Source organism: Cryptomeria japonica, chromosome 3 (assembly GCF_030272615.1).
Source record: "Cryptomeria japonica chromosome 3, Sugi_1.0, whole genome shotgun sequence".
NCBI lineage: Eukaryota > Viridiplantae > Streptophyta > Pinopsida > Cupressales > Cupressaceae > Cryptomeria > Cryptomeria japonica.
The window spans coordinates 205,766,625-206,054,982 of NC_081407.1; the positions used below are offsets into that span (position 1 = coordinate 205,766,625).

The 288,358-nt window shown below is 37.0% G+C and overlaps 2 protein-coding genes across 2 annotated transcripts; one reads left to right on the plus strand and one right to left on the minus strand.

Moving 5' to 3' along the window:
* Positions 1 to 74,657: 74,657 nt before the first annotated feature.
* LOC131041023 (uncharacterized) lies at positions 74,658 to 208,633 on the minus strand. The gene is made up of 4 exons (XM_057974000.2): positions 208,286 to 208,633; positions 169,200 to 169,471; positions 169,016 to 169,075; positions 74,658 to 75,616 (listed from the first exon to the last, which is right to left on the minus strand). The coding sequence occupies exons 1-4, from the start codon at positions 208,503 to 208,505 to the stop codon at positions 75,326 to 75,328; spliced, it is 843 nt and encodes a 280-aa protein (XP_057829983.2). The 5' UTR covers positions 208,506 to 208,633; the 3' UTR covers positions 74,658 to 75,325.
* Positions 208,634 to 268,183: 59,550 nt separating this feature from the next.
* On the plus strand, positions 268,184 to 271,949 carry LOC131041008 (protein trichome birefringence-like 2). Its single transcript, XM_059218170.1, has 5 exons — positions 268,184 to 269,045; positions 269,480 to 269,672; positions 269,777 to 269,967; positions 270,265 to 270,423; positions 270,743 to 271,949. Exons 1-5 carry the CDS (start codon positions 268,573 to 268,575, stop codon positions 271,080 to 271,082), a joined length of 1,356 nt encoding a protein of 451 aa, XP_059074153.1. The 5' UTR covers positions 268,184 to 268,572; the 3' UTR covers positions 271,083 to 271,949.
* Positions 271,950 to 288,358: the final 16,409 nt, after the last annotated feature.

Below are 288,358 nucleotides of genomic sequence, written 5' to 3' on the forward strand. Positions count from 1 at the left end.
CACATGCTTCTCTCCCCCTTTGATAGCAATGCTAAATATTCTCAAAACAAAAAACCAAACTCTACCCCAAAAATAGATAACCAATCCAGCAGACTACTCCACTAGAGGAGCAGGACCAGCTCATCAATCTTGACAAAAGGATAAGACTATGAAGTTCACCAGATTGATGCAACTCAATGCATCTAGTTCTCATCACGAGGGGCATATACCCTTAACTTGTCTCTCAAATATACAAATGTATCTACAGGCAAAGGCTTAGTAAAAATATCAGCAATTTGTTCCTTTGTAGATACATATTCTAACTTTACTTCTTCTTCACTGACTTTTTCTCTCAAGAAATGATACTTGATTGATGCATGTTTAGTCTTTGAATGTTGCACCAGATTCTTTGACATATTAATAGCACTAGAATTATCATAATATATGAGAGTAGGCTCATCATAGATAACTTTGATATCCTTCAACATTTGCTTCATCCAAACTACCTGAGTGCAGTTACTAGCAGCAACAATGTACTCAGCTTTAGCAGTAGATAAGGACAATGAATCTTGTTTCTTACTAGTCCATGAAACCAATTTCTTCCCCAAAAATAAAGAACCACCAAAGGTACTCTTTCAATCATCAACATCACCAACCCAATCAGCATCAGTGTAAGCACATAACATGAAATCATCATTCCTAGGATACCACAGACCATAATCCATAGTCCCTTCCAAGTATCTAAATATTCTCTTTACTGCAGTGACATGACTCTCTTTCAAACCAGCTTGATATCTAGCAGCCATGCACACAACATGCATAATGTTTGGTCTAGTCTGAGTAAGATATAGCAGTCAACCAACCATAGATTTGTACAAAGAATGACTAGATTTTGGAGATTCATCATTTTTAGATAATTTACAACTAGTCACTGGTGTAGGGACACCTCTTCAACAATTCATTCATGGATCATAGGATGAGGATTAGGATCATTTTAATTGTCTTTCATTTATGCATTTTCATGTATTGAATAAGGACCCCACCTTGTAAACCAATATCCCAAATTAAGCATCTTGATAAGCCAATTTGGACAATTTGGTAAATAGGGGTAGAATGATGTTTGTTTTGATGTTTTGAAGGATTTTAGGGTGTTTATGTGTTGTTTGGTTGATCCAAGTTGTGTGGATCCAAAACTTTTTTTGGTTGACAACTTTTGTCAAAAAATGCAACATTTGGAAAAAGCAACTTTTGAAGCAAAAGTGCAACATTTTGAATTTCGGTTGATGTAAGCCTCTCAACAACTCTAATCTCTTCAAATTTGGTTGGAAACCATTTTTATAAGGCCTAGATACATTGTGGATATGATTCCCAAGGGAGGAGTTGTTGGTAATTGAAGTTTGAAAGCATAATAAGACAAAAAATTGATTTTTCCCTGGAAAATCTAATCTTATTGTTGTTGTACGTCATTGTACGGATTGATTCTGACAAATTTGTTCATGGAGTAGATGGAGGATTGAGTTACCTTTGTTTTGGTGGTGGTTTTAAGTCTTGATCCTCTGTGAGAATTCAAGAACTCCTCGATTTACTGACTGTATCCCGAAAAACCAAGGTTTGGCTAGGGTTTCTCCAAATAATGGCCATACCTTGCACCTCACCCATCTAGAAGTACTCTCCTTTGGTGGAATGCAAGATTGGCTAGTTTATTTTAATATTTCAATGGGTCTTTGCAAGGAAGGCTTTGTTGTGAAGAGTATGAAGCAAACCTAGGTACGCATCTCCATATGACTACCTTGAACAAAATTAGGATAGTCACCCTAAAATCTTATAGCGGTGGATTCTAGGCATGCAACCCTAGAATTAGAGATTATTTGTGATCCCTCACATGCTCATGAAGTTTTTTTTGTGGTTGAGAGTCTATAAGTTGGAGTTTCTTTGTAACTTGAAGCCTATTAACCCTAATTAGGCCTCTAGACTTCTAAAGGGTTCAGACCCTTAGATCATAGATCTTGCCAATCCCTTTTAGGGATAAGTGTAACTTCATAAAGGGTATCTGGAATGGTAAATATTTTTCTAGGTTGGGTTAAATATTTTGGATTTAAGGAAAAATACCCGTTCTAGAGGGCTACTAGCCAAGGGGGTAGGTTTCCAAAGGAAGTATAGGGATTTGGTGCCAAAGCCCAAAACCAATGTTTGGAATAGTTCCTAAGTGTCATGAATTGACCAAATCCAAGGTCCCCAAGAGAAATATTCATGGAGAGGTGTGTTGGAGATGTTGAAGCCATTTACTCATGTTGAGTAGGTGCTAGTCTTGAAGAGTTCAGAGTAGTTCAAACCCTGAAGGTGTGAAGTCCTTTTTTGTAGGATCCTTTCTATCCTTTGAAGGGTCTAAAGAAAACCTTTTGGGACTTGTCCCTAGGTGTGAGAAGAGCTCTGCATCAACTAGTATCAAATCTTAGGAGTGTCCTTTGGATCAGAGAAGAAGACAAGATGTCAGAGGAAGAGGGATCCCAAGATCTCCCATCAAGGATGACCAATGTTGAGCTGGTTGTCCTGGTGAAGAAGTAGATGACAAAGAGTAGAGTAGTCAGGGATGAGAATCAAGCCTTGAGAGATGAAATGGACTAGTTGAAGGGAAAAGTGGAGAGGGGAGAGAGAGACTCTAGAGGAGTTGAAGAAGGGGATGAAGAGGAGATCCTTAGGCAGGAAGAACCAGAGGTTTTTGCAGACTAGAGACCCTTGATGAGTGTCCTCAATTCCATGGAAAGGAGAACAATGGATGTGAAGTTGGATCTGCCAGTGTTTGCGAGTAAGATGGAACCTGATACAGTGATGGAGTGGATAGATTCCTTAGACAATTTCTTTGAGAGTGAAGACATACCAGAGCACCCAAGGGTGAAAATGGCCCAAACCAAAATGAAAGGAGTTGCACTGACTTGGTGGAATTTCATCCAAGATGAGAGGGTGAAAGAGGGGAAGAGAAGATTTTCTACTTGGAAGAAGATGATGGCTTTGGTGAAGAAAGCCTATGTTCCAGTGGACTATAATGTCGAGTTACACAAGAGGAGATAGAACTTGAAGCAGAAGGAGATGGATGTGAGTTCCTACACAAATGAATTCATGAAGTTGTGTGTGAAGACCAAGGTAAAGGAGAGTGAGGATGAAAAAGTGGTGAGATATCTCAATGGACTGATATTTTCCATCGAGGAAGATTTGAATCTCCACACCCCGGAGATAGTCCAAAAATGTTTTCAGTTGGCACTTAAGGTGGAGGAGAAGCTAAAGAGAAGGCAGGAATGGAATAGTAGAGGAAAAGGGAGATGGCAAAGAGGGGGAAGAATCCCTTTCAGAGGCAAAGGAAATGGTTTTGGATACCAAGGTGAGTCTAGTCAAGAAGGCACTAGAGGAGAAAGCAGTTACAACCAAGGAGGAGGCTACAATCAAAGAGGGAACTTTAGGGGAAAAAGACCATCCTCTAGAGGAAGATCCCAAGGCAGAGGACCTCCTAGATGTTACAACTGCAACCAAGAGGGGCACATGGCCAATAGGTGTCCAGAGAAGGCTACAAGCTCCATGGGAGAAAGGAGGAGCAACTTGGTGCAGGAATCTAATTGCAAAAGTGTGGCAAGTGCAAACACCTATCAAAGTATCAATGCTCTTGATATCTATGGCTACCCTAAAAGAGGAGAGGCTCTAATGATGAGGAGATTAGGGACCACCATGAAGGTACCTGATAAGGAGCCCCCACAAAGAAAGTCTCTTTTCCAAACTACCTGCAAGGCAAGAGGAAAGGTATGCAAGGTTCTGATAGACTCCGGTTATATTGAGAATTTGGTGTCACTTGAAATGGAAGAGAAGCTTAAGTTGGGAAGGTTGCCATCCTTACCCCTACAAGGTCTCATTTCTCACCCAAGGTCAACAAGTAGTGGTAGAAGAGAAGGCTTCAGTAGAGTTTCATATTGGATCCTACAAGGATAGGTTTCTATTTGATGTAGCCAAGATGGATGCATATCATCTCTTGTTTGGGAGACCATGGCAGTTTGATTTGAAGGGTCATCATGATGGGGTTAGAAACACCTATTCAATCACCAAATATGGTAAGGTCATAGAACTTTTACCTCTGATGGAGAATGAGATGGAACCAAAGGGGAAGGATGCCAAAGTGTTATTGGTAGAAGGAAAGTAGTTCATGAAGGAGATTGCAGAAAAATATGTAGTTTGCTATGCATTCATTCCTAGTTCCAAGGTGACAAAGAAGGAGCAGTTTGCAGAGAGGAAAGAAGAAGAACAGAGGCACATAGACCCTATAGTTAAATAGTTACTTGACAAGTACGAAGGAATCATCTCAAGGTCCCTGCCACTGGTAAGAAACATAAGTCATTGCATAGATTTGATCCTTGGATCTACCCTACCAAATAAAGTAGCATACAAGCTTACTCCAAACTAGAATGCAGAAATGGCAAAACAAATTGAGGAGTTTCTAGAATCAGGGCTAATTGGAAAAAGTCTAAGCCCATGTGCAGTACCTATTGTGCTTGCACCCAAGAAAGAAGGAAATTGGAGGCTTTGAACAGACTCAAGAGCCATCAACAAGATAACTATAAGGTATAGGTTTCCAATCCCTAGGATAGAGGATTTACTTGATTGCTTGGGGGTGCAAAATATTTCACCAAAATTGATCTAAAAAGTGGATACCATTAGATTAGAATAAGGCCAGGGGATGAATAGAAAATAGCTTTTAAGACCAATGAGGGGTTGTATGAGTGGAAATTCATTCCATATGGGTTGTCCAATGCCCCTAGTACCTTCATGAGGTTGATCAATGAGGTCTTGGTGGATTTTATAGGCAAGTTTGTCATAGTGTATCTAGATGATATCTTGATCTTTAGCCACACAAGAGAAGAGAACCTAAAAAATGTAGATATGGTCCTCAAAAGCTTACATGAAGAGTAGCTAATGATAAACTTGGATAAGTGTTTGTTCATGTAGGAGGAGATCATTTACTTGGGCTTTGTAATCTCACAAGGTGAGTTGAAAATGGACCAGGAGAGGTAAGTGCTATTTTGTCTTGGCCAACACCTAAAACCATGAATGATGTCCGAAGTTTCCATGGCTTGGAAACCTTTTATAGGAAATTTATAAGGGGATTTAGTCATGTTTGTGCACCAATGCTTGGCACCATAAAAGGAGGACAAAAGTGTAGGTTCAGTTGGACCAAGGAGGTAGATGACTCATTTGAGACCTTCAAAAAGAAAGTTGCAGAACAACCAGTCCTTTCCCTACCAAACTTCAACAAGATATTTTAGGTGGAATGTGATGCAAGCCACATGGCTATTAAGGAAGTACTCAGTTGGGAGGGAAGGCCAATCGCCTTTTCTAGTGAAAAATAAATGATGCCAAGAGGAGATATTCATCCTATGATTTGGAGATGTATGATTTAGTTTAGTCATTGAAGAAGTGGAGGCACTAATTATTGCCAAAGGAGTTCATAGTTTTCACTAATAATCAGGCTCTAAGTTTCATAAATAGTCAAGAGAAGTTAAATCATAGGCACATGAAGTGGGTAGAGACCCTACAAGCCTTCACCTTCAACCTCAAGCACAAAAAGGGGGTCAAGCACAAAGTTGCAGATGCCTTAAGCAGGAGGGTCTTAACCATCAACCAAATTAATATGGAAAGTGTTGGTATTGACTCCTTGAAGAACATCTATGATGTTTATGAACATTTTGGAGAGATCTACAAGGTATGTGAGTCTTTTGGTGAGAGGTATCATGTTGAATTTTTTGAGTTTTTAATCCAAGAGGGGTTACTATTCAAGGGTGGATAGTTATGCATACCTAAGTGTTCAATGAGATTGAATATTATTAGGGAGAAGCATTGTGGAGCAATGGAAGGTCATTTTGGCCTTGACAAGACACTTGACCTTGTGAAAAGAAACTACTACTGGCTTAAGCTGCAAGAAGATGTTAGGAGGTTTGTAGAAACATGTGTGATATGTCAAAAAGCCAAAGGGAAATCCACAAATGAAGGTTTGTACCAACCTTTACCCATTCATTCTAGTCCATGGGAAAACATAAGCATGGATTTTGTGTAGGGTCTTCCTAGGACAAGGAAGGGGTATGACAATGTTTTTGTAGTGGTAAACAGATTTAGCAAAATGGCTCATTCTTTGCCATTGAAAACCTCTTGTGATGCCTCATATGTTGCAGACTTGTTTTTCAAAGAGATAGTCAGGATACATGGGTTGCCCCTAAACATAGTCTCAGACAGGGATGTGAATTTCATAGGAAATTTTTGGAGGACCCTTTGGAAGAAGCTGGGAACCAACCTAGCTTTCTCATCAGCCTACCATCCCCAAATGGATGGACAAACTAAAGTTGTCAATAGGTCCTTGAGAAACCTATTAAGATGCTTGACAAGACAACATGGGGAAAAATGGGACAACATACTCTCCTAGGCAGAGTTCTCATACAATGACACCATAAATAGAAGCACTGGGAAATCCCCTTTCCAAATTGTGTATGGCATCCACCCAAGGGGTGTGTTGGAGTTGAGGGATTTACCAAAAGAAGAGTCCATTAGTGCAGGTGGTGAATCTTTTGCCTCGGCCATCAAGGAGGTACATGATAAAGTTAAGTCTCATCTCCAACAATCTGTAGAGAAGTAGAAGGTTCATGCTGACAAGAAAAAGAGGGTTGTGCAGTTTGGTGTTGGGGACTTGGTATGGGTGCATTTGAAGAAGGAGAGACTCCCAAAAGGAAAACACACAAAGCTCATGCAAAGGAAGATTGGACCATGTTAGATTGTGAAGAAGTATGGGCAGAATTCTTATGAAATCCAACTTCCCCCCGATCTTGGATTGTCACCCATTTTCAATGTATGTGATCTAACACCTTACAAACGCAATGGCAATGAAGAGGAGGAACCAATGCAGGTTGCAGAAGATGATATTCCAAAGCATGACCCATCAAAATTGACAAGGTTTTTGGACACTAGAGTCACAAAGAGAACAAGGAACAAGGAGTACAAAGAGTATTTTGTGGCTTGGAAGGGAAAACCAGACTCTGAAGTAGTTTGGATGACAGAAAACCAAATCTCCAACCATGGTGTAGACCTCCAAACCCTTATCTCAAGTGGGCTTGAGATCTCTTCTCTCAGGGAGTATGGTGTAGGGGAACCTCTTCAACAATCCATTCATGGATTAGAGGATGAGGATTAGGATCATTTTTATTGTCTTTCATTTATTCATTTTAATGTTTTGAATAAGGACCCCACCTTGTAAATCAATGTCCCAAATTAGGCATCCTGATAAGCCAATTTGGACAATTTGGTAAATAGGGGTAGAATGATGTTTGTTTTGATGTTTTCAAGGATTTTAGGGTGTGTATGTGGTGTTTGGTTGATCCAAGTTGTGTGGATCGACAATGTGTTTTGGTTGAAAACTTTTGTCAAAAAATGCAACATTTGGAAAATGCAACTTTTGATGCAAAAGTGCAACATTTTGAATTTTGGTTGATGTAAGCCTCTCAATGGCTCCAACCTCTTCAAATTAGGTTGGAAACCATTTGGAGAAGGCCTAGATACCTTTTGGACACAATTACCAATGGAGGATTTGTTGGTGATTGAAGTTTGAAAGCATAATAAGACAGAAAATTGATTTTTTCCCTGGAAAATCTGATCTTATTGTTGTTGTTCATTATTGTACGGATTGATTCTAACAAATTTGTTCATGGATTAGATGCAGGATTGAGTTACCTTTTTTTTTGGTGGTGGTTTGTGGTCTTGATCCTCTGTGAGTAGTGAGAACCCCTTGTTTTACTGACTACAACCTAGAAAACCAGGGTTTAGCTATGGTTTCGCCAAATAATTGTTGGCATTTGGCATTAAAACAGACAAGGAGAGATTGTTGGCATTTCAATAAGGATATTGAGAAGGTTGTTGATGATTATGGATATAACTGATTAAGGATGTTTACTATCTTAATATTATTATTTTGTCATTGATGTCAAGAATTTGATTTTCTAATTCAGTATGATGTTGCCATATCTTGAGAAGTATGATTTGATGAGTATAAAGATGTCGATAAAAGACACAGAAAGAATATGATGAATAAGGGGAGGAATAAGTTATTCAATGGGCAACTATTACCGAGTTAGATAATGATGAGATCATGATGTTTAGATTGTTTTGATATCATACATATGTTATTGATTGTAAGGTTAATACTATACTATGTTACCGAGCAAAGAACCTAGTCGATAAACCCTAAGGAACCTAGTCGGTAAACCCTAAGGTTATCGCTATCAGTTAATGAAGGAAGAATGTCTACCGAGTGAAGTTTAGTATTTACCGAGTTGAAACTGAGTAATTATAGAATGCATTGAATAAATAAAAGCATTATTTAATGAAGGAATCTGATGAGCTGGCTATGATTAAATGATTGGTATGTCGTGAATGAAGTTTGTTTAAGAATCTATGGCAAAGGAAAATCTGCAGGAACATCTACAGCTCAGATTGAACCGCAATACCCTAGCACAAGTTCCAAGAAATGTATGCAAGTTCCAAGGTGGGGTAAAACATTTTCAGATCAAAGGATACATTGAACCTAGTCAAAGTTTGAAGATCTGATGGCTATGATTGATCATGGGAAATGTGATCAAGGAGATTAAGCGGTTGGCAAATTATTTATAAATAAGGAACTATTGATAAACAATGTATGCGGGCAAGTGTATGCACAGGGATGCTACACAGTGATTACCAAGCACAGAAGCTTGAAGACCTATTTGAATAATAGAGTATAGAGCCCAGCAGATGGACAAGATTAGTCCTACTATATTGAGAAAATAAGAATCTACTTTAGCATTTTAGATGTGAAGTTGCAGATAGATTTTTATTACTGTTATTTTGTAAAGTGACAGAAAATCTCTTAACTGAGTGGACTTAACAGTCTTATTTGTAAAACCCTCTAGCAAGGTGACATTCTGATTGAGTGTTTGAAATCCTTTAACAAGGTCACTTCTAACAAGGTGAAGATCCTAACAGATCTTAGGGAAATCCCTTAACCGGGTCACATCTAGCAATGTGTTTGTAATCTTTAATAGGATTTGCTTTTAACCGAGCATACTCTAGAAGAGTATATTTCTTAGTGGGTCCGAAATCCCATAGTGGTTTTTCCCTATTTAGGTTTCCATGTTAAATCTGGTGTTATGAGTGTTATGATGTTTATATGCTTTTGAGTTTGCATGTTTAGCAGTTTTGGTTATATTACTGAAGTATATGTTACCAAGGTTGAATCTGTTGTTTTTATGGAAGATTAAGTTTGTATGATTCACCCCCCCCTCTCATCTTATTAGCTTGGCATTTATACTTAACATTAAGTATCAGAACTATCAATTGGTATCAGAGCTTTGGACTCCTGAAGAAAAGTTTAAAGGTACTTGAGGCAAAGATCCAAAGATGTATAAGAGGGATGCATCGAAGCTAAACAAGTCAAGTTTCTCTACATGGAAGAAAAGGATGAAGCTGCACCTATCAGGAATGGGAGAATATGTTGTATATTATCTATAGAATTATTTCAACACACCAAGCACCTATCCATTAACAATTGAAGAGATAAAGGAAAAGCAAGAACATATCCAAGCAATGATTGAAATAACATCTGCATTGACCGACTCAGAGTTTAATGATCTAGAAGGCTGCAATGATGCAAAGGCAATGTGGGACAAGCTCATATCTATGTATGGAGGTGATGAACATGTTCAAAGAGCAAAAGTGGATAGTCTAAGAGGACAAATTGAATCTATGAGGATGAATGAAGATGAGAACATAACCCAGTATAGTACAAGACTAAAGGAGATTGTCCATCAAATCAAAGGAGCAGGTGGTACTATTGAAGAAAAGGATATAACAAGTAAGTTGTTAAGAACCCTTCTATCGGCTTATGAAATCCGAGTCTCTGTAATCAATGAATTGAGGTATGTACCCAATATGCTAGTTTCTTTAGATGCTACTATTGGTAACCTACATGCATTTGAGTTAAGTAACTTTGATAACAGTGGGTCATCGGTAAATAAAGTTGAATCTGCATTTAGTTCTTTTCATATTGGTGAATCTGATGATTACAATGATAGAATGAGTAAGTACACTAAAGGGGATCACAGTGGAGCAAGTGAAAGATTTTGCAAGAACATGGAGGAATTACACAAACTGTATGAGGAAATCAGAAAGCAAGAAGAGTTTGAAGCACTTTTAGCCAGAAGGTTACCAAGAGGCAAAGGTAAGTATAAAGGAAAACTACCTTTGAAATGTTTCAATTGTGATAAGATAGAACATATGGCTTCTAACTGTACTGACAAAGATTCTACTGAAAAGAGAGATTGTCAAGATGATAGATAGAAAGATAATCATTACAGAGGACACCGAGACTTCAGAAGAAGAGATAGAAAGTCATGCTTAATAGCCGATGAGGAATCCAATGATGATAAATTAGATGAAACTGATACAGAGGAAGTAGTTTATGTGGCTATCAAAGATGGATCAGATGAAGAAAGGTATGAGGAAAAAGCCCTAATATCTCACATAAATACTAATGATTCTTGGATCATAGATAGTGGATGCTCACATCACATGACAGGTGATAAACACAAGTTTGTTATGTTAAGAGATTATGATGGTGGCTATGTAAGATTTGGTAATGATGTACCATGTCTGGTAAAAGGTAAAGGATCCATAACATTTCTTGACAATACAAGATGCAATGATGTTTATGTTAGGCCTAATATGGAAAGCTAATGTACTGAGAGGGGAGGGGTGAATCAATACTCCAAAACTTTTCTTGAATAATAACTTTACTATTATGCATAAACAGAATAGTGCAGTAACATAAAATAAAGTTAAAACAAATAGATAACAATCATACATGATTCACTCCATAACACATATATTTTGGTTACGCAGAAACTCTTGGTTAGAGAAAAAACTATGGTGGGGATGGCACCCACAACTTCACTACTGCAATAATAAAGAGTTCTCGGTTAGAGCTACATATTAGCTATTTCTGATAGCTTACCCTGTTAGGAGTAACAAGATCTGTTTGATCTACCTTGCTAAAGGATTTTATAACATTTAATCTAAGTGTTGCACCTGGTTAGAGGCTTTACAATTTATAGACTTGATTAGAGTCTTTTACCCTGTTAAAGGTTTCTCTTACAACTTCACAATATTACAATAAAATCATTACAAATATCTGCAACTTTACATCTGAAATGTTATAGTAGATTCTATGTGCTTAGAATAGATTACCTTGCTTATAGCATACCTCGGTAACCCATATAGTAACTCTGTAAACCTTTCTATTTACTTTGTTCTTCGACTGTTCTCTAAAAACCTTCTTGGTGACCTCTGTGTCTCTATAACAGTCTTCTTACATTCATGTATACACCCTTAACTCATGTTGTATAAATAGATCTCTTAAGATGGTGATCCAATTCATTGCTTCAATCTTACAAACATGATTTATCGAATGAATAACTATACAAAATATTTCATTGGTTAGATTGATCTCGAAATCATACACAATCTTCTGGTGCAATTTCCAATGTGGTAATGGTTAGATGTGCCTCGATCTTGTAACACGTTTTCATATGCATGTCCAGGTTCAATGTATCTGGTAACATGTTTCACTCAGTGTATATCAACTCGGTGTGTCATCTTTGTTGCTCGGTAGACATAAAAAGATACTCGGTAGACAGCTCGGTGTATACTGCATTCTATGACTGCTTTCCTCTGTAACTGACTAGACTGTGCATACCAACTTCTTTGTGTATACCGACTGCATGATTCGGTAGTGTTAACCGACTAGAGTATATAGTATGACTTTGAATATAAAAACTAATGGCAATTTGATAAGTAGTAACAATCTCCCCTTTTGACATTAGTTGAGATGTTTGACAAAAACTACTTTCAAAGTCATAACTAAAAAATCTATATACTTTGCAAAATGATTATACTTGACAGTATATACAATAGTCAATGAAATAGAATATTCAGATATACTCCCCTTATCATTATACTATACATAACTCTAATTTTGCATGCTCGGTTCTGTGCTTGTGTGCTCTGCTTACTGTCCTTGGATACTCTGCATACTCTACTCGGTATACTCCCCCTATATACAATACTCTGAATACTATATCAAAACTATATCACCAAAACTGTATTACTCCCCAAATATATAGTATCACTCCCCAAATATATTGTATTACTCCCCCTTTTTGACAAACATAAAAAACTTAATTTCCATCCGGGGGTGGTAACTGGTCAAAAATGGATTTGTACTTTTTCTAGGCATCGGTGAGAGCGATAGAGAGTGCATCCTTTACACTTTCCATTAAAGAATTTTGTGCTTGAATATCAGTCAATAGTGATATTAAGCCATCAAGAGTGCTTCCCTCTTGTGTAGTAGATAGGCGTGTGGCTCAGTTAATCTGTTCTTGAACTGAGGAAAGATGAGGAAGGAATAATGTTTGGAGTGTCATTATATCCATCTTGATCTTATGTTCTTCATTTCTAAGTTCCAATTGTTGAGCCATGAGCTGTTGAAGCTTGGTATAAAATTTTTGAACTGAATTGAGCTCTGGGGTCAACTTATTTGAGAGATCAGTGATCTCTTTTTCAATTGCATCATTTTTATTTTTAATGTCTTTAATGAATATAGAAAATGTACAGAGTTTCTGAAATAAATAAAGAATGTGCTTGAGTTGAGGGGACAACTCTGCAATGAATTTGACAAGTTTGACTTTGCCAATAGCTAGAGCTTTTTGTACCTCTTCTATCATTTTTGCAGTAAGATCCTTGTCTTTTAGCTTGCTCAAATACTTAGATGCATCACTTCTGGATGTTTCTATTTGACTAAGGAGTTCATCCAATTGAATATGCATGGCTGCATCGGTTGACACTGTAGTTGTAGGTAGCATATCTGATAGCAGTGTCTTCACCTTCTAAAGTACTTTATTCTTCTTTTGTATGGCCATCTATTTTTCTTGTTCGGCCTTTGCTTTGCATAGTTCACCGAAATCAATGAGTGCTTGCCCCTTTAATTCTAATATATCCACATTGGGCAACACTATTGGTTTAGATAAATCAACTTTGAAACTATGCTTTTTCACTTTCTTCTCTTTACCTTTGGTCGGTTGGACCAAGACAATAGCTTGAGAGGCTTGATGTGTTGGCATATGGACACTCCAATGAGACATTGTGTGTGATTGAAGGTTTTGTCATTGATGGCAACCTTGCAATCCTATGGCACCGGCAAGACACTATACTGGCAAAGCATTACACAGGCAACCTTGCAATCCTATGGCAGCGGCAAGACACTATACCAACAAAGCATTACATAGGCAACCTTGCAATCCTATGGCACCAGCAAGACACTATACCGGCAAAGCATTATACAGGCAACCTTGCAATCCTATGGCATCGGCAAGACATCATACCAGCAAAGCATTACTCAAACAAAATAGTGCTCTAGCATCAACAAAATCAATCTACACCGGCACCGGCACAGAAGGAAATATGTATACCAGCACAGAGGCCGACAGGATTTTTGATATGTAATACTTTGTTTATCATTGTAAGCCGACTTGGCAAATTGTAAAATGACTCTTGTATATAAAAGAGATCATTGTAGGCATTTGTAGGATATGGATAGAATGTAATAAATAAATTATAAGGCAGACCTAATGTGCGAATTATAGGTCAAGGGTATATGTAAAGAATAGAGCAAGAACCGGTACTGAATCTGGCATTGAAGATGCTATTGTAAAGCAGTACAAAATATTGGATTTGTGTAAATCCTCATTGTAAGTCAGTGTGACTTCTTATTGAGCAGTGAGCTCTAGGCAGTTGGCCTTCCTGCATGTGCAGGCCCCTATTGTAAGTAATATTCTCTTATTGGCCAGTAAGTGAATATTGTGGGTCACAAATCTCACCGAGGTTTTTCCCACACCGGGTTTCCTCGTTAAACATCTTGTGTTATGGTGTTCTTTTCATGTGGATACTTTTGATTCTGATATTTGCATTAATTCTTGCATATCGATATACTATTACTTTATATTCTGCATATTCAGTTTTAAGAAAATTTCATTACCGATCAGATACTGATTCACCCCCCCCCCTCTCAGTATCTATGGGAACCCTAACAATTGGTATCAGAGCCTGGTCCTCTATTTTCAAAATCCTAACAGCTTGAGGAAGATCTTGACACCGGTAAAGATGGAAAATCTGATGAAGCAACTTGAAGGAGCTCTTACTGACTATGATGCAGTGAAGTTGAAAAATATCAAATTAGAAGATGATTTAAAAGCAGCTCAGGACATTATTCAGGCACTTCAAGAAAATCTTACTGTTACAAGAAACAAGAGAAGAGAACTTTGTGAAAAATTGCAAAATGAAAATGATGAAAAGGAATCATTAAATGATATGATAAGCAAATTGAAACAAGAGATCATGACAACAAAAAATGAAATGCAGGATATGACTATGAGATTCTACAAAGAGATTGAGGACAGAAAGACGAGTGAAGAAGAATTGACCAGAAGACTAAGTGATGCAGCAAATGAGAACACAAGACTTAGCTATGAAAATGATATGTTGAAGACGGATCTGATGCATACTCAAAATAACTCGAATGAACTAATGAGACAAAAAGAGATCTTGGAAAGGGAATTGGAAACTACAAATCAACACAAAGAAAAATTCAATAAAAGCTCAAAAGAACTTGGTACCTTATTGAAGAGTCAAAAACCCAAAGGTGACACTTCTAGAGTTGGATTTGAAGTTGGAGAAAGCTCTGGTACTACAAATACCCAAGATCAAAGAAAACCGGTAAGACCCTCTAATACTTACAAATTCAATGGAAAATGCTTTAACTGTAATAAATATGGTCATAGGGAAAATGAATGTAGATCTAGGAATTATCAGAACATCAATCCTCCCATCGGTCAATGCACCAAATGCAACAAAATTGGTCATAACTCTGAAAAATTGTAGAATGAATGTAAGATGTTATGTTTGTGGAAGATTTGGTCATTTATCAAATAAATGCAGAACACAAACCAGCATAGGTTATGAGAAAGCTATTCAAAAAAATAATGTAACTTGTTATGCATGTAACAAGATTGGTCATATTGCTAAATTCTGTAGAAGTAAAGGTACAACGGTAGATAACAAAAACACTAGCTTGAAAGGTAAAGAAAAGGTTGAAGAGGTTAAGAAAGAATTTTCAAAACAATGGATTAGAAAAGGTGATCTAAATATTGGGGTTACTCCTCCACCGGTAGAACCAACAAATGCTTCACCAGCAGGACAATATGATGCTCCACCGGCAGGATGTTCTTCATCAAATTGAAGAAAATTATCTTGAGGGTTTGGCAATTTAATGACACATGTGCTATTATTCCCGCGGTTAGAGAAAAGAAGTTGAAAATCCTTCATTACCGGCAAATAAAGTTGAGTTAATACATTGTCAGCAAACAATTAATGTGGTAGGTGGTAGAAAAGACTTTATAAAATAAGGTTTTTGGCTCCATTTCATTTCACCATGAATTCAAACCTTCAGAGAGCGCGAAGATTTCCGAGCAAAGAGGCAAAGCACTTCAGCAATCAATCCATCCAAAGGCAGAAAAAGGTATTTATCATCATGGCATCTTCCTCTGCACCTGAATTCATAGCAAACCCTATAGTAGTCGAGGTTATAAAACGACCTAGGCCTGTGTTTGAGCTAGTTCCCATAGCTAAGAAAGATGACAACACGGGTGCTTTTTCCCAAATTCCAAAGGGTGTTGTTTATGCAGAAGACCCTAGAATGTATATTCATTGCAACATAGAAGAATTAGGTGATGAAGAAATCAAAAACATGTACAAATCTGTTATATGTGACAATGTCGGAAATGTGAAACCTGAACATAAAATTGTTGAAACCCTAGGATTCACTGAAATCCTCTGCATTCCTGAATTTCCCAAGGAAGTGGTTAGGATAGTTCTAAGTAGGGTACATGGCTCATTCTTTTGGCTTGACTCAGTGCACAAAATTACAAAGGTAGCTGTGAAAGCAGTAACAGGGTTACCTTCCATCGGTACCAGACCTGACAAAACCAAGAAGGTCTCCAATGACCTAGTAATGAAATTAACTAGTGCAACATCCGACAAAAGATCATTAAGGGTTAATGATGTGACTGATACAAATGTGAGATTCATTAGCATGATTCTAGGTTACAAAGCAACTCATGCAAATAGGCTTAACTCTATTTCTAGTTTATGCATAAAGAGTGCTCATGACATGGTTAAGGACAATGTGAAAATTGATATCTGTGAATGGTTGAAAGATGAGTTAATTGATAACTTAGCAAAAATCAAGAAGGATAAGAAAGGAACCTTTAGATTTGGAAATTTTCTTGTATGCTTAATGCTACATATAACCAAACAGGCTCCCGATATAGGCAACAAGGATTTTGGATTTGACATACCGGTAGGAAAACAATTGTCTGACTTATTCAACAACATGGGTGAAAACAAAGAAAAGAATATCCATGAGTATTTTCAAGCACTAAAGGTCAAAATGAATAAGAGGATCAAACTATCACAAGAAATCGTCAACAAATATAAGGATGATATATGTTTTGTAATAAAAAAGGATGAGATCTGGATGGAAGCAGTCATCCCAAGAACAATCTGGGTTACAAAAATGGGGTATGAAGTAGATGACCACATAGTGGAAACTTATGCCAAAGCACTTCTGGAAGCCCCCCATGAACCAAAGGAAGAAGTATTTGGTAGTGCTAAGCACATTGAAAGTCAAATTCAATCTAAAAAGAGAGTAAAGAAAGTTGAGGCATCTGTGAGGAAAGGAAGCAGGCAAGCAAAAGCCTTAAAAGATGATGTATTAAAGAAAACCGGCATAATAGAAGAAGAGTTGCCAGCCCAACAGCCTGAAACTCATCTATTGCTGGTAGATACCTCCTCAAAAGGAGATATGCCAGCAACTTTCAAAAGAGTTGTTAGGAAAAGAGACCCCTCACCGGTATCCACTCCTTCACCTAAAAGGACAAGACAGAAGCAACAAGCTGTAAGGTCTCCAGTCAAGAAAGCCACACCTAAGAAAAAGCTGACCCCCAAGAAGAAGAAGAAGACAGACACTGACTTGGCCCCTTTTGACATATTACTGAATGAAATCACAGAGGAAGGTAAATTGAAAAACATAGGGAAAATCTATGACACCCTATCAGAAGATGAGAAAGGACAAATTGAGGAAAGTGTTATACTACACATGGACATGTATAAAAAGTTTTTGATGCAAGTCCTAAATGAAATTCTTGATGAATTATATAAAAGACTTGAGGCCAGAAGGCAAGGAATAATTGAGCTGGATAAGAAAATAAAAATAGAGAAATTACTTGCAGTATACCCGGCCAACTCACTTAAGGAAATTGATGATTTGATAGCTCAGGCCAACCGGACAGTCTTTTCCACTACACACCAACAAATATCATTAATGGCAGGTAGAGTTACTAAAGTTTCAACTGAAATAGAAGATGGTTGGGATAGATTCTTGGTTGAAAAAGAAAAACAAGAAGAATATATGAATCCCAAGCCCATTCTAGTATATCAAAGGGACAAAGGGAAAGGTAAAGTTGGTGGACCACCAAGTATCAAGATTAGAGACAACTTACCCCCACCTCCTTTAAATACTCAACCGGTAAAAACAACTGCAGAAGATCAACCAGCAGCTGAGAGCATGGACACAGAGGATAACAATCCTAATCCTGAAGTCCTATATACTATGAATGTTGATACTCAAAAAATCAACATAGTGGTAGATAAGGATACCGCAGATAAATCTGATAATAAAGAGCAACCGGCAGCAGATTTAGAGAAAAAGATGGAATCTGGAACACAAACAAAGCAACCAAAAGAGCTAAAGGCTCCAGAACAGATGCCACCGGTAAGAAATGATGCAAGAAAAATTGTGGAGACACAAACAGACCTACTAGAGGTCAATACCAGCATGGTCCCTTCCACCGGCACTCAGTTTACTGGGTCACCATCAAATGTAATAGAGGTATTGCTCGATTCTATCAAGAAAATAACTAATTATAGCTCACAAGCCTATAAAGAAATAGATGATTCAATTCCAGTTTTGAAATTAATAGCTCCAAATTGTAATATAGCCAACAAAGATTCTTTAGGCTAGTTGGATACACTTTGTAAATATATTTCTGGAAATTTTGAGCAAACAAAGGTAGAAACTGTAAAGGAAAGTGTAGAAAAAGAGAAACAAAAATTCTTTGAGGAAGGAATAAAGAAGTGTAACAGGGAATTTGACACACTTCTACCGGAACTGTGCAATTTATTGAAAGAGTACAAAACTCTGTATAAAGACACCTGTAAGATAAACTTTTTGACCATGGATGTAGACAAAAAGATGAGCAAGGTACAGGAAGAGATAAATAAACATGCAGATAATTTTGTTAACTCACCCGATGCATTATCAGTTTTTGAGGAAAAGATAACAAATTTTGAGGAAGAATTGCTCAAATTAGAAAGAGAAAAAGAGAAAATAATAAACAAGGCAAAAATTTTGAGATCTAAACTAAGTCCAAGATTGGACTATTTAGCATCTCTGCGTAAGGAAATCTCAGAGGCACTAACACAGGGTAGCAAAACACTGGCAGAGCACTTACAACATCTCACCGGTACAGTACATAGAACTGAGATAGCAATAAAGGAGAGCAAGAAGTTTATGGATGGTATAAACTTAATTTTGGGAGATATTCTTCAATTAATAACTACCCAACTACAAGGTTGAGGTTATGTATTGGTACAACTACAAATCTACTAACCATTGTCATTGATGCCAAAGGGGGAGTAGTAGATGAGAAAATTCAAAACACAGGGATCACATGCTCAAGGGGAGTTCTCATATTTTTGGTAACATTTTTTTGGTATACACATTTTTGGATGTCTTTTTGAAATTTCTCACGAGTGTTGCCATCAATGCCAAAGGGGGAGATTGTTGGCATATGGACACTCCAATGAGACATTGTGTGTGATTGAAGGTTATGTCATTGATGGCAACCTTGCAATCCTATGGCACCGGCAAGACACTATACTGGCAAAGCATTACACAGGCAACCTTGCAATCCTATGGCAGCGGCAAGACACTATACCGGCAAAGCATTACATAGGCAACCTTGCAATCCTATGGCACCAACAAGACACTATACCAGCAAAGCATTACACAGGAAACCTTGCAATCCTATGGCATCGGCAAGACATCATACCGGCAAAGCATTACTCAAACAAAATAGTGCTCTAGCATCAACAAAATCAATCTACACCAGCACCGGCACAGAAGGAAATATGTATACCAGCACAGAGGCCGACAAGATTTTTGATATGTAATACTTTTTTTATCATTGTAAGCCAACTTGGCAAATTGTAAAATGACTCTTGTATATAAAAGAGATCATTGTAGGCATTTGTAGGATATGGATAGAATGTAATAAATAAATTATAAGGCAGACCTAATGTGCGAATTATAAGTCAAGGGTATATGTAAAGAACAGAGCAAGAACCGGTACTGAATCTAGCATTGAAGATGCTATTATAAAGCAGTACAAAATATTGGATTTGTGTAAATCCTCATTGTAAGTCAGTGTGACTTCTTATTGAGCAGTGAGCTCTAGGCAGTTGGCCTTCTTGCATGTGCAAGCTCCTATTGTAAGTAATATTCTCTTATTGGCCAGTAAGTGAATATTGTGGGTCACAAATCCCACCGAGGTTTTTCCCACACCGGGTTTCCTCGTTAAACATCTTGTGTTATGGTGTTCTTTTCATGTGGATACTTTTGATTCTGTTATTTGCATTAATTCTTGCATATCGGTATACTATTACTTTATATTCTGCATATTCAGTTTTAAGAAAATTTCATTACCGGTCAGATACTGATTCACCCCCCCCTCTCAGTATCTGTGGGAACCCTAACATGATGTCCCTTGGTAGGTTGCTCAGTAGAGGCAACACTTTGGTCGATTCTTGTAGCTATTGTGGTGTCTTTTGGTGTCTCGGTACTGAGTGTCTCAGCAGCTACATTTTCGGTCCTCGAAGGTGCTTGAGAGGTCTATTCTAGAGTAGTGTCTTCTCTTGTTGTAGACTTGTGACCTTCGGTGCCTTGTGTTGTATCCTGAGGAGCTTCGGTAGAGACAGGTTGAATGATTGGTGGATAAGGCTGAACTTGTTCTAAAATGGATTCACTAGATACAAGTTTTGCATATGTAGTGCCTTCTATCATCTCCTCCTCCTATTCCTCTGTATCCATGACATCTTCATCTATTTGAATAGTGTCAGTCGGGTCTTGTTCGGTAGCATCAGGACCGTGCTCGGTGACATCAATGATTTCAACTGTAGATTGTTCACCGACATCCTTTATTTTGAATATTTCTTGCCATTTTGCTTTTGTCTCATTCCCTACGTCAATATATAGCCCATTCATGAGTTTTAAGGCTCTCTATTTGACAAGAAATTTTGAATTGTAGGTTGTCAAATGTTTCTTTATTTCTGCTATAGACATATCAGGAAATAGATGGACTAGACTTCTTTCTCTGATTTGTTTCTCTAAGTCCATTGCATACTTCCACCTATTATCAATATGCAAGTAAAGTTCATTTGGAAGTGACTTTACTAGTTCCAATGGAGCTAACCGGAACTTTAGAAGTGTGCAGATAACAACTTCTTCAATTTGTCTCTTCTCATCATTATTTCTTGTTTCATACTTGATATATCTAAAGGAACCAAATCCGCCATATTCTTTCAGATTGGCACAGAAGTTTTCAACACTATGTATATTTACCTTCTTACTCTTGACAATCTGGAATTTGTTTGCATCTTCAAATTCTATATCACTAGACTCTTTTGCCAAAATGAGTCTCCGAGTAGATTTCTTGTAGGTCTTGGTTACCTTGGGAGTAGTAACACTCTTTTGTTTCTTACTCGGTGATGCAGTTGATGCTCTAGTGTTAGGTCTCTTTGTTGGAGGAGTCGGTAGGGCCTTTGAAATGTCCTGTTTCTTTCTTTTTAACACTTTACCCTTAGGCAATTCGGTGCTCAGTGTTATAGCTACCTCTTGAGCTTCTAATTCCTCTTCGGTGATGGCAAGAGTGCCTTTGACAGGTGTGGAGGAAGAATCTTCTCCGAATTTCTCTGTTAAAACCTTTATCATCTTTGTTGCTTTTCTTGTAGCTTTGGGTACTACAATGCTCATTTTTACTTTTCCCTTTACTTCTTCATAGGTTCCATACCTCAGCTCGGTAGCATGCCTTGGTAATGTAAGAAATGCATCAATTTGTTGTTGTGTGATGTCAAAGTCAATCTCGTAACCCATAGGTGGCAAAGATTGAGTTCTTGGTTCCACGACATTCACATAATAGTAGTTAGTGTCTACCTCAAAGCATATATCATCTTTATATTTCTCCACTAGCTGGGGTGGAATTCGGTACCTATTGTGCATCTTCTCTTGAAATTTACTGAAATAATCATCCATTATGTCATTGAAATTATCACCTAGTTTCTTGATAAAGTCATTAATCTGATGGGTGATTGGTCAGTGTAGCTCCCAAACTACTTTACCGACTAATGGAAAGAATTTTTCAAAGTAGAAAAACATGCATACAAGAAGTGAACCAAACTTTAGAGTATTTGTCGAGTTGTTCTTCTTTGGCTTCCTTATTGTGTTCAGATTCTCAAATAGGTTCTTCAGTAACACTTCACATAAGTCAATTTTCATTCCCTTTTTCACAATTTTATAGGCTATGTCAACTGCTGCACAGGGTACATTATTTTCCCTTGCTGATTGGAAGAAACAATAACCAATTACTCTAATGGCAAACTTGAGTTCTGCATCAATGACATTGTTCAATTTTAGTCCTCTGTAATCAGATTCCACTCTGGTTAAACTGATCAAATCCTTTTGTCATATCATCTTTTGAGCTCATGCATGATCATAGATAGGATAACCAGTGATCACATGAATGATTTCCTTGGTGATTTTAAATGGTTTCTCTTCTAGCCACATGAAATCATTGTGAACTCTGCTCAAAATAAACTTGACCCATTGGGGCTTGAACACGTGGGGATAGGTTAAGGCTTCAGTCAAACCTTTGATTCTGATGTGTTCATACTTGTTGTTTAATACACCATTGGTACACAGTTCATCATAGGTGTCTCTTATCTCAACATGACCGAGTTCTTCAACATGGCATTTGGTGAAGAATCTCACATCTTTGACTAACAAGACTCGATCTGGGATGAGTGAAAAGGCGGTTTTGTCATTAGGTTCGGAGGCAACTTTAGGAGTCAAAGAGTATTTCAGTAAGGGCTTCTCTACATTCTTAACAATAATGGGATCTTGGATCTTGGGCACCATTAAAGATTTCAGGTAAAAATTAGTAAAGAATCCTTAGGGTTTGACGGTTTACAAACGACAGACACTTCACACTCAGCAGATAATAACAATTTGATAAGATCGGTAAGCTAGCTTAATAGTGAGATGAGATTTGATGTAAATACCTTGAATTTTCTTTGAATGAGGTTTTGATCACCTTGGAATCGCTTTTCTCTACTCTTCCGAAAACTTGGTAAGTGTAAATGACCGCGAAAATGCTTTTAAGTACACAAAATACCTTATTGGGCTCCATGCGAGTTAGGTCAAAAACATTAAATGCACTTGGTTCCTCTTTAACCGATTTACTCTCCTTTTTGTTTTAACCGAGTAACCAAATTTCCTTCATTTACCGACTTGACAGGCTTCCTATATTCACCAACTTGATAGGTTTCCTGTAAAGTACTTTTGATAGAACTTACTAATGCATCTTAACTATGCAGATTTTGAATTTAGTACATAATAGAATAGGAACTGTTATGGTTTTAACCTTCAGAGAATGCAGTCCCTTAATACCTTTACTAATTAATTTGGAATAGGTGCACCTAACTCGGTAGGTAAGGTGCTTTCTTCATTTGACACAACTTCCTTCTTTTTCCAAATCATCTGTAATTTGCCTCTTATTTCTTCAGTGTCTCCTCTAGGTTGATCTCTGCAATCTCCAGCCAAGTGTCCAACTTTGTGACAATGAAAGCATGCCATACCAGGATTTCTCCATGATTTTTGGTTGTTCATTCCAAACCTTATAAAATAGTTGGCACTAATATGTCCATATCTTCCACAACATTCACACCATATCCTTGTATTGTACTCCCATGGTATTGCTGCATATTATTGGTAAGGATCTGTGTGAGTTCGGTAACCTCTAGTGTTTGCTCGGTGTGTAGACCACATGTAGTTCTTTCTCTTAAGCTAGCACTTCTCAGTACTATGTCCTGATCTATTGCAGTTTCTACAAAACCCTTTGAATTTTGCCTTTTGATAGTTGTTAACAGACTTTGTCCTACATTGATTAGATGTGTGACCATATTTATTGCAATCGTAACAATAACCATTGGACTTAGTGATATTCGGTTGCTTACCTTTTTTGATTTGGCACATGTTGGCAGTATGACCTTAATTTCCACATTAGTAGCAAATAGGCTTCTTTCTTTTGATGTTATTCATATTTCCAGCTTGCTTTGATGATTCTCCTCTCTCAGTAGTATGAATTCCTTTCTCAGTAGAGTCTTTTCCTTTGTAACCGAGTCCTGTATCTTTGTTGGATCTTCTTGTATTCAGTGGCTCATCCAACATCTTTGATGATTCATAACTCTTCTTCAGTGTTTCTTTGGATTTCTTCTCTATTTCAAGTTCATTGGTCAACCTTGATACTTCGAGTTTCAATGCTTGATTCTCATCATTCTTCAGAATTGCTTCATGATGTGCATAACTTAGTTGATCTGATAGGTTTTGTTGAATTCCAGTTAACCTTGTGATTTCATCATTTTTATCAGATACTAAGACTTCAAGTTGTTGTTTCTCTCTTTCTAGATCTCTTATTTTATCCTCAATTGTCCTTAATGTGTCTAGATTTTTAGTCATCTGTGTGCTAAAATGTTCATGTTCTCTTTTCATTGCTTTTAGTTGATCAGCCAATGCTTTGTTCTTTTCTCTCAATACACCAATCATTTCTTCAGTCTCTTCAGATATACTGTTCTCAAATGATGTCTCAATTTGTTCCACTAACTCTTGAGAATCCTGCAAATCATCAGATAATCTTCTTCTTACTTTCAAAGATTTTTGCATTTGCCTTTGCATGTCTGCAATCACTTGATTAGCATGATCTGGCTCTTCTTGCAGATACACAATCCTCCAAGATTGTTTGTAGCCTTCCATTGATAAGATCTTTCTCTTTAGGTAGTTAAACCCTTTTCCAAGATTCAGGCTCTAATACCAATTGTTAGGCCTAATATGGAAAGCTAATGTATTGAGAGGGGAGGGGTGAATCAGTACTCCAAAACTTTTCTTGAATAATAACTTTACTGTTATGCATAAATAGAATAGTGCAGTAACATAAAATAAAGTTAAAACAAATAGATAACAATCATACATGATTCACTCCATAACACATATATTTTGGTTACGCAGAAACTCTTGGTTAGAGAGAAAAATTGCGATGGGGATGGCACCCACAACTTCACTACTGCAATAATAAAGAGTGCTCAGTTAGAGCTACATATTAGCTATTTCTGATAGCTTACCCTGTTAGGAGTAACAAGATCTGTTAGATCTACCCTGCTAAAGGATTTTACAACATTTAATCTAAATGATGCACCTGGTTAGAGGCTTTACAATTTATAGACTTGATTAGAGTATTTTACTCTGTTAAAGGTTTCTCTTACAACTTCACAATATTACAATAAAATCATTACAAATATCTGCAACTTTACATCTAAAATGTTATAGCAGATTCTATGTGCTCAAAATAGATTACCTTGCTTATAGCATACCTCAGTAACCCATATAGTAACTTAGTAAATCCTTTTGTTTACTCTGTTCTTCGACTATTCTTTGAAAACCTTCTCGGTGACCTCTATGTCTCTGTAACAGTCTTCTTACATTCATGTATTCACCCTTAACTCATGATGTATAAATAGATCTCTTAAGACGGTGATCCAATTCATTGCTTCAATCTTACAAACATGATTTATTGAATGAATAACTATACAAAATATTTCATTGGTTAGATTGATCTCGAAATCATACACAATCTTCTGGTGCAATTTCCAATGTGATAACGGTTAGATGTGCCTCGATCTTGTAACACGTTTTCATATGCATGTCCAGGTTCAATGTATCTAGTAACATGTTTCACTCGGTGTATATCAACTCGGTGTGTCATCTTTGCTGCTCGGTAGACATAAAAAGATACTCGATACACAACTCGGTGTATACTGCGTTCTGTGACTGCTTTCCTCTATAACCAACTAGACTATGCATACCGACTTCTCTGTGTATACCGACTACATGATTCGGTAGTGTTAACTGACTAGAGTATATAGTATGACTTTGAATATAAAAACTAATGGCAATTTGATAAGTAGTAACAATTTATTGGGTTGAAGATTTGAAATACAATTTGTTGAGTGTAGCACAGCTAAACAATACAGGATACCGAATAGAATTTTAGAAAGGAATTGTCAAAGTTCATGACAAGAAGTTAGCTGCTACCGGGACACAAACAAAAGGTAACACGTTTCACCTTGACTCAACTTGGAATAAGTGTCTATATGCAAAGATAGATGATACCTAGTTATGGCATAAAAGGTTTTGTCATGTAAATTTTGATAATCTGATCAAAATAAGCAAGAAGCACCGAGTAAGAGGTCTACTGAGTCTTGAAAAACTTGAGAATGCTATGTGCTGAGGATGCCAAATGGGTAAAATGACAAGATCAAGCTTTACAAGTAAGTCCTACACTTCTAAGGGAATTTTAGATCTTGTGCACATGGATCTTTGTGGTCCTATGAAAGTTCAAAGTTATTATGGTGATAAATATTTCATATTATTTATGGATGATTATTTAAGGATGATGTCAATTATGTTAAAAGAAAAATCGGAAGCCTTTCAAATGTTTAAATGGTACAAGGCAAGAGTTGAAAATGAAATAGGAAGAAAACTGAAATGTCTTAGATCAGATAGAGGAGGAGAGTTTACATCTGATGAGTTCAACTTATTCTGCAATGATCATGGTATAAAAAGACAAGTCTCTGCACTGAGAACTCCACAACAAAACGGAATTGCTAAGAGAAGAAACAGATCTATTGTGGATTGTGCCAGAACCCTTATGATTGAAAAGAAAGTACCACAAACATTTTGGAGAGAAGCAATAAGCATAGCAGTTTACACCCTAAACCGAGTACAACTGAAGAAAGGAACTTTGAAGACACCATATGAAATCTGGTATGACAAGAAACCTAATGTAAGTTATTTTAAAATCTTTGGAAGTAGATGCTATGTACACAAAGATGATAGAAATGGCAAGTTTGATCAGAAAAGTGAAGAAGGAACATTTCTTGGTTATTCTTCTAGAAGTAAAGCATTTAAATGTCTGATCAAATCATCTAACAAAATAGTAGAAAGTGCAAATGTGAAAATTTATGAATTTGCAGAAAGAAATGATGAAGGAAATTCCAAAGAACCAGAAGATTATGATGAATTTGTCTATGTTCAACTGACAAGTCCTACCAAGAAAACTGCAGAAGGAAATGAAGAAAATATTCAGTTACCAAGTGATGAAGAAGATCATATAGAGCCTACCAAGCCTGTATTAGCCAAGTATGTCAGAAGACATCATGCATCAAGTCAGATTATAGGAGATAAGGATGATCCAGTAATGACAAGGAACAAACTGAGACAGAACACATGTCTGATATCTGAATTTGAACAGAGAATAGTGAAAGAGGCATTTAACAGTGAAGATTGGATAAATACTATGACATAAGAGATTGATCAAATCAAGAAGAATGACACATGGACACTGGTCCCAAGACCGAAGGACAAAAATGTAATCGGTACAAAGTGGATTTTCAAAAACAAGCTGAATGAAAAAGGTGAGGTCATTTGAAATAAAGCAAGACTAGTTTGCAAGGTTATTCCCAAGAAGAAGGAATTGGTTATGGTGAGCCTTTTGCACCTATGGCAAGACTTGAAGGAGTAAGAACATTGTTGGCATATGTTGCTTACAAGAATTTCAAGGTATATCAAATGGATGTCAAGTCTGCATTTCTGAATGGTATATTAGAAGAAGAAATTTTTATTGAACAACCTGAAGGATTTGTTGAAGACAATAATAAAGATCAGGTATGTAAATTGAACAAAGTCTTATATGGTCTGAAACAAGCACCTAGAGCATGGTATGAAAGATTGCACTCTTATTTGATCAAGATTGGTTTTATAAGGACAAGTGAAAACAACAATATGTACATGAAGAATGATGAAAATGGAATACTGATCTCAGCCATATTTTTTGATGATATTATCTTTTGTGGAAATGACTCTCTATGTAAGAACTTTGGAAATGAAATGAGCAAAGAATTTGAGATGTCAATAATCGGTGAAATAATGTATTTTATAGGTTTACAGATGCTGCAAATGAAAGATGAGATTTTCATTACTCAATCCAAGTACATAAAGGAAATCTTGAAGAAATTTGGAATGGAGGATTCAAAACTAGTAAGTACTCTTATGACTACCAACTGTAAACTATCAAAGAATGATGAATCTGCATCTGTTGATGAGACACTTTACCGATCCATGATTGGAAATTTGCAATATGTTGTTCACAGTAGGCCAAACATAGCACATGCAGTAGGTATAGTTGCAAGATTCTCTGCAAATCCTAAGGAAACACACATGACAGTAATCAAGAGAATTTTCAGATACTTGAAAGGCACTAAAGATTATGGCTTAGTATATCAGAAAAGAAATGATTTTGATTTAAAAGTTTATACTGATGCTGATTGGGTAGGCAACATTGATGACAGGAAAAGCACAAGTGGAGGATCTTTCTTTTTAGGAGAAAGACTAGCGAGTTGGCTTAGCAAGAAACAAGGATGTGTTTCACAGTCAACAACGGAAGCTGAATACGTTGCTGCAGCATTGAATTGTACCAACATAGCATGGATCATACAATTGTTGGAAGGTATAAATGAGAAAGTTACCGAGCCAGTAACTATATTCTGTGACAATACTAGTGCCATTAACATTTCAAATAATCCTATTATGCACTCTAAGACAAAGCACATCTCTATCAAATATCATTATCTTAGAGAAGAAGCTCAAGAGAAGAAAGTGGTGTTGGAGTATGTTAGCACAAAGGAACAAGTAGCAGATATCTTCACCAAGCCACTACCAAGGGACACTTTTGAGTATCTCATAAGTAAGTTAGGGGTCCCACCCCTATCTTCTACTCACTGACCGAGTTCGGTGAAAGCATCAATTCGATAACTCTACAGAATATCTTTTAGGAGTTGATGTTGATTTACACACTTTAGGATGTTTTCTAAAGGTGTGCAGGAAACAATACATGGAATAGGAATTGAAGACATAAATGCTCTGACCGAGACTAAGTTGACACATAACAGCAGGAAATCACTTCATACAGGAAGGAATTATGTTTTAGTTCTTTACTTTTTGGCATTGTTGTCAAAAGGGGAGAAGACTGGAGAAAAGGAGTGGATACTAATGTATGGGGGAGAAATAGGGGGAGAACATTTCACCATTTCAAAATCTCATAGCAATCCGAATCAATTAGGTCAAATCAATTGGTTGTGCCATCAATGCCGAAGGGGAAGATTGTTGGCATTTGGCATTATAACAGATAAGGAGAGATTGTTGGCATTTCAATAAGGATATTGAGAAGGTTGTTGATGATTATGGATATAACTGATTAAGGATGTTTACTGTCTTAATATTATTATTTTTTCATTGATGTCAAGAAATTGATTTTCTAATTCAGTATGATGTTTCCATATCTTGAGAAGTATGATTTGATGAGTATAAAGATGTCGATAAAAGACACAGAAAGAATATGATGAATAAGGGGAGGAATAAGTTATTCAATGGGCAACTATTATCGAGTTAGACAATGATGAGATCATGATGTTTAGATTATTTTGATATCATACATATGTTATTGATTGTAAGGTTAACACTATACTATGTTACCGAGCAAAGAACCTAGTCGGTAAACCCTAAGGTTATCGCTATCAGTTAATGAAGGTAGAATGTCTACCGAGTGAAGTTTAGTATTTACCAAGTTGCAACCGAGTAATAACAGAATGCATTGAATAAATAAAAGCATTACTTAATGAAGGAAGCTGATGAGCTCGCTATGATTAAATGATTGGTATGTCGTGAATGAAGTTTGTTTAAGAATCTATGGCAAAGGAAAATCCGCAGGAAGATCTACAGCTCAGATTGAACCGCAATACCCTAGCACAAGTTCCAAGAAATGTATGCAAGTTCCAAGGCAGGGTAAAACATTTTCAGATTGAAGGATACATTGAACTTGGTCAAAGTTTGAAGATCTAATGGCTATGATTGATCATGGGAAATGTGATCAAGGAGATTAAGCGGTTGGCGAATTGTTTATAAATAAGGAACTATTGATAAACAATGTATGCGGGCAAGTGTATGCACAGGGATGCTACATAGTGATTACCAAGCACAGAAGCTTGAAGACCTGTTTGAATAACAGAGTATAGAGCCCAGCAGATGGACAAGATTAGTCCTACTATATTGAGCAAATAAGAATCTACTTTAGCATTTTAGATGTGAAGTTGCAGATAGATTTTTATTACTGTTATTTTGTAAAGTGACAGAAAATCTCTTAACCGAGTGGACTTAACAGTCTTATTTGTAAAACCCTCTAGCAAGGTGACATTCTGATTGAGTGTTTGAAATCCTTTAACAAGGTCACTTCTAACAAGGTGAAGATCCTAACAGATCTGAGGGAAATCCCTTTAACCGGATCACATCTAGCAATGTGTTTGTAATCTTTAACAGGATTTTCTTTTAATCAAGCATACTCTAGAAGAGTATATTTCTTAGTGGGTCCGAAATCCCACAATGGTTTTTCCCTATTTGGGTTTCCATGTTAAATCTAGTGTTATGAGTGTTATGATGTTTATATGCTTTTGAGTTTACATGTTTAGCAATTTTGGTTATATTACTAAAGTATATGTTACCGAGGTTGAATCTGTTGTTTTTATGGAAGATTAATTTTGTATGGTTCACCCCCCCCCCCTCTCATCTTATTAGCTTGGCATCTGTACTTAACATTAAGTATCAAAACTATCAATAATGGCCATATCTTGCACCTCACCCATCTAGAAGTTCTTTCCTTTGGTGGAATGCAATATTAGCTAGTTTATTTTAAGATTTCCATGGGTCTTTGTAGGGAAGGATTTTTTGTGAAGAGTATGAAGCAAACCTAGGTAGGCATCTCCATGTGACTACCTTGAACAAAATTAGGACAATCATCCTAAAATCTTATAGCGGTGGATTTCAGGTGTGAAACCCTAGAATTAGAGGTTATTTGTGATCCCCTACATGCTCATGAAATTTTTTTGTGGTTGAGAGTCTAGAAAATGGATTTGCTTTGTAACTTGAAGCCTATTAGCCCTAATTAGGCCTCTAGACTTCCAAAGGGTTCAGACCCTTAGATTATAGGTCTTGCCAATCCCTTTTGGGAATAAGTGTAACTTCATAAAGGGTATCTAGAATGGTAAATATTTTTCCAGGTTGGGTTCAAGATTTTGGAGTTAAGGACAAAATACCCGTTCTAGAGGGCTACTAGCCAAGGGGATAGGTTTCCAAAGGAAGTATAGGGATTTGGTGCCAAATCCTAATACCAATGTTTGGAATAGTTCCTAGGTGTCATGAATTGACCAAATCCAAGGCCCCCAGGAGAAAGAGTCATGGAGAAGTGTGTTGGAGATGTTGAAGCCATTTACTCATGTTGAGTAGGTCCAAGTCTTGAAGAGTTGAGTTCAAACCCTTAAGATGTGGAGTCCTTTTTTGTAGGATCCTTTCTATCATTTGAAGGGTCTAAATAAAACCTTTTGGGAACCATCCCTAGGTGTGATAAGGGCTCTGCATCAATCACCATAGGAGTTCAAACTAGTTTGGAGTCATTCAACCCAAACTTCAATAATTCCTTCACATATTTAGTTTAAGATATAAAATTACCTTTTTCAGTCTATGAAATTTGCAAACCTAAGAAAAATTTCATCTCTCCTATCATAGACATCTCAAATTCTTTTTGCATATCACCGGCAAACTTCATACTCAAGTTATCATCTCCTCCAAAGATAATATCATCAACAAAAACTTCAACAATCAAGATGTTATCATTATCAATCTTAAAATATAAATTAATGTCAGTAGAACCTTTATTAAATCCCAATTTCAACAAATACTTATCCAATCTAGCATACCAAGCTCTAGGGGTTTGTTTCAATCCATAAATAGCTTTCTTCAATTTGCATACCATGTCACCATCATCCAATAATTAAAATCCATCACGTTGCTCAATGTAGACTTCTTCCTCAAGATCACCATTCAAAAAATATGACTTGGCATCCATCTAATATACCTTGAAGTCCTTATAGGCAGCATATGTAAGTAACAATCTAACAGCTTCAAGTCTAGCTACTAGAGAAAAAGTCTCCTCATAATCAATTCCTTCTTTATGTGAATAACCTTTGCATACCAATCTTGCTTTATTTCTGACAACTTCACCAACTTCATTCAATTTGTTCCTGAATACCCATTTAGTACCAATCACATCCTTATCTTTAGGTCTAGGCATAAGTTCCCATGCATTATTCTTTTCAATCTGATTCAATTCTTCTTCTATAGGCCTTATCCAATTTTCATCTTTGCAAGCTTCAACAACATCCTTACGTTCAATTTTAGAAATCAAACATACCTCTTCAGCAACTAGTCTTCTTTTAGTCATCACGACTTTATTTTTATCACCAATAACTTGATATTCAGAATGATTCAATCTTACATACCTTAGAGTCTTTTGATTGTTCTGATTTTCATGTTCCTGCATCTCTCCACCAACAACAACAACATCTGGATGAACAGTCTCCATCAGATCATTTTGCTTCAATTCTTTAGTCTGAATAAGTGGTAGAACAATATGGTGACCATCATCATATCTACATGTTTTGATTTCTTTTCCATAATTCTCATCAACCTTCACATTTGAACTTTCTATTATCTTCCTCAGTCTCTCATTGTAGCACCAGTAGGCTTTTCTCTTTGTTGAATATCCCAAGAAAATTCCTTCATCACTTCTTGCATCAAACTTTCCTATGTCCTCATCTCTCTTGCTATAACACTTGCTACCAAAGATTCTGAAATATCTTACAGTAGGAACATGACCAAACCATAGCTCATAAGGAGTCTTACCAGTATCACCTTTTATATTAACTCGGTTGAATGTGTAAACAGCAGTGCTAACAGCTTCTCTCCAGTAGATCTTCAGAACATTTCCTTCAATCAGCATAGTCCTTGTAGCATCCAAAACAATCATGTTCTTCCTTTCAACAACTCCATTCTACTATGGGGTTCTAGGAGCAGATAATTGTCTTATAATCACATGCTTCTCATAGAATGAATCAAACTCACCAAAATAGAATTCTCCTCCTCTGTCAGATCTTAGACATTTTACCTTTAATCATATCTTAGTCTCAACCTTTTCTTTGAATATCTTGAATTTGTCCAATGCTTCTGATTTATCCTTCAAAAAGACAACCCACATCATCCTAGAATAATCATCAATTAGTAGCATAAAATTTCTATCACCCTGCACACTTCTAACATTTATAGGTGCACATAGGTTAGTATGCACAGGATCTAGCAATCCATCAGATGTATACTGCTTGCTCTTGAAAGAAACTTTTGTTTTCTTACCCACTTGACATTCTTTACATACTGGATTTGTTGGCTTAACAATTTAGGCAAACCTCTAATAGCTCGAGTAGAATTGATCTTAATCATTGAATCAAAATTAACATGACACATTCTCCTATGCCACAACGAACTCTCATCAATCTGAGCAATCAAACAACTTTTCTCACCAGCATTCAAATGAAAGATATTACCTTCAGTCTTAGTTCTAGATGCAATTTCTATATCGGAGGCATTTAGGATCTTGCATTTTCCATTCTTGAATTGTAAATCATAACCTTTATCAACCATTTGTCCAACACTTAAAAGATTATGCTTCAAGCCTTCAACATACAAGACATCATCAGTGTTATGCTTACCATCAAAGGAAATATAACTTTTACCATAGATCACACAAGCTTTGTCATCTCCAAATCTTACTATTCCACCATCATATCTTTCCATATTCACATATTTTCTTTTATCATTAGTCATATGATGTGAACAACCATTTTCAAACACCCATTCATCTTTCTCTTCAACTTTAGCAACTAAACCTTTCTCCTCAATAGTGCAACTTGTGGAATCAACAGGCATCGGTCAATCTTCTTTGATAGCAATAAACACAACTCCATCTCCTTCTGATTCTTCATATGTAAAACCTTCATCAACAACATAATAATAGTTCTTCTTATGCTTATACTTCCAGTTAGGCTTGTAAGGCTTATCATACTTCTCATGCTTCTCATATCTATCATTCCAATCATGCTTATCAAATTTGTCATGCCTATCATACTTAGACATTCTCTCTGACCATCTAGAAGAAAAATGTCCTACCTTATTGCAAGAGAAACATTTCAAGGGTAATTTTCCATCATACTTACCGGCTCCTTTAGGAAATCTTTGGGTAATCACTGCTTCAATCTCTTCCAATTATCTTTCCTTCTCTTCCATCTCTCTTCTCTCTCTCATATATAGATATTTTGCATTCTTCAGGATCATACTTCTTCTTTCAGGATACAGATACTCTAAATGTTTTCTCAGACTTTTCATGTGATTCACCAAATTTGTGCAGTTCAAATACAACAATCTTTCCAACTAGCATATCTCTTGTCATAGTACTTGCACTCCAAATTTCATCAATAGCAGCTACCTTATGTTTTTAAATAGGAGGTAATGATCTCAACACCTTAGCAATAATTTCATCTTCTTGAAGGGTTCCACCGACACATCTAATACCTAGGACAAGTCCATTCACCTTAACCATAAAGGAATTTATGTTCTCATCATCTCCCATCTTCAACATCTCATACTTACCTTTAAAACTCTATAGCTTAGCAACTTTCACTTGCTTATCTCCTTCATACAAGGTTTCAAGCTTCTCCCAAATCTCATGTGCAGTTTGAAGTCCCATTACATTTTTTCTCTGAATCAATCAAGACACTCAGCAATGCTTCCTTAGTTCTAATGTTATTTTCAGCTTCCTTAATTTCATCTGCAGTAACTAGTCCATTCGCGAGAACACAATAGGCATTATTATAATCTTCCAATAATCTTCTCCAAGACATCTCAAGTGCACCTCTATCTAGTTCTTCCATATAGCATAGTTACTTCAATCAAATATTGGACTCTCCTTCTTAAAGATAACACCTCCAATTCCCATATTGGATCTCCTCAAGTGGTTAAGCTTCTTTCGGAGGATCTAACTCTGATACCAATTGTTGGCAACAATAATGAGAGAAAACTGAGAGGGGGTGAATCAATTTTCTACCGGATCTACAAACTCAACCATAAATATAAATATGATAAATTGTAGAAACAACAAAGATAATAAAATTCATATCACAACACACAACACCAAGCTTTTGACGTGGAAAACCCGGTTAAGGGAAAAACCACAGTGGGAACCTGCCCAAAATAAGATGATACTTTGTAGTAGTATGCGACAATATTACAATGAGAAATGCACCAGCATTCATGCACACTACCTAGAGCTTACTACTCAAATATAATAACCCAAAAGGATACAACCCTCAGAGAAGTCTCACTGACTTCCAACAAGATTCAGAAGGAATAAACTGAAATAATAGCATCTTCATATGCCTAATGACAGTTTCGGTTAAGCATAATTGTCTTCTTTGCATCATCAATATTTGCTCAATCATAATGTCAAAGGATAAATAACTTGTTCACACATACACCACTCTCTGATAATGTAGACACAACCTTGATACCAATATTACATGACTATATCACCTATTTATACAATTCATCAACCTTGATAACAAGGTCGGCTAAACCCTCAACTCACAATTAAAAAATTACATCACATGATACAAAGATCGGTGACCAGACCAATATAATGTTATATATGAGATAACATCAACCTAAACCAAATTCCCAAATGCTCAACACCATCATAACTCTCGCCAAGATCAACTATAACACGCTACACTACTAGGAATACTGCATAACACGAATAACATCACCGGTTCACCAAAATCACCAAGAACTCGCACAACAATCAATGTGGATCATCAAAACAAATAGGACATACTTAGGAAACACCAGCAAGCATGTTAGAATCATCATTAACATATGTACCAACACCACTTTGTTGGCATTTGACTGAACCGGTAAAGACTATTGGTGATATGATTGATTGGTGAATATGATAAAGAGATTGAGATTCATGTTTGTTGACTAAGTCTTGTGTTGTCATTGATGGCAATAATTTTTTGTAGTCATGTAAGTCTTGGAAGTCAACCGGTAAGGTATAACTGGTACAAAAGACAATTTAACAAAGAACCGGTAATTAGGACTTCAACCGATAAACAAAGACAGAGTTGCATTCATGCAACCGGTACAAGCGATTGATGAAGAGTTGGATGATGTGGTTTTAAAGTAATGATGGAGATAGTTATTTGGAGCTATGTTCATGGCCACATTGGCAGATTCAACTAGACAAGCGAGATTTGATGTACAGAGTAGGCATTTTGATGAACACTCAACTGATAGTGATAAAGTCGCTTAAATCGATAAACCAGCATAGTTTTTGTCTTATTTTTGGTTTGTTATGTCAGTGGTCAACATAAGTTTGACATGCAATGTTAGTTTGTCTAGATTCATTAAACCTAGGAAATTGTTCCAAGCTTGTAGTCAGCTAAGAGATGTTAATAAAAAAGAGTGATGAGGTATCAAGTCGGTGTGTGCATGAAGGGTATGAGATCAAAGGCTAATATTAAGATTTGATTGTGCAGCGATTAGTGAAGCTTTGTATTGATGTGTTGTTGAAGTTTTGGAGGAACTAAAGCGGATCTTATCAGACACAGAAGTGTTATATGAAGATCATTTGAACTGTTGTTATCCTAACAGTTACAACAACAAAATCCCTTAACTGGGTAGTTCCCGACAGACCTTAATTTGTAAATCCCCTAATAGGGTAGCTCTATATCAAAGTCTTAAATCCTCTTGTGAGGTTGATCCTAACAAGTCAAAGCTCCTTACAGGGCTCATCATATTAAATCCCTTAACCGGGTGACTCCTAACCAGGTCTACTCCTAATAGGGCATATTTGTAAGACCTTTACCGGTCAAGATTTCTATTCTGCAGATAGTGAATCTTGTGGGTATTAACTCCCACCGTGGTTTTTCCCTTTTTGGTTTCCACGTATAAATCTCTTGTTCTATGTGGAATTTTTTTAATTTGGCATTAGCTTATGTGGTGATATTCCTCTTATGCTTGTTAAGTTTTAAATTTTTTAAGTTGGTGATCATATTCATATTGTTTTTGCTTGCATTGATTCACCCCCCCCCTCTTAGTGCCTTATAATTTTATCAATTGGTATTGGAGCGAGACTTCTTTCAGGCTTAAATGCTTGAGAATTATTCCTAAGGAAGACATGGGGGATATGAGTTATAGAGAGATGTCTAATAAACTTCCAGAAACTCAAGAAGCCCTAGAAACATTGAGAGGTAAGTATAAAGCTTCACTTGCTAAGAGAAGAGAGCTAACCAAAGAACTATTGGAGGTTTCTGAGAGTAGTTCTTTTGATGAAGAAAACATAGGTGCATTGGTTGATGAAGTGGAGAAACTAAATGATGAGAAGGCTAACTTGACGAGAGAGCTAGAATCCCTAACCATCTAGATGAGTCGGGAACTTGAAGCAAGGAGGGCAGCAGAAGACAAGATCAAAGAGAAAGAACATGAGATCTTTAAGTTAAATCAATAAAATCGCACTCTATATGCACATTAGCATGAGGAGAAAGAATAAAATGAAGAAATAAAGGAAGATCCTGATATGGAAATGTCTCTTAGAGAGACTCTTTTGAAAAGGAATGAAGACCTTACACAATAACTTGTTGATGCTAATGAGAAACTTGCAAAGTTTAATAAAAGTTCTACCATGCTTGATGAACAGATCCAATCTCAAAGAATGAAAGGTGACACAAATGGATTAGGTTATTCAACATTTGAGAAAGGTGAGTCTTATGGTACTAAGAACAACATGCATGAAGGTAAATATGCACCTAAGATTCAAAAACCCATCGGTAAGAAATCCTATAAGCTTGTTTATTTCAATTGTCATAAGCCAGGACATACTGCTAATATTTCTAGAAGAAGATCTGATGTTACTAATGGTTATAGAACTAATACATATCAAGGATATAAGCCTATAACCTTTAATGGTTATTGTTACACTTGCAACATGCATGGGCATAGAGGTGTTGGGTACAGTTATGGAAAAAATAATCTGACACCTCACATGAGTCAGAGTTTTGTTGGTGGTTGGCAAAGAACCCTTAATGACCAAGGAAGTCCTAACAAGAAGAGACCCTATGCTAACCAATCTATCCCTTATGAGATGGAAAAGAGGATGGATGTGGTTTGCACAATTTGTCATAACTACAGTCATGTAGCTATGAAATGTAGAAGAAGGACTGGTAGAGGCAATGTTAGACCTTGGAGAGAATCTGGTATGGCTTGTTATCATTGTCATAAACTAGGACATATTGCAAAGTTTTGCAAAGCTAAGGTGTGTTAGTATTTTTAGATTGTTAGCATTTTGCATATAGATTGCATTAATGATATGTTGTCATTGATATCAATTGAACCAGTAAATGGTATTAATGATATTGTTGATGTTATTGTTATTGTTATTGTTATTGTTGTTATTGCTATAATCTTGTAACCGGATGATAAACTTTAAGGAAGATGTTGTAAACCGGTATATGATAGTTTGTAAGTTGAACCAATGTAAAGGGTTAAACCTTTCTATGTTATGTAACCGGTAAACCTACCAGTTGTTTTTGATAAACACTAACCGATAAAGTTTGTAGGTTTAAGATCCAATGTTGAGCGGTAATTATGGAGACACATGTGATCATTATATGAGGATTAGTTCAGATTGATTTGGCATGTTTTTTTATTGTCTTAGAAAGGAGAAAAGTGGATTGCATCTAATGCATACCGCGTGATGAGTTACAAAGTTTGATGAAGCGGTAATCATGGAGCGGTTGGAATTTTCTTGATTAATGTGAAGAGATTGTTATAATTTTTAATGGTCAAGATTGTACCGACTTGTTTGTAATCTCAATGATGAGAATTAGGTTTTTGTTGTGTTACCGACCTAGTTGATTTGTATTTAAGGTCGATGATATTGTTTTGTTAAGTGTTGGAAAATTTGACAAGATTGGCAGAAACTAATTGAGTATGTGGTTGCCTAACCGGTGGATGGATCTGCAGTTTGAGTAAAGGTGGATTCAAGCTTAAGAAGGATCTGATCAAGCAGATGTAGTGTTATTCAGACAGATCAAGAAAACCTGTCGTTTTCTAACAATTACAACAGAAATTGAAATCCCCTAACTGGGTAAGCTCTAACAAGCTTGGTTACTTTCTAAATCATCTCACAAGGTGGTCCATTAGTTTCGATTCTCAAATCCTCCAGTGAGGTTACTTTTAATAGGGTATTGTACTTTTCATCAAGGCATATTTGTAAATCCCTTAACTGGGTGATTCCTAACAGAATCAGTTCTTAACAGGACTTATTGTAAAAGCTTTAACAGGCTTGGCTCCTAACAGGGCAAACTTCGAAAGAGTTCAGATAGCTATCCTTGTGAGTCTCATCTCACCGTGGTTTTTACCTATTTGGGTTTTCCACGTATAAATATTTGTGTCAAGTGGTGAATGCTTTTGTGGTTATGATCTTATTTGTTGATTTGATTAACTACTTAACTATTCTGATAAGGAATGATAATTGGAAGCATTGAGAGATCAATATGTTGACATATGATTAAGCATTTTTTATGTTTACAAGATTTAAGTTGTTTACTGTTAAGTTGTCATAACAGTCAAACCGGTTGATGGTGATTGATGTTGGTAATATTTGAGATATTATCTTGGCTGAGTTATTTGTTGATAAGTTTATTTTTGAATTTGGGAGTTTGTATCAGTTTTTCAGTATACTAATTCACCCCCCCCCTCCCCCTTTGAGTATTCTATCGGATACTTATTCTTTCATCATACCATCAATTGGTATCAGAGTGTCTCAAGTCCTCTTTAACCTAAATCCTAACAGCTTGAGGAAAAGATCTTGTAGATCATGATGAAGAAAGAAGGTCTTAAGTTCAACAAAGATAACTATAGGATATGGAGTGACAGAATAAAGATTTACATTAAGAGTCTAGGAAGTCAGTATTGGGAACATATAGAAACTAAGTATACTGCACCTACTGGAACTCTGACCGGCGATTAGAAGAAAGAACAACAAGAGAATCATCAAGCATTAGAGGCTATTATCAATTCCCTGTCGGATGTTGAATATATAGATGTTCATGGTCTTGAAACTACATATGAAGTATGGAGAAAACTTGAAGAGATATAGCGGTGATGAACATGTTAAGATTTCTAAAGAGGAGACTTTAAGAGGAAATTTTGATGACATGAGAATGTCTGAAGGTGAGAATATCCAGAAATATGGTCAAAGGATAAAAGAGATAGTTGGTGAAATAAAGAGTGCAGGAGGGAAAGTGGAAGATGCCACAGTGATCAATAAGGTACTGAGAATCCTACTACTGGTATATGCTATCTGAGTTGCAGCTATTCAAGAGTTGAAATTCATTGTCAAAACAAAGGTATCTCTTGACTCTATCATTGGTAAACTTACTGCTTTTGAACCAAATGGCTATGATGGTAGTGTACAAAAATCAGAATCTGCATTCAGAGCTTATGACTCTAACTCATCTATGAGAAGAAGTAGAGATACCATCCATAGCTATGAATCTAGATCCAACGGAGATATTGATGATGAAGACAGTTTAGTGGAGCTTGAAGCATTGTTGGCAAAACTACTGCCCAGAGGCACTGGGAAATACAGAGGTAAGCTACCGTTGAAATGTTTTGCTTGCAATAAGATTGGTCATATAGCATCTAATCTCCCTAATGGTGAAAATGAATACAAGAGAGACAAATTTAAAAAATATAAGGGTAAAGGAAAGAGAGATTGTCTTGTTGCTATTAACAGTGGTATTACTGATGAAGAATCTAATGATGATGCTAGTGAAGATATTGTGTTTGTATCTATTAAGGAAGAGATATTAGATCAGAAGGCACTAGTGTCCAGGATGGATAACTCTGATGATTGGATCATTGATAGTGGTTGTTCACATCACATGACCGGTGATCAAAGCAAATTTCTTTCCTTGAAGGAATTTGATGGCAGTGTTGTTATATTTGGCAATGACTCACCCTGTATGGTTAAAGGTAAGGGATTTATTTCTCTTAATGGGAAGAGTAGTGCTGACGATGTCTATTGGGTTGAAGGCCTAAAGCACAATCTTCTGAGCGTGGCACAACTTAATGACAAAGGATACCCACTAGAGTTTAGAAATAGTATGTGCAAAATCTTTGACAACAAAGGTGAATTGATTACAACCGGGAAACAGACCAGAGGTAATCTATTTCTTCTTAATCCTAAAGTTAGCAATTGTTTGATTGCAAAAATAGATGATAGTTGGCTTTAGCATAGGATATTTGTCATATAAACTTTGATAACATTGTTAAAGTGAGCAAGTCTAAGACAATAAGAGGTCTACCTCAGATAGAAAAACCGGTTAATGCTCTTTGTAAAGAATGTCAGATAGGAGAGATGATTTCGTCAACTTTGAAGGAAAGTCCTTCTCAGCAGAGCACTTGTTAGATTTGGTTCATACAAATCTATGTGGACCAATAAGAACTAGAAGTATTTTAGGTGATAGATATTTCATGATCTTCACTGATGATTGTTCAAGGTTGATGTGGGTCATATTCTTGAAGGATAAGAATGAAGCTTTTGGTAAATTCATGACATTCAGAGCCTTAGCTGAGAAAGAGAGTGGAAAAAATATAAAATGTCTGAGAACATATCAAGGCAGTGAATTCACTTCTGAGGAATTCACTAATTATTGTGATGAAAATGGTATCAAGCGGCAACTTTCTGCACCAAGGATACCCTAGTAGAATGGTATAGAAGAAAGGAACAACCGATCAATGGTTGAAGCAGCTAGAACTATGTTGATATAAGGAAATGTAGCGAAAACATTTTGGAGAGAAGTTGTAAGTACAACGGTCTACACAATGAACCGAGTTCTGGTGAAAAGAGGTAAGGACAAGACACCTTATGAGTACTGGTATGGAAGATCACCTGATGTTATCTATTTTAAAATATTTGGTAGTAAGTGTTTTATTAAAAGAGGTGATTACACAAGAAAGTTTGAAGCTAAAAGTGATGAAGGCATATTTCTTAGCTATTCCACCAAGAGTAAGGCCTACAAATGCTTCAACAACTGGACACAGAGAATTGTTGAGAGTGTTGATGTTCGTGTAGATGAATGCCCTAAAATTTCAGAAGGAACCTGTTCAGAGAGAAAGGATGAAGATCCTTGCATTTTTCTTTTGGAACCTGAAACTGTTAAATCAGAAACTGGTAAAGCAAATCCTGATGTACTTGTTCAACTAGAACAAATAAATTCAGAGGAAGAAGACAATGAAGAAGCTGAACCTGAAGAGAATAAACATGTTATTCCTAGATATGTGAGACTGAATCACAGTCCTGAGCATATTATTTGGGATAATGATGTCGAAGTACTAACTAGAAGGAAAATTAGAGAGAACTCTTGCATGATTTCCACCATTGAACCTACAAGTGATAAGGAGGCATTTGGTGATGATCATTGGGTGAAAGAAATGGAGGAGGAATTGGATCAAATTAAGAAGAACAACACTTGGACCCTGGTACCCTGATCGGTAAACAAGAATGTTATAAGTACTAAATGGGTGTTCAGGAACAAGTTAAATGAAGATGGTGTTGTAGTTCACAACAAGGAAAGATTAGTTTGCAAGGGTTATGCGCAAGAAGAAGGAGAAAATTATGGTGAAACTTTTGCACCAGTAGCAAGCCTGGAAGGAGTTAGAATATTACTTGCATTTGCATCCGATAAGAAGTTCAAGGTATACCAGATGGATGTTAAGTCTGTATTTTTGAATGGGATATTGGAAGAAGAGGTTTACATAGAGCAACCTGATGGTTATGCATTGATAGATAAGGAATACATGGTATGCAGATTGCATAAAGCTTTATATGGATTAAAGCAAGCACCCAGAGCATGGTATGAATGACTTCATACACATCTGATGAAGATAGGCTTTGTAAGAACCAGTGATGACAGCAATATTTATCTCAAGTATGAAGGAGATGAAATACTAGTTAGTGAAGTATTTGTTGATGACATTATTTTTGGAGGTAATGATGTCATGAGAAACAGTTTTGCAAATGAAATGAAGAATGAGTTTGAGATTTCATTAGTAGGGGAAATAAAAAAAATCATAGGCTTGCAAATACAACTGATGAAGAATGGAATTTTCATTACTCAATCTAACTATGTGAAAGAAGTTTTGAAGACTTTTGGCATGAGTGACTGTAAACTAGTTGGACTCCAATGGTTACAGGTTGTAAATTATCCAAGGAAGATGCATCTAAGTCTGTAGATGAAAAGGAATACAGGTCAATGATTGGCAAATTACACTATGTTGTTCACAGTTGACCGAATATTGCCCATGTAGTTGGTATAGTTGCTAGATTTCAGAAAAATCCAAAGGAAGCACATTTGATAGCAACCAAGAGAATTTTTAGATATCTGAAAGGTACAGATGACTATGGGTTATGGTATCCATATGGAGGAAACTTTGATTTGAAGGCATACACTGATGTTGATTGGGCAGGAAATGTTGATGACCGAAAAAGTACTACCAATGGAGCATTCTTTCTAGGAGGAAGGCTAGTTTCATGGAGTAGTAAGAAGTAAAGTTGTACTTCACAATCTACTGTGAAAGCTGAGTATGTAGCAGCTTACATGAATTGCACACAAGCTATTTGGATGAGGCACATTTTGGAAGGTTTTAAGATGAAGATCTCATAACCTATAAAGATTTTGTGTGATAATACAAGTGCAATAAATATTTCTAAGAATCATGTTTTGCATGCAAGGACTAAGCACATTGAATTGAAGTATCACTTTTTGAGGGAAAAAGTTCAAAGTAAAGATGTTATCTTACAACATGTTTCTACCCAGGAGCATCTTGCAGATATCTTTAACAAACCTCTGCCTAAGAACACTTTTGAGTATCTTAGAAGTAAGTTGGGGGTTGTCCCTCTTCACGAAATCAATTGAGCATGATGTTGATTGCATCAGTCCCTGAATTACTTGCAGAATCTTACATGGATTGATGTTTTTTGAAGTGGATGTATTCCATAGGGGGGGCATCAAGTTGCAGTATGTTGATGCATGGTGAAAATTTGGAATTACATGTTTTACCTTCAATTTGGAATTGTTGTCAAAGGGGGACAATAATTATGTGATTGAGGAGAAGAATTATGTGTCTGATTAGGTGAACCAGCGACTGACTGAAGATAGGCAGAGCATGGTGAATGCTTGGTAATGTAAACTAGGATTCCTATTCACCAATCCACAGCAGTAATCAGAGGCGTTGATATTTGTATTGCCATCAATGCCAAAGGGGGAGATTGTTGGCATTTTGCATATAGATTGCATTAATGATATGTTGTCATTGATGTCAATTAAACCAGTAAATGGTATTCATGATATTGTTGATTTTATTGTTATTATTGCTATTGTCTTGTAACCGCTATGATAAACTTTAAGGAAGATATTGTAAACCGATATATGGTTATTTTTGATAAATCCTAACCGATCAAATTTGTTGGTTTAAGATCTAATGTTGAGCAGTAATGATGGAGACACATGTGATCATTGTATGAGGATTAGTTTAGATTGATTTGGCACATTTGTTTATTGTCTTGGAAAGGAGTAAAGTGGATTGCATCTAATACATAGCGCGTGATGAGTTACAAAGTCCGATGAAGCAGTAATCATGGAGGGGGTGGAATTTTCTTGATTAATGTGAAGAGATTGTTATGATTTATAATGGTCAAGATTGTACTGACTTGTTTGTATTCCCGATGATGAGAATTAGGTTGTGTTACCAACCTAGTTGATTTGTATTTAAGGTCGATGATATTGTTTTGTTAAATATTGGAAAAGTTGATAATATTGGCAGAAACCAGTTGAGCGTGTGGTTGCCTAACCGATGGATGGATCCGCAGTTTGAGTAAAGGCAGATTGAAGCTTAAGAAGGATCTGATCAAGCGGATGTAGTGCTATTCAGGAAGATCAAGAAAACTTGTTATTTTCTAACAATTGTAGCGGAAATTGATATCCCCTAACTAGGTAAGCTCTAACAAGCTTGGTTACTTTCTAAATCCTCTCACAAGGTGCTCCATTAGTTTGGATTCTCAAATCCTCCAATGAGGTTACTCCTAACAGGGTATTGTACTTTTCATCAAGGCATATTTGTAAATCCCTTAACTAGGTGATTCCTAATAGAACCAGTTCTTAATAGGACTTATTGTAAAAGCTTTAATAGGATTGGCTCCTAACAGGGCAAACTTCAGAAGAGTTCAGATAGCTATCCTTGTGAGTCTCATCTCACTATGGTTTTTACCTATTTGAGTTTTCCACGTATAAATATTTGTGTCAAGTGGTGAATGCTTTTGTGGTTAGGATCTTATTTGTTGATTTTATTAACTACTTAACTATTCCAATAAGGCATGATAATTGGAAGCATTGAGAGATGAATATGTTGACATATGATTAAGCATTTTTTATGTTTACAAGATTGAAGTTGTTTACTATTAAGTTGTCATAACAGTCAAATTAGTTGATGTTGGTTAATGTTGGGAATCTTTGAGATATTATCTTGACTAAGTTATTTGTTGATAAGTTTATTTTTGAGTTTAGGAGTTTGTATCAATTTTTCAGTATACTAATTCACCCCCCTCTCAGTATTCTACCGAATACTTATTCTTTCATCATACCGTCAAGGTGAACCAACTGATGAATCAATTTGTTGACCGAAAAGGGAACATGAAAGTTGATGTGGAGGAGACCAAAGCTGAAATGAACAGAATCTGGAAATAGAAGGATGATGAGAAAACCGAAGACAAACCATCTAAAGGTCCTATTTCTTCACCTAGTGTGGAGAACCCTTCACTGCCAAACTAAGTTGTTAAAAAGCTTAGCGGGAGCTTAATGTTAGATCTATTTTAGAACCCCCTAAAGACCATGAGGTATGTTAAATCTGCATACTTTAATGCATTATGATATTGTGAAGTGATTTTGTGATCAAACCGGTAGTTTGATATGTTATAAGAACTGGTAGTATGTTGGAAGATATTTTAGGGTTTTATTCGTAATGACATTTAATGCGGTAGATAATGGGGAAATAAAAAGAACTTTTTGAATATCATTTGTCACATTGCATTCTTGTGAGCACACGGAGAGTGAATAGAGCAAAGAAGAGCTTGTGTATGCAACATTTGAACAGATTGACAGAGATTTGAAGTAATTCGATGTGATTTGCGACCCACAATCAGTGAGAAAGCTTTGTCAGTGTTTGGAACCCTAATGCAAAAGTGGTAAAAGGTATTTATCTAGAAATCTTGTTATTTAATTATCTTTCTGAATCATTGAAGATGGACATCCCACATCTAGTTGATGTTACCGATAGACCCTGTCTTGAATTTAAGAGGAACCCGTTTAAGTCTAAGGCAATTGATCCTGCTGAAACCCTATCCGGAGTTCCTTATGGTGTCTTACATGTTGAAGATGTTAGATCATTTTATCATTGCAAACTAGAGGATCTTGGTATTGCTGCTATTTTTATCAGTATAGAGCATTGTGTGATAAGAATGGTATTTTGAAGGAACAATTCAAAAGGGTTTCACCATGCCCTAAACACTATTGATAATTTTGATAATGAACTTGTGAGATATGTGCTTAGCAGAATTCATGACCAATTCATGTGGCTTGATAGACCATATTAAATTTCTAAGGAAGCTAGTCACACAGTCACTGGATTTTGTACCACCGGTGAGGTTCTTGTACTTAGATCCATTCCTAAGAATGATTTAGAAAATTTAACAGGATCTAAATGGGATGGAAGAGCAATGACGATGAATAGTATCAATAATCTAGTAGTAAAATATGTCTCAATGGTTATCGGTTACTGGATCTATTATTCTAGCAGGATGAACAACATCCCTGTTGCTGCTATTCATACTGGCCACTGGATGATAAAAGAGGATGTTGATTATGACTTGTTGAAAGCATTGAGGAGACAATAGATGTTGAACCTTGAATCCATCAAGAAGGATAAGAGGTTAAGGTTTAAGTTTGGACAACTATTTCTTGGTCTAATCTTTTACTTTTAGAATTATTTCCCCGGTATTGATGATATCCAATGGACAGATGGCACTCCAGCATTGGTACAAATGAAGAATAGCATAATAATTCTTGGTAATGATATTGGCAAGATTTCATGGGGATATTTTAAGGAATTTCAAAAGAAAATGCATGCAAGGGAAAGGATACTGGCAAAGATTGTCAATCGGTATGAAAACACAATTTTCTTTATGGTTGATACAAATACTTGCATGATGGAGGAAATTGAGCCCCAGACTACATGGGTTATGCCCATGGCATATTAGGTGGACAAGGATCTTCTAATTGCATATGCTGATCATTTACTTTCCCAACCGGTAGATACAACAGCTGAAGTTTTGGCACTTACAAGGAGAAATCCCTTCAAGTGCATTTAGAACTTAATATATTGGTAATTGCTAAGAAAGTGAGAAAAGAAGTGGAGGAATTTGTTGAACAACAAGGATTTACTAAGGAGGCCATTTCAGAAGCAAGAGCAAGACATACTAAACAACAAGCAGGAGCATCTAGTGCCCCAACCGGTACTAGTACTAGTAGACAAATAAGGAGTATAGTGGTGAAGGAGACACCTGCAAAGGCAAAGAAGGAGAATCCTTCCAAGATTCAATTCAAAAAGAAAAGGAAAAATCGTTGAGCCCCATTTACCTAAAGCACCCAAGGTGAAAGAAGTTTACAAGAAAAGGAAAAAGGAACAAGCAAAGAAACTGGTAGTTGCTGAAAAAGAAGAAACTAAATCAGAAGGTGAGAAGAAATCCTTAAGACCTAGTGGTAAGAGATCAAAGGATGTTGGAACTTCCACTGTTAAGACAGTAAAGAAACCGGTAACTATGCTTGCATTTTTTGAAAAGATGTTTATGCATATTAAGGAATATGGAATTCTTAAGGACTTGAATAAACTGTATGATAAGTTTAGTGAGGATGAACAAAGACAAATAGAGGATGCAGTAGTTTTTATGATGAATAAATATAATAAAGCCCTAATTAAATTGCAAGGGCATATTCCAAATTCTTTGTATAATAAGATTGATGCAAGATGGTAGGCAGACATGGGACAAGATAGAGAATTTATTGAATTTATTCTTGCTAAGGCAAAGTCATGTTTTAGGTCAAAGAAAATGTTGACAATAATGTTAATTGGTGAGACCCAATCAATCCATGAGGAGACTGGACAAATTTTGAAGAAGGTATTGGGTCTGATTCCAGATGAAGAGGAAGAAGGTAAGGAAGATGAAATGGAACGGTTTAAGACTGAAGATCTTTTGAAAGGTGTTAAAATAACTGATTTTGAGCCTGATGAAATTGTGATGGGTGATCAACCGGTGAACACACAAACTGAACCTATGATTATCCCTGATGATGATGATACCGGTAATAATGATGATGTTGATACTACTGACAATGTAGATGTATAGGATGTTGATGTTCAAATGTCTAAGCAACATGAACAAGAACAGGGATAGGAAGAAAAGAAAGATGAAGAAGAAAAGAAGGATGAGGAGCCACCGGTAGTAACTCAAATTGTTGAAACATAACCCCCACCGGTACAGGAAACTAAAAAGGATAAGGAAAGTGAAAATAAATAGGAAGTGACAAAAGATAAGCCTAAAGATGCAGAGAAGAAGACAGAGGAAAAGAAGATAGAAGAAAAGAAAGAGGACAAGGTAGAAGAGAAATCTGAAGAAAAGAAAACTGAGGATACTGAACCTAAAGTGACACCTTTGTCACTTGATTCCAAAAAGAAAATTCTAGATGAAGATTATGATGATGCTATAAGCATGAAAGGACCACTAGACATGGACAATTTGAGCTCAACTGATTTTATGGAGATTGCAACTGCCATGCAATCTCGGGCCAAGAGGAAGAGGATGAAAGAGCAGCAGAAGGAGGCAGAAACAATATAGAATGTTATTGATATTTTTTCAAGTCTCCTACCAAAGACCGATACTGATAACTTTGCCACTCCTATTGACAAGCTTGGACAACTTGTTTCTGATGTCGAAGATCAAATGAAATCATTTGAAGATGTGGATTATGCCAGTGTTAAGAATAATTACAAGAATAAAAGAACTGAGCAATTGATGAATGAAATTGATAAAGGTAAAGTTGCCTTGACTCTCAATAAGGACTATTTAAAAGAGGCACTTGAAACTGGAGGTAAAATCCTCTCAACTATTTCTAAATTTTTATTGTCTTGTGCTGATTTGAAGAACAAGAAGGAGGAAGCTGAGCAGGAACTTGAAGTTATTAGTGAGTCATTCAATCCCCTTAATGACTCTACTATCAATTTTGGAAGATCGGTTGTATAACTTCAGCATAAGATGAAAGCTTATGAAAATGAACAGGTTAAGAGGATCATATCACTGCGGGAATTACAGACACAGCTAATACCGAAGGTGGAAATCTTGCAGAGAGCTTATAAAGAATCTGAAGCTATCCTTACAACACCGGAGATGAGTACCATAGATTCCATGGAGGAGTTTGTTGGGCAGATCAGGACACATGTGGAGATAACCGACACTATTTTGGAGACCTGGCATAATGATGTGAAGCAATTGAAATCTCATTTTAGTGATGCTTTTTCGAAGATTGCATTGTAAAGATATTCATATATGCTAATGCAGTTTTGATGTAACATGTATTTATCTTTTCATGTATTTTCTTCTTTGTTTGGAATTATTGTCAAAGGGGGAGTAATAGTTGAAGAGTCAGTCAAAATTTGTACGTAAAAGTAAAGGTAGAATTAGTAGTTTAAGTCTTTTAATAGAACGCAATTGCTAAGGGGGAGTATGTGTCATGAAGTCAATTTTTGTATTGCACACTTAGTTGACAAAATATTTCCTAAGTGTTGCCATCAATGCCAAAGGGGGAGAATGTTGGCATTTGATTGAACCGGTAAAGATAGTTGGTGATATTATTGATTGGTGAATGTGATGAAGAGATTAAGATTCATGTTTGATGACTAAGTCTTGTGTTGTCATTGATGGCAAAAATGTTGTTGTAGTCATCTAAGTCTTGGAAGACAACTGGTAAGGTATAACTGGTATAGAAGACAGTTTAATAGAGAACTGGTAATTAGGACTTCAACCGGTAAACAAAGACAAAGTTACATTCATGCAGCCAGTACATGTGATTGATGAAGAGTTGGATGATGCAATTTTAAAGTAATGATGGAGATGGGTATTTGGAGCTATGTCCTGATCGCATTGGTAGGTTCAACCGGACAAGTGAGATTTTATGTAAAGAGTATGCATTCTAATGAACACTCAACTGGTAGTGATAAAGTCACTTAAATCGGTAAATCGACACAGGTTTTGTCTTAGTTTTGGTTTGTTATGTCGGTGGTCGACATAAGTTCGGTGTGCAATGTTAGTTTGTCTAGATTCATTGAACCTAAGAAATTGTTCCAAGGTTGTAGCCGACTAAGAGATGTTTATAAAGTGTGATGAGGTATCAATTCAATGTGTGTATGAAGAGTATGAGATCGAAGGTGAATATTGAGATTTTGATTGTGCGGTGATTAGTGAAGCTCTGTATTGATGTGTTGTTGAAGTTTTGGAGGAATTAAAGTGGATCATATCAGACATAGAAGTGTTATATAAAGATCATTTGAATTATTTTTATCCTAACAGTTACAGCAGCAAAATCCCTTAATCGAGTAGATCCTGACAAGCCTTAATTTGCAAATCCCCTAACAGGGTAGCTCTACATCAGAGTCTAAAATCCTCTTGCGAGGTTGATCCTAATAGGTCAAAGCTCCTAACAGGGCTCATCATATTAAATTCATTAACTGGGTGACTCCTAACTAGGTCTGCTCCTAACAGGGCATATTTGTAAGACCTTAACTGGTCAATATTTCTATTCTGCAGATAGTGAATATTGTGGTTATTAACTCCCACCATGGTTTTTCCCTTTTGGGTTTCCACATATAAATCTCTTGTGTTATGTGGAATTTATTTTATTTGGCATTAGCTTATGTGGTGATATTCCTCTTATGCTTGTTAAATTTTAAGTTGTTTAAGTTGGTGATCAAATTCATATTGTTTTTGCTTGCACTGATTCACCCCCCTCTCAGTGCCTTATAAGTTTATCACACTTATCAAATCTTCATCGATCAACATCTGAAACAAGCAACAACAATTGTCACAAAGAAATATAACTTGTGAAGCACCAAATCATGAACCATCCGAAATGAAGATACACAAGACCATCCCAAACAATCTCCCAAAATATTAGCTTAAGATCTAATCACACCAAAATATGCAAGAGGAAATATTGAACTCTGCAAAGCACTGATCAAAAAAATAAACTACAAAACTAGATCATATGATATGATCAATTAAGCTTTCTGGATCACCAAAACCAATATATAAGAATGTAATGATACTAGAGATACTCCACACACCAAACTAAAATCCCAATAAACCAATCTGCAATCACTAGAGAAAGATTATGTTGACATCAATGACAACAACATATCCTAGTAGCAACAATATCCAACAGAGTTTTCCCTTGGTTGTAGCCCTTTCTTGTTTTTGAGCAGTGAGCTCTAGGCAGTGTGCTTGAATTCATGTGCATTCCCCATTGTAATATTTCCAATACTTATAACAGAGTATCATCATATTGTGGGTAGGTTCCCACCGTTGTTTTTCCCTTGATTGGGTTTTCCATGTCAAAAATATTGGTGTTATGTGTGTTCTTGATGTGTTGTTGATTTATGCTTTCATGCTTAATTATCATATATGAAGATAAGTTTAATTTGTGTAATTTTTTGGGACAACTAATTCATTCCACCCCCTCTCAATTGTCTACCCAGAATCAAAGCCATTTCATCAAGTTACACGTGTAGCTGAAGTATTTCGCCATGTGTCCTCATATTAACCACTTCTAATAACCTAAGCAATTGTAATCTATATGTATAAGAAAAATAAATACCCCCTAACATGATGAAAAATAAAAACCTGCAGTAACAATCTATACCCTAGGAATCCTTATCTTGGTTAATTTTGTTTCCCTGGTGACATCAATTATCAATTATTAAAAAAACTCCCACACGAGATATCTCAAGCCCCTTTGTGCCCCACCAAATGTTGGGAGCCACTCCACTATGACTCTACTATACCTTCACCCTCGATTAATAATGACTCATCACAATTGAGCATGGCATAGAAAAAAAATCACAATACATGGGATAAAATTTTGGCTCACAAGGGATTCTTCTCATAGTGTGTTGGTTTAGTGGTGGTGTGGTGAAGGGTACTCCCCTTTAAACCCAAACACACAACAACAATAGAGAAATAACCCAAAAATATAAGAAATAAACATATGCCTTCTATTAGCTCAATGAAATAAAATTACAACATTCAAAAAATAACGTGCTACAGCCACAAGGGCATTCTCATTACAATAATCTGCACGCCAGAGCCGCAATCTACACTATTGGAATTGTCCTTTTTAACCCTCATTCACCCCTTTATATAGAACCTATAACCACCTTAGAATGTTCTACAAAATGTAACTTTTCTTATTTTTGGCACTCAGCACTCCATCAGTTCATTTTTCAAGCCCAGGTGGCACTTCATTGAAACTTGAGTTTTGGTGGCATAAATTCTGGGATCCATAACCTTTGACTCAAGTGTTTGACTTTCTCTTATAACATCATTGAAAAGATCACAAAGAGATATACAATGGAAAATACATCAAATATCTATTTTCTGGATTAAAAACCTTTGTAGTGCCTCTAAGGTCTTTGATTTTGAGTTTTAAGCTTCATTGGAGAAATTGCTTAAGACGAAAACTTTGATATATTTCAAACCATACAGGATTTATTGAGATATTGATTCTTTCACCAATCATCTTATTTTTCAATTTCACTCCTTGGGACTAGTTTTCATGTTCCTATGACCCCAAATGAGCAAAAGTCCTAAAAATAGCATGTGACTATTTTTTACTATTTTTAGCATCTATATGTCTTATATAGTGAAGCTATCATAATAGGCTCCAATAAAACTAAAGAAAAACAACCAAAAAAGAGGAAGATACAATATTTCTTATTGGGTGATGCAAGATTGCTCCTACACCCCAGATGCTCCTACATCATGGTGGTATTGTCGTGACCACCAAGGTCCAAACCCTTGCTAGGCCATTGTGTTCACAGTCTTGTGTCTTCACTGATCCAATGTGCTCACAAATTTGAGCCTTAGCATTGTTAAATATGGATGAGGTCCTTCATTTTTTACCTCACTAGTTCATAGCTTTTGTTCAAAAGTGTTTCACATGGTACCAAAGGGTGTTTCATGCCAGTGTCACCGATCGCATTAAAAAATTTGACCAACTTTTTTTAAAAAAATTGGCTTACAAATTTTAAACATGATTGTAACATGATCCTTACAAAAATCCATGAAGTAGACTCAATTTTTTAAAAAACAAAGCATCTAATACAACTTTTTAAATTCAATTTTTCAATTTAATTATGAACTTAAAAACAAGCAATTTGCATGCATCAATAGAGCCTCAAATTTTCCATTTTCCTAAAACTCAAAAATTCAAAAAATGAAGGTACCCTTTTGGTTCAAATATGCACAACAATTGATTCATGTGATTAAATTTAATTTTTAAAATGAGCTTTATGAGAGCAGAAAATGATATTTTATAAAAATTTAAATAAATTAAAATCTACCCTAAATCTTTCGATTTTGAAACTACAAGGCTCGATACTCCCTCTATTGGTGTGAATAATGTTGTTTACCTAACTAGTCCATCTAGTGGATCTCACTCACATGTTAAGTCTACCTAGGCCCCAAGAATCTTTCTAGAAGTCTTAGTTGACTTGATGAGATTTTATCTTATCTCATTTACATATTGTGTCCTAGGTAGTTAATATGTGTTCTTGTTAGTTGTTGCATGCAACGTGATTAAGACACAATTCATGATCTTATCTAATCATGTGCTCTTACCTTGCTTAGATAAGTAAGGCACCTCTAGCACTGCAAATCATAATATTGTACAAGAGCATATTGTATTCTTGATTTGGTGGAATAACATATTTTGTTGTTTCTTCTCTCTTGTCTTGTGAAGGTTATTTTCAATTGCAAATTAATGATCTTGGATGGTATTAGTGTGTGTGATTATTGTGTTTTTCAACATGGTATTGAATCTTTGAAACTAGCAAGCCCCTTCCTTTTTAGAGAATTTCCATGGTTTGAGTTTCTAATATGATCTTGAGGATCAAAAAGTGTTTACATAGATATGTTGATCCTGTTGGATGTTTGTGGAGATTTTTGTTAGTATGTTGCAAATATGTGCTTTAGAGATATCTGAGAGATGTGTTGTCATTGTTGTCAACATATTTATGTGTTGATAATAGTGATGCGATGAGTTCAGTTAGTCAGTGTTTGCGGATTAAAGGGTTTGTATAGGATTGTGTTGGCTTTAGATTGTCATTGATGTCAACATTCGAAGGACGAATGCAGAGTTGATAAGTGCCACAGAGAGAAAGTGTAGGTACAGAAATGTATAACTCATCGTGTTAGTTGCATACAGTTATAGACAAAAGGGAATATTGCAATGTGTCATTGGGACGTGCAATTGGACAAGGATACAAGGTATATCAGATGGATGTCAAAACTACCTTCTTGAAGAAGAAGTCTACATAGAGCAACCTTAAGGATTTCAGCTACACGAAGATGAGAATTTTGTATGCAGGTTGAAAAAGGCTTTATATGGTTTAAAACAAGCACCAAGGGCATGGTATTCCAGGTTAGACAAGTATCTCCATTAGCAAGGATTCAGAAAAGGGAATGATGATAGCAACCTATACATCAAAAAAGAATATAATCACATGATCATAATTGTTGTATATGTGGATGACAACATATTTGCAAGAAACAAGGATTTATTATGCAACGAAATTGTTGATCATATGCAATCAAAATTTGAGATGTCTTTGATTGGTGAACTGTCATATTTTCTTGGTTTATAGATTTCCCAATTACGTAAAGGTATATTTATATCACAAACCAAGTATGCTAGAGATATGTTAAAGAAATTTCAAATGGAGGATAGCAGGCCAGTTAGTACCCCCATGGTGACAGGATGCAAACTAAGTAAGGATGATGAGTCGCCTAGTTTAGATCAGACCTTGTATAGATCTTTGATTGGCAACCTATTGTATATCACAGCATCAAGGCCTAATATAGTTCAAGCAGTGTGCATGGTTGTAAGATTCCAAGAAGCTCCTAAGAAATCACATGTCAATGCAGTAAGGAGAATCTTCAAGTACTTGCAGGGAACACTCAATTATGGCTTATGGTATCCAAAGAATGGTGAGTTCACTCTACAAGCCTACACTCATGCTTATTGGGATAGTTGTATAGATGATAGGAAGAGTACCAGTGGTGGAGCCTTCTTCCTTGGAAATAGGTTGGTTTCATGGCATAGCAAGAAGAAAGATTCAACCTCCTTATCAACTGCTGAAGCAGAGTATATTACAACTGCAACATGTTGTTCTCAAGTTTTATGGATGAACAAGACACTCAAGGACATTCAGGTAGAGTTTTTAGACCCCATTCCCATCATGTGTGACCATTTTGGTGCTATAAATATATCAAAGAACCCTATCATGCATTCTAGGACAAAGCACATTGTAATCAAGTATCATTTTCTCAGGGAAAAAGTTGCAGAGAAAGAAGTAAAGGTTGAATATGTAAGCATGGGTGAGCAAGTGGTTGATATTTTTACAAAACCTCTACCCAAGGACACTTTTGAATAGCTGAGACTGAAATTGGGAGTGGTTCCTCCTTCCTTCAGAACTTAATTGGACATAGAGGTTTGTGGTTCAGGGGAAGCTCATAGCTTTCAATTATATATCTTTGAACCTGTATGCGCTCTAAGGGAGATGGAGTTTAAAGGTTATGGTTCTCAGGGGGAGTCAGCAAAATGATAGCAGGAATTGGCACTAGGAGGGAGAAGATGTGTGGTTGACAGTTGTTTGTTCAACCCTTTTCCATTGTTGTCAAAGGGGGAGAAGTTGAGTATGGTTGACATCAATGCCAAAGGGGGAGATTGTTGGCATTAGATTGCCATTGATGTCAATATTCGGAGGACAAATACAAAGTTGATAAGTTCCATAGAGAGAAAGTGCAGCTGCATAAATATATGACACATTGTGTTAGTAGCACACAAATACAGACAGAAGGAAATATTATAGTGTGTCGTTGGGATGTGCAATTGGACAAGGATGACACGGGTCATAGTGTGGTGAATGCATTGGTCAAGTTGATCTGGATCAAAAAAATGTCCGGTTTTAGTTTGACTAACATGTCATGCTAGTCGCACTCTACTGCATCGATATGCACATAACACATTGTGTTATCGGTATCTCTATCTTGTGGTCAACTCTCTACATTGACCAAAGGCTACTATGATAGGAGAAAGGAAGTGTCCATAAAACGTAGGTTATCGCTATCTACAAAATGTCAAACTGTGATGGAGATGTCAATAACAAGATGGTTATGCGGCCCCCACTATCCCGCGGCATGTTAGTCCTTAGTAAAAAGACTTTGTGGGTTAAATTCAATGCGAAGCATACGATGCACCCTACTATCTTGCACCAAATAAAGTTGAAGAAAAAAGACCTACGAGGTAGCATAGATTCAAGCAATAGGTGGCTCCCGCTATCCCGCATCGAAGAAAGGTGAGACAAAATACTTTGCTGGGTAACATAAAAGCAAAGTTGAAAGCATCCCCCGCTATCCCGCGGAAATGAAGAATGAATTCATGTAAACCTGTGGGGTAACATGAATGCAAAGAGAATGGAGTCTCCCGTTGTCTCGTGGTATGAAAAATGGAAGATAGATGGTTGTGCGGGGTAACATAGATAAAAGCAAACAAGGTCCCCCACTATCCCACACTAAGGAAAGTGAAGATGACCAAAGTGATATGATCTTGCGGGCCAACACAGAAATGAAGGAAGGGGTGAATCTCAGGCCATGCAAGACGGATGTGCAATGGCCTTGGGGGGTAAGTAAGAATAAAGAGAATGGTGTATCCCACTATCCTGTGCTGGTAAAATCCGAAGTAGGAAGACCTCGCGGGGGAAACAAAAGGTGGAGCCTACTATCCTACAACGTCAAACACCAGAGACCAGATGCACTGTGGGGTAACAACTACAATGTTGATGCTTGTACCCCGTCATCCCACAGTGACAGAATTTGAGGATGGTGTGATCAATTGAGATGAATTTGTCGACACGTTGGCAACCCGATAGATATAGAGGTCCAAGTGGTGATTGACCAAGTTTGACCAGGTGATTTGGACAATGAATATGAAGACATGTGGTTTCCAGATAGTCATTAACAAATGTTAATGTGAAGAAGTTGTTAAATACATAGATTGTGCATTCAAATGAGGCAATTGTCAATCCAATCAAAGCAGGAGGTTGATGAATGTAGACAAGCAGACAAATTGCTAAAAATAGCAATACAGAGAATTATAGGAAGAAAAAGAGATGCATTTAAAGTTGACAGCTATGGACAGCGAAATTAGATCTGATCAATATGCAAAATCAAAGTAGATTGTAGATATCGGCTAGAAAAAAAGGAAAGAGCCATGTGGATGGCTGAAAAATTGAAACATGGGGATAAGATTTTGCTTTGCTAGAACTATTAGTTTTTTAATTTCACTTTTTGGAGGGAAAAAAAATTGTATACGAAGTTGACAAAGAAGAAATGTAAAAAATTAGTGAAGTGGTGTCTGAAAAAGAAGGTCTAAAAAATAGTGAACCAAAGTGAAGAAGCAGAGTAGAAGCTGGAGAAATAGTTGTAGAGAACAGAAGGTAAAGAATGGGGCAGAAAATAGAGAGTTGTTGTCAGAGACAAAGAGAAGACAAGTGCAGAGAGAAGAGATCAAAATGTAGAGGATCAAGCTTGTGAGAAGAAGATAATCAGTAAGGTGTTACAAACCATCATTTGTAACAAGGTGCATAAATTGTATTTGTTTGCATTATTTTTAGTAGATCTCTGAGTGGGTGCTCAGAACTAGGAGTTGGTGCTCCTTTGGGTTGGTTCCCATAAATGTTGTAACCAAAGTATTTTCACTACGTAGCTGGATTAGAACAGTAGACTTTAGTAACATTTCTCATCGAGGTTTTTCCCACAATGGGTTTTCCTCATATATCTAGTGTTATGTATTTGCCTTGTGTGTGTGTGATTGAGTTCAATGTCTTTGCTCATAGTTTATTGATTTATATTATTGAAGCTTAGATAATTTAGAAAAGTTACAATTTTTTAATTATCACTGATTCACCCCCCCCCCTCTCAGTGGTCCATTTGTGTTCAAAAAATTGTGTATAGATGATATAGTGCAATTTTCAAGGGTCTGCGTGAAGATTTGAGTGATTTATGGTTATCTGTGTTGTGGCTTGTTTTTCTATTATTTAGTGGTGGTACAATGTTGGTATTTTGATCTGCATTTCTCCACATTGTAATATCTTGATTTGCGGATTTCAAGGAGTGTTTGGGAAATTCATGTGTATCTTCAATTCAAGTGGTACATGATTTGGAGCTCCGCAAGTAATTTTTCCAAGTTAACACTCGTTGCAATTAGTGTTCTTGAAGTTTGGTACAATGATGATGAGATCCTAGTAATTTGAGTTGTTGCAGTGGTAATCCATGATGCTTGTGGATGTTTTTGAATCGTGTGCCTTTTTTGTTGGTGGTCTACATTGATTGTTGTGTGCGTGATTGGTGATCTTCATTGTTTTGGTTGACCAGATGCTTGTAGCGTGTTGTGAATGTTTGATGCATAATTCTTGGAGGTGTTTCAAATTCGAGGCGTGTGATATGGGTATGTGTTATGTCTTAAACAACATTGCTTGGTCCACATGTGATTTTGTAGCGGGTGTGATATTTTTTTGCAATTAAGTGATGAGTGTTGAGCCAACCTTATTGATCTTATGAAGAGTTGATGTCATGTATAAATAAATGTAATATCTTTGTAATTGTGAGTGTGGATGGATGAGAATCAGATAAGTATGAGCAAATAACGTATTAATCTTTCAGAGGTAGAGAAGAAGAGTGAGAAGAAGTTGTTGCTTAACCAGAACTTCAACCAGGCATTAGGAGATGTTATTCTATCAGTTCATAATCTTTCGGATGTGATCTGAAACTATTTGGAAGACAATGAGTCTTCCCTAGGTTATATTGCTTTCTTGTTTTTTAGCAGTGAGCTCTAGTAAGTGTGCCTAAATGCATGTGCATTCCCCATTGTAATATAAAATATACTTATAACAAACTATCACCATATTGTGGGTAGGTTCCTACCATGGTTTTTCCCTTGACCGGGTTTTCCACATCAAAAATCTTGGTGTTATGTGTGTTCATGTTGTGTTGTTGATTCATGCCTTTATGATTAATTATCAAATCTGAGAATAAGTTTAATTTGTATAATTTTTGTGACAACTGATTCACCCCCCCCCTTTCTCAGTTGTCTGCCGAAAATCAGAGCTATTTCATCAATTGGTATTAGAGCAAGTTCCTCTAGAGAATCTTTGTTGGCAAATGCACACTCCAATGAGAAATTGTAGGTGATTGAAGGTATTATCATTAATGGCAACCTTACAATCATGTGATACCGGCAGGCAAGCACAGGCACTGGCACCAGCGGACTCTACACCGACATACAGATCACCAGCACCGAAAAAGAAGATTACCGGCACCATGGCCGACAGGAATTTTGTATAAATATATTTTATAATTAATTATAAAATCTTTTGTAAGCCGACATGGCAGGTTGTAATATGACTCATATATGTATGAGATCATTGTAGATCATTTAGAGAGCGAAGTATGAAAATAATATAGCAGACCTAATGTGCGAATTATTAGGATAAGGGTTTATGTATATTGCAAAGCTTAAACCGGTACTAAATCTGGTATAGTAGATGTTGTTCTGAACCAGTACAAGATATTGGATTTCTATAATCCAATTTTGTAAGTCAGTGTGACTTCTTTTGTAACTGAGTGGTGAGCTCTAGGCACTTGGCCTTCTTGCATGTGCAGGCCCCTATTGTAAACAGTTTTATTCCCTTATTGGCCAGGAAGCAAATATTGTGGGTCACAAATCCCACCGAGGTTTTTCCCACACCGGGTTCCTCATTAAAAATATTGTGTTATGGTGTGCTTTTCATGTTGTGGTTGTTGTTCTTATTTGCTGCATTATTTCTGGTTTATCGGTACACAGTTTTAATATGCTTTTCATGTTATAAGTTAATAAAATTATTTTACCAGTCAAATACTGATTCACCCCCCCCCCCCTCTCAGTATCTTTGGGAATCCTAACAATCTTAACCGCATGAGGTGATCCGAGATAGTGTCTTACAAGAAGGATAGCCTAAGATTTGATGGTAGTAATTACTCTCTTTGGAAGAGCCAAATGGAGTCTCATCTGAGATGCATTGGTGAAGCTCACTGGACTATTACAAACAATAGGTATACTATTCCTACTAATGGACCTTCAACTGCAGATGAGATAAAGGAAGTTGAATGTAATATTAGAGATAAGCAAACATTGTTGAGTGCCTTGACAAATTCTGAAATGACATATGTTATGGAATTGCAGACTGCTCATGAGATGCAAGAATTTGGAAACCCCGTATGAAGGAGGTAGCTATGTGAAGATTGCTAAGTTGCAGAGCTTAAGTTGCTTAGAAGGTGAATGAACTAGTGTGTAATATTAGATGTGTCGGTGGAAAGTTGTTGAATCAGATATTGTTGCTAAAGTGCTCAGATCCTTACCTGCATCGTACAAACACAAATTTGTTTCTATTGAGGAGATCCGGACCATGACTAATGTGACCAGAGACATGTTGATTGGTAAGCTATCAACCTTTGAATTAAGTGAGTTTGGTGATTCCCTTCCTAAGGTAGAATCTGCATTCAAAGCCACTATTTCTGGAAAGGATAAGCAAAGATATGACCCGGGAGAAATTTCTTCAACGAGGATATCAAGATATGAGAAAGAGATGAAGGAAATGGAAGAGGAATAATGAGAGCTTAAGGAGATTGAAGCATTGATTTCTAGAGGATTACCTTAAGGATCCGATAAGTATGAAGGAAAGTTGCCTCTTAAATATTTTTCAACCAATATGATAGGTCATTTTGCCTCAAGGTGTCCTAAAAGAGTACCTAAGAAAACTTTCAAGCCTAAATTTCAAAAGAGATGTTATTATCATGTTGATGAAGGTGTTTCAGATGATGAATTGGATAAAGGAAATACAAGTGATAATGAATGGGTGTTTATTGTTATCAAGGAAGATGATCCAATACCTATTGATTTTCCTAGTTGCATGAATGTGGAAAGAGCATTAGTTGTATAGGTTGAAGAGAAAGATGAATGGGTGATATACAATGGATGCTCTCATCATATGACAGGTGATAAGAGTAAGTTTGTGAGCTTGGAAAAGTATGAAGGTGGACTTGTTAAGTTTAGACATAATAAAGCTGGTATAATACATGGTAGAGGTTCTATTTCTCTTGATGGTAAGAAAAATACTAATGATGTCTTGTATGTGGAAGGCCTAAAGAATACCGTTTTGAGTGTTGGAAAAATGGTTGACAAGGGATGTGATCTTCAATTCAAGAATGGAAAATGTAAAATCTTGGGTAGCTCCAGAATTGAGATTGCATTAGGTACAAAGACTAAAGGTAATATCTTTCACTTAAATAGCTTTGGTAAAAGATGTTTGATTGCTCAGGTTGATGAAAGTTGGCTGTGTCTTAGAAGATGTGTCATGTGAATTTTGATAACATTATTAAGATAATTTCTACTCAAGTTGTGAGAGATCTTCCTAAGATGATGAAACCTACTAACCCTATGTTCAAGGAATGTCAGTTAGGGAAACAAACTAGAATATCTTTCAAGATTAAGAAGCATTTTTCTAATGGATAATTAGATCTTGTGCATACTAATTTGTATGAACCTTCTAGAGTTAGAAGCTTGCAAGGAGATAGATATTTCATGTTTCTAATTCATGATTATTCAAGGATAATGTGGGTTACTTTCTTAAGGGAGAAATATGAAGCTCTAAAGAAGTTCAAGATATTCAAAGCTATGGTGGAAACTGAGATAGGCTTGAAGCCAAAATGTCTAAGATCAGACAAAGGTGGTGAATTTATATTCGATGAGTTTAATGCATATTGTGAAGAGCATCAGATAAGAAGACAGTTGTTTGGTCTGGGAACCCCTCAGCAAAATGGAGTTGTGGAAAGGAAGAATGGAATCATTCAAGAAGTTGTTAGGACAATGATGTTACAAGGAAATGTTCCACATGTTTATTAGAGAGAATTTGTGTGTACTGCAGTGTACACTCTTAACTGGGTGCATATCAAAGGTGATTGCAATAAGACTCCTTATGAATTATGGTTTGGGCATGCTCCTACTGTTAAATATTTTAGAATTTTTGGAAGCAAATGCTATATCAAAAGGGATGAAGATTTAGGGAAGCTTGATGCTAGATAAGATGAAGGAATATTTCTTGGTTATTCTACTAAAAGCAAGGCCTACCGATGTTATAACAAGAGATTGAGAAAGATAGTTGAGAGTGATAATGTCAGAGTTGATGAAAGCAATGAGAAATAGATCAGATCTTCTAGATATGATTCAAATGATCAGAATGATAGTGCAAATAAAGGAAATCAATTGCAGACCCATAAGCAAGTTTAGATCGTTCTGGTAAATCCAGTGAATCAAGGTGAAGGGACTAGTGCAAGCACAGAAGAAAGAACTTAAGAGTCTAAAAATCCAAAAAATCTTGACTCCCAAGTATGTAAGATTGAATCATTCTGAAAATCAGATTATATGAGATAGAAATAAAGGTGTTCAAATTAGAAGAAGAAATGCAGAAGATCAAGTTGAATACTATTTGAATTCTAAGATTGAACCTAAGGATGTGAATGAAGCATGTAAAGATGAACATTGGGTAAATGCAACGGAAGAAGAATTGAATCAGATTGAAAAGAACAATACATGAATTCTTGTTCCCGGACCTAAGGACAAAAATGTAATAGGAACTAAATGGTTCTTCCGGAACAAATTGAATGAGCAAGGTGAAGTTGTTAGAAAAAAAGTTAGACTTGTTTGTAAAGGATATTCTCAAATGGAAGGAATTGATTGTGAGGAGACTTTTGCTTCGGTGGCAAGGATTGAACCTGTTAGATTATTTCTTTCTTATGTTGCTTACAAGGTTTTCAAAGTCTATCAGATGGATGTCAAGTTACCATTCCTAAATGGTGAATTGGAAGAAGAGGTGTACATAGAGCAACCAAATGGATTTCAATTGACTGATTAGAGGGATATGGTGTGCCGATTGAAGAAAGCATTGTATGGATTGAAGCAAGCGCCAAGAGCATTGTATGCTAGATTGGATAAGTATTTGTTGAAGCTTGGATTTAACAAAGGTACTATGGATAGTAATTTGTACTTCAATATTGATAATGATAACATTCTAATTGTTGAAGTTTTTGTTGATGACATTATTTTTTGAGGAAATGATAGTTTGTGCAAAGACTTTTCTAATGAAATGCAAAATGAGTTTGAGATGTCTATGATTGGAGAGATGAAATTCTTTCTAGGATTGCAAATTACACAGTTAGAAAAAGGAATTTGTGCACATCACAATAAAAGAATGTGAAAGATTTGTTGAATAATTTTGGTTTAGAGGATACAAAGCTAGTTGGAACCCCTGTGGTGACTGGATGTAAGTTGACTAAGTATGATGATTCCCCTAAAGCAAATCAAACCAAATACAAATCTATGATTGGTAGATTGTTATATTTGACTCGAACTAGACTGGATATCATGAATGTTGTTTGTCTTGTTGCTAGATTTCAAGCTGATCCTAAGGAATCTCATGTTGCAGTTAAAAGAATTTTCAAATATTTGGAAAGAACTATTGATTTTGGTTTATGGTGTCCTAATGATGATGATTTTACTTTGAGTTGTTCTTTTACTAATTCTGATTGGCGAAGAGATGTTGATGACCAGAAGAGTACTAGTGGTGTTGCATTTTTCTTGGGAAAGAGGTTGGTTTCTTGTTTGAGCAAAAAGAAAAATTCAATTTCTCTATTTACTACAGAGGCTGAATATATCACTACTGCTAACAATTGTACTCAAGTTATATGGATGAAGCGGATGTTGAAAGATATCAGGGTTGTGTATGATGATCCTATTGCTATTTATTGTGACAATTCAAGTGCAATTAACATTTCTAAGAATCTGGTGGCGCATTCCAAGACTAAGCATATATCTATCAAGTTTCACTTTTTGATAGACAAGGTAAATGAGAAGGAAGTCAGATTGAAGTATGTGCCTACAAAGGAACAAATTGTAGATATCTTTATGAGGCCTTTGCCTAAAGATTCTTTTGAGTATCTCAGAGATAATTTGGGGTTGATTGCCCCTCCTGATTAGAACTAAGATGCATTGGTATGCATCAGTCTGGTGCATTTCACAGTCATATCTTGTGATCTAGATTGATGAGTGGAGGCTAATACTTAGGGGGAGTAGTCAATGAGTCATTTTTGAGTTTTGTGGTACAAATATGTGTCTTTGTCATTGATGTCAAAGGGGGAGAGATTTATGTGAAAAAATGTGTAGTGATTCAAGGGGAGAGAGTGTTGGCATATGATGAAGTGGTGACAATGTATGTTGTCATTGATGTCAATAAGTGCTCATGCAAGTGAACCGGTATGCACCGGTATGAAGATTGGAAGCAGTTATGATCAACTGGGATGGAGTGGACCGATGTCAGGGTTCACTAAGTGTGGCTATCAGTTGGTAGAATCTGCTCAGCTCTAGGGTTACCAGTTTGGCGATTTGGCTTGTGCGGTGCAACCGATAATGTTTTGTGATGAGTTAGTTAAAGAATAAGGATAAGGATCAAGATGCCACATCATATGTGTGCATGTGAAGGATTTCTTTGTGGTTCTTGCACATGAAGATTGAATGCATTGAATGCCTACCTCGGGAATGAGTGTTTTTCTTAGCAGTTTGTGAAGAGTGCGTGATGGGTTACTGATTTCCAGATGCGGTGAATATTGGATGATGCAGAATGTCTTGAGATCTGTCTTAGATCATTTCATTCTATGTAATGTGTTTTGACGGTCAGGATTGGACCGCTTGTAATTGTAAACCTAAAATATTTAGGGTTTAGGGTTTATGCTACCGACCTAATTGTTGTCTATAAGGTTGATGAGTTTTGTTATTGTAGTGGTTGGCAAAAGTTGTGTTTGTGTCTGCATGTTGGAGATTTGATACTTGCCAAACCAAAGTGAGCAATCTGCAGAGTGTGATTCCAAAAGAGAGGAATTGAAAAGGATCTGCCTTAGCAAGAAGTGTTGTTATCAGATCGAAGTGTTTTACCTATTGTCTTCTAACCATTTCAATAGAAGGTGAATCCCTTGATTGGGTAGCTTTAACAGGATTTGTTGTAAATCCTCTAATCAGGTGGCTCAAGTTCATTGAGTTATTTAAATTCTCTAGAGAGGTAACTCTTAACTGGGTATATAGCCATCCCTTAATCGGGTAATCCCTAACAGGATCGGTTCCTAACAGAATCTTTATTGTAAAGTCTTTAACCGGACTAGGCTCCTAACAGAGCGGAATTCAAAAGATTTCACAAACAAGCTTGTGGGTATTCATCCCCATCGTGGTTTTTCCCATTTGGGTTTCCACGTGAAAAATTTGTGTGTTATGGGTTGTGAGTTTTTCATGTGATGATTGTGTGATTCTAACTAAGTTAGATATGCATGCAATGTTAAATCGTTGTGGTATTATTGATACAACTCATGCATGATTATATCGATGAAGTAGTCATCAAGATTTGAGATATGTTGAATGTTGTCTAAAGTATTTTTGTTTAACCGGTTTAGTTGTCTGAAGTATTTATGTTTAACCGGTATTGCTATGGTTAAGTACAGTGGTGAAGACAACTGGTTAGTTGTGTTTTAATATGATAAAGTGTTGAAGCAGTTTTTTTTGTGTGTATTGATTCACCCCCCCCTTCTCAGTACCGGTTAGGACCTTAGTAGTTCATCATTATTCATCAGAGAGTTATTTGAGAGAGTTGTTGATTTCTTTGTCATTGATTGTTTTTCACATCATACATTGCCATCAATGCCAAAGGGGGAGATTGTTGGATGTTTGTGGAGATTGTTGTTAGTATGCTGCAAATATGTGTTTTAGAGATATCTGAGAGATGTGTTGTCATTGATGTCAACATATTTCTCTGTTTGTGACAGTGATGTAGTGAGTTCAGTTAGTCAATGTTTGTAGATTAAAGGGTTTGTAGAGGATTGTGTATAAATGAATCGGTGAAATTTTCATGGGTTTGCATGAAGATTTGAGTGAGTTATGGTTATATGTGTTGTGGTTGGTTTTTTTGTTGTTCAGTGGTGGCAGAGTGTCGGTATTTTGACCTGTATTGCTTTGCATTACTTTATCTTGATATGTGGATTTCGAGGAGTGTTTGGGAAATTCATGTGTATCTTCAATTCAAGCGGTTCGTGATTTGGAGCTCTACAAGTGATTTTTTTCAGTTTAACAGTTGTTGCAGTTAGTGTTCTTGAAGTTCGGTATAATGATGATGAGATTCTAGTAATTCAGAGTTGTTGCAGATGTTGTGGTGGTAATTATTGATGCTTGTGGATGTTTCTAGATCATGTGCCTTTTGTGTTGGTGGTCTGCATTGATCATTGTGCGCATGATTGGTGATTTTCTTCGATGTGTTGGTGTTCTTCATTGTTTTGGACAACCAAATGCTTATAGCATGTTGCAGATGTTTGATGCATAATTATCGAAGGTGTTTTGCATTTGAGGTGTGTGATACGGGTTTGTATTATGTATTAGCTGACATTGCTTGGTCTACATGTGATTTTGTAGTGTGTGTGATTATATTTTTGTAATTAGGTAATGAGTGTTGAGTCGACCTTGTTGATCTTGTGAAGAGTTGATGTCATGTATAAATAAATGTAATATCTTTGTAATTGTGAGTGTGTATGGATGAGAATCATATAAGTATGAGAGAATAATGTATTAATCTTTCGAAGGCAGAGAAGAAGAGTGAGAAGAAGTTGTTACATTCTTAATCGGAACTATAACCAGGCATTAGGAGATGTCATTCTGTCAGTTCATGATCTTTCGAATGTGATCCAAATCTATTTTTAAGACAATGAGTCTTCCCTGGGTTGTAGCCCTTTCTTGTTTTTGAGTAGTGAGCTCTAGGCAGTGTTTATGAATGCATGTGCATTCCCTATTGTAATATGTCATATACTTCTAACAGAGTATCATCATATTGTGGGTAGGTTCTCACCATGGTTTTCCCCTTGATCGGGTTTTCCACGTCAAAAATCTTGGTGTTATGTGTGTTCATGTTGTGTTGTTGATTCATGCCTTCATGATTAATTATTAGATCTGAGAATAAGTTTAATTTATATATGTTTTTTTGTGAAAAATGATTCACCCCCCCCCCTCTCAGTTGTCTGCCCGAAATCGAGGCTATTTAATCAGATCCTATACTGCATGTATGTTTCTAGTGGGATCTAGTGACTTCACTTTTGGCTATAGTGGTAGTATTTTAGGCTATTGCATTACATTCAAAGGTTCAATAAAGTCAAATTTGACTTTGTTTCACTCAATTTGGCCGCCATTTGCAACATTAACAAATAAGTGTTTGAAGGTCAAATTTGGTGAACAATCTGTTTCAGAGTTTTTTGGCCCAAATGGACCTTTCCATTACATTCATGATGCCTAATGGATAAATCTTGACTATAAATATCCAATTTTGGTTTCGGGATATTTTCATAAAAAAATTGTATAGGAGGTCGTATGGCCCCCCAAGCACATATTCGTTTTTCATTTTAAAATTTTATTTAGAAAAATTTAGGAAAGGTATCGAAACGCTAGGCCCAAGTCTCACAACCCTACTCCCATGATAGGATGTGACACCTAAAGGTACCACCACACTATTCATGGCCTAAGGTGGAAGCAACTTAGGTTGCCCCCTATTCAAAGGGGATGCATGGGTGGAATCTTACCAACCCCCAAACCTACCACATTAAAAACAAAATTCCTCTTAGTTTTGCTAGCTCCTCAGCTCTCGCCCCTAGTCGCATGGGGGACTAAATTTTTTTTTTTTGGTCAACTTTGGTTGAATCGGTAAAATCATAATAAATTTTGTGTACGGTGTCTTTTTTTATGAAAAATATATTGTCAAAAAACTAATTCTGAACACTATCTAATGGTGTAAGTATTTTTCATAGATTTTACTATTAATTGCATTTTATAGCCTAATGAAGTTAGAATTGCAAATGTTTTTGGATCTTGAGCTCATAAATTTTGCCTAAAACCTTTGTTTTCCATGATACTTGTGGTGTTGGAAAGGTCTTTTAGAGCTCTTTAGCTTATGTATGCAATATTTCTAGATTTTTTCCTTGGATTTGATTAATATAGATTCTTTGTTTTAGCATTCTAATTAATTGCTTGGATGTTTTGACACCTAGAACCCTTTTGTTTATATGTATATACAATTTTTTTTTACCTTTGTTGACTCTTTGAGCATCTTTTGTAAGAACTTTCTCTTTTGTAGATGCACTAAGATAAATTGCCACACTCCTATACGTGTATTTTGATGAATTTTATACAAATGTTGTGTCATATTGTTACACTTGCATTGTATTATAAAGTGTCATGGTGAGGTTTTGTAGTACCTTTGTTATTTGTCAATCACAACTTTGTCAAGTGATTATTCCTCCACAACTACAATGGATCTCAATGATTCTTGTCTCATGTGTGTGCGCCTTTTTTATGCACAACCTTTTTCAATTACAGGTATTCTCTTGTACACTTTTGGATGTTGTATCTTCTTCTTCATACACTACATGGTGACGCAATTTTAGTGGACCTATATTGTCTTTCCCTAGTTAATATTATGGGGAGTACTATATTGTGTGTGCTAATGTTTCCTTGGTTTCACTTTAGAGTGAGTTGGGTACTCTTGCATTCCTATATTATGGAGGTGTTCTTAAATCCTTAGTTTATCATTGTTCTTCAAATTATTGGCACCTATGTTTTCAACTTGCATTGGTTGAGTAGTGTCATTGAGGTCACTCATGTAGATTCATGTGTCATTTATATTTTAAATTGATTGATTATAATTCTTTGTTTGTCATTTGTTTATTGTTCAAGTAGTGTGATTGGAGGCACTCATGCATTTTTTCATCTTCTTGATCATAATCTTCATCCTAATTTCAAAGGAGGTTCTTCAGTTACAACATTTATCAATCATCTTTTGGTAAATTTCTATAGCTTGTTTGTGCTTCAATGGCGTTCTTCATGTTCCTCTTGCTTTTTGGATAGTGTTGTGGAGGCTTCATAGTCCTTCTATTTTCTCTCTTTTGGAGAATAGATTTCTCCCATGAGGTTTTTCTCTTCTTCGTTTGTAAGATATTGTTTGTAGATGGGTACCTCATCAAGCCTTGTTATTTGGACCTGTCTTTTGCATTTATTGCATTAGTTTTGTTCCTCCCTAAGTTGCACTTAAGGGGGGGTGTTAGTGTGAATAAGGTTTTTTACTTAAATATTTCATCTAGTGGGTTCTATTATCATGTTAAGTTTACTTGGGTCCTAGGAATCTTTCTATAAGGTGTAGTTGTCTTGATTAGATCTTATCTTATCTTATCTCATCTCCTTTACTTCTTGTTTCCAAGGCATTTAATATTTGTTTTTGTTAGTTGTCTCATGTCATAGGATTGAGAAACATGTCACAATCTTGTCTAATCGTATGCTATTTCCTTGCCTATATAAGGAAGGTACCTCTAGCATTGCAAATAATCATCTTGTACATCATCATATTATATTCTTGATTTGGTTGAAAAGCATCTTTTGTTGGTGCTTCTCTCTTTTCTTGTGAAGGTTATTTAGTATTGCAGATTAATAATCTTGGGTGATCACTTCAACATGATCTCATTGTGTGAATTATTCTTGTGCTTCCAATACCCTTAAGAATGAGCATGGCGCCCAAAGCAAGAAACAAATTTCGAATAAGTAGAGGAGGGACATTTACCTCAAAATGGATGTACAACAAAATGATACAAAACTCCTTGTAAAATATATCAATTTGGAGAGATAGAGAAAAATCACATCCAAGCAATATTTTAGCAATCCCCTTCCAATCTAGAATCTAATCCCTCACAATTTAATTTGTAGAAAATCTCCTAAAATTCTTTCTTTCTTTTTTTCCAAAAGAAGGTTTGGAGCAATTTTCCTTCACAAAATATGAATAATCCATAAATAGACTTATATTTTTATTTTAGCCGCTTTTCCTATTTTTTCAAATTTAATATTTTATTTATTCTCACTGTCTATTTCTAATTCTTTTCCCAAAACCCATTTGAGAAAAGTTAAAAAAACTGCATTAATTCATTTGTAAAGTAATTGATCCAATGATAAATCAAATATACACATTCCCAACCCAAAGGAACCTTTCAAAAAATAAAGAAATTTTTTATTTTTCCCCTTTTTTCCCAAATTATGACATTATTTAACTAAAAGACATTTGAAATCATTTTAATTCCTAAAATTCTACTTATGAAAAATTATACCAATATAATTCAATGCATCTAACTAGAATAATGTTGTAATAAAATCCAGTGAAACATCAAATATAGTATGCATATCCTTGAACTAAAGCATAATGATGAAGCAAGCATTTAAACATCACACATTCATCTCAAAAAATATCATAACAACATAAATATGTCAAGTTCTTGCAAACAACTAGACACAATGCCAAACATGCATCTCAATGCAACCAACACCAACAATTGACTTTTTGAGGAACTTCATACCGAAACATGGGGGTGCCCAAACACGCCATGCAAAGAAAGAAGTAAATCCACAACCAAAACTCACAATGAAAATGGTGAAGTTGAACCACCGATAAACACCCAAGGTAACAAGCATGAAAACAACCTATACATTCCCTAATACATAGTAAAATAATGTCCAGATCCAAACATCTGAAGGCTACAAACTAGAAGGGAATTATAATTGTGTTTTTCAATGACAATCTCATAGTCATTCTCACATTGAAGGGATTTTTTCTACCAATCTTATTATATTTTCAATATTTCCCACTTAGTTTAACCATTACCACTCTTCCACTTGATTGGAGCATTACTACTTAACACACTAATGAGATTCTTACCCTTCTCTTTTACTCTACTATTTTCAAAGATAGTTCTTTTCCAAACACGTTGTAGTTAGTGTCTATTTTAAATGTGTGACAAATTCTACTCACTACATGTTTTCTCTATTTTTGTCTAGGTTTTTATAAAGCACTCATTGTGAGGAGAATTCAAGAATGATCAATTATATTTGTATCCTTTGAGCACATTAGTGAGTGTTTAAAATTAATTAATTTTTATATTGGGGGCTTGTTATATTTTGGCATGCATTTTCCTAGTAGTTTATTTACACATCAAAGTGGGGGGCAAAATGTAATGGTGACAATTGCATATATGAGCCTTTTTTTCCTTATGTTTTAGGTCAACTTCAATAAGATTTTTTGAATCAAATAACAATTCTATAAGGGACATATTTTTGCATGAAATTTGGCTTACAACATCATCCTAGATTAGATTTGTGACAATGGAATTAACCCAAGTCATTTCTACAATAGAAAATGTAAAACTTGAACATTTAAAATTCAAAATTTTATTTTTACACCTTCTATCTATGGTATTTCCTCTTAATGTTGTTCCATTTTATGTTAGGATTGTATTTCTTATGGTATTGGCTTTCAATTTGGTAGTTTCGTGCATTATGTCTTCTATTAATTGGCTAATTGGGTGGAGTTTGTATGGATGAATTGTGAGTATTTTTATGCTATCAAAATTTCTCTAAAACATAAATGCTAATGATACTCCTATAAAGGCATAGGATGGAAATCATATCGTAACTTGTTGGTTGTTGAATGGTACAATTATTTTTTCTTAGGAGTGTGGCTGCTTTCTCCATGTAAATCACTCTGGTATTGTATATTGTTTTGTGTTATCCATTTTTGTAGCTTTGTGATCCATTTAATTTTTTCACATACCTCTTCTCTTAAATTAGTGTAGGAAGTGTATTTCATGCCTCTACTTCCTTTCATTTTGTATTAGAACTTCATCCCCTCAATCCTAAGTTTTACGGACAAGGTTTTTTTATCTAATCTTGGTTTGAGTAGGAGCTTGTGTAGAAAGAGATCATGTTACAAAAAAATGAATAAAGAAATTTGTTGGCACTAACTTTGAGATGTGAAAACTCAAGATAGAATATATGTATATAGAGTTTTTTCAGTTATTAGACAAAAACGTGGAGGGCTTTATTGGGCTCTACTTAGTAGAACCAATATTGTTGAATGTACATGAAGAACCCATCTCTCTTTGGAAGAATTCAGAAGACTTATGTTCAAGATAAATTCATAGTTAATTAAACTTTTTTTTAGAAAGAAGCTATACCTTGAGAATTGTTGGTAGTGGTTATGTGGCTCAATGTTTAAATTTACTCAATATTATTGTGACTTGATTGCACTATGTTGGAGTAAATATGTAGAAGGATCATTTATGACACTTCTATGTTCTTTTCCAAACTTGTGGGATCACTTAGTGTTTTTAATCATAGTATTTCCATAAAACACAAGATGGATGAGGTAGTGGTTGCTTCACTCTTAAAGGAGATGTGGAACAAAGCTCCTAAATCTACTTAGGGGGTCCTAGCTATTTGTGGAAGATTGGAGGAGAAAGACAAGGACAAGAAGAAATATGTCTAGATTCAAATCTCTTGAAACTCTGAGGTTAAATATTGGAACCAAGACTAGGCACTAATGAAAAGACCACAAGAAAGAGAAAATGAAAAAAATGAAAAAAAAAAAAAAAAAAAAGTGGTTTGAATGACAAGTTCAACAAAATTTCTCAATAAAAATGTAGTGGATGCCTTTGTTGCAACCCTAGCAACACATACATTTTAGGGTGCATGGTTGATAGACTCTAGAGCTTTGTTTTGCATGAAATTATGTTGATGTTGTTTATTAAAGTATGATGAATATAATGGTGGGAAGGTGTACCTTAGTGGTAATTCTCATCTCTAAGTCCTAATCAGATTCCTTAATTATAAAGGATCAATGGGGCTTAGCATATAACATATCCCAAGTTTGTCATGTAACCTATCATAATGATGCAATTATGTAAGTCATTTTTTTCTAGTGGAGGTTATAAGATGGCGCAAGGAACTATAGTTTTTGCTAATGTTGTTCATATGAGCACTCTATTTCAACTTGATGCATGCACTATTTATGATTTCAGTATTAGATTTTTGTGTTTGAATTCCCTTTTGCTCTTTGCAAGGTATTCAATAATTGAGATAATGTAGGGAAAAATGCCTCAACCCTACATCATGATGTTCCAATTTATGATTTATTTATTTACAATTTTGGCCTCATATTGAGAAATGGGGCTTCCCAATTTATGTTGGCGTTTTTTGCCATGTGCAAAGTGCTTTAGGAATTGTGTAAAACGCTATAATACTATCTAATGTCATTATAATGTGTGAGAATATTTTATGACAATGTAAGATAAGAGTTCCTTATGACATATTCCATGACAAATGAGAGCAATATTATAGAGATATTGAAATTGTGACCCACATTATGACAATTTATGATGCATGTCAGGGAGTATCTTTGAATGGAGATTGTCTAGCCAAAAAATGGAAGGACTAATTTAAGGAGTCAATTATGAGTTATGACAACTTACTATAGGTGTAAAAAATCATCTATTTTTAGCATGATGGACTCTCCATGGGTATGGGGTTTTGGATTTGACTAGATGTAGTTGCCACATTTATGGATGGTATTTGCTCATGTATTGGTTTTCCATTTGGTGGTTTCATGTATCATGTCTTTTACAAATTGGGTGCCTAGTGGAGCTTGTATGGGTGAATTACAAATAATGTTATGATATCAACATTGCTCTATAACCTAAATGTTAGTGATACTCCAATAAAGACATGACTTAGAAGTTGTATTGCAAATACTTGGTTCCTATAAATAATACAACTGATTTTGCTTTGAAGGAGGGTTTTCCTCCCAAAAGAGTTTTCTCTTTTCTCTACATAAATCACAGTATATTGTTGTGTGATACTTCTCTATAACTATATAGTCCATTTTATTTTATTTTACATGCATATTTTTACATACCTCTTCTTTTAAATTTTGTAAGAAGCATATTCCAAACCTATGTTTCCTCTCATTTAAAAAAAAAAACATTCATTAATTTGAACTCATTCAAGAGTAAAAGAAATATCCAAAGAGAATTTACTTTGACAGCATCATAACAACATTATCAAAGCATACATCATCCTAGGCCCATTGCATGTGTACTTGATGCCTTTGATCATTATTTCAAAGTCATTGAATTGATCATCCTAGGGGTTTGAGTAAGAACATCAGCATCACACTTCAGCGAATTCCCCCGAGGAGTTTGTAAACATACCAATTCATTACAAAGATTCAAACATCAAAGATCATGATATATAGATTCCAGCAATCAAATTTCTGCTAATTCACTCCAACAGGAACAAGTTCAGGTTCACACACCAATTCACTTCCACAAGAATGGCATTCAAATCAATAGGTGCAGATCTGAACCAGAACAATGCACAATATCATTTTGCCATCTTTGGTATCTAGCTAAGTATCAGATTATAATTCAATTTATTTCAACAACTGATTATGTATTTAATTATTTCCAAATCCCACTCATTTATCCAAGTTGATCATCTATTTAAATGCTCTATTTATTTAATTAGCCTAGATATTCATGTGAAGATGTGATTTTATCCGTTACAATACATAAGCTTTACATTCAAATTTCATGTTTTTTGAGAAGAATATTATTTTGAAAATATTCTCTCGCATTTTCAAAATAGGAGAGAGAATGCATTAACCAACAAAGGCCATGCATATACAAAGTCTAATTTATGAAATTTGAAACTAAGTTTTCAGTTTTCTTGAATTCAATGATAGCTTACAATGGCATCAATGAAGAGAAAATTAGTGGTCAGCCACGTACAATATATAGATTGCAAGATTTTTCTTAAGTGTATGACTTTATGCCCTTGAATATTGATGTGAAGAGTTTGCAGGCTGCGAGTTGGCTTCATGGGAGGTTCAAACCCCCATCTATCAGCTATATTATAAATCTGTTCTGTACCAAAAGCACAAAGTGGTTGCACTGCACATAATTTCTTTCCTTCAATCAGAATAGTCATGACCCTTCATAGAGTTAACATTGACAGTATCAAGTCTGTGGAGCAGAATGTCCTCTCACACTTGAGTACAAGCAATGCAAATGTCATCACATCTCAAGTAATTCTGCAAGCATATAGAGCTGCCCTTCTACATGGCGCTTGTTGGTAAAGAAATTATACTAAATAAGTCTTTAATGCCATAATAAAATATCATCAAACAGCTCAAAAGAATGTACTATGTCACTCTAGTGCACCTGCACCATAATGCTGTTCCTCCACCCCTCCCTTGAGCAACAGCAATCTCTTCATCAACATAAAACCAAATGAAAAATGGATCCTTGGTTACTGGTATTCGATTCTTGTCTTCTTCTTTTGCCAAATTGATTTTGATCGGACCAAGGGGACCAAACTTCAGATTCAAAGATTCAAAAATGAAGGCCAGGATTCGCTTCTTCCAGGAAAACCTTCCTTCAAATGTTAAGCAGCCTATTGGTCCCAAATATATTCCGTTTTCAATCCTCATTGCCTGCAAATCAAATCGTGTATGTTAGTCAGAGACGTAATATACAAATGAAAAAGATATTCAAAACCCATGAATATTAACTAAGGTACATACTACAGTGAGGAACACCCAAGCTGGAGAGCATCAAATCCCTATGCTTTTATACATCCATTTCACTCATATCAGCAATTTTTCTCATACCAAATATAACATTATTAGCATATAAATTATGGTCGCTAACAGAACCATTGACTAGAGGTACAATCCTGGAATGCAAGACACACTTTTAACAACACAGCACCTGGATAGTACAGAGTCTGATATTTCTTTACAAATCAAATTCTGGATGTCATCTATTTTCCTGATTTTATTAAATTTTAGACAACTATGTCTTATTCAAATCACAACTACCTAAGTTTTTATAAAAGGTGAAAAAACCCAAGCATGGTCAGACCATGAGTTAGGTTATATGGATCAAAGACCATAAAGGCACTTGCAAGCATTTGTATCCTAATTTTTTGTTCAGTCAAAACAATAACAAAGAGGGTTTCCTCCTTTATCACCAAATACCTACCAAAGGAATAAACTTAAACAAATCTAGTTCGTGATCAACCTCTATTATAAAGTTTTAGTAAAGAGTCAAGTGACTACAACAAATATTGTCAAGGATATTGTTAGGACTTATGACATATCTATTTTGGTGAAATGATAAGAAATGGCCAATTATTAATTGTCTCTTCACATTAGCCTTAAGAAGCTATTCTGGAAAAAAAATGAATTTCTAAAGTATTCCTTCTACAGGAAAACAGATATAACTAATTATAGGAAGAGAATAAAAAAATTGACTCATCATATCCACTAACAATAGCAGAGAGATCCCTATTTAAATGCCATTTACAAGGTTGTATGCAAAGCGTAGGCCTTCTATCTTGCCATACAAAGTTCCCATAATTGCTTTTCTCACAAGAATGAAAGCTACCATCCAGATATGACTGAAATTTGACCATTGTTACCATATTCATATTACTTGGTAGGTTTGAAAGGGTAAGAAAATTAGGGACAAAATTATGTGTTTTACTACATCTTTGTAGATAATATATTATATTAATTCATAGACTCATAAGACCATGTAATTAATATTGTGTAGCTATGATGTAGGTCTCATCAGGAAACTTGTATAATTTTAAAGAGTTAGATGCTATAAAGCCGGTCAGGAGTGTGGGTAAGAAGGTAAAACTTATCCTTGGCCTTTGACTAGTGAAGAAAATAAACACCTCCATGGAACAAGAATGTCCAACTATGTATAATAAGTACATCAATTTTGACATTATATAAAGTTTTGCTTTATTTTTTTATTTTTTCAACAATCTCAAAGTCCAAGATTTTTATGAGTATGGAAAAGATTTTGAAAATAGATTCCAAACAATGGAACATATGGGATTATAATATTACTATTACTCAGATAGAAACGGGACTCGCCCAGACTCGGCGAGTCCGAGTACGAGTCAAGCCCAGCGAGTCCCAAGGGCTCGGACTCGGATTCGCCCAAGTCTGGCGAGTTTGACTCACCAAGTTGGCGAGTTTGGCCCAAACTCGGCGAGTCTTGAGCCCCAGACTCGGCCGGTGTGGAGCCAAAGAAAAACACAAAAAAAAATTATTTTGCAATGTTTTTTAAGTACGTTTTTTTTTATAATTATCTTCTATCCCTAAAAGTGACTTTCATTTCATTCACTTGCAAAAAAAGGAGTAAAGTGAGTTGGGAAGAAAAACAAAGGTGCATAGAAGAAAAACCCGCAAGGAGGAAGCTCAAGTTTTCTTCAATTTGTCACATTGGAGCTGCATTGTGTTTCGATTTGGTGCATCAAGAGTTGGATAGGAAGACTTTGCAGCTCGTTTCAAGCTTGTTGTAAGAGGTACGATTGTTTTTTTGAAGATTAGTTTGTTTCATGTATGCAAAAATTCCATTTTCTATTCATTTTTTTTTAAAGTTTTACATTTTCTTTCAAAATCTTTTGTATGTTTGTATGTAGTTGTAGTGTTGTACTATGTAGGGTTTGTAAATTTCTTTTTTTAAAAGTAGGGTTTGACAAACCCTACTTTAGTTTTTTTGAATCTATGTAATATGTATTAATTTTATTTTGTCTTTGTAATTTTTTATTGCAGCAAACTTCACTTTATTATTTGCCTCAACTTCAAGTTTCACAAAACTATCCTAAAATGTCTACTTCAGCTTCTAGACCCCCCATTAGAAAGCACCCTGCTTGGAAATATCATGAGGATTTTCCAAGGCAAGGAAAGGGGCAAACAAAATGTATGTTTCGCAAAACAATATTCCATGGAGGTATATATAGGCTGAAATACCATATTGCTGGTGTGCGTGGACATGATGTCGAACCATGCCTAAAAGCAGTCCCTGAAGCCATACGTGAATGTTATGTAATGGTTGAGGAGATTGAAAGGAAAAAGAAACAAAAGGATGATCAAGCGGCCATTGGGAGAGAGACAGTTTTAGGAAGAGGGACACAGTTAGGTTGTGTTGGAGGCCCTTCTTCCTTACCTCCATATCGTCCCACTCAGTTTGCTACTGCTGGTGCTTCTCTTTCTACTTCTGCTTCTATAAGTGGCAGTGCCACCGCCACTTCTCATGCTCCTAGCACTAGTAGTTGTAGTGGGAGTGCTACCATTGGACCTAGGGTTCGTAAATCTAGGTTGGATTCCTTCTTTGTGCCTCGCACTACTCCTGGGTCCCAACCGTCGCTTGAGGGCATGGGTTGGAACAAGGAGGTCCATGATGTTGCTAAAATGGCAGTTGGCAGATTTTGGAGCTACAACTGTATTCCATTCTTTGTAGCCAGGTGAATGTTTTACTAACTTTTATGTTTGATAACTTTGATTGTTTTAATTTTTATACTTAACTTATCTCATTGAATTTTATACTTAACTTATCTCATTGAGTTTCTTTGCGAGAGGTCTCCTTATTGGCAACAAATGGTTGATGCCATTACCATATGCGGGGCGGGGTTCAAAGCCCCTAGTGAGAGTGATTTGAGTGGACCCATTTTGTCTCAAATGGTGGATGATGTGAAGAAGGATTTAGATGAACAACGCCATATATGGAGCACTAAAGGTTGCACCATCATGACTGATGGTTGGATGGATAGGAGAAATAGAACTCTCCTTAATTTTCTTGTTTCTTCCGTAGGTGATTGATTAATTTTAGTTTCATATAGTCTTTAATTTTTTATTTTTTATCTAATGGTTTATTGAATGATCATTGACCTAGCTTTATTTTTTTATTTCAGGGGGCACCGTTTTCATCAAGTCCATTGATGCCTCCGCCCATTGCAAGAATGCCACCTACCTATGTGAGCAGATAGAGGAGGTGATTGAAGATGTGGGTGAGGAGAACGTGGTACAGGTGGTGACCGACAATGCAGCAAATTATGTTGCTGTGGGTAAACTTTTGATTACAAACTAATTTTGTTTGCAAATTAATTACTATCTTGTAGTTTGTACCTCCATTAATTACAATTTACAATGCAACAAATTATGTTGCTGCAGGTAGACTATTGATGGAGAGGCACCCATCTATAGTTTGGACTCCATGTGCTGCTCATTGCATTGACCTCATGTTGGAGGATATTGGAGAAATCCCACGGGTCAAGAGATGTGTAGAAAGGGCAAGAAATGTCTGCAAATTTGTATATAATCATTCATGGGTGTTGGCTCTTATGAGGCAATACACAGAGCAGAAGGAGTTAGCTCGTTCAAGAATCACAAGATTTGCCACAAATTTCCTCACATTGCAGTCCATGCTTAGGTCTAAGTCTGCCTTGAGACGTATGATTGTTGGTGAGGAGTGGTCTTCCTCATCCTATGCTACCACCCCTGCAGGGAAAGATATGGCCGACTGCATTTTTGATGAGCAAGGCTTTTGGGTCCCTTGTGATGAGATAGTGAAGGTAATTTTTTCATAAATTCTACAATTTAACTTCATGTTTTATAACTTATTATATGTATTCTCTCATTTGCTCATTTTTCTAAATTACACAATATTTTCAATTTTACAGTTTGTTAAGCCCTTGGTGGTTTTGTTGTGAGTTGAGGATGGAGATAAGCCCGCAATGGGCTATATATACGAGGGCATGGATAGGGCGAAGGAGGCCATCAGATTCGTCTATGGAGGAGATGAGAGCAAGTATGGTCCCATTTGGGAGATCATTGATAGGAGATGGCATCATCAGCTTCATAGGCCCATCCATGCGGCAGCCTATTACCTGAATCCGGCATTTCGTTTTATCCCTTCTTTCAAGGCTGATGTGGAGGTCCTTAATGGGCTATATGCAATCATGGAGAAGATGGGACCTGCTAGTACTTCTCAGATAGACCTTTTTCGAGAGCTATAGTTGTTCTCAGATGCACAAGGGGAGACCACCTCTCGTCTTGTCGCCAAAGACGGTAGGACAACTATGATGCCAGGTAAAAATAAATTGTAAGGCTTAATTTTAGTTTTATTCAATACTATATTGTAACTTGTTAAATGAGTTCATGAGTGAGACTGATTTTATTTATTTTTCTCATTCCAAACTCAGATCATTGGTGGAACTTTTTTGGCCCAGAGACACCAAATATTCAGAAGTTGGCCATTCGCATCTTGAGCCAACCATGCAGCGCATCAGGTTGCGAGCGTAATTGGAGTATGTTTGAGCACATACACTCCAAGAGGCGCAATAGATTATCTGTGGAGAAGATGAATGATCTCGTCTTTGTTCACTACAACCTCCGCCTGAGAATGAGAAAGAATGCAATAGTTGACATGTCTCCTATCATTCTAGATGAGGTTGATCTTGAAGCAAAGTGGGCCAATGAGAATCAGACAACTCCTGGGACTCCTACAGCTGTATTTAGTGATGATGACATTGATTGGATCGACCAGGTAGATATAGAGGCTAAGGCTGTAGCCATGGCAGAGGAGGAGCAGAGAGCACGAGCAGAGACAAGAAATACTGAGACTCAGAGTGACACAGTTGTTCCTGATGTTGGTGAGCATGGCATGGTGTCACGAGGAGCGACTATGGCTGCTGAATCATCTAGGACCTACTTTAAATGCCTTCGCAGGGGGCTAGGGTGAGAGGGTGCACGACCCTCTAAGCCATAGGCTTGTACACTTGTAGTTGTATTTAGTATTTACTATTTACCTTTGGTATTTGTATGAAACATTTGATGATCATCATATGATGACATGGATTTTTTATTCCATGAGTTTTGTAATATTGTATACATTTGACAATATTTATATATCTATGTTATTTTCTTCAACTATAATTTGCGTTTATGCTTATGTGATTGATGTATACTTGTGCATGTAATCAAATGAGCCGAGTTTAATGATGTTTTTGTGTCTTTAAGGTGTATTCAATAAAGGGTGTCTGAAACAAGTTTTAAATCTTTAAAAATCTCTAAATTTCTTGAGTTTTTCACTTTCCCGAGTCCAACCGAGTCTAGAGCCGAGTCTAACGCCGAGTCCCGAGTCCGAGTCCGAGTCGGACTTGCCGAGTCTAAGCCGAGTCCGAGTCCCGTTTCTTTGGACTTCTGCATCTTACAGCATTGAAATGATGTGCTTGAACAGATTTGCTATTCTTATTTTACTGAATCCCAACACCATAACCACAGTATATCCATGTCCACAATGCATCTTGGCAAAATTAAACCATTAAAAAGATTTCTAGGGACATGAAGGAACAAATATTTCCAAGATTCCAGTTGGAAAGATTGGAGATGGTAAGAGTTGTACAAGCTTGAATGACTCGTGTACATCTATGACTAATTCTGGGCTAGTAGAAATGCTTTTGTAGACTGAAAATTAATAAGGCAACTCTGGAATTTCCTACAACTCTCAAACTGTCAGCCCCATATAACTTGAGGTAAGCAAATGTCATAAAGATTGTGCAGTATTGCTTCCAGAAGAACATTTTATAATCATTGCTGACATAGTTTCCATCAAAATCCTAGTTAGCTACCAAGATCCTTGACCCCACAAATTGAAGCCTGTAAGTTCAATTAAGGAGCTTGAAGTAAGAGCAGGATTCTGTCAGCTTCTTCAAAAACAATTGCCTACTCACTCTGTTTGTTCCTAGGCAACCACATTGAAGATACAACCGTACCTTAGTATCAACTGCAACAGAACAATGCAGTGGTCAGAAGACAAAATCTCCAATTGATTACATATACCCTAATATGTAATGACTAGATTTACATAAAAGGCTACAAATAGCTAAAAGGTCGGTCAACCCAGTCAACCTGGTTAATGAAATCGTAAATGCTTTACTTGCTGATGTGCTGGCTGCAAGGTACAAGGAAGTTCAAGAAACGCTACATCATATGTCTTCTAGCTCTAGTACAGAAATTGGGGGAGGTAGTAGCACCAAATCAGAAATCTGACTGTAGCATCCCTTTGACTCCTCTCTTGCTGACCATCGTCTTCAAGCCACTGATTATAGTTATTTTTACCTCTACTGGGTAAAGAAACTCATCAAAGAGCACATTAGAGACATTGTAGATCAAGTTCAGGAAGCCACTGATATCTTAGACGCAAGGGAATGGGCACAAGGGCAGGCTAATGGGACCTTTCAATTCTCACAAGGGACTTAATGATGGCAGAAATCCACATGATAATCTCCTTGGTTGACCTAATATTGTTATGACAGAAATCCACATGATAATCCCTTTGTTACACTATGGTTTGATCTTACATTTTGTTATTGACAGCATACTGCTCTTTGAGAGCCAAGAAATGATTTAGACTTCACTATAACTTCTTTATAGTAGACTGCTCTTATGCAGCTCAAACTATTTTATTGTATTCATTTAAATTTTAACTGCTTGGTTTGTGCATATACTACTTTGCTGAATTTCATAATATCAATATAAAAAAGAATACTAACAAGTCGTCTGCTTCATGTGTATTTACAGGCATTGGATTTTAAGTGTTCTTCTAAAGCAGTGTGATAGAATATTCAGCATTGAACTTCAAGCTTAAAACAACAATAGTCAACAGAAGTTATGAAGCAGATAACGGCTATGAATTGAAATACAAAGTCATGGTTGACTGACTTAAAAGTTCCATCATATTACAAGCTAAACATTATCACTAAAGGCTATATTCTTTGGGAATAACTGTTCAAAACTACCTTTTAACTTTATCACATCTTATCATCAAAACTAGGTTGGTAATAGCATCATTATGCACTTTGATATAAAAAAGTTTGATAAGATCAGCACTTACGTAAAAAATGTACCAATCAATCTAATTTATTCACTATACTCGGCCCTCGAAACAAATATCTAGGCTACTGACTGGCTGTATCAGTCAACATGGGTGCTCAAGGTGTTCTCATGCTGCTCAGTAGTAGTAGGCATGCCAGCTCAGTGAGTTCGAGAAGTTCTCATGCTCCTCTTGCAAGTTGTCTATGTGCTGCTTCTACTACTGCCGTGTCAGTGGCTCCAATTGTGACTTCTCTACCTGTGATTTTGCAGCTCCAATCTGTCTTTTCTTGGATGTCAAGTTCCCCTGCCGACCTCTGAATTGTGACATTCATAGTAACTGTTGCCAACCCTTTTTCCACACCTCAAGTTGTGACAATACCCATAAGTTGTCAACTTGTTGAAGCATAGTAAAACTAAAGACAACACTTAAAAGCTGTGATCATTTAACTTGTTTTCTGAATTCAATTAATCTATCTCTTCTTGTGCCACTGGCACAGTGTTTTGTAACTTTTAAGCTTCAATCCTCAAATCCTTATTTTTTTGCTCATGGACCTTCTGATTGTCAGCAACATACTGAGCCAACAATTTTTTGTCAGTCACCAAGGTTGCTATCACCAGCTTTTCAATTTCAACTCCTGATTTTTATATTTCCTAGTAACTTACCAATAACTTGCGAGTCCACAAGAAAAATTTGGCCACTGTAAATAAAATGTATCATTCCAAGTCCAACTATAAAAAATATTCAAATTCATCATTTTTCGCATCACTCTTTTTGAGGATTTGACCTTTTTGACATATTTGAGCATTGAGCAATTGTTTACAAGTGATTTGCTGAGACATGGACCAGCTAGGACTTGAACCTAGGACCTTCCATACTCTGTTGGAGTGCTCTACCACTGAGCTACTGGCCCCTCTTGGACCAGTCCATCGTCGGTCCGAGTGGCTTATTTCCAACACCAACACCCCCCCTTAAGCCACTCCTAGCCTGGACCTGGCTCTGATACCATGCTGAGACATGGACCAGCTAGGACTCGAACCTAGGACCTTCTATACGCTGCTGGAGTGCTCTACCACTGAGCTACTGGCCCCTCTTGGACCAGTCCATCGTCGGTCCGAGTGTGGCTTATTTCCAACACCAACATGATTTGGGTGATTAGTGAGAATAAACACCTCAAATATTACCTTGAATGATTCCATAGCCAAGATAATGTGATATGTAATGCAGCGTCTAAGGAGCTTTGGTGAGAGGTTAATGCACTTCATCTTTTGATGAGAAGAAAATAGAGAAAAAGAGGCTAGTAAAAGCATCGGCAGTTGTTGACCAGTTCATGGGCCTTGTTGGGTGAATCTGACCAGCGCTGAAAGATTTTCAGTCAAGTGGGAAGCACCTCAACATTGATGGTTTAAAGCAAATTTCGATGGTGCTTCAAAGGGTAATCTGGGAATTTCAAGTGCAGTCTTCGTAAACAGAGATTGGATGGGGAATATTGTGGTGATGGGAGCTCAAAAACTCTCGGAAGGTACAAATAATGAGGCTGAAGCTAAAGCGGCTCTCTCTTCACTGTTCAATGGAGGATTAGATTGGGTGTTCAAAACTTACATCTAGAAGGTGATTCACAAATCATTACCAATGCAATCGTAAAAGGTGAAGCTCAAGCTTGGTTTTTAAATAAATTTATTAGCAAAATTAAAAATGATTTAAAGTTTTTCAGAAACTATTCATTTCACATGTGCAAAGGGGAGGCAATGAGGTTGCTGACTTATTGTCCAAGTGGGCAACATCACTCGCAGAAGTGGATGAACTGCATGTTGAAGATTACAGAGATCTTGTAGGGGATGATGCGGATGGCTGCATACAGTGAGATCTTTAATGCGTTAATTAATTGGTAAGGTCGAGAATATGACCATGTGATGGGCATTATTTATAGGAGTCTGGGCCCCCTTTTTTGGTGCATCTAGTGACGGTGTTTGTTGAGGTGGTGAAAGATATGGAGGCAAAGTTTACCTTGTATACCAAAAGGCAACAACTGGCATTTGTTGGGGATGTCTCTGCAAAATGAATTAAATGTATCTTCAAGTTTGGTGATGAGGCCTTCATGCAGATAATGGAGATGTTGTTGGGGGAGTGCTTCCTCAAAACAATGTACAAATATAGAACCAATGTGGATGTGGTAACGATGGCTTGGGGTCTAGAATTGGGAGAATAGAGGGATGTCGTTCTCCAGGTGTTGTGACAATGCATTGAGGACGACTGGCTTTGTGGGGTGATAAAGCTGTTGGACATGGACATGGCCATGCCTGGAGAAAGCTTTGATGCAGGGGAAGGGCTCGATATTGATGGATTCCATGAGGGAATTGGTGCCCTTCATACAATGGTCATTTGGATTGGACAGAGACGAACGGCGAGCAGAAGCGACCATTGGCTGGGATTCCCTCAAGCTGTACTTGAAGGAGAAAGAGGTGGAGGCTCGGGGCAATGGAGATAGTGAACCTGCAATGGAGGATACCAAGAACAAGGGCAAGCGGAAGACAAAGGGCGTGAGGAGGGTAAAGAAGAAAAAGAGGGAGATTGTATGTTCTGGAGCCGTTACGGGTGGCGAAGGGAGGAACAATGTTGGTGAAGGCTTGAGCGGGCAAGCTTCATGCGTGCCCTAGTTCCTGAAAGGGAAGGCATCTTGAGACTATGTTTTCTTGGCTGTCTTTTTGGTTTAAAATTGATGTCAAAATGAAATTTGGGGTCTTTCTATTTTATTGTAAATGGTATGTATCAAGGAAGCAATAATCATTTGGGGAATTAATCGGCAAAACAGAAGTATAAGATTTTTTCAAAAAATGGGGAAAAAATCGGATTTACAAAAAACGTAAAAAATTGCAGAAAAAAAATCGAAAACTACTTTTTTTATATATTTTAGGGCATTTCCATAGCATAGATATATTGTAGGCAAATAAAATAGACACTTGAACACATGAATTGCAGGAAATTATGTTCTAATTGAGATTAAGTTTTTTTCACATGTTGGGTTCTCTAAATCAGAAACTATGTTCTAATCAGCATTATGTCAGATATGAGATGTTTTAATCAGAAATTATGTTTAATCAAAAATCTGTGTTAGGTGATAGATCACCTACATTACATGTTATTGTATTGTTTTTTGAAATCTGAAAATTACTGCGCAAGAGAGGTTTTATATTCACTATGACTGCACAAGAGAGGTTTTATGTGAGGCCATTGAAGGAGGAAGGGATTGTTGAAACTCCAGGTTATTGTCAAAATCCCAAACAAACTGGCATTTTTTCTCAAATTATGCTTCATAGGCATTTTGCCAAACAGTTTGTATGCAACCTCTTCTGTTGAATTTCCTAACCATAATTGTTATTCAAATATTCTTAATGGTTTGGGAATGTACTTGCATTACAAAGTCATCTTAATCATTCGTAACATTTAATTCATAATCCCAAACAATGACCATTCAACATATACATACATAACAATATTAGTTTCATACATACATAATACATACATAACAAACATACAGAAAATAAAACATACATGTGCAATAATGGCAAACTTCTTAAAACATATACATACATAACAATGGCAAACTCATATTAGTTTCTTAATTTATACATAAAGAGGTTTAATATTAAAACTAAAACATATATTAAAACATATATCAAAACATATATCAATTTTAATCTTAATTTATACCTAATCTTAATATATCATTTACCATATATTAAGATAGCATTTACCATAGCAATCAAACTGAAACATATATTAAAAATCAATGTTTTAACATATATTAATTTATACCTAATCTTAAAACATATATTAAAACTGTAGTCACATAAATCTGTCCACTTAATTAAATGAATATTTAGTATTTATTTGATTATTTAACAATCAATCAATAATTAATTAAATTAATATATTTAATTAATTCATCTTAACCCTCTTCTCCTATTAATTAAATAAATTAATCAATTTATTGATTTAATTCACTTAACCAAATTTAGACCATTAATTAAATAAATAAATCATATTTGTTTAATTAAATCTTCTCTCACATTTAAATAAATTAATATTTATTTAAATTCCCAAAAATCTCATCTCTCACATTTATTTAAATCACCTTTATCCTCCACCCACTTGCATTTTCCTACAAATGCAAGTTGCACAACTATTTAAAATCCTATTTATCCTCACCCACTTGAAACCTTTAATGGTTTCCCTTAAAGTCTTCAAACTTAATGGCTTCCTTCTAGAGTCTTCTCAAGCCTTTAATGGTTTCCCTTAAAGTCTTCAAATTTAATGGCTTCCTTCTAGAGTCTTCTCAAACCTTTAATGGTTTCTCTTGAAGTCTTCAAACTTAATGGCTTCCTTCTAGTGTCTTCTTAAGCCTTTAATGGTTTCCCTTAAAGTCTTCAAGCATTTAAATGTTTTATCTTCCTTTTTCTCAATATTTATTTAAATATCTATCCAAATGCAAATTACACCATTTAATTGAAATAAATGATTTTATTTTAATTGAAAATCCAAAAATTCCTCCCACTTGCATTCTCCTACAAAATCCACTTACATGCCTAAATCCCTTCTAGATTCTTCTAACTCCTTCTAATTAGCCTAATTCACCCCCTAAATATTGTCACATTTCTAAGCAACTTGGAGTCACTTCTCAAAACTCCAAAGTCTTCAATAACCATTAAAGGCTTTATGTCTTCAAATGGTTAACCTCTAAAGTCTTCCAAACCATTAAAGACTCTTACATAACCATTTATGGTTAACTCACCTTTTACCTTTGGTTAGAGACTTTCCTCTAGCTTAACCATCCTTTTGACTCATGGGTCTCTTCAAAGCATTTATTTATTTGACTAAGGTAACCATTTAACCCTTGCACATTCATTTATCCCTTGGATAAAAGAAATATCCATTAATCTAACCCTAACTCAATCCCCTAGGGTAACCATCATGTCCCCTCAAGCATTTAATGCTCCTTATCTCTCCTCTCAAGCCTTCTCATGGTGACACTTGTCAACATAGGATTGGGTTGAAAGTCTCATATGGATTGAATATCTTTCAATCCTAACCCTTGTTAAGAGTGCTCAATCTTAACCCTTCATTTCCCAATTTCTTCTATAAATAGAACTCTTCTCCTCAAGCAAAGAAGGAAGCATTAGAGTATTGTTGCTATACTGGTATTAGCATAGAGCTTTTTCATAGCATCACTATCTACACTTGCATAGCATTTCTTTATCATATTAAACCATCTTGAATCTCCATATGGCATCCATGGCTAGTGCTAAAAGCTGAGAGTTACACTCATGTGGAACTAGGAGAGGAGAGGAACAAGGGAGGAGCAACTATGAGCATCTTGATTAGCATTTGGAGGAGTATAGTTTATCTATTCTATGCTTGTATGATTTCTATTTCATGCTTAATATCTCTCTTGATATGCCTGTTTAGGATAATCTTTTGTTGCTAACACTAACGTTTGTTTCTTGTGCTCGTGTGTGTTGCCATCAAGCAGATTTTCTAATCCTTTTTGCAGAGCATCATTTGGTGAACCTGATGTGAATCAAAGAGCAATCATTTTGAAGACTACCAACTTTTGAATGTTTTAATTGACACACAAGTCATTCTCTTGCGCTTTTGCTCTCAGTTTAGCGCCTTCGCAAATTGATACTTTAGCGCTATTGTCTATACTGTTGCTCTTTCATGTTAAATGGCGCTTCTGTTTTCACACGGAGTAGAGCTATTCTAACCGAGAGTTGTGAAAAAATTCCTTGTAACCGAAAACCAAAATTTTTAGGCTTGTAGAAGCCCACCAAAACATGTGGATTTTTCTAACTAATTATCTTTTGTGCAAGTTTTAACTAACCCCTACAACAGGATTTTTTTTACCAATTTTAGCTTAGGAAATAAATTTGTTCATATTGCTAACTTTGTCTTTCAAATTAGGATAAAATAAATTCATTTTCCTTTTGTGTTAAAATCAACTACACTTTCATTTGGAGTTTTAAAAAGAACCACATCTTTCGTTTAGAGCTCTAAAAAGAATCACACTTGTTCAAAGTTAAAAAGAATCACAAAAACAAACACACAAAATTATTTTTTGCAAAGTTAGGAGCAAATTCTTTTGGTGCTTAAAATCAACAAGGCAAATTTTATTTCTTGCATCAAACTAAAATTCACAATCAACACTTCATTTTGTGCAAGTTAAAAAGAATCTCCAATTTGTCAAAGTTGTTCTCAAATCGATTTATTTCAAGCAAAACGTGCTCTTAATTCAATTGACCAAGATTTCCAGTTCCTAAATTACAACACATTTTGCCATTGAAAGATAAAAAGAACACCATGACTGTTGGAGCAACATCTCCAATTAGATAAAACATCATTGCAATGACAAGTTAAAAAGAAAAAGTGCATTTCGTGTTTGGCACACTTGTGCAAAAAGAGTTTGTCGAGTGGTCCTACTTCTAACACACACTATCCTCTCCCTTGGCTTTCGTGGTCCTAGGTGCAAAACAAAAGTGTTAGTAACACTCAAGTTTTATCTTTTTAAGAGAGGCCTGCCAAGAGATCGATCACTCTTGGGAATGACCTCACGCGGTAAATCCTTCGAGCCGCTATAGAAATCAGATGAGAGCGAAAGCTATAGCCTTGGGTATAGTTGTTCCTACAGTGTAACTTGCCAAAAGGACAAATGGGCCCCACCACAAGTTACAAGGCTCTTAAGTGAGTCACTGCAGAATGAACTTATGTCCAAAAACATCGAAAATTACTAAACACCTTTAAGTAGAAGCCCACCCGTTCTATTGATTGAGGATATTTGTGATAAATTCAGTGCAAGAGCATAGAAGGTTTTGCTCCCAAGATACTCACCATACATATTTCCTTGAGTAGAAACATAGCTTTTTGAAAGGTTACTTGTAGCCCGATAAAAGTGGTGACTCCCCCATCATAGGGATCATCTATTTGTTATGCTCGCGAAAGACTTAATATATCACATCCTTACCTGCCACAACGGGATTCATAAGGTATGTAGTATCAAAGTCGAAGAAATATCAAGATGTGGGCTGAAATTATTGCAACTGGCCATTTGACCTTAGGGATATAGTGTTTGAAGTGTTTTCGTTTTTAGTCAAGACAAGTGCAAATTGAGCCGACTTCAGGCTTTGGAAAACACATAAAATACATTTGAAGGAAAGGGTCATAAAAAGTTCAAAAGATTGGGTTGATCTAGACCCATACTTACTTGTGCCTTTTTTAGGCAACATTCTTGTGTTTGTGTGCTTGCTTTGTTTTCTTGTCAAAGAAACATCATAAATCAAAATCAAAATAAGTATTCATCCAACACCAACTTTTTTAAAAACAAAAACAGATCAAAAACAAAAAACAAACAACGAAAAGTATCAAACTATATGACCATTCTTCACATCTTGAGAAAGAAGAATCTTCATCAACAAATCAACTTGAAGAAAAGACCATTGAGCTCAAAGGCTTTTATCAAAAGGAGGAAATTCTTCTATCTTAATAGACAAATCTTTGTCTCTCATAGAACCTTCTTGCATCACATGCGTCTATACCTTCAAGGGAAATCAAACAAGTTTGATCAAGAATCATTAAACCGCAGAGCTTTTACTCAACATAAAGCTTTGAGTTATCATCAAAATAAGGGAGGCAAGATCAATCCTGCCTTCTTTCCAGATATTTGTATCACATATAACTCAGCTAGGGAAGAACCAACAACCCCTGACCAAGAAGAGGAAGAATTTGTTCCTTTTGTAACACAAAGTTTCTATTGAAGTTAAACATCTCATCCATTATCATATTCATATCTCATCAAATCCATTCCAACTCTCAAAACATCAAAAGGTTTTTGTCCTAAGTTCTATTTCGATATTGCTTGAATCAAACACAAACACATCACTTTTTAGAGTGTCTACATCTAGGATAAACTCATCCTAGAGGCATTTCTACGTAGGTTAAAACTAGTCTATGAGTGAATCCTCTCATTACTGGGTAGTTGGGTCTGTAACACATCTCAGATCTCTCTAAACCTTATCACATCAAACTTTGTCAATCAAACACAACAAGCAAATCAAGAAAGAACTTTGGTAACATCTACCTTTAGTGCTAGAGATCCATATGCAAAACACTTCACCAAACATCAATCTTTCATTTCATCACCAACTCATCATCATTTTTATCAAACTTCAACAAAAACTTATAAACAAAATGGCTCATACCAAATCAAGATCTAGACAACAAGAAATTGAAGAGGAAGAGGAAGAAAATATCAATGAGTTCCAAGAAGCCCTAGGAGGAAATATAAATGATGAAAATTCAGGCACTCCTACTCCGGCGGCAATAGAAAGGGCACAACACAACCCTCTCTTTAATAGACTTTTTGATGAAATACTCAGGAGCAACGCTGATGCTCACTTTTTAAGACTTGCTCAAGAGGGGGCTAAACTACCCTCCGACTTTGATGTTGCACAACTAAGACAAGCATCAGAACGCCAAAGTCGTAATGAGGATGAAAGAGGTCGAGAACATATCAGATATAACCTTCATCAAGGTAATCCCCCACCTCCTCCTCCTCCAAATGAAATAGAAATGTTACGGCAACAAGTTGAGAATCTCGCCCAACAACTTCATAGTGGTGTGAAAACTAATCAGTTTTCACTTAATGACATTTGTCCCTATCCCTTTGATAGGAATCTTTATATGCCACCTCTTCCACGAGGGTTTGAAACACCTAAGTTCGAAAAGTATCGAGGAAAAGGAGATCCTCACGATCATGTTAGAGAATTCCATTCAGCTTGCCTCAAAGTGGCATACGAGGATACATACCTAATGCAACTTTTTCCCCAAAGCTTGGGAGGAACAACCACATCATGGTTTTCGCGATTACCAGGTGGCATTAGGACCTTCGAAGAGCTAGTCCAGAAGTTCTTTGCACATTACTCACACAATATTGAACGTGATATCACAATGGCTGATCTATGTAACACTAAACAAAAACTAGGTGAACTATTTTCAGTCTTTCTGCAACGATGGCGTCAACTGTCTAGCAGACGTTCTCTTTAGTTACCTAAACAAGAACTAGTGGAAATATTTATTTCCAACTTAAATGACAAAATGGAATTTCACCTAGACGTAAAAGACACAGACTCTTTCAATGACATGATCACCAAAGGCTTAAAATGTGAACGAGCTCTCATCAAAAAAGGGCTTATCAAAATATATAATGAACCAAAGGATGGCCGTCACCCACGCTTCAATAGTGACAAGCCTAACTTCTGGAACAAAAACAAAAACGTCGTCAACGACGGGGTTGTGGATGCAAGAACTATCAAAAGTGCACAACCTGTGGTCCGATTTGCAGGACAGAACCCCACACCCAAGAATAACACAGTTGCTCCTCCAAATCAAGGCTACAACACATCTCAAGAGGAACCTAGACAACGTCAACAAAATTTTAAACCAAAACGAACATACACTCCCTTAGGGGAACCCATTGAAACGGTGTTACGTCAGTTGGTTTCTCAAAATCTGGTGACCTCACCCAAAACATCAAATTATGAACCTCAAGTCAAACCTTCATGGGGAGGGATACTGAGCATTGCGACTTCCATCAAGGGAAAGGACATAAGACAAGCAATTGTCACAGATTGAAAGATCTTATTTAGGATCTTATTGACCAAGGTGAAATCGAAATCGAAGGACATGACCCAAAGACAACAAACAATGATCATCTCATGTTTAAAAATCCACTTCCATCACAAGATCAAAGGGGTCCTTCCACTTCAGGGAGAAACACAGATACCACCAATTATACGCAAGCCGCATATAATTACACTGTGAATCACCTATATGATGCCAATGAACAAATTGCAACTATTACCATAAAAAATCTCAGCTCCACTTGCAATGTTGTTACACGTCGCGGCAAGATTACCATAAAAACAACTCCACAAGGCACCCGATCTATCCCAAAGCAGTATAACCTTGTGGAACAGTTAGACAAAATGCTCGCACTCATATCTATCTTAGAGCTATTGCGCCTATCTCCATCCCATAAAACAATCTTGGATCAAGCTCTCCAAGAGGCGACAGTCCCTGCAAACCTAAATACAGATCAGTTCCAAGCTATGGTTGGAAACCTAAGATCATCACCTTGTCTCACTTTCTCTAAAAGTGACAACTCATCCTTCCAGCAACCTCACAACGCCTCATTACACATTGAAGGGTTTATCAACCAACATAGGATCAAGCGAGTCTTGATCGATAATGGAGCAGGCCTAAATATCTGTACACTGCAATTAGTCACAGCTTTGGGATATGCAATTGAATTAGTGGATCCCCGCAAGAAGATAACAATCAAAGCCTATGATGATGCAGAGCGTTTGTCCAAAGGAGTTGTTGTGCTACCAATCCGAGTGGGCCTTGTGGTGAAACACATCATCTGTCAAGTTCTGGACCTTCCTCTACCATACAATTTGTTTTTAGGAAGACCTTGGATACACGCCATGCAAGCCGTTCCATCCACCTACCATCAGTGTATCAAGTTCCTGCATAATGGTGTAGAAATCACAATCCTAGGCAATGCAAACCCCTTTGCATATTGTCATAATATAAGTCATCAACCAGAGATTACCGTTCCCAACAATAGAGAAGCGATCTCATCCACATCATACGTAAGTCTAGCCTCTTTTTCCAGTTCAAACACCACTATACCCAAGTACGAGAAGCTCAAGATGAAAATAGCAGAGGAAGGTCCTGGAGAATACAATCTCAGCCAACTCTTTTGTGTGGGACAAATGCCTACTTCTCCTAGAACTCATGGCAAACCTCAACGGTTACTTCAAACGCCACTGGACAAGCCAACATGTACTTTGACGTCATTCATCCTTGGAAAGAGTCAGAAGAAGAGACCAGAGATGAGGACTTAGCAGAATGAATCTATAAAGATCCCATCACCACCAATATTCTGCAAGCTAAGCTTCCCATAGATAAGTATGGCAAAGGCCTTCTCATTATGCAAAACACTCTGACCATCATAACCCATTCTTTGCATCAATGGGTTCCCCTAAGGGAGTGTATGTTCGTTTTGGTTTAAAATTTTGTTGACGTTGTCTGGGTTCCTCTTGAGATGTGTTGCAGCCTTGATTTGGAGGAGCAGCTGTGTTATTCTTAGGTGTGGGGTTCTATCCTGCAAATCGGACCACAGGTTGTGCACTTTTGATAGTTCTTGCATCCACAAACCCATCGTTGACGACGTTTTTGTTTTTGTTCCAGAAGTTAGGCTTGTCACTATTGAAGCGTGGGTGACAGCCATCCTTTGGTTCATTATATATTTTGATAAGCCCTTTTTTGATGAAAGCTCGTTCACATTTTAAGCCTTTGGTGATCATGTCATTGAAAGAGTCTGTGTCTTTTACGTCTAGGTGAAATTCCATTTCGTCATTTAAGTTGGAAATAAATATTTCCACTAGTTTTTGTTCAGGTAACTAAAGAGAACGTCTGCTAGACAGTTGACGCCATCATTGCAAAAAGAGTGAAAATAGTTCACCTAGTTTTTGTTTAATGTTACATAGATCAGCCATTGTGATATCACGTTCAATATTGTGTGAGTTGTTGTCCTCATTTTTTTTTCCAAAAATGAAGGACCACTACGTTAAAACTTCTATGAAAAAATGAGAAAACTTACTCTATGGCACGCTTCCCGAGGCAGAATTTTGATGAATCCTTGGACTGGCTTAATCCTCAATCTATCCTCGAACAACGTTTCGATTTTCGTTAAATTCTAGGTTCGTTTGCTATGTCTTTCCTTCAATTTCGGGTTTTAAAACCCCGACTGCAGGTGGAGAATTTTCTTCAAACTGCAAGTTTTAATGATATTCATTGTTTTGGGTTTTTGTAGGGGAATTTTTAGCTTATTACATGTGCATTTTTATTAAAAGATGTTACTTGTTATTTATTTTAAATTTTCCTTCCTTCCTTTGTTATTTTAAATTGTTTTTTGGTCATGTTTAGTTAAAATAGGGATTTTTTGGCTCAACTGCAAGTAAACTTGCAGTTTCGTCAAAAAACCCCTACTTTAATGGTTTTTACATGTAATAGGGATTTTAAATCCCCATTACATATGTGCAAGTATTTCTAACTTGTTGTAGGGATTTTATTTCCCTTTTACAAGTAATTAAAACTTGTATTTTGCTCCAAAAAACCCGATTTTGCCTTGCAAGTGCATTTTTGACAATTTTAAACTTGTCATTTGTCCAAAAAAACCCGATTTTGGCTTGGCAAGTGAAAAAGTAAAAAATAAAACTTGTCATTTGTCTAAAAAATCCCGATTTTGCCTTGTAAGTGGAAAAAGTGAATTTCGAACTTGTTATTTCCTCCCCAAAACCCGATTTTCATTATTTCATGGCAATTCGAACTTGTTGTTTGTCTCCCAAAACCTGATTTGCAAGAAAAACGGATTTGTTGAAGATGTCAAAGCGATTTTTGTGGAGATTTGTTGGAGATGCAAGGCGTTTAGGATTCTATCCTATTCTCATGCATTTACAAACACATTTTTCGCCATTTAGGGTTTATTGTTACTGGTTTTTTGAGCTAAATCAACTAACACATGGTTCCTTCAATCCACATTTTGGGCGTTTTTTACTCCACAAATCTGCATTCTCCTAAATCGTTTTCCCTTCTCTCACCTAGGCGTGGAATTTGGGATAAGATTCAAGCTATTTAAGATGCATTGAATACCACGTTTTTGCAAAAACGTGATTCCTTTGGCTGCAAATTGGAAGGGTTTAATGCCACGAATCTTTGACAAGATGAATCGTTTTTGCTTTCCATTCTAAGGCGTTGGGATTTGAGAAAGATTTGACCTCTTCTTGTGCCTCCAAGTTTGCATTTTGCTGCCACGTTTTTCATATAAGACATTCTTGCAAAAACGTGTAAAGGGTTTGGCATTGCGGTTTTGGTTTATTGATTAATTTTGCTTCTTCATTCCAAGGATTGTTGCATTATTGGAGAAGCGTTTGCATTTTCAAGAAAGGTATGTTCTCTTTTCTTTCTTTCCTTCATTTTATTATTTTCTTGTTTCTTTATTTTCGTTCTTAGTTGCATTTTTGGCATGTGTTGTTCTTCCCCCAAAAATTGGTTTTTGTGAAAGAAATCTTCCCCTTGGTATGCAATTTTTGAATTGCATTGTTCTTCCCAAAATTCCCTCTTTACTTGTATTCGGGATTTTTAATCTCGATAACAAGTTTGCTGGAAATTCTTGTTCTTCCCCTACGGTTAAGGAATTTAACCATTTTTGGTTAAAATTCCAAGTTAAAAGTGTGAAATACCCCTCCCTTGCAAATTCGGGTTTTAAAAACCGGATTACATGTCGAAGAGTTTTTCCCATTTTCATGAAAATGACTTTCCCGGATTTTCCCATTTCTATCCATTCATGTTCCCCATATCTGTACTTTCCATTTCCATCATTTCCCGCAAGTCAAAATCTCGTTTTTCGTCCATTTCTCCATTTTCGAATTTACAAGTGTACTTGTATTCGGGTTTTAAAACCTCGATTGCATGTATGTCCTTTCCAACTTGTATACTTGCGAAAATTCTCCCAAGATCCGAAATTGGTCAAAGTCCAGATTTTCCCATTTCTACATATTGCCCCTCTTCCTTTCACAAAATCGTGAAATTCAAGAATCAAAGTTTTACCCATTTGAAGAAGGAAGAATGATATTTGCAGCTGACTATGATGTTGCCTTAACTCTTTTAAGTCTTCATCACAGCATTCCAGGTTCACAATCAATGTCAGATTTGTCGGCATCTCCAACTCCAAAGAAAATGAAATACAAATATGACAAATATCAGAATGAGGTTGCACCTTCCCAGGTTTCTTCTCCTTTGGATCACATCAGGGACACGGAGATAGGGCACGTTGATATGGCAGAATTCATCAAAAGGGTAGAAGATCCACAGGATAATAACTTGCAGCGGCTATTGGACAACCATATCCATCATGCATCTTCTTTCCCAGTGGCTGGCCTAGAACTTGAGTTTGTTCTTGCATGCGCCCATCATTTTGACAAGGAATCAAGAGTCATCAAAAATGATGATGGTGAAGCTATAATTCGTCTTGATGCGGATACAATCGAGGTCTTCAGAATACCTCCTGCACCTGTTTATATGGAAATCACCAAAGAAAGTGCAGCGGAATACTACGTAAAGAGGGAAAAAGATTGCAAGCGGCACATCAATAGGTGGATCCAAGAGCCACGACCTTCCTTCTCAAGGTGGGCAAAGTTGTACCGTTGTGATTTCAAATGGGAGATAGGAGACACCATCACTCTTCTCAGCAGGATGATGGGCCTTGAGCATTCCAATGTCTTTGAGCCATGGATGTATCAATTCATTATGTTCATACAGCAGTCACATCACATTTCATGGGGTGAAGTCATCAACAATGCCTTGTGCGAACAACTTGCAGCAGTTCCTACCACCATGACCTTCTTCATGAATTCTTATTCGGTATATTTAGCAGCATCACTTAGACACTTTCCAGGTCTTTCTACTAAGGGTGATCGCTCGCTTATACCAGTTTGGGAATATTATGACCAGTTGCCATTGAAACCCAGCAGACTGCATTTTAGAAGGGTCCAAGATGCATTCTTCGGATATTTCATGTGTCAGTTTGACATGGATCTGAAGAACAAAAGAGTATCAGATGAGGAATGGGTCAAGGTGTCTGAGTATGGGTGTTTGTCCCTGCAATTTCCCACCTTCACCTATATGAGGATTGGATGCTATGATGGTCAGCCATACATGCTTCCAAGATACCCAACCGATAAGATAATTCTTATGGAGTTGGGAGGACAGATCATGGCTGTTCATACTTTTCAGTCTGTCAGACACAAGGTTGGAATGGGGATCTCTACCACAAACCCATTGAAAATTGGTCGATACTCCCTTGTCACATCTGTGAAGGCTAAAGCCATGGAGGCTGAATTGCAGGAAATCAAGCTTAAAAGGTTCAAACCTAGAGCTAATTTTGATTATAGAGGTATGAAGGAGAAGATCAAGAAATCCTTTGTGCATGTTCCTCGCATTGAAGACGTCTGGGTAGATCTCCGCACAGAAGCCGAAGTTCTGAAGATGGATTAGTGCAGGCTCACTGTTGAGCAAATTGTTGACTTGAACTTGGCGGATATCCCACAAGGGATGATTGATGACGGGCATATACTTGATCCTGAATACACTTCACGGAGGGTTGAGGAAGCTCCACTTCCTTTGATCCAATGGTCACACAAGGAGTGCGTCTCCATCCTTGACAGATTTCAGCCTATCTTGGCCAACACTAACGCATGGCTGAAAAGAAATGCTATTAGACTAATCAAAATCAAGGTTGGTAAAGAAGATGATTCTACGAGGCCTCTTGGACGGAAATCTAAGATTCAGATTGATAACAAGGAGGGTGCTTCATCTTCGGGCACAAGGATCAAGTTACGAGTCAGTCGTGCAGTAGTGCTTACTCCTGAGGAGACGACTATTCGTGGGAAGGAGAAATCATGATTCCATGTTCAGGTGATCGATCTGGATAATCCAGAAGAGGGGCAACAATCTGACGATGCTCCTAAGTCTCCAGTTTCAGACTCGCCTCATGAGGTCATTCCTCCAGTTTCCATTGAGACGCCTCTTTCTCCTCCTGATTTGCTCATAGATGAGTCTCCTCAGAATGCAATTCCCATTTCAACATACGAGCCTTCTCCTAATCAACAACAAGAAAGTGTGTTGAAAGTTCCTGAAGATAATCCCACTTGCATTCAGTTATCAGAAATTGATACTTCCACTTCTGGTTTTGAAGAATTCATGAGGCAATCTTCATGTCCATTGGTAACTGAGCAAACCGTGGTCGCTGTCCAAACAGATATTCCTCCCAGGGTGACCACGGTAATTCAAACAGAAACTGCTTCTCCTTCGCCTACGGCTTCTACTGGAAGTGAGTTGATGACTTTCCTCCATGGCTTAGTTCTTTCACCCCGAAAAGGAAGAAGCAAGAGATCTCACCTGATGCCTTTGACTACCAGCAACTCAAACAGTCCAGATTCAAAGTTGCCAAGAAGGCCAAGACTATCTCTAGGGTAACTGTTGATAGCAACAAGATGAAAGTAGCTGAAATTGTGGAACCTATTGCAGATAAGTCACTTGATGAAATGTCAGCTGCTGATTATAAGGTTACAAGGATAGAATTGGGCAAGCAAACGCATGAGGTCATTAAACATGATGCTCAGTTATCTGTTGCTTCATTAGTGCAAAGGTGTGACGATCTTCTTGCGAAGAAAGACAAGCTAGAAGAAGAAAACCGACAGCTTATGGCAGCCATTCATAAAATCACAAAACCTGTTGCTGAAGGGAGTAACTCCATAGGTTCTTCTGGTTCCCAAGAATTGATTCGTGGAGTGGAAAGGGCTGCTCAGAAAGTACAAGCATTGGATTCCTGGGTTGATCAGCTTCATGATCAATGTGTACAAGTAGTGAAAGACATTTTTCAAATAATGTCTAAGTTGGAAACCATTGAGAAGAAATTGGATCAGACTTCTAACACTTTCAAAAAGAATCTGGAAAGTGTTGAGAAAAGTCTAACAATCTGGCATACCATGCCCCAACAACAGCTGAGTATTTTGCAAGAGCACGCCATCATCTCTTCCAGGGTCATGTACTTGGAATTTGAAGAACTCATGGAAAACAAGACCCTTGTTCTTAAATCCCTCATTGAGGAGATCGGTGATGCAAGGAGATTCCGGGATGAAGTTTACCGAGGTATTGTCTCACATTGCGAAAGAGCCTCTTGCAATATAGTAAGTCAGGATGGAGAGCTAATTCCAGAAGAAAAAGTTCTTGCTGATTTACAAATGAGGATTCATAATGAATGGAGGAGCGAACAATTCTCGGCAGCTTCAATTCAAGTATTGATGAAACACCAAGCCTTTTTGCATGAAATCCAGTCTATCCTGGATAAAAACAATTCTGCGCTCCTCCGATGTCACGACACTATTGTGAAGACTATGGTTGTTGCCAAGAACACCCATGAACCGAATCCTGAGGAACTACAAGCGAGCATCCGGAAATTTCAAGGATTCGTGTCTTCACAAAATGCAACTTAAGTGTTTTTCAACACTTAGTTGAATTTTCCCTCTTTTGTAATCTTTAGTTGTATTTTAGTTTTGACAAGTTGCATGTAAAAGTATTTTTTGTAAAATGCAAGTTACACATTACTTGTGCTTTTGTAATTACATGTGAATCAACTACAAGTTGTGTCCGATTAGGACTGTAGTTGGAATAAGTCTTAGTTAGTTGGAGTGACTCTTAGTTAGTTAAGAAGTCTCAGTTATTTATTGAATGAGTCTTGGTGGTTGAGAGAATCTCTCAAGTTAGTTAGGATCTTCCCACCTTTTTCTCAAGGCTCCTCTTCTATAAATACTTGAGGAGTCCATTGTAATTATCATCTTTTGGAAAGCAAGCAAAAACTCTGCCAAATTTACAGCAAGAAGTCTTTGAACTTATGTATGTGGATTGAAAGTTTTTGAAGAATAATAAAGAAGGATTACTCAAGTTTTGAGTCTTTGAGCTACATGTTTGAGTTTGAATCTTTTTATTTCTTCTATGCAAAGTGTTTCTAAAGGAGCTTAGTCCAATCTGATTTGAAGTCTTTGAGCTGCAAGTAGAGAAGATTAATTAAAATAGGAAACTCTCTTGAAGGAGCAGCAAGTCTTTGAGCTTGCCTCTATTCTTGAGGAAAAATTACTGTTTGATAAGAAATAGCAACAAGTCTTTGAGCTTGCATTAGTTCTTGTCTTTGTGTTGAAAGAATAGATTATTCCAATCTTTGAGCTGTTATCTTTTATTCGTTGTAAAATTTAGTATAGCAAAGGGTAGATAGGACTTCCAATAGTCAAGTCTTTGAGCTTGATATTGCTGTCCCGTCCCGAAGGAAGTGACGGAAGTCTATGCACTTTAAGGAAACTTCATTTCCCTTCTCTTATTTCACTTGAAAGTGGTTACTGTTGTTATTCAATCGCTATCCTTTTCTGTGAAGAGAAAAGGATATTGTCTTTCTTGAAAAAAGAAGAAAGATTGTTGTCCTATCCCATTTTATTTTCCAAGTTGTAGTTAGATAGAGAGAGTCTTCCCTTAATTAGGAGAGTTTTTAATCGTGTGCTGTGGTTGAAACCACAATTTTGTATATTTCCCCAAGTGTACAAAATTTTCAACCAACATGAGTAATGTGCAAGGAACTTCTGCACTAGCTCTTCGAAGGTCCTAATGCCACCTGGTAATCCGGAAAACCATGATGTGGTTGTTCCTCCCAAGCTTTGGGGAAAAAATCGCATTACGTATGTATCCTCGGATGCCACTTCGAGGCAAGCTGAATGGAATTCTCTAACATGATCGCGAGGATCTCCTTTTCCTCGGTACTTTTCGAACTTAGGTGTTTCAAACCCTCGTGGAAAAGGTGGCATATGAAAATTCCTATCAAGGGGATAGGGACAAATGTCATTAAGTGAAAACTGATTCTTAGGTGTTTCAAACCCTCGTGGAAAAGGTGGCATATGAAGATTCCTATCAAGGGGATAGGGACAAATGTCATTAAGTGAAAACTGATTAGTTTTCACACCACTATGAAGTTGTTGGGCGAGATTCTCAACTTGTTGCTGTAACATTTCTATTTCATTTGGAGGAGGAGGTGCGGGATTACATTGATGAAGGTTATATCTGATATGTTCTCGACCTCTTTCATCCTCATTACGACTTTGGCGTTCTGATGCTTGTCTTAGTTGTGCAACATCAAAGTCAGAGGGTAGTTTAGCCCCCTCTTGAGCAAGTCTTAAAAAGTGAGCATTGGCGTTGCTCCTGAGTATTTCATTAAAAAGTCTATTAAAGAGAGGGTTGTGTTGTGCCCTTTCTATTGCCGCCGGAGTAGGAGTGCCTGGATTTTCATCATTTATATTTTCTCCTAGGGCTTCTTGGAACTCATTGATATTTTCTTCCTCTTCCTCTTCAATTTCTTGTTGTCTAGATCTTGATCTGGTATGAGCCATTTTGTTTATAAGTTTTTGTTGAAGTTTTGATGAAAATGATGATGAGTTGGTGATGAAATGAAAGATTGATGTTTGGTGAAATGTTTTGTATATGGATCTCTAGCACTAAAGGTAGATGTTACCAAAGTTCTTTCTTGATTTGCTTGTTGTGTCTGATTGACAAAGTTTGATGTGATAAGGTTTAGAGAGATCTGAGATGTGTTACAGACCCAACTACCTAGTAATGAGAGGATTCACTCATAGACTAGTTTTAACCTACTTAGAAATGCCTCTAGGATGAGTTTATCCAGGATGTAGAGACACTCTAAAAAGTGATGTGTTTGTGTTTGATTCAAGCAATATCGAAATAGAACTTAGGACAAAAACCTTTTGATGTTTTGAAAGTTGGAATGGATTTGATGAGATATGAATATGATAATGGATGAGATGTTTAACTTCAATAGAAACTTTGTGTTACAAAAGGAACAAATTCTTCCTCTTCTTGTTCAGGGGTTGTTGGTTCTTCCCTAGCTGAGTTATATGTGATACAAATATCTAGAAAGAAGGCAGGATTGATCTTGCCCCCCTTATTTTGATGATAACTCAAAGCTCTATGTTGAGTAAAAGCTCTGCGGTTTAATGATTCTTGATCAAACTCATTTGATTTCCCTTGAAGGTATAGACGCATGTGATGCAAGAAGGTTCTATGAGAGACAAAGATTTGTCTATTAAGATAGAAGAATTTCCTCCTTTTGATAAAAGCCTTTGAGCTCAATGGTCTTTTCTTCAAGTTGATGTGTTGATGAAGATTCTTCTTTCTCAAAATGTGAAGAATGATCATATAGTTTGATACTTTTTGTTGTTTGTTTTTTGTTTTTGATCTTTTGTGTTTTTTAAGAAGTTGGTGTTGGATGAATACTTGTTCTGATTTGGATTTATGATGTTTCTTTGACAAGAAAACAAAGCAAGCACACAAACACAAAAATGTTGCCTAAAAAAGGCACAAGTATGGGTCTAGATCAACCCAATCTTTTGAACTTTTAATGACCCTTTCCTTCAAATGTATTTTAGGTGTTTTCCAAAGCCTGAAGTCGGCTCAATTTGCACTGGTCTTGACTAAAAACGAAAACACTTTAAACACTCTTTATCCCTAAGGTCAAATGGCCAGTTGCAATAATTTCAGCCCACATCTTGATATTTCTTCGACTTTGGTACTACATACCTTATGAATCCCGCCGTGGCAAGTAAGGATGTGATATACTAAGTCTTGCACGAGCATAACAAATAGATGATCCCTATGATGGGTAAGTCACCACTTTTATCGGGCTAAAAGTAACCTTTCAAAAAGCTATGTTTTTACTCAAAGAAATATGTATGGTGAGTATCTTGGGAGCAAAACCTTCTATGCTCGTGCACTGAATTTATCACAAATATCCTCAATCAATAGAACGGGTGGGCTTCTACTTAAAGGTGTTTAGTAATTTTCGATGTTTTTGGACATAAGTTCATTCTGTAGTGACTCACTTAAGAGACTTGTAACTTGTGGTGGGGCCCATTTGTCCTTTCGGCAAGTTACACTGTAGGAACAACTATACCCAAGGCTACAGCTTTCACTCTCACCTGATTTCTATAGCGGCTCGAAGGATTTACCGCGTGAGGTCATTCCCAAGAGTGATCGATCTCTTGGCAGGCCTCTCTTAAAAAGATAAAACTTGAGTGTTACTAACACTTTTGTTTTGCACCTAGGACCACAAAAGCCAAGGGAGAGGATAGTGTGTGTTAGAAGTAGGACCACTCGACAAACTCTTTTTGCACAAGTGTGCCAAACACGAAATGCACTTTTTCTTTTTAACTTGTCATTGCAATGATGTTCTATCTAATTGGAGATGTTGCTCCAACAGTCATGGTGTTCTTTTTATCTTTCAATGGCAAAATGTGTTGTAATTTAGGAACTGGAAATCCTGGTCAATTGAATTAAGAGCACGTTTTGCTTGAAATAAATCGATTTGAGAACAACTTTGACAAATTGGAGATTCTTTTTAACTTGCACAAAATGAAGTGTTGATTGTGAATTTTAGTTTGATGCAAGAAATAAAATTTGCCTTGTTGATTTTAAGCACCAAAAGAATTTGCTCCTAACTTTGCAAAAAATAATTTTGTGTGTTTGTTTTTGTGATTCTTTTTAACTTTGAACAAGTGTGATTCTTTTTAGAGCTCTAAACGAAAGATGTTCTTTTTAAAACTCCAAATGAAAGTGTAGTTGATTTTAACCCAAAAGGAAAATGAATTTATTTTATTCTAACTTGAAAGACAAAGTTAGCAATATGAACAAATTTATTTCCTAAGCTAAAATTGGTAAAAAAAATCTTGTTGCAGGGGTTAGTTAAAACCTGCACAAAAGATAATTAGTTAAAAAAATCCACATGTTCATAGCATCACTATCTACACTTGCATAGCATTTGTTTATCACATCCAACCATCTTGAATCTCCATATGGCATCCATGGCTAGTGCTAAAAGCTGAGAGCTACACTCATTTGGGACTTGGAGAGGGGAGAAACAAGGGAGAAGCATCAAAAGGCATCATGGAAGCATGTTAGGGAAGCTCTTCTCCTTTCTTTTGTTTTGTTAAACTTCTTTCATGCTTTTTTGAAATCTCTTTTGATATGTTTGGAATGGTTTTTAGTTCTTTGTTTTTAGGGGAGAAACTATTGAGCGAGCTTGCCTAGCAGTAATCTTGGCAGCCACTAAACTGAGGCACTATCTGTTAACACATAAAATACAGCTAATTGAAAAGATTGATCCACTCAAATACTTACTTAGTAAAGCAGTATTGACAAGCCGTTTGGCCAAATGGGTGATGATTCTTAGTGAATTTGACATCAAGTATGTGGACCGTAAGACTATCAAAGGACAAGTTATTGCAGATCAGTTGGCCGATGCACCACTCATAGGCGATCATCCTCTCATTTCCAATTTTCAAATGAAGAGATATTCATGATCACAACAGTGCAACTATGGAAACTATACTTTGATGGTTCATACACTAGGCATGGCTCGGGGGCAGGCATTTTGTTTATCACACCTCAAGGTGACAGCATCCCGAAGTCTTACAGGCTCACATTTCCATGCACTAACAACATAGCTGAATATGAGGCCTTGATCACAGGACTCAGGCTAGCCATACAATGGAAGTTACAAGAACTACAAGTATATGGCGACTCCCAACTGGTCATTCGACAAGCAACCAATGAATATCAGACCAAGGATGACAAACTCATGTCATACAAGCAAATGGTGGACAGTCTAAAGGCATCATTTACAACTATCACCTTTGAGCAGATACCAAGAGATCAGAATCAAGTTGCTGACGCTATGGCTGCTATTGCATCTCTCCTAGATCTTCCAAAAAATTCAACATGCTATGAGTTCTTGGTCGAGCAGCTTTGGATTCCTGCTTATGATATCCCCGAATCCAAGATGATATGTCACCTTGTCAGTTTTGAATCCCCATGGTACGGTGAGTTCTACACCTACCTTCGCGATCACACCCTTCCTCCTAACCAATCGAATAACCAACGTAAAACCTTCATTCGCCAAACCGCTCGATATATCATTATTGCTGAAACCCTACACCGACGCAGTCTTGATGGTACTCTCTTTCAATGTCTAGAACAAGATGAGATAACAAAGGCCTTGGAAGAGGTACATGAAGGAATTTGTGGGACTCACTCAAGTGGCCCGTCACTAGCCAAGAAGATCATACGAGCTAGATACTATTGGCCATCCATGGAAAAAGACTCCTACTACTTTGTCAGAAAATGCAAGAAATGTCAAGTTCATGGAGACCTGATACATGCACCTGCACAAAAATTGCAACCAATCACAACACCATGGCCCTTTTGTCAATGGGGACTTGACCTTGTGGGTAAAATCCATCCATCTTCATCCAACGGCCACAAGTTCATTATTACCGCCACCGAATACTTCACAAAGTGGATTGAAGTTGTTCCACTTACCCAAGTCACCGGCAAGCAGATCGCCTCATTCATCCTTAATTACATCATTTGTCGGTATGGTGTACCCATGTCCATCATCACAGATAACGGTCTTCCTTTCAAAAATCAAAATGTTCGTGAACTCTGTGAGAAGTTTCACATCCAACACCGCTTTTCCACTCCCTATTACCCACAAGGCAATGGTCAGGCAGAAGCATCAAATAAGAACATATTGGGAATCCTCAAGAAGACAGTCAATGATGTCGGCCGTGATTGGCATGTTCAATTAAATCCAGCACTATGGGCATATCAAACTAGTATTCGAACCCCTACAGGTGCAACTCCTTACTCACTGGTCTATGGTGCAGAAGCCATCCTTCCCATCGAGGTTGAGATACCATCTCTACGGGTTTCCTTGCATAATCTGATAGATGATGAAGCATACAGAGTATCACGTCTTCAAGACTTGGAACTACTTGATGAGAAACGACAAGGTGCATACAACCACCTCAAAGCCTATCAGCAACGCATGAGCAGAAGCTATAATCATCGGGTTAGACCTCATACATTTGAGGTAGGTGATCTTGTTCTTCGAGAGAATCCTCGTAACCAACCAAATAGAGAACATCAAAGAAAGTTTGAATCAAACTGGCTGAGTCCATATGTTATCACTACTGTATTTGGGTACGGGGCATATCAGTTGGCTACTTCAGAAGGAGAACCGCTAGCAGATCCAATCAACAACATGCACCTCAAAAGGTTTTATACATAAAGCTGCACAAAGCATCAGGCTCCCATACATATCGGAAAAACACCAAAAACATTCAGATAAATGTCCTAAAGAAAATACAAAAACATCAAAAGAGTAAAGAAAAATCATGCATCCAAACATTGAACAACCACTCCGGTGGCACCTTGGGTAAGTGCGATGGTGAAAACCTGGCAAAGAGGCGCCACTCATAAAGGCTATGGCTCCATTGTCTTTCAGGCTTGTTGCGATCACATTCATTACATACACACATCCATCCGCCCAAACCATGGCTTGTTATTGATCTGCAATCAAGGATAGTACTTCATGCGTCTTGCATCCCGCTTTTTCATAGTCATATCTAAACTGGCAGCAATGCCCTTAATCTAGTTGATGGAAGTGGATTCTACATTATTTTGTGATTCATTGTGTTCTTCATTCAAAACTATCTCACAAAATCCAAAATCATCGAAAAAACTATCTCACAAAATCCAAAAACATTGAAAAACTATCTCACAAAATACAAAAACATTCAAAACTATCTCACAAAATCCAAAAACATCAAAATCAATCAAAAACATGGCAACACCTTGTACATACGTTTTTCAAAGCAGATACCAAACAAACACTGTGACATACTCAAAACGATCACCACTTATCACATCAAGCCAACAATCAACATCAACGCAAAAACTATCTTCACAAGGATGCATCCTTCCTTACCAAAACAAAGACAAGATCACATTTTCTTTGACAAGAGAATTATGTTTAAGCTATCAAATACTTGGTTGATTTATAGGTTATTCATTCATTTATATATATATATATCAGGTTCCTACGCTACTTCGGGATATTCACAAGTGATTAGAGTGGCTGAAATGGATCCTAAGCATTGTTTGTAAGTCTTCTACGAATTATTCCGATGAAGTTCTGGGGCATGTACTAATGGTATCTACGTGGAAAGTTCATTAAGTTACGTGATCATATGCCAAATACAGTAATAGATCACTACGGCTTGCTGACTACAGCGTATACCTCGACCATATGAGCATGAACCATTATCTTGGGTCCATATTCTTTATTCTTTATATATGTTGTTTGCTTATAAGTACAATGCTTCGTCTTTGGTTCCTACTACCTCATCCACGCTCGACAATGATTTGTCTCTTACTACAGTATGAACTTGTCTCAGAATATGATCGGCAAAAGATCAAGGAGGATGTTCCAAGTCATGCATGAAAGGAGATAATCCTTGTCTGTTTCGCAAGCAATACTCAGGTCAACTTGATCCATTATATCAAGTTGCTTGTATTAACTTGCTATATCAAAATCCATGTAAGGAATACTCAGGTCATCTTGAATCATTATGTCAAGTTGCTTGTATTTTCTTACAACATTTTAAATGCTCAATGATGAAAAATAAAGCACTATGGATCGTCATTCCATCTCATTTGTATATATTGCATTCTGTTGCATTCCATCCATCCATACATTCATAAATAGTTGCATGTCATGCATACATAGTAATGACAATGGATACTCTATTTTCCTCTTCTTCCATAGGAATGCATCATAGGTCCTCCATTTCTTCTATCTAACATCGAACCCCCCCTCACCCTCCCCATCTTGGTAATCAGCATCACATACCCTACATCATCTCCCATCAACCCAATCAAGCCAATTACTCTGTCTACACAGGCACATTGACTCACACACACCTAGACTATCAACAGATACTCTGATCAAGTATCTTCAGGTCTCAACAGGTGATTGATTATGGCAAACCTAGACTACAACAAGCATTTATCATAATGACCTAGTCTCAATGGGGCTGCTATGATTAACCACAACCATCCATCACACGCATACACTATCAATTGATCAACCAATCAAACACAATCCAATGTACATTTACATCAATTGTCTAAGTCTCAACGAGTATTTTGCTTCATATACCTTGACTTCATCGGGCAATTGCATCAATTGTCTAAGTCACATCAGGTCACTTTGATTCACTTACTCAAACTTTATCTTGTCCAAGCGATCAACTGACATCAATTGTCATGCTCTGACTCGACCGGGGCAATTAAACGAATTGCACCAGATTGTTCAATCAATTTTAATCAATTGTATAGGATCAATCAAAAGCACACACCACATTTGCACCGTATATTTTGCCTGACCTAAAGGTACTCACTGGCTTGTTGTTTCTCCGTTTCACTCCGTTTTCTCCCATTCTTTTCCCGTTATTGTTAAAAACTTCTCTTCTACCACCCTGCCAATTTTTATTCTTTTTTGAGAGATCGCCCGATTCTTCAAAAAAAATTCGGACCATCTCTCGAGGGGGCATACCACCCACTAAATTAACATTTATGGGGCATATTTCTTCACACCTATTTTTCTTTCTTTGAAACGACGCGATAAAATCGCACCGTCTCAAAAAGGGGCAAATGTAGTCACATAAATCTGTCCACTTAATTAAATGAATATTTAGTATTTATTTGATTATTTAACCATCAATCAATAATTAATTAAATTAATATTTAACTAATTCATCTTAACCCTAGCCTCCTATTAATTAAATAAATTATTCAATTTATTTGATTTAATTCACTTAACCAAATTCAGACCATTAATTAAATAAATAAATCATATTTGTTTAATTAAATCTTCTCTCACATTTAAATAAATTAATATTTATTTAAATCCCCCAAAATCTCATCTCTCACATTTAAATAAATTAACATTTATTTAAATCACCTTTATCCTCCACCCACTTGTATTTTCCTACAAATGCAAGTTGCACAACTATTTTAAATAAATTATTTATTTAAAATCTTATTTATCCTGACCCACTTGAAACCTTTAATGGTTTCCCTTAAAGTTCTCAAACTTAATGGCTTCCTTCTAGAATCTTCTCAAGCCTTTAATGGTTTCCCTTAAAGCCTTCAAACTCAATGGCTTCCTTCTATAGTCTTCTTAAACCTTTAATGGTTTCCCTTAAAGTCTTCAAACTTAATGGCTTCCTTTAAAGTCTTCTTAAGACTTTAATGGTTTCCCTTAAAGTCTTCAAACTTAATGGCTTCTTTCTAGAGTCTTCTTAAGCCTTTAATGGTTTCCCTCAAAGTCTTCAAGCATTTAAATGCTTTATCTTCCTTTTTCTCATGTAAATAAATTAATATTTATTTAAATCCAAAATTCACATTCACATTTAAATAAATTAATATTTATTTAAATATCTATCCAAATGCAAATTACACCATTTAATTGAAATAAATGATTTTATTTTAATTGAAAATCCCAAAATTCCTTCCACTTGCATTCTCCTACAAAATCCACTTGTATGCCTAAATCCCTTCTAGATTCTTCTAACTCCTTCTGATTAGCCTAATTCACCCCCTAAATATTGTCACATTTCTAAGCAACTTGGAGTCACTTCTCAAAGCCCTCAAAGTCTTTGAAAGGTATTTAAGGCTTTAAGTCTTCAAATGGTTAACCTCTAAAGTCTTCCAAACCATTAAAGGCTCTTACATAACCATTTATAGTTAACTCACCTTTTACCTTTGGTTAGAGACTTTCCTCCAACTAAACCATCCTTTTGACTCATGGGTCTCTTCAAAGCATTTATTTCTTTGACTAAGATAACCATTTAACCCTTGCACATTCATTTATCCTTTGGATAAAAGGAATAACCATTAACCTAACCCTAACCCAACCCCCTAGGGTAACCATCATGTCCCCTCAAGCATTTAATGCTCCTTATCTCTCCTCTCAAGTCTCCTCATGGTGACACTTGTCAACATGGGATTGGGTTGAGAGTCTCACATTGAATATCTTTCAATCCTAACCCTTGTTAAGAGTGCTCAATCTTAACCCTTCATTTCCCAATTTCTTCTATAAATAAAACCCTTCTCCTCAAGCAAAGAAGGAAGCATTAGAGTATTGTTGTTATACTGGTATTAGCATAGAACTTTTTCATAGCATCACTATCTACACTTGCATAACATTTGTTTATCACATCCAACCATCTTGAATCTCCATATGGCATCCATGGCTAGTGCTAAAAACTGAGAGCTACACTCATTTGGGACTTGGAGAGGGGAGAAACAAGGGAGAAGCATCAAAAGGCATCATGGAAGCATCTTAGGGAGGCTCTTCTCCTTTCTTTTGTTTTTGTTAAACTTCTTTCATGCTTTTTTGAAATCTCTTTTGATATGTTTGGAATGGTTTTTAATTCTTTGTTTTGGTTTTATGGTTGAAACTAACTTATTAACATTGAACTTTGTTGTTGCCTTGTCCCCATTTCCATGACATCAAAAACATATATGTTTTAATCTTAATTTATACCTAATCTTAAAATATATATCAATAATCTTAATTTTATTAAAACTAAAACATATATTAAAACATACATTAACAATGGCAAGCATATTAGAGAGGTTTTAATATTAGGTTTTCCGCAAGTCTCCATTCTTAAAAAACCTCTCATGCAGTCTCATATTAGTTTTAATGAGTTTCCCGCAAACATATACATACATAACAATGGCAAACATACAGAAAATTCATACATGTAGCAATTGTTTCCTGCAATTCTCCATGGTGAAGGAATTTACAGTTTAGAATCTTTGGAACTAGTATAGGAAGAATCGTAAATACTAAATAGAAATACCTCAAAATTTGAAGTCGTCGGTAATGCCCTGTCGCGCGACCAAAAAAAACCTTCTAATTGCTTCCTTTTAGCTTCAACTTCATCTATTTATCGATTTTTGCGGACATTCTAGGGTTTTCGCAGCGAGTTCTTTTGGCAGGATTTCACGCAGTGATTAGTCACGATTAATCATGTTTTTTTGGCGATTTAAAATGGAAAGAATCGTTGAAAATCGGAACTGATTTTTTGGGGCAATTGATCGGGAACAGTCCCGACCCAATTGCCGATTAATCGAGAGTAATCGGACTTTTTTCCCAACTATTGCTTCTATGGTATATATGTTAATAGTGCAGCTTGTGGTGTAGTTCCTGGTGTCTAGTTTGGGCAGTATGTAACTCTGATATGCGTTGGGTGATATGGATTTCAATTTTAGTATTTTTTGTATGAAACTCTCCGATATGATGGAAGCGTTGGCAATTTTTAAAGAAAGCCAACTGGTTGAAGGTCTATTCAAATGGATGAAGGGGGTGTTATTGGTAGGGTTCTGGTAGGGATCGCATGTAAATCTCAAGCTTTTTAAAACTTTGCAAATCTGATATGTATTTCATGCTTTAGTATTAATAAAAATACAAACATTACCAATCCAAAAAAAAAAAAAAAAAGCATTGGCAGTTGTCATGAGTTCTTCAAGGTTAGGAGGACATTAGAGGGCTCTTCATCTTGCATTAGATCACAGATACAGGGATCTCAAACTCCAATCAGTTGTAGTTCATATGTCACACTCTCAGTGCACAACCTTTCTTGGAAGGTACCTTTACATCCCTTTTCAATATCATCCTTTGCCTTTTAGCCATTCTAACTGCTTATGTGGTTAAGGTAGAATTGGGAATATTTAATTAAATTATGAGGTAACATAGAAGAAAAATATTGTATTAACTAATGACTATTGCCTATTCCACCAACCTATAGCATGACAAGGGTTTGTTCAATTTTGAAGACAGCTCATGTAGCAGCAAGCCAGAGGAAAAAGGAAATTGATGATATTAACACTATGGCTATTTAAATAGCCACTAAATTCAAGGAAACTTATATATATATATATATATATATATATATATGACTGTTGCCTATTCTGCCAACCTATAGCATGACAAGGGTTTGTTCAATTTTGAAGACAGCTAATTTAGTAGCGAGCCAGAAGAAAAAGGAAGTTGATGATATTAACACTATGGCTATTTGATAAGCTGGCAAGATATTTTATTGTTTACATTTGTTTTTATGGTAAGGCTTTTGACCTAACATAAGAGTTTGTAGGAATGACATGAGTATGATATATAATACAAAATAATCAACTGCTTGCTTTTTCAACTTTCTAGATTTGGAACTTGGATTTTAAGAATGTTCTACCATCAATGTCCTGCTAACTGCCTGAGATGGACCTGCCAAAAATAGACTTACTAAAAATAGTAAGTACTTCCAAACATCAAATTAGGGCAAACAAGGACAATGTGACACTAAAAATAGTAATTTTGTTTAAATGCAAAATTAGGCCAATCCGAGACACAATGAAACTTCCGAAAAATAGAAAGTGTTATGAATTCGCTCAAATTTCATTGGTAGCTTCCTTGAAGGGTTCTAACTTCATTGCTACATTTAGATTTTCCAAAACCCTAAGCTATTGACCTCAAATCTAAGTTTGAAGGGCAAAAACCCTAAAAATAGACAAAACAAGCTTCGAACTTAGTCAAATTCACTCAAAACACTTGCAGACATGACCAGAATTTGCCAAACACTTGGGGACCTGGGGAGACCGAAGAGACTGCAAAAGACTTGGTTTATTCAGAAAAAAGAGGAAGGTCCCCATTTGCAATGGGGCGATGTGTGAAAACGTCACAACTGGACACACACATCCAATCATAATTACCAACTGTTGTGACTGGGGACAACCACTTTCAATCACTTACACCATCTTGTGAATGGGACAAACACATCCATTCACAAACAACCAACAATAGTGATTGGGGACAAACACATCCAATCACTTACATCGTGTGAATGGGGATAAACTCATCCAACCACTACATAAAAAGTTTGAACACCAAGCCCTTGTCGCGTATGCAGCCACCATTATGGATCATTGCCACTCTGATCACAAATGATATGAGACAGTTTTTGCTGCCACTTGGAAACTAATCTTGACTTTTGTCATTTTGGCACAAATAGTTTTGTCACTAATGCAATATCACGATCCCATCACTAGTGACTGATGAGAGATCATTGAATGTCCTCCAACCTCATGTGCCTCCATCCTCCAATAAAATTGCTACTTAGCAAATTTGTCTTTTAAAGCCCATTTCATTGGTTGCGAGGAAAGAATATATCCTCCCCCCTTGATGTGAACTTTTTAAAGGAGTGTCGGGTACCACCGATCATGCACTCCAATTACATAGACAAATGATTTTTCAAAATGAATAAAGAATACTTCAAGACAGAATAACTTAAAAAACTAACCTAATGAGGAATATCCTATAACATCCTTTAAACTATAGAACTCACCTATCTTTGTGAATAAATCACTCCCTTTAAACCAATCCTTGGGAATCCTCCATCTTTCCTTTCTTTGCATGCAAACTTTTCAACTCATACATCGCCATAACAATCAAAACTTCCAAATATAGTACCGCTCATGTATATTGAATGAAGAATTGATGATCGCTCCCTTAAAACCAATCCTTGGGAATCTTCCATCTCTCCTTTCTTTGCATGCAAACTTTTCAACTCATACTACATCGTGATTGCTCACCAATGAATCAGCCAAGGAAATGCCTACCTCTCTTTACAAGAGATGGTAATGGCAATGCAATCATGTGGGCATTGCATAGAGCTTGAGAGACATACTAGAGTCAAATGCAACAAAATAATCTACGAAAGAAGTTGAATCACTGTTTTCTAAATGTGCAATTACTGAAGTGTTGTCTGATACTAGTTATGGTGCGGCCTCTCAAAATACCACCCATGAGCTCACCTTTACAATTAACAAGTGCAAGCAAAAGCGACAGCAACTGCTGCTCATAACTTCACTAGGCAGAATTGAAGCACCTTCTATATGTAATTGCACCCTTCACATACACTCATGGCCTTTACAAAGAGCACCGGCAACTTGCACATAGGTTCTCACCCACAACAGAGTTAAAGGACCAATGACAAAATCCTTGAAACTATATGCTTTTAGCTTCTCTTTTCAAAAAAAGAGCTCCGATCTGCTATTACCAAGTGGATTTCTTCTTACACGGCTCCCAATTCCTTAAGCGATAATACAATTAGCAATGATAATAGTCTCTTTTGATTTAGCTGATTTATTCCCTTGGCATCTACTTTTTATCTAAATCAGCCTTTGTTCAGAAGCCACAATTTCTACTTTTGGCAGTCTTAAAATCTTTTCCAAAGAATAAACAAAAAAATTTATCACCAAACAACAATTACCTCTTCTACAGTCTCTTTGACATCAATGCAGCTCATCTTTCTTTGATCTTCTCTGCTAAAAGATCTTTGTGATCATCTTCTCTTGACCTCACTACCACTACAAGAGGCCCCCTTCATTACTTTTAGCCATTTTTGAAGATCAAAAGCACAAAAATATTCACTACACACCTTGCAAAAAGTGCTTCCACTTAATAGCTGGGATGTCCTTCCTTGCAGCTAATTTGAACAACAAACTAATCACTAGTCCACACACCTTGTCTTCAATGAATGGCAGAAAACGGCCTTTTTTTTAATCTCTCCTTTTGCTTTCTGCAATAACTTTTTATGGGCAGCAACTTAATCCTTTGGCTGACTGTGCAGCATCTTTCAACAGAGGTCAATTTTTCCTTTCTGTAGCATTCTTTCTTCCTGCAATTGGAGGCTTTGTCTTTAGACCAACTCTCCCTCAGTTTTCATCTACCTCTCAAGGCTCGAACCAAATCATGCAATGGAAAATGTTGATCCAGAAAATGGAGATCTCACCAGATCAGGAAGTAATTGGGCCAACCAAGGATAAGCCAATTTCTACAATATAGGATGTATATTCTTTGCAAAGGATTTGAAAAACCATAGAACCACGAATTCAATGAAATGTCTCTACAGCTGGAAGAGAGCCCAGATCTAATGCACAGAACAGAAAACACGGACCAAGTACGAAGAATACCCCACAATATTTTGACCTAATCCAATAATAATATTGCCCACGTGGTACACTCTGGAGGAACAGTATGTTCCGCAGGAAGGACACACTCCCTAGTACCACAATGTTTGCAGTAGCAATAGTCTTTTCGCCTTTGATTAGAATAGATATTATCTAATCTATGACAATCAAATCAAATCAGATTTGGAGATCATTTTGCCAATATTCTCTCTTCATCACTGAAAAATAGGCACAGCCAATGAACGTGACTGATACCATATAAGCAAATTTGAGCTGAGTCAAACAGAAGCTACAAAAAATTAAACACAAACAATACCGTGCTACTTGATCTTTTCATTCAATATATATTACATATTTATAAGATTTCTCATATCCTATTTTTTAGGAAACAATATTCCCAAATAGACTAAGAGTACCACTACTAATAGACTCTAACAAAGCTAACAATAATTATTATATGCATCCAATGATGCAATATTCCTAACACCCAACAAACCTATCAACTTATTATATTATACATCCTATTCCCCATCTATGTGAACACTAATTCCTAACAATATCAAAGAAAATAATCTTGTAGGTACCAAGATTCAAACACCAAATTAACCAAAGATTTGATTTGCCAAACATGTCCACAAACTAGTACCCATAGTCAAGGAACCAAAAAAGCATCTAGGAGATAGGAAACAACCTCCTAACATCAAACCAAATCACCACCAAACAACCACATACATGATGATTGAAGCCTCTCACAAGATGATTGCCTTCCCACAACTATAAACCCACACACAAGCAAGAAGGAAAATGTTGGGGGTTGTGTTTAGAGGTCTGCCTTAGTCAGACCCCCGTTTTGGTGTTTCCACCTCCACAGACAACTCAGATGACAGCAACGATGGGAAATAAAAAAGGTAGAGATAAGAAAATGAACGATCAAGACAATGGATAAATTAAAATGAAAGATTAATGATATGCAAATGAAATAAGAGAAGGTAGTAAACTCCCCTCCAGCACTTGTGAAGACAGCACTGTGAGTTCTTCAAGAGGCTGCAACAATGGTGGTCTTCAAGATGTTGGGAAACCTGTGCAAGATAAGAGAGAATTGATGCCAAGAGCTCAAAATATCTCAAAATGATCAAGAATTCCTAAGAAAGGCTAGAAACGTGAAAGATATAACCTCCTAGGCAAATCCCAACGTCAGTGGCCACGGGTAGAGGCGTTATAGACTCTTCCAGGCGCAGGCATAACGCTCAAACGGCCACCTCCGGGCTGAAAGATTCACAGGACGCTAGCACAATGCGCAGACCTCTTTGCGGTACACTAGAGTCACATGGTCAATTGGTCAACATGGTCAAGCTCCGAGCTAACAAAGCGATCCATGTGGACAAAAGGACAAATATGACAGTGCATGATCTCCATCAACTTGGAGCGAAGAAGCTTATGTGACGCAGAATTGCACGGGATGCAATTTACGACATTATAGTCTCCAATGCTCGCCACATAGAAATCATGATACTCTCCTTGAGCATGAAAGGATGAACCCATTAGCAACCATGACATTGAAGCCTTAAAAAGATTCCGACTTAAAGCCTCTTCATGCTACCACTCCATCAATTAAGTTGTGTGTAGCACCTATATCAATGAGAGAAACAATTGTTGCCCACACAACACTCCACGAACTCTGAAAGATTTATTTCTTTGAAGACTTGAGAGCTAGGTAAAGGTGCATTCTCTTCTTCTTCCTCAAACTCTTCAAATGCTTCTTTCTCATTTTCCTCTCTATCAGCTTGCTATTTTGAATTTTTCGATTCAAATCCAACAGCTGAACACACCTCCAAGTGGTGATTTTGACCTTGGCCCATGGCTCCTTGCATGTGAAGCACACTATTTTCCTCAGCTCATTTAAGAGGTCATCATTCTTTTTGGAAGGGAGATCCTTGGATTGATTTGACTTCTTGTTAGAATGCTTTTTTTTTCATGTTCAAAGGTCTAAGGTTGAAATTGACTCTTCAAAACAGCAAACTCCATGCTCCTTGCTTTCTTGATGGCTTCTTGGAGTGTTGGCAGGTCAAACACTTTTACCCACCCCCTAAGTGACTCAGCTAGCCCTTCATTGAACGACACCACAAATCTCCTTTTTGAGATGTTAGGCACAATCATGAAAAGCCTTTGAAACTCAACAATGCAGGCATCAATTGTTTCATGTTGTCCCAACTATGCTAGTTCTCTAAATTGCAATTCAAGGTCCTTATCAAATCTTTCAATGAATTTATTGGTAAACTTATCATACGTGGTTATACAATTGTGGCCTTGGGTTACCAGCGTATGATACCACCATTCATGAGCAACTCCATCTACGTGCAATGTAGCAAATTCGATCGCCTCTTCTAGAATTGGCCTCAAAGACAAAAATTTGTATGATTTTTGGACCCATGCATGAGCGTTACTCTTATCACTCCCATCAAAGTGTGTAAGTGTCACCTTTCGCAAGGCTTGCTGATAATCTCTCTACACAATAATATCTCTAAGGTCTTCTCTTCCCCCACCTCTCTTCTTCTTTTATTCATGAATTGATCCACAAACAAAATGTCCTAAATCTTCAATGGAAGTGTCGCATATTCTGCATAACTTCCCCTCACTTCATTTGCCATAAGAATTTGTGCTTCTTGAGCAACTTGGACCTCCTCCCTACAAGTGAATGTAGATTGGAGAGATCTTGAAACAAAGCCAACAACAACCCTAATAGTGTGAACATTGTTGTTTTGTTCATTGCCGGTGTTAGAAGTACTTTCCCCATTCAAAATGGGATATGCATGAGGCCCATTATGATTCATTTTAGCAAGAATTTGGGACATCATGTCAAGCATGGCATCAAACTTCCTTTCTGGTCTTATCTTTCTACTAGGACTTGTGAACTTCATGTGGGCTTGTAAGCAACTAAAATTGAGGTCTTTTATGCTCTCTATTATAATATCTCAGTTCTCCTTCACTAGCATTCATAGATAACACACTGCATGATAGGGTTAGACGCATAAGCTAGCAAGATCACTAGCTTCGATACCATTGTAATCATAGATGGAACACTCACTGAAAACTCGGCGAGTTTCAAAAACTCGCCGAGTCTTTGAGCCGCCAGAAAACTCGGCGAGTCCGTGACAAAAACTCACCCGCCTGTTTCTCTTAGCCGAAAACTGCAAAAACATAATTCATTTTTTGTTTTCTGATTGGGTTTTGGGCTGAGAAGGGGGAAGTTGACTTGGAGTGACATGCAAGGTGATTTGGAGTGATTTTTGAGTGATTCCAAGTGGATTTGAAGGGGATTTGATGGGAAAATCAGATTTCTAGGTAAGTTTTTTTATTTTTTTCTATGCTTTTTTAAAACAATTTATTTATTTTTTGTTGCATTTAGATGGATTAGAAATGATTCCTAGGTAGTCTAAATCATTTTTAAGTTATTTGCACAAGATTTAACACTAGATTTGACAAGTTTTGTTGAATTTTCACAATTGTTTTGAAGAATCTAGTTTTCAAAAAAAAATTCAAACCCTACTTTTTTTTTTAAAAAAACTTTGAATGTCTAAATTTATTTAAACTAATGTAGATAGTTTGCTAAATTGTTTAACTAAAATGTTAATTTTTTTTTTCACTTTGTATGTGTAGGTTAAGTAAGCATTAATCATGGCAAGGGAGCAATGGCCACTAGATCCATGCCCATCTGGATATATAGGCACCCGTCCTAGAGGTGCTAGAGATGGGGCATGGAGGTATGCCTATGAGGGACCCGATCATGGGTCAATTATATGCATAAAGTGTGAGAAAATACTTCATGGAGGCATCAACCGCCTCGAATACCACCTTGCAGGAATAGACAGGCATGATGCTAGAGCACTCCCTGGGACCAATGAAGAAATAAAAAGACAAATGAATGCCCTACTTGCAGCTGGGGAAGAGAAGAAATTGCAAAGGGAGAGGGCAAAGCTAGCCATGAGATCAACCATAGCTGAATCTCAAGGTGTTTTTGTTGACCTTGAAGAGGAACAAGAAGCACTTGAGGGCATAGTGGGCTCTCGGCATGGCCCACGTATCCGCAAACCCACCATCACCTCGCCCATTGCTTTTGCTTCCTCTAGTAGAGTACCTGGCACTGTTCTACTTCCATCATCACGATCAGGGTCCATAGGTGATTATTTTGTGCCCAGGAACACACCTAGAGCACAACCATCATTAGAGGTCACTGGATGGAATAAGGAGGTACATGAGAAAACTGACATTGCAGTAGCTGATTTTTGGTACTTCAACAACATTGAATTCAATGTGGCAGACAATGCTTATTGGCTGAATTTAGTGACTACTATGACAGTTTCAGGAAAGGGGTACAAGGCCCCTTCTCGCAAGGATTTGAGTGGAAGGTTAGTAAATTACTACATAGTCCACTTGATTTCATTTTTAATTATTTTTTAGATTTCTTGTTTATTAAATCAAAATTGTGTACTAAGACCTAATTTCACTTTGCACTTACAAGTTGCTCACAAATGCAATTGCTAGGGCAAGGGAAGTGATGGAGGATCAAAAAATTGAATGGGCAAATTATGGCTGCACCATTCTTTCTGATGGGTGGACAGATGGCAAGAACTGCACAATCATCAATTTTTTGGTTGCTTGCAAGGAGAATGTAGTGTTCTTGAAATCTGTTGATGCCTCCAGCAAGGTGAAAAATGCAGAAACATTGGCTGGAATGTTGGAACATGTCGTCATGGAGGTGGGGGTAGAGAATGTGGTGCAAATCATCACAGATAATGCAGCAGCATATGTGTCAGCAGGTAGAATCCTTTTAAATTATCACCTTTAGGCATTAGCAATATTTTCATTTGTTGTGGCTTTGTTTTACTTGGTTGCATATTTCTTAAGAATAAATTCTTCTTTTGCAGGAAGAATCCTCCAAGAGAGGCATCCCACTCTTTTTTGGACACCTTGTGCAGCACATGTCCTTGACCTTCTTTTGAGGACATAGGAAAACTTGAGTGGGTGACTCCAGTTGTGGAAGATGCAAGGAGGATCACCAAATATATTTACCATCACCCTTGGGTCCTAAATTTGATGAGACAGCACACCCAAGGGAAAGATTTGGTGAGAGCTAGTGTCACAAGGTTTGCAACGATTTTCTTGACGTTGCAAAGCCTTCTTCCTGCAATGACTTCTTTGAAACAAATGTTTGTGAGTGGAGAATGGCTTAACTCACCTTATTCAAAGAAGCCTGAAGGAGAGGCTGTCGCATGCATAGTCTTCGACAGCCAATTTGCACAAAGGGCTGCAGAGATTGTGAAGGTTGTTACTTCAAAACTTTAATTTTTAAATTTTAGTTATTCTTGATTCAAGTCTCTCATTACTAATTTGTAACTTCATTATTTAAATTTTAATCTTTTTCTAATTTGTATTTTTCAATTGTAGGTGTCAGAGCCCTTGGTTTGAGTTCTTCGCTTGGTGGATGGGGATAAAACCCCAATGGGATATCTTTATGAGGCCATGGATAGGGCCAAGGAGTCTATCAAAAATTACTACAAGGGGGATAGACTCAAATTTGATCCCATTTGGGAAATTGTTGATAGGAGGTGGAACAATCAGCTCCACCAACCCATTCATGCAGCAGGGTACTTCCTCAACCCTCATTTTAGGTTCGGGGGTTCGTACTCAGATCCGAATGGAGAAGTCATGGAAGCCCTCAGTACATGCATTGAGAGGATGGTACCCGATGTTGAGGAGAAAGACCTCATTGTGAGTGAGCTCCAAAATTATGAGGGTGGAAGGGGTAAGCTATTCTCTTCAGAGCTGGCTAGGAGAGGAAGAACCACTCAAACCCCAGGTATAACATTTGCCGTTTGGATTTTGGGATCTAAAGACTAAAATGATTCATAAATTATGTTTTCTCTTTTCTCTTTGCTTTCTAACTTTTCCATTTTATTTATTTTGCAGATGCTTGGTGGCAAAATTGGGGTGGAAACACCCCACATCTCAAAAAATTTGCCCTCAGAGTCTTATGTCAGCCTTGCAGTTCATCCAATTGTGAGCGCAATTCGAGCTTGTTTGAAGCAATCCACACGAAGAAAAGGAGCAAGTTAGCACAGAAACGGCTCAATGACCTTGTCTACATGCAATATAATCTTCGATTGCACGTAAGGACGGTAGAGGAACTAGAAGGTGGTCCAATTGACTTGGATGATATAGATCCTTACAGTGATTGGACATCACAAGAGCAGCCTCCATTGTTTTCCGACACTGACATCACTGATTTGGAGAGGCAGGCTATGGAGGAGGGGGGTGGATTTGGTTTCAAGCTGGATGACATTGATGAGGAAGAGGATGAGGATGAGGATTCATTGCCAGTGCCAGAAGCAGGTGGAGACATAGCTTCATCCAAGATGGAGGATGAGTCTCAGTCAGCCATACCGAGCGAGGAGGCACAATCATGCCCACAGCAGACTTATACGACTAGACCCTCTAGTTCTATCTCTCTCCAAGTTTTTGCTAGAGCTGGGAAGAGGAAGTTGTAATTGTAATTTGTAATGATGTATTTACTTTTGTTTTTACAAAAACTATTTAGTAATTTACTATTTTGCTTCTAGGCTTCCAGCCATCAGCATTCCTCATGAGGATGCGATTTTGTAGACACTTTGCATTTAAATATATCTAGAATCAACTTGTTTCTTTTGTGTTATCATTTATTGACTCATTGGATGCATCTTCTCATTAAATTTTGCAAAAAAAAATGCATTTTTTACTAAGTTTAAGCGTGTTTTTAAGTTGCCGAGTTTTTCCCCGAGTTTTTTTCCTAGGGGCTTGGCGAGTCGAGCCGAGTCGCAAGTAGTCCAACCATGATTGTAATAAACACCCCTATTTTTTCTCTTTTTCTAAATAACTTCCAACTGAAAGTAAGATGTAATGCAACATCCTTTCCACTTTTTGATCACCCAGTTCCGAAGATAGGCAAGGTGAGAGCATACGATGTTCAAGACAATACAATTAACTACAATGCAAAAACGAAAAAGGAAATGCACTAGTGGGCAAGCTGGCCAATACTCACTTCTTCAATGGATTACTTATGCAATACTGAGTAGAAAGAACACTAAGCGCTTCTTCTAGAGAGTGTGATTACAAAGCTTCCACTTATTCAGTGGGAAAGGTAAAAGGGCACTTCCACTTATTTAGTGGGAAAGAAACATACAAAACTTTCCACTTATTCAGTGGGGTAAGCAAATCCAATATTTTCCACTTATTCGGTGGGAGAGCTAAAAGGGCACTTCCACTTGTTCAGTGGGAAAGCAAAATACAAACCTCTCCACTTATTCAATGGGGTAAGAAAACCCAAAATTTTCCACTTATTCAGTACAGAGAGTACATACATACATGAGCAATAATCAAACCCACTGGAGCTACTACTATCATCCAGTGTTTACAATATAAAATGCATTGAAATGAGAGCTCTTTGGTGGTATTACAATCTTAAGTATTACAAGGTTAGTTCATATGCATTATAAACACTATATAAGGGTAATAACTGCTCATATAAAGTGCTAATAATATCGGAACTATTGTGACACCTCAAAAAGTGGCCAAATATGATGAACAACCCAAATCAACTATGAAATAACAATGAGATACCTTGAATGAATGAATAATGCTGGTATAGGTCCAAAAACACTTATTTGCTGCTGTTTAACTGTCAAATCAATATGGTAAACATGCTAGTAATGCACAGAAAATGTTGAAGGTAGCACACTATCACACCAAACTACAATCCATTAAAAATAACCTTTCTAACTTCTTATAATACACTCCTAAAACACAACCAAGGATAATATAACCAACTGATATGGATAATCAATCATCTACAGGTCTGAAACAGCTTCTTGTTTTTGTTGATGATCAACTGTAGCGGATACAAAATGTAATGTCCCCTTTTCTAGGTGACGTGAGATGAGTAGGGGTTGACCTACCATTCGAGTTCCCGTAGATCAACGACATGGTTAGGGGACTCATTCTGAGGGTCATGGAGCTTTGCAAGGGCTCTGTGAGCTGTTTCGGACCTATGAACGAGGTCTCCTATTTTTTAGGGAGAACTAGCAGTTGACTGAATGACCACCTGGGGGACTGTTGATGTGTTTTTTGTACACGACCAAACACAAAATAAAATACCCAGAGGTATCTTATCCTCTCTTGAGTAAAGCTCCCGAATGCTGAAGATATCGCAGAAGGATCAATCGGAGAAGCTTCAAGGTTCCTGTTATGTAGGATCTCTACTCGTGGATAAGCTCTTTGTGGTATGATGTAATTTTGCTGGAATCACAGGGGGACTTACACTTGATGACCTAAACGTCTGATTTGCTAGAATCACAGGTCCTATTTACTAACTGGAAGACAAACAAATGGCAAACGATGCAGGGTTCAGGAAGTCTACTCTACTACCTAGAATGCGAGAAGATGGATGAATGACTAGGTGGAGTCCTACTGGGCTGGGTCTCACCATCAGGGTTGAACAATTTGACACCAGCTCAATGCGATCTTCTAAGGGGTGCTTCCAATATGTTCAAATCGTACACCATCAAACACTGATCACCATTCAAGATAATGCATGAACAATAGACGTGTAACGACTTAAGATTAAGCTCATTTTATTCTAGTTGACCATGCAAGGCGCACTTACCATCAGCAAGAGGCTAGTGGTTTGGATTAGACGGATTCCACACAGGTGCATTCAACAATTTTCTTCATTCAATCTAATCATCTACCATCTAGAATTGAAGATTCAACAAGAAACCATGCATATTGCAAGAAACGACACACTTCACCATAACTTCAATGAAAATGGAGCTTATTTACAATTAATGGCAACAATTTCTTGCCTTGTCCTCCTATTCTACTCTAACTGCTATTCTATTTGCTATTAATCATTAGCTATTCTAACCTCTATGAACTAACTATTCACCTTCTAACTATTAATGACTAACTATTAGCCTTTACAAATGAGGAGCCAGGGCTTATATAGTGCCCTCAATACAATTCGATGGCTCAGATCAATTTGAGATCAATGGCCAAGATTTTACAATGAAACCCTAATTAGGGTCTGTTACAACAAACTTAATTCTGACCAATGAAATAATTGCATTATTTGGACACATGTCTTCTCTAGAATATTCAACCAATGGATAGCCGAGGTAGGTACATCGAAGTTAGTGCCATCTTTGATGAGTCAAGTACATTGAATCTGGACACGCTGAGGTGGACCAATCCAACTGGAGGAGTGATGACTGAGACGCCACCTTGTCTTTCCTTCAAATGTTGGACTAGAAGAGGTCGTCCTTGATGAGGCTGGGCTGGAGAAGGTCGTCTTTGTTGATGCTGGGCTGGAGAAAGTCATCCTTGTCCTGGCTTGGTCTTCTTTCATCTGCCAAAACAAACCAAAAGATGATTAAGGACACATGATAAATTCATTTCAACATAGCATTTTCAACTTAAATCATCAACAAAAAGATATTAACATGAAACTTGCCCAAGATTTTCTCTAGGAACAGACCCTATAAGAATTTCGCCCTGGACCCTTTGGAAGAGTCCGGAGCGAAATTCCAACTTTAGCTCAAAATTCACATTTTTGAAGGTCAAACATCTTTCCAAGGCATTCCAAATAGCTTTTCTCACCCTAGTCCAGGCCTGACTTAGCACAAAATTTGGAGAAAAGGATGGTTTTAGTGTTTTTCGCTTTGGACCCTTTGGAAAGGTCAGGAGCGAATTTCTTGTTTGTAGCTCATTTTTTTCATCATTTCAACTTCAATCCACCTCACAAGGCAAGGAAACACTTTTCTTCTCTCATCCAACCCAAGTTTATCTTGATTTTGCAAGGCAAAATAGGTGATTGAAGGATTTTCGCCCTGGACCCTTTGGAAGGGTCAGGAGCAAATTTCCTCTTCTGGCCTAAAATCATCACTTCTGGAGACAACCATCGACTTAAGGGCAATCACAAGGGCATCTTTTACCTTGGTCTAGGTATAGCTTAGCATAAATTTGAAAGGAATAGGTAGATTTTAGGATTTTCGCTCTGGACCCTTTGGAAGGGTCAGGAGTGAAAATCTTGTTTTAGGGCTATTTCACCATCCTTTCAACTTCAAATCACCTCCAAGACTTAGAACACCTTGCCTCACTCCTCTCCAAGTCATAAAAACCAAAATCTTGACTTGATTTGCAAGGAAAAAGGGTGATCTTAAGAATTTCGCTCTGGACCCTTTGGAAGGGTCAGGAGCGAAAATCTCATTCTTGACCCAAAATCATCATTCTTTCAACTTGAAACTTCTTTGCAAGGTAGAATCTCATCCTTCATTGCCTTAGGAACAAGGTTTCATGTCCAAGAAAGGTTAAAAAGTATGCTTATAAGGAATTTCGCTCTAGACCCTTTGGAAGGGTCAGGAGCGAAATTTCCTTTCCTGGCTAAAATCCTTCATTTTCACAACTTCCAAACACTCTCAAAGGCAAGATCATGTCCATTTCTCCTTTCAACATGCTTTGGACATCACAATTTGGTCAAATAGGGAAGGAAATGAGGTCTAGGAGGATTTTCGCTCTGGACCCTTTGGGCTTGATTCTTCCAGAGCGAAAATCATGATTTGGGCTTGATTCTTCCTTTTTCCAACTCAAAATCACCTCAAGAGGTAACTAAACATCATCCTTCACCCAAGGGATAAGGTCTTAAGCCAAAACAAGGTCAAAAGAATAGGCTTGCAAGGAATTTCGCTCTGGACCCTTTGGAAGGGTCAGGAGCGAAATTCACCTTCTTGGCTAGAATCCTTCATTTTTTCAAAGCTTTCAAACATTTCCAACGTCCAAACACGTCTACTCTTCCCTTCAAAATGCCTTGCAAATCAAAATTTGGTCAAATAAGGCCAGAAATGAGTCTTAGGTTGATTTTCGCTCTGGACCCTTTGGAAGGGTCAGGAGCGAAAATCTTGATTTAGGCTTTAATTGCTCATTTTTCAAACTTCAATCTTCTCCTGGAGGCAAATATAGATTGTTTTCCACTTGAGGAACCAGGTTTTAAGCCCATTCAAGGTAGCAAATGAGGATTATAGTGAATTTCGCTCTGGACCCTTTGGAAGGGTCAGGAGCGAAATTCCTATTCTTGGCTAAAATCTTCATCTCATCCACCTTTACTCACCTCCTAAGGTCAAAACATGTCAAAAATCCCCCAAACATGCCTAAGGAACAAGGTTGGTATCCAAAACAAGGGAGCAAATGAGGCTTATGAAGAATTTCGCTCTGGACCCTTTGGAAGGGTCAGGAGCGAAATTCCTATTTTTGGACAAGATCCTCACTTTTCAAAACACTTCTCAAGGCAAGAACACATCAAGACTCACACACAAAGCCTAATAAACCAACGCCCATCCAAAACAAGGAAGGAAAATGAGGGTTATAAGGATTTTCGCTCTGGACCCTTTGGAAGGGTCAGGAGCGAAATTCCTCTCCCAGGCTAGAATCCATCATCCCAAGGTCTAAAATCTCTTCTCCAAGGCAAAGTTGCATCAAACCTTCTCAATTATGCCTCAAAAGTCTACAAACTTGGTCAAGCTAAGGAGAAAAATAGAGGAAATATGAATTTCGCTCTGGACCCTTTGGAAGGGTCAGGAGCGAAAATCACCTTAGGCCATGATCTTGACTTCATTTTTTTCGCATTTCTTCATTCAAACAAGTGTTTTTGCCTTCATTCAAGCCTAAGAATGCATTAGTTCTAGGTTTTGGTCACAGTAGAATATCTTATGGAGAATTTCGCTCTGGACCCTTTAGAAGGGTCAGGAGCAAAATTCACTTTGGACCCTTTGGAAGGGTCAGGAGCGAAATTTGACATTTTGGACTGTCCGTCAGTATAATTTTATGGAATATAACATTTAAGTATAAGAAAGAAGAAAGATAACTTAAAGTATAACTTAAAGTATAAGGAAACTTCTTTGTTATACTTTAAGTTATATTTAATATATACTTTCAGGATGTTTGAGAGTGGTTTCGGACCTCTAGGAGTTATATTGCAAAATCTAGTTTTTGGAGGATTCTTCAGTTTTCCAGACTCAGTCAAATTTCAGGATCAGGACATTCCAGACAGCCAAATTTCAAGGCATTTGAAGATCAGGATGACATTTCAGACTTCATCACTCACCAACTCGACCTAGCTCGGACCTTCAAGAATGATATCCACTCACAAAGCAAGACACAATTAGCAACAAGAGCAAAACCAGGCCCTAAGGAAGACTCTCAAAGAAACCCTAATTCTGGGGCCCTGTGGACTCACCCTGGCTCAAGCAAAGCCTGTAATCCAACGATCCCCTCGACAGCACTCATCCTACAAAGGCTAACAGACAAAACCCTAAAAGACCTAGAAGACAAACCCTAGAAAGAAAAAAGCAGGGGTCCCTATTTGCAATGGGGCGATGTGTGAATACGTCACAACAGGGACCAAGGAGCAGAGCAGGATCCTTTTGAGCAGTTACAAGTGTTTGAAGAGAGGTTCATAATTTTTAGGGAGATTCCCTACCTTTTAGGAGGTTGTGGCAGTTTCCATATTTGAGGTTCCACGGGACCATACTATGGTTTCAGTTTCAAGAAGATTGGGTGTGTTTCCTAGTTTCTAGGAGCATCCCTAGATTTTAGGGATGGGACTACCAGTTGGCTCAACTTTTCTGGCATCGGTCACAGATAGGTGACAAAGTTATATTCATGATTGTTTGGTCATTTTGGGCTATTATTGGATATCTGGAGATATTTTAATATATTTAAATATTTCCTAAGTTAGCGATTAAATAAATTAAAATAAGGCTATGTATTTAGTCATTTCGGAGTAATAAGGGGTTTCTGGCTTCATCTGGGGTGATATGCCTAAGTGTTATAGCTAGTTGGAAAGGTCTTGAACTTTGCTACATGATTCTCACCTTCTGGAGTCTTTTTGGATGCCTGAAGCTATTTATTTGCAATTTAGTATTATTTTCCTATAGTTGACGCCATAATTAGAAAATAACACTCTTTTCATAATGCACCAACTTTACTCCCTTTTAGGGTTTGGCTTGGAAAGGAAAGGAGATATAAGGAGATGAAGACCAAATTGTTCATTATCTTTTTACACAATCAAACTTATTTTACGAATTAGCTCTGAGTGGGCGATTCTTCATCCGGGACGCAAACCCCAAGATCTGCACTGGCTGGGATGTAGCCCTCAGCAGTTATTGGCATTGGATTCTTCAGGCAGAGTGCATTATTGACAGAGATTGAGTACGCCATTCTTCATTGTGGATTCAGGTTACAGAGTAAGGGTTTCAGCATGGCAGATTGATTCTTCAGCTTGGGCGTGATCCTTGCAGCCTTAGGGCCGCCATTTGCAGCAGGTACATCCCACGTGGAATGTAAGGAATGCATGTATTCAGCCTTAGAGGTATTCTTGATTCAGGATCACTATTCACCTTTCAGTTTGGCATCATTGTTGGATGTAAGTTCCTTGGATCTGCATTGGAATTATTATTTGGTTTTACAAATCAGAAATCTGTCTGGTACAGCTTGTAGCAATTCTGAATTTGGCTGTATGTTCTTATTTATTTTCAATCTTCTTTCATGTTTACTGTTCATTATTCAGTACTTGTTTGAAAACTATCAAAAAACACAAAAAGAAACAAACCTTCTGCAACTTCTGTCTATTCTCCAAAACCATCAAAGGAATCACAGGAAGATATAGTTTATTAATTTAAAAACTACAGCAGATCAACAAGGGGATCCATCAGGGATCTTTCAGTGGTATCAGAGCTTTGATCTTGCCAGCCTGTTGGGTGAAGATCAAGAGTTTTAATTCAGATTTGAGTTTAGTTTGGTTGAAAATCAAATTGGACATCATGACAGGGTTGTTTAGAAATAAACAAGCAGGGAAAGAATTTGAACAAACACCTTCAAGGAGTTCCAGACAGTCTAAGGGTACAACTCCTTCAACAAGTACAAGGAGAAGGTCTCCTGCCAAGACATTCAATGATACAATTATGAACAACTATGATAAGTATTGCTCTCTTCCTAAAAAGATACGTGACCACCTTTCCTTCACACAATTCATGGGTGTACCAGTTGAAGATGACTTGATGTTTTCAAGTCCACGTCATCAACCAAGAACAAAACAAGAGTCAATTGAGAGCAAGGGAAGCAAAGGAAGAGGAGCAGATATGATGTTTACCAATGAGATTGGCAGGAAACTATTTGAAGATTTTGAGAGACATTTAGATCCAATTGGTGCCTCTTTAGTTGGTTACAACGCTGTCCCATCATTTTTGGTGGAAGCTGTGAAGGAAGAGTTTGTAACTTCAAGCAATACACAAGACATTCATGAGAGGTTTGATGAGTTTTCAGATTGCCCAAAGACTGATTTTGAATCAGCAATTGATGAAGAACATGAGGTTGAAATGGACAGCGTAAGTTTGGATTTATTTGTCACACTACTTCCTCTTCTCAATTGGGAAGACCATGAGGAAAGTCGAAATTTAATGGTGTGTAGTGAATCCAAAGATTTGTCACCACAGTATGATCATAATTCTGAAGTCCATAACAGCAGTGACGTAACTTCTCTTCCTCAAGATATGACAGCCTTTGGTCATGAAGAGAATAAAGAATTGCATTCTACATTTGCGGGTGCTTATGGTACAAGCATGGGTTATGCTGATGCAAATAATACAACTCACCATAAGTCTGATTTTGTGTACTTTGGGGCAGCTGGTATAAAACATTGCCAAAAGTTGAACGAAGATTGGTTACATAGAGCTGCCCAAGCAAGACACCACCTCCAAAAAGACAAAGAGCGTCACAATCGGTTAGATGACACAAGGATACAAAGAGAATCATCCATTAGATCTTTATTTCTTCCAAGGGAAGAAAAGGACAGCGAAGATATATTGAATGGAAATAAAAATCAGTTTGATTTTCTGAGTTTGATCAGCAATTCTCCTTTATCTAATGAGTCAAATTTGAAACCTTGCATTGAGAACCTTCAAGTTGGGAAGACTAGCTGTGAAGTTGATGAGTTGTTAGGTGGCATTCATAGTGGACCAGCCACTGAAGGTTTATCCATGTTGCAGAACAAAAACATCTACTATTCATTTGTGGACTTGTCACCTCTTTCATATGATAGGGCAGCAATGTACTTATTAATTGGTGACTCAGCTTTCTTAGATGTGACAGTGGGCTATGAAGATCAGCATGTGAGAGACTATATTTGGTGCATGGCTAAACAATATATTTATTTGGCATCCTCCAATGAAGACATACTAACTTGTGGAGAAATTGGGCAAGTTGCAGCCGCTGATCAAAGTTTTTGGAGAGGTTTCCATCACACTTTGCTTGTTGGAAATTGTCTTATTGATGGGTCCATTTCAACATTACAGATTGGTGGTATTTATGGTTTCAATTGGAGTGAAACTCTCAGCTAGTTAGGTGATGTCCAGATTTGCAGCAGCAGTATAATGAGTATTGACATGATGGATGGATATGACAGTGCAAAGATTTGGGATCCTGGTATTGACATGTGTGGTCTATTTCTTCAGTGGATCCATGATGAGTTGTTTCACTTTGGGTATACAAATGTTTATATCAGAGTAGCGCAGCGGTTGGGTGAAGTAACGTTTATCAGATTGATATGGGATCCAGTGAATTGGTTCTCAGCGTGCAGGTGCAGATTGCTTGAGGGCAAGCAATCTTCAGGAAGGGAAGATTGTAATGTCCCCTTTTCTAGGTGGCGTGAGATGAGCAAGGGTTGACCTACCATTCGAGTTCCCGTACGTCAACGACATGGTTAGGGGACTCATTCTAAGGGTCATGGAGCTTTGCAAGGGCTCTGTGAGTCGTTTCGGACCTTCGGACAAGGTCTCCTATTTTTTAGGGAGAACTGGCAGTTGATGGAAAAACCACCTGGGGGACCAAGGAGCAGAGCAGGATCCTTTTGAGCAGTTACAGGTGTTTGAAGAGAGGTTCCTACTTTTTAGGGAGATTCCCTACCTTTTAGGAGGTTGTGGCAGTTTCCATATTTGAGGTTCCACGGGACCATACTATGGTTTCAGTTTCAGGAAGATTGGGTGTGTTTCCTAGTTTCTAGGAGCATCCCTAGATTTTAAGGATGGAACTGTCAGTTAGCTCAGCTTTTCCGGCATCAGTCACAGATAGGTGACAAAGTTATATTCATGATTGTTTGGTCATTTTGGGCTATTACTGGATACCTGGAGATATTTTAATATATTTAAATATTTCCTAAGTTAGCGATTAAATAAATTAAAATAAGGCTATGTATTTAGTCATTTCGGAGTAATTTAGTCATTTCGGAGTAATAAGCGGTTTCTGGCTTCATCTAGGTTGACATGCCTATGTGTTATAGCTCGTTGGAAAGGTCTTGAACTTTGCTACATGATTCTCACCTTCCAGAGTCTTTTTGGATGCCTAAAGCTATTTATTTGCAATTTAGTGTTATTTTCCTATAGTTGACGCCATAATTAAAAAATAACACTCTTTTCATAATGCACCAACTTTACTCCCTTTTAGGGTTTGGCTTGGAAAGGAAAGGAGATATAAGGAGATGAAGACCAAATTGTTCATTATCTTTTTACACAATCAAACTTATTTTGCGAATTAGCTCTGAGTGGGCGATTCTTCATCCGGGACGCAAACCCCAAGATCTGCATTGGCTGGGATGTAGCCCTCAACAGTTATTGGCATTGGATTCTTCAGGCAGAGTGCATTGTTGACAGAGATTGAGTACGCCATTCTTCATTGTGGATTCAGGTTACAGAGTAAGGGTTTCAGCATGGCAGATTGATTCTTCAACTTGGGCGTGATCCTTGCAGCCTTAGGGCCGCCATTTGCAGCAAGTACATCCCACGTGGAATGTAAGGAATGCATGTATTCATCCTTAGAGGTATTCTTGATTCATGATCACTATTCACCTTTTAGTTTGGCATCATTGTTGGATGTAAGTTCCTTGGATCTGCATTGGAATTATTATTTGGTTTTACAAATCAGAAATCTGTCTGGTACAGCTTGTAGCAATTCTGAATTTGGCTGTATGTTCTTATTTATTTTCAGTCTCCTTTCATGTTTACTGTTCATTATTCATTACTTGTTTGAAAACTATCAAAAAACACAAAAAGAAACAAACCTTCTGCAACTTCTGTCTATTCTCTAAAACCATCAAAGGAATCGCAGGAAGATATAGTTTATTAATTTAAAAACTACAGCAGATCAGCAAGGGGATCCATCAGCGATCTTTCACAAAATATCACTAAACCCATCATAAAATTCGCCTAAATGATGTTTGACACTTATTTGTAGACCTTAGGAACCTCCCTTCAAGGTGAAAATAGCTCCAAAACCTAGGCCTTTCATTTCACCAATTCTCATGCCCCTTCCAGCACATGGTATGGCTCCCCTTGAAATGGTACGACCCAGAAAAAACTCCAATCTCGGCCTTCAGATTTCTATGCCCTAGCAACCATTAACAGAAGAAAACTAAGGAAATATCACCTCAAATATGCACATGTGATGGTATGGTTAGGTAGGGGGTACAGCCTTACAAGGTGTACGACCAACTAGAAACCCCTCTAAATCACTTCATAACTCCTCAAACCTTCAACAAACTCTTCAAAATCAACAACAATATATTAGAGACTCAACACGCATTAAAAAATTTCATGATTGCAACAAAAACTGTGACTCCACCTTGCAGCTCAATGGTAATCTCTATATGAAACCACTCTAACTAGCTGGGGGGTTTTGTTTTTGAGACCAACAATTCCAAGAGGTTTTTCTTCTTCAAGAACTTTTGAAAGAACTTTGTTTCACTCCTGTAACAAAAGAAAATTTGTTTCATGGCTAACCCTCCGAATGGGCTCTCAGCCTCCTTTTATAACTTTCTTGGAGAGAAAATATCAAAAATAAAATATGATAATCCTTTTTTCCTCCATAAGGTCCTTTTTTTCAAATAAATAATATTTCTCATGTGCAAAAGACCCCCAAGCCTATTAACACCTTTTTAATAAGTTATTACACTAAGTTATCTTTTTCAATATTTTAACATTAGAGAACTTAAGTGAATTAAATATTTAATAACTCGACTATTTGCCCAAATTGCAAAAAGTATCAAAATGACAGAATTATAATTCTGACCATACCAACATGATATTGAAGACTGAGTGCAATGATCAGAAGCAATTGGGTTACTTATTTTCTAAAAATAGGAAACTTCTCCAAAAAGTTTGGAAAGCTCCCAAAAGGTTGGAAACCAATTCTGAAAGCAACACGAGGGTCACCAAGACCAACTGAATTCATTGCCATGATCAACATTTCCACAAGACTAATCATGTGCTCTCCAAGAACCTTGGAGAACTCCCTTACTAACCAATTAGTCTTCGAGAAAACTTGAAAACTAGGCTAATTATTCACAAATCAATTTTGCTTAAAACGGGGATGTTACATCTTCCTCTTCTTTCCAATGAGTCTTTTTGAGGTCTATTCGTCTAAGTCTGTGTCAGTTGTTGGATTTGCCTTTTTGAGTATGTCTTTCCTTCCAACTCCATTTTCCTTTGCTTTCTGTCAAATTTTTGAACTTCTCCATGTTATAATACCTTCCATCCTTTCCCCACTTTTTTACTTTGTATTTGTCAGACTTTTGGACCTGTCTTTACCAACATGCCTATTGTTCAAATCCCAATGCCTTAACATATGGTATGAGTTTTTTGGTATTTCTAACCCCCTATCCCCAATATTTCTGCTTTTGATTCCGTTCTCTTTGCAACTCCCCAACACATATAGTGTCATTTAATAATGTCTATTTTGGTGCTATATCTTTCAAAGGTGGGATCTTTCCTACCCATGATCATTGTTCAAATTGGGAGATGCACATTTACATTGTGTTTGACTCATTATTGTTGTGATGGATATAGAAGGGTAAATGTCTCCATTCAGAGATCATGATCTATTACTTTATACAACCCTATTCGAAAACCGATTAACTTGTGTTCCAACATGGAGATCAGAGGACGAAAAACCCTTTTATTCAAAAGTCAAATGACAAAACCCTTTTGGTTAGAGAGCAATTTTATTCAAAAGTCGCATGGGGTTTCATGAATCGCACATTACAATCGCATTGTATTGATTTGATTTGTTGTTGCTATGAGCATGAAATCCTAATGCTGTTGTAATTGCTGAAGTTGCAAACTATTTGAATGTAATTCAATCTTGAAAATTCGGGAGTTATATCTGTGTTAGTTGTTTTGCTGATTAGAATGTGAGTCATAATAATGTGTAAACAGTGAATTACACCTGAGTTATTTAAGATCTTATCTGCTCTGATATTATTGTCCTAAATAATAAGTATTTTGTTCGCGGTTTAAAAAAATCGATTTCCATAAGTGTTTTGGCCCAGGACATTACATTGAAGTCACAAGAAGATATGTTATGTCTTCTATTAAATAGCATATTCTTTTTCTGGCAGGTTAGTGTCAAGCAAGGTGAAAATGCATTTTAAGGCTTATTCTTTATTGTAAAGCCACCATTGCTCAAGTAAAAGACAAGCTAGGTCTGATATATTTGAATGAAAAATTCTCCATTTTCTTTCGCATGTATCATTGTTCCCATCTGTAGTTAGATGGTGGTATCAGTCTTCTCATGTTGCTCAATTTCAAGTTTCAACTTATCATAAAAAACAGATAAAATTTTAAGACTGGGATATTGTGAACAGAAAACTCGAGAAAGCATGCATTTCCTTTTGCATAAATCATAGTTAAAGTTTTCCATTGTCCTTCATTCTTTAGAACTTCCTCTTATTCCTTCTATTTTGTTCCAGACCTACAAGATGTAAATATGAGGATAAAGATATCAATAAAATCGTTTTTTAATCTTGAATAAGATAAATGGATGAAGTCTAAGATGACAAAGACTTCATTTTTTCTTAAATGTCACAGTTAGGATTTTTGGTACAAAGAGTATTGTTGATTGCTCATTGTTGTTAATTTGTCATCAGCTCTTCAAGCCTAGCGAAGTGGTTCTCAAGCTTAGCAAAATTGTCTTCTAGTGCAGCGAAAGCTTGGAGAAGCTATATCCATTGTGCTAATTGAATTCCAGACATCTGAAACAGTAACATCGAACTCTTGCAAAATTGAAACTTGGTTATTACAATCAGTGAATTTGTACCAGCACTACAGTGATTTGACTTGGATGAATTGTGACCTAGTTGGTTGTCTAAATCAGATAAGTAATCTGATCTAAATGATGTTTGTAATTTTGCTCATATATAGAAAGGTTGATCTGGATCTTTGATGCTGGGTTTTTCCTCCAAGAGGGAGGTTTTCCCAGGGTATCTTTGGTGTTCTTTGTGTTATGTGCATGTTCATTTCATTTACTTTCTGAGATTAATTAAATTCTGATCACAAAACTAACATGGTATCAGAGCTTCGTTCGTAAATAGGTGTGATCAGATTTGTCAATGTACTTTGTTTTCAGTCTAACCTACTGTTCAAAAGTTTAGACTACATGTCTTCCTCTCTTAGGGCTGAAGTCAGGTTAGAAGGCTCTGCAAATTACACCTCGTGGAAAGTCAGAATGTTGATGGTTTTAAATGACCTTGCTGAATATGTTAGCAAGGATGCTGAAGAACCTACTGACGAAAAGGAAAAGGAAGAATGGAAGAAGAAGGACTTTCAAGCTCGAAGGTTGATCATTAATTCCGTCAAAGATCATATTGTGTCATCTATCTTCAAGAAGAAGTCCGCAAGAGAAATGTTCAACACATTGGAGAAGATGTATGAAGTCAACAACACTAGCCGCATTCTTGCCTGGAGGAATCAACTCACTCACATCCGATTGGAGAAACGGAAATCTATCACCTCCTATTTCATGAGGATAACTGATCTAAAGGATCAACTTTCAGCAGTTGGAAAGGAAGTTGAAGACAATGATCTCACCTTGACTACCCTCAATGGCCTTCCTCCAACTTGGGAACCATTTGTTCAGGGAATCAGTGCTAGGATCGAGCTTCCCAAGTTTGAACGATTGAGGGCAGATTGCATCCAAGAATAATCTCGACTAGCTGCTAAGGGAGAAAGTAGGAGCTCTCATGGAGGAGATCATCACATGCTTGCAGCCCAATTAGTCAAGAAGAAAGGTGGAAATTGGAAGAAGGGCAACTTCAAGAGGAATAGAGATTTCAAACCTTCAGCAAGCCATGATTCAAGGAAGAAGCCAAGAGATCTCTCATGCATTCGTTGCTTCAGATGTGACAAGTTTGGTCACTATGCAAAGGAATGTCAAAACCAGCCCAAGCAAGGAGAAGCGAATCTCAATAAAGTTGCAGAACAGAAAAACAATGAAGACTTCCTCTTCATCTCTACCTTGTCAAGCAATGTGCTGACTGATTGCAACACATGGTTGATCGATAGCGGCGCATCTAGACACATCACAAGCTACCGAGAGCATCTTTCCGACTTGATAGAGATAGAATTCAATCTTCATGTGGTAATTGGTAATGATGCTCAATATTCGATAAGAGGTTTCGGTACGACTTCTTTAAACCTAGATTCTGGTATCTCTCTACATATCAGTGATATTTTATTTGTGCCTATAATTAAAAGGAATCTTATCTCCATTTCTGCAGTAGCAGATAAGGGTTATCAAGTAGCATTTTTTGAGGGTAGAGTACTTGCATGGCCTAAGAAATCTAGTTTTAAATCTGCTCGTGTTATTGGTAATAGATATGATAGCTTATACAAACTTTCAGCTAAACCGGTTCAAGCTCTCATTCATGAGGCTCCTGAGATCAGTGAACTATGGCATAGGAGGCTTGGTCATCTACACTTCTAAGCACTTCCCTCACTTGAGAAGATGGTCAAAGGTATGCCTAAACTTAGTCAATTTCATGACGATACCTATAAAGGATGTGCTTTAGGTAAGAACACTAAAAGTCCATTTTATAAAAGTGAAAGTAGAGCCAAGGAAAAATTAGCACTTGTTCATTCTGATTTATGTGGACCTATGTCTGTTGCTTCACCTAGTGGATGTCTATACTAGTTATATTCATAGATGATTTCTCTAGAAAGACTTGGATTTACTTTCTGAAAACTAAAGAATCTGATGAAGTACTAAATAGGTTCAAGGAATTTAAGGCTTTAATTGAAAATCTATCTGGAAAAAGAATTAAAGTTTTAAGGTTTGACAATGGAGGTGAATACACCTCAGGTAGTTTTCATAAATTTTGTGTAGAGACAGGAATCAAGAGGGAGTTTTGTGTTCCCTACAATCCTCAGCAAAATGGTGTGGCTGAAAGAAAGAATAGATCCATTGTTGAAGCTGCCAAGGCAATGATTCATGATCAGGATCTACAGACTTTCTTATGGGCCCAGGCATCTAAGACTGCAATGTATATTTAGAATAGATGCCCTCATCGTGTGTTGAAGAACATGACTCTTGAAGAAGCTTTCACTGGAGTCAAACCTGATATCAGCCACCTAAGGATCTTCGGAAGCCCTATCTATGTTCATGTACCAAAGGAAAAAAGAACTAAGCTAGAGCCATCCGAAAAGAAGGGTATCCTTGTTGGATACAGTGAATCCTCCAAAGCATTCCAAATCTACATTCCAGGGAAACGGTACATTGAGGTAAGTAGAGATGTAACCTTTGAAGGAAATATTGCTCTTAAGAAATCTAAAGGTTCCTTGGTTGATAATGATAAAAAATCAAGATATGGATGTTGATACTAACCTTGAGATTCAGAGGGAGCCTATTGAGCCCTCTGAACACATTGAGCCTTGTGATCCTTCTGAGCCTCTAGATCCAACTCATGGACCTAGAGCCATTGTAGTTAGTAAAAAGAGACCACTTTGGGTTAGGAACACCATCCAAGAAGCCAAAAAGTTTGCAGCTCCCAAAGGAACATTTAGAGAAAGCAGGAGACCTCAGAAGCTCTCCAACTATATTGAAATGATGTGCAACATTATTGAGACGAAACCATCAAATGTAGGAGAAGCTATGAACCAACAAGCATGTAAGTTAGCCATGGATGAAGAGTATCAATCCATCATCAAGAATGACGTCTGGGATATTGTGCCTAGACCTAAAGGTAAGTCTATTGTATCCTCTAAATGGTTGTTTAAAATTAAACATACTGCTAATGGAAGTATTGAGAAATATAAAGCTAGATTTGTAGCTCGTGGTTTTTCTCAAAAGGAAGGCATAGATTATGAGGAAACATTTGCTCTTGTTGATAGATATACTTCTATTAGAACCATTATAGCTATTGCTGCAACTAAGGGCTGGAAATTACATCAGATGGATGTACAGACCGCCTTCCTTAATGTCGTCATTGAGAAAGAAGTCTATATTGAACAACCAGAAGGTTATGAGATCCATAGTAAAGAATCTCATGTGTGCAGACTGAAGAAAGCTCTTTACGGCCTCAAGCAAGCTCCTCGAGCTTGGTATGAAAGGATTGATAAGTATTTGGTTAGTTTAGGATTATGTAAGAATGATGTTGATTCTAACCTTTACTTTAAAGTATTTGATGGTGAAATGCTAATTCTAATTTTATACGTGGATGATTTATTTCTAACTAGTGAAGATAGTCTCATCATTAGATGTAAGAAAGAATTAGCCACTGAATTTGAAATGAAGGATCTAGGTCTAATGCATTACTTTCTAGGTTTAGAAGTACGGCAAAGATATAATGAAATTATTCTTAGTCGAGGAAAATATACCATTGATATACTGAAAAGATTTGGTATGATGGATTGTAAACCTATGTCTACTCCTATGGAAACTAACATGAAGAAATTGAGTTTATCTGCAACTAACTCTGATTTTGCAGATCCATCGGAGTACAGGCAGTTGATTGGATCCTTGATGTATCTAGTTAACACTAGACCGGATATTTGTTATGCAGTGAGTGCACTCAGCCAGTTCCTGAACAAACCAAAGCATGTTCATCCTGTTGCAGCCAAGCATATCCTGAGATATTTGCGAGGCACAGTAGGCTATGGGCTGAAGTATCCAATCAACACTGTCATTACCTTGGAAGGCTACTCTGATTCTGATTGGGCAGGAAGTGTAACCGATAGGATGAGCACTTCAGGAATTTGTTTCAATTCGGGTTCTGTCGTGATCTCTTGAGCCAGCAGGAAACAGTCCTCAATTGCATTGAGTATTGCAGAAGCTGAGTACATTGTGTCAAGTGTGGCATCAAGAGAAGCAGTGTGGCTTCGCAAGTTTCTTGCTGGGTTGTTTGGACAACCTTGGGAACCCACAGTCATGCATTGTGGTGACAATCAGAGTTGTATTAAGATGTTTGCTAATCCTGTGTTTCATGATAGGTCAAAACATGTGGAAACTCGTTATCACTATGTTCATGATATGGTACAGAGAGGTGCCATTCAGCGGAAATATGTCAATACAAATGAGCAGATTGCAAATGTTCTCACCAAGCCTCTAGCTCGAGTGAAGTTTGAGTACTTCAAAGAGAGACTTGGAGTTGTTGAGAACACAACTCTGGCTGAGAGGGAGTCTCAGTCTCAGTGATGCACTGAGTTGCATCTTCCACCCTCTACGGGCAATGCAAGGCGGAGTCACCCTCTGCGGGCAATGCAAGGTGACATTGGATCCTTCTCAAGGAGAAGGTTGAGGTGAAAGACCTCCACCCTCTGCAGACAATGCAAGGTGGATACATCCTCTGCGGGCAATACAAGATGGATGTAATACAAAGATCCATGGTGTGCTATAATCCTCCCTAGCTAAGAGGGAGTGTCGAAATCTGATAGCTAGAATCAAATTATATGTGGAATTAAATAAATACATGTATGAGCAAATTACTTATATTGGGCTGGGCCCAAATTGTAACTTGTAAAGCATCTAAATTGGGCCCTATTAGAGCGCTAAAAGTTACAATTTGGGCCCAGACCAATATAAGTAATTTGCTCATATATGTATTTATTTAATTCCACATAATCTGATTCTAGCTATCGGATTTCAACAATTATGGTTTATCAAAATATCAATTGAAGATGAAAACAACACATCAACCCAGGTTTTGAAATTCATGATCTTGAATTTGAAAAAATATTGTACAATGAATAATAGGGATTAACTCAAAATCATAGATGATAAAGCTCGCCTCTGCACTTCTTCAAACAATATTTGATGATAGGTGGTGGTATATCTTCATAAATTGTTGAAAGCATGTCAAAGCATAACAGTGAACCTTGTTCTCTATTCTTCAAAACGCGTTGGTAAATATCTGATCTATTTTCCAACCATGGCAAACATGCTCTACTACATTCAAGACTTATCAAGTTATAAAATTCCCTGTAATCATGGATTGGTTTATGATTACATTGCATAGACAAGTAAAAAAAGCTATTGTAATGATCCCTTCCTAAGCACTATCAGTTTGGTGACTGTTAGCCTATTCAGTGGGTTCTTGTAGGCTAATAAGTTAGAATTAGGGGACTCATGATGACCATTCAATCCAGTTTATTTGGCGATGTCAGGTGTTGCATTGAGCTCAATCAATTGAGAGTTGCTTTATGACCTTTTCTAGAGTGGATTCAAGCAGCTTGTCCATATTTACTATTTTTTGTAGGTGACAAGCTAGACACCGACTTGGTCAGTTGGCAGTATTTCTATTTTGGAAATGTCAAGAAATGCATTTGATGTATATCTTGATAGTTAATGTGGTCCAGAGCATTTAATTAAATAATGTTAAAATATTAAAGTTAAAGTGGAAATTTAACCTTAGCGTTATTTAATTTAAATAAAATTAACTTTTTCTTAAGTGGGCGCCTAGGGGAAATTAAGTTGTTTTATTTAATAAAATGCTTCTAGGTATGAGCACCCAAAAAGGGGAGTCATAAGGTGATGTTTAATTTAATTAAAACATTGCATGGGATTAGGCAGGCCTTTATAAAGGCATTTGGAGCTCATTTTGCATTATGCTTTGATTTGATATTTGATAAAACTCTACTGGATTGAATTTGCTCATCCTATGGCTTTGTAAGGAAGCAAACCCTTGCAAGGAACATCTTCTTCGTTAGTGAAAAATCTAACTTGGAGGATTTACCAGTGATTTCATATAGGAATCACACCTGGGCATATTGGAAAGGAATTCAGTTTGTATTTTTTGTTGCATCATCGGTTGTAGAGGAAATCCTTTGAAGGAGACTTGGAGCAGAAAGGAGAGTTTATTTCAGAATTTTTATTCTACCTAAGCCAGCCGTCCCTTTTCCTATTGGTCGTACAAGCTTGGTGAGGCTGTGGGAGTCCTAGAAGGTTTAGGGCCTAGCATTTTGTTGCTGGTTTGAGTTGCAAGGAAACATCTTGGGCTTTGCATTCAAGATATCTACAGATCATGCCTTTGGAGGAGTTTCAGAGGCATCCAACTTGGAAGTTACCTGTATGCCGATTTCTCTCATTATTGAGATTATATGTATTTGCTGCAAATGGGTATGTTGGCATTGTGATCTAATTGTTATTTGACTATGTAATGTCCCTTCCTTAGACCTCTCAGTTTTTGGTGGAGGTTGACCTACTATTAGGGTCTCTCGTAGGTGAGCAGGGTGGTTTGGGACCCAACCCGAGGTCAGAAATGTGGACGGCCTTTACTTTCACCCTTCTGTCGAACCAACGCTTGACCACTTCTTGGTGTTTAGCAAAATTATCTATGGCGTTGTCTCTCTTTTCTTCTAAATATAACAGCTGGGACAACCTGGCCTCCACGGCGTTGTCAATTCCTAGATATTCTCTTATGAATTGCAAAGTTGGTATTCTTAATTGTATAGGAAAGATGGGGTCAAGGCCATATAGCAAATGGTATGGTGAAGTTCCAATGGCGGCCTTACATCTGGTGCGGTTTGCCCAAAGGGCAAATCGGAGTTGGGTGTGCCAATCTTTTGGATTCTTGTCTAGAAGTTTTTTGATCACTTGCAGTAGGTTCTTGTTAGTGGATTCTGCTAAACCGTTACCCTGGGGGTAGTAGTTAGATGAAAATTTTAAGGTAATCCCGTAATCAAAGGCCCAATTTGAAAATTTTAATGATGCAAAAGCGGAACCATTATCACAGACTAAAGCATGAGGGCAGCTAAAACGTGTAATAATGTTCTCTTCTAAAAATTTAATAACGGCATCAGCATTGCATTGCTTCAAAGATTGAGCTTCAGACCACCTCGTACAATAATCAAAAGCGGTTAGAATGTACCTGTGTTGTGCAGAGGAGGGTGGGTTGATCGTACCTATGAAGTCGAGCGCCCACTGGCCAAACGGTTTTACCTCTATGACTGGTCGGAGTGGCATGGCTGGAGTTCGTTCCTTAGTTGCGGATACTTGGCAAATATGGCAAATCTTCACATGTTCATGGGTGTCCCGGAATAAAGTAGGCCAATAATAGCCTGCCCTGAGGATCTGGTGGGCTGTTGCTAAGCCTGACCCATGACCTGTCCCAAACTTAGTATGGAATTGTTCTATAATGTGGCGTGCTTCATCTCTGTTTACGCATCTTAGGTAGATGCCCTCATGGTTCCTTCGATACAAGACAGCACCTTGCAACATGAAACGGTTGCTCTTCATCCTCAGTGCCCTTTTTTGTACTGGGTTAAGGTGTGGTGGTTATTTTTTATTAAGAAGGTAGAAGGTTATGTCATTATACCACTCGTCTGGCGAGACTTGTTCAATTGGGTATTGTTGATGCACGATTCCTGAGCATTCAGACGCAAGGATCTGCGTCAAAGCCTGGCCTCGTACTAGCTTCATGGGCTGAATTTCAATGTCATACTCCTAGATGATAGTCACCCATTTGCCTCTCCTTTCACCTAGCTCATTCTACATCAACAATGTTTTTACTGCAACATCTGGCACTATGGCATATATCTTACTTCTCAGTATATAATGCCGGAATTTCCTGATAGCTTTGACTAGCGCATAAGCTTGCTTCTCAATATTCGAGTATCTTAATTCAGCCTCCTTCAACAGGGTGCTCATGAATGCTATCGGGTGCTCTCCCTCTTCTTCCTTTCGCTGAGTCAAGATTGCTACACAGGTGTGTTCAGAAGCGAAGGAATATATGTAGAATGGCCTTAGGTAGTCTGGGCTTACCAAAACTGGTGCATGGACGATAGCTTTTTGATTTCTTCAAACGCCTTCTTGGTCACTGGGGTTCATTCTATCTTGGCATCTTTCTTCAGCATATCATTGAGCGGACGAACTATTTCGGCAAATCCAGTTATGAATTTTCTGACAAAATTTATCTTCCCGAAGTATGACTTGAGTTCCTTTTTGCTTGCGGGGAGATTGATCTGTAGTATGGCTTTGATTCTATCGGGATCGATTGAGATCCCCTTTTCTGAGATAACATGACCGAGAAGCTTACCTTCGGTCACGCCAAACATACACTTCTTGGGATTTAGAGATATCCCAAATTGGCGACAACGCTGAAAAACTTTCCGCAGATCATTCACATGATCCACCCTTTGCTTGGAGAAAACGGTCAAGTCGTCCATATAGATAATGATGCATCAGCCTACGAGATCCTTAAAGGCGATGTCCATGGCACGCTGAAATGTGGCTCCTGCATTAATCAAACCAAAAGGCATCCTTCTATAAGCAAATATTCCCCACTTGGTGGTGAATGCGGTCTTCAGTCGCTCTTCATACTCGACCATTACCTGATTATACCCGGAATAACCGTCTAGGAAAGACATCATCTGGGATCCATTAACCATTTGCAGGACTTCATCAAGTGAGGGCAGCGAGTAGTTATCTTTTTTTGATGCTCTATTTAGATTGCGGAAGTCGACACACAATCTGATTTCACCGCTCTTCTTCCTTACGGGAACTAGGTTAGCGACCCAGGTAGAATGTCGTACTGGAAAGATGATGCGAGCAGCCAAGAATTTCTTTACTTCTTTGTAGATTAAAGGTTCGAGGAGGGCATTCACTGGCCGCTGCCTCTGTCTGAAAGGTTTTGAGTCTGGCTTAAGGGGTATGGTATGAGTTATCACTGAAGTGTCATAAGTTTTGAGATCCTCATACCCCCAAGTGATGATATCTGGGAATTCTCTCATGTTCTTGAGGATTTCGTCTCTTTCCTGAGATGTACATACCTTGCCAATCAGCACATTATTTTGATTCTCTTGCGTGCCAACGTTGATTTTATCGCAGGCGCCTCCTTCAGAAGTACCTTCCTTGCGAGATTTGAGCTGGTCCCAATCAAAAATCCTTTCCAACTGTACCATACCTCTAGGAATGGTATTTGTCCTGAGATTCAGGACTCCTTCTATGTCGATCTCGGCTTCTTGAGGTTCTTCCTCATCAATAATCTGCATCGCAAACACATCTGAACTTGTAATGAAGTCAATGATGTGCTTCATCATTGAACACCTAGAAATTAGTAACGTTATCCGGAACTAATGGGATTGATGTTAACTCCACTGTGAATTTTTTTAAACTTTGCATTGATAGAGGCTCGAGCGCACTTGCGGCCTGTGCCAATGAATCAGCAACCTGGTTCTGTGATCTGAATATGGCCTTGATGTTGAAAGCATCAAAACTCTCAATTATGTCCCACACACGGTTGCGATAGACGCTGAGTCTCTTGTCATGGTAGGTGTATTGTTTTCGAACTTGCCGGACTACCACTTCGGAATCTCCGAAACAATTCAGGATCCGAGCTACCCTCTTGATGGCTAGCAGCAAACCATGAATCAAAGATTCATACTCTGCTATGTTATTAGTACAGTGAAACTGTAGTCGGTAGGAGGCCAAATAGGTTTCACCGGTAGGGCTTATCAGTTCTACCCCTGCTCTAGCTCCTCGCTTGGACTTTGAACCATCAAACCTTAGAGTCCAAGTCTGATTTGGGCCGGCGACCTTATTGGGTGCGGTTGTTGGACCTATCATTTCATACTTTTCTTGCTCAAGAGGCCTCTTTTCAGGAATCTCAGGGAAAGCGGTGTCTTTTGGCCTGAGAGTGTGGGTTTGCAACACCTTTGAATGTCTCTTCCATGCCTGATTTACTGTTGTTCTGCATAATGAACATGTTATTTCTGAATGGGCGGCATTGGGAACTCGGCACCAGCCGGTTAGAAGCAAATCCTCAATAGAATCTTGACGGTTGAGATGGAGAATCCACTCAGTGTATTTGCAGAAAAACTCCTTAAAGCTGCTAAACAACTCGCTTTCTTCTGGTGACAAGATCACTCTATCATAATTCTCTGCAATTCCTTCCAGATTTTGGACTGGATTTGAGCATTGTACCAACAAAACTTCGTTTGTTGAGCTTATACCAGCCCGATATGTGCCCATGTCTGACTCTAGAAACAAGGTCTCATTAGCCTGCTTATATTCGGTGATCATTAGTTTAAGCCTAGGTTCGGATTCAATCCGGATCTGGTTTGCTACCCTCTCCATGGTAGCCACATATGAGTGAAACTAGAATGTAGCCAGCCGTTAAGGACACGGGTCCAGTCTCGGCTAAGCAACATGCCATATGCTCCCGGGATGTCTACTACTTGGATATCAATGTACATCTGGATACGCGGATTTGTCGTTAATTGCATGTGTATATTGTTCAACTCCCCCACTACCGTCACTTCAGATTTATCTAATTGAGTAACCTTTCGGTTAGTCTTGGTAGGGGTTAGGCCTAGAGCACTACGCACTAATAGAGGCATAATCTTACCAAAGATTCTGAGAGTTAATAGGAAAGGCGGGGGTTCTAGCTTTTCAGTGAACAAACTAATAGTAGGCTCTGATGGCAAGGTGTCATTGTTCATGATTGAGATGTCCTGAGTTCTTCCTCGTGCACGCACTCCAAAACCAGTTTCCATAGGTTGATCATTTGAGAACTCAGGTGGTGCAGCATAACTTACTGTGGCACCCCTAGGATTTGTTAGTGCTCTTACCTTGTTGTTGACCTTCTGGGGTTGTCCTTGCGGTACTCTCTGTCCGGAGTTCTCATTGGTTCCTTTGGACTAAACTGGCGAGGGTTCCCTAAGGCTGCCCAAGACCACGTCCCTAACCTCGAACACTTTCATCAGTTCAGCAAGGGATAAGCTGACTTTGATCTTCTTGAATTCATCTGCCACCAACTGACCTAGTTTAGTAATCTCTATATTGCTAGATGGCTTATCATTGGACCCCTGATTTGTGGCAGCGGTCGATTGATTTTGAGGAGTAAGTATTCTCGGAGGGGCTTGCGTCTTTTGCGGCTGAACTTGGCTCGCATATTGCTGCGATGCCCTAGGATAACTTGGGTTATTGTTGGCATTCTGATCTAGAGGAACTTGAATATCCTTGGGAGGTGTGGAAGTAGTGTAAGGGCCACTATTGTTGTTATGGTTATTGTTATTGTAATACCCTTGATTGTCACGTTGGTATTGTTGAAATGCATTCACACTGATTTGGGTCTGTCACCTCATTTTCCTCCTGATTAGGGAAGAAGAACGGGGGAATGTAGGTTTCTAAGACAAGTGTTGTATCGTACCTTGGTGACGATACTATTTCAAATCCGGTGGGAGGAAGCACTAGTTGAGGCATTGTGTTTTCCACTTCTCACTGGAATATATTTGCTGCAACCTGAAACTCGTCACATTGTAGCTCTAAGTGCTGGTTAGTATTATGCAACCTGCACCAATTAGAAAGGGTTGCCTCTGCCAAAAATACCCTATCCATTGGCCTGTTTACTGATGTCGGCGGGTTATCAAGTGGAGTGGGGACTCCTCCGTTGTTGGGACGGGTGTTCCACGTCCTTGTGGGTCGTTGATACCCTTGGTTTTGGTATTGACCTTGGTGCTAACCTTGTTGTTGGTTTCTCTGGCTATTCTGCAACTGGTTATTCTGATTTCGCAGATAAGCGACCTCAAAGGAAAGCTTCTTCATTTGGTCAGTCAACTCCCGCATCTCATCCTTCTCTTGGGTTCTAGACGACACTGTAGTATTTTGCAGGATATATGGGCTATTTAGGAGGGATCTGGGATATAGGTGGTCCCAGATGAAGCACTAGCTGCTTGGTAGATTGCTAAGGCTGATATGTCAATTGTGGAATTGGATTCATAATAGGCGTTTGGTGAGCCAAAACCTGGCTGATTTCTTGAATTTGGTTAGGCCTAGCGGGAGGTCCTAATTGCACCAATGGTCCGGCGATGTTTTGGCCTAGTCCCTTACTGATCTCCATAGCCTTAGCATAGGCTTCAGTTAATGTGGTCAGTGCGGGGTGTGACGGTCAGACAAACATAGCTGTTAAATAGTCCAGAGCTGAATAGTAGATTTCCCTCGCCGAAGCATCACTTACCACATACGGATCTTGCAATCGGGTAAAGGCTTTATGGAACCTATTGTTGAAAGAACTGATTGGCTCATGCACCTGCCTTTTGACTTCTACAAACTGCCTGTATAGCTCTGTCGTGGTTATAGGGATACCATACTTTCCCGTAAAACCTGTTTTCAGCTTCTCCCAAGAGTCAATAGAGGATACCGGCAAATGGATAAACCAATAGAATGCGTCTTCCCCCAATGAATAAGGGAAAAGCCTACATGCAACATCTGCGTACTCAATCTATCTATTGCGTAACGCATCTTCAAATATTTTGATATGTTCTTCTGTTGTTTTGTTTGGATCATTGGCGTGAAAAATAGAACAGAACCTGTCCGGGCTCTTAGGCATATCATGGTAAGTTGGGAAAATGATGGGCGACGGATTGTCCACCAACCAAGTGGCACCATTTGGAGCGGGTGGATTGTGCGCCATCTGTGGCTGATTTACTTGAATTTGATTAGGAACTGGAGTTGTAACCGCTGGAGCTGTAAAAACTATATTTGCTAGGACAGCAAACTGTTGATTTGTAGAACTGGGCTCACTGTGATCTGCAGCCCGACGATAACTCTTGCGTCTGTAGAACTGAAATCTACCAAATCTTTCCCGCTCTGGACTTGACCTTAGGACAATTTCGAATCTCTCCGGAGAGAAATATCCAATTCGTTCCAGCGTGAGTTAATCACAGTGTCAATTTCGTGGATACGGTGCGGGAGCTAGATCAGCCTCTTCTTGATCTCTCTAATTCTGTGCATCGATACGATCAGCAATCTCCTATTCTTCCTCAAGGATCAAGCGCATCCAAGACCAGTCTGGATAATTTCATTTTACTGACCAGGCCAAGCTATATAATTCAGTGATAAGGCTTTCTTGTTCGTCGCTGAAATTCAAATCTAGCTATATCACCGGTTCGGGGTCTCTTCCTGGCTGAGGAGAATTAATGGGTAGACCCATTGCTCACCATATTAGCAGACCGAAAAGAGAACTGTCGGATTTCCTTAAGGACTTGCTTGCGAAGGGCAGCAATCCTTTGTCTTTCTAAATTTTCCCTGATCACAATCTCTATTTGTGAACCCTTTTCTTCTTCCTGGTTAATAGTGCGACTTACTCGTCTGAAAAGAGGGTGATCTGCTTTTGATTTCCAAGCCAAGGATCGTAGCTGGTCTACAATATACGACTGGTTCAATCCTTGATCAGGCTGTTCAAGGGGAAGGTTGAGCGGGAATTCATGCAGCAATACCATACTGCATCATTAGCCGCCCTCCTAGCGCCGAGTCTGTTGCACGCGGAGGAGAGTAAAGAAAGCTATAGGGTTACTCTTTACAAATGTGGACTAATATGATGCGGATTTAGCTGTTTAGACATTCATCATACTGCCCTCCTTCTAGCGCCAATTCTGTTGACGTGTCTGAAATCGCATTGCTGCAAACTCCATACAGCCAACACAGAATACAATAAACCAGTTGAGTATCCTATCCTCTCTTGAGATAAGGAAATCCCTAGTGTTATTTTCTACGTTTGATCAAAGGGGATAACCTCAAGGTTTCGTTTGTCAGGTCTTGACTGCAGGATTTCTCAGTGGTTTGATCTGTTTATGCTGGAAACACAAGGGGGACTTACGGTGAGATAGGCAATTGATAGATAAGCTCCCTGGAATCTTTATGATCTTTCCTATCAAATGGTTTCAGTTGAGTTGATACTGCTTTCAATGGGACTGTGGATTCTCTTTGATAAAAAAAGGGGGAAAAAGGAGGGAAAGATAGGGAGAGAGAGATACATGAAACGTAAATTCTAACTAAGATAGCAGATTCAGTAAAACAAACGGACACCTCCAAATAACTAGACTAAGCATCACTAGCTACTTAAGCACAATATTCGCATAAATCTAGTGCAATCTTCAAAGGAAAATAGGATTTTCATGTTATTAAGTACAACATTAGAACTTTTACATTCATAGTGAGTATTCAATAACCGAACTGAGCATATGAAAGGTTCAGATTAACCATGCAGAGAGAAAGGCAATCAGTCATTCCCCAATGGTGTGAACTGTGAGGATTCTATCAGATGTTTGTTTGAAAATGCTATATAAAGGAAATAAGCATAACTGAAAAATTTCTAAATTAATGAAGAAGGAGACCATGCACTCACAAGGAAATTTGGAAACAGTCTTTATTTTGCATTAAATCTTGTAAATTTTGCCAAAGCTTTTGCAACAATCCAAGAACTTCTTACAAAAAGAGGGAAAACCAGTCCCTTAAATAGGCCTTAAAAATGGACGAATGGCCAAGATCTAATCTAAACAAGTGGCCCAGATTCATCCATAAAACATGGCTGCCCATACCCATAAATGGGAGGCAAATATCAACCACCCCAAAGAGAGCAATAACTACCTAAAAAAAGGTAATTACAACATATCAAAAGTAATCCAAAAAGGTGCACACATAAAGTTTTACATTTTTGTTGACTTGGAAGTCAAATATGACCTTTTGGTGCAGAAGTGCACTTTTAAGATTTCAAGGGAAAAAGCACTTTATAGGAAATCACTTTCTCTATTTCAGCCTCACACTCCTTTTCTAGAAATTCATCTTCACCATGCAAATATTCCTGCCACAGATCACGACTTGTCGTACATTCCTCACGAACATACTCCTGGAACCTGATGCATAATTGAAAAAGCAGACTGAATGGCGGCATAGGAGGATTACGAATTTTATACTGCATGCCTTCAAGGTACCGGTTCACATGTTTCAAACCATCCTTCCAGCTGGCACGGTTACACTCGAAACACAACATGTCAGCATGGAACTGTCCAGCAAAACTCAAGTCTTTAGCGGAATAGGTAATCCTATTCGTTCCCAATCTTTCCTCCCAGTCTGGCCGGATTGGATCATCAGACAAGTCATTCTTCCATCCTGAAACCATTGATCGGAGGACTGTCTTACCTAGTTCTTGCATGTTTCCCAGAATCACCTCGCACGCATCATTCTCTTTATCAATGATTTCCCTCATGTCATTTTTCATGGTGATAGTCCAGTACCATTCCTTAAGAGTGCTGATGTTGTATGGATCCAGGATGACGGTCAACGTAGGAATCTGTGCGTGAGTCCGGAAAAGAGCCCTCATGAGGGGGAGAGTTGTGGCAGCCACTTCATGCATTCTAAGAGATTCCCTCTTTACCTCTAATAACTTGACCAGAGTGAGTTCTCGATGGTGGGCCATCTCTTTAACTTCCTCAAGGATTCGTTCCCCCTTTCTTTTGATGTCTTGTATCCATTCCCTGACGGCCCTTGCGGTGTCCCGCACTCCTTCAAATTCTGTTGTGGTCCTCTACGTCAATGCTGTCGGGGGAATATGGGACTCGAAAGCATTGTGTAATGGTCTCAGGAGCTGATCGATGTATCCCTCGGCTTGCTCAACACGAACCCGAGACATGTTCTTTTCAGCTGTTATCTCTTCAAGCTGCCTGAGTATATTCTGCACTGAATCTTTGAATTCTTCTTTTTCTTGCTCCTTAGTGGCTCGTCCAATGGGGACAGTCGTGATGCTATAATCTGCCAGTGTAATCTGATCTGCTGGCTTGTCTATAGGCGGGGTGGCGATGTGAAGAGTGTGGTTCCTTTGATCATCTTTAGTCATTCTAGAATATGCTTTGGGCTTTTTCTTCCCCTTAGCTTCAGCTTGGTCTATGCGCGAGAAGATGTCCTCCAGATCAATAGGTGGTTTGGTGGCGGCCTTGCGCTGGGCTCTAGCAATCAACCATTCTTGAGGTACTGTCTGGGCTGATGATATGGTTAAGTCTGCATTCTATTCTTTGATGTTTTCAGCCGGCTGATCACAGATTCGCAGCTGTTCTGCTACCGGAGGGGTGGAAGAGGTGCCAAGTTCCTTGCTTGCAGCTGAATTTTCTCCCACTTCACTGAACAACTGTCTGGTATCTTCACGTGATGGTTGTTCTTCGGTCCTTTCGAGCTCGCGAGTCTCCTCTGTCCTTTGCTCTCCTTCGACCGTACAGTCATCTTTGGTTGTATTGTGGAGCAGCAATTCATGGCGGCTCTGTTGAGTGGGTTCATGCACCTCGATCCCTTGAATGGATGGAATCTCTCCTTCCTCTATTTGGTTACCCGGTTCGGTTGATTCAATGGCTCTTAGCAGGTATATAATCAGCTTCAAACGCATCAATGTCACTTTGAGAAGGCGGAGCAAGTATATAATCTAATTCTACTACATCGTCGGACGAGCTGGGGTCCTTTGACGATGAAGTGGCCTCTAGTTTCCTTATAGGAATCTTCTCCCTTCTTGTTCTCTTGGACGTCCAAGTCCCTCTGCAAGTCTTAGCTTTCTTTCTTTTCTTGGGTTTTTCAATTTCTTCCCTAGATGCACTGGATGTTCCTTCATCCTCGGAAGACTGAGAATGGAGGCTGCCCATTAGGTGGTAGGTGAACTGGACTCCTTCGTGAATTAGCCTCTCTATCTGTTGATGTAACCATTGGTCTGTATATCTGGCTGGGGCTGCCGTGACTACCTCAAAATCAGTGATTGGGTCTTGGGACCAATCAACGCCTGGCAAGCGATGCCTTACTGCCTCAAATTCCCAAACCTGGAGGCAATTTCCTGAATCTGTGAGTTGATCTGGGACCCAGCGGTATTCAAAGAGCCGCATTTGCTGCACAATCAGCCTAGAATATTCACGTCTCCAAACCTTGTAGTCATCAGAGCAATTTTTCCAATAGTCTTCAACTGATTCCTTTGCTCTATACCACCTGCCATAAGCTCTCTTTGCTAGATTATCATGATCGAAATATTTCCTCGGAAAATGCTCCTGTAGGCCATAAGAGGCCAGCTTTGCGAGGGATTCCTCTGCTAAGGTGGGGTTCTTCAGATGGACATCCTAGTTGCCTATAATCATGGGGAACGCGAATCCAGCCTGCTTGCTTTCTCTGAGTAAGATGTCGGTCGGACGTGACTGCCTTGCGACCTCCACAAGAACTATTTTGTCAGTTGGGTACCGTGGAAGTCGGAGAGGGGCACCATCAAAGCCCGCTATTCGGATATAGGAGAACCTTGGGAACTGGATGAACCAGGCTCCGTATCTCTGTACTAGAATAGAAGCTTGCTCTGAGAGCCTTATGTGCAATCCTCCCTGCATTAGCCTGACCAGGCCATTGTGAACGCGCCATCGACACGCTCATATTGGCCAACCGCATAAGCTGGGCTGCTCTTTTCTCTCTGAGCTATATCTTGGTAATGCAGCTGCGGGTAACAATTATAGACCTTTACCTGACCAGGCCCATTCCCGATTTCACCTTTCATTATCAAACCTGACAGCGGCTGGTTCTTGGCGAACATGTAGACCAAATAAGAGCTCATAGTGAAGTATTTCTTTGTTCCAAGCTCTATCAGCTGAGTGTGGATGTTGTTGCTTATGATCTGGGCCCAGTTGAACTTAGACTTCCCAGCGAAGACTTGCTCTGTAAAATAAAACATCCACTCTCCAAAGTAGTTGGATTTGGGAAGTCCCATAACCCGGCTGAGTAATGTGACCATATCCCCATGCTCATTGTGAAAGTCACTCCTGGGGGTCTTTTTCCCAATTCTTCATGCCTTAGCCAATTTTCATGATTTCCAAGAACTATGTCCCGAAGGAAGAAATTTCAAACACTTTGTCAATTTTTCACCTTTCCTGGAATTTTGTCCTGAAGGAAGGAATTTCCAACACAGCGCCAAATTTTCACCTTTCCTGGAATTCCTTCATCTTGGCGAAATTTTCCACTGGCGGAGGATTCAGTGAATTTTGTGAATCCTCCATGCCTCCTTCATTCTGGCACCTGTCCTTCATCTTGGGCGGAATTTTGACTTGATGGAGGAAATTCATCCTTCCCATGTCCTCCCTTGATACCTGGATTCTCGCGTGCCTCAGACAAATTCAGTTTTCCAACTTAGGCGTGGATTCACTCTTCATGGTGGAATCCATCATTTCATCCTTTATTTTTTTCATTTTTTACACCCTCCATGGGTATACTATTTTGGCGCCCAATCACTCCCTTGGACGGAAATTTCACTATGTGGAGGATTCATGAAATTTGTCCATCTATCCTTGCCTGACCCATTTTGGCGCCCAACTGCATCCTTGGGCAGAATTTTCACTCTATGGAGGATTCGTGAAATTTGTCCATCTATCCTTGCCTGACCCATTTTGGCGCCCAACTGCATCCTTGGGTAGAATTTTCACTCTATGGAGGATTCATGAAATTTGTCCATCTATCCTTACCTGACCCATTTTGGCGCCCAACTGCATCCTTGGGCAGAATTTTCACTATGCCATGGATTCATGGAATTTTCCATCTATCCTTGCCTGACTAATTTTGGCGCCCAACTGCATCCCTGGGCGGAATTTTCACTATGCCATGGATTCATGGAATTTTCCATCTATCCTTGCCTCCTCCATTTTGGCACCCAAGTCCACAACTGGGCGGAATTCTTCATGCATGGAGGATTTTGATGTTTTTCACAAGTTCCAGGCTCTTCATCAGGATATATATATGAAATATATTTTGTCAGGATGTTTGAGAGTGGTTTCAGGTCCATAGGAATCATAATGCAAATTCTGGATTTTGGAAGATCTTCCAAATTTCCAAACAGTCAAATTTCAGGCCATATCGAATCAGGATGACATTGGTGGATTGATGTGAATTTATGGACTTGGATGATTTTGCATGCTTTCCTCTTCTGGAATAGGAGTTCCAAATTTAACCATTTTTGACCCAACTTGTCTGCCTTCTGACTTTTCCAGATTTAGAAATGGTCCTCAAGAACGTTCAGTCTTTAGCGTCTTCAGAGATATTCAGCTTTCAGTGTTTTCCTGTGAAGATCCTGCCAAAAATAGATTTTCCCAAATAGTAAGTGTTTCAAAATGTCAGAGTTAGAGCCCAAAACAGGACGCAGGATGACTTACTAAAAATAGAAATTTACTAAAAATATAAATTACTAAAAATAGTAAGTTTGATTTTTGGCAAAATGACGACATTCTGGGACTCGAAAAAATCCCTAAAAAATAGGAACTTTCTAAAAATAGAAAGTCGCTCCATTTTGGCTCAAATTTTATTGGGAGGTTCCTTGAAGGGTCCTGATTCCAGTCGTATGTTCAGTTTTTCCAAAGCTCTAACAGAAACCCCTAAAATCTAGGACAAAAGGCACAAACCCCCAAAAAGACAAAACAAGCCCTAGACTTCACCAAACTCGCTTTAACGAAAAGCAGACTTAATCAATATGACCCCCAAACACTTGCAAAGCAGAGAGACTGACAAGACTGCTGCGAAAAGACCCCCAAAAACAAAGCCAAAAGACCGAAAGGGCCTAAAAAAGAAGGGGGGTCTCCATTTGCAATGGGGCGATGTGTGAAAACGTCACAACAGGGTCAAATAAAAAAAGGTTGCCAAATGATCTAATATTGGCTTATATTAAAGAACAAGAGTAAGCTGACATGAGAAGTAACAAATCAAAGGGTCTTGCACATCCTCTTGCCAAGAAATGCTTGCAGAAACCTCCTAGTGGCTTCACACAACTAGCTTGCCCACATCCTTTCATGTCAATGCCACTATCTTCTGAAGATAATGTTTTGGTTTCACAAAAATAAGGCCCATTGGACAAGGCCTTCAAAAATGAAATCGGAGAGGTTACAAACCAGAGCGTTGCTCATTGCATTTATGGCAATGGGCTTCATTTCAACATTGTTAGATCACCTTATTGGCGGGATAAGGTGAATATCCTTTGCAATACACCTCCTAACTATGTTAGTCCTAGGTATGAAAAGGTGTGAACCACCTTATTGGTAATGGAGAAAGCTTCCGTAGAGACATGATTGAGAGTGATCAAGGATACATGGCCGAAACAGGTGTGTCCATCATTTTTGATGGATGGAAAGATTGCAAAAATAGACTATTGATCAATGTCATAGTAATGTCCCCTAAAGGGATGATGTTTCTGAAGGTAGGGGATTGTGAGGGGCAAGTAAAAGATGCAAGTTTCATTGTCAATATCCTCATAGAATCCATTGAAATGGTGGGGCCTGAAAAATGTTGTCCAAGTCATAACGAACAATGCTAAAAATTGTAGGGCTGCAAGATCTATAGTGGAGGCTACATATAGTCACATTTTTTGGCCACCATGTGCAATCCACTCACAATTTAATATTGCAAAAGATTGGCACATAAATTGAATAGGTCAAACAAGTCTACACAAAGATCAAGGAGATTCAAATGTTTGCAACTGGTCATCATATGTCGCAAGCCATATTTAGGACCTTCTCCAAGTTGGAGTTCTTGAAGGTAATTTAAATTTTATTTTTTAACTTTTAATTTTATTTTTATTGTTGATATGTCACGTGTATTTTTCTATACCATGTTAGGTTGTTGAAACACAATTTGCATCTCACACAATCGCTTAAGACTACTTGTGAAGATGCGAGAGGCCTTGAGATTTACGATCATCAACAACTATGGAGGCAGTCAAGAACAAAAAGAACCCAAAAAGTAAAAGCATTGATCCTAGATGATGAGTGATGGGCTTGTGTTGAATATGTTTTGAATTTTACTTAGCCCATCAAGAACATGATTAGGTATGATCATACTAATCACCCATGTTAGGGTGAACTTTATAATTGCATAGACTCCATGATGAAGAAAATAAGAACAATAATAAAGGCCAAGGAACATGACCAACGGAACCATTTTTTAAAATTGTGCAACAAATTATTGTTGACCATTGGAACAAGATGACCACCCCCTTACATCTCTTAGCATTTGCTTTGTCACCAAAGTATTATAGCAAAGAGGTACTTTCATTGCCAAGGAGGGTAGCACCATATAGAGATGGGGAGGTGTTGTGCGAATCACACACCCATCCCCGTCTTGGACAAGGACCCCCAGTTTGTGCCTTTCTGTCCTTGCGGAAGAGGAAACGGATATGAAGGGTCAAGTGCAACTAAAACCAAATTCGGCCTCTAGGGCCATATTGCGAACTTAAAACTCCCCAATTCTCGCAAAATCGCCTAAATGTGAAGAAAGAGTTAAGGCCTGCAATGACGTTTAAATGCCGATTTTCGCAAAGGGATACAAAGGAGATAAAGAATGCAAAGTGCCAAGGTTGACAAACTCACCCAAGTGCCAAAACTCGCACTTTTTGGAAAAAAATATCAAAAGTTGGCAAAAATGCCCCAAATGGCCAAATTCGGACCTTTTAGCCAAAATGTTAAAAAGTGAAAGCTGGCAAAAGTGCCGAAAGGGTCGAATTTGGAACTTTAAGTGAAAAACAGAAAAGTGAAAAGTCGGCAAAAATGCCCCAAATGGCCAAATTCAGACCTTTTAGCCAAAATGTTAAAAAGTGAAAGTTGGCAAAAGTGCCCAAAGGGCCGAATTTGGACCTTTAAGTGAAAATGTCAAAGTTTTTAAAACTTTTCGAACGCCCCTCTTGCCCAAAATTGCCAGCAACAACTAAATTCGCGGAAGGAGTAAAAGCGTTAAAACTTGGGAAATTTTCAAATGACCCTCCAAGCGTTAAAACTTGGGAAATTTTCAAATGACCCTCTAGGCGTTAAAACTGAGCAATCCCGTAGTCAAGACCTGACAAACGAAACTTTGAGGTCGTCCCCCCGTAGTCAAGACCTGACAAACGAAACCTTGAGGTCGTCCCCTTTGATCAAATGAAGAAAATAGCACTAGGGATTTCCTTATCTCAAGAGAGGATAGGATACTCAGCAAGTTTATTGTATTCTGAGTTGGCCGTATGGGGTTTGCAGCAATGCGATTTCAGACACGTCAACAAAATTGGCACTAGGAGGGCCGATATGATGAAATGTGTAGACAGCTAATTCAACATCATATCAATCCATATTTGTGAGGAGTAACCTTATAGCTTTCTTAACCTCCTTCACATGCAACAGAATTGGTGCTAGGGGGGCCTTTGTCAGGATCCAGGCAGCAAGTTGAGTTTATTCAGACCTTTTAAATGCTATACTTGGGATATGCAAGATCCCTGTTAAACCAGAAAAGCCAAAAAATCAGAAAACCTGAAAATACCAAAAACATTTTTGAGTCAGTATGTTGAGTCAGTCGTTTCATAAAGACTGTCTGCAGTCCGAAATTTTTCAAATCCAGCAAGAGCTAAGTTTGCAGTTCTATCCAAGGCAGTTGTCCGAATTTGAATCTTCAACTCACTGTAGAATTCACGACACCACAGCGCACGGTGAACTGAATTGCTTGACATTTTTGTCAAGGGTCGAGCTCGCATTACAGGGGCAGATATTCTTTTGGGATGTCCCCAAACCAGAGGAGATCGTACAGCCGGATATCCCTAATCCTCCATCCAGCAGCGAGGAGTTTACACGATTTAAGAATATGATTGAGAACCAATTTGGCCTCGAAGAGGAATTACGCTTGGAGAGCATGCTGTCACCTTGGTGGTGCAGAATTCACCGCACCCCACATTCAGAGTTCACCTGCTCGCTATGCATAGAAGCAGTCAGTCAAGTCAAAGCCCAATTTGGACTGCCGGAAGAACCAGGGGAGAGCATCACCAGCAAAGTGTGGAGCGCCTACCTTACTGCAGACGAGTATAGACGAACGCAAAATCAATGCAGCGCCGCACTCCCCGATGAAGAAAAGATGGAGTTGCCAATTGCTAAGCAAGATGAACCAATCAATCAGACCAAGGCAACAGATGAATTTATTATCCCTGCAACTGATGAGGACAGTGTTCAGGAGGACGATCAAGGGAGCTTTGTGGATCAGCCACAAGTTGAAGAGCAGTTTGCAGCAGCCCCACAAATGGACGATGCAGTCCAAGAGTTCGTCGAGGATGTTTTTGAGAGCCAATCAACCAAAGAGTCTCTATTGTTTGAGGAAATACTGATACAAGTGCATAAGGCCGCATTGTTCATACAGCCCAAGGATTCACTGATAGATGATGCGCCTCTCTTTCCTGAGTTCGAGTTCAGTTTCAAGACTAATTTTCAGCCTACACAACCTAATGTGGGATGTGATGTTGATTTGCATACACCAAACGCTATCGAGATGCTGCACCACCAATGGCGACCTCCTGATACAGCTGCTGAAGCCTTCCCGCCGCACAACCCACCGTACAAAACTCTGCATGACTCAGAAACCTGCCAGGTTGTTTCTTTCCCTCCTGCTGTTAATTCTGAAAATTTTCCATTTAATTTTGAATATTCTGGAAAAACAACCTGTAAATAGATTAACCAAGGACCTAATGAACTCCCTCAATTAATAATTCTACCCGATGTCCTAGTTAAACCTGAGAGTGGCCAACTGAAAATTTTCTTTTCAGAATATAAAGACAAACGGGCCAAACTGAGAACTGTTCCCACTGCCCTGTTACTGCTGCATGTACTAAAAAATCACCCCGAGTCGGGAATGCATGCATATAGTCCACTTTTTGTACAATCGGTCCCTTCTTGTACATAGTTAGTTTAGGATTTTGTTCGTTTTCTGTTTAGTTTAGTTTCCCTGTTTTCTGCTTTTCTGTAATGTAGGTGTCCTTTCGGAAGGGGCTATGTCCCTGTCAGTTATTGACGGGGTTTGTTTGCTTTTCCAAACTCTAGTGTACGAAGTCAGGAAGTTTTTTCCGATTTGTTTCATGGATGCCGACTTTGGTAGAGCACCTAATTGATGGTTGCCCCTGTAGTCAGTCTATTTTGGTTTAAGGCTTAGTCAATCTAAAAATTTAGTTACTTACTACGTCTTGTCGCCAACGTTGTGATCACTGCACTTTTAAACGCTTAAGTCTGTCGTTTTATCAAAGGGAGGTCACTACAAGTGAAAAAATTCTGAAGCTCTGCTTACGCGACCACTGTAACGCTCAATCTCACGCAGGCTTCACTGCTTACCAGCCAAGGTGAAAAAGTGAAAATAAAAGAGAAAAATCAAAAGAAAAGAAATTGAAAAGCAAAGAAATATCAAGTTGCTTGGCTTTGGGAATGCAAACAACTCTACCGATTTTCAACAAGAAAATTTATCAGAAACAAAGCAATCTCTATGAGCTTACAGGCGATAACTCCGTCGAGGCTATAGACGCTTGCCGGCAACGGGGCTCTATCCAAGTTGCTTTTGGAGTTAGAGTCGCTCTACGTAACTTGCATTAACTAAACAATGATATCTCAACCTTCTTTAGGCTTGAATGAATTCCACTGCACACACTTGATTTCTCAAGGCTGGTGACTTGATTCAGTTCGCGATCTCATTTTTACTTTGAATCTGTCTTCTATCATTTGGGTTGTTTTGTGGGGTATATACCAGAGATTCTCGGGTTCGATCCGGATACTCATCCTTGAGATGTTCAGGAATATTTCCCAACTGAGTCGCCATTTGTTGTGCGAATCGCACACCCATCCCCGTCTTGGACAGGGACCCCCCAGTTTGTGTCTTTTTGTCCTTGCGGAAGAGGAAGGGGATATGAAGGGTCAAGTGCCGCTAAAACCAAATTCGGCCTCTAGGGCCATATTACGAACTTAAAACTCCCCAATTCTCGCAAAATCGCCTAAATGTGAAGAAAGAGTTAAGGCCTGCAATGACATTGAAATGTCGATTTTCGCCAAGGGATACAAAGGAGATAAAGAATGCAAAGTGCCAAGGTTGACAAACTCGCCCAAGTGCCAAAACTCGCACTTTTTGGAAAAAAAATCAAAAGTTGGCAAAAATGCCCCAAATGGCCAAATTCGGACCTTTTAGCCTAAATGTTAAAAAGTGAAAGTTGGCAAAAGTGCCCAAAGGGCCGAATTTGGACCTTTAAGTGAACAACTGAAAAGTGAAAAGCTAGCAAAAATGCCCCAAATGGCCAAATTCGGACCTTCTAGCCAAAATGTTAAAAAGTCAAAGTTGGCAAAAGTGCCCAAAGGGCCGAATTTGGACCTTTAAGTGAAAATGTCAAAGTTTTTAAAACTTTTCGAACGCCCCTCTTGCCCGAAATTGCCAAGAACAACTAAATTCGCAGAAGGAATAAAAGCGTTAAAACTTGGGAAATTTTCAAATGACCCTCCAAGCATTAAATTTTAATATTTGTTAAATTAAATTAATTAATTTTTCAAATTGATTTATTGAAATGAAATTGATCGTTTGCATGTCGCAGGACATCATTAGATAACCAGGAGAAAGACCTCAAACGCAAACCGAAGAAGGATCGCAATCAATGCCAGGCGCTGAAGACTGGAAAAGAAAAAAGATGTGGGAACGCGCTGCAAGAGCGCCAGAGCAACCAAACATTGGGAACCGTGCCGCTGAACAAAGATGAAGTCCACCACCGGGACCAAAGACCAAAGAACACTCTGAATGCTGCAAGTTTATGCCTTCTCGAGAAAAAGCACACAGCTGCATTTAATTCCAGGAATTCAATTTCTAAAAAGCTGAAATTGTTTTATTGTAAAACTGCTAGTAGGCCCCAATCAGATATTTTGAAAGAAAGGGGAAACAAGTCAGTTATGGACAGTTATGTCCAACTACCAGATAGACTCAAATTGAAGCCAAATAGTGGCAAGTAGTTGAAATTGTCTTTGAATGGATGAGTGAGAATTTAATGGGCATGGGTTAAGGCTGCTAGTTTCTGGAAGGCAGATCAGTACCCTTGGATGCAATCCATCCTGACCTCTGATTCAAAATTGTAAAACTATAAAAGGCAGAGGCCTTTCTTTTGTAAAGGGAGAGATAGTTAGAGATTGTTGGATAGTTAGACTCTGGTCAGAGAGTTAGATTTTAGAGTTAGAATAGGTTAGATTTTAAGCAGTAGCATAGAGATGCTGCAGAAATTGTTGCAATAGGCAGCTGAAATCAATATATAAACATTGATTTGGTTTTTATTGTCTTGTTTTCATCCTGTTTGCATGGTTTCTTTCAGAATTTTAGATAGATCTTTCTATTTTGGGTGTGCAGGTGTTTGATAGATTCAGGCTCCTACCATTGAGGATATACTGATTGTGTATCCTTTTGTATGGTTAACCTGAGCCTTTAATTGTGCTTAGTTCAATTGCAGGTGTCCGTCTGAGAAGCACCAGAATTGGGTGCTTAGCCGTGCGTCTCCAATCTAAAAATCTTCCCAAGTCCCTTTGAAGATTGCATCGTTCCTGCAAGGTTGTGAGCTATTCTCGCCAAGCAGGAATTGGTTATGTTGAATCCGTCTACCCGCATACTCGTATTGTTAGTTTTAGATCTCCTAACCCTTTCCTTTTGCTCTTTATTACGTAGTTCGAGAATCACGGCAGACCAGCTTGTTGCAAATCGTAAGTCCCCTTGTGTTTCCATCAAAACACATCAAACCACTGAGCAATCCCGCAGTCAAAACCTGACAAACAAAACCTTAAGGTCGTCCCCTTTGATCAAACGAAGAAAATAGCACTAGGGATTTCCTTATCTCAAGAGAGGATAGGATACTCAGCAAGTTTATTCTATTCTGCGTTGGCCATATGGGGTTTGCAGCAATGCGATTTCAGACACGTGAACAGAATTGGTGCTAGGAGGGCCAGTATGATGAAATGTGTAGACAGCTAATTCAACATCATATCAATCCATATTTGTGAGGAGTAACCTTATAGCTTTTTTAACCTCCTCCGTGCGCAACAAAATTGGCGCTAAGGGGGCCTTTGTCAAGATCAAGGCAACAAGTCGAGTTTATTGAGACCTTTTAAATGCTATACTTGGGATATGCAAGATCCTTGTTAAATCAGAAAAGCCAAAAAATCAGAAAACCTGAAAATACCCAAAATATTTCTGAGTCAGTATGTTGAGTCAATCGTTTCATAAAGACTGTCTGCAGTCCGAAATTTTTTAAATCCAACAAGAGCTAAGTTTGCAGTTCTATCCAAGGCAGCTGTGCGAATTTGCATCTTCAGCTCACTGCAGAATTCACGACACCATAGCGCACGATGAACTGAATTGCTTGACATTTTTGTCAAGGGTCGAGCTCGCATTACAGGGGCAGATATTTTTTTGGGATGTCCCCAAACTAGAGGCGATCATACAGCCGGATATCCCTAATCCTCCATCTAGCAGCGAGGAGTTTACACGATTTAAGAATATGATTGAGAACCAATTTGGTCTCGAAGAGGAATTATGCTTGGAGAGCATGTTGTCACCTTGGTGGTGTAGAATTCACCGCACCCCACATCAGAGTTCACCTGCTCACTATGCATAGAAGCAGTCAGTCAAATCAAAGCCCAATTTGGACTACCGGAAGAACCAAGGGAGAGCATCACCAGCAAAGTGTGGAGTTCCTACCTTGCTGCAGACGAGTATAGACGAACGCAAAATCAATGCAGCGCCGCACTCCCCGATGATGAAAAGATGGAGTTGCCAATTGCTAAGCAAGATGAACCGGTCAATCAGACCAAGGCAACAGATGAATTTATTATCCCTGCAACTGATGAGGACAGTGTTCAGGAGGACGATCAAGGGAGCTTTGTGGATCAGCCACAGGTTGAACAGCAATTTGTAGCAGCCCCACAAATGGACGATGCAGTCCAAGAGTCCGTCGAGGATGTTTTTGAGAGCCAATCAACCAAAGAGTCTCTGTTGTTTGAGGAAATGCTGATACAAGTGCATAAGGCCGCATTGTTCATACAGCCCAAGGATTCACTGACAGATGATGCGCCTCTCTTTCCTGAGTTCGAGTTCAGTTTCAAGACTAATTTTCAGCCTACGCAACCTAATGTGGAATGTGATGTTGATTTGCATACACCAGACACTATCGATATGCTGCACCACCAATGGCGACCTCCCGATACAACTGCTGAAGCCTTCCCGCCGCACAACCCACCGTACAAAACTCTACATGACTCAAAAACCTGCCAAGTTGTTTTTTTCCGTCCTGCTGTTAATTCTGAAAATTTTCCGTTTAATTTTGAATATTCTGGAAAAACAACCTATAAATGGATTAACCACTAACCTAATGAACTCCCTCAATTGATAATTCTACCCGATGTCCTGGTTAAACCTGAGAGTGGCCAACTGAAAATTTTCTTTTCAGAATATAAAGACAAACGGGCCAAACTGAGAACTGTTCCCACTGCCCTGTTACTGCTGCATGTACTGAAAAATCACCCAGGGTCGGGAACACATGCATATAGTCCACCTTTTGTACAATCGGTCCCTTCTTGTACATAGTTAGTTTAGGATTTTGTTCGTTTTCTGTTTAGTTTAGTTTCCCTGTTTTCTGCTTTTCCGTAGTGTAGGTGTCCTTTCGGAAGGGGCTGTGTCCCTATCAGTTTTTGAAGGGATTTGTTTGCTTTTCCCAACTCTAGTGTACGAAGTTAGGAAGTTTTTTCCGGTCTATTTCATGGATGCCGACTTTGGTAGAGCACCTAATTGACGGTTGCCCCCGTAGTCAGTCCATTTTGGTTTAAGGCTTAGTCAGTCTAAAAATTTAGTTACTTACTACGTCTTGTCGCCAACGTCGTGATCACTGCACTTTTAAATGCTTAAAAAGTGCTTAGTCTGTCGTTTTCTCAAAGGGAGGTCACTACAAGTGAAAAAATTTTGAAGCTCTACTTCAGCGACCACTGTAACGCTCAATCCCATGTAGGCTTCATTGCTTACCAGCCAAGGTGAAAAAGTGAAAATAAAAGAGAAAAATCAAAAGAAACGAAATTGAAAAGCAAAGAAATATCAAGTTGCTTGGCTTTGGGAATGCAGACACCTCTGACGATTTTCAACAAGAAAATTTATCGGAGACAGAGCAATCTCTATGAGCTTACAGGCGATAACTTCGTCGGGGCTATAGATGCTTGCCGGCAGCCTCACGCTTTTGGAGTTAGAGTCGCTCTACGTAACTTGCATTAACTAAACAATGATATCTCAACCTTCTTTAGGCTTGAACGAACTTCACTGCACACACTCGATTTCTCAAGGCTGGTGACTTGATTCAGTTTGCGACCTCATTTTTACTTTGAATCTGTCTTCTATCATTTGGGTTGTTTTGTGGGGTATATACCAGAGATTCTCGGGTTCGATCCGGATAGTCATCCTTGAAATGTTCAGGAACATTTCCCAGCTGAGTCGCCATTTGTTGTGCGAATCGCACACCCATCCCCGTCTTGGACAGGGACCCCCCAGTTTGTGCCTTTCTGTCCTTGCGGAAGAGGAAGGGGATATGAAGGGTCAAGTGCCGCTAAAACCAAATTCGGCCTCTAGGGCCATATTGCGAACTTAAAACTCCCCAATTCTCACAAAATCGCCTAAATGTGAAGAAAGAGTTAAGGCCTGCAATGACGTTGAAATGCCGATTTTCGCCAAGGGATACAAAGGAGATAAAGAATGCAAAGTGCCAAGGTTGACAAACTCGCCCAGGTGCCAAAACTCGCACTTTTTGGAAAAAAAAGTCAAAAGTTGTTAAAAATGCCCCAAATGGCCAAATTCGGACCTTCTAGCCAAAATGTTAAAAAGTGAAAGTTGGCAAAAGTGCCCAAAGGGCCGAATTTGGACCTTTAAGTGAAAAACTGAAAAGTGAAAAGCTGGGAAAAATGCCCCAAATGGCCAAATTCGGACCTTTTAGCCAAAATGTTAAAAAGTGAAAGTTGGCAAAAGTGCCCAAAGGGCCAAATTTGGACCTTTAAGTGAAAATGTCAAAGTTTTTAAAACTTTTCGGACGCCCCTCTTGCCCGAAATTGCCAGGAACAACTAAATTCGCGGAAGGAGTAAAAGCGTTAAAACTTGGGAAATTTTCAAATGACCCTCCAGGCGTTAAATTTTAATATTTGTTAAATTAAATTAATTAATTTTTCAAATTGATTTATTGAAATGAAATTGATCGTTCGCAGGTCGCAAGACGTCATTAGAGAATTAGGAGAAAGACCTGAAACTCAAATCGAAGAAGGATCGCAATCAAGGCCAGGCGCTGAAGACTGGAAGAGAAAAAAGATGTGGGAACGCACTGCAGGAGCACGAGAGCAACCAAACATTAGGAATCGTGCCGCTGAACAAAGATGAAGTCCACCACCGGGACCAAAGACCAAAGAACACTCTGAATGCTGCAAGTTTATGCCTTCTCGAGAAAAAGCACACAGCTGGATTTAATTCCAGGAATTCAATTTCTAAAAAGCTGAAATTGTTTTATTGTAAAACTGCTTGTAGGCCCCACTCAAATATTTTGAAAGAAAGGGGAAACAAGTCAAGTATGGACAGTTATGTCCAACTACCGAATAGACTCAAAATGAAGCCAAATAGTGGCAGGTAGTTGAAATTGTGGTTGAATGGATGAAAGAATTTAATGGGCATGGGTAAAGGCTGCTAGTTTCTGGAAGGCAAATCAGGATCCTTGGATGCAGTCCATCCTGGCCTCTAATTCAAAATTGTAAAACTATAAAAAGCAGAGGCCTTTCTTTTGTAAAGGGAGAGATAGTTAGAGATTGTTGGATAGTTAGACTCTGGTGAGAGAGTTAGATTTTAGAGTTAGAATAGGTTAGATTTTAAGCAGTAGCATAGAGATGCTGCAAAAATTGTTGTAATAGGCAGCTGAAATCAATATATAAACATTGATTTGGTGTTTATTGTCTTGTTTTCATCCTGTTTGCATGGTTTCTTTCAGCATTTTAGATAGATCTTTCTATTTTGGGTGTGCAGGTATTTGATAGATTCAGGCTCATACCATTGAGGATATACTGATTGTGTATCTTTTTGTATGGTTAACCTGAGCCTTTAATTGTGCTTAGTTCAATTGCAGGTGTCCGTCTGAGCTGCGCCAGAATTGGGTGCTTAGTCGTGCGTCTCCAGTCTGATCTTCCAAGTCCCTTTGAAGATTGCACCATTCCTGCAAGGTTGTGAGCTATTCTGGCCAAGCAGGAATTGGTTATGTTGAATCCGTCTACCCGCATGCCCGTATTGTTAGTTTTAGATCTCCTAACCCTTTCCTTTTGCTCTTTATTATGTAATTCGAGAATCACAACAAACCAGCTTGTTGCAAATCGTAAGTCCCCTTGTGTTTCCAGCAAAACACATCAAACCATTGAGAAATCTCGCAATCAAGACCTGACAAACGAAACCTTGAGGTCGTCCCCTTTGATCAAACGAAGAAAATAGCACTAGGGATTTCCTTATCTCAAGAGAGGATAGGATACTCAGCAAGTTTATTCTATTCTGCGTTAGCCGTATGGGGTTTGCAACAATGCGATTTCAGACACGTCAACAGGAGGTTGCTACTAGCTATAAGGTTGCAATTTAAAAAAGATATATACAAATGAAGAAATCTAAAGTATTGTCTTGAGTGAGTTAATTCATATCTTCAAAAAATCATGATTTTTCCACTCTTTATGACAAATAATAGATAAGTGTTGATGAGTAGTGGTATCTACACAGTCAAGGCTCCATTTTCTTGCAGCCTCCTACAATTAAAATTCTCTCCCATGTATGTATCTTTTTATTTATTTTTAATTGTTTTTCATTCAATGCTATCATGCTATGTATTAAATTGAAATATTAAAAAAAATTAATTTATGTTTTAAGTTTTGATTCTTGTTAAATACTAAATGTTGTATGCAAACTCAACGAGTTGCAAGTTCTTCAATTGAGCAGAATTGGAGTACATAGTCCTCCATCCACTCAGTCAAGTACAATAATTTGGCTGCCAAAAAAGCTGAGGATTTGGTCTACATACACTCCAACCTTCCTCTCTTGTCACATAACAAACCTGAATACAATGAGGGTGTAACAAAGAATCGGGATCTAGCCCCTGAGTGTGTTGATTTAGATGCTAGAGTTGCATAGCTTGCCCAAGTCTCTATAGATGAGGTAGCTTTTGCACTTGACACAGCAAGTGGGAGTGGCAATTCAATGGATTGTGGTTCAAATGAAATTGAACCAAATGTTCACCTTGATGATACTTATAATAAAGAAGAATACGAGTATTAAATGTCGACTGTAAATTGAATTTTCATTGTGTAATGACATTTTCAGACTTGAGTATTATTATTTTTGCAAATTATGAATATGATATTATGATGTATTTGAAAACTCTATTTATTGGAAATTATGGATTTATGAGTATCACTATTCTTATAATCTATACTTTGACCGTAAAGCAAATGCTAAGAGATGTAAGGGGGTGGTCGATGACAAGGATAATTTGTTGCATAATTTTGAAAATGTTTGTGTTGGGTCATGTTCCTTGGCCTCTATTATTGTTCTTATTTTCTCCACCACGGAGTCCATTCCATCACAAGTTTCACCCAAACATGGGCAATCAGAAACAGCATATCTAATCATGCTAATGATGAGATATATTTATAGTCATACCTGTACCCAAGGGAAAAAAATTGTGGTACCATCGAACCAGGTTCCAGTTCTGGTTCCTACACCCGTACCCGAATCAGAAACTTAGAAATAAAATATAAAATTAGAAAGTTCAAAAAAGCTACAAGTAAGTGGCTGCCCATATTGTATAAAATTATTGGGGGAAAGGATACAATACAGATTTGAGCATCATACTTTCAATGTTAGGAGAAATGTATAATGCCAAACCTAATTCAAAATGATAGAACGGCCCAAATCAGAAATTTGCATGACATGGATGTATTGAAATAATAGAGAACTTTACAAAACAAAAGAGCTCTAAGAGCACTTAAACTGAATCCCAAATCATTGTAATTACTGAAAAAGCTACACTTATATAAGTTCTTGATATAAAATTATTTATACAAGAGAGTATAACACAGATACTTTAGCTAAAATGAATGAAATATGATGAATGCCACTAAGAGAATAACAATAGAGAATACCAAATGATCTACCCAGAAGAGATAAACTGCCAGCCTCAGTACAACAAATGTTATTAAATAAATAAAAAGTAGATAATAAATGCTCTGAACTAAAAATTGTAAAATAAAAGTCAAAGATTAACACTCCAACCAGCTCTGCCGGCTAACAAAAAATACAGAAAGCTAAAACAGTATATTTTATAACACTTGACAATGTTTGAGTTAGGCCAGTAAAAGGGTTGTGTTTCAGACAAAGAATATTGGAATGAGGAAAAGCAAAGCGATACATAAACTCATTAGAATATCATGCAAAGGTAAACTACTGAATGATTATGCAATTTGAGAGGCATAATATTCAAAGAATTATACACTTACAGATGCATCAAATCGTTGAACTGCAGTGATAGGGAAATAAAATCCTTTTCCAGATCTACCCTAAAAATATGATGCAACAATTAGACATAGGATAAAAAGGAAAAACCTGAGTGTATATTTTGAGGACTCAATAAAACATTCAAAAAAAATCAATTATATTGTAGATTCATATTAATATACTTGCCTGTGCTGTGAAAATCAGCATCCATGTTCGTCCAGGAGATTCATCTCCCCCAAGAGTATGAAGGAAGTTCTGAGCATTAAGTTTAGCATTTCTAACAACTCTAAGAGCAGAGAGAACCTCCAATGTGGCAACTTTCCTGGTCTTTGCTGCATTCTTTAGTAGTTTTATGCTATTCATGACCTCTTTGGTCATAGTTGTGGCAGTTAATTCACTGTTTTGACTGGTTGAGGTGGCATCTTCTCCATCCTTGACATATTTAAGTGTCCCATTCTCTAGGAACAACAGACCATACCTTGAAAGTCAGAAACAAAGAAAGAGAAATTACATTAATGTTAGTAAATGACAAAAAAATAAATGGCAATCAAGAAATATATTCAGAAACAATAGAGAAGTACTAGGGTAAAAGAATCTTAGGTTATGAAAAGTAGCTGACCATTTTAAAGCACTAGAAATAAGTAAACAGAGCAAGAGGGTAAAGCAAGATTATACTGTATATCTTGCTCCATCAGAAAACAAATTGTTGGATCAATCAGACTGCTGCAATGAACAGGCTATTCTGCTTTTGGCATTATATTCAGATGACTGTCAAGGAAGGCCTATCCTGATGATCTTCCCCATCTTACACTGTTTGGTTTTTATCGCTAATATTGTGTGATTTATGTTCAGATACTAATATAGCCAAGGTTGATGCCTTTGCATTTTGCCATTAGGTGTAAATATTCCATTGGGATGATGCATAATAATCGTATTAGTCAATTAAACTTTTATCACCATGAGAAGCAAGGATTCCATTAGAAAGACACTTCTGAATAAATAATGCAAGATTGAAAAGGGACAAAAAAATCACAGAAAGACAATCCCAAGACAAACAAATCACTAGGGAAGTAATGCAATGACACCATGAGAATGCAAATCTAGAAGTCAATCACAATATGGAAGATAGAATTACTGAGTATAAAAATTCCAAATGACCCTAGGACATTAGATGGAACCATATTGTTATCTCTAACAATGGAAAACTCCATGAGTCCAAACAACCTCTCAAAGTTTACTTTAGTAACGGCAACCAAAGAAAATAAAAGAATCAACATAAAAACAACCTAAACATTGTCAAATTCATTTTAGATACCTCTTTGGAGAATGTGAGGAACTAAAAGTAAAGCGCAAAAAACAGAACAAAATGGAAATCAAATCCAAAATACTAAGAAATTATATTAGTATCAAAGGATGATGTCAATGGGGATCAAAGTACAAGTTAGAAAAACAAATCAGGATTGCTAAAAGACTCTAACAACAGAAATGGAAATTAAAATAAATCTATATCTAAGAAGATAGAGAAAATCAGTTTATATGAAGCCATGTGATACAAACAATAAACCATAAACTAATCAGCAAATATAAAGATATGTAATATGACACATTCCAACCCTAAGAAAGGAGGACCTCAGGCTATACCAAAAAGAACCACTAGAGAAGAGAACCAAAGGCAAGGCTCTAATCTGCATAAGAGTGAGGAGCAAAAGAGGGACCAACATCCTTGTCAATCACCATGAAAAAGGCTACTTACACAATCTTCTGATGTTCTCAAGAGAATGTCCTGGCTAGGAGGGTTCAAATGGACAATATTGGAAGCAAGCTACTCCTAGTATCTCTCCTAATAGCCACGACTAAAAAAAATTCCAAGCGTGCAACTGCCCATGTAGTAAGGATTGTGAAAGGTGAAGAATAGTTAATATTGCATTCTGAGAGTGTGATAAGAGTTCAGGTAGCCCTACTGGCCAAATAACCAACATATTGGATCGCCAATTGCAATGTAGAAAACCTGGTTTGTAGAGCTAAAATCAACATTAACTTAGAACTCACCTGAATTCTTCTCTTTGCCTTCAATTGTATATGTGGTGGTCATTTTTCTTGTCCACAGAACACTTAAGTTTCCTACCTTTATAATCAATGGGCTTAAAATCTATTTTCTCCTCGAGGCTGCCTCATCTCACATTTGTCATACTGTTCAACTACTAAAATGTCACCAATCTCTAACACAGTGGCTGAGTTAGTTCATCTTGTAATTCAACTTCTTAAGCACTGACTTGTTCCTGATTTTCTGTCCCTGCCAACAAAGACAACTTCATCTCCATCTTTGTCTCATGTCAAAATGATATCCATATATTGGAATGAACTTTGTATTCCTGCTCCTGGATCAAATTGTCCTATTGTCATAACTTTTTCTTCAAGCTCAACTCGTTTTTCTGGCTTATTTTGTTCAATATCATTCTGAAGTCATCTTGATTCTGGACTATGCCATGGCATGTAACTTGCGGCCACACAAACTTAAATGACATGATTTGGAACAAAGTTTTGCTTGTATATTTCTCTCAAGCTTTATTGCTCACTCATTTTCTTGCCTGTATGCTTGCTTACATGCAAATACTTTCATCTGTCTTCTTATGTTCCTTTATATCAGAGAATAGACATGTTGACATCACCCCTATGGTTTAACTAATCTGTGTTGAAGTCAACTCTTACCTGCCAGACACAAAAAGTCATCTATCTGTTTCTACTGCTGCTGATGTTACCTTGCTGAATTATCGAAAGTTGTCAATGGCATCATCTTGCTAACTTGTGATAGACCTGTTACTGATGTAAGCCTGATACATTTCTAGTTTCTACATATTTGTCTTCATGCTGACTTCACCTGGAAGGTCTGTTAGTGCCACCTTGACATCCGTAGAACTCTGCAAGTCAGTTGCTGATATTTGAAGTTGACTGACATCAATTGTAGGATGGTTTCTGATGTATGAATCTTGTAAGGCCACCTGCAGATCTGCAGATTTTTTAGTTCCGTACAATAATCTCATTTATTTTGTGTTATAGTCCCCAAAAATTGTGCAATTTAGAAAACAAGGTTTTCTGAGTCAAAATCAAAAATCACAGAACACTCAAATTTCCTACCTATCTTCTCCTCAGAGGCACCTCATCTCACATTTGTCATACTTCCCAACAACTAGTATAAAAATATCAACAATCTCTAACCTAATGGCAGAGTTACTTTGTCATCTTGTAGTTCAACTTGTTGGGCAAACTTTGCTCCTCCTGCATTTCTGTCTCTGTAAAAAAAAAATGATCTTCATCTCTGTCTGACTATGCATTGGTATCCACATATTGTGCTGCACTTCTTGTTTTATTCTTCAGGCTCAAATTGTTATTTTTTATTCTTCAGGCTCAAATTGTTATTTTTGGTTCAACTTTTCCTTCTAGCCAAATTCACTATGTTTTGCTATCATTCCAAAGTCATCTCAACTACATTGTGGCATCTAACTTGCAATCACATGAGTTTCCATGACATGATTTCGAATAGGCTTGAATTTGCTTGTTTACTTCTCTCAGAACATTCTTTCCTTCTTATTGCTTTCTCATTTTATTATATGTGTGCTTGCTAACATGCACATACTCTCATCTTTGTCTATATCTGTTCAAGTCATTCCTAGGATAACCATGTTTTCCTATTATAGTTATTTCCAGCTCTTCCTAGGTCAATCTTCTTTTGTTATGCTACAAAAGTTGAATTGCATGTTTACTTAAAACTGAGACAATATATTTCTCACCCATTATTCTGAAAAACAATGTTCCCTTTATTTAGACATCTAAAGTCCAAGCAGCATTTGAGGGGCTCCAGCATATGTTGCTTAATCCTCCAATCCTAATGGGCCCCATTGAAGATGAAGAGCTAATTTTATACAGTCATTACTAATTATTCAACTAAGACATGCTTTCTCAAGTTGATGTCAATGATAGAAAGAGAGCAAATCATTACATCTATTGAACATTAGTTGACTTAAGTGCAACAATGCTACCACTGAAAAGCAATGTACCCTCTTGTCTTTGCTACAAAGGAAATTAGACACTACACGTTAAATCAGACAACCAAATTCAATATCCAATCAGATCCTCTACAATCCTGTTGGTTCCCAAATCAACAGATTCTAAGTCCTAGAGGAATAGCCACTAACTCATCGACAGACTCAGAATAGGATTTGGCCAACAAACGAGGTTCATCTTTTGGACTGAACGATCTTGCACTTTTGGCTCTGCAAGACCAAGGCGGGTGCACCTAAGTAATGCCTAAATAGCATACAGCTTCTAACACTCAAGGCATTACAAGTTTCGGCAGACATCCCAATATGAATGTGCCGAGGAAAGTGTATGAAACGTAGATTTGGCTAGAATCCTGGCTTATCAACAATCACTCAGCACTTGGGATGAGTTTCTACACTACACCTACTCCTATGAACTGAAAACAAAAGAGATTTCAAGAAATAAATGGTTCTGAAAACTAAGAATAAACACATTACCAGTGCCTTTATCTGGGCAGCAGTCTACTTTCAACATGTAACTTTATACCTAAATAGTTTAAACTGTAACCAGTGAAATCGCAGCATTAATGCATTACATCAACACCCATTATCTTTGTTTCTTTTTGTAATCATACTTAAAGATCCTGCATGCATAAGACATCATTCTTCATCCCACAAAAGCAGTTTAATCTCTTCCTTGAAGAGAAGCAAAAATGAAATGAACACCAGAACTTGTTGGGACAAAATAAACAATCCTTGATCATTCACTTCATAAACAATGCTATCACATGCTAGAGACAATAACAAGAAAAACAAATATTCATTACTTGCATTCCTGATCACAACTATTCAAGGCATGAAACACCTACAAACTGAAAATATAACTCCAACTGTCATTAAGTTCTGCACTATACATAGCTCTCCTGGAGCCAAAATCTGGACTTGGAACCTCTTGAAAATGAGAAAAGAAGAGAATAAGAAAGTGCAAGAAAAATCCTAGAGAAGCCCTAGAATGCATCTCATTGGTTTGTGCATTTTCAGGAATTTTAAATCTGTCTTCAAAATCTGCACCCTCACATTGGATTTTGCAAATTGAAAAATCTGCACTTTCTCCCATCTTCTGTCCTCAATTAGCACCTCGAGCCTGCTGAAAATTTCTTGAAAATCTGGAAAAATCCCTCTACAGCAGCTTGTCAAACTCAAAATCTTCCCATTGTCCAAAACTTTCTATTTTTAGTTGCAGTCCTGCCCTGCTCAAAAAATGGAAAATTTTCCCCTTGCTGGAAATGATCCGACACTGTCATTTTTCTGCATATTTGCCTTCTCTCATGTGATTGTGAAAAATATTTCAAAAACTTCCCCTTTTCAGCATGCATCTTCTCTTTGACCGAGAATGGAAAATCCCCCCTTTTGATGACAGTGAATGCCACTTTCTGCACCTTTTCTTCCTTACTGAAATATATTTCACCCAAAAAAAATCCATTTTTAGCAGCATGATGCTCCTATATGCCTTTTAATTTACATCTTGATTTTACTCAGCATATTTTACAAAAGAGTTTTATGTGATAAAAACCTTCAACTAGCCTTTTATTGAGAAATTATTTTGCATGAGTAGAAGCACCTTACACTTGGTGAAAAAGATTTAGTGCAGCACATCAACTCTAAAAATAAAACATCTATCCCTTTGATATGAAAATCTATCATTTGATCTTTTATCTCCTGTGTGCAGCCATTCCACTTTGACAAAATGATAACCTTTGATACATCTCTTTGAAATATTCTCTTCAAAGAGTTTCATTCTTTGAATTAATATTCATCATTAATGAAAAATTATTCTACCCTCCTTACTTTGATTCTTCGTATGTTCCCTTGGGTATTATTTATCTCAAGTGAATATTGCTTCCTCCTACAAGTTTCTCATTATGGTCTTCATTATTAGAGATACATCTTTGGTTGCCTGTGACATCATGAGCAGTGAAGGAGATAGCACAAGGGTTCAAAAACCCTACCTCCTTCCTGCCCGAAACATCCCAACGATCCAGTCAATGAGATTCCAGGTATTCCCTTGAGATAAATTCGATCCCATGCTCAAAACAATGATGTGCATTTCAGATACACAGAAGAGGACCGATGACACACTTATTTGAGCGTTTGAAGAACTTGAAAGCTCCTAAAGCTACGGTCAGGATCCCACGGGATGTTCTGCTTTTACCAACGGCCCTACATTCACCCAAGGTTTCTTCAAGCAATAAGCATTGTCCTTTGATCAATCACGAATCATGATACAGAAGTATTTTGCTGGAGTATAGTTATATCCATCCTCATCTTTGTTGTGGAAGGCACAGAAGTATCCACAAGGGCACAGGTTATTTGTTGCGCCTTGTCAACAGTTCCACACTTTGCGTATCTGTCTATCAGAGCACTCACAGCCATCATTTTGCATTCATTTCATGAGTTGAAGTCAATATCTCACCTGTGGCCAGTCCCTGCACAGCCTCTCAATGATTTGGCTTTAGCTCTGATCAGCAGCAGGATCTAACAATCTTTCCCATACCATTTATGAGCCACCATTGCAACCTATGCTAAAATTCCTGAGTGCCACGGATGTCCTATTTTGACTCATTCATGACAGACACACTTGATCATAAAATACAAAAACCCATTCAACAAGTGTATCCTACACCTATTAATTACCCATGACATTTCGTGGACACAGCCCTTTGAGGAATTTATCTTCGCACCTTGACCATGATTCTTATTCTGCAACTCCCATGTTCTCATTATGACCTTGCGGTGATCTTATGTAAGAGATCTTTTACAGCATGTCTAACAGTTTGTCATTCCTAGCGATCTCAGGTTCAAGCCATCACCTTTCCCTGTTAAACAAATCACTGTCTTCCTTGATCTCTGTTTGCGCTTTCTCCACAGTCTATTCATGCCATTTTCCAAACAATCACTGTGCACCACTCTTGCTTTAGCAATTTCCATCAATCATGGTGTCGTTAGAGCAGAAGTGATTTGAGATAATCGTCCACAAATTATGGACATTCACCCTCCTCACATATCCCATGCAGGTCGCAAGTTCATTTCTATACACAAAATTTCGAGAAGATACAACAAAACCCTAAATTTTGCCATATGGTACTCTGCCCTAATCCTTTCTCTGACTTTTTGTTGCCTTTTCATTGCCCCGCACTGGTGTTTGACCTGCCCCTTGCGTAGTGCGGGGGAGACTCTTCCTCTGCACCCTACCCGATTTCATATCCCGCGGGTTCAACTGGCATGCCTTTGGACCCCCGCGAGATAGCAGATTCCTTCTCTTCGATGCCCCCACGCTTATCCCACACCATCCAAATGCCGCCCACCTCCACATTGCGGGGTAAAAGACATGCTCGCGCCTTCTCCACCTTGCTTATCCTGCGTGGTTCTTAGGACGCCTTCCTTCATCATGCGGAATAAAAGAAGTAAGACTTTAGCAAGTCTTTTCACATATTACTCCATACATTTCTTTGTGGGCCCGCTACATAGAGAATAATTAAATCATTTATAAAGAAAATGATTTTATGAAATCACTTTTTTAAATCATCAACACTTACCATGGCTCCTATTATTTTAAATCATTAAAAGATGATCTTTCAATCTCTCTTTCACGCAGCCAAAAATTTTAATTCGTTCAAATTATTTCATACACCCCATTATTTGAAATTGATTTTAAATATGCATTATTTAAATCTAATTGATTTAAATAATGCATTATTCTCTTAGGACGCCTTCCTTCATCATGCGGAATAAAAGAAGTAAGACTTTAGCAAGTCTTTTCACATATTACTCCATACATTTCTTTGTGGGCCCGCTACATAGAGAATAATTAAATCATTTATAAAGAAAATGATTTTATGAAATCACTTTTTCAAATCATCAACACTTACCATGGCTCCTATTATTTTAAATCATTAAAAGATGATCTTTCAATCTCTCTTTCACGCAGCCAAAAATTTTAATTCGTTCAAATTATTTCATACACCTCATTATTTGAAATTGATTTTAAATATGCATTATTTAAATCTAATTGATTTAAATAATATACATTTTCCCTTAATGGACTCCCATTGGTCGCATTTGGTTTCACCATTAGTCGGGGCCCGGGTGGGCCCAACTAAAAAAAAAATCATTTTCAAACAACTAGCTTGTTGAGAATGCCTTGGAAAACTGATTGGACATGTTCTGGATCTGAGAAACTAACTGAGCGATCATTAATTTTGACATTCTGCAACTTTTGAAATTTGGTCAAAACAAACTAAGTATCCACAGGAACTAGCTTTGAAAACTGATCAAAACACCTGATTTAGCCCTGCAAGTTGGCATACTGGCAGAATGTAATATGAGGAATCCAAAACATCGGACAGATTCTCAAAATGATTTCCGGGGTGAAAGATATTAATCTATCAAGTTGCCTACTCAGGCTTGTTTGAAACTGCACCTGCCAAATCAACCTAAAACCCCTTCAATCACTGATTGAAAAAATATCAAAACTCTTCTTCAAAGGCTGCCACTTGGCACGCTGATACATTTGGATACCCTAAATAATTATGCAAGAGGGTTTGACTTGATTTGATCACATGTGAAATATTTTAATCTCCCAACTTGCCCTCTCTGAAAATCTGGAAAGTGCTGCTTGTGAAACCCTGAAAAAAATCATTCAGAATGGGTCTTGAAAACTGATCAAATGATGAGTTGGAGGGCTATAAATCGGGAAAGTGGTAGATAATTATGTAAGGAATCATGGGCTACAACCACTTTGATGCGCAGGTCATTAGGATGTGAGATAAAAATTCAAATGCGGGGCTACAAACTGCAGTTTGACACAGTCCAGTTTGCAAAACGTAACTTTTTGCAAACGGAATTGACTTTGAAAACTTGTCAAACAGATTCATGGAGCTATGCCACTTGGCATGGGGCTTCAAAAAATTGCAGAGAATCATGGACAACTATCGATTAGGCTTAAAATTCATCTGGCGCAAAGATGGAATGCCTCAAAGAGGGCTCCTCAGAAAGGCTGAACTGCTGCAAATCACCACCCTATCTCTGGACCTCCAAACAAGGTCTTCAAAAACACATCCAAACTGATCAAGGGAGGCTGCAAGTGAACACATAGCATCTTTGAAGGCGTAAAACACTTTCCCGAGAGGATTTATTATGACAATGAATGAGTGCAAAATTATAGGCTCTCAAACTGAGCAACTTAGGCTGATTGTGCAAGGTGCATTCTGAGTGCAAAATTCAAAATTTCGAACCTGAGCCTTCAAAATTTGACAAAATTTTTGAAGTTCCAACGAATCCTTTGAGTAAGACAATGTTTCCTAGCAAACTGCCAAATAGATAATGCTCCTTGAACAGTTTAATCTGAAGTTGTCAATCAAAAACAAAAATAAGGCTTAGTCACAACTTCACAGCTCGTTAACATTGTGCTGCCTTAAGATTTTTATGAGACAAATAACTATGATGTTCATGACAAAATTATTTACTCTATACACCATGATGAAATTGCTAACTGCATTTGGCATAAAGATATTGTCCAACATCTCCAAGACAAATCCTACCCAAATGGTGGTTCCGCACAAAACCACCATTGCATCCACATGCCCTCTTTAAGGGGATCTTAATGAAGTCTTGAATTCAATGTCTTGTTCCTAAGGACATCCTGCGTACTCTTTAGGAGTCTCATGGTAGCATTTGTGTATTGTTATAGTCTTCCTTTAGCATGATTTGATAATGTTTGGATATTTATTGGAGTGATTTTGGAGTATTTCAAGTGAAGTTGTAGCTGGGGTGTGTGTTTGAAATGTGTTGGTGATATTTCGGGGCGTCTTCCTTACTGCCAAAACTTGTTGCAGCATGCCAACAGAGCATTACCAGACCTGTACAAGCTGGGTGGGTTTGTTTATGATTTTGGGCACTAAAAGGGGTGTTTCAGCAGTTCTACTTTACATCAGCATTTATATCAGCAGTAATTTTCCTTTATCAACATTTTGTAACAGCAGAAATACTTTTTTGGGTATGATTATATGTGAGCTAACATTGTAACACAAGATGGTAGTACCGCCAATGGGACTTATCTTGGTTCATTGTTGATACTTACCCCATTGAATAAGTAATATTAATGTAATCACTCACCTCTGAATAAGTGGAAGAACTTGTGTTTCATTTCAGTATTGTATAAGCTTTCCCATTAAACAAGTGGAAGTGCCCATTAAGCTTTCCCACTGAATAAGTGGACGTGCCCATTTAGCTCACCACTGAATCAAGCGAAAGATGCTTATTTTCATTTCCTGTAATGCACATGCACTCCATTGAATAAATGGTATTGGCTGACTTTGCCACCTACTGCTTTCCTTTCAGTTGATAGTTTCCAGTTAATTGTAATCTTGAACACCATATGCTCTATCCTTGCCCACTCCAGGATCTAGGTGATCAAAAAGTGGAAGGGAGGTTGATTTATATCTCATTCCAACTGCAATAATTTCAAAAAAACATATAGAGCGGTTCTTTGTAATGTTCCCTTTTACTTGGCCTTAGAGAATAATTAAATGATTAAATTAAGCTGTAGAAAAATTAAAATAAATAAATTAAAAGACAATTAATTTCAATTATTTAAAAAGGTCATAAAAGATAATTAATTAATTAAATTTTGAGTAGTCCTAAGCTTCTTGGAATTATTTATATTTTATTAATTAAATGCTAACCCTTGTTTATTTAATAAAGTGATTTTATTTATGTCAACATAATAGTTATAAAGTGGGTCACTTTATGAGAGGGAATATTTATGATTATATTATTCAATTAGGGAGAGGTGAGTGCATAGCTCCTTGGAAGTCGAATGGTCATCTGCTATTATTGCTTCGTAGAGCTTTGTGATCACTGCAAGGTGCTCAGATTGGTGCTCTTCATCGTCATTGGTTTCTTTAGACCTTTTGAATTCCTCTTCCGTATCGTTTTCAGTCCTTTTCAGTTTATTTTTGTGTTGGTTTAGCTATGCCTGTTTGCGCTTGTTTTGTGTGATTGATATACATTGCAGATTTTGAATTTTTTAATATAAATTCCTGCTTCATTTAAATGGGCTTGTGCTCCTATATCACCCTGAACCCGTCATTCAAAAACAAGTTGGGCATTAATTGCTTAGTTATCTCATCTAGACTGTGCACAAGCCAATTCCCTCTCTCAAGCCATTTGGCAAATGGGAGATGGCACTAGTAAGGGCAAGGACGAGGTAGAAATTAATAAGCCACTTGACGACCTGTTGTGACCATTTCACACATCGCCCCATTAAAATGGGGACCCCCTCTTTTTCGCTCTTGTTTTACCTGTTCTTCTCTCTGCCTTTAGGGTTTTGAATCGAGTGAGTGAGTCGTCTGGATTAGGGTTAAGCCTTAGCGTTTCCTTTGATATTTTCAAGCCGAAGTCCAATCCAATTTTGACAGATTATTAAGCATCCTCGCATTGATTGCAATTTTGAAATAGGATGAGCCTGCCAGGAAGTCAAGTTTGTCTCAGGATGGGTCCAGTTAAGATTTTGAGGGCAATTTCAAGTTAGGTTTAAAAGTGTTAGCATTTCAATGATTAAATTATGTAATTCTGTCCGGGTGAATTTTGACCAAATTTTGGAAAGTTTAGTAACTTGCCCCTAGCCTTGGAAATGGCCTAATTTTGCCTTGTCAAGTCATTGAAGATCAAAAATGTGGATATTTTGGCCTGCAGAGGTGAAATCGCTCCTGTCCCTCTCCCAGGGACCAGGGCGAAAATGATATTTTGGTGCATATTGGTTATTGACTTGTTTAAATTGTTTTATGCAGGGTCTCCAGAAGGACAAATTGGACGTAAATTGAATATTTTGAAGAATTCAAAGACTCAAAATGATAAATTTTGAAGATTCAAGGCAAGTTCGCTCCTGTCCCTCTCCCAGGGACCAGAGCGATTTTCCTCAAACACATCTCCTTGGACATTTTTTTGGATTTTGACTCTTGGGCATAGCTTGCAAAATGATGATATCTTTCCCAGCAAAGGAGAATTAAGATGAAAATTGTGAAGATTTGACCCTAAGATGACAAAATCGCTCCTGTCCCTCACTGAAGGACCGGAGCTTGAATTCCAAACTTACGTTGTCCACACAAGATTTAAGTGATTTTGCGATTTGAGGTGGTCAGGAGAAGAATGCTTTGTCCATTGAATATAACTTGAGCCGTCTACAAAGTTGAAATCAACCCAAGTTGCAATGGGCGCTCCTGTCCTTGACCAAGGGACCAAAGCGAATTTCAAAGGTGGCTCCTGTCCCTCTCCCAGGGACCAGAGCAATTTTCCCTCAAGACAAGTTTTGGACCAAGGTAAAGCGAATTTCAAGCCTGAGATGAAGGAAAGAAGGCACAATCAACCCGTTGAAGACAATTTTGAAAGTTGCAAAACGCAAAGTAAGCCCATAATGGCCAAGGCGCTCTTGTCCCTCTCCAAGGGACCAGAGCGATTTCCTCATAAGGCAAATTTCCCGCAAAGTTAAAACAAATCTCATGTTTTGGATGAGTAAAGGAAGGCTTAATCGCTCCATTGAAGACAAATTTGAAAGTTGGCAAAATACAAGTGAGCTTATAAATGCAAGATCGCTCCTGTCCCTCTCCAAGGGACCAGGGCGAAAATATATTGTCAAGACTTCCCTTCCAAGTTTTGTCGGATCCAAGCCAAGGCACATGATGGAGATGATATTAGGAATGCTTCGAAGAGGAACAAAGTTGCGAAGACCACGAGAACTTGATGGAATTGGCCAAGGCGCTCCTGTCCCTCTCCAAGGGACCAGAGCGAAATATTCAAGTATACCTAATTTTAAGATGCTGCTTTCGTTTCAAACATTCAAGATGGAGTAAGCAATGACATTTTACGCCTTGAAGACAATTTGATATCAATATGATTGAAGATTTGCGCCATGGACTAAGGATCGCTCCTGTCCTTCACTGGAGGACCAGGGCGATTTCTATAGAACTAGTCATTTCCTTCCAAAACCACGCCAAGGCAAGGTCATGCAAAGTCCAAAATGCATTTCGAAGGACGATAAACAAGGAATTGCCCCCAAAAGTCAACAATTTCAAGCTCAAATGCAAAGTTCGCTCCTGTCCTTCACTGGAGGACCAGGGCGAAAATCCTTGGGATAGCTCAGTTAGTCTTGAAAAGGTGAATTGGACATGCATGAAGCAAACAATAAAGATCATTGCCTGCCTCACAACTCGATTTGGCAGTTGGAAAAGACAAGAACCAAGGCTGAGTGTGGGATCGCTCCTGTCCCTCTCCAAGGGACCAGGGTGAAAGTATTTTAAGGCACACTCCTTCCACAAAAGGAATGAATTAAGTTCAGGGTTCCCAAGCAAAATGCTATTTCAAACGTCCAGGATAAGACTTTGAACGTGAAAGTGAAGAACGCAAGGCTAAAATGCATGAGGCGCTCCTGTCCCTCACCCAGGGACCAGAGCGATATTTTGATGTCCCAAATATCTCCCATACTAGGCACCAACACTTTTTGAATTGCATTGAATGCCAAATTCGATAAAACTTTGAAATATTTTTTAATTAAAATTGGCATTTAATGAGTTCGCATAAGGCATTTAATAATTGAATTTAGCCTTTTAAAAATCGAAATTTAATTGCAAAGGCATTTGATTAATTAATTAAATTATTAAATGAAAGGAATGCGCTTGGGGTTTTATTTTAAATATTTCATAAAGGTCGGCCTCCTTTCTATTTAATTTTGTTTATTATATGCTTCATTTCCACCAAGTCGGCCTATGGGAGAGTATAATGGTGAGCGCCTATATAAGAAAGGTATTGTGAAACATTTTGATCCATCATTCAATCATTGTTTAAGTGCGATTTGGAGAAGCAACAAAAGGGGCGAATTTTGATCCAAAGAGAAGGTGCGATTTTTCAATCCAAGGAAGTGCGAGCTTTGCTAGAGGTTAGAGGAGGAGCGAATTTTCCTCAAAGCATTGAAGGCTAAGGGTGGTGAAATTGCTAGAGGAAACTCACGTTGAAGACTTCGATCCACATTTTTGCCTAGCAAATTTCTTATTTTTTGCATCTTTTTTAGAGATAGTTCTCAAAGAAAGGTATGGTGAAGATCTCCCTCGTTTAAATTTTGAAATTTTGAAATTCCAATCGCATCGTCATATTTAGGAAATGATAATTCAAGGATTTATCATGAGGTTTCCTAAATTTAAACTTAATCTATATTTTTTACGTTCCAAGATGTATTGCTCATTATGAAATGTTGTGTAGGTGTCAAGATGGCGACCCCAAAGCCAGGAGCATCCACCAGTCATCCAGCTCTCATGAAGGAAGATCAAAAGAATGAAGAATTGGAGACCAAGATCGTGTCAAAATGGAGCAACATTGGAGATACCAACTTGGGGAACTTCAGTGTGAAGAAGTTTCGAGAGGTCCCTTACATTGGCAAGCCATCGCCTGTCGCAAGGAGAATAATTGAAAGTGGCATTATCAAGGCGGCCGGCTTCCCTCCTGCAGTCCAGTGCCATGAGTTGATGATCGAATGTGCCCGCCATTATGACCCACAGTCAAGATCGATCGTGTCCAAGGAAGGAAACACTTTGGCTTATCTTTCAGATGAGGCTATTAGTGAAGCTCTTCATCTACCAGAACATAAAGACATGATTTACAAAAGCTTGGAAGGAGCTAGATCCATGTACGAAGATGATCCAGACACTTGCTTGAGCATCATCAACAAGAATTGGCTACTCAAAAGTCGTCCTCGCCTGAGCAAGATTCCCAACACACCACACAGGATCGACTTCCAGGAGGAGTACAGAGATTTGATAACCTTACTCAATCAAGTTACAAGGGCTCCTCAAGCTTTCTATTTTGAGAAGTGGATGTTCTTCTTCATCCAAGTGATAGTTCAAGGAAAAGGAACAATTCATTGGGCTAGAATTATTAGCCATTGCTTGGACGTACAGTTGAGAAGACTGAAGGCTACTAAATCCTTCCACATGAGTTCGTACATCATGTATGCCTTAATCAGGAGTTTTGAATATGCAGGATTACCTCACAGAGGAGCAATTGGAAGCGGACCTGGAGAAGTCAGAGTTTGTAACTCTTATGTTCATTTGCATCATCCACCTAGGAGTAATTACAAGTTAGTCAATGATACCTTCACAATGAACATCACTAGGGCACTGCAAGGCGGGATTCATAATCGTCTATCTCAGGAGGCACAGGAACTTGTAAAGAGGTATGGTGCTTGGTTTATCCAATTCCAGAAGTTTACATATATTAGAGTTCATGGGTGTCCTTCACCTCCATACATGTTGCCAAGATATCCGACAGACAGGATAGTACTACTTGAGGTCACTAGGCAACTGGCAGCTTATGCAAAGGCATTCAGACACAGGCATGGAAATGGAATTCCTGTACCTATCATATTAGGAAATTCAGTTGAGGTATGTCCTAATGTTCCAGCCTTAGATGATGCAGAAAGGGAGTTGGCCTTGTATTCGTTTTCATTCTTTTCATTGAGAGAGAATTTTGATCCTTATGGGCATATAGAAGAGACAGTTGGTAGAAAATACAAGCATGAATGTCAGGTAGAAGACTTTTGGATGAATCTCTCAGATGATTTAGAAGTGAAAAGAAAGATGCATTCCAGATTGCCTTTGGATATCATCAGGAAATGCAAAGTTTACAGAGTGGCCGATCAAGCTCAGGATAGTGGCAGGCACCTCCAATCCTCTTATGATAGAGAGGACAAGGCAGTGAAGATAGATTGGAATGAACCTGAGGTTGTGGACTTGAAAACTTTGATGGCTCCAATTTTGTCTTGTACTCGCAGATGGGTTGATGTGCAACATCAAAAGTTGAGAGAGCAAAATATATCAATGACTTTTACCTCGGAGGAAAGGTCGGCAGAAGGAGCAAGCGTAAGTGAGGGCCATCCTCATCCTAGAGGCACAAGCGAAGGCAATCTTCACCCCAGAAGTGTAAGTGAAGGCAATCCCCATCATAGAGGTGCGAAGAGGAAGGAAAGACCTGAGAAAAGAGAATCTTCCAAGAAGAAGCAAGAGGCCAATCGAGATCGCTCATCCGGCACATCTTCTCCACAAGAGAAGAGGACACTTGAAGTTGAGGAATCTATGGAGTCAATGGTTCAGAATGATAAACATGAAGGAGGACAGGCATCTCAACGTTCATCAAGTCAATCTCCCCAGGTCAATGAGCTACATGAAGACCAGAATGACGATGAAGCGACGTCTCCTCTCCGGAAAGAAGAGTCACTACCTAAAGAAATACAAGTTAGAGAGACAAGGTCCGCCATTCCAGATTGGTTGAAGGAGAGATTAACAAGGGTAATTGTGATCGAAGATGAAGATAATGTGATTGATTTAGATAGCCTTGTTGGAGATTCTCAGAGAGTAACAGAAAAGAAGAAGGCCACCAAAATGTCCAAGATGATCAGAGATGAGACTGGATCCAGGAAGTTGCAGATAGCTACACCAGCAGTGGACAAGTACGAGGGTGAAATCCTTGCAGAAGAATATGATGTAGAAACCGTTGAGCTTGGTCCACTCACCACCGAGCAGGCACTGGATGAGGCAACTGATTCATTTGAGGCACTTAAAGATAAACTTAAGGAAGAAATGGAAAAGAGTAGAAAACTTGAGAGAGAGAGAGGTGCTTGGAGAAGCTACTTTAGCCACCTCAGTCAGCCCTTGGGACGTCAGGATCCAGCAGTATCTCCTATGCAATCACTTCCCCTTGAATCAATTGGTGAAGCAGAGAAAGTTAAGAGCTTGGTCCAGCTTATGAGCTCTTGGATTGACAAATCCCATACAGTTGCCATTGAGTTTGCAACAAGAATGATGCAGACCATTCATCGGGCTATCCAGGTCCTTGAGATCATCCACAACCTAATGATAACAATAGCCGCCTTTGCTCATACTAAAGATGTCATCATTCCTGTCCTTCAAGTAATCAGGCAAACATCGAGGAAGAACTTAGCACAAGAAAAGATAATGGATGGAGGAGCTCATAATTTACTCCAGTGGTCTACTTTACTCCAGATGAAGGAAGTTCTTTTCGAGGACACCAGCGCCAAATGCAATCAAGTGGAGGAGGTCATCCATCCAATCCAGGACAAGGTATTTGGGGTTTTATGCACTATTCTTGGCATAAGGATCGAAGTTGAGACAGATGTGGATCTCCAAGAATTAGAAGAAAGGGTCAAAGTCATCTTTTGCAAAGGTGAGAATGTTATTACAGATGAGCAAAGAGATCAAATGTTTGCTACTATGCTCCTGATTGAGAAAATTAAGGAACTTGAGCCTGAATGGGACGCAGCTCTTCTCAAGGCCTTTGATCAGATTATTCACTTGGAGGAACGAATGAGGAATCTTCCCGAGATTCCTATGGCTGAGATTGAAGGAATCGTGTCCAAATTCATTGCATATGCTAAAAAGGAGCATTGGAAAGGAAACAAGGTTCTAGAAGAGAGGTTGTTATAGATGACATGGCACCTTAATTATCATTGGTCTATGTTTCCTAGATTTTTGTGCCAAATTAAATATTTGGCTATGCATTTAATATTGTGCAATAAAAAGGGAACTTTTGTAATAAAACCCTAATTAGGGTTTAGGTGTCAGAATCTCAGCCGTTGATCTTCTTTTGATCTGGGCCGTTCATTGTAATTGAGGATGCTATATATACCCTCACTCATTTTCATTTTGGAATAAGTTAGAAAATAAGAAATAGTTAGAAGATTAGAGCTTTTGAGAGAAGAAAGTTATTTTGTAGCAAGATTGAGTTTGAAGAAAGAATTCCAAACAATTGTTGTCTATTTTGGCTTTGAGATCAATAAAATATTGAAGTTATGGTGTTTTATTGCAATTCTTGTGGCTATCTTCATGGTTGTTTACTTTCTTGAATCATTCTCAGTCGAAGTAGTATTTAAGTTTGAAGGACTAAGTGTTGGGCTTGATTTTGGTGAGGTTCACGTTCCAAACCACTAGCTTCTTACTGATTGTGGGAACGCCTTGTGTGGTCAACTGGAGAGACTTGAATTACTTAAACCTTCAATCGTCATTGAGCTTTGGATATGTGCCTTTGAGGTAGTGTCCATAATCCTTGATGAATTGAAAAATCATCTGTTACCTTAGAAGATCGCATCAATTTCAGTTGAGTTGTTATTTCATGGCAATATTGAAATTGGTAGAATCTTGCCAAGTCTAGCCTACATTGGGTCATTCATAGGATTAGATTAGAATTTATCCCTTGCAAACTTTACCCTTTGATCTTTTTGAGAATTTGTTAGTTTAGAGAAATCTTGTTCCTACAGCTTGGAGGACGTAAGGCCCCTTGATGAAACAGCATTCACAACGACCACTGGTGCTTATCCACACATAGAGACCCTACATAAAAGAACATTGGAGTCACCCTGATTGATCCTTTTTTGCGACATCTTCAGCAATCAAAGACTTTATTCAAGAGAGGATAAGGTACCCTTGGGTATTTTATTCTGTGTATGATTGTGTACAAAATACACGTCAACACGACCCCCGACCACATATTATTCCAGAGGTAAAAAAATCCAAAGACTTTTAATATTTCAGTCTTACAGGGATGTGTTGAATGCAGATGCTGCTGACAAGGTATTCCCCCATATGCTGAATTCCTGGAAAATAATGGAGAACTCCTCATGGCCAGACCAGCCAAAGTGGGAGATAGAGGATTATTGGGGACCGTAGCAGATGGAGTGAGAGGGAGAGGCCTCATCGGTGGAGGAGACAGACGACTAGGAAAAGATGGTAAGATGCCTCCTATTCCTAAAATCCTCTCAATCTCTCCAAATTCTGATATGCTTAAAGCTCTAACATCTAAAGAAGCTAGGTTAAAGAGTATTGCTATCTTTTTTGTTTGTCTAGACTCTAGACTCCAATTTCTTGCCATCTCACAAGTTTTTTGATGATTGGATAGCAACCATTTGGAAGGAGAAAATGGGCACTCATGTATCCTTTTGTAGGATGATTCAAAAGGGTTTGTTCGTAGGTTTGTTTAGGAATCATGGTATGCAAGAAAGAGTAGTTAAGAAGGAATTTTGGAACCTTGGGCAGTCCATGTTTAGAGCCTTACCATGATCTCGTAAAGAAACCAAGTCCACACCTAGCTGGTTGGAAATTAAGAACATCCCTCCCCAATTATGGAAATTCATTCCTAATTTGTTGAAACCTATTGGAAACGCTCAACAAATTGAGGAACCAAGGGTTTCTTTCCTTGCCTAAATGCTAGGATTTTGATATACATTTCTCTGGAAGCTACAATTCTAAATGTGATTTTTGTGTAGCTTGACAATAGCACTGCAATTTGTGATGTGGAATTGTTGGGCTCCTTGAATTCTTGTTTCTTATGCAAAAGAAATAGACATCTTAGAAAAGACAGCCATAAAGCTAGGGCAAAACCAAAAGGGGCATTTGAACCCAATAAACAAAAACCAGAGGTAAGTATTCTTCCTAATGGGGATGATAAAATGCCCGATAACAATGACCTAAAAAAGGATGTCAGGTCAGTGGGTGAGGATAAATATATTTCCCTCTCTAACTTGGAAAAACCAGATGTTGCTGTGACAAAACGAGAATGTGCCTCCTTAGAAGACCCCCTATTTGAAGGGGAAATTGAGGTTATCAGAGCTGAGCAATCCTCTGCTCCCAATCCCGTCTATATGAATGTCCTTAGACAAAAGGAAAATCTCCCTCCAGGTCCAAAAAATGCTCAACAGTTAGCCTTAGAGACAATTCAAACTAGGGCAGAAAACGCAAGGAGTAAAATTGCATCCTCCGACCAAGGAGTGGTAAACACAGCACCTGTCAGAAATTCTAATCTGAAATCAAGTGATGATGGTTTTGGTAAGGAAATGATAGTCTCATGTTTCAATCCCTTATTCTCTAGATCAGATATTGACACCTCTCTTCCCCTGCATAAACATTTTTGTAAAGGAGGATAATAAGAAGAGGAAGTTGAATGATAGACCAAAGAATTCAGACTCTGGCATTGAAAAAGAAAACACCCAAGAAAGGCAACGAAGATAAGATCACAAAGTGCTTTGACAGACTCTATAAGAGCCAACCCCACCTGACACTAAATGAAGTTGAACATCTACAGTTAGAATGTGAGGGATTTGGAATCACTGGATAAGAAATGACCCTATATTGACTTCATATGCCTACAAGAGGTTAAAGTTGTAGGATTTCAAGAAAAGTGTGTTATGAACTTTATTTGGAAAAATGCTAAAGTATTTATTTCAAGGCATGAAGAGGGCAAAGGTGGAACTGCCATATTGCTTCATCCTGAATGGACCACGTCCGTCTCTCAATGGGGAACTCCCCCCTGCAATAGATTAATATGGGTTAGATTGAACATTGGCTCGGAAGCCTTGGGTCTATGTTCATCATATGCTTCAAATGACTATAGAGGTATGATCTGTGAAATTGGATGGCTAGGAATTTGCCTAAAGTCCCTTTAGTTTGCACTGGGGACATTAATATGATTGAGAATAAACAGGATAAGAAAGGTGGTAAAGACATGTTTTGGAAAGGAGAAGAACTCTTCTTTTGGTCAAAAATAAAAAAGAACCTTGAATTTGGCAGATCCTTAGGAGCAAGATAAATCTACACATAAGTCTATCTAGTTTAATTGGTGCAATAATCAGTCTCTCACCAAAAGAATCTACTCCAGGTTGGACAAGATTTATGGGAATAAAGAGCATATATCATTTAGGAAAAATCTGGATGAGAACCTTGTTGTTGTCTTCCCTTTCTCCATGTTGGACCATTCACTCATTGAAGCCTCTTTACTCTTGTTTCCTTAACCCCATGTCAAGGAAAGTCTCGGCCCTAGTCCTTTAAACTGAATAACTCCCTACTTGATGACCCAGACTGCCTTGCTGGCCATAGAGTTGCTACTTCCCTGTCCAAAAGCTTGAAAAAGAACCTTGTCCCTATCTGGAAATGGGATTCACTGTTGACTGTGTAGGGAAATTTGTCTGAAGTGGTTGGGAGAAAGAAAGCAGCACACAAGAATAAGTTGGAAAATAGCCTGCATCAAAAACTTTTTTTGTATAAAGCCCAACTCGAAGACAATTGTCCTAAATCCCAGATGGAAGCCTGTCTTATTAGGAATAAATCCCTTCTTAGGAAACTTCAAAAGTATAGATTTCAGGGCTAAAAAGTTAGAGCCAAGATGAATTGGGTTCATAGGGGGGACAAAGTACTAAGTATTTCTTCAATCTAATCAGATGCAACCAAAGCTTGGAAGAGATTGGACCAACTGCTGATAATGGGGCTGTATCTAAGGATCCCACTTTTATGAAAGATCCCTTTCATTCTTTCTTTCAAAAGTTGTTCTCCTCTGAAATGGACAATAATGTTATAGAGGCTACATGTTTTGCCTTAAAATGATTCCAAAAAAGGTATGCCTTAGAGATGCATGTGATCTTGACAAAGGTATTTCTACTGTAGAGATTGAAGAAACCATTATGTGACTGGCAAATGCAAAATCACCTCGTGCTGATGGACTTACTACTGAGTTCTACAAGGCCAACATCAATTGGATTGGACCTAAGCTATTGGAGTTGTATAATGTTGCTTACCAGTACAACTCTATGGAGCTTGATATGAATAGGGAAATCATTAAACTGAATCCCAAATGTAACGTCCCCACTTTGAAATACAATTTAATGGTAAATGATAATAATAAAATTAAAATTAAAATATAAAAGAATACAATTAAATATAATTAAATTTTAATTAAGTTAATGAATGGTTAAAGACATGAAATGAAAAGTTATGACTCCCTCAAACATGAGATATAAAGGGAGAAGAGAATCTCATTTGAGGGGGATAATTTGGGGAATCAGAGGTGCAGATCTAATTTAAATAAAAGTGTAGGTCTGATTGTGAAAAGTTGTGTCCCTTTCAAAGGGGCAGAAATAATTAAGAGTTCCACTCTTTCAAAGGGTGCTGATGGTGAAAGAGTGTGCCTCTTGCCAAAGGGCATACATGATGAAGGTGTGACTCTCCCTCACATTGGAGGATATAAAGTGGAGAAGTTTTCAATTGAAAAGGAAGGATCCATGGACTAGAACAAAACATCTGAAGCATTAGAAGCAGATTTAGGAGCAGACCTAAGTCAGAATTATAAGAAAATCTGGAAGATGGAAGAATGATATGAACATTTATCAAAGAGATCAGAACACAAATACAAATCTGCGAACATGTAATGTCCCCTACCTAATTAACATAATTAATCTATTTCAATATACTAAAATTGGTTGAGAAACTAATCATGAAGCCAATCATTGATATTCTTCAACTTATTAGTTTTTGATTAAGATAAAAGCAGGTTTTGATGGGGCCCCGAAACCCTTTACAAGCAGAACTTAAACAGCAAAAGCGACAAGATACAAAGAGGAACAGTCCAAAGAAAATCCAGCAGAAAACCAAAGAAAACCAGAAAAAGCCCTTCTTCAACTTATTAGTTATTAACAAGTGCTTATTTATTTTCCTCATTAGATGATTAATTTCATTATTCGTAGTTCTTAATATAGATATCAGACCCTGCTACTACTTCAGTTTAAGGTAGAAGGGTCTATGTATGTTACCAAAGCGCTTAGAGACCAAATATAATAGGTTCCCTCAAAGTTTACAGATCCAAGCCCTTACCTATCTTGGGTCTATACCCTCAAGGCTTATGGGTCGCTGATCCCTACCCTATCTTGGGACTTAACCTACTGCTTGGATTTAGACTGCCCCTCTTTGGAACATCCCATTCCCATCTTCTTAAATACTGACAATAATAACATGATTTAAACTATAAGTATACTAATTTCTTATGTATTATGAATATATATGAGATTAAGTATGACTGTCATACATATTGCAGTCCATATTAATATTACTATTAATTCTGCACAAGAACATTATCAGGCTTCATATATTAAGGATACTTTAACACATCCCCATGCATACCACCAAGAACGAGGATGTTACTGCCTGTAACTTAATAATAGTTCTGATCCGATCCAATCCATGGTGATGTTATTGGATGCTTTGATTCATTTCCTTTATATCTCTCAATGTGAGGGAGAGGTTACACCTTTTCATCATGCATGCCTTTTGGCAAGAGACACACCCTTTCACCATTAGCACCTTTTGAAAGAGTACAACTCTTCATTATTTCTACCCCTTGAAAGGGACATAACCTTTCATCATCAGATCTGCACTTCTTATTTAAATCAAATGTGCACTTTTGATTTCAAAATTATCCCCCTCTCAAATGAGGTTCTCTTCTCTCTTTTATATCTAATTGTTGAGGGAGTCACAACTTTTCCTTCCATGTCTTTTGACCATTCATTAACTTAATTAAATTTTAATTAATTATATTTAATTATATTTAATTATATTCTTTTATATTTTAATTTATTTTTTAATATTTAAAATTTATTATTATTATTTATTACTAAATTCTATTTCAAAGTGGGGACATTACAGAAGCATAATAAAGCAGGCATTGAAGGAAAAGAAGAGGAAATATTAAATCAATAACCAGACAATCAGACCTGATGGAATAGAAAGGATTCACACACACACACACACACACACACATATATATATATCTGCGTATAGGTAGCAGATCAGATTGATATAAACAGCAGACTTGTGCATTTAAAGAGGGAAACAGCATCAAATTAAATCTGTCCAAATTACCACAACAGACTGAAAATAGATAACCTGCAATAATTCTACAAGTATATTGGGCAAGATTTAGTGTCCTCTCAAAAGGAGACATTACAAGTGGTATCAAAGCATGATCTTGCCAGCCTGTAGGGTAAGGATAAATCAATTATGCATTCTAATCAATGAGAAGAGATATATTAACTCCGTCCAAAATATGGCAACAACTAAATGACAATGGCAAGACAATATGAGAGATTGTTAAACAAACGTGTATTTTGCGGAGAAGACAATCAAGTATATAATATATACACTAGATTAAGAGAGAATATTATGGAGATCTAAGGTAAAGTATATGAAGAGTTGATAAAAGACTTATGAGAAAAGATTGTGGATACTTTATGACAATCTTATGATCAGATTATGGAAGACTTTATAGCAGATCTGTGGAAGAGATTTATTGTGAATTATGGAATAATAATTGGCCCAAGTGATGGTTTTGATCCTGATTGGACACTCCTGCCTCTTGTGGATAAAGTGAATTGGCCCAAGAGACAATTCTGGTCCTGGTTGGACACTCCGACCTCTTGTGGATAAAGTGAATTGGCCCAAGAGATGGTTTTGGTTCTAGTTGTACGCTTCTGCCTCTTGTGGATAAAGTGAATTGGCCCAAGAGATGGTTCTGGTCTTGGTTGGACACTCCTGCCTCTTGTGGATAAAGTGAATTGGCCCAAGAGATGGTTTTGGTCCTGGTTGGACGCTGCTGCCTCTTGTGGATAAAGTGAATTGGCCCAAGAGATGGTTCTGGTCCTGGTTGGATGCTCCTGCCTCTTGTGGATAAAGTGAATTGGCCCAAGAGATGGTTCTCGTCCTGGTTGGACACTCTTGCCTCTTGTGGATAAAGTGAATTGGCCCAAGAGATGGTTCTGGTCCTGGTTGGATGCTCTTGCCTCTTGTGGATTGGTTACTTCGAGAGATGGTTTTGGTCCTGATTGGACGCTTCTGCCTCTCGTGGGTAAAATGATAGATTGATTGGTCCAAGGGATGGATCTGGTCCTACTTGGACGTTCCCGCTTCTTGTGGACTAAGTAAACTATGTCTATATGTGTATGCTTGTATCTAAATATATCCATGTGTCTACCTTGTGTATACTTCGTGTTTTCAAGTGTATGCTCCGCGTTTTATGTGTATACTCCGCATTGGGCATATCTACTACATGAATATTTATGATTACTAGTTTCTATCATTTTGAATTCTATTTTTTGTTGACCTACATAAATGAATTTATTTAGGAAAAAACATTGCAATTAAGGTCTTACATATGTGTCATGCTTCTAATCCTCTTCTCAATGAATGAGGATCTTTGTTTGTCTCAAGGAAACAACCAAACATAGTTCTTACGATTACAATTGATGAGAGAGAACTTGTCTTAAGATTACAAATCTTCAGAGGTGGGTTAGGAATCTTTGCATTGGGAAAATTTAGTTAAATTGGTCATTGCTTGAGAACAAGCAATCCTGAGTGGGGCGGGCTGTAATGTCCCCACTTTGAAATACAATTTAATGGTAAATGATAAAATAAAATTAAAATTAAAATTAAAATTAAAATTAAAATATAAAAGAATATAATTAAATATAATTAAATTTTAATTAAGTTAATGAATGGTTAAAGACGTGAAATGAAAAGTTGTGACTCCCTCAAACATGAGATATAAAAGGGAGAAGAGAATCTCATTTGAGGGGGATAATTTGGGGAATCAGAGGTGCAGATCTAATTTAAATAAAAGTGAAGGTCTGATTGTGAAAAGTTGTGTCCCTTTCAAAGGGGCAGAAATAATTAAGAGTTCCCCTCTTTCAAAGGGTGCTGATGGTGAAAGAGTGTGCCTCTTGCCAAAGGGCATACATGATGAAGAGGTGTGACTCTCCCTCACATTGGAGGATATAAAGTGGAGAAGTTTTCATTTAAGACGGACGGATCCATGGACTAGAACAAAATATCTGAAGCATTAGAAGCAGATTTAGGAGCAGACCTAAGTCAAAATTATAAGAAAATCTGGAAGGAAGGTTATGAACTTTTATCAAAGAGATCAAAACACAAATACAAATCTGCAAACAACAATAAAACAGGCATCGAAGGAAAAGAAGAGGAAATATTAAATCAATAACCAGAGAATCAGACCTGATGGAATAGAAAGGATTCTCATACACATACACACACACACACACACATATATATATCTGAGTATAGGCAGTAGGTCAGATTGTTATAAACAGCAGACTTGTGCATTTAAAGAGGGAAACAACATCGAATTAAATCTGTCCAAATTACCACAACAGACTGAAAATAGATAACCTGCAATAATTCTACAAGTATATTGGGCAAGATTTAGTGTCCTCCCAAAAGGGGACATTACACCAAAGAAGGGGATAAAACTTTGATTAAGAATTGGGGACCTATCACTCTCCTAAATGCTTCATATAAGATATTAGCTAAAACCCTTGCTAGATATTGGAAAACCTGATCACTAGTTGGGAGGGGATGCACTGAGCTAAAAATGATACTCAAAATGTTGCAATGATCCTTCTAGACTTTGAAAAGGCCTGTGATACGGTTGAGGGGTCTTTTGTGATTGATGTGTTAAAAGCCTTTGGTTTTCCACCTAAATTTTGTAGGCGGATCAATATCCTATTTAATGATTCCTCTCCTCAGATTGAGGTGAATGGAGAGCTTACGGAACCCATCAACCTCCAAAGGTCTATTAGACAAGGATGTCCAATTGCCCTGCATTATTTGTCATTGCAGCTGATGCCCTGTATTACATCCTAAGAACAAATCTCATCTTTCCTCTGGCCAATGGCATCAAACTTCCAAATCGGGATCAGCTTTTAAATGCTCAGTTTGCTGATGACACTGCCTTGTCTATTGAATTATCAGAAAGGAATTTTGATAACACCATTAATATATTGGAAGCTTTTTTGTGTTGCTTCAGGGTCAAAAATTTCTCCTCATAAATCAACAATAATCGGGTGGACTAAAGAACCACCTATCTAGCTTGTAAACAAGGGATGGCAATGGGCTGATCCCTACAAGGTTGTTCGGTACCTAGGTATACCCTTTGCTGTCTCCCCCTCTTTGAAAACATGTGGGAATGGATATTTCAGAAAATAAAATAAAAACATATTAAATGGAAGATACACCTGCTTTCTTTAGCGGGAAGAATTCAAGTGGTTCAAGAAGTCATCTCCTCTCGTGCTATTTATCACTCTTCTATTTAGCTATTTGTAAATGTCATCTCCTCTCATGCTATTTTTATGGTCTGATGGAAAGGGTAATAGGAAGAGGCATTGTGTGTATTGGGCTTGGTGCTGCTTCCTAAACAGATGGGAGGCCTTGGTCTAAAGGATCTTAGGATCCAAGGGCTTGCCCTTGTTTTCAAATGGATATATAAGGCCCTATTTGGGGATGAGCCCTGGAAAATTCATATTAGAAATAACTTGACACACTCCAGACCAAAGAAGAGTAAACAGTGGGGCCCCATGCATCTATAGGATATTTTGTTTGGCTAATTTGAGGTTAGGGTGTTTGGCTTGACTGTGTTTGCCACTCTTTGGAAGGCATGACAAAGGTTAGACATCTGGTTGTGAATGGAGCAGCACTTTCCGTGTTTCCTGCTGACTATGTGCAAGATAGATCCATATGGTGGAATGTTATTCTAAATGGGAAACCTTTGGCATTGTCTCAAGGCTGTTTTGCAAAAGTTTAGAGCTCACTGGGGGTTAAGAAGATTCAGGATTTTCTGGTTGATAACAAATTGAGGACTTGGGGGCAGGTGAAGGCCGACTTAGATATACCTCAGATACATAAGTAAACATATTCGATGCTGAGAGGTGGCTTGGGGGATTGGTTTTCGTGCCAAGTTCTAAGAAACTCAGATCTTCTTAGCAGAATCCGATGGAAGGTTGGAACCAAATTCAATGGCATGTTAGTTAATAAACTATGTATAATGCTAACTGGCTCGGGAGAGGATTATAATTGGCTTAATAACTCCTGGAACCTTGATTGATCTGATTCCAAATGGTCCAGTAGACTCTTACATATTTGGCATAATTCTGTTGAACCAAAAATAGCTTTTTTTCAATGGTTGTTTATTCTTAAATAACTTGTTGTTGGTCATGTTCTACATTCCTATGGTTTGTCTACCAGAATATGTAATATTTGTGCAATCCCTGAAACATTTGGACACCTTTTTCTTGATTGTAAATATGCACTTGCTATCCTGTTTCTTTCTTTTTAGCTTGCCTGTGAAGTGGACTGATAACTGTGGCTTTTCATGGTATGAGATCCTAGCTGGTTATACTGATGCTTTTAACATTGAATTGAATAAGTTTAGCTTCTTCTTTTTTATCGGTAAGTTTAGCTTGTTTTTACAAATAAGATTTTGTGGTTTATTTGGAAGAAAAGGAATGAAGAGGTCTTTCAGGAGGCATCTTACTGAGTTCCATTGAGATCTCACTTATCTTTCTATCATCTTTAAGGTTTCAGCAGCTCTTGAAATTCCTAAGGACAAGTTCATGATACTGCTAGAAGAGGGCCTCACAATAGTTGACAAGATGGATAAAATCAGCCCATTTTTTCCACAAAAAACAATCTGAACCAACAAGAACCAGAACTTTTGAAGTTCATGGAGGAAAAGAAGATTCCAAAACCTACAAAAGATGATGGTACTAGCAAGGAGAAGACTACTTACCAACCTATGTTCAAAGATGTGGACCCTAAACTGATAGTGCCTCCTCTTGGCACTTTTGAATGTGACAAAGTAGAAGGCAGTAGCAGTCTCATTGGTGCATGGGATTAATAGATTTTTAGTAACTTGCTATACAATAGATATATACTACTCTTAATGTACTCTCTGTTTTGGTACACTATTTTTAATATATAAAAAAAAAAGAGGGAATATTTGAGCAAAAAGTGATTGATATTTAAAGTAAAAGTGATTTTTAGATTTTATAAAGGATATTCCAGAAAGTTCCATGAAGGCTTTATAGGAAGTTGTGAAAGCTCATTTGATCATTCTTGACTTGTTATTTTTCTTGGACAGCTTTTGCTTTCATTTCAGCAAGCCCTAGGACGAAACCCTTGGGTTTCTTCTTGGTTGATTGGACAGAAACCCAATTCAACCAAACTCGGTGGATTTGCACTAAATTCACAGGTGCAACTAATGGATTGGATTGGCAATGGTGCAAGATTCCTCCCTAGCTAATTTGCAGGTGAAACCATACAGGTTTTACACTTGTATTAAACATTTGCACAATTTGTGAAGTCTTCCAGGCAAGACAAATTGTTGGTGTGAATGCAAGGGTTACAGGAATGATAGAGATATTTGACTGAGTATAAGAAATCAGATTTAGAGAGCGATTAGATCTTCTTTCCTTGGCACCAATCTTTCTCTAATTTATACATGAGGATTACGTGGAGATTTTTAGAGAATTATCATACCACATGGGTCACCTTCAATCAGCTAGGTTAGGCATATGAAATCAGGCGCAAACTGTGGGTTTCATCATTGCAACTATCTATTTCATGTGTGAATGCCAAGCATATTTATGATTATGGTGTGAATTCATTTTCTGCATCTTCTAAACTTGCAAATCTGAAAACTACAAATTGTTTTGACAAAAAGCATGCTTAGTAAACATTAAGATATAGAGAGAAACTGGTAGAGATTTGGCATGGGTCTTAACATTCTTATAGTGGTATTAAAGCTATAGATCTTGCCAATGTGTGCCTCTATTCCTGTTATGCAGCTGCAGCTTTCTCTATGAGTGATAGAGAACCAAGATGCTACAATAGAGAGAAAAAAAAAAGATAACTTTATCACATAACACAAACCCTAGTTGAAGACACTTTTCCAAGTGTCTTAGCAGCCCGTCAAAGTCTTGCAGAGGGTATTGAGGTTTTCAAAAAGAGTTATTTTAATGATGAAAATGGTCTCAGTCCTGATGAGGTGCGTTTTTCCCCTCATGGATTGAATTTGCAAGTGCTTTTTGGGAAAATCCTGATGCATCTGGAATCTCCACTGAGGTTGTCCCGATGGAAGTTGTTTTTTCACCAGGCCTATAAGAGCTATCCCGATGACCCACCTTTTTCCACCAGGTGGTAAATGACTAAGTTCTAATGCAAATTGAGTGTCCAAAGGAGAAATGAGTAAAATTGAGTGTCCAGAGGAGAAATGAGTGAAATGAAGTAAATGTGGACAAATTTATGTGTTCCGATGGAGGTCGATTCTCCACTAGGGACAAAATGAAGGAAAATGACCAAGTTACATGTCCAGATTGGGTTCGATTTTCTCCTGGAGGATATTATGATGGATTTTGGCAAATTTTGATGGGAATTTGAGTCCCGAAGAAGGGCGAATTTACCAGGGGGTATTTTATATGAAAATGATCAAATTTGTGTGTCTAGATGGCTATTGATTTTCCCTTGGAGTGGATTTGTGAGTGAAAATGAGCTAAGTGATGAGATTTGTTTGTCCAGATGAGGGTCGATTTTCCCCTCAAGGTTATAATTTGCAAATTAGGGTGAGTTTAGGTGAAAATTATATATCCCAATGGTGTTCGAATTTCCCCAAGTGGCTGGAGATTAAATTCAAGTGAAATTTTAAAGGTAAATGCGTCCCAATTGGCATCGATTTTCCCTTACTACATACATTTAATGATCAAACAAGGTAAAATTATGCCAAGTGTTGGAATCCCAATGCATATCGATGTTTTCAATGTGCTGGTAAAGGCAAATTTTTATCCCACATTGGCTGTGTGGTGACATTCTAAGGCAAAAACATGAATAAAAGTCACGGTCCAGGGCCTAAAATTTTATTATTTTGTGATTGATGTGACATGTGAAAGGCTGGATGAGGCTGATTTGAAGTGCGCCATTGCTAAGGGAGGTGCGATTTTATCTAAGTCATTATAGGCCGCCATTATTGGAAGAGATTGCAACATATTTGTGGCACCATTGCTGGTCCAAGGTTCATTACCAAATCTGAGACACATTTTGTCCAGCCAAGAGCATTGTTCCCAGCCATCAACCTAAGCTAAAACGTGTCTGATTTTTAGCTGATTGGGCAAAATCGTATTGTATGTGGGGATTGCGCCATGTTTGTAAGTGATCCCAGCCATTGAAATTGCAGTTGTAGAGGTGTTTCAGACCTCCAAACTCAGAAAAACAGACCTGGAACTACATTTTCAGACTTACATATTGCATTCAGACTTGTTCTAAGTCTGAAATTTAGCTTCTTTAGAGGGCGATATGCCTTATTTGATCACAATTCACATATTTTTCAGAATTCATATTACACATTGTTTAAATTTCTGATTTTGAGCTCATAAATTTGAAAATCTTTCAAGATCAAAACTTCGGGTAATTCTGAAAATGAATTATTAGAGTTATTTTGTCATGATATTAACTTCCCGCTTCGTACAGGTGCCATGTTTAAAGCGGAGATATCAGCGAGCAAGACTCAATTGAAGGCTATGCAAAAAGGTTACTATCTAGAGTCGCAAATACCATCCCGATGGTAGAGGATTGAAGACACCAACATGGAGTACCTGGATATGAAGAGGATGAGACGAAGAATATTTGGAACAAAGAATCACCTTCCATCATCTTTGGTGCCTAATATCATGAAGAGTGGAATCTACCACACAGCTGGTTTTCCACCATCCATTCAGTGCAATGAACTCATACTTGAGTGTGTGAAGCATTATGATCCACAAACCAAGACGATCAAATCTCCTAAGGGGTTGGTGCTTGCATACTTAGCTAAGGAGTCTATTGGGGAGGCATTTGGAATCCCTAGATAAACGGACATGCATGAGAGAACCAAGGAAGAGGCTCAAGCAAAATTTGAAAGAAGATCGCAGTCATGTTTGATAGTTATCAACAACGAGTGGGTTCTTGAGACAAGGCATCACCACTCTAGGTTACCCAAGAGACTCCTATGCTCAGACTTCAAAGAGGAGTACAGTGATTTGATATTTCTACTCAACCGAGTCATGGGAGCACCTCAAGGGGCGCTATTTGAGACATGGATGTATTATTTTATTGAAGAGATAGCGGGAGGAATAGTCATGATCAACTGGGCGAAGATTATAAGTGACAACCTAGATATCCTGTTGAGAGGTTTGGGAAAGACAAAGACATTCTACATGACTTCCTACCTAGTCTACATGCTTGCAAGACATGTTGTATACAAAGGATTGATATGCAAGGGCGAGGTCGGGAATAGGCCAAGACAATACAAAGTATATGAATACTATCCACAACTCCATCCGCATGAGATTGAGCATTATAGAAGGGTGAACGATGCTTTCACCATGTACATCACAAGGTTGCTACAAGGCGGAATACATAAACGATTGTCTAAGGAGGCAATGACGCTCATTGAGAAGTACGGACATGGTATATCCAGTTTCCTACGTTCACATACCTAAGGATTCAAGGATTCCCATCAGAACCATACAAGCTTCCTAGGTATCCGACAGATAAAATGGTGTTACTCGAGCTAGTGAGGCACCTCTTAGAGTATGATTTCCTCCAAAAGGCAAAGCATAGGCAAGGGATTACTTTTCCTATCACGCTTGGTAAAATGATGGAGGTATGCCCCACTGCAACAACAACAGAGATAGTTAATGAGAAATTTGAGTTCTATCATCTTGGAATCTATAAAGGTAGGGATCGAATTGATCCATTTCAGAGAATTGTAATGATTAAGGGAGGGAAGTTTATACATAGGATTGACATCGAGGACTATTGGGCTAATCTTATGGATTAGTTTGCAATTAGAAGGAAGATGTGGTCTCGAATGTCAGTGGACTTCATGAGAAAGTGTAAATTCTTCTCCATTCCAAATTAGGTGCAAGATGATAGGGATCACATCCATCTGTAGTATGCAAAGGAGAAAGACAAGCCTATCATATTGCCTAGTTGGTCGCAACCTGAGTTGGTAGATTTGAATATTTTAATGAGATGTAAATGATTACTCCAGGGAATGGGTAGACAAGTACATTAATGAGTTGAGAAAATTAAAGGTTACCTTAACCTATGAGAAGATGAGAAATGAGGAGTCCTCTCTCAATTATGATGAGAGAATAGTAAGCAATGTTAGAATGAACAATCATGAGGAAAGTCAGGCTCCCAAAAGAAGGAAAGGCATGCCTGGAGGATCACAGACAAAAGGCAAGGAGATTGTTAGCTAGGACTCAAGGCATAAGAAACATAAGTCTAACACTCCTCAATCTACCATGAGTTCCTCATCCGTGAAGGAGAATGATATGACAGAGAAGGACAATGAGTACAAATGAGGTTCCAACATGGACATCCTACTGGAGAATGATCAAGATTTACATGTTACAGCACAATCGGCACCACGTGAAGATGATGAAGAGCAGCCAAGATCTCCCACAAGTCAACTTGAGGTCAATTTGGGCAATAACGTGGTGGATTTGACTAAGGATAAAGATGATGATGAAGTTATTTCAGACTTGAGAGGACTTGATCAAGATCTACACCTCAAGGATGGGATGGAATTCTCTACCATTCCCAATTGGTTCTTGAGCAGCATGGAGAAGAAGAAAGTGATAGAGGCACAACCCATAGAAGATATTGATGACTTCCTAGCCAAGGTTGGCAAAGAAAAGGAAAAGAAGAAATCTAAGATATTCTCTAGGATTACTAGAGATGATACAGAAACACGTATTGCACAAATGGCTATCCCAACAGGTGACAAGACTAGAGATATGGTCACTCCTATGGATTATCAAGTTACCACAATTGACCTTGGACCTACTACAAAGAAGCAAGAATTTCAAGAGCTAGATGATACAATCAAGGCCATTGAGGCATGATTAGACAAGACTATTGAAAAGAAAGAGATGCTTGAGAGTGAGAACAGGAGACTCAAGGAATATATTGAAGGGGTGAGGATCCTACTTTTGTCTCACCCATTGCTATTACTCATGGATCCCCCTTTGATCATGAGGCAATGAGGAATACATATCAAGAGGTTGCAAAATGGATGGAAGATGTTTCAAGGCAGGTAGATGATTTCCTAGCTCGGTTTGTCCAAGCATTTAATAAGACAGCGATGCTCATATTCAAGATGCAATACTTGGAAGGAGTTTGGGAAGATTTCCTACCAATGCAGGAAAAGACTATTCCTCGCCTCAAGGTGTTGAAGCGAATTCCTATGTCCACATTGATCCAAGAGGGAGTTGTTCAAGAAGGCAATGTCTATGATTTCTATGGTTGGCATTATTCTTTGGCCATGCGGAAGTTAGTATATGATCATGCAAAGCACGAGTGCATGGAGATGTAAGGATCCATTCAAGAGATACAATCCAAGATCCTTACATCTATTGAAGAGTTATTGGGAAAGGATGTCCACGCCTCTAGCAGTTTGAACTTGGAAGAGTTGAAGGAGAAGATGAAGTTTATTTACTTCAAACAATTGGAATCTATAAATAAGAATCAGCTAGATGACTTGGTTTCTCTCATGATTCACATCAACAACTTGTAGAAGCTTATGCCGGATTGGGAAAGCATTTTTGATGCTTGCTAACATGCCTTAGATGTGATTGATTTGCAGCAGGAAGGTCTACCCAATGTTACGATGGAGGAACTCAACTCAGTCTTAGCTAAATTCATTGAGTATACAGCTAAAAAGAGGGATGCAGGCCGAAATCTTCTAGAAGATTCCCTACTTGATGACTACGCATCATCCCATTGGAGCTCCTTTTTTATTCCACTTTTTGATGTAAACCCTAATTAGGACAGTGTTGGCATGATCTCGGCCCTTGATTCCAAATGAATCTTGGTCATTCATTTCAGTTGAAGACTATATAAACCCATTTGCCTCTCATTTGTAAGAAGATTTTTGAGGATTGTCACCTATATGCTGCAAGTTTGAATTTAATCATTGAAGTTTGGTGATTTTATGAGATTTTGAAGCATTATGTGGTTCTCATGCCTCCAAAATTTAGATTAGAATTTGTTTTCAAGCATTTTAGTTGAATGAAAGAAATTATCGAATGCATTTGAATGAAATTCATTTATCCATAGTCGTACCACTAGCTTCTTGTTGATTGTGAGTTTGCCTTGTGTGGTCAACCGGAATTTAAATCGAACATAACTTCGATTTGTGCTTGCTCATTGATATGCATCCAATTGATGGTGTTGATGTTGCCTCATATGAATTTGAACATCTATAAACTTACCTTAGATGATTGCACTAAGCTTGTGTAAAGTTGATTTTTTATGGCAATACCTAGCCTAGTTGAATTTCATTGAATCGTTCACTATCTCTTGCATTCTAGGATTAGAATAGAATTTCTAAACCCTCATCCTTTTGCATTTTATTTGAAAGTCTTTGTTAGAAATAGATCAAGCGCCCAAATTGCAAAATCCTAAGTCATTTGAAATCATTGGCAAGCCTACTCCATTCATGATAAGTTTGAAATCTTAAGAAAAATTGTGTAAGTCCCCAAGTGAAAACAGCAATTCACATCAAACCATTGAGTTACCCATGCGTGAAGAACTGACCATAGAAACCTTGGAATCGTCTTAGTTGATAAGATATTTAACATCTGAGGTGATTTTGTTCAAGAGAGGGTGAAATACTTTGGTATTTTATTCTGTGTTTGAAGTGCCTAAAAAACACATCAACAGGTTGGTAACATTTAAGTGAGCTGACCAGCGATATGGAGTCAACGAAGAAATATAACGCAGGCCAAAATGACTAAGGCATGAAGATATGGGTTAAAGGTTTAAGCCTTAGGGTTCTAGGACCTAGCCATTTGTAGGGGTCTAAGCCATTGCTGATATCTCGGATCAATTATAATTGATGGCTCAAGGGTGGCATAGAAATGCCAACAGTACCACTTTGGCTATCATAGTGGCTACTGCAATCCTGGTTTTCAGCCTATGCCAGATTTACAATTATCTCTGATCCATACAATAGAATCTTTTCATTCCTTGTCTGCTCCATACAGTTGTATGTGAATAGCCTTTGTGAGTGTACTTTGCTGTACTTTAATATATATGGGTCCCATAATTATAGATCTGTTCAACTGCTAATAAGCGATTTGATTGCTAATTCCTATAGCTGTCATCATTAAGTATTGCCATTAAGTTCAGATCTGCCCAGATAATTTATAGTCCATATTGGAGCAATACACAAGGTATCATACATTTTTAGTTGTCGTACATCAGAAAATTGATTATTTCAACTTTGAGGGTTTCATAAATTCCTATCCGCTTGTGAGAATGAATCCACCATTTGGAGTTGAGTATTTTGTTTAATGAGGATTTATGAATTGTCTTACACTGCTGATCAGCAAAATTTCAGTGGGATTTGGTCTTCATTCACTATTCCAACTTGCACATGTTTGAAAATTCATCTATTTCCTAAGGTTGTCCAATTGGGTACATTATAATTTTGTTGGTTAACTTACCTTTTTCCATAATGTCATGAAGCAATTTAGGTTTGCTATGAGGGCACCTCAAAATGGCTATCTCATACTAGAAGATTACACTTGGTGTTATTCAATCACAAAACCCTCTCATAGCAAAATGACAAACTAAGGTTGTTTTTCAATGCAAACTACCATGCTTGGAATCCACATTTTTCTATCATTCCTAGCTGAAAAACCAAAATCAACAAATTCAACAATTCATAACATAATAGGAACCATCTCCTCTATTCAAGGGGTAGGATCTGTAAGATCGCTATAAACAACATTGTTTGGAAACTACCTGTAAGGGAATATTCAAGGTCAACTTTGATGGTGCTTATAAGGGGAACTTTGGCCTGGCTGTGGGAGGGATCTTAATCCAGGATTCTAAAGGCTCTCTAGTTCAAGTAGGTTCTCTGTATTGTGGCCATGAGACTCATAATGAAGTGGAATGGATGACCTTAATGGCAGTTTTAAATAGATGTTAGACAATAGTCATAGATAGCTTATTGTTAATGGGAATTTACTCAATGTTAAACTAGGCCTTTGCAAACAAGTTTTTGTCAATTGGAAAATTCAAAGACTTCTTGAGGAAGCTGTTGATCTATGTAAGAAAATCTCTAGTGTCTCTTTCATGCAATGTTATAGGAAGGTCTTAGATTAACAAATGCCCTTGCCAACATTGGGATCTTTCAAACTCCTCTTCCAGCCCTTGTAATTGGAATCGGTGAAACATGACCATCACTAGGAAAATTGTTTTAAGATGATCGACCCCCTTGATATCTTTTGTGGGCCCATCCTCCATCCTATCCTTGCAAGAGTGTGTATTATTCCACCTCATTTTGTCCTTTTTGTTGTGGCTCTTGTCTATCTTTTCTCCTTACTTAGGTTGTTAATAATGTTGCCATTTAATAAGGTCGGCTTTGCCCTTCATCCTACCACAAGTGCCAACATGCACCAGATCTTCTATATTATTCATGGAACCTAGTGATTTATTTGCTCTTAGTTTTGCATGTGTGGTTTCTTGTCTAATTCTCTCTAAGTTATGGATTAGACTAAGTGGCATCTATCTGTGTTTTCTCATTCGTCTTATGGTTCTAGGCATCAGTATAGTGTTTCACAAGACCCCATTCTGCATGGAAAAGTGTCGGACCATTGTTTGCATCCTATTTTTCATCCCCCTTCATCTTCTCTGTTGAATATGGTCAAGGTCCTTTTAGGCTAAGATGGTTTGGTGTATTCTCAAAAGCTCTATTCTAGGGCTTCTATCCTTGCTGACTTTAAGTCCAAACTTGTTGCAGCAGTGGTCTTTAATAAATTGATAGGTTGATTAGTGGACCTAGTGCTTCAACCCAAGGATCTGCATGTCCCTATGATGCAGTGCATCATGTTGGGGTATTTCCATTGGATAATGATGAGGAGGTGCTACTTAAGTATGTTGTTTTACTGTGTCTGGGCTCATTCAAGGATCCTCCCCCTTCTCTAATGGGTGATTTGCGGGCTCTTTAACTGGAGCTGCAGGTCCCAGGCATTGTAGCAGGAATTTCAGTCTCTTTCATCCTTCAGCCTTGACCTCTGTTTGGTGGTGAAAACTCTGTTAATATCTCTTAAGAATGGAAATTTGGAGGTTGCAAGTGCACTGATGCTTCCAACTTTGGTAGGAGATGTTCTAGTTCAAGCAGAAAGAGACAATAGGTTATCTATGGTGTCTCTTTTGAATCCTTCGTCATTACTGGTGGTGGCAGTAATTCAGCTCCTCAATATGTTGTACTTGTGGTTGCACCACAAGCTTGTAACATAATGTCTGGTGTTCTGGAAGCTTTTCTTGAGGACTATGGTGGGGTAGCAGGATGCAAACTTTAGGTTCCTGGTTTCTTTTGTCTCAACTGTATCTTGTTTTCAGGCTTAGTAAGTTGCCTGCCATTGTTCTTTTGGGGCTTTTGTACTCTCTTAGAGTTATTAGGTTGGATAGTTACTTCCCACTGTTAGCACAGGACTTTTGTTAGTCTACTCCTTACACCTCTGAGAGGTCTGGTATGTAGTTAGAGTTGTCTATACTAGCATACGTTACCAATTTTTTGAAATTATATGAGAGGGGGCCCAATAGGTCCTTCTCTAAAAGTATTAAAAAAACATAAGAGGAGCCATCTTCATAAGGATTCCCTCAAAAACCTTTGTATAGAAGAAGAGTGCATAGAAGAATTATAATATGTAATACAATCAGAAATTTTTGCAATAAGTGCAGCTAAATTTCAGAATAATCTTCACCTAATCAATCTAGAATTGAAAGGCTCCAATTGGAAAAATTTGAAGGAATGGAAATGTTTTACAAGTATTAATCATTAGACAATATTTTCAATTCAAACAACATGAAATATTTAGCATGTGTGTTAGAGAAGTTGTAATGTTAGCAGTGCATTTGTTTCAAATTTAAATTCTCAAAACACAATAAGATCACTCACATCTTATCAAGGAGACCCACAAGAATACAATGATGCTTTTAATTCACGGAAGAAAGCAGATTAACATGTCAACCAGGGGACTTTCACCATCAAAGCCCTCTTCCACCTCCAAATGGGGTGTTCCAATTCAAAGATTTTAATGCATGTAGTCTAATACAACATGAAGTATGCTACTAACTAGCAGTTCATGTATATTTTAGCCAATCTAATAACACTTCGGCGAAGGATTTTTCAAAAATATTGTTATTGAGCAATTTTTTAAAATTTATGAAAAATTAGTCAATTGTTTTAAAAATCCCATAAACAATAACTTTGCTTGTAACACAATATAACATAAAAGTGCTACTAATTAGCAATAAATGTGTATATTTCAGCCACTCGGCAAATAGGTTTTTTTTTTTTTTTAATACTCGGTCAATTGGAAAAAAACAAGAATAATAGCCCATTAACAAAAGCAGGGCAAAGATATGACTGGAACTGAAATGGGTCTCTTCTTCTTACCCGGTTGTTGTGCATTATGCTCGTATTCATCCCTTTCCTCGTCCACACTGACATTAATGGGTGCCTGTGACTGTTCTTGTGCCTGCAAACTCGACCAGCATGTCCTCTTCTTCTTAATTGGAAGAGCAACCAATGAACTTTTGCATTGAATATTAAAAGAATTTGCCAGCCTGGCTGTCATGCTCACGCAAGGGCAGAAACCGACAATTAAAGTGGTCATTTGTACTGTTGTATGAAGTGAATTCAGCTTGTAGAATCTGCACTTGATACAGATTTTTCAGAGACAGACAGAGCCAGACATTTGTGATCCGGGTTATCCATAGCATTTATATCTTCCTTGCCAAGGCTACGTCGATTAAAAAAAAAAGACTTGAGTTTATCTTTTTCGGTTATAAAAATCAATTTGATGTTTGACCACTCGTTAATTTATAAATATCAATATTTTATTTTATCTTCTTTAAAACTTTTTAATTTATATTTTGGGTATTGATTAGCATTGTATTTACTCATAATAATAATAAACTATTGTAAGGGAGTTTCATCTAATAAAAATTTAAGAGTTAACAAATATTATTTTAAAGGAATATAGATAAAGTATGCTAAAAGATATCATATTTTTTATTATTTTACTTAATGATATTAGTGTCGCAGTTAGAATATTTTGTTGGTGAAGCGGCTACCAAAGTTCAAATCCATGTTGGGTCTTTGAGCTCGCGGATTTGAACAAGTGAAGTGTGGGGATGAGGTCCCTCGTTCATAGCTCCGGTTCATAAGCATTTCTCGTGGAACCCTATATATATATATATAGTAATTAATATTAAATTATTTTAAAGATATGATTATGTTATTGAGTTTTAATATATATTTTTTTATTATATTTTTATGTTTCCATTAAAATCTTTAAAAAAGAAAAGAACTTTTAGTACAAAGTTATTATTATACTTTTAAACTTTTGATAAAAGCAAAAAAATCTATTAAGATCTCATTATTATTATATTAATATATTAGTGTAAAAAAACTAAAAGCAAATAACAAATTTAATGCTTCTAGTTTTTGTTTACGGAGGTTTTTGCATCCATTATGTGAGTGTCATACGCCTTCAGCTTAATTATTATTATTATTATTATTATTATTATTATATAATAGAAGAAAGAATGATTTATTTTTTAATTGAATTAAATGATTTATTTTTAATTGAATTAATTATTTTAAATAAGTTATGATGACTATTCAAAATCAAGAAAATGTTCTCATAAAATATCACTCTAAAACAAGTGCTTGCCTTAATATTATTGTAATAAAAATATTTGTTGTAATTCTTAATTATTATAATTTTGAATTATTGTTATTTTAAATTTTTTTATTTTTAATTATATTTTTGTAATATTAACAATAAATCTCACTTCAATAAAATAGTATTAATAATCATAATATAATATAATCATTGTCTGTTAAAGGGCCTCTCAAGGTTGATTTGGATTCCAACATGAAGGAAGTTGTTGATTGGATGAAACTAGAAGTAGGATGGGTGAAAGTCAACTTTGATGGGGTGTCAAGAAGGAGTCCAGACCCTTTAGGTGTAAGCTTTGTGGCAAGAGATTGGAACAGAAATATTTTGGCAATTGGAGCTAAAAGATTGAAGGAAGGTACAAACAATGAAGTTGAAATGCAAGCGGCTTTATTAGCAATCAAGATGGCCAAGAAATTATCAGTATCACAATTGCATTTGGAGGGTGATTCTCTAAATGTTATCAATGTCATTATCAGGGGTGAAATTCCAATGTGGAAATTAAATAAATATGTTAAAATTATAAGAAAACTTTGAATAACTTTTAAGGATTTTAAAATTAATTGTGTTGAGAAATGGAAATATGGTGGCAGACAAGTTGTTAAAGTAGATGTTGTCATTAATGGAGGAGCAAATAAATTTTTATTGGGAGGACCTCTAAAAGATCCAACTTGATTAATAGTGATGGGTTGTACGCCACCAACTACAGCAACCATAATGGAAAGGTGTGTAGTTTAAATGCAATGGGACAAGCATTCAATTTTAAAGGCATTTTGGCCATTTTTATAACACAAATATTTGAAATTGGTGTAACGTGGCATGCAGAGAATTGGTGGCAAAGAGTTGCAAGATGGAGGCGAATTTTACCCTGGTTACTACTAAGCAGCAATTGGTGTTTTTGTGTCAAATCTCAAAGAAGAGGCTACGAAGCATTTCCAAGCATTATTATCCTTTGTTTGTGTAGATTTTGGACGTCCTATTCAAGGAAGAATTTATGAGAACAAAGCACTGATATCAAACTAATGTCGATATTGTTTCACTGCTTGTGATGTGTGTTAAGTACAGATACCAATTGTAAAGCTCTGAAGTCAATAGATAATAAGATGAGAGTGGGGGGGGGGGGGGGGCGGTGTGTGAATCATACAAACTTAATCTTCAATATATTCAACAGATTCAACCTCAGTAGCATATACTACAGAATATAGTTAAAATTGTAAAACACTAGAACTCATGAACATATAACATCACAACACATATAACACTAGATTTAATGTGGAAACCCAAATAGGGAAAAACCACTGTGGGATTTTGGACCCACTAAGAAATATACTCTTCTAGAGTATGCTCGGTTAAAAGCAAATCCTGTTAAAGATTACAAACACATTGCTAGATGTGACCCGGTTAAGGGATTTCCCTTAGATCTGTTAGGATCTTGCACTTTGTTAGAAGTGACCTTGTCAAAGGATTTCAAACACTCATTAAGAATGTTACCTTGCTAGAGGATTTACAAATAAGACTGTTAAGTCCACTCGGTTAAGAGATTTTCTGCCACTTACAAAATAAAAAACAGTAATAAAATATATCTGCAACTTCACATCTGAAATGCTAAAGCAGATTCTATTTGCTCAAAACAAACTTGTCACAAGACTTATCTTGTCCCTTGTTGGGCTTGCTGGCCTTCTCAATCTATTCTTTAATCAGATCTTCAAGCTTTTGTGCTCGATAATCACTATGTAGCATCCCTATGCTTACACTTGCACGCATCCATTGTTCATCAACAATTCCTTATTTATAAACAATTCTAACTGCTTAATCTCCTTGATCACATTTCCCATGATCAATCTTAACCATCAGATCTTCAAACTTGACCAAATTTAATGTATCCTTCGATCTGAAACGTTTTGCCTTTGCCTTGGGACTTGCATTCCTTTATTGGAACTTGTGCTAGGTATTGCGGTTCAATCTGAGTTGTAGATCTTCCTCTTGATTTTCCATTGCCATAGATCCTTAACAAACTTCATGTGCGGCATATCAATCATTTAATCAACTCCAGCTCATCATTGTCCTTCATTAAATAATGCTTGTATCCATCCAATGCGATCTGTTATAACTCGGTTGTTACTCGGTTAACACTGAATTTTACTCGGTAGACATTCTGCCTTCTTTAACTGATATCGATAACCTTAGGGTTTACCGACTAGGTTCCTTAGGGTTTACCGACTAGGTTCCTTTGCTCGGTGACATAGTACAGTATTAAACTTAAAGTCAACAACATATTTAGGATATCAAAACAATCAAAACAACATGATCTCATCATTGTCTAACTCGGTAATAGTTGCCCATTGAATAACTCAATTCTCCCCTTTATTATCACATTCTTTCTGTGTCACTTACAGACCTCTTAATACTCATCAAAACATACTTCTCGAGATATGGCAACATCATACTGAATCAGAAAATCAATTTCTTGACATCAATGACAAAATAATATTATTAAGACAGTAATCATCCTTCTTCAGTTATATCAATAATCTTCAACAACCTTCTCAATATCCTTATTGAAATGCCAACAATCTTTCTTTCTACTGTTATGCCAACAATGTGGGGGTTGGAGTTTGGAAGCAAGGAGAATGTTCAGTGGGTCCTAAAGGAATGTGTGGATGAGGAGTGGACTTTTGGTTTAAGGTTGATTCTGGAGTGGACACATTTGGGTGAAGGTCTCATGACACCAAAGGGCAACTAGTTGAAAATTGAAGATCAAAATCCACCACTTTAACCTTTCATTTGGTGGAGTGAGTTGAGTGATATGGATGAAAAGAAAGTTGAAGCCCATATTGGTTGGAGGCTTTGAAAGATTATCTCTGTGAACAGAGACTAGAATGAGATGGTGTTGGCGCGATGAATAAGCAAAAGGGGAAAGCTCATGTGAAGTTCAAATTTGAAGATTACAGGGTCAATGGACCCTTCACGGTAGCCAAAAAATAGTTTGCAAGGGAAATGGGCAATTTTTTGTGGATACTCTATATGTTTTTTATAGTTCATCTATATATGTGTCTCCAATTTTATTGATATTTTGAATTTTTTTATGAATGGTCAATTGTAGTAACGACCTTGGGGTATATTTCATGTATTTATGAATAGGAAAGCCAGTCAGTATGGGGAATGTTGAAATGTGTTAGATACTGTTGTTGCAGTTTAGTGTATGGAGAGGTAGTTAGGGTTTGTAGTCCTTTGAATTTTACAGTTACAAACTTATGAATACTTTATAAAATCTAAAATTTAAATATTAATAAAAATACTATATTACCCGTCAAAAAAATATATAATATAATAATTATAGTGAAAATATACTTTTTTTAATAATCCTAATTTAACTATAAAATATACATAGTTGTAATTATAATAATAAAATTAATCTTAAACTTAATTATTAATTATTAGTTTAAGATTATATATTATTTTTATTATATTTATGTAATATTAAATATAATTGATCTTAATAAAATGACTATTAATAATTAAATATATAATTAAATAATAAAGTGAAAATAGGTATTTTTAAATGACTAAATGAAAAATAATTAAATTTATAAAAATATGTTTTCCTTAAAAACCTAATCCCGATCTAATTTAAAATATATATATAGTTATAATTCTAATAATAAAATTAATCTCAAATTTAATTATTAATTTTTATTGTAATATTATATTATTTTAATTATATTTATTCAATATTAATTATAATTGGTCTTGATTAAATAACAATTAATCATTATAAAAGTGAAAATAGGCATTCAATGAATAAAATAATGAAAAATATTTAAATTTATAATTACAAGTTATTAAATTATTTTGTATATATTAAAATGTTGTATGCAATTTCTGGATTTGACTATGTTGAAATTTTTTTACCATCAACGTTTCAAATCACACTCTGTGATTCCTCTTGCATCCCGATGATGAATCATGGAGTGTGATTCAAAATATTGATGGTAAAAAAAATTCAACACAATCAAATCCAGAAACTGCATACAAGATTTGAATGGATTGTGGAAATATTATATTAAAATGATTAAAAAATTTATGATTTTAGACCCATTCATGGGTTGGGAAGGGTTAATCCTTGTCTCAAGGGTAATGAGGACTCAAGTGAGGTGTGGACGGTGCTAGAGAAAGGAAGGATAAAAATCAATTTTGATGGAGCTTCTTGGTGAAATCCAAGGATTTCAGGTGTAGGGTGTGTAGCTTGTGACGAGAATAGAAAAGTGTTCTTCAAAGGGGCTCAGAGACTGCAAGATGGTACAAATAATGAGGTTGAGGTACAAGGTGCATTGTTGGGGTTATAATTAGCTAACAACATGAAAGTCTCGAAGGTACACCTAGAAGGGGACTCAAAAATTGTAGTGGAAGCAATTGTGAAAGGGGCCTCACCCATCTGGAGAATTAACAAGTTTACTTTGATTATTTTTTCGAAGCTTCTATCCTTCCAAGACTATTAGGAGAGTACGAAATGGGGTGGCAGACCTGTTGTCAAATATGGCCTATGAGTTGGACAAGTTTGCCATGAAATGGTGGGGTGGCAATGGTACAAGTGTGCACTAGCCACCTTAATGAATTTGAAATTGAGTCATCAATGTGATAAGAATTTATTCATCCACCATATGCCATGAATGCTTAAGTGGTGTGATCAAGTGATCGTTAATGGCCATTTGAACTTGCACGGTTGTGACAAAATATCTTAAATGTCATGTCTAGAGTTGGTGGGCAAAAGGGCAGAGGGAAGATAGTGGCAAGTCATTTATTACAGAGGAATTATAGGTTGAGTGAGCATTTACTTGCACTCACTGCCCAAAAAATTGGTAATTCACTCCTTGTCATAGCTGTGTGTTGGCAAAGTGAGGAGAGGCAAAGACAGAGTTGCAGAGCGGCCATGGAAGCGAACTTCACGCTTAAAACCAAAAAGCGGTTGTGCCCATTTTTGGGAGAGGTCACAAAGAGAAAACTATGTGAGATGCTCCTTTTCCAGGATGAGCATTTGATTAAGTGCGTCTGTTTAATTCTGGGGAAGGCCTTTGGCAATCTTAGACATCATTACCACACTAATATGGATGTGTATTCGATGATTATGGCGTGGGGGCTGGAGCTTGGTGATTCAGTGGAGGTGATAAAGAAGGTGATGGAGTCACTTGTGCACGACGACTACCTGTTAGGAATGGACTCCATAACAAAATGGGCAATTCTGGGAGTAGGGCTCGATGTCAATGAGGGAATAGAATTTGTGTCGTATGATCATTTCAAGAAACCTTTTAGCCTCCATCTGCTAGCCAAAGGATTGTGGCAAAGCTCAGTGTAAGGAAGAAGCGAAACATGGATGGGAAGGACTGGAAAATAGTGGTGCAAATTAAGGAATTAGATAACATAATTCATGAAGCCAAGAGGGAAGCTGGAATCATGGAAGGCCAAGTGCTTCGTCTGCATAAGAAGAAGAGGTTGCGTGAGATTTCAGACAATGCAGGGGAAGGGAGCTCACAGGGTGTATGAACCTTCATCTTACCTCTTTCTTTTTGCAATTCTCTTTTAACTGTTAATGGTTGGTCTACAAATTTTGGAAAAATTCTGAACTTGTTTGTTGGTCTATGGGATTTAATTTCCCGTTAAACAGATACTGTGAAATGTTTTGCATCTGTATGTGGATGATGAGTAGCTTTCGAGGTTGTTAGTAGTTGAAAAATTTTGGGTTTGAGATGTTTGGGGATGTTTTTTGGATTGATAGCTGGAAAATCTATGTATCTACTTTCTATTATTTCTTAATAAAACTATTATTATCGAGCCAAAAAAAAATTATGATTTTAAAAACATATTAAAAAATAGAATGATTTCAAAAAGATATACAAAATATAATTATAAAGAATACATATAATAATCGATTTATTTTTAATAGAAATCTTTATATTTAATTTAATTTAAACTGAAACAAATCCTATAATTGATTTTATCATCCATATTTTGAGATAAAAAATAATTATTAAAATTTATATATCTATTTAGAAAAGATTTTATTTACAATATTATGAATAATAAAAAAATGAAAAAACTATTTAAAATAGACATTTCTTATTTTAAAATGCAAAGAAATCCAAAAAAAACCTAAAAAATCTATCATTCCTAAAAATTTGCTCCTATAATACCAATTTATTTAAACCAATCATACTGCAGATAAATAATTTTTACAATATCTTAAATTTAAAAAATATAAATCTCAACTTTACAAAAACCAAGTTTATTTTGAAAGAAAAAATAATAATCAATTTTGATTGGTGCAAACTAATTGAGTGATTGGGCTTCAATGAATGCAATAATATTGCCTACGACAAGTACTAATAATTTAAGATATGTCAAAAATCTACCTTCCCCTTCTTTTATGCACATATCTCACATTAGCAACAACTTGGATAAGACGTTAATCCGCTCTTGCCCATGTTCAAGCTAGAATCTCTCAATAATGTTTGAAATTATATGTTTTTACAATTTTCATATTATTTTTTGGGCTCACCTTAGTGTTTGTAACCCTTGGTGTGTTAGGATAATTTGGCTTGTGCCTTAGCCTTTCCAACCCTCAATGCCAAGTTGTGTCTTATGTTTTTGTGCTTTCTCAAATTTATATGTAAACTAGTATCTATCACTAGTACATTCGGGGCTAATTTTCGACGGTCGATTGTCGAAATTGCGACTAGTTTTTGTCGGATTGCTGACAAAAGTAGTCATCGAAAACTTGTCATCGGACTTGTTGATGATGCCTCTAACCGTCAAAAATACGACAACCCCATGGACTCTGCCGACGGCGAGCATGATCGCTCTTCCAGTCAAAAAAGTCGTCGAACATACAGCATCCTCGTCAGATGTTTGTTTAGGTGGCATTGGAATGTCAACGGAAGTCTGAAACTTTGCACCGACGGGGATGTTGTTTGTCCGACAACCGTTCGACAAGGAAGTTTCGTCAAACATACAACATCCTCGTCGGATGTTTGTGTAGTTTGAGTCGGCATTTCGACGACTCCATAAACTTTGTAATGATGAGAACGTTGTTGGTCCGACAATTCCATCGTCGGTGTGAAAGCTTAGTCGTCGTTGTAATTTCGATGAACATTTAGTTTTATTTTTAAAAAATATTATTATCTAGACGTAAAGAAAACCTCATTGATATGTACAGTGAATGATTTTCTATCCCCATCAGCTACCAATAGGGGGCATAGGTTTGAAGCTAATATGAGGTGCACTGGTTTCAAGCTAATATGATTAGGCGCACCATGGTTGAGATGGTCCAACTCCTAAGAGGACTGTATGAACCACTGAGTACTGGTAAACCTATTAAAAATGGTGCTGATAGGGAATTAGCTAACCCAAATACAAGAGCCTTTAAAGCCAATCAAGGAGATGAAATGACTTTATCTACCTTATCTAAGTTAGTTGTTCTTGGGAGCTACCAAAACTTATCTACTATATATATACATGAAATGAATTTATCTACTATATATACAAATATTTCTTATAAGTATATCCCAGATTGATAATCTCATATAAAGTGTCATCCTATGTCAATACATGACATATACCTATTGAATGACATGTATATATCTCATACTAAGTAGTCACTTGTTATTATATATTCAAAATATATTCAAAGACGATAATCATGCATTCCAGACTACATGAATATCATATTTAATAAAATAAATCACATGTACAAGGTTATTGGGTTGATCGAGTCCAATAGAAAAGTACAATAGGTAAAGATAGTGTATATATATCTCATACTAAGTAGTCACTCATTATTATATATTCAACATATATTCAAAGATGATAATCATTCATTCTGGACTACATGAATATCCTCTTTAATAAAATAAATCACATGTACAAGTTTATTGGGTTGATCGAGTCTAATAGCAAAGTACAATAGGTAAAGATAGTACTAAAAATAATGTTACTAGCATCTTAAAAGAAAACATAAATGCATTGTGACCACCCACAAAACACTTGATATAAAGTAGTTTCAACCTTTCTTTTGTTTAAGACCACCCGACCACGTGGAACCCTTAGGTCCACCCCATCATGCTTGTGGAGATAGTTCCAAATAGTCAATCAAAGTATACAAGGGGGATGATAGGCTCACACATGCCATACACGATGCATACATGACACAAGTAATGGAACAATACAGTGCAACATCAATAGAGAAGGATGATACCAATTCATGAATCCACATAGGGTCACTACTCTAAAACTACACAACGTATTAGATTCTAGAGTGCAGTGGAGGAAGTGTCATCGTATGTCTCTTCGCACAAGTCCCAATGCTCCATGTGTGGGCTTTCCTTTCATTGTATATGTTCATGGGGATGCACCATATGGAACCAAGAATTCTCTCATATAGACAAGAACGATAATCACACAATCCCTATGCTACATGAGCAGGTATGTCTCTTTGCACAAGTCCCAATGCTCCATATGTAGGCATGCCTTTCATCGTATGTGCTACATGGGGACGGACCATATGGATCCAAGAATTCTCTCATGTGAATGAGAAAAATGATCACATAATCCTTGTGTGAGTGGGCATGCCTCTTCACACAAGTCCCAATGCTCCATGTGTGAGCGTGCCTTCCCAAAACACCCTTGGTGTTGTGATAGCCCTCAAGGCGTGCTCAAGGAACCAATTTTCTTGTTATTTGTTTTAACCCAAGTCTATTGTTAGGTTATCACTTGATTAAAAAACTCCCCAAACATGAATTCCAAGCGTACCAGATACGCTGATGGACGAGGGACAAGAGTGGGAGCCACTCCCTAGTCTCACTCTAGGACTAAGCTCATGCCATATCTAAATGCAAGACATCTCAAATACATCATCAGTGGAAAGTTGAAAAATGTCATTTTCATACATAAGAAAGACATACTCAATTGGGCACAACACCAAGAGAATGGATGCAACTAATCATTCTTTCTTCTTGAAAACTCAACTCTTCTTGTTTCACCTTCCTTCACTAGGGTTCACCAAGATGCCCAAATAGAACTATCAACCTCACCAACTTTTTCCAACACTTCCTAGGGTCTCTACATACCCTATTCCAATTTTCCCAATAGGCTTCACTCACCCTATCAACTGGTTCACTCACAAACCCTTACCCGGGTCCCTAAATAGGCCAATCCTTAGTAGCCCTGTTCAGCAGGTAATCTAACCTTTACTCAAAATAATCCCAAAACACTTGAAAAAAAAATTATATATTTGGATACCCTTTTGAAAGTTACATAATATATGTGAATAAACTATTGGTATTTTTGACGAAATACTCAGACCAGCACCCTACTACACACCAACTAGGCCCAATTAGCCCTCTTTTCCAAAGCAAGCACCAACAAATGGTATGACCAGAACTCCAAACCAAAAAAAAAGTCTTGAAAATTTCTCCAAAACCATATATTTTTCATGTTTCAAGACAATACACACTTATTTGATAGGTTAGATATTAAACCCCCCTTTTTAGGCCTAAAAAACTAGGGCCTCCTTGTTCCAACCCCAAAACTCACTTCCAAATCTTGAAACTTATTCACCATGAATTTACCATACCCTAACACTTTTTCACATAGAAACACTACCTCCTTAAGGTAGATCTTCTATTGCTATACTCATGCATCCATTTTCATGCTTTTCGTCACTCAATCTCTTACCCTAGAGTATCAACACTTCGTCTCCACGTTATTTCCTACACATGTAAGGTTAGAGACACATATAATACAATATTAATGACCCATTACACAAGAAACAACAACCACATAAAGTGGAACGGGTCACATTTGCATTGTGACTCTCAAAACTCCCTAAAACAATCACCTACAACAGATTTTAGAACAACCAATGGAAGTATATCATATTTGAATGTAAAACCTCCAGTAATCGTATCAAATGATATTAAAAACACTCCTCTACATTTCTAAATACATTTCCAATTAAAAATGAAGCAAAGAAGAGTTTCAGACCAATAAAGTGCAGATTTTAGAGAAAATTTGCAAGGAAAACCTTGTATTTTTATTGCCAAACCCCAAACTCTTACAATGCCAAGAAAATACGACCCTCGACCTCTTCATTTTGGATCATCGCAAACATATTTAAACCTGTTCCCTTCATGGAAATAGAAAACCAACTCTTAACCACCCATACAACCACTTTTGGGTGTTTACAACTTTAATTTATTGTCAAATTGACACTTTTAGTTGTCAATTGACAAGTTTTTAACTTTTTTGCATCTTGACACTTTCTAATTAGTTTTATTAAATTAATATTGGATGTAATGTTGGAAGAGATGTGTGGGACCCCTGCACACCCCATAGAAGCATTTAGAAGTCATAAAAAAGTGCCATAGACCAAATATTAATGACTTTCCTAAGGGTACCAATTGTGACAATCACAAGTTTACCAGTGATACTTCCTACTCAAACAAGTTGTGTTTGGAAACCCCACTAGGTGTGTATATGTAATGGTAATGAAATGTCCTAAGAGTAGCCCCTACACCAGTATTCACAAACTTTGGTGTCACAACGGTGTTGGTGTGGCCTTGGGCCAATGGTGGTTGACTGTTACAATTAGGACAATGATCTCAAACATAATTTATGGTGTTTATAACTCTAATGTCCCAATCTACTTGTATATATTTTCACAAAACAATTTAACAACCCAACCATAGATATTAATAAGATTTCCCCATAAAATGCATGCAAAACGTATCATCATTGATAGGATAATTGACTTGCATTTAGTAAGAGACCTCAATGAGTGGAGTTTCATGCTGAAAAGAGTACTTGCAATAAAGATATTGAAATCAATGAGACATTATGCATTCAAAAATCCACAAGGAAGATCTAATATTTATGAATGAAACTACAAATCAATCTAAGTTACATGTTTGATATCTTACTTATATCACGGCAACATAAAATGTATATATGCACTCAACATACCTCTTTGCTTGTTTATTTGAGAATGTTGCTAGGAATTAATAGGTGAATGATACATTTATCTACACATGAATCACTTGTACTTTCCCGATACTTTCATCCCTTGGTCAAGGCCATGTACCCCCTTACACTTGAATATTGTTTCCACCCTCATGATTACTTGAAGTTCATGCTCAAATGACACTAAATGACAATAGTTAGTACAAAATAGTTACCATAGCCAAGGAAGCCCAAATTTACTCATATTCAACATAATAAGAAATAACTAAATCATCTGGACCATTATTCATAACATAACCTCTTTTTCACATCATGGAAGGCCAAAATTACAAGGATCACGCTTCTTCGAAGGAGCCATTGTTCAGAGCCACCAAACTATCAACAAGAGTAGAAGCTATTAGTCTCATACAATTTTAGGACATATAAAGAGTTGAATCAAAAGCAAGATCATGAAGCATACAATAGAGAGGTATTCATGGAATAGGCATCTGAAAAACATCTCATTCATGAAGTAACAAAATGCTAAAGAAAATGACAAGTAATAAAAAACTTACAATGATGAGGCATATTCATAACTTTTGTAGTCCCCCCATGGATATCAACACTAGAAGTAACTCATATTGTTAGTGTACATACAAGACAATATGGGAGTTCATTATACCCATCAACTTGTGGTGTTGTTGTTCGTGTTGGCTCTGTTGGACCCTGCAATTAAGATTCAATATACATTATTCAATAAGATTAACTGTGCAACATAATGAAATATTGAAAAGTCTGTTATCTTGTTGAGCTTCACTTGGTTTCGAGAATAGTTTAATATTCTCTACTTAACAGGGCCAACCACATGAAGGTGGAAGCTCATTTAGCCCCTCCCCCCCCTAACATCACTCTAAATTCCCCATCAACATCTTATAACATTCATTCTTTCTTTCTTTCTACCATTAATAAAATATAACATTCATTCATTAATATCACATAACGTTCATTAACACATAACATTGATTAACATTAATTAACACACAACATTCATCAATATTAATTAACACATATCATACATAACCATTAATTAGCACATAATTACATTCACTAACACATAAAAACCAGTCATTATCAAATAAGGTAGATTACAATCATTTCTTCTTCTTTTTTTCTTTGAAGCTATGAAAAGACTAAGTGGAACATCAGTTTCTTCATCATTTCCCCCCTCTGCAGTTGTTTCGCTCTCTGCTCGTGATCTCAATGTATGCCTAGTCCTATACTAAGGATGAGGACACTGAAGCGAAGGGGGGTCCTCTGCAATAACAAAGAAAAGGGTTAAATTCAAAATATTTTTTTATTATTGTTACAAGTATTTCATTAATTTAGAGAACATAACTGGTGCGCTCTTTACCTGATGGGGCCACATCATTTTGTCTAGCCTCAACCTCAACATGTTGAACACCCTCTAGATCATCTGGAGTTGAAATACTAAAGGTTACATTAATGTTGAACACCAATTGCAATTATATTTGTTTAAAGGAATATCAATGGTCCTCTTTACCTGAGTGGGGAACATCACGTTCCTGATGTTGTGTACCCAGATCATGCTCCACTTGGTCACCACCGATTACATGCTCTAAAATATTAACAAAAAAGGTTACATTAATTACTACTTTAATTACAAATTAAGATGTTTAATTGTATTAATAACTACATAAATAAATTTGAATAGCAAATGAATACCTCCACTACTGGGATGCACATTCGGACCTTCATGTGCAGGTGGTGTTTCACGATTAGTAGGTTGCATTCCAATGTCATGCACATTGTTATCATTGCTTGCTTATTTAAAACAAATATAGTCATTTTATGTTGGAACTCAACATCAATTAGATTATTGGTAAAGTATTCAATTTGAAACAATTTCCATTTAGCACATTTACCTGTGTGATGGATGCACTCGAATATTGTGTATGCCCACTTAATTCTCGTAGCCGACCAGCCACATCTGAATAGCCTTGCTGGTAGGCAATTCTCTTGTCATCTTCTGTGGGCACTCTATTGAATTCAAAGCCATGCATTTTTGCTTGGTATCATGAATTTTGCTTACATTGTTTGATTAAAAAAAATTGTTTGCAATTTATTAATATTTTGATGCAATATTTCGTTTACATGAGATACTTACAATTCATGCAACAAGTTCCATATAACCACCAGAGCCGAGTTTGTGTTGCCCATTCTTTTGTTGTCTTGCCTTGGTTGCCTTTGACGTGTCACTCAGTCTATAAAAAGTTTGAAATATGTTAGATTATATAAATATAAAGAATAATTAATTATTACATAATTACATTCTTAATAGTATCACGTAGCTTCTTCTGGTGTCTGGTGGTGTATTTCCTTTTTCCTTTCAATTCTCTCATTGGCATCCAAAATCAGGTCCTTCCACTCCCTCTTTAGAATAATGGGGGATGCTCGTACTTTAGGTTCCTCTCTAAATGGGTCTTGTATGTACCCCTCACATACTTTAGATATGTGCCAGCTTTTTCAAGGAGCTTGGTTTTGTCAAAGGTGTCATTTCCAAACCACTCAACCATTTGGTTTGTCAATTCATCTTTTAACCTTTTTTCTTGGTCATTCCACCTTTTAAAGCAAAAACAAACCTGTTAGATTCAAAAATGAACTGAAGCTACATTTATTACAGTTCAAGAAATAGACCAAAGGAAAACTATTCTAGCAATGATATGGAATCAAAATAGTAGATTAGGGTTAGTTCACATATGATGTACCACCTTTTACATATGGTGGGCCCAAATATCTGCAATGCAATGTCACTAAGATGTTTATAGAAAATATCATTTCTTGCAAAAAATTCATGGGATCATTAGTCCAAAATGAGTGATCATAAAGTAAATTACAATTAGACTATATATAATCATAATTTTAAAGTACATGGAACCTTTTGTATCTTTAAGGGAATCATTTCTTCGTCACTCACCACCAATGTGGCCTACAACGTTCCCGTACTAGCAATACGAGAAGATCAAGGAAATGATGGTATGTTATCAGCAGTAGTCACCTCTGGTGCATCCTCATGTGCATCTCCTCCTGCAGAAAATGAATCCACTATGAAATGCCCCCAAGAAAGAACACTTGAAGGGAAATAAACACATAACAAAAGATAGAGCAAAAGAGGGATCTACCAATAGTGGGCGGGCCAATATGATGTGTAGTAGAGGATGTCTGCATGCTACGTGTTGCCAACATTGCAGTCGACAATATAGGTGGGGCTAACCTCTGATGAGGCGGCAACAATATTTGAATAGGAACATTGACAACACCTGAAGAATAATACATTAAATATATCAAACATTAAATATATGAAAAGTGCAAGAATTGTAAACAAGGAGGAACCTTTATTTTGAAGATTGACAGTATCAAGTGTGATGTGTTTTGGGTACTCAAAGTGATAAGACAAGCAAGCGATAATACAAGAAAATCGTCATCACCTGAAGTACCTGCAACACCCTAATCATGGCAACGACTTTCATGAGGGTGGATAGATTGTTGTAAAAACAACACGTACATATTTTAGTTAATGACATAAAAGAGAATAAAATATAAACCATTATTGAACTTTTGTTATAATTAAAGCTTTCATTACTGCTTACTTGCAAGTTTTCTGCTATTTGAATCAATAATTCTACCCTCTCTCGTATCTTATCAGTCATAGGATGCACGACTGCCAAAGCAACAATCTCTTTAGTAATTTTTCTAAGAGGCTTTTTATGAATTCCATAGGGTGTGCGGAATTTTTCAGGGTCATCATCGCTTAATCCTATTGATTCCACATCCCTAAAGAGCTGCTCAGGTACTGCAGCTCCCTTTCCCTTTCCCCAAACATCTGTCTGTGTCAAGAATATCATTAACAATTACATAATTAGTCTAAATCACTAAAAAAAAGAACATAATAATGTAACAGTTTGCTTCTATCTAATTTGTACAATTACAATGAGGTTTACCTACTCGGTAGAAGTGTGGCAACCTACATCCCTGTTTGCGATATGTGATGGATCCATGTCGCCCTATGACAAAAAAAAAATATTAAAAACATTAGCGAAATTAAACCAATAGACTTAGCAAAAAAACTTCATAATAAAATGGTATATTGGATTCATTAATTGGAGTTTGGTTGATTTAAATGCTATATAGTATGTACCGCCCCCATGATATTAACTTTGTTTGTATCTATACGATTCAAACTGTAATCAATTAGAAGCTCTTCGCCTACACTTATTGATTTTATCACACATATGAATACATGATTTCCCTCGCGCACCTCAAATATGAAATTGGGTTGTTTATTAGTTGACCTAGGTCACGTACTATTTATAAAACTTGCAATATTCTCTGTTGCTTTTGGCCGACCATCAATATATATAGCCACTCGTTTACTTTGATCATTATCTTTCTGTTGTATATAATTTGCTGACAGTGTATACCTACGCATACATTTTTTTATATTTAACAATCTGCATCCAATTAATGTAATTGTAACAAGGTCCAACAAACTCCATCAATTCAACAACTTTGTTGTAGCAGACCTTTATGTCATCCATGGAAAATAAGCTGAAACCATCTAACGAGGAAGGTGATATGTGATATATCCTATAATTAACACAAAAATCAATGTTTATTGGAGGAAGTTCCTTGGGCACCCATTGTTTATGTAGATGTTTGTACCTCAGTGGCACCTCATTGTCGCCTTTGGTCTCATCATCATAAGAACATGACCCCCCTTGAGCAAGGAAAAATTTCATGTGTTTATTGAAGTTTTTTCTAATCTTTTAACCTTTTGTTGATCTCCCTATTGTAGACCTATTACATGTCTCAATTTTTTTTTTTCTATTCCTACATTTCCCTCACTCGACAATGATAGATCTGACAAATACCTATTTGGGGGTACCTGCACTCCATCGAATGAGATATTTAATTTGTAATGAGAGAGAAATTTTGCAAATGAGGGTAATGATGAATAAGTCGGCCCTAAAGTTGATTTTGAGATTAAAATTGGAATAAGTCCAATAGGGGCCTCAAGTGTTGATAACTATATTAGATTTGCTGCTAATGTCGAGGTTTGAAAAATTGAGGAAGTTTGTTTTCCAAGTAAGTTTTAAAAAATAAACTGTTTCTATAGGGTGTATTGACTAGATATACCTGTCCATCCATGAGACTGTGCAGATCCTCGTCAAAGGGGTTCAAGTTCCTGCACATGTAATTCAATTATCTTATGTTAGCTAAAAATTACATAGTACACAACATGAACAACATGAAATTTGTAGACAAAAAGAGTATTGAATAATAAAAAGTTGTCATCAAAATCATTGTAAACTTTTTAATTCCTTACCTTTACTTTATGTAGACTATGCAGGATGCTCAACTAAATGGTTGATGATGTCTATAATCAACGACCTATTCCCGCCAAGGGTGACAACATCACAAAGGGACTATACATGAAATCAACACCATCAATTGAGCATCATAATCATTACTACATTTGTAAGTTGATAAATAATAGATACATATGTATCATAAGCATCACATGATTTATCATCATATATGTAATTGAGCATCACAATTAGTAGCACATATGTGTTATCATAAATATGTAATCCATCACATATGTATCATAAATCACCATCCATCACATAGGTAATAAACAATCCACATTCTATAAATAAACACAAAGTTCAAAAAATGTCACATGCATCATCATAAACATGTAATCCATCACATATGTATTTTAAATCAACATCCATCACATAGCTAATAAACAATCCAAATTCCATAAATAAACACAAAGTTAAAAAAATGTCATATAAATTGTCACTCTCCCTATCTCTATCTCCATATTAAAAGGTGCATCGTGAATTAATTATGTAATGGCATTAAAATTCAAATCATAATGAATTAATTATGTAAAAAAAATTCTATCAAGAAATCAATATTAAATAGATAATATACTAATCGCATACCTCATACATTTCATTCATCATCATCAACATCAAGTTCATCATCGCCAACATCAACATCAACATCAACATCATCATCATCATCATCATCATCATCATCATCATCATCGTCGTCGTCGTCGTCGTCGTCGTCGTCGTCGTCGTCGTCATCATCATCATCATCATCATCATCATCATCATCATCATCCTCATCTCCACCATCATCACCATCACCACCATCACCATCACCATCACCATCACCATCACCATCACCATCACCATCATCATCTTCTTCTTCTTATCATCATCATTGAGAACTGTCGATCGTGATCATCATCTACTTCATCTTCTACTTCTTCGGTATCTTCTTCTTCCATCACATTATACTTTATCGACCTTCCTCTTGGATCATGTCTAACAACAAATGACCAACCTGGTTTATGTGGAACCTCTGAGTAAAATACTTGCTCACATTGGCTTGGAAGAACATAGGGCTCATCCCCAACTGGTTCAAATGACCTTGTATTAACAATTGTAAAACCATTATCATGTTCAATAACAGTTCTATCAGGATCATTTTTATTCAATTGTAGCCTGTACCATTTGACGACGAACAAAACTAATTTGAAGGAATTAAAGTCACACTCAAGTATATCATCCAAAATGCCATAGTATCGATTTTGAGACTGTTGAGGATGTATGTCATTTCTTGATGAATTATTTGTCACCTCAAAGACTGCAGTGATGCCAGAATCACAAGTTTTCTTCGTGACATCCAACTTTTTTATGCAAAATTTATGACCATTGCAGCACATAGTGTTGTGGTGTTTGACCTACGATATGTCAAACATGTAAAATTTATTGCATTGTGAGTTGAGTTGATAAACATATGGGTGATTAATAAATTTATACGTACCTGTTTATCTCTTAAACCATATGCTAAATCAATTTCCCTTTGCGTAACATTGGAATCTCCATTATGATGAGCTTCTTTAATCAATGAAGCCACACATTCCCATGTTAATGTGCATCCAGAATGTTGACAATGTTCAATCCATACCATCATCCAATCAAGATTGTTTGCAATATACAAATGTAGTGCATCCCACTCTCGACCAACTGTACAAAAAATAAATAGATGTCTTACAACCGATTTATTTTGAAGATTAAGAATTAATTAACTACAATAGCATCTTATAATTACCTCTCACTTTCCTCAATCTACCTTTCCCTATCAATTACTCCCCTTCGAATTTGTTAATGGGGTTGGGATCCCAAATGTGATCCATGTGGATCTTTGTTGCAAACTGAGGAAGACATTCAGAAATGTACACCATAGTCTGATATACCATATATCCCTCCACCATAGAACCCTCAAGATGTGCTCTTTGTTGAACCAAAGCCTTAAAAAATTTCAAGTGCCTCTCAACCATCCACATTGACCTAGTGTGTACAGGTCCACACAATTCAATCTCCTCAACTTGGTGTATGAGGTAGTGTTCTTGTGCATTGAAAAAAGTTGGAGGTAGACACTTTTGCATTTCACACATTAAATGAAGAATTTTTCTCTTCCAATATTTTATATCTTTATGGGTTTCTTTACATGACAACCACCTATAAGATATTCAAGACGCAAAAAAATATATTACATAACAAGTAAAACAAATCGCAAATATAATATCTATACAACGAACTGAACAAATATCACTACTTACCTCATGTATTTTCCAAGATCATATATGACTTGTTTGACATTATTGTCGAAATCGTCTAGGAGAGATAGAGGTAGAACGTACTGCAACAATTATAAAGTTATCTTTTCATTTTTTTCTAACATAATACAATGAAAAGTACACGTATGTGCAATACTTAAATACATAGTAAAAACACAAGAACATGAATTACCTTAATGAAGGTATGTCAATCATGCGTTTTCATCCCTGACCCAAATTCACTTTTCTTTGATATGAGATTGTTTATGTTCACAGCAAATCCTATGGGAAATCATTTTTTTCGTATGACTTCTTTTATAACATTGCTTTGCTAGTCCGTTAATAACCAAGGAAGCTCACTTATATTAATCTGGTCTCCATGGCTATTTGATTGAATGACATTTATCATTGCATGATTGGAATCCTGAATGTCACTACATAATTTAACAGTTTGTTCTTTGTCACGCCTTCCATCCAATATTTTCCATAATGTCTCTGTTATATTCTTTCCAATATGCATAGTATCAAACAAATGCACAATTTGTAACTGCTCATAGTAGGGCAACCTACTAAATTGTCAGGGACAACTTTTTAGTCCCTTAGGAAGGTGGTCATTTATGCCTTCATGACCTTCATGATCATTAATCACATTATCAGTAAACAAAACAAAATAGAAAAAATATTTTATGACAAACCATTAGATGGAATGGCATTACCTTGACGATTAATTCTATTATATTCCAACTTCCACAAGTGAGGTGTCATTTTTTGTGGCTTTGATGTATTCTCTTCTTTCCCATTGAAAAGATGTTTTCAGTATTTCAATACTTATGATTTTTGTGGAGAAAGTGCCTATACTCATCAAACACATGCTTTCCTAAACTTTTTGAATGACGAGATTTCATCTTTGGACCACAAAAAGGACACGCAAATTTTCCCTTAGTTTGAAAACCTACAAGATAATGTATAATTGGATTAAATATGATAATTTTTTGAATTATAATGTTCATGCACAACTTAAACACTATAACATACCACAAAAATGTGTTAGCCCTGGGGCATTGTGTATTGTCCATAGAAGCATCGCATGGAATTGAAATTGTCTTTGTCCTATTGGTCTAGAGATGTCATACATAGTGACACTATTCCATAACTCCAGCAACTCGTCGATAAGAAGCTCAATATATACATTCATATCTTTAACTTGGTACTTCCCTAATTGAATGAACAAAAACATTACATAATTATTATGACCATTTTATTGCAATATTTATAATTAAATGTAGACGACTATATTTAAATGATAAAATACCTAGAACAATCATTGCCAACATTATGTGCTCCTTCTTTATTGACATCCATGGAGGAATGTTATTGTTGATAACAAAAACAGGCCGCACTAAGTAAACAGATCTCATCTCTCCAAATGGATTGACACTGTCTGTTGCCAATGAAAGCCTAAGATTATGAGGTTCTTCTTTAAAGTGTGGCCACTTTTCCTCTATGTCCATAAATGTTAAACCATCCGCAGGCATTCGAATAATGTCATCTCGACTTCTATTGTGTGCATGGTAATCCATAAATTGTGCCAAGCTAGTGCACTTGAATAATCGTTGCATACGCGGAATAATGGGAATATAGCAAAGAACCTTGCAAGGAACCCTTTTTGTTATTTGATTTGTTTGATATCTACTGATATGACATTCAGGGCATTCAATTCAAAATTCATGTTGTTTGTGATATATAATATGATCATTGGGACAAGCATCTATTGTTTGATACTCCATTCCAATATCTTTCATAATGGCAGATAATTCTCGGTATGAGCGAGGTAGAATATTTGATGGTGGTAACAAAAACTCACCTATCAATCTACAACAAAAAATAATTATTTGTTAATATAAAGAATATTAATGGTACAACATGATTCACCATTTATTATGACATATATGACATACCTTAACATACATGAGATTGTTATGTTGGATAAACCATTCATAACCTTCAAGTTCACCAACAACAATACAACGGAGAGAAGAGTTGTCTGCGAACCTTCATAAAGGGCCTCAGATGCCTTCTCAAGTAGAGGGACATCATGAACAACATCAAGGTCATCTTCATCATCATGATCAGCTGTGTGAGTACTAAATGTGTCATGGATCAATGTATTTATACCATCATCTTCAATTGTGTTTTGTGGCTCATGATCGTCATCTTCCATGGGATCATTATCTTCAGCTTCGATATTCACACCTCCATGTTCGTCCACTTTGAAAACCATATTCTTCAGGTTGTGTTGATCCATATCATGTGCTCCAAGGTGCTCGACCTATATAAAATTGATAAACATAAATAAACCATGATCATGATCTCATCATCAAGTGATTTATTATGTATATAAATTGTTAAAATGATATAATGAAAAACTTACCAATGGATGATAATCATGTCCACCTTCAATGTGACCATGCAGCCTACAATGTTTCTTAGTTGTTTTGATTAGAAGTCTTATAGTCTTTAACCCCTTACAAATTTTGCAGGGACAATAACATTTTCCATCACCTTTTCTTTTCAAGTTAGACCACAATCTAGCAATTGTCTCCTTATTTTGTTGTTCGTTGATATTGTCTCGATGGTCTTTCTTCACAGGCAAGAAAATTGGGCTATAGAACTAGTTACATAGAAGTTGAAATGTTAGTTATGAAATCACGTTTCAGTATAATATACCAAATTAAAATACTTGAAAATAGAAATTATCATCATTGAACCAAAACCATTTAACTCTTCTTTTTCATCTCAAAACATATCTAAAGGATCTGTGGTATGCAATCCTTGTATCATATCTTAAGTTGACTAATGTCTAATTGGGGTAATCCATGAGTGTCTAATGTGAATTCAGTATCCTAAACATTGGAGAGACCTTATCTGACTTGCCTAATCAATGTGGTTGTTGTCCTAATATGAAATACTGAGTTCTACCCTTGCCTCTGCATCAAACTTCTCACATCATGTTTCTTCAACAAGACACACTAATATGAATTGAGCCAACACCATGAGGATAGGGTCAAGTATCATGGCAACTAATCATAATACGCGAAGATGGGGTTCACACATAAGTGTTGGCTCTCAACAATGCCACACTTCCAAAATTGTCAGTCTTAAGACTTTTCCTATTGGGTCAACACTCATTGATGGCCACAAGGCCAAATCAATGTATGTAGGCTTCAAACTCCTTACTCTAGGCTTGGAGGACCCTACACAAGGTCTATGAACACTCACTTGGTATTACAATAGAAAGAGCCTTCCTCTAGAACTTTGTTTGCAACGCACACATCATTGGTAATAATTGTTATGATGCATGGCCTATTAGGACGGTAAATAAAATGCTTATTCTTTTTCCACCCTTTAAAACCTGTTGGTAAACAGATTTGTTGCTTTAAGAAAATTTCTTGAAAAACTCTGTTTTGCCCTGTAATTAGCAACAAAGCGTTCACAACAGTTGAAGAATCACAAAAAACAAAAGAATGGTAATTCTTCTCTGCGTTTGAGAGGGGCAGCTCCCTCGTATAATGGGGGTATTTGGATTTTTCAAAAATTTAAAGAACGAACAATAAAGAAAGATTGAATGCCATATAAGGTATGAATCTAGATTAAAATAAATTCCATATAATCAAGTTTGAGATACCACAACTTGAAATAAACTTCTTCACATTCAATGTTAAAGGGAAAGCATTAGGTAATCATCAATCAAACATAAGAACATTGATAATAACCCATGAGAATAAGTTGAACACACATCCAAATTGATCTCTATTGCTTAATTGCTTGAATAATACTATCCAAGTCTCTTATACAAAGCTTGTGAAAAAGTGGAATCCCCTTTTACATTGAATAATAATGAGGTATATATAGGTGAAGTGGTAACCACCTGAGGTAACTACCCTAACCACCTTTATAACTACTTTATAACTTCCTCAACTACTTGAAATAACTACTTCAATTTTGGGAGAAATAACTACTTAGAATAACTACCCAAAATGAGAACTTAGGATAACTACCTCATATGAAAAGAGCTAAGATTATCCTTTATTACAATACAGAAATAGAGATGAGAGAAAAGGAAACTCGATCATGAGAATTATTTACAAGAAAGACAAAAACATGATGCGAGTAACACAACAAAAATAAGGGCTATACAAAATGCAACTCTACACTTATTCTAAGCTAACTCCTTGCGTTGCCGATGAGGTTGTCGCTTCTGTAGGCACATTATGTTGTCCAGGTCCTTTGTCTCTGAAGATTCTGAAAAGTCTGATGGCTGAAGTGACGGATTTTCCTTTGGGAATTAGGATGTTAGCTATCCTCATTTTCCATGTCTTCAAGTTTCTATAAATGCCACTTAGTTCTGTCACCATGCTGAGTGTTTGAGGCATAGAAATTCTCAAGGAAGAGTAAATATCAATCAACCTTTCGATGGTATTTTCACTGAAGTTTGTCTTGTTAAAAAGCTGTTGATCTACCATGTTCTGGAAGCTATTCTGTAACACCTGCAAATCTTCCATCAATGTCACATCTGGGAGAAGAGTAGTGAGTTGTCCTTGGAGTTTGGTACACACTTGATCACATGAAAGCATGAGCTTTTCTAACTCTGATGAAACTTGATCTATGATCACTAGTTTCCAGTTAATGCTTTCTATCCATATCTCTGGATAATCTTTTTCATTACTAGGCAAAATTTTCTCGGTTGCAAGGGTGTCCATTCCAATTTCTATCATTTGTTTAAAATCATTCACAATTTCTTTCCAGGCTGCCTCCTCTTTCTTGACATTCCTCAAGTCTTTCTCAATAGTATTTTTCTTTATTAAGGCCTCGTCATGGATAGATTTTGCTTGGACTAGGAATTCACATGCGAGAGTTTTGACCTTTTCTACCCATCCTTCAGTTACCTTTCCATAGGCTTGGTACTTTTGAAGATTATCCATAACATTCTTTTCAATTACTCCTTCTGGTGTAAATATAATTGGCTGGCGATCTACACTTAGTGGCATAGTGGAGGTATCAACTACGGATCTCAAGTAAGAAGACAAAGTGTGCACTTGTTGTTTCAATTGATCCTTGGATTGCTTATCCTTTTCACTTCTCTCCACCATTCTGGCTGCCATCACATTGAAGTTCTGAATATAAGACTCATGAGAAGAAGGTCCCATATCAATTTTTGTCACAACAAAGTCCGCGGAGGTGGCCTCATTTGTATCCTTCTCAGATATGGGTTGAGCAATCTCTAAGCACATATTCCTTGAATTTGGATCAGCCTTTATTCTTGAGGATACTTTGAGTTTCTTCGGTTTTTCAGCTCTTTCAAAAAGATCAGATATGCTACTAAATTCAGGTACCACTAGCTTTTCTACCCTCCTCTTCTTCAATAGACTTTGTTCTAACCATGGGAATGAAGAATTTTTTGTGGACTCTTGGATGTTTTCCTATCTTGCTACTAGTGTTGTAGTCACCTCTCTGATTTCTTCAAATCGATCACTTGGATTGCTTGGAAATGATGAATCCATGACTAAAGTATTTTGTTGTGCTTCTTGTCGTAGGGATTCAATAGGAACTGAGGGAGATATGGAATGCATTCCATCATCAAATCTTGTGTCATCTAGAATTTCCACTGGAACTTGATCCTTTACTTGACTTGCAATAGAATTTTCTTCTATGTCTTTTTCTCTGGATTTCTTCCTCTTTTGTCGGGGTTCATCACCACATGTGTTTTGAAGATTGTTCCTCCTTGGAGGGTCTTCATCTCCATCACTTCCTTGAGTATTCTGGTAAGAAGGAGTATCCCTAGCTGGAGTATAGGAAGAATGCAGCGACCTAGAGCTCTCAAGCTGACTTCCTTTCTTTCTTGGAGTTTCCCTTGTTGGTCTGCTAGCAGTCATTTGAGTAATCTTCTTTTTAATCCAGGCTTCAGAATTCTTGATTACAAAACTTGTTCTTTCTCTAACATCTCTCATTTCTGGACCTGCCCAATTCAAACTGGGAAGTGGCTGGGACTGGACTTGCTCAAAATAGATAGGATCAATCAAATCAGATCCATCATCTTCAATACCTTCTATGGTCCAATCCATCTTGAAATCTTTCATTTGCTTCAAAGTTAACCTGGTCCAATCTCTTTTTCTAACCTCGAATTTGTCTTCGCAATCCTCCCAAAAGTCTTTGAGATTAGGAAAATGAAAATAGCCAGGGCCTAACTTTAAGCTGCTCTTGACATAATCCTTACTATCAAAAGGAAACCTCATCTGATATGGGTACAAGTTGACCTTGGATAAAGCTTTTTTTGTCTCATCTGCTCTTGAACTTGACTCACATCTATAGTGCCCGAGACAAATGGGAAAGGCTACCCCTCTATTCTTTCTATCTCTGCATTTCTTTTGAACTGAAACCAATTGCCAACAAAGCTCAACTAAAATGAGCTTATCATCAACATATCTGGGTAGCTTGTGTGGATAACCTTCCAATCCTCCTACTCGAAGATAGGTAAATCTCGGAAACTGGATGAAGAAACTTCCATATTTCTTTATCAATTTAGCAGCTTCCTTTGATATTTTGGTGGCAATGTCTCCTTGTAATAACCTTACTGCCCACATTGTGAAAGCATCATTCACCCGCCTGAAATACACAAAGCTTTCTTCAAGTTGCAATTGCTTGTAATAATGGTAAACTTGAGTTTCTTGATTCAGGACACCATTAGTACTCAACCCTGGCCATGACCTCAAATTAGCAATAGCATATATCAAGTAAGAGATCATATGGAAACGTTGACTTGTTTTGAAGTGCACTAACTGGTCATGTATGCAGTTGCTGATGAGATGGCCCCAGTCAATGAATTGTTTACCGGCAGAGATGACTGTTATGAAGAGATACATCCACATTTCAAACTCAGTGGAGTCAGGACTTCCTGTCACTCTATGGAGTAACAAAATCAAGTAACAAATCTCTTTGATGAAAAGAGAACGATGGAGTGTTTTTGGAAGCTGAGACTGTCCTCCCCGTGGTGCAACCATCCATTCTTTAGCCAGATTGTTAAGGCATTTGCTTCTATTGTCGCTGAAGTATTTATAAGCTTTTTGCTTATCGATGTGAGTGAACTTTTCCTTATATGGCAAACGAAGAATAATAGCTATTGAAATTCCGTCTAGTTTGGCCATTAAGGATCCATCTGTAGCTCTTATCTCTCTCGCATCGGGATTATATCTTTTTGAGCATTCTAGTACCAAATCTGCACATTGAATTGATATGGGAAAACATGCTGCTTCAATCAAGCCACTTCCCGCCACTCTGCAAGACAATTTTGATCTGTCACCTTCCATGAAGAACCTTTTGATCTCCTACAAATTTATGTGCCCAATCTTGGTATCATGAACCTCTGGAATCATGGTGGTGATCATCGGAGCGTACTCGTACTCCTGAGCCTTGTACTTCATGATGATATTTTCGCAAACCCTTTGTATTGAAGTCCTCTATGTCAATGTTACTGGAACTTTGAGACTTTGAAGATTTGTGACTGACTTGATTAAGTGACTATGTCTCGCCCATAAGTAAGATCTACCCACTGTCTTTATCATGGATGATCCATTTGTTCCTCCTTGAATGGCTGCTCATGATTATCTTGACAATCAATGACACAATGTTACCTTCTTCAAACTGAGGTTTGTGATTGACCTCTCTGTCACTTCTTTGAATGGAAAAATGACTTTTCTTTTGGTGCTTTGGGGCTGATTATGACAAAGACTCGGACCATTATCTCCTCTCTGTTTATTGAACTGCGCATTAGATCTATTGGGGTTGTTGTGATAGCTGTGACCATGCCTGATAGATTCTCCGCTCATTGATGATTTCTATCAACCATCCATGTTGTCAATGTCTTCAGTATTGTGAGTCAATTGTCCAATAGCTTGGACTGCACTACCACTGTGTCTTGGTTTTGTTTTCTTTTTGGTCTAAGCCTCTTATCACTATCTTTGCAACTTTATCGAGCTATTCCAAACTATATTTTGTCTCTCACATGGTGCCTATCGATGTGTCTCTGAGTCACTGCACTTTGCTACCTGTAGATTGCTCACACAAACCCTTGTTCTTTCTCGTGGTGATGAAATGCTATCTTCTAAAGATCCTAGGCATTCACACCGAGATCTTCCTACATTCCGGTGGGCACCATTGCAACTATATTCATTATGCAAAATGTGCAGGAAACTCTACTGTGCGGGAATTCTGCATGAACTATTATCGCAGTTGTTTTGGAGTAGATAACATGTAAATAGTCACGTGCAACATACACTCCCTGATCTTTCATCGATAACTTGCAAAATGCACCACGAAAAGTAATACTTCATCTTTAAAATTTGAAAGTGCGAGTAGAGTTAAGGGAAACGATAGCATGCAGGTTGACCAGAGCATTTGTAACTGCGATATCTGATATACATCTTCCTCCCAACGATGGTTTGGTGGATGTTTACAACCTATGCCATGTTTGCAGAGCCTGGCGCTATGTCTGCAATTCCATTCACTTTGAAATGAATACCTCTACACCCGCGTGAAAGGAGCCATGCAGAAATAAGGCGTTTAAACACTTCTTATCCAACCTCTGCGAGTGGTCTTCAACTTGCGAGTGGAGTCTAGAGAGCACGATAGCAGGCATATATATCGGTAAAACAAACGGTGAAGGTAGTTATAAAACCAATTTTCACCTTCTTTTCTGGCCACACGGTAGGTTTCTTTTGCCAAATGGACGTTCAAATGAGTTTGGTGGAGCGATTTCCCAGCTGTAGAAGGATCGGCATGTTAGCCAACTTAACCAAGCTGCCGATAGCAATCCAAAACATAACTGAAAACAGTTAGTTGGCTATCGATATTGGCTTGTTTACCCTTTGGTCAACTTGCCGATATCTTTCATGCATAAGTGAGTTCGATGCAAAACACTTGGTAACTTAATAAAGTTAGCCAACTCACCGATGAAGAAGATATCAATGTTAAAACCTTGCGTAAAGAAACATATCGGTCACTTGATGATTTTTGCCAACTTGATGATAATTTCTCATTCGCAACTCGAAGTTGGTGTTCATTGGTCTCTTTAACCATTTTACCATGTTGCCGCTAACACTTGGTCAACTATCAGCGTAGACCATTGATGATCATGTTTACTTTAAACTCTTCGGAAATGCCAATAACAATCCTAGACAATACAATATTATCATTCATTTATTGGCGATTCGAGGAATCATTTAACTTGGAGTTTAGAAGTCAACATGTTATTTTGAATCATATCCTTTACTTTGAAAACGTTCATAGGATTACAAATACAAATACAAAGAGTTTCTCGATTTTTTTTCAAAAACATGATTTGCGACCCTTCACCATCATGATGTGAAGTACAATTATAACTTGGGCAAACTTTGGGAATTCACATATGGTCCTCTTTTTTTTTTTTACGAATACATCCAAATATTTGACGAACCATTCACACTAAAATGACTCGTTATTACATGGAAACGAAGAAGAATCATAGTTGTCAAATTTACAATTAGGATCAACAAAACCCCAACAAGGTATTTGACTTGGCAGGGTCCCCACACATCACTTCAACAAAAAACATTAGGCAATTCAACCTTTTGCCTTCTCAATGCATTTTTTTTTGTCTTTCACTGGTTTTCTTAGTCCGATACATAGGGATATCAGACCTTTCATGGCATCATCACACACACCTTCCAATATGTAGTCCTTTCATATTTTAGGTGACTACACACTATGTTGTTGTTAAGTATTGATGTAGTCTTAAGACATCTCATGACTCCATTACATGTCCACACTTGGGTTTACAAACACAACTTTGTCAAAACAAAAACAATATCACTAGTAAAACTATGACTGTGACAATCAATACCCTTAGGACAACCATAGAAATTTAATCTATTTCATTTGGTTTTGATCCACAAACCCTTCTGAAGGTTGCATAGGGTCTCCTCACCCCTCTCTCTGTCATCAACCACTTCAAAATACCAATCGCTTGGTCTTCCCACCAAATTCTTCACTCTTACTGCCTTTTACTGTTTGATACATAGAGATATCGGACTGTCCTCATGCTCAAACACGTACCAAATCTAATTTGGAGCTCTGCACACAACATAATATGATACATAGCATGAACAAAGGCCTTCCCACACATTTGGGTGAATTTATATGCATGGGAGACCAAACTATACATTATTTACTCCTCTCGGTAAACACTAGGCAAGGTTTTGACATTTTTTGGAAAAACTATGATATCCTCTTTAAAACACTATGAAATCTCATCTCTATTATGCTTTGATGGATGTCACATCTTGTTACAAACTTCACATTTTGGAACTAGCAGAAAGGATTTTAGCAAAGGTTGTAGAATATGGCTTTTAAATCTACCAATTATCATTCCATCTTGTGCATATGGCTTTTACATGTAGAAGAAATAAATTTGATAATTAGGCCATATGGTGGATGATAAGTGAAGGATTTTTCATACTAAAGGCGTGGCACTAGTGGCTTTGGTACGTGAAGGTGACTAGAGGTTGTGGAAGGAGAAATGGTGGAAGTTGGATCTATGGTAGTGGGAGTAGATGTTATTTACGCATGAAAATGTTAAGCTAATACTCATAAAATAGCTAGGAATCCAACTTAAGGCATTCTATTTGTAAATAAATTTCTCTACCATTAAGCTACTTCTCCCTTTCTTACCATTCCATTGTTGGCTTGAGTGTAGATTATTTTCAACACCCATTATAAGACACATTATAGGTTCTTGGGGCTCCTAACCTAACCTAGCTTTGATAACATTTTGAGCTACTACTCATGGACTAGTTAGGTTACCAAGATATGACCTTCTATTTGTTGTTAGAATGCGATCTATGACTAAGTATTAGAGGATCTTACTAACTTGGGTATCATGCTTTTATGTGTCTCTGACATGACTCCTAGTAACTATATAAGGATCTTACTAGTCCTAGATCTATGCAAACATTTTAGTTATCTTGTGACAGTCAAAGAGGGCAATAGTAATAAGTCTTCATGATGGAAGTCCATTAAAGGTGGTAGTCAACATAGTAAAATAGCCTAATCACCTTTAGAGCAATAAGCAACCCTAAGAACAATAAAAAATAGTCATGTGATAATGCATAGGACAACCTTAATGCCCAAGTTTAGAGAGCATATACAAGATGACTAATGATAGTCTACCAGTAGGGATAAAGACAAGGGTAAGTTCAGTGTCAGGTATGTATAAGCATGAATTTCCCGAGTTAGCATTAGAGTATATACCAGCCAGTATGATATACATATTTAAATCCATATTTGTGCATCATTGAATATAAATTAAGATGTTCTTAATCAAGTCAATGACAGTTAATATCATATTAAGTTAAGAAGGTAAATTTTATCTATTTATTCAAACAACATTAAAATAACATAACGTTACTGCCAGACATAACATATATATATATATATATATATAGCTGCACATAATCTCAAGAATACATAGTACAATCAGATTCAGGTTATGCAAATTCTTATAAGGAATAACAAACTGATTATAATGAAATGACAATAAGTGGTTAATGTTGATACAAAGTAACACTAACAAGAAACTTTGATGACAATCTAATACACATAATTGTTGAACTTAACCCTGCCTCATATAACCCTATGTTGGCTAGGCCCCACCATAATTAGAAGATCTTAATTACTACTGTCCTAAACCTTGCATTGACTATCACAATTTGACAGTGAGTTGAGTTAGTCCATTAGCGAGATTGGAAAAGAGTTTGGTATTGAGTTTGTTGTTGGTGGAAGGTTTAAGGAGGTACACTACAACATGAAATGACTCTTCTTATCCCTCATGTGAATGTGTTCCTCTTGAAGTACTACGACATGGATGACCCTTCCTTCCATTTCCTACACCCTATTTTCTAACCCACACCTCATAACCTTTACCTCACTTCCTATCATTATTACCTTCCATCTACCTTTCATATCCCCTCTCTTAACCTCCTTCACTTTCCTACATGCTATCCTAAACCTTAACCTCATACACATTTACTTTTACTTCGCCTACCTAACCCCATTCCATCATTCACATCCTTTTATCTCCCCCCATTAACTTTCCTACTTCCAAACCCCTAGCATATCCTAACTTACTCTTTCACCATTACATCCTTCATCACTTACCTCCCTATCTTATCCTAACCCACACCTCATAACCTTATACCTCTCAGCTTCCATTTTATACCACCTTCCTATCACAATACGCTTATCCTCCCTTCCAAAACACCAACAAAAAATGGCACTCGATCACTTCACAGTAAATGGCTTTTAAATCTACAAATTGTCATTCCATCTTGTGCATATGGCTTTTACATGTAGAAGAAATAAATTTGATAAATAGGCCATATGGTGGATGATAAGTGAAGGATTTTTCATACTAAAGGTGTGGCACTAGTGGCTTTGGTACACGAAGGTGACTAGAGGTTATGGAAGGAGAAATGGTGGAAGTTGGATCTATGGTAGTGGGAGTAGATGTTATTTACGCATGAAAATGTTAAGCTAATACTCATAAAATAGCTAGGAATCCAACTTAAGGCATTCTATTTGTTAATAAATTTCTCTACCATTGAGCTACCGCCCCCTTTCTTACCATTCCATTGTTGGCTTGAGTGTAGATTATTTTCAACACCCATTATAAGACACATTATAGGTTCTTGGGGCTCCTAACCTAACCTAGCTTTGATAACATTTTGAGCTACTACTCATGGTTGGCTATGCTATGTCAAATAAAGTAAAATAGATCAACTGATCTTTTAGATAATTCATGTAGCTTGTTAAATATGGTTGATACTCGGTAATTTTGGGGCAAGAAATCTTTTTGAATTTTTTTACGATGAGATCAAAATAAAATATTTTTTTGCCTTTATCTGGAATTTGCCCTGTCATTGTTGGGGTTGCATTAGATAGCCGCTTTGTAGTTTGCAGCAAATGGTTTTCTGGAGAGTTCCTACAGATTTTAAAGCTTTTGTTGTTGTTTTCACAGAAAATCATGGGGAATTTTATGGGCCTCCTTTAATTTGATGTGAATTAAGGGTTGCGTGAAACACATTCTTAAGATCTGTCAACAAAGGTCAATCTTGGATGTGCCCCATTGTTTTTGGTACCATAACCATGACAATTTGTCCATTAATATCATGGTCTAAGTAATTATTTGAATATTTTGTGCACTTTTTAAAGTGTCTCCTTACTCCACGTGCCTTGAAATTTGTACCCTAGGTGAATAACTTGATGTAATTGGGATAAGTGATCATTTCAAGTGTTAATAAATGTGGTTAAATGAGGTCAAGACTCAATTTTGAGGGAAAGAAATTTGAATCTTTTTGCTACTCCTAGTTTTGACATGGCTAAGCTAAGTGAAGATTCATTAATTTTAAGTTGAAAGTGATGCTCTGCAAAAAGGAAGGATTAGTAAAAAACTGTTTTGATAGCTAAACACACACAAGGAAACACAAGAGACAAGAGTTAGTCATTAGTGTTAGCAAATAAAAGATTAAATACTATCCTAAGCAAGCATATCAAGAAAGACACTACTAAACAAATAGAAAGCTTAAGGAATCTACAAAAAGTAACTAAACATCTCCATATGCTCTCTACCATGCTGGTAGCTTCTCCTTCCTTGTTCCTCTCCTCTCCAAGTTCCAAATTAGTGTAGCTCTCAACAACTTTTTGCACTATGGATGTCATATGGAGATTCAAGATGATTAATCTAAAATGTTATGCAAATGTGAACAAGAGCTAAAATAAGAGATTATCTAACTAGCTAGTGTTGATTTTAAAATAAAAGAGTGAATATGATTGATTATCTAATGCTCTCTAAAAATGGCTATAATGTAAATGCACACAAGTTTTCAGGATCTGGATTATGAAGAAATGAGCTCTATTTATAGGAAAATGGAGCAATGGATGGTTGAGATTGAGTAATCTTAACAAGGGTCAGGATTGAATGATATTCAATCCATGAGAGGGCTTTCAACCCAATCCCAGGATGAAAAGTGTCAACATGAGATGAGTTGAGAGGAGAGGGAATAAGCATTAAATGCTTGACATGACTTGAGAGTTAACTTGAGAGTTAAGGTTAAGGTTGGGTTGAGTAAATAAATTCATTATCCAAAGAATAATGCTTTTATCCAATGGATAAACTCTTGTGCAAGAGTTAGTGAGGATAACCATGGTCAAAGCAATAAATGCTTGAGGAGACACATGGGTCACATGAGGGTTGAGTTAGGGGTCAAAGTCCCTAACCATGGGTGCAAGTGGAGTTAACCATTAATGGTCATGTAAGAGCCATAAGTGGTTTGGAAGACTTTAGAGGTTAAATTGTTGAACACACAAAGCATTTAATGTTTTTCAAAGACTTTGAAGTCTTTAAGAAGTGACTCCAAGTTGCTTAGGAATGTGACAATATTTAGGGGATGGATTAGGTTCATTAGGAAGGGGTTGGAAGAATCTAGAAGGGGATTAGGATTGCAAGTGGGTTTGGTGGGTGAGAGAAAATATGATCTTTATTGAAATAAAATTCATTTATTTCAACAAATAGGTGCAAGTTGCATTTTTAGGAGAATGCAAGTGGGGGGGATTTAATTATTTAAATAAATGTTTTATTTAATTTATTTAAAAGAGGAAAGGGGATTAAATGAAATAAATAGAATTTATTCATTTAATTGATTGTGAATTTAGTTTAATGAATGAATTAAAATAAATTGAATAATTTATTTAATTAATAGGATAATGTTTGAAGATGAATTAATTAAAAGTTAATTTAATTAACTTATGGCTAGTGGGGTTTTAATCAAATAAATAGCAAATATTTATTTAATAAAAATGGACAGATTTATGTGACTACATTTGCCCCTCTTTGAGATGGTGTGGTTTATCGCGTAGTTTCAAAGAAAGAAAAATAGGTGTGAAGAAATATGCCCCATAAAATGTTAATTTAATGGGTGGTATGCCCCCTCGAGAGATGGGCTGAAAATTTCAAAAAATCAAGCAATCTCTAGAAAAAGAAAGAAAATTGGCGGGGTGGTAGAAGAGAAGAATTTAGCAATACTGGTGAAAAATAGAAGAAATTGGAGGTAAAATGGAGAAATGGGAGGAAATGGAGTGAAACAAAGAAACAACAAGCCAGTGAATACCTTTAGGTTAGGCAAAATATACGGTGCAAATGTGGTGTGTGCTTTTGATTGATGCTATACAATTGATTAAAATTGGTTGAACAATCTGGTGCAATTGGTTTAATTGCCCCGGTCGAGTCAAAGCATGATAGTTGATGTCAGTTGTTCACTTTGACAGGATAAAGTCTAAGTGAGTCAAAGTGACCTGATGGTGACTTAGACAATTGATGTAATTTCTCAATGAAGTCAAGGTATAGGAAGCAAAATACTCATTGAGACTTAGACAATTGATGTAATTGTCTGATGTGATTGTGTTTAATTAGTTGATCAATTGATAGTGTGTGTGTGTGTGTGATGGATGATTGTGGTGAATCATAGCAGCCCTGTTGAGACTAGGTCATTATGAGAAATACCTGTTGTAGTCTAGGATTACCATGATCGATTACCTGTTGAGACCCGAAGATACTTGATCAGAGTATCTGTTGATAGTCTAGGTGTGTGTGTGTGTGTCGATGTGCCTATGTAGACAGAGTAACTTGCTTAATTGGGTTGACTTAGGATGGGAAACACAGTCTGTCTTGTTTAGAGATGGATGGTGATGAACGCGGCTTGATTGGGTTCATGGGAAACAATGAAGGGATTATGATGATGACCAAGATAGGGAGGGTGAGGGGGGGGATTCAATGTTAGATAGAAGATATGGAGGACCTATTCCTATGGAAGAAGAGTGAAATAGAGTATGCACCCATTGTCATTACTATGTATGAATGATATGCAACTATTTATGAATGTATGGATGGATGGAATGCAACGAAATGTAATATATATAGATGAGATGGAATGATGATCCATAGTGCTTTATTTTCGTCATTGAGCATGGTAATATCAATCTTGGATGAGGCAGTAGGAACCAAGGATGGAGCATTGTACCTGCAAACAAACAACATAAATAAAGAATAAAGAATATGGACCCTCCATAATGGTTCATGCTCATATGGTTGAGGTATATGTTGTAGTCAGTAAGCCATAGTGATCCATGACTGTATTTTGCATAAGATCGCGTAAATTAGTGAACTTCCCACATAGACACCATTAGTACATGCCCCACAACTTCATTAGAATAACTCGTAGAAGACCATACAAACAACACTTAGGAACCATCCCGACCACTCTAATCACTTGTGGATATCCTGGAGTAGCGTAGGAACCTGATATATAAATGAATAAATAACCTACAAACCAACCAAGTACTTGATAGCTTAAACAAAATTTTCTTGTCAAAGAAAATGTGATCTTGTCTTTGTTTTGGTAAGGAAGGATGCATCCTTGTAAAGAGAGTTTGTGAGTGTTGATGTTGATTGTTTGGTTGATGTGAGAAGTGGTCATTGTTTGAGTATTTTAGAATGTGTGTTTGGTATCTGCTTGGATGCGTATGTACAAAAGCGTTGCCATGTTTTTGATTGATTTTGGATGTTTTATGATGTTTTTGGATTTTGTGAGACAGTTTTGAATGTTTTTGTATTTTGTGAGATAGTTTTCAAATGTTTTTGGTATTTTGTGGGATAGTTTTCGAATGAAGAACTTCAAGGAATCACAAATAAATGTAGAATCCACTTCCATCACACAGATTAAGGGCATTGCCCCCAGTTTAGACATGACTATGAAAAAGCAGGATGTAAGACGCATGAAGTACTATCTTTGATTGCAGATCAATTATCAAGCCATGGTTTGGATTGATGGATGAGTGGATGCAAATGAATATGATCGCCACAAGTTTGAAAGACAATGGAGTCATAGCCTTTACGAGTGACACCTTTTTTCCAGGTTTTCACCATCATACTTACCCAAGGTGCCACCGGAGTGGTTGTTCACCGTTTGGATGCATGATTTTTCTTTACTATTTTCTACAGGACATTTATCTGAATGTTTTTGGTGTTTTTCTAGTATGTAGGGGAGCCTGATGCTCTGTGCATCTTATGTATAAAACCGTTTGAGGTGCATGTTGTTAATCGGATCTGCTAGTGGTTCTCCTTCTGAAGTAGCCAACTGATATGCCCCAGACCCAAATACAGCAGTGATAACATATGGACCCAGCCAGTTTGATTCAAACTTTCCCTGATGTTCTCTGTTTGGTTGCTTATGAGGATTCTCTCTTAGAACAAGATCACCTACCTCAAATGTGCGAGGTCTAACTCGATGATTATAGTTTATGCTCATGCGCTGCTGATAAGCTTTGAGGTGATTGTATGCAGCTTGTCGTTTCTCATCAAGTAGCTCCAAGTCCTGAAGACGTGATACTCTGTATGCTTCATCATCTATCATATTATGCAAGGAAACCTGTAGATATGGTATCTTGACCTCAATAGGAAGGATAACTTCTACACCATAGACTAGTGAGTAGGGAGTTGCACCTGTAGGGGTTCGAATGCTAGTTTGATACGCCCATAGTGATGGATTCAATTGAACATGCCAATCATGACCGACATTATTGACTGTCTTCTTGAGGATTCATAATATGTTCTTGTTCGATGCTTCGGCCTGACCATTGCCTTGTGGGTAATAGGGAGTGGAAAAGCAATGTTGGATATGAAACTTCTCACAGAGCTCACGGACATCCTGATTTTTGAAAGGAAGACCGTTATCTGTGATGATGGACATGGGTACACCATACTGACAGATGATGTAATTAAGGATAAATGAGGCGATCTGCTTGCTGGTGACTTGGGTGAGTGGAACAGCTTCTATCCACTTTGTGAAGTATTCAGTAGCAGTAATGATGAATTTATGGCCGTTGGATGAAGATGGATGAATCTTACCCACAAGATCAAGTCTCCATTGACAAAAAGGCCATGGTGTTGTAATTGGTTTCAATTCTTGTGCTGGTGCATGTATCAGGTCTCCATGAACTTGACATTTCTTGCATTTTCTTACAAAATAGGAGGGGTCTTTTTCCATGGATGGCCAATAGTATCCAGTGCGCATGAGTTTCTTGTCTAGTGATAGACCACTTGCATGAGCTCCATAAATTCCTTCATGTACCTCTTCCAAGGCCTTTGTTATCTCATCCCGTTCCAGACATCAAAGGAGAGTACGATCAAGACTATGTCGGTATAGGGTTTCAGAAATAATGGTATATCGAGCGGTTTGGCGAATGAAGGTTTTACGTTGGTTATTCGATTGGTTGGGAGGAAGTGTGTGATCACGGAGATAGGTGTAGAACTCGCCATATCATGGGGATTCAGAACTGACAAGGCGACATATCATCTCGGATTCAGGGATATCATAAGTGGGAATCCAAAGCTATTCGACCAAGAACTCGTAGCGTGTTGAATTATGTGGAAGATCTAGGAGAGATGCAATGGTAGCCATAGCGTCAACAACTCGATTCTGATCTTGGGGTATCTACTCAAAGGTGATAGTAGTGAATGTTGCCTTTAAATTGTCCAACATTTGTTTGTACGACATGAGTTTGTCATCCTTGGTCTGATATTAATCTGTTACTTGTCGGATGACCAGTTGGGAGTCACCATATATCTGTAGCTCTTTCGATTTCCATTGTATGACTAGTCTGAGTCCTATAATCAAGGCCTCATACTCTACTATGTTCTTTGTGCATGGAAATGTGAGCCTGTAATACTTCGAGATGTTGTCACCTTGAGGTGTGATAAACAGAAATCCTGCCCCTGAGCCATGCCTCGTGTATGAACCATCAAAGTATAGTTTCCAGGGTTATACTGTTGTGATCATGAATATCTCTTCGTCTGGAAAATTTGAAATGAGAGGATGATCGCCTATGAGGGGAGCATTGGCCAACTAATCTGCAATAACTTGACCCTTGATAGCCTTACGGTCCACATACTTGATGTCAAATTCACTTAGAATCATCACCCATTTGGCCAAGCAGCCTGTCAATGCGGCTTTGCTGAGTAAGTACTTTAGTGGATCAATCTTGGCAATGAGTTGTGCTTTATGTGTTAACAGGTAGTGCCTCAGTTTAGTAGCTGCCAAGATTACTGCTAGGCAAGCTCACTCAATAGGTGTGTAATTGAGTTCATAGCCAACCAGTGTGCGAGAGATGTAGTAAACAACACACTTTTTTCCTTCTGCATTGTGTTGAGCCAGTAGTACTCCCAATGTTGTATTTGTTGAAATATAGAGCAATAGAGGTCTGCTCAGATCTAGTGGGATCAACAATGGTGTATTCATGAGATAGTCTTTAAGCATCTGGAATGCTTGTTGACATCTGGTATCCCATTGAAAGCGGATGTTCTTGTGTAGTAAGTGTGTAAATGGGTGACACTTATCAACTAGTTGTGCAATGAATCTTCGGATGGATTGTAGTCATCTTTGTAACGTCCTTAGCTGACTAATGTTCCATGGAGGTGACATGTCCATGATTTCTTTGACTTTGGTTGGGTCAACCTCAATGCCTTTGCTTGAGACAATGTATCCTAGAAGCTTCCCTGAGGTTACTCCAAAGACACATTTCTTTGGGTTGAGTTGAACATGATATTGTTCTAGTCTATCAAAGATTTTATCTAATATTTCTAGATGACCTTCTTTTGTTAGTGATTTTGCCAATAAGTCATCAACATAATCTTCCATTATGGTATGCATCATGTCATGGAAGATGGTGCTCATTGCTCTTTGATAGGTCACTCCTGCATTCTTTAGACCAAAAGGCATTACATTCCAATAATATGTTCCCCATGGACATGTGAAGGCGGTTTTATGTTGATCCTTTGGTGCGATCTTTATCTGGTTGTACCCTAAAAAACCATCCATGAGAGAAAGCATGACATGTCTTGTTGTTAGGTCCACTATTATGTTGATGTTTGGTAGGGGGAAGTCATCTTTAGGACATGCCTTGTTCAGATCTCTGAAGTCAGTACAGATACAGATGCCCCCATTTTGTTTGCCAATAGGTACAATATTGGATATCCAATTTGCATAATCAATTGGTCTAATAAAATCAACATCCAGAAGTTTCTTAAGTTCTGCTTTGACTAGTACTGCGATCTGGGGATGCATCTTGCGAAGTTTATGCTTGATAGAATTGGCTCCTTCTGCTATGGCGAGATGATGCATGGCTAGATCAGGATCAAGTCCAGGCATATCTGCATATGACCATGCAAAGTTGATCTGACACTTTTTGAAGAATTCGACAAACTTAGGCTGTTCTTTTCGAGTTAAAAGAGATGCCAGATGTATGTGGTGAGGAGTTTCAAGAGTCCCCACATTGTATTCTTTGGTTTCCTCGATGAGAATCGTTTATCGTTCCTTCTGTGTACTAGAGGGGAGAATGTCAAACCTTTCATCCTCTGGCACCTCAAAGAGGTTTTCACCATTGGATACACTCATTCTTTTTACTTTTTTGGGGATCAAACAGTGCCACAGTGTGGTTTTCAATGGAAGATCCATGTTTTATTGTTATATTTTTGCTGCTGAAAGGTTTGGCATCTGCCCCGAAGTATGCTATGCTATTAAGTTCAATGGCGAATCCAGCTTTGTGATCCCTTCTTGGTATGTTATCTCGTAGTTCCAAAAAGTCAATGATTGCCTCATCGTTTTGGAAGTGGTCAAGGCATAGGGGATTAGGTTGGTTCCATTCGATGAGTTCAGGATGGATAATGGGCATTACCTCATTGATTAGGTTAATTTTCGTTAGATGTGTTAGTGAGGGTCAAGACGTTGTGGTGAAGGTCGTTGATGGTACTCTCTCTGTCAAAATCAGGCATAGGATGTGACGTAGGGTTTGTGGAAGAAGTTTCCAGTTTAGGAATCCAAGAGGTCTTTATCTGTGCTTCTCTATAAATAGAGATGTCTTTACAAGGTGGAGGTAGTGATGTGTCTTCCTCATCTGAAGTATTAAGCTGGACAAAATCAAATTCCCACTCATGTGAGTCAGTCTCTAAGTCACTTTCTAGTATCTAATTACTATACCATACTGGGATATCTTTTGAGTTAAACACTGCAGGTGTGATCGACTGATGTACCATTGTAGATGAAATGATCGGTGCTGCAGGAAGAATTATGGGGATCAAAGAATCTGATACCAGGAGTATTGGTAGTGTTGAATTTGTTGCTTCTGCTGGAATTGCCGGTGTTGTAAATATTGCTGGGGGTTCTGATAGTGCTAATGGTGTTGTTGATGCGGTTGTTGTGGTTGATGGGATTGTTGGTTTGATTGGTGGGATGATTGGTATTGTGGATGTGGTTGTTGGGATGTTCAACCGTAGTGGAGTAATTGGTGTGGTTCTTGGTGCTACTGATATAATCAAAGGTGACCTCTTTATGTTTGTATTAGGCTTATATAAAGGTTTGCTAGGTTTTCCTTTGAATCTGAGTTTAGGAAGGATCGCCTTTTAAAAGTCTAAGCCTGTGTTATCTTTGGGCTTTAACTCCGGCTGCAGCGGCTCATGTTGTCCTTGCTTGCAAGGTCCTAAAGCACTTTGACCACCATAACCCATTCTTTGCATAATGAGAAGGCCTTTTCCATACTGATCTGTGGGAAGCTTAGCTTGTGGGAGGTTCGTGGTGATAGGATATTTATAGATCCATTCTGCTAAGTCTTCATCTCTAGTCTCTTCTTCTTAACTCTTTCCAAGGATGAAAGGTGTCAAAGTGCATGCTGGCTAGACCAGTGGTGTTTGAAGTAACCATTGAGGTTTACCATGAGTTCTTAGAGAAGTAGGCATTTGTCCAACACAAAAGAGTTGGCTTAAATTGTACTCCCCAGGACCTTCCTCTGCTATTTTCATCTTGAGATTCTCTTGCTTGGGTATAGTGGTGTTTGAACTAGAAAGAGAGGTTGGACTTACATATGATGTGGACAAGATGGCTTCTCTATTTTTGGGAACGGTAATCTCTGGTTGATGATTGATATTGTGACAATATGCAAAGGGGTTTGCATCGCCCATGATTGTAATTTCTACACCATTATGGTGGAACTTGATACATTGATGGTAGGTGGAAGGAACGACTTACATGGCGTGTACCCAAGGTCTTCCTAATAATAAATTATATGGCAGAGGAAGGTCCAGAACTTGATAGATGATGTGCTTCACCACCGGGCCTACTCAGATTGGTAGCACAACAGCTCCTTTGGATGACCGCTCTACATCATCATAGGCTTTGATTGATATCTTCTTGCAGGGATCCACTGATTCAATTGCATATCCCAATGTTGTGACCAATTGTAGTGTACAGATATTTAGGTCAACTCTATTGTTGATCAAGACTCGCTTGATCCTATGTTGGTTGATAAACCCTTCAATGTGGAGTGAGGTGTTATGAGGTTGCTGGAAGGATGTGTTGTCACTTTCAGAGAAAGTGAGACAAGGTGATGACCTTAGATTTCCAACCATGGCTTGGAACTAATCTGTATTTAGGTTTGTAGGTACTGACACCTCTTGGAGAGCTTGATCCAAGATTGTTTTATGAGATGGGGATAGGTGCAATAGCTCTAAGATAGATATCAGTGTGGGCATTTTGTCCAACTGTTCCACAAGGTTATACTACTTTGGGATAGATGGGGTTCCTTGTGGAGCTGCTTTTATGGTAATCTTGCCATGACGTGTAACAACATTGCAGATGGAGCTGGGATTTTTTATGGTAATTGTTGCAATTTGTTCACTGGCATCATATAGGTGATTCATAGTGTAATTATATGTGGCTCACGTATAATAAGTGGTATCTGTGTCTCGCCTTGAAGTGGAAGGACCCCTTTGATCTTATGATGGAAGTGGATTCTTAAACATGAGATTATCATTGTTTGTTGTTTTTAGGTCATGTCCTTCATTTTCGATCTCACCTCGGTCAATAAGATCCTGAATAAGATCTTTCAATCTGCGACAATTGCTTGTCTTATGCCCTTTCCCTTGATGGAAATCACAATTTCAGTATCCCTCCACCATGAAGGTTTGACCTGAGGTTCGTAATTTGATGTTTTGGGTAAGGTCACCAGATTTTGAGAAACTAGCTGATGTAACACCGTTTCAATAGGTTTCCCTAAGGGAGTGTATGTTCAATTTTGTTTAAAATTTTGCTGACATTGTCTGGGTTCCTCTTGACATATATTGCATCCTTAATTTGGAGGAGCAACTGTGTTATTCTTGGGTGGGGGGTTTCATCCTACAAATCGAACCACAGTTTGTGCACTTTTGATATTTCTTGCATCCACAACCCTGTCATTGACGACATTTTTTTTTTGTTCTAGTAGTTAGGCTTGTCACTATTAAAGCGTGGGCGAGGGCCATCCTTTGGCTCATTGTATATCTTGATAAGCCCTTTTTTGATGAGATCTCATTCACATTTTAAACCTTTGGTGATCATGTCATTGAAAGAGTCTGTGTCTTTTACATCTAGGTGAAATTCCATTTCGTTGTTTAAATTGGAAATAAATATTTCCACTAGTTCTTGTTCAGGTAACTGAAGAGAACGTCTGCAAGACATTTGATGCCATCATTGCAGAAAGACTGAAAATAGCTCGCCTGGTTTTTGCTTAGTGTTACACAAATCAGCCATGGTGATATCACATTCAATATTGTGTGAGTAATGTGCCAGGAACTTCTGGACTAGTTCTTCGAAGGTCCTAATGCCACCTAGTAGTAACCATGATGTGGTTGTTCCTCCCAAACTTTGGGGAAAAAGTTGCATTAGGTATGTTTCCTCATATACCACTTCGAGGCAAGCTGAATGGAATTCTCTAACACGATCGTGAGGATCTCCTTTTCGTCAGTATTTTTTGAACTTGGGTATTTCAAATCCTCGTGGAAAAGGTGGCATATGAAGATTCCTATCAAAGGGATAGGGAAAAATGTCATTGAGTGAAAATTAATTATTTTTCACACCACTATGAAGTTGTTGGGTGAGATTCTCAACTTGTTGCCGCAACATGTCTATTTCATTTGGAGGAGGAGGAGGTGGTGGATTACCTTGATGAAGGTTGTATCTGATGTGATCTCGACCTCTTTCATCCTCATTACGACTTTGGTGTTCTGATGCTTACCTTAGATATGCAACATCAAAGTCAGAGGGTAATTTAGCTCCCTCTTGAGCAAGTCTTAAAAAGTGAGCATCAACATTGCTCCTGAGTATTTCGTCAAAAAGTCTATTAAAGAGAGGGTTGTGTTGTGCCCTTTCTATTGCTGCAGGAGTAGGAGTACTTGGATTTTCATCATTTGCATTTCCTCCAAGAGCTTCTTGGAATTCATTGATATTTTCCTCCTCTTCTTCCTCAATTTCTTGTTGTCTAGACCTTGATCTAGTTTGAGCCATTTTGTTTATAAGTTTTTGTTGAAGTTTGATGAAAATGATGATGAGTTGGTGATGGAATGAAAGATTGATTTTTGGTGAAGTGTTTTGCATACAGATCCCTAACACTAAAGGTAGATGTTACCAAAGTTCTTCCTTCAATTGCTTGTTGTGTTTGATTGACAAAGTTTGATGTGATAAGGTTTAGAGAGATCTAAGATGTGTTACAGACTCAACTACCTAGTAATGAGAGGATTCACTCATAGACTAGTTTTAACCTGCGTAGAAATGCCTCTTAGGATGATTTTATCCTAGACGTAGAGACACTCTAAAAAGTGATGTATTGTGTTTGATTCAATCAATATCGAAAGAGAACTTAGGGCAAAAACCTCTTGATGTTTTGAGAGTTGTAATGGATTTGACGAGATGTGAATGTGGGAAATGGATGAAATGTTAACTTCAATAGAAACTTTGTGTTACAAAAGGAACAAACTCTTCCTCTTCTTGTTAAGGGGTTGGTGGTTCTATCCTAACTGAATTATATGTGATACAAATATTTGGAAAGAAGGCAGGATTGATCTTGCGTCCCTTATTTTGATGATAACTCAAAGCTCTATATTGAGTAAAAGCTCTGCGGTTTAATGACTCTTGATCAAAATCGTTTGATTTTCCTTGAAGATATAGATGCATGTGACGTAAGAAGGTTCTATGAGAGACAAAGATTTGTCTATTAAGATAAAAGAATTTCCTCCTTTTGATGAAATCCTTTGAGCTCAATGGTCTCCTCTTCAAGTTGACATGTTGATGAAGATTCTTCTTTCTTAAGATGTGAAGAATGGTCATATAGTGTGATATTTTTGTTGTTGCTCTTTGTTTTTGATCTTTTGTTGGTATTTTGAAAATGTTTATGTTGGATGAATACTTGTTTTTGGAATTGAGTTTTGATTTTTTTCTTTGACAAGAAAACAAAGCAAGCACACAAACACAAGAATGTTGCCTCAAAAGGCACAAATAGGTGTGGGTCTAGATCAACCCAATCCTTTGAACTTTTTATGACCCTTTCCTTTAAATGTATTTTAGGTGTCTCCAAAGCTTGAAGTTGGCTCAATTTGCACTGGTCTTGACTCAAAATGAAAAACACTTCAAACACTCTTTATCCCTAAGGTCAAATGGCCAGTTGCGTTAATTTCAGCCCACATATTGATATTTCTTCAACTTTGGTACTACATACCTTATGAATCCCGTCGTGGCAGGTAAGGATGTGATATACTAAGTTTTGCATGAGCATAACAAATAGATGATCCCTATGATGGGGGAGTCACCACTTTTATCGGGTTACAAGTAACCTTTCAAAAAGCTATGTTTCTACTCAAGGAAATATGTATGGTGAGTATCTTGGGAGCAAAACCTTCTATGTTCTTGCACTGAATTTATCACAAATATCCTCAATCAATAGAATGGGTGGGCTACTACTTAAAGGTGTTTAGTAATTTTTGATGTTTTTGGACATAAGTTCATTATGCAGTGACTCACTTAAGAGCCTTGTAACTTGTGGTGGGGCCCATTTGTCCTTTCGACAAGTTACACTGTAGGAGCAGCTATACCCAAGGCTACGACTTTCGCTCTCACCTGATTTCTATAGCGGCTCGAAGGATTTACCGCGCAAGGTCGTTCCCAAGAGTGATGTGCCTCTTGGAAGACCTCTCTTAAAAAGATAAAATTTGAGTGTTACTAACACTTTTCTCTTGCATCTAGGACCACAAAAGCCAAGGGAGAGGATAGTGTGTGTTAGAAGTAGGACCACTCGACAAACTCTTTTGTACAAGTGTGCCAAACACAAAATACACTTGTTCTTTTTAACTTGTCATTGCAATGGTGATCTAACTATTTGGGGATGTTGCTCCAACAGTCATGGTGTTTTTTTTATCCTTCAAAGGCAATATGTTGAGTAAACTAGGAAAATGAAATCCGGGTCAACTTAATGAAAAACACACTTGCTTGAAGTAAATCGCTTTTGAAAAACAAATTGATTGTTCTTTTTATTTGCACAAAAAGTTGAAGTGTTGATTGTGAATTTCCTTAAGTTTGATGCAAGAAATGAGATTTGTCTTGTTTTAAGCACCAAAATAAAGTTTTCCTAACTTGCAATGAAAATAAATTTGTGGGATTTTGAGTTTGTTGTTCTTTTTAACTTGGACAAATAAAGTTCGTTTTAAGCCCAAATAAAAGGTGTGCTTCTTTTTAATAACCCAAAATGAAGTGTGAGTTTAATATTTAAGCCAAAAAAGAAGATGAATTCATTTTATCCAACTTTGAAAAGCAAAGTTACAGAAATAAATGCAACTACTTTCTACTTTAAACTCCTCCACCCTACACAAATAATCAAACAAGTAAAAAAAAAAAGAAATGCAGTCTAGGTGGGCTTCCACAAGCCTAAATTTTGATTTTCGGTTACAAGGTATATTTTACAACGCTTTGTTACAATAGCGCTACTCTGTGTGAGAACAGAAGCGCTACTTAACACAAAAGCATGAAAATAAGTACAAAAGCGGCAAAAGAAAATATTTAGACCAAAAGACAAACGCGCTAATACAAAAACAAAAGTGCTAATTAATGGACAACAATGCTAGACTATAGACAAAAGCGCTAAATTTTGGACAATAGCGCTATTATAGAAACAAAAGCACTAGAAGACCAAATAACGATAGCGCTAAAGCGCGAACAAAAGCACTGAAGCGCAACCTATGTGTCAAGCAAAACAGTCAAACAACTTAGTTTTTAAAAAAAAGTTGCTCCTTGGTTCACGTCGGGTTCACCGAATGATGCTCTGCAAAAATGAAGGATTAGTAAAAACCTGTTTTGATAGCTAAACACACACAAGGAAACACAAGAGACAAGAGTTAGTCATTAGTGTTAGCAAATAAAAGATTAAATACTATCCTAAGCAAGCATATCAAGAAAGACACTACTAAACAAATAGAAAGCTTAAGGAACCTACAAAAAGTAACTAAACATCTCCATATGCTCTCTACCATTCTGGTAGCTTCTCCTTCCTTGTTCCTCTCCTCTCCAAGTTCCAAATTAGTGTAGCTCTCAACAACTTTTTGCACTATGGATGCCTTATGAAGATTCAAGATTCAAGATGATTAATCTAAAATGTTATGCAAATGTGAACAAGAGCTAAAATAAGAGATTATCTAATTAGCTAGTGTTGATTTTCAAACAAAAGAGTGAATATGATTGATTATCTAATGCTCTCTAAAAATGGCTATAATGTAAATGCATATAAGTTTTCAGGATTTGGATTATGAAGAAATGAACTCTATTTATAGGAAAAATGGAGCAATGGATGGTTGAGATTGAGTAATCTCAACAAGGGTTAGGATTGAATGATATTCAATCCATAAGAGGGCTTTCAACCCAATCCCATGATGACAAGTGTCAACATGAGATGAGTTGAAAGGAGAGGGGATAAGCATTAAATGCTTGACATGACCTGAGAGTTAACTTGGGAGTTAAGGTTAAGGTTGAGTTGAGTGAATAAATTCATTATCTAAAGAATAATGCTTTTATCCAATGGATAAACTCTTGTGCAAGAGTTAGTGAGGATAACCATGGTCAAAGCAATAAATGCTTGAGGAGACACATGGGTCACATGAGGGTTGAGTTAGGGGTCAAAGTCCATAACCATGGGTGCAAGTGGAGTTAACCATTAATGGTCATGTAAGAGCCATAAGTGGTTTGGAAGACTTTAGAGGTTAAATTGTTGAACACACAAAGCATTTAATGCTTTTCAAAGACTTTGAAGTCTTTGAGAAGTGACTCCAAGTTGCTTAGGAATGTGACAATATTTAGGGGATGGATTAGGTTAATTAGGAAGGGGTTAGAAGAATCTAGAAGGGGATTAGGATTGCAAGTGGGTTTGGTGGGTGAGAGAAAATAGGATCTTTATTGAAATAAAATTCATGTATTTCAACAAATAGGTGCAAGTTGCATTTTTAGGAGAATGCAAGTGTGGGGGGGGGGGGATTTAATGATTTAAATAAATGTTTTATTTAATTTATTTAAAAGAGGAAAGGGTATTATCTGAAATAAATAGAATTTATTCATTTAATTGATTATGAATTTAGTTTAATGAATTAATTAAAATAAATTGAATAATTTATTTAATTAATAGAAGAATGTTTGAAGATGAATTAATTAAATGTTAATTTAATTAATTGATGGCTAGTGAGTTTTTAACCAAATAAATAGCAAATATTTATTTAATTAAAATGGACAGATTTATGTGACTACAGAAAGTATTCAAATTATCTGTTTGTTCCTAATTTTATTGTTAATAGTAGTTTTAGTAAGGATTTGTGGGAAAACTAAATGTTTGGTGTTGAATTAAGTGGAATTTCAAGCATGAAGTGCAGAGTGGGAAATATTTGTGAGTGTTTTTACAAATAAGTTAATCTAGATCAAAATTGATTTGGTTGAGAGCAATGTATTTTGTGAGGGATTCACCTGTTAAATTAGCTCACAAAAGAGTTCATTATCTCCCCTAACATATCCTAACTTACTCTTTCACCATTACATCCTTCATCACTTACCTCCCTATCTTATCCTAACCCACACCTCATAACCCTATACCTCTCAGCTTCCATTTTATAACACCTTCCTATCACGGTACACTTATCCTCCCTTCCAAAACACCGACAAAAAATGGCACTCGATCACTATCACAGTGGTCTGACGGTCTTGCAGCAGGGAGTTTCTATCATAGGGCCATATATACCAGCATCCATACCCAAGGTAAGCTCCTTAGGTAGAGCCTACGTTTAGGCCACTTCCAACGGATGTCAGATACAAGAGTGGCACAATATGTGTTCTTCCCTATTTGATCACGCAGGTTTAGGTCATCCCTATCCTTAATTAGGGTCTACCCTAAGAGGTTATGCCTATAAAGAGGATAATTGATCATTTCATTTGATCAACCATCCAAATCAATCTTATTTTTCTCTTTTTCTACCAAACTGAATATGAGCTAGGGAAAAAAAAATTATGAGCAAGAAAATTCATTATAATAAAAATAAAACTTGATCATCAACCAACACAAATGCAACCTCCTAGGTATATTTCAAACAATTTCATCACTACATAAAGAAAATTCGACACATTGTCACAAACATAACGATTTTTTCTTCAAGAAAACATCCTATGAATGAATTGGTTGATTACCCTACCTTTTTTCTTCAACCGAATCTTGGCGGCACCGCAATCCAGAACTGTTTCCCTCCTTGTAATGCCCAATTTTTTTGTGAATATCATAGAGGTCAACGAGATGAAGAGGCAGGATTAATGTTTATCAAATGACTTGTTTTTTTTTTAGTAATGCCCGCGGTCGTCAAAATTTCAACGAATGTGGGCACTTTTAAAAAAAAACACAAATTTCATTGCCAATTCCTTCTCTGTCAAAACAAAATGTTGAATTATCGTCTAAATTTTGACGAATGTGGGCATTTAAAAAAATCAAATCAAATTTGGTCACAATATGCCTTTTCCGTTGGAAACCTTCGTCAGAATTTTAGGCCAAATGTATTAGTGTGTATTCTATCTATCTCATGTTTTTCTAATTTGTCAAAATTTAAAAAGCCTATTTTGCTCAAACACAAGCACAAGACACTAGTGTTGAGTGACAATCAATTATGATGTAGACATTTGTATGAATTTGTATCATCTTTCTCTTGATGGCCAAGCTTGGTAACTAACCTAAGTCAAAGCCTAATGGATTATTTGGGTCCTTGGCCTCTTTACCTTTTTTTCTACTTCCATTTTTTTAAAAATTCGTCAATGAATCTCTTGCAATCTTTCTAAATTTCACACTTGAATAATCTATCAAGTTTTCTTATTCTCACGTGGTATACTACAGTGTGTGGCAATGCACTTGAGAAGTTTGGTATTTGTTTGGATTCTGCAACATGTGTGCTTATGTTTTGCACCTAAATTTCTTCAACAATAGTGAGCTCTGATGCGACAATGTGTGGCAATGGAGTAGGGAATCTCACAAGGAAAAGGTTTTGTGAGGTATTATTGTAAGGCCCAATCTTAATGGCATAGCAAATAGTAGTGGTGTTTCTGAAAATGAGTTCTTACAAAGGTGATTGATTGTCTATTGAAGTGAGTCTAGGTGGGTCCACTACTCTTTCTCAATAGTTCTTCTTTTGTCTCTTTACTTTTTTCCTTGCAATGGAAAACAAAACACTAACAAACATGAAAAATGAATAAGAAAAGGAAATTAGAGGTTTTGTTGATCATTTAGGTCAATAAAAATTACATCATCAAGAAAGAGTGGAAAATGGATTTGAGTAAATGCAAAGTAGTTTTGAGGGATTTAAAGTGTAGATTTTATTTCTTTAAATGAGAATAACAAAGCTAAAATAGTCCTAAAAGGAAAATAATTTTATTCTCAGTCATAAGTTTAAATCTTTGTCAAGTGATTAAAGGTTTAAGGGAAGCAAAAGTAGAGAAGATTCAACCACCTACATCTCCACTTTTAGACCTCTTACCTAGTATTCGGGTCTCCATGTACAAGAGCTACTAAATGCCAATACAAAGGTTAGTGGCTTTAGAAGTCAAGGAGCAAGAATGAGACCATAAAACACATGAGATCATAGTAGCAAATTAGTCTTTGTTGGAAGGTTATACTTTTTTAAAGAAATTAGTCTTTGGTGGCAAGAATGAGATTGTAAAACCCACGAGATCATAGTAGTAGATTAGTCTTTGGTAGAAATGTTGCAAGAAGTTCTTTTAGTAGGGAGGCTTTAGTGATAAAAAAATGAAATAGACTAGAAATTATGAAAGACTCAACAATAACAAGTAACGATGGGGCAAACTCTAAACCAACTCGGGGTAAGGGGCCAACAATCTAGCAAAAAAAATTGTCAAGGAGTGATCTCAAAAGGAAATGGTAGAGAAGGTTTGTAAGAGACAACAAAACATGGGCTCAAATCAATAACAAACACTCCAATATGGAAGGTGTTCAAGAAAACATATAGATCAAAAAAATGTAAGCAAAAGAGAGTAAAAGTATAATATCGTGGTAGTAACTTTAGGCCAACTTATCAGCAAAAGTGAATTTAAGTTTTTCTAACTAAAAAATTAATTTTAGTCAAACATATGGTCTATATAGATTCATTATAGATAAGTTATATATGGACCGAAACTTTTCCAATTGGAAGTGTCTACTAAAAGTATATTTTATATCACTTTGGGTCTAATTATCAATTTTATTTTATTTTTTGAAAAAATCAATGTTTCAACAACTCCTACTCTTATTAATTTTTTTTTTTTTTGAAATGTAAAAAATATCATTTTATAGATGTACAAGTGTATATTCCAAAATATAGCTCTTTTAATATTTTGATTATTTTTTATATTTTACATTTTATTGTTATTGAAAGTAGGTCATCATCACTTAAATATAAAATTGATTATCTTAACAAGAAAAAATACTAAAATTTATTTAAAATTTTTGAAAAAAATATGATGCACTAAAGAAAAGAATCTATGTCAAGATGATATAATTCTTTTCTAATTTAGATAAATAATGAGTAAAAAATGTGGCGACAAATGGAAAGAGTTATATTTCAGTACACACAACTTTTCAAATTTATTGAAAAATATATATTTATAAAAAATAGTAAAAAATATATCCATGCACTAAAGTTCCAAGTTAGCAATATACACAAAACAAATTGAAGAAAAAAGGGTAAAATTTATTAAATAAAGTGTGGTGGCTTGTGTAACTTCTTCAGCATTTTATCAACAACTAAATTATAGTCTTTACTTTATACAAAACTATATTCGAATGATTTTTTTAATTTTTTATAAAAATTACAAACATAAAATACACAAAAGAATACACATTTTTTTAGTTTACATCATTTTAAAATTAAAAACATATATTTCACTTTCTATTCATTCAATTTAAAAATTTGAATCAACATTAGCCATTTCCTTTATAAAAGTGTGACACGTCTTTGTACTTTTATCCAAGAGTTCAAAGAAAAGCAAGTTAGAGAAAAAAATGTAATTATTAGAGGGGTAAGAGATTATGCAAAAAACAAAAGCACTTCAAATCTTGTTAGCGACTTCCTAAAAGACAAGTTGCTTTGACAAGGAAAAAATTGTCAAGCAAGGGTAGTGGGAAATATTTGTGAATATAGGGTTAAGCCTATAAAGTGGTCATGGCAAGCGTGCATGTAGTCAACATACAAGTCGATTGTTATGTTCGATAATATTGGTTATTTGATAATGTATTAATTTTTCATATTATCTTGTTTGTCATTTTTGGGTAGTTATAAGCATTGGTTGGTTGATGATTGTGTTCCTCTTAGAAACCATTAGGTCCTTTAAATATATTGTGTATCATCAAGGAAGGTAGTACAATGTAGTAGAATCAATTGTAATCCTTGGCTTACCATCTTTAATCTTCTCCTCTGTAATAATTTCATGAGTGAATAAAGACATATTTTACTCTTGTATCTGGTATGCATTGTCAGCTTATTATTATTTCATTTATTTAACTCATCAGACATCTAGAAATAAATATTTGTCGTCGTTGCCCTAAAAGAAATTGGGTCGAATTTGGGTAATTCATGCCCTTACATCCCAATGAAGGTGGGAAGAGGCCACAAGGTGGTCAAGACCAAGTGATTACTAGATCTTTATAGATTGTAGAACAAAGAGAACAAGGAAGAAGATTACGAGAAACATTCAAGGAAAATCCAGTCGAACGATTCCCATGTTGGATCCCTTCCCAAAAACAAAGTAAAAGCCAAAGCATTAGCCAAAGTTGTAGTTGAGAAGAGAGATTTAAACCTTCACTAAAGAACTCTGAAAGGGAGAGTAGGAAGAATTTTCCAGACACTTATCACTTCCTGATAAAGTGTACAAAGACCTTGTCGACCAAATAGGCAACCTATCCTTACAAACAATATTAGATGAAGAGGATGAAGAATAAAACCCTGGGACTAAATTTGTTGAGATACTAGGGAGTAACATACACTGCATAAAACAACTATCCATATCCGAGGAACTAATAAATAGGGGAACTGAGCCCAAAACCCTAGGGAGAAGAGAGTCCAAGAACAAGGAGAAAGGTAATCAGGGTGCAAGGGATGCTAAGGGTGGACTTGTAGAGGACCTGTACATGATTGTGAGTGCAAGTGAAGAACTAGAGTGTCAAGAGAAAAATAGTCCAACCAAGTCCAAGGCATAGGGTATATATTGATCGAGAAACATGGTGAATCCCTTAGCAAGTCCACGTGTTGATAGGTAGAAACTCCCCAACTTCATAGGAAATACGTTGGAGGACCTAATAAGGAATTGCAAGACATGCGAAACTATTTGGATAAAAAGAAATCGAGAGGAAAAGGACTATTGGCTATGAGTGTTTCTAGCAATGCTACAGGGTATAGCCATTAATTGGTTCGCAAAGCTTGATGATGAATCCACAGTCTCTTGGGATGCACTTAAGAAGTTATTCTAGGCTAAGTTTAAATTTCTATGAGATGAAAATAAGATTATTGTCAAGATTTATAACACAAAATAGGGGAAGAATGAGAATGCACAAGCTTACAATTGTAGGCTCAATGAGTTGCTAGTTTTAAGTTAGAGAATACGCCATTTGACAGGCTAGAGAAGTGATGGTTCATTAAAGGATCGATTCCCTTATTATACAAGAAAATAAAATCGATACCTCCATCATCATACGTCGATGCTTAAAATTGGGCACTGGACATCAAGAGTGAATCCAAAACCCCCTCTTGGGGAAAATGAAAGATGGATGGTGATGAGAGCACGAAATGACAAATAAAAAATAGTCCAAGCTCTACAATGGGATATGATGAGAATGATGAAATAATTGAAGGCGAGAAAATGAACCAATAAATAAACTAATGAACTTTGGCATACCAAGTGCAAAATTAAGGGCCACACGAAAGGTAATTGCCCTAGAAAGATGGTTTGTGAGATTGCCAAGTGATGGGTCATTCAATAAAGGAGCACCCATTCAATTTGAAGACCGGAAGCACACAAGTACTCTTCACACAAGGAGATTCCAATCCATCAAAACCACATAATGCATTGCCAAGTTTTATACATATCAACAAGGAGGGCGAAATCAAATACAATACAAATGGGGACACTTTGCAAGAGACTGCCAAAATAATAAAGATGACATACAATTATTATACATGTGGACAAGGTGACCATGAAGACACCAACTTCTCGAAGAAAAAGGGTATTAATATGTCGGACATGGAGGAACAAGACTGTTAGGGTTTCAAGTAGATCTGAAGCAAATATGAACTAACAATTATATGCAGATTTAAATACAAAAGATAAAGAAATAAAACAGGACACAGATAACACAAAGATTTAATGTGGTTCACCCAGAATGGGTTACGTCCACCATACACAATCATCCAATCTTTCTTATTATCCAACAAAAACAGTACATCAACCTTACAATGCCTTAAGCATCCCAGCCGCTTATAACATGCATTTTTAGGGCAAAAACAAAGTCGGCCTTTTTAGGGTTTTATTACAATGTCAGTTTTCATCAAAAAAATACCCAATTTTTTTTTCTCGGGGGCTGCCGCCCCCAAACCCCTGCCCAAGCCCTAGCCCAGATATGTGCTGAGTGTACAGTACTTTGCTGATCAGTCGCCACATTTCAACAAAGACAACACAATTCTAACAATCACAAGAGCATACACGAAGAAGACAATGTACCCAAACCCTCGTATGGGGAAAAAATTTCTTCAATAAGCCAAAGTAGAAGTGAAGTGATGGTGGAGGAACAAAGAACCTCCAATGAAACTACAAGTATGTCATTGTGGCCTGAGTTGGAGAAGAACATAGTTTAGCATGGTCAATCATACCTATCGAGGTGACAAGCATTCTTCAAACCATGCCACAATTGAGAGTCACAATTACCAACATGGTTAGCGATGACCAAAGTCAACGACAAGAAGACCCAAGTAAAGACATGATAGTAGATCTGCCACCCAAGGGCAAACAAGTCATTGACCCAATACTTTTGACAATGAACAATGAGAAGCTGTCGAATATCGTTTAAATGGAAATCAAAGAAAAGAACCGCACAAATACCATCATCGATGGAGGCTCAAGAGTATACATATCGCTATAAGATACCTAAAAGTGCCTTGGGAAACTAACCCTCTAGCCACCAACAATTTACTTGGAAGGTTCCAAACAACATAGAATCAAGTCATTGGAGATATTGATGGTGTAAAAGGTAATCATTGAGACTCAATAGCTTATCTTGAATTTTGTGGTCATCTCGTTGCAAAAGAAAGCGCACAATGCATTACTTGAGAAATAATGACTAGTACTAGCAAAATCTTATCACAATTGGAAAAAGAATACAGTCTCTATTAAGAACAAGGGTTGGAAGTGTGTAATTAATTTAAAGAACCAAGTCCTCAATGAGGAAGTAACTTCCTTAGATTCATCAAATTTAGATTCTAGAAAAGAATGGACAGAGAGTCAAGATTAGATGGAACAAAATGACGAAGGAATTTTGGAGTTAGATTCATTCTAAGAGGATGAAACAAATTCTCTTTGTGGCCTATTTTAGTAGCAACTATAGGGCTATGAGGTATTTTCACCAATGTGTAATTTTCTTGAAGCTACAACTATTGGTGAAGAGCAACCAATGAAAGCATGTATGATTAGGAACGATACATCTAAGAGTATGAAATAACAAAATATGTAATGTGGAGCATATAAATAATTGTCAAGGGAAATATTCACTAAAAAATCACGCGAAAAGAAAGAGGGAATCATGAGGGATGGAAAATAGACAACATAAGATAATGAAGTAAAAAAATTAAAAAATTGTAATAAATTTCTTTTTAAAAGAGTGATTGAAATATTATATTTGAGGAAAATTTAATTTAAAGGAAAATTTTTGGGAAGTGGAGAAAAAGGTCATTAAATATAATAAAGTGGAAAGGAGAAATTATTAAGGGGGATAAATTAAATATTATAGAATATGAAGGAAAATTAAAAAGAAGATTAAATGTTGAAAATCTAAGGTTGAGAATTAAAAAATCATTCGTGGGGACATATTATCCTCTGAGCTATTTTTCTCACTCTCGACACTTTTATAATCCTCACTCTTGGCCATTTTGTATTATTCACTCTCAACAATGTTACATTGGTCACTCTCTGTAGTATCATTTTCTATTTTTAGCAATAAAAGGGCACTTACAATGACTAAGTTTCACTTCCAGTATACAACCATGTTTGTACCATATCATATGACCCTTGCATATTAGTGTTGATCTACAACCTACTCTATTATACTTTGTAAAGCCTCATTTCAACAATGAAATTTATATGTGTTTTTAACTTTTTTTTATTTTAAGTTATATTTCATGTATATAATTTTAAGATATTTGAGAATAGTCTTGGATCTCTAGGAATTATAATGCAAACTCTTGGTTTTGGGAGGTATTATTACTTTTTAGACATCCAAATTTCAATAATCAACATCCTCCTATCATCTTGTAATTGTATAAGGTTGGTTTTAACTATTCTTGCAAAATCCCCCCACACCCTCATCAAGAACTAAAATACAAACATGGATGAAAAAATATATGAATCAAAAAGATAATTAGGCTCCATTACCAAAGCTAGCTCCCCACATCTCACTACCTTTATTTCTCCCTTTACCTCTCTCTATGTCTCTATATATTTCTCTCCATTCGCCTCTATCTTCAGCTCTACCTCTATCTTCCACTCTTCATCTCTATCATTAGATATCTCTCCCTCTCTCCTCCCTTTCCCTCTCCCTAGACCTATGTATCTATATCTCTAATTGCCTCTCCATCTCTCTGTATTCGTCCCCCTCTTTATCCCTATCCTTGTATACCTTGTTGATCTAGAAAAACCTATACCAGAGTCTAAGGTTTAGTATTCTATTATATATAGTAAACCTTCGTGTGATTCAATATAGAGGGAGAATTTATATATGTAATAAGTATGAACCAATTTATAATACATTACCTTCATTCATATATATACTCCATAATATCATATATTCATATAATTTTATAGCGTACACATGTCTTATAATTCATTCATTGTTCTTCGTCCATATAAATATAAATATATATCATATATATATTTCATACTTTTTTATATTCTCACCTATATTTAGTTCATATTGTTCCACACATGTTTCCACTCTATTTCACACTCTTATCTCTCACTTTTCCCTCTTTATATAGCCTCTTAATTTCTTTTCATAATTCCTTTCCATCATTTCCTTTTACAATAACTCTTAATTATCTTATTTCATGAATTTTCCTTTTATTCTATACCATTTTATACTTTTATAGCTTGTTTTGGTATATTAGATGTGTTTTAAGGCTATTTTAGTGGTATATAATGGACATATTTGTCTAGAAATGACCCAAATGACATTTGTAGTGCCTCAAAACCCTATATCCTACCAACATACCTCTCTCTCTCTCTCTCTCTCTCTCTCTCTCTCTCTCTCTCTCTCTCTCTCTCTCTCTCTCTCTCTCTCTCTCTCTCTCTCTCTCTCTCTCTCTCTCTCTCTCTCTCTCTCTCCCTCCCTATCTCCCTCCCTATCTATTTAGCTATCTCTCCCTCTCTTCCTCTTCTTTCTCTATTTGTCTCTTTCGCTTTCCCTTAATCTACCTTTATGGACCTATTTCTCTCTCTCTCTCTCTCTCTCTCTCTCACACACACACATTCAAGTTAGTTATATATCTCTCTCCCTCTCTAACTATTTAGCTCCCTCTCTCTCTTCCTATTTCTCAACCTTTCTCTTCCCCTCTATCTTTCCCTACTTATAAATCTCTAGATATGTCCCCCTCTTTCTATCCCTATCTCTCCATCTCTCTATACATCTCTCCCTATTTCCCTTTATCTATTTAGATATGTGTTCCTCTAATCTCCCTCTCCTCTCTACATTCTTCTCTACCCGTCTCTCTCCCTTTTTCTCCCCCCTCTATCTTTCCTTAGTTATATACTCTCTCTCTCTCTCTCACACACACACACACACACACACTCATACATACACTCTTGATTCATCCCTCCCTATATCTATCTCTATATCTCCCCCTCTACCCATTTATCTTCTCTCTATCTTTTCCTAGTTATATATATATATATATATCTAGATATCTCTCCCTCTTTATATCCCTATATTTCCCTCTCTACCCCTCTCCTCTCTCTCACTTACTATACCTCTAACACACACACACTCATACATACACTCTTGATTCATCCCTCCCTATATCTATCTCTATATCTCCCCCTCTACCCATTTATCTTCTCTCTATCTTTTCCTAGTTATATATATATCTAGATATCTCTCCCTCTTTATATCCCTATATTTCCCTCTCTACCCCTCTCCTCTCTCTCACTTACTATACTTCTATCTTCCTCTCCTCTCTCCCCCTTTCTCTTCCCCCTGTATCTTTCCATAGTTATATATATCTCCAAATATCTCTCCCTCTCTATACCTCTCTCTACCCCTCTCCTCTCTCTCACTTACTATACCTCTATCTTCCTCTCCTCTCTCCCCCTTTCTCTTCCCCCTGTATCTTTCCATAGTTATATATATCTCCAAATATCTCTCTACCCTATATTTCCCTCTCTACCCCTCTCGCCTCTCTCACTTACTATACCTCTATCTTCCTCTCCTCTCTCCCCCCTTTCTCTTCCCCCTATATCTTTCCATAGTTATATATATCTCCAAATATCTCTCCCTCTCTATACCTCTATTTATCAAATGGAAAGATAGGTGGAGGGCCAATCTTAAATCACACACACTAAGCAACATATTAAGCTTAGAGAATGTTAGTCAACTCTGAGTGTTTAACACTTTTCTAGAAGTGTATTCTTAGTGTGACCACACACCTTAAGCAACATATTGAGCCTAGAACATGTCAGTCAACTCTTAAGTGTTTAACACTCCTAGAAGTATAAGCTTAGTGTGTGTGATTTAAGTCGTTCCTAGGTGGAGAGGAAGAGAGAACAAGAAGGGAATCCAAATCATTAGGTTGCTTCTATCGATATCTCTTTAGTTATTAATAAAAATAAAAGAAATCTAAAACATGTTTTTAACTTTTAATAATAACCAAATGACATCCATCAAAATTATTGATATTAAAGGTAACTATTTATTAAGAAAAATCTCGGTCATCAGATATATCAACTGATTCTAAAATGCTCATGAATATTCATTAAAATAAGAAATTTAAAATATCCAGCTCTAAAAAATCATCGAGTCCAAATTGTTCACAGAAACAACACATGTTTTATATCGTTTTGCGTGGGGTCTATGTGCAACAAGAATGTTGTGCAGGGCAAGGAATAGAGAGCGTGGAATAACCAATTCCAACGTTTATTTCCTCGCAACAGATTGCTCTTTCTTTTGAACTTATTTCATTATCTGAGAGTGAATATATTGTTCTCTCCGACACATCGTTAATTCCTAGCAGTCCTTCCAAATATAATACAAATTAATGATCAGGAAATATCCGTCAAGAATGAGAATTCTTTTTGGCAGTTAGCACGGTATGCTATGAAACAAGACCCTATAAGCAAACAATACAACCAATGCAGTTGCAGCCCTAGCTGTGTAATGTACTGCACAAGGTATGCTCGATTGAAGATTTTATGAGAGAAGAATATATTTTTCAATTATACACTTTCACAGGCCTTATAGATCAATTTAAATCAAAATGATATGTCTATCACCATGAAGATAGGTTGCATTCTGACAACTAGGAGGCCCAAGATATTTGCCTTCGGGCTTGGATTTGCCTTTGGTTTTATAGTTGTGTTTTCAGTACATGTGGCCTTCAATTATCCAACCAAGTTCAAGCTAAATCCCATGTTGAACACAAACAAGCCTCTGGAAGTTATATCTTCGTCTGTGGCCAATAAAGAAGCACAAGAAATTGTCAATTCAAGTGAAAACAGAGATTCTTTCCCTTTGCATAATGGTGAAGTTGCTGGTGTGAAGGTCTCCACAATGAAGATGGAGGATAAGCATTGCAATATATTCTTTGGGAGGTGGGTGAAAGATGATTCATACCCATTATACCCTGCAGGCTCATGCCCTCATATAGATGACTCATTCAATTGCTTTAGGAATAAGAGGCCGGATGAGGAATACCAGCACTGGAGATGGCAGCCAAATGATTGCAATATTCCAAGGTAGATTGGGTTTGTATCCTAATATTTCTCTGTGAATTCCTCTTGTTTTGTTGTATGAGTGGGTATTTTCAGCCATGGTTGCAGTATATCAAGGAAGGAATGGGTTTATATCATAGTTCATCTCTTTCACATAATGTTAATTTTGATTTATGCCCCTTGTTTTGTTATTGAATGGGAAATTTCACCTATCTGAGCATCAATGTGGTAAAAGGAATGATTATGCACAATTTATTAGATTTTGTATAGGTTATGGGATAATATTGTAAAGGGTGATCTTAATTAGCCTGCTCTGTAATTGCATTTTTTCAGAAATTGAGGGATTGTGTCAAGCCATCTTTCTTCATGGTGCCTTATGCCCCATATTTATGATGTTGAGCTTACTTTTAAAGGGATCTTGCAGTCTAGATTTTGAAGTTTTGAATGTACCTGTGCAGGCTGAATGCAACACATATGCTGGAAATGTTAAGGGACAAGAGATTGGCATTTGTGGGTGATTCACTCAACAGAAACATGTGGGAATCTCTCGTTTGCATTCTTCGTCATGCTGTTCAGGACAAGAATCGGGTGTACGAGATATCAGGTAGACAGGACTTCAAGAAAGAGGGTTTCTATGCATTTAGATTCGAGGTATGCTGTGAGCTCATTTTTGTGTATGATTCTTTTTATTAGGTTTTCTCTTGTCTATGTTTATGTGCTGAAACTTTGATTGTGATTGTGATTATGGGTGACAGGACTACAATTGCAGCGTAGAATTTGTGAGAGCACCATTCCTGGTTCAAGAATCGGAGAGGGATGGTGTGAATGGTAGCATTAGCACTCTTAGGCTGGATGTAATGGATAGCTTTGCTGCCAAGTACAAGGAAGCACATGTTCTTGTTTTCAATACAGGTCATTGGTGGACCCATGACAAAACTTCCCAAGGGTAATGTCTGCTTTTACTTTTTAGAGCTTTTACAATCTAGAATTTAAGAAAATGATCTTTTTCAAGAAAACTTTCTGAGTTATGTCTTGGAGGTTCTAAAATTTACAAGTCTCTTTCTTTAAAAAATCATAGGCATTAAGTATCACCTTATTTCTGCATCCATAGTCCTTTTTCCCCAAAAAAAATCCTTTTCCTTTCTAAAAATATTTGTGTCTTTTGTTTCCTTAGGGCTAGGATGCCTAATGCCACTTTAATTTATTCTCATATGCTTCTGTATTTACGTGTCAAACACGACAGGAAGAACTATTATCAAAAAGGAGATTATGTTTATCCTCAGTTGAATGTGTTGAAGGCTTTTCGAAAAGCTCTCAAAACATGGGGTCATTGGGTGGATAACAACATTGACCCCAACAAAACTAAAGTTTTCTTTCGTGGGTACTCAGCTTCCCATTTCAGGTATTTTTCTCACTACCTTTTTTGTACTGAAAAGTTAGTATCTATAAACTAAATCAAACATAACATAAGTTGACAATGGCAGATTACAAACAATGGCATTTGTAAGTTTTTGCAGTCTGGTCAAAGGATGATCACATTTTTAGTGGTAAAAGGGGTTCAGTATTTAGTTTGAGCAGTTGTAACTCCATTTTTGTGTATAGTCCTTCCCCTTCCCCTTCTAAGCACACCATACTGAGAATGCAGCACCCTAGTTAGATTATAGTCGCTATAATTTCATCTAGATCATGTGTAATGACTATGTCTCATTGGTGTATTGCAGAGGAGGGCAGTGGAATTCAGGTGGGCAATGCCACAAAGAAACCCAACCAATCTTTAATGAGACATATCTGATCAAATACCCAGCAATGATGAATGTGTTGGAGTCTGTAATACAAGGAGAGATGAAGACACCAATAACCTACTTAAACATCACCAGAATCACAGATTACCGCAAGGATGCCCATCCTTCCATCTACACCCAGCAAAACCAAGACCTTTCTCAAGAGGAGCGACTGGCCCAACATAAGATTCAAGATTGCAGCCACTGGTGCTTACCTGGGGTTCCTGATACATGGAATGAGCTTTTATATGCTTTCCTCACCTCTCTGCCTCATGGTTAACAACTTCCATCCTCGGTATACCAGAACCTTTATTTTTGAAACCTGCTCTAATCACTGTGCCATTGATGAGGATCTTCTTAATCCTTATCAATTATGCAAGAAGAGCTGCTCCAACAGTTCTGTAATTCTAACTCTCTTACCTACTAACCAATCCCCTTATTCAATTTTGGCATTAAAAATGTATAAACCCATAGAGGAATATACATGATGTCGTTATTGATCTTTCAAATCCTCAAAGGCTATGATTTCAAAGCGACATTCAATTCTATGACCTCTTTTTGCCACCCTCATTATAAGTATATTTTCTTAAAAAGAAATTAAGGTCACTGTAATTTATTCCTGTCATTCAAATGGGTGGTTTATCAAACACAGATTCTGTTAATCCTTCGTACATATCTTACTGTAGAGAGCCCTTTTGGCAACCTCTTGGTTTGGAGGTAAGCCCATCTGGTTTGAGGGCAGTTTATTGTCTAAATAACTCTCATGTGAGAGAAGTAAGAAAAGTCAGGCAGTTTGAGGGAAGTTCTCTACGGTCTGAAGGCGGTTTATGTTAAAAGTTATCCCATGTGAAAGAAAAGAATGGCAGTTTACTGTAACAGTGGGCAAAAGCTTTAGCATACTTTCCGTGCATATGTGAGGAATAATGGTTTATGATTATCATACGAAACTGTTAAGAACAAAATTTTCCAGATCCTTCCAAGCAACCCCTCCATAAACATCTAAGCCATTAATTCTTTAAATAGAAAAAGAATATACGATGTATTCTTAAGCACTCAAATGAGTAAATCTTTTTCAAACGGAGTAAATGTTTTGTGGTTTGATTATGAGATTTAGAAGTTTGTCAGGTTCAAATAAAGGAGGTTTTGGGAGAGGAGGATGGTTCTTATACATTATAAATTTTATTTCTTCAAAATGATTTTTGTTTATAATGAAATAAAATTATTAAAATAAATATATATTTTAATGTAAAAGATATGGTGATTAATTTGATTGTGATATAAATTTGATATCATAAATTTGAAAATGGATATGTAATTATATGATTGTGAAAAATTAAATTATGGAATCTAAAATTATGTGGAGATTTGGATTAATGTTGTAGATGTAACCCTAAATCATTGGAGACTGGTGTTGACCTTGAAAAAGTGACCTTTATCTATATAGCCTTGACATATAACAACTTAGGACTTATGTGTTTACTCAAGCTATTTATTTGAGTCCATACTTGCAAATAGAAAGCTTGGTGGTGCTAAGAATCATAGTTGGAACTTGTTGTAGCAATGACAAATCCTTAAATACTTCCTCAATTGAAGATAAAAATTAAAAAAATTTGCAACAAGTTGAAAGATACACTCTGCGACATATGCTACAAATGCATAAGTGGTTGAAAATAGTGCAATACTCAATACTTTAGACGTGATATAATGAATAAAGTGTAAAGTATGTGGAAGTGATTCTAGATAGATTGCAAGAATTAGGATTTTGACATTTGTTGATAAAATAACTGGTCTAGAGGTGAGAACGTTGAGTGATCCTTTTCCTACATGGAAATGGATGTGGACGAATTACCTTGATTAGAATGAATGGATTACCTTGATAAAAATGAATGGATAAATAATTACTAAAATGACCTATGGTTGATATCCTGTCAAGTATTTTTTAAGGGTAATGATGTGTCTAAGGTTAATGGGTGCATCAAAATGGTAAAAATACATGCTAGAGCTATCTACTTAGGAAACCCATGCAAAATGGCATAAAATGATTGGGAAAAATGTGAGGGATGCACCTTTCTCTTCTATAGTTTGCCTTCGCTTTGGTATGCATGTGAACCTACATGAACAAGCACATCAAAGAAAAGAGAAAAGAGATGAACATAACTAGAAATAGAATAATTGGAGTAATAATCATAGTCAACATGTTATTTACACATAACTAAAAGAAAAATTATATCCTCTTTATTTGGGGTTTTCCACAAAGGGGCGCACACAAATCAAGGAGACAAAAAAATGGATCAAAATAAGCATGATCACATGATAATAGGTGAGTAAACAACTGAGCATAGGCATGACAATCTGGGGCTAAAAAACTAAGCATAATCATAATAATGTAAATATGAAAAAAATGAGCATAAACACAATAATCTAACATACACTATGCATGCCTAAGATACTCCTGTGTGATCATTATGGATGTAAGATGAAGATGAAATATATCCCCACTTTTGCCCTTAATTAAAGAAATCATCAATGTGCCCCTTACAAATAAAAACAACAATCTTGTCCCCAAGTGATAAGATAAAATAAAAGCATAGAAAGGATAACATACATACATACATACATATATGTATGCATGTATGTATGTGTGTGTATGTATGTATGTATGTATGTATATATGTATACACATGCATACATACATGCATACATGTATGTATATGGATATATGTGTATGTGTATGTGTATGTGTATACATACATACATACATACATACATGCATACATATGTATATATATACACACACACACATATACATATACATATACATATATGTGTATATATGTGTATACATATACACATACATATATATACATACATACATACATATATATATACATAAATATATACATGTATGTATATGTGTGTGTGTGTGTGTGTGTGTGTGTGTACACACACACACACACACACACACACACACACACACACACACACACACACACACATATATATATACATACATATACATACACATACATATACATACATATATACATACACATATATATACACACACACATACACACACACACACACGCACACGTGTGTGTGTATGAATATGTATATGTATGTATGTATATATACATGTATATATATACACACACACACACATACTGTTGGCTATTTGGAGGAATTGATTATGTGTTGCATTAATGTTTTGTCATTGATGTCAACACTAGCTGTTTTGGATGCTTTACTGGCACCCTTCTAGTCTCGGTAGGATGTTTGGTTTCTGGTTGGATTGGATTTGGCATGATCCGGTATGCTTCGATATGTTTGGGTTATGGAATTGGCTTATTCATGCTACTTAGATTCATGTTCAGTCAGTTGGTTTTGGTCTGGTGATCAAATGCTATCCTGTTTGCTAGAAATCTTGGTTTGTGTTTCCAGTGAGGGTTTCACTGACAAAGCTTTATTGAAGATCTTTGATGATATGCATAAGTGGTGTTGGTGCGGCTTCTAGTGGAGATTTAGGATGCTGATGGTGATCATGTTCGAGACTTGGCGGATTGGGATCATTGCTTTAGCGTGTGTGGACCTAAATTGGGTCTCGGTGTATCTAAGTTATGGACTGACTTAATGTAACGTGTGGATTGGACCTCTTAATGTGTTTTCGGGATATCTTATGGGTTGGATATTATTTGTTTGGTCTTAGGCCGACATGTTTTATAATTATGTAATTGGTTTATTGTCTGGTGGCCGACCTTATTGCTTATGGTTGAGGGTTTGTATATATATGATGCAAGATCTCATTGTAGATCATGTGTGAGGATGTAATGAGCGAATAATGTATTAATCATTCAGGCAGAGGATTTGGTCGATCATTGGTGATCAAGTTGGGTTTATGTAAGAGGATTTAGTCCTCTGGTATTGAGCTTAACCAAAACTGTACTCAGGCATAGGAGATGCTATCTTTGCAGTTCATTCCTTCTTCCAGATTGTAGTCTAGATTTCTATGTAGTCAGTGAGACTTTTTTGTGATGAGCAGTGTGCTCTAGGCTGTTGGCCTTCCTGCAAGTGTAGGCCCCTCAATTGTAATTCACATACTTACTGCAAAAGTATTATCTGGCTGTGGGTAGGCTTCCCACCGTGGTTTTTTCCTTTACCAGATTTTCCACATACAAATCTTGGTGTCATGTGGATGGTATTTATTCTCTGATTGTTGTTTATGATTAATTAGTTTATTTGCTATTTCGGTAATTGGTTTAAGCATTCTGGTATTAAAGTTTTAATTGCTTAAGGTTCTGGTAATCTGTGACAACATATTCACCCCCCTCCCCTCTCAGTTGTCTTCCGGTTATTTGAACTGTCTAACAATTGGTATCAGAGCTTTGGTCCTCTCTGTAGAAGCTTAATCACTTGAGGAAGATCCTATGGCGACTAACAGTTCACATTCATTTGGAGCTATCTTTCGGAGAGATATTCCTAGGCTTCATGGAACAAATTACAAAGTATGGAAGATTCAGATGGAGACTCATCTGAGATGTCTTGGAAAGGAGATTTGGGAGATCACAAAGAATGGTGTTACACCTCATAATCTGGCATCTGACAATCCTCCTCTGGCAAACTAGGATAAAGAGTTTGAGAATGATTGTAGAGAAAGAGAAGCCCTCTTGTGTGTACTTTTTGATCAACAAATAATAGGATTAACTAACAAATCATCTGCAAAGGCTATATGGGATAAGTTGGAGACTCTTAATGAAGGTGACCCTACTGTGAAGATTGCTAAACTTGATGGTTATTGGGTGAGATATGAAAACTTGAAGATGGAAGAAGATGAAAGGATTAATGCATTCATGGAAAGGGTAAATGAGATTGTTATGGAAATTCAGTGTTGTGGTGGAACTCTGAGTGAAGATGAAATAGTTTCTAAAGTTTTGAGAGCTTTACCATCGGCTTACAAGATGAAGGCTACTACTATTAATGAATTGAGAACAATGGCTAATACTTTTGTCAATAGAGATACCTTGGTCGCGAATTATCTGCTTTTGAGATTGAAGAATTTGGACCTTCTAGAGTTGTAAAGTGTGAACCTGCTTTTCATGCATCTACATCATCAACCGACAAGCAAGATTGGAAAGCTTAATATGCAAAGGAATTGAAAGATATGAAGAGAGAAGATGAAGAGTTTGAGCAACTTGAAGCCCTATTTTCTAGAAGTGTACCTAAAGGACCGGTAGGAAGTAAGTATGAAGGAAAAGCACCTTTTAAATGTTTTGCATGTAATAAGATTGGTCATTTTGCATCTAAATGTCCTGAAAGGAATTCAAGATTTTAAGAGAGAGCTAGAAGATATTTTAAGCTTAACCCTGGATATCAGAACAAGTATAAGTACAGGAAAAACATAGACAAATCATGCTACATAACAGATGAGGAAGTTGTGACTGATTCTGATGATGAACCAAAACCTGACTCTACTAGTGGTTCCAGCAATGGAAAGGAATGGGTGTTCTTGGCTATCAAAGAAGATGTTCCAGCACTAGAAGAGAATGTACCTGAAGAGAAGGCACTTGCTGCTAAAATTGAAGATAAGGATGAATGGGTAATTGACAGTGGTTGTTCACATCATATGACTAGAGATAAAAGGAAGTTTCTATCTTTGCAAGAATTTGATGGCGGTATAGTTAGATTTGGAGATGACAAAGCATGTATGATCAAGGGAAAATGAACTATATCATTGGATGGTAGGCACAATACTAATAATGTTTATTTTGTTGAAGGTTCAAGGCATAATCTTTTGAGTGTAGGACAATTGGTGGATAAGGGATTTCAATTACAGTTCAAGGATGGAAAATGCAAAATCATTAATAGATTTGGTTTGGAGATTGCAATCGGTACACAGACAAAAGGTAATATATTTCATTTGAATTCCGGTGAGAAGACATGTTTGATTGCACAAATTGACGAGAGTTGGTTATGGCATAAAAGACTATGTCATGTGAATTTTGATTGCATGGTTAAGATCAGTTCAACTAAGGCAGTTAGAGATATACCTAAGATTGTGAAGCCCTATAATCTGGTATGTAAAGAATGTCAAATGGGAAAACAAGTCAAAACCTCTTTTAAGAGTATACAAGATAAATCTAAAGATGTTCTTGATCTTATTCATCCTGATTTATGTGGCCCTACTGCAGTTAAAAGTTTTCAAGGTGATAGATATTTTATGCTAATCATTGATGATTATTCTAAAATGATGTGGATTACTTTTCCAAGGGAGAAATCTGAGGCTTTTGAAAAGTTTAAAATCTTTAAGGCTAAAGTGGAAACTAAGACATGATTGAAGATTAAATGTTTAAGGTCAGATCATGGTGGAGAATTCACATCTGGTGATTTTAATAACTTTTGTGAGAAGCATGGTATAAGGAGACAATTTTCTGCTCCCCGGACACCTCAACAAAATGGAGTTGTGGAAAGGAAGAACCAAACTATCTTGAATGCTGCTAGAACAATGATGATGGAAGCTAGTCTAACTCATATCTACTGGAGAGAAGCAATGAGCACAACGATTTACACATTCAACAGAGTACATATCAAAGGAGAAACTGGTAAGACACCTTATGAATTATGGGTTGGCAATACACCTACAGTTAAGTATTTCAGAATCTTTGGCAGTAAATGTTATATTAGGAGATATGATATCATTGGAAAATTTGATCCTAGATGTGATGAAGAATTTTTTCTTGGTTATTCTAATGAAAGAAAAGCATATAGATGTTATAACAAAAGATTGCATAGAATTGTGGAGAGTGCTAATGTCAAGGTGGATGAATTGAATAAAGGTCAAATCAAAGTTTATGAGCAAGAACCGGTAGTGGAAATGATCATAACTGAATCGGTAACACCTTTACCGTAACAAAATGTTGAGCCAGTTACTCCAGAACCATCAGAAAATACCTCTGAAGTATAGCAATAGTCCTACCTATGCCAAAATGACCAACAACCTTACTATAGTGAGCTTCCCATATCAGCTTTTTGCATTTTGCATTGGGCACACAGATTTGCCCAAGGTAACAAAGCATTCCATCCTACAAATAGAAGTCATTCACTTGATTTCCCTTCACCAATTGATTATAAACATATGCAAACTCAACATCATTCTCATACAAGCAAGCCCAGGCTTCGGTTTGATGACCACATGAGTCCAATACCATACTTATAGCTGCAAGCAGAGGCCTACTCAAACAGTCTGCCACTTTGTTAGTGCTTCCCTTCTTGTGCGAATATTGAGATGAAATTGTTGAAGATAGGTTGACCATCGTTGATGTCGATCATTCGACAACTTCCCTTGTGTTTGCAAAAATTGAAGAGGTTTGTGGTCTGTGTGGATGACAGTCTCCTTACCCAAAATATGATGTTTTCACTGCTTATAGGCTTGAATGATAGCATACAATTCCTTGTCGTAAGTGGCATATCGATGCATTGTATCAGAAAAAGTCTCACTATAATATGCAATTGGGTGACCATGTTGCATGAGGACTTCTCCTAGGTCATATTCTAATGCATCAGTGTGTATTTCAAATGACTGTTGCAGGTTAGGAAGAGATAGAACTGGTGCATAACATAACCTTTGTTTTAACTCCTTGAATGCTTCTTGTTGAGCACCTGTCCATTTGAAATTTGATTGCATTCCCCCCCACAATGACTGATTTAAAGGCCAAGACAAATGGGAAAACCCCAACACAAATCTGCGATAAAAGTTTGCCAACCCGAGGAAACTTCATAACTTTGTGAGATTTCTAGGAGATGGCCAGTCCTTAATCACTTGTATCTTCTCAGGATCAACATGAACACCCTCACTGTCAATAACATACCCTAAGTATCTAATACTCTGCATACCAAACAAACACTTTTCTTTGTTTGCATAAAGCCCATGATCTTGTAAAGTTGAGAGAATTTTTTTCACATGTAGGAAATGTTCCTCCCAAGTTTTGCTGAAGATGAGTATGTCATCCAGATATACCACCCCAAAGGAATGAATGAATGGTCTGAGTACATCATTCATCATTCTCATGAATGTCGTTGGGGCATTTTTTAGACCGAAAGGCATCACTAGCCATTCAAATAATCCCTCTTTAGATTTGAAAGTTGTCTTCCACACATCAGCTGAGTAAATTGGTACTTGATGGTATCCCGATTTCAAATCAATTTTTGTGAAGAATCGGGCCCCTCTAAGCTGGTCCAAAAGGTCATCGATCCGGGGAAGTGGATACCTATTTTTGACTAAAATTTTGTTCAAGGCCCTTTATTCAATACAAAGTCTCCAAGTTCCATCCTTTTTCTTTGCCAGAACAATGGGATTGCCACAGGGTGATGCACTTGGATGAATATGTCCCTTCTCAATCAATTCTTGTATTTGCCTCTTAATTTCATTATTTTCTAATACTGATCTATGATAGACTGGTTCATTAGGCAATGGAGTTCCTGGTATCAAATCAATAGTGTGTCTCACTTGGCAGTGTGTAGGTACCCCAGTTGGTAACTTAAACATATTCTCATATTTTATCAAAATCTGATCTATTGATCTTTTCTGCAGTGTTGTGGTGTTTGTGATGGCATGGGAATTATATACTGGTTTCCTTTCTTCTTTAAAATGAATCATCAATAATATGAATGTTCCCGTTTTGGTAGCCAACCTCCCACATTGCTTAGCACTAATCAAAGATGTAGAGTATGCAGGGCTTACCTCTAGTATTCGGTATTTCTGCCCACTTAATCTGATTGTCACGTTGCGAGGTCTGGACTCATAAACACCATGGCGCTGGTACATATATGGTTGTCCTAGCAGAACATCACAAACATCTAGAGGGGTTACATCATAGATTACCTCATCTTTGAAAGGCTTTATAGAGTATGAAAGGTGACACTGCTAGTGCACTTCAATATCTCTCCCTTGACTTACTGATCCCATTGAATAGGGTTGCAGGTGTGTTGTTGTTTTTCAGATTCAATCTCTTCACAGTCTCCACTGATATTAGGTTCTTTTGACTTCCACTATCAACAATAAAGTCCAAGGATTTTCCTCCGACCCACATCTGTGAGTGGAACAATCTTTCCTCATCCTCCTGGGGAAATATCTTTGTAGTAGCTATTGTTGCATATGGATCAGCCTCAATGATTTGTTCATGACTTTCTTCTATGCAAGATTCTGCCACCTTAGGTTCTGCCTTATCCTCATGCATCTCCATCATTAAGCTTTTTATGGTTCTGCAATCTTTTGTGTTATGAGAGGGACTTTTATGGAATTCACACCACATACCATTCTCTTGTACCTTCTTCATACCCCATTCCTTTTTCGGTGGTGAATTGGGAGAATATTCCTTGGAGGTTTGTTTCCGTGCAGTTTTGCCACCTTCACCCTTTCATTTGTTGTTTGCGAAGTTATCCCTCCTTCCTTTCTGTTTGAATTTCTCCTCAATTTTTGTAGCAAATTTATATGCACTAGGTAAAGTCTCTATCTTCAGGAATTCCATTTCAGTTTGGATATACCTATGGAGCCCACTTTGATATTTCAAAACTCAGTGCTTCTCACAACCTTTGGTGCTAAGCTTTGTTGCTAAAGCAAGAAACATATTAGTATATTCCTGAACAGTTTGGTCCTTTTTATTTCGAAGCAATTGCCACTGCATATATTTATGTTCATATGTATCTACAGGAAAATATTCTTCCTTTATGTGCTCCATGAATTCTCCCCATGTGGGTTTTTGATAAAAAATAAAAGTACTATCAGTTTTTGCTGCCTTGGATGCTAACTTTGCTTCCCATGAATCTTTCACATGATTTACAACTTTGAGAAGAGCGAAAGTTATTTCCTCTTCATTTGAGAACTGGTTTACAGAGAAATACCTTTCCAGTTTTGAAACCCAATCATCAACAACGTCCGCATCAATCTTTCCTTGAAACATGGGTATATCAAAATTCACTTGCACCTTGAATGGTCTGTACCCCGTGAATGGTGGGTTTTCTTGTGACCCATGACTTTCCAGCATTTGCTTGAAATTCTCCATCATTTCTTCATGTTGTTTTGTTAATGCATCTGCAACCAATGCTTTAATGTCATCGTCGGTCTGCAAGTTAGCCATCTGTGATCGTGTGCATCTCAAAGGAAGGTAGTCTGAAGGATTTCTTGTTTCCAACCCCAATCTTTGATAGGTTGATCGCGTGTGATATGACATATAAGAGAAAACTTGCTCTGATACCATTGATCCAAATTATGGATTCAGATGACAACACCTGAGTGAGAACCTGCGGTATTGGGGATTTGTTTACACGAACAAGGTAAACACAAAATTGAAGCAAGCCAAAAAGTAATCCAACATATAACAGTTCATGAGATTTCAAGGGTCACCAAAACCCCTTGAGAATCGAAAATCAACAATCATATTTGTTTATTACATAATAAAATCCAAAACTATGAAATTTAAAAAAAAAACTATAAGAAATTTTGTCCTAACTTTAACTAGACATAACTTTCTACTCAGGTCTCGAAATTGTGAGCCGTTTAACTCGTTGGAAAGGTCTCCAAGAGTTGAAGGCAAAGTCCTAAAAAAAGGTGCTATGGAAATGTTCTAAAGGACAGGCCAAAGTTTCAAGGGCTGAAAATGTAATGAAGGCCTTCAAAATACCCAATTACTAACATGTAGAAAAAACTAGAAAAAATATGAATTTTTTTTTTTGATATTTCAAATTTGTTTATGATCAATTAGTTTCAAGGAACATAGTATTAATTGATAACTCTGTTAATTTCGATGGCATGTCATACCATGCATTGATCATTGGAAAGTGCTATTTTCATCTATCTCAAGTAAATATTATCTTGGTTTACAGTTTGGTTTACAGACACAATACTTATCACTTAAAAAACACCTTGGATTTTTGCTCACTTCATTTTTCAATATTTTAATCTCCAATTTTTGGATATTCAAATCTACAACTGAATTAATATTAATGTGCTAAACAAGAATTCAAGAGGGGGGATTTATATTGAAAGTAACTATTGCTATGATTTTCATTTCTTTTTATTTGTTAAAATTTCATAGTATATTTTTTTATACATGTTTTACATTATCTTATAGCATTTGTTGAACCATATACAAAACCTATTAAAAATAAATATTTCAAAACCTATATCATATTACTTCCAAAGAATTTCAAAGTAGACCAAACACTTAAAAAATACAAAAACTTTGCTCGATGATTTAGCAAAGTTTATTTGTTGACATTAAGTATTGTAATACACTATGATTGTTTATAAATCAAATTTCACTCATTTGAGCTTAGTTTCATGCAACGAATTCAAATACATAAATGGGATTGAAAATTTTGAGTTAAACAATCAATGCATGTAATATGATTGCAAATAGCACATTAAGGGTTTAATATGCATTCATATAGAATCCAGTTGGTTCATTAAATAGTTTCACATTCGTATATTTATGTTTTTTGTATCCTTGCATTCTACAAATTTGGATAACTTGCATTTCTCCAACCAATTTCTCTTGTACAAAAAAAAAAAATCAAATATAAGAAAATTAGACTACATAATAAAAAATAATACATTGACTATCTTCTTAGGACAAATGATTTATAAGAAAGAAGAGCTTTTGAGTATGTAAAGTTCTTTTCTTCTTGATTATGCTTTTGCTTGGATTTTTATTTTTTATTCTATGTAGATGCAAGAATTCACCATAGATGCAAAGGTAGGGGTGAACAATTGGGGGTGAAAATTAAATATAAGATTCATAAATAAGAAAAGAAAACTCACACATTTAATAGATCATTCACTCAAGAACAACAAACTATTAGTAAATGTCTCTTAAGCACTTGAAATATAATATATATAATATTAAATATACTAAAAAATATGACCTCATTGTATAGATGTAGTTAGAATCTATCAATTTACATACCTATTCTCAATATTATGTAGATAGAATCAACATTATGTAGGCTTTTATGATAGTGATTCTAGGACAATAAATATTGGTACTTTTATGGATTCAATAAAGCATCGATACCTAATGAGTAAATATTGGCAACTCTATGGATTCAATAAAGCATTGATACCTTATGAGTAAATATGACCAATTTCACAACTATTTAACATTCAACATATATTTACATATAATAGTAATTACAATGCAAAAACATTAAAGTTTGTGTAATAGTAATTACAATGCAAAAACATTAAAGTTTGTGTAGCATTCTTGAATCTGTAATTTGGGACTTGGCTAGTCTATACATCATTTTGAAGAAGATAAGGTGTAGATTTTATAGGTTTTATTCATTTATTGCTCCTGGAATGAAATTGTTCTTAGACTATAAGCCCTGTACAACATTAGTGGTTGTGGAGATTAAAATGGGAATTAGATTAAATTAAATCCTCCTTGTGATGGATAAAAAAGTAAACACTTAGAGATCAAATAAAAATAATTGCTCTTAATATAGAGTCTATAGCTAGCAACAATCTACTTGACATGTAAGGGAGTTGTGATATTCCTTCATTACCAATTTAGAGTTGCATCTCTATGGGTAATAGATGGTCAAATCTCCTTGTAAGACAAAGATAATCATTACAAAGACTATTAAAAAATAATAACTTCCACTAGAAATTTAAAAACCTTAGTGAAATTACCAACCTGGAGTAGAAGGATCCATTACTAAATTCATAAGTTGCTACAATCATGTTCAAATAGTAGCATTATTCTTTTTCAATGATGTTGCCCTGATTTTATATGGAGATTAAGAAGGCATTTAGAAACCCCATTCACTCCTATGATATTCTTAACTTGAAGCAAATGTAGGATAGCTTTGGTGTCACAACCCTCCTTTATCACTTTTTGATTTGATGCAATTCTATTATATTTTTGGTTGAGCTATTAAAAATGATTGAATAAATATTATAAAAGAATAAAAATGGACACACACACACACACTTGGAGAATATAATTCAAAAGGCATTATTTTTATTTTTATTTTCCCACTCTCAATTATGGCACATGTTGTAGGAGGAATTAGAAGCTTCTAGAGGAATCTTCAATGCCTTGCATGTAACTCCCCCACTAGATTTTTAATCAATTTGCACAAGTCCAATATTGGAAAAGAATCCCATTCTTAATTAAATCCTCTAGACAGTGGAATTAAGGGATTTTCTCTATATATTGTATGCAAGTTCTCAAAAAAGGGAGTTGATTATGTTTTGAAGAAATTTTCCAAGTTTCCTTGTTGTTGTTAGTAGGTTCTCTTTGGTAGTCTCATTTTCGTTGTAGGAATGTTAAGTTGTTCTTGAAGATTTCTCTCAAGTTGCAAGGAAGGATCTAAAAGGGATAGCTAGAATATTGGAAAAGATTCAACTTCGAGCTTCGATAAGCCAAGTTCTCTTCTTTTGTCATCTCTCATTTACATATGAGAATTTTATGTTATCAAAATATACAACTTCTAAATTATTAGATTGTAAATCTTTTCTTCTTATTTAGGGATAAATATTGATAAAAGTATTTTTCATATAATGAATGTAAAAGATAGCTTTATCATTTATTTAATTTTTCTTTAGAAAACATATATCAGATCTTGCTTTGCTTTTCCAAAAAATTTTAGATCTGTGCAAAAATCATATTTCCCTTATTTAAAATTCTTTTTCTGAGATTAAAAATCTTCTCTGGGTGATTAAATGATAATCATTCGTGTATGAATCTTGTCCTTATTATTCTTCTCTTAAATTCATTACTGGATTGTAAATCTGAATGTAAATCTCATTTCTTTAATTAAATCTTACTTCCCTGTGAATAATCTTACCTCTGTGCGAATACAAGTTTGATCTTTTGCATATAAAGTTATTTAAATATTTTTTCTTTTTTTCCTGTGAGTAAAAGTCCATTTCTCTCTCTCTGAATGAAGATTTGATCATAAATCTTAATTCCTTATGAGCAGTCTTGCTTCTCTGTGAACAAAGAACGTCTGATAATAAAATATAAATCTCATTGTATTCATTATTCTCTATGAAAAATGAAGTATAAACCTCTCTGTGAATATTAGTTATGTACATTGTTGAAACAATTTAGTTCTCTGTGTTATTTCATCCCTGTGAATAAATTCTTATCCTCATTTATTTTACATTAACATCTCTATTACACATATATTTGTTCATATATTTCTCTCTGTGCTTAAATAAATTGAAATGAAAACTATATATATACATATATATATTAACATTGAAATTTATGCAAAATAATTTACATGCGAACGAGTGCAAAAAAATTCGTAGATTAAACCTTCGCATGGAAAATTGGGCCGATGCAGAGGGGTGGGTGGAGTTATTTCCGCCGCCGGGAAGGGTACCCCACTACCCTGCGGTTACGGTAGTGCCGCAGGGGAGTGGTACCCTCCACTAACCTGCGGTCACTATTATGGCAGTGGCCACAGGGTAGTGGAGGGGACCACGGGGTCCCCTCATCACTGCGGGCCTGCATCCGCAGACCCGCAGTGGTGATGGGACTCATGGGCCCCACTTCCACTTGCCTTTCCTTTCTTTTCTAAAAAAAAATGCCACTATAAATTTAATTCGTGGCGATTTGGAATTTGTTAATTTTTTTTAAAAGACCAAATTTTAGTTTAATAAAATTTAACTTAGGTAATTTCGAAATTTATCATCCTTAGTAAAATTTGTAATAATTAATTTATTTTTAGCAATTTTCTAATTGTATATTAAATTGTATTAAATTTTATAATATCTTTAGTGAAATTTATAATAATTATTTTATTTCTAGCAGTTTTCTAATTGTAAATTAAATTTTATTAAATTTTATAATTGGAATTTTATAAAAACTACTTAAGATTCATTGGGTCACTTAGTTGGCATTTTGGACTCATTAAAAGCAATTAATTCATATTAATATGATTTGAACCTGTAATACCCTAAAAATGGTCATCTAAACCATAGGCCCCTAATCTCGACAACGTCACCAAGGTCCTAACCAAAGGCAATTAAATAAATCTTGAGCACACAATTAATTCCTAAAATCATCAAATGTCACATGGCAAAATCAATCAACCAATATTAATTAAATATTTATTTAATTAATAGATCATTCCAAGTAAATCATTTTAAACAATTATCTTATTTATTTTAATTAAATATCCTAGCATATTTAATTAAATAAATCAATTTGCCATTAAATCATCAAAAAGAGGAATTAATTTAATTAAATAAATCAATTTGCCATCAAATCTTCAAAAAAGGAAACAAATCAAGAAAGAGGAATTGGAAATTATGAGCACAAATCTTCAAAAATGGAAATAAATCAAAAAAGGAATTAATTGACAAAAAAGAAATAAAATTTGAGAAAAGAAATCAATTGGAGACAATCTTGAAAAAACAAATTAAAAATTGATAGATAATCTCAAATAAAGCAATTAAAACAATTAAATATTATAATTGAATGAAATAGATAATAAATCAGTTTTTTTATCGATTTTATCTTAATTTTAGTTCAATTTCCTTTAAATCAGTTTTTTCTTGATTTAATCTTATTTTTAGTTCAATTTCCTTTAAAACTGAGAAAAGCATCCAATCACATCCATTCACCTGGATTGTGCTTCCTCTTGGAAAATCTTGACCGCTCATCATCATTTGATCTCAACTGTTGGTTTCTTTCTGAATTTTCTATAAATTCAGGCTCATCTCTCATTCAAAGAGAGGTTGGAGAATATATTGTTATTATACTGTTTTTGCTCTAGACTCATTGAGATATTGCATATTAATTAAATCATTTAGCTTAATATTGCTTAAATCTTGTTAGATCAATATTGCATCCATCTAGCATTCATCATGTTCATATAGATAAAATCCTTCGTCTTGATGTTGTCTAGTCACTGGTATTGCTAAATAATTTGAGAGCAATCTTATACTCGCATCTTTTGGAAGGCAATGGTTTGATTTGTTATGGTTTATTATTCATTGATTATATCTGACTAACCATGCATGTAATGACTTGATTGAAGTGTTGTGTATTGCAGATACAGATACAGTTCCACTTTTCACACACACAGAACCAAATGTCTAAGCTAATTGCTATTTTTGGGACTAGTGACTTTATAAGTGATTATTCTCATGGTAGAAATCAACACATTGCTTAACCTTGCATGTAACTTACACTATCCTTGCTTCATGCGAAGTACTTATACATTACTTGCATTATTGATGACAAAGTTACATTTCCTTTATCTTCATGCAAGTTACACGTTTAATTATTATTATACAAGTTTCATAATCGTCATTATTATGCAAGTTATATTTCAAGTTTTGAATGCTAGATAATTTAGTTATGGCTTTATTCCATGAGGTTCATCAAGTAGTTGTTTCAATTAATTAAACTTTGCAATGTCCAATTATGTACATTCAATTCATAATTATTTTCAAGCATGATTTTTTTTATAGCTTCTTGATTAGAAAACTAAATAAAGGAAGTCAGAAAACCAAAACCTAGCAGCGTTTGGTATATACAGTGACTCTGGGTCACGCTTACGGGTAATGCCATCGTGTTGAACTACTGCACTTAACACCTAATAAAGCTGCATCAACAACGTCTGTGGCATCGTCCCTATAAATCATCGGGGAGTAATAAGGGACACTTGGAAGTTAAAATCCAAGGGGCGGGTAATCCCCCTTGGATCGATAATCTAATAAGATAATCCTTAAATGATTTTACATCCGCTGAGTTAAACCATAGTAAACCCCTGTTAGGGTTGATTGAATGAAATGCTTTTATGAAATTGATTTAATCTTGAAGAGATATTGGCGATTGACAATTGGGTCAAGGGTGATGCTTATGATAGGTATTAGGATGTAGTTGTTTTAGGCCACAAACAATAGGCCATCTTGAGCCTTTGTTTAAGTGCTACCACCGTGGGTAGCAATCATAGAGAAATTGTCTGGGACATTGACCCTAGAAAGGGTTGCATACCCACAAATCAATTTACATCAAACCATAGAGTAGAAATAGAACTACATACTTTATGCCTTGATCCCGTGCCAAAACGGGTATGTAGGCAGTCTTGGGATGAAGTTGTCCCTAGTACTCAGGCGTTCGTGGATAGGGTCTAGGTTTTGGTAAGAAGAAGGATTGAGTAGAATCCTACTTTGAAAGATAAGTATAATAAAAGGAAAAAAGTAATTCAACGCATACTTAGAAGGAATCCTGTATGGATTCGCTTGACTTCCCGAGGCTTTAAGCCAAATTCTGAGGCGAAATTCAAGCTTGTATTATGTTATTTTTAATTACTCCTAAGGACGGCGACCTCGGTGCACTCCTATTAGAAGAGTGTAGTACTTAGTGAGTGACCCAGGACCTGAATGGTCCCGATGAGTCTAAGTCTCTGGCCAGAGCACCTCCTATCCCAATTGGATAGATGCCTACCCCGTATGGGTAGATGCCTATCCCGTATTGGATAGATGAAATCTTATGTCCCGTATGGACAGATGCCTAACCCGCATGGTTAGATGCTCATCCC

Excerpts from the sequence above, each read along its gene's own strand:
- LOC131041023 (XM_057974000.2), bottom strand. The coding sequence starts at position 208,505 with ATGACCACTTTAATTGTCGGTTTCTGCCCTTGCGTGAGCATGACAGCC. Across the intron at positions 169,076-169,199 it reads TGCTGATTTTCACAGCACAG|GGTAGATCTGGAAAAGGATT; the intron begins GCAAGTATATTA and ends TCATATTTTTAG. Across the intron at positions 75,617-169,015 it reads TTCAACGATTTGATGCATCT|GCAATGAGGATTGAAAACGG; the intron begins GTAAGTGTATAA and ends TTTGATTTGCAG.
- LOC131041008 (XM_059218170.1), top strand. The coding sequence starts at position 268,573 with ATGTCTATCACCATGAAGATAGGTTGCATTCTGACAACTAGGAGGCCC. Across the intron at positions 269,046-269,479 it reads AATGATTGCAATATTCCAAG|GCTGAATGCAACACATATGC; the intron begins GTAGATTGGGTT and ends GTACCTGTGCAG. Across the intron at positions 269,968-270,264 it reads CATGACAAAACTTCCCAAGG|GAAGAACTATTATCAAAAAG; the intron begins GTAATGTCTGCT and ends CAAACACGACAG.